Source organism: Epinephelus fuscoguttatus, linkage group LG15 (genome assembly GCF_011397635.1).
Source record: "Epinephelus fuscoguttatus linkage group LG15, E.fuscoguttatus.final_Chr_v1".
Lineage (NCBI taxonomy): Eukaryota > Metazoa > Chordata > Actinopteri > Perciformes > Serranidae > Epinephelus > Epinephelus fuscoguttatus.
The window spans coordinates 29,030,799-29,319,156 of NC_064766.1; the positions used below are offsets into that span (position 1 = coordinate 29,030,799).

At 42.1% G+C, this 288,358-nt stretch overlaps 5 protein-coding genes and 1 long non-coding RNA gene across 16 annotated transcripts; 4 read left to right on the top strand and 2 right to left on the bottom strand.

Annotated features, from left to right (window-relative positions):
- Positions 1-29,153: 29,153 nt before the first annotated feature.
- Positions 29,154-232,623, top strand: LOC125901808 (uncharacterized). 2 transcript variants are annotated; one of them, XR_007451032.1, is made up of 4 exons: positions 29,154-29,293; positions 105,507-105,572; positions 157,748-157,848; positions 232,600-232,623. It is a non-coding gene; the product is annotated as an uncharacterized LOC125901808 (long non-coding RNA). The 2 variants fall into 2 exon arrangements; XR_007451033.1 differs by lacking the exon at positions 29,154-29,293 and adding an exon at positions 94,805-94,943.
- epha4b (eph receptor A4b) lies at positions 50,475-168,371 on the bottom strand. 3 transcript variants are annotated; one of them, XM_049597724.1, is made up of 19 exons: positions 168,187-168,371; positions 143,826-143,890; positions 135,983-136,183; positions 134,685-134,792; positions 133,027-133,378; positions 106,968-107,123; positions 101,597-101,932; positions 100,459-100,571; positions 98,240-98,402; positions 94,692-94,800; positions 79,175-79,242; positions 77,468-77,593; positions 77,144-77,329; positions 65,820-65,881; positions 61,057-61,266; positions 57,276-57,425; positions 56,786-56,979; positions 55,026-55,163; positions 50,475-54,787 (listed from the first exon to the last, which is right to left on the bottom strand). In XM_049597724.1, exons 1-19 carry the CDS (start codon positions 168,302-168,304, stop codon positions 54,688-54,690), a joined length of 2,955 nt encoding a protein of 984 aa, XP_049453681.1. In that variant the 5' UTR covers positions 168,305-168,371; the 3' UTR covers positions 50,475-54,687. The 3 variants fall into 3 exon arrangements, with proteins under 3 accessions (XP_049453681.1, XP_049453680.1, XP_049453682.1); XM_049597723.1 differs by having other exon boundaries at positions 55,026-55,166; XM_049597725.1 differs by lacking the exon at positions 55,026-55,163.
- Positions 204,516-207,407, top strand: LOC125901806 (mediator of RNA polymerase II transcription subunit 12-like). Of its 8 annotated transcripts, none has more exons than XM_049597730.1 (7): positions 204,516-204,822; positions 204,923-205,043; positions 205,643-205,819; positions 205,952-206,128; positions 206,261-206,437; positions 206,570-206,642; positions 206,956-207,407. In XM_049597730.1, the coding sequence occupies exons 1-7, from the start codon at positions 204,756-204,758 to the stop codon at positions 207,142-207,144; spliced, it is 981 nt and encodes a 326-aa protein (XP_049453687.1). In that variant the 5' UTR covers positions 204,516-204,755; the 3' UTR covers positions 207,145-207,407. The 8 variants fall into 8 exon arrangements, with proteins under 8 accessions (XP_049453687.1, XP_049453690.1, XP_049453691.1 ...); XM_049597734.1 differs by having other exon boundaries at positions 204,521-204,822; positions 206,570-206,750; positions 206,883-207,024; XM_049597726.1 differs by having other exon boundaries at positions 204,527-204,822; positions 206,570-206,698; positions 206,883-207,407.
- LOC125901807 (eotaxin-like) lies at positions 208,893-210,470 on the top strand. The gene is made up of 3 exons (XM_049597735.1): positions 208,893-209,156; positions 209,258-209,372; positions 209,978-210,470. Exons 1-3 carry the CDS (start codon positions 209,069-209,071, stop codon positions 210,258-210,260), a joined length of 486 nt encoding a protein of 161 aa, XP_049453692.1. The 5' UTR covers positions 208,893-209,068; the 3' UTR covers positions 210,261-210,470.
- Positions 232,624-233,814: 1,191 nt separating the features above from the next.
- On the bottom strand, positions 233,815-235,688 carry LOC125902009 (C-C motif chemokine 20-like). The gene is made up of 4 exons (XM_049598092.1): positions 235,553-235,688; positions 235,316-235,436; positions 234,494-234,571; positions 233,815-234,355 (listed from the first exon to the last, which is right to left on the bottom strand). Exons 1-4 carry the CDS (start codon positions 235,632-235,634, stop codon positions 234,208-234,210), a joined length of 429 nt encoding a protein of 142 aa, XP_049454049.1. The 5' UTR covers positions 235,635-235,688; the 3' UTR covers positions 233,815-234,207.
- Positions 235,689-243,859: 8,171 nt separating this feature from the next.
- On the top strand, positions 243,860-282,840 carry LOC125902149 (ephrin type-A receptor 4-like). The gene is made up of 19 exons (XM_049598303.1): positions 243,860-244,402; positions 245,112-245,179; positions 248,340-248,537; positions 248,832-248,942; positions 249,364-249,718; positions 261,695-261,850; positions 262,516-263,049; positions 269,824-269,948; positions 270,094-270,253; positions 270,357-270,468; positions 271,256-271,314; positions 271,551-271,664; positions 271,783-271,968; positions 272,056-272,117; positions 274,019-274,228; positions 275,049-275,225; positions 279,347-279,534; positions 279,737-279,922; positions 281,850-282,840. Exons 1-19 carry the CDS (start codon positions 244,126-244,128, stop codon positions 281,965-281,967), a joined length of 3,396 nt encoding a protein of 1,131 aa, XP_049454260.1. The 5' UTR covers positions 243,860-244,125; the 3' UTR covers positions 281,968-282,840.
- Positions 282,841-288,358: the final 5,518 nt, after the last annotated feature.

The window sequence follows — 288,358 nt, forward strand, 5'->3', positions numbered from 1 at the left end:
ATTACCAGACCAGAAATAGAAGATCCTCCAATAATACACAGGTCTGGCATTTGCAGCCGATTTGGTTTCGTTTTGAATTACGAGGGCGATGACGAGTGTGGTGGATAAAAAAACAATGGTATGTTGTATCAACTGCACAACAGTAGGTTACATCAGTGAGAAAACTTTAAACATGTCAATACATTTGCACCAGTTTCACCCCAGTGTGTCAGTAGGTGGAACCAGATGAAAACAAGTAGCAACATACGCACTTCAAGCTAAGCCCTCAGGCAGCTATTTCTAACTGACTGAAACACAGCATAACAGTCACTGCAGGGACTGGTAATGTTAAATTTATAGCCGCAATAAAGGATAAGGGGATACAGAAAGGGTTAAAGACGTCCTGTACCTAGACTCAGTTTTTTATCCCCCTTTATTTACTATACACATATTTAATACACCTATGTTTTGTCTTGTTTGCATGTTTTTGTTCATGTTCTCCTACATGTGTGAGTTTATCATTTCAAAACTGTTCATCTGTAAAATTAAATGAGTGCTGAAATTACAATATCATATATGTAATTTCACCTTTGGCTCAATAAAAATGTGCTTAAAGTAATTGACTCCCGTTGAAATTTTCCACACGAACACATTTCAGCCAGACTGTAATTCCTGCTTTATACAAAAAAACCCAAAAGCCCAAGATGATGATGTTATTATGAAAACATTTAAAAATGTAAAAAACTAAAAAAAAAGGAAGTTTCTCTGACATTTCAGAAACAGAATTGTGTCTTTTGTTTGTTGCCACAATACTATGTTTTATATTTTATAAGTTGCTAAGAAAACACCCCGGAAGATGGGTCACTCAGGTAAAGCTCCATCATTGTTCAAAGTCAAAAAATATCATACTTTATGATCGTTTTAATAGATTAAAAATGTTAAATGTTGTGGTATCAAACTGAACCATGACTTTTGTGAACCGTACAAGTACAATATATCTAAAATAAAATGAGTGGTAGTTATTGAAGAAGGATGTATGTTTAAATGAAGATCACATCCTTTGACATGAAATTTGTCAAACACCATCTGCATGTAGTTTAAAGCAGACTGTATACCTTTGTAGCGAGTTGCACCGCATTTGTCTTCAGACCAGTTGGTGTGTATGTGTCTGCCCACCCGTGCATGTGAGTGGCACTGCCTCTCACCTCTCTTTTACCCCGAGTTCAACCAGAGTTCACAGTCTCCCCTTCACCACTTAATGTGTGTTGGGGAAGAGAGAGAGAGAGAGAGAGAGTGTGTGTGTGTCTTCAGCTCTCTGCCTGGAGTCTCCCCAAAAGCCACTTATGTGCTCACAAAGTTATGACTGTGTAGAGAGAGACAATTAGCGCGCGTGTGTGTGTGTGTTCACATGTGTATTTATGTCTTGCTCAAGTGTGCATGCGTGCATTTGTGACAGATGTCCATCCTCTGATGACTTGGGGTTCTGCAATGCTGTTGCTCCTGAGCGTCTGTTTTATAGCCCGCCGTGACATTATGGTTTCAGCTCTATTTCCCACTATTACACAGGTGAAGGATGTGTGGTGTTTGACAAACTACATTACCTTCTTTCTCTACTACTACAACAGCATTCAACCCGCTAACTACATAAAAATCACCTGCCTTCTCTCCTCCTGTTCATGTAATGTTTTGCCACTGGGTAGACGTGAGAGAGGGGTGACAGTGATAGGGCTCTCTGGCATAGAAAAAGGTGAGGATAATGCATTTAGTCTGTGCGCACGTGAGTGTGTGTATTGGGTTTAAATAATTCAGCCCAGAGGTGTTGTGCTGGTAATGGTGCCCCTAAAGCGAGCTGGCTTTCTCGCTCTTTCAGAAAAACCCACAGACGCACACCTGTTGTGGTCTGTTGGGAGACAGACAGTGTGTGTTGACGTGTGCACGACGGCAGCAGTGTGCAGACAGGACGGAGAGCTAAAGCAGATTTGACAGGCTGTCCTGGGCACTAACGCTACAAATGGCTGCCTAGATGGAAATATCTTCATCATCCCAAACAAATAGGCTGTCACTCAGCCCTCCGAAGCTTCTGTCGACTGAGTGCCATTTCTCCTCTCTCTGTCTGTCCCCATCTCTTACGCACACGCACTTTTTGTTGATGTCATCACTTCTTTTGTTTTTATTCTAATGCCATTCTCCTTTTCTTTCCTCTGGAGTGAGAGCAAACCGTTTTCTGTTTCTGAGTGTCTTTATATGTGAGAGAGAGAGTAAGTGTGAGGGAGATCATAAATGAGGCTGGTGCTTGGCCTTTGTTTGAAATATGAAACCGCTCTCAGCTGTATAATATTACAGCAATAGAACAGCAATCAGACGTTAATTGAATCTGGGTTATGACTTTTCTGTGTTCTCGCTCAGCTGAGTGTCTCTGCTGTTTTCCCTCTCCGTCTTTCTCCCTCCCTTTTCTTTCCATGGTTCTCATTTTCTTATTCTTTCTGTATCCCTAAGTAACCCACTTTCCTCTCCCTATACAGTGCGTCCATGCTTCTTGCACGTAGTAATTCCTGTAGCATGTCTCCCCCTCATGCAGCCCGCCAGCCCCTCCCTGCCCCTTTCCTCTGTTGTTAACTGATGCCACAGCATGCGGCAGGATCCCCCTCTCTGCTTCAGTTACACCATTCACGTCTCATTAAAAAGCCCTCTGGTGAAATGTCACCATCTTAACTACCCTTCGACATGGGACACTGGCTTTCAAATGTAGAAAAGTGATGTGCGTCTTTGTGCATGTAAGTGTGTGTTGCTCTGTGTCTGCGCATATATATGTGCGTGTTCTTTAATCTGTTCTCATGAGGGCCGAGCTAAAAAGGAATATAAGTTAGCCAATATGAGGACGTTTGCTGGTCGCTTCTTTAACGGCTAGGATTTGGGTTCAGGCATGAAGTTAAAATCAGGGTAAGGGTTAAGGTTAAATGTGCAGTGGCGGCTGTTAAAGTCAGATTTAGTCGCACAGGAATTAATGCATTCCCTGAGCGTCCCCACAAGCATAGTAACACTACGTACTACGAGTGTATGCGTGTGTGTGCTTCCCCTCCTTCATGAAATGGGAGACTATCTATCCAGCCTGACCTTTTCCTTAATTGCTTGGTTTGGGTTTTGTCTCTGCTCATTTCAGGAACAGCGGTCTCCCTGAAATGACTGCTGACTCCCAATTGTCTCTGGCGAAACCTCACTTTACCTGTCGCCACTGACAACCCACAGACCCATATTCGAAAACGCACACGTTTAAGCAGAGGTGCAAAGACACGCGCGCACACACACACACACACACACACACACACACACACACACACACACACACACACCAGCTGTTACCAGGGAAACCAGAAAGTAAGGCAATTTAGTCTTCAATGTCATGCAAGGTCATATATAAAAGTACACATGGCAGTGTGTTTGCAGGGTTTGATGTGGCCTCTCTGTCCTACTGGACATTCTCTGTGTGAAGTCCTGGTTATTAAACTGTACTCCTTATCTGTATCTCACTTGATATGTCACACACCCTTGTCTCTGTGTTGCCTCTCTTGGACATAAACTCCTCTACAGTTAAGAGACAGCTGAGACAAGATGAACTTTATTGATCCCATGCAGAGAAACGCAACAGCAGTGGTCCTTTTATTGCGAACATTTTCTGGCTATCAAAAGCTGCATTTCCACTCCGTTGTACAGCACGGCTTTGCACAACTCAACATGCCCTTATTTTGGTTTTCCATCAGCAAAAGTTGATGATAGAACCTGGTACTTTTTTTTTTTGCTACCACTTGAGTCGAGGTTCCAAGGTGGAGTTAAAACACTACAGACCACTGATTGGTCAGAGAGAATCATTTCTTACACAGCATGGGATGGCCTGCACAAACCCACGACTTTTAAATAGCCAGGCTACCCTCAATAGCGATTGCTATTTCTTTATCCACTTGACCTAGATTTTAAAAAATGTCAGCCAGCAAAACTAAGCTGTACACTACACTGTACAATTGACAAAGTGCAGATATTCCTCTGTGTGCTTGCAGATGAAAGGATTCGATGAGTCACATTGAAGATGATTTCACGGCACTTTCGTGTGGTGGTGTTATGGTGATCAGCTGTGAATCCTTCTCACACTGAGGTGGTTCTATTCACAGTGGAAAGCTAAAAAGAGAAAAGGACCCGGTACCAAAGTTAGTTGAGTCAAGTGAGGCCATACCATGCAGTGGAAACGCAACAGATGGTGCATTATAAAGGAATAGTTGGACGATTTTGGAAGAAACGTTTATGTCTTTTCAGACAAGAGTTAGATGAGGTGGTCGATACTACTCTGTGTGTCTGAAGCTGCATCCACTAGCCTGTTAGCTTATCTTAGCATAAAGTCTGGAAACATAGGAAAATAGCAGGCCTGGCTCTGTCCAACAAAGTCTAACCACCAGTTCACTAATCGGGATGTTCTCATACACTGTTCATATGTTTTCCTGCAGAAGTAATGCACCCAAATTTGTGTACATCCAATGTATTTTGAAAGGCTGCGATCATGTGACCAATGTGCTGATGGGACAGCAGAGCAGGGTAGCAGGTTCAGGTGGTCTTGTAAGGAAGCAGGTTCAGGTGGTGGATGGATCACAAAAATGCAGACTTCCCCCAGGACTTTCCCCTGGAGACACATGTTCGGAACCATGTGAACTCTGCACGAACTTTGATTAATTTTAAGGTTTATCCTTACCATGTTTCTCTTCTGAAATCTAACCACAGAACATTTGAATCTAACCTCCGTAACTTTACGTTAATTACGTAACTGTACATTAAGGACACAACATCATTCGTGAGGCGCTAATTCATAGGATATCACACCAACTGTTGTGTGTGCATTTTCATAGGATGTCATACAAACCGTTCTATGAGGATACGTTGCAGTAATTAACAACAATACCGGACTCCATGACGTCACTCTGCACACCTATTAAAAAAATAATTCACTGTATATAACCTCCTATCAACACTTTAGTATGTGTACAGATTAAACAAACAAGATACACCATGTTAGTGACTGAGCTTTAGAGGTGTGGATAGGCGTTTATTCTACCTTTGGCAGAGCCAGGATAGCTTCCTCCCATTCCCATCATTATTAAACTAGCTGGCTACATCTGAGAGAACATCTGTCCTCTCAGAAGACAAAAACAACGATTACTGAATAAAAATGAGAACTCTGCTCTTGTCCTCTTTAGTCTGAAATCAGGGACCAATAATTCAAGAACTTGCTAAGAATTTCAAGTGGCATACCTTCAGTCAAAGCAGCAATGATTGAAGGAGGCATGGCTTAGCAAATGGTCAGCTTGTATCATTTTATATTCCTTAGACAGACAAGTTAAGAATCAATCTTTACTATAAATGTGCTTTAATGAGTAGTTTAACATAACATCAATACATACAACAGGGTACAATGAATGGGCAGACTAAACGGACAGAGAGTTTATCTGGTGGTGATTAACAATATGCAGTTTTTCCATTATTCAGTGTCTTGAAATATTTGGGTTGGTGTTGTGCTGAATCTTGCCTTTTGTTGAAGGGAATTAGGGGAAACATTTTCCAGATATTGCTCGGAGGAGGACGTAGTAATCTCCTCGTCAGCTGCTCTGGTGCTGCTCGACAGAATGTGTGTACTCTACTAAAAAACAAATTAGCTGGCTAGTGGAAGACATCAAGATGAGGTACTGAGATTTTGTAAATACAAGGGCAGAGAGCAAGAAACGCGGTCACTTCAATCAGCTGTTAAAGAAAAAAGAAGGATTAATTCATTCTTAAATTTTTTTCTCCTCTGCTTCTCCATTCATTATTCCATGCCTTCTGGCTCCTATCCCTTCTTGTCTCTTCCCACTATTATCTGATGGGTTTCAAATTCAAGAGGCAACTGCTTCCTCGTTCCAATCATCTAATAAAGTGAGCCTAAAACTACCACTCCTCTCTCGCAGCCCACACAGGAGCCACTTACTAATCAGCTTCCTCTTTATTAACCCTATTAGCTGCACCTGTAGCACGCTGCATCTGGCTGCTGGCGCTGCTGCCAACATCCAAGCAGCAGCACCCCCACCAAGCTGGGGTGTGTAATGTTGCCGACTGATTAGGGGGTTCATCTGAGATTATGGGCATTAATCACAGATGGAGTCTCTGCCAAAAAATGTAATCTAGTGATTATCAACAAGGTTTTATTAGCATAAATGACTCACTCCTGGCTGATATAAATACAGTTAATGTTATTCTATTGACGCATTATGGTCTAATTTAAAGTGGAAACAGACAACTTTAAACTTTAAACCCCGCCCCCTCCCCTGTTGTTCCAAGTGGTATTATTGTTGGTAATATTTGCTGTCTCAAAGGCAACCAGATCGCTTTTAGTTTTCCTCAAAGCTTAGCAACCAGGCTCTTTTTCTTTTACTGGGTGGAGTTTCCACCCATGTGTTCTCATCCCAGGTCGTCAAATACAAACTCTTTTTCATGCTCCTTGCATGGAATACTAATGTCCGATGAGGTAGGGGAGACGCTAAAATCTACCTAGGTCTGATAGGAGTTATATACCTTAAATGACTGACTCACGAAGGGAGTTGGTATTACATTGAACAGTTGACAATTTTTAATGGTTTTCACCAACAGAAACATTCACAGCTGTGGTTGTATGGCAAATAACAAAATAATAAACCAAACCAAAAGAATAAGTCTCTTCGAGTTGGACTCCCCAACTCAGATCGTCCTTTAATTTGACAGTTTCAAGAGTTTTAAGAGTTTCCAAAGCTCCAAAGCTCAGATGTCTGTGTCCTGAAGTATGTTCAGTGTTGATTCCTGCTACTACCCATGTGGAGTTAATAGTGTCTGTGCTCTTATCTGGAATCAGAGTGACTGAGTCAAGCGAATCCGACGTGCTCTGTGAGCAAGTCTTACGGTAGGCCATACCACATCCACGACTGTCCACAGTCTCATTGGACTGGGCTTGCCATCAGTAAGTTTGTCTGTACATCTTGTAGTAAAAAAAAAAAAAAACAACAACCAGAGTTTCCAAGATATTAATAATTCGACAGAAGTTAACTCCTTCATGGTCATAGCTCGTAATCCAATAGAAGAGCAATATATCTGCACTGGTATGGTCGAATAATCAAGGTTTTAAGGTTACTTAGGGCATTATACCAGACCTTGCTCTGTCTGCCTATAGCATGTATACAAGATGTTTTCAGGACTTTTTTCAGGAAGTGAAATCACGTACAGGTAGGGACCATACGTAACTCGCTCTATCACTTCAGTTACACAGTGGCTTGCGCTCCCTACTGGAAGCAATGTACAACTACATCTACATTAGTAGCCCTATATTTCATATGGGTTACAACAACACTGACGTTTCACATGGGAAACAAACAGCGGTATCCCGGCTGAAATTCTGTGTTTGTTGACCACTCTACCTCTCCTTCCACCCACCACATGCAGACTCTCTCGGTACTACGTCAGTTGCTCTGAGCAGCAGACATTGCCAGGGATAGGTTCACATTGTAAGTAGTTGAAAGCCCGGTTTTTGACAGCCTGGGAATGAGACCAGGCTGTTTCCACAGCTACTTTGGTTGTTCCGCCGTCCACTGTTCATGCTACTGGGGATAGTAACTGCAAACAAATTACATAATACTCTTTGGTAAGTGGTAAAAAATAAAAGCGCAACCTTCTTCCTGTTTTCATTGTGCAGTGGCTGACGTACTTCTTTTGCGCCTGAAATTGAGCCTTCATCTTCCCAGGAGACTGTATCCAGTGGCAGACAGAATTGCAGAATGAAAGTGAAGCTTATAGGGAACAAATGTAAATGCGGATGGTGTCATTACTATATAGCCATCACATTGTGCAGTCAACATTTACTTCGTCATGATAACTTAAAGCAAAAACTGTGTTTATTTCCACTTTAATTAGTTGTCAGTTTTGGTGTGTGACTGAAATCTGAATATTAAAATTTGACCTTGAATGAGTCTCACTGGTTGTCTGAGCAGACTGTGGTCTCAAAGAAGTACAATGCAGTGACTCGGGCATATTGTCTGGGCTTTGGTTCGCCGCTCTAAATGAGCATTTCAGCACTGCCAACTTACCTGGGTTGTGTTCACTATCTTGTCTCTCCCTCTTTCTCTGTCTGGCTGACAGTCTAATTGTCATGTGGGCAGCCTCTGCCGCATGGATTTAGTGTCGCGCTTGCCTTAATTTAATTGAAAAGCTTGCGGAAAGGAAGGAGGAGGGAAAGGAGGGAGGGGATGAAAAACAGATAAATAAAAAGTGGAACCAATCTTTGCCGGGTGCGCTGGGCGGTAAAATGGCTGTGTGCGGTGAATAATGCATGGGGGAGATGGATAGGTCTGCGTGGTTAGAGCCCAGGACTGCTGGCGCTTCATTACCGAGGTGTTTGTATGCTGATGCTGTGATGCCAGCTCCTTCGCTCTGTAAGAGAGAAGTGGCTGCAGAGGTGTAACCTCCCTCAGCTATCTCATATTTTGTCATTCATTTTCTCTTTAAAGTTCTCTTCTTCTGTAGATTTTAACGCTTCAACCCCCAATGCACTCTTTCCTCGTACCCATCTGTCCGTGTGTGTCTGACTCATCTCTCCTATGTTAAGATAGCAAAACACAAAGGCAGATGGTATTAAAGCCTTCTTCTCCTTTCTGCATCTCCTCACAGAGCTAGTTTACGCAAGAGACAACTAACTTCTGTACTTGACCTTTGACCCTGCTGCACCTGTCCTTTCTGTCCTGCAGCTGTCCAATTATTAGCAATCTCTATCTATTATAATTCCTCTCATTAGTCTTGTAGAAGCCTGAAAACAAACGGTTTGTAATGTTAATTCTGGGCTTACATCTTCTGATTGCATTGTACTGCCCATTGACTGTGTTCCTTGTACACTTTGATGAAGGTTGCCAAGGATGTTTATTGGTTGCTTTACTTTGTTAATTGTCCTAAATTGTAGAAGTTCTCTACAAAATTAGTTTGTCTGAAATATTACATATGTTGAATCGCCTTCTGATACACAGACATAGCTAGTAGTACAGTTTTAGCTGATCACAGACACACCGTCATATGTCGTACGTCATCATATATCGACCAAGACTTTAAGTGCAGAAATACCAAACACATGTTTTAATTGATACAGAGACATTGCTGCCATCACATAGTTTGTCTACCAGAGAGCACTGATAACTTAATTCGTCAAGTGGGAAAAGTTCAGCTCACTAACTTATAGGGCTGCATGGTATATGCGGTAGACGGTATAAATGATATAAATTTGGCCCACAGTAGAGATTTGCGCTCTACTGTCCTATCGTCGATGACGTCATCGCACCTGCCTCAGTGTGAAAATGGCTGCGAGCACAGAGACAGCGGAGCAAGAGGAGCTGGTTCACGTCCGTGATTTAGCGTAGCACGTGCAACATGTGTTGCTGGAGAACTTGTGAGTGAGTGAGTTAATGTCTTATGAACAGCCCCGGACTTCTCAGACTCTTTTAGCGACTTACCGCTCAGAGGGAACTCATTCAGTGTCTCCTCTGGCAGCAGCACAGCGTCTCTCCCTCTCCTCTCTCGCCGTGCGCACACGGGAGTTGGTTTTCGGCAAGAGAGTTTGTCATAAACCTTTGGTAATGTAAACCTATGTGACGCTAGGGGCTCCACAAAAAACTCCATATGTGAATGTGTGATAGTTGTGGTATCATAACAGCCTGTCACAGGTTACAGCGTGATGATTAGAGGAGAAATGGCAGAGCATAAAGGTCCAGGTGGAAAAAACACAACTCAGTCATTTAGGATTTTGATAAAAGAAGGAAATTACCTTTTGATATAGATCCCAGGGGACATTTTGCACCATAGAGTACTGGGTTTTAATTTTGAGTTTTGAGATCTGCATTCTGCACAATAAAGGCTCTAAAAAATACGTTATATCTTTGCTTTTGTTGTTGTTGGTTTTTTTTTTTTAATCAATTTAGCTTTGCTAAGGGACTACAAAACCCATTCAGAAACACTTTTATTATAACTTTTACACTTAAATTTATACCGAGATATATACCGTTACCGTGAAGGGATTTGATTTATACCGTGATATGAATTTTAGGTCATACCGCCCAGCCCTACTAACTTATTGAAAGAGCGCCTTAAAACCAGCTGAAGGTCTTGTGGTCTAAGGGTGTGTCCATATAGCATTTTTCTCTGGCACAGAAGTGCAGGCAGGGCACTAGGGAGGGTTTCATCCCAACAGTTATCAAGAAAAAAAGAAGCTGGAAGTGCTTTTTTGATGACGCAACCATAACTGAGGATTGGCCACACAGCTAACAACAGACTAATGAAGTGTATGGTGATAAAAGAACAACACTCAACAGCAACATGCAGTGTCTGTCCAGTGTCCTCCTACACATAGGCTTTTTTGTCTCAATATATTTGACTATTCCTTCCTTTTTTTCACTTAGAGTTTCAGAGTTTGTACTGGTTTGAATGAGGTTCAACGGGCATTCAGGGCAACACTGACATTTACGTAATATAGTAAAGAAGCTAAGTTAGCCATCAGAGCTAATGCGTGCTAACTACAATAATGACGGATCTGAAATGAGCAAATCTTTTTGCCGACATTAGATACTAAACAAGCAGAAGATAATGTCATCTCTGAGCCTGACCAGGCAAAGCAACTCCCCCTCTTGGCAGCTGCCTCCGTCACAGTTAGACTCACTCTGGCTCTGGGTCTGCAGCTGCCTGTACTGGAGAGCAGCATGAAAGCAAGGAGCGCTCACTGTGCAGTACAATGACTGCTCGACTTGAAGGAATCTCAGTCGACTGAGGGGTCTCCGACTGATGATTTGAATCTTCGACTTTCAGGGGGCTGCCCTACTTTGTTGTGATAGTTTTAAGTCTGACATATTGTACAGCTCAAGTTAGACAGACAAGGACAGAACAAGCTTCTCCATTTTCTTAGGTACCAGGCTGACGATTTCTGCCCCATCTTATATACTATTGGGTGTCTGAAAATGAGCGACCGTGACGAAACCAGTGCCTTTTTGAAAAGTTCAGAGATTTTGAACTGGCAGCGCTCAGACCGGCCACACAAAAAAGTTGTAGCGCTCTAAAAAAATGGTCAGTGTCGTATATTTTCTCTAAGCAGCTGCATGCAGCTGAATACGCTACTTCTCATTGGGAACAATTAAAACAAAAAGACATGGCAACCAGAGAAAATGTCATGTAGACAATCGTCCTAACTTCTCACCTTGCTGCAGTGATGTAGACTGTACTCCGTGGTGTGCCTGTACACCGAGACATCACTCATGGGGGTGGTTACTGACGCACAGGACCACCCTTCTGACCACCATCAATCACACAGTGTTTGTTTATGTTATGTGAATGTCACCCAAAATATCATGACCATATTTTAAAAACTCTCAAATATCAGAAACAGCCTAAAGAATCCAGTTTCAGTTTGGCTTTAATTTGCAGTAAACTATTGAGATTCCAGAGGTAGTCATGTTCTCTGTGTATTATTTCTGTTTCCAATAATATGACTGCTAAATCGCAGCAGGAGTTGCTGTGTGTTAGTCAGACAAACAAAGTAAACAACTCACAAAGCACCCACTCTAGAGAGGCGAGGTTTTGTCATTGTTGCTGTGGTTTGAAGGATCTCCCACCTTACTTGCTTTGCTTACATGAAAGGAAATGCCAAAAAACTAAATGCAAATTCAGGGGAGAATGTCACTTTACATCCAACTCTGATCACAAGATACGTTGCTTTTAATTATCTTGGGTGCTGGATTGGTTTATGTAGCTGTCAAAAGCAGAAACAAACAACAGTTGAATTTTTCCCCCGGCAGTTACTTCTAATACGATTATCCCAAGCACGACATCAACATCACGGGCTCGTGTGAGCTAGTAACTTTGGCCTGAAAGAGACATTTGAATAAAGAAGTAAATTCTGTCCTGTGATGGCTGCAGAAGCTCTTGGTGTGTAGCAGCATGTCTCTGGAAGGCCAGGCCTATGGCGCGCCGGCATCCTGTAATGTATTCCATTTCATTATTTTCAACCTCGCAGCCTGCTCTCATCAGTGGATCAGGAGTGTGCCGTCTCGCAGGCACACCGAGATATAATTACTTTCTAACACACGAAGAGCAGAGAGAGAGAGCGGCAAAGAGACAGAGAGAGGATGAAGGAATGAACAATGAAGTTTAATTATGCTTTATGGCAACAATTATAGAATGAAAACAGAAAGTCAATAGGCAGAAACATTGTCTCATTTTCTCTGTTGAGGTGGACTGGGTTTTGCACGGGGCCCGAGGCAAACCAAAATAAGAAACAGTCAAGAGGAAACAAAGGAAAGAGGGAGAATATGCCTGATCATATTTATTAGAGAAAAGGGAGGAGCTGGTGCAACTCCAAATCCCTCTGTGATTTTTCCAACTCTCATATTTCCTCATGCAAACCCAACGCACTACTTCACTAATTGCGACCTTTGCAAGTAATTAGGAGACTGTAATGGATCCCACTTGTACTCTCTCCACCTTGATAATTGCACATGTCTGGTTTCGCCCCGCTCTGCATTTGGAGGTCAGCGATGAGAAGGCGGCGGAATTCAAGGAGCTCCGCATGCGGCGTCAAACTCAGCCTGACATTTTGTTTTCTATCACTCACACACAGAGCATCAGCATCAGTGGGATTAGGGGTCTGATTATCATGCCTCATTGGCAGCGATGTGCACACACATAAGCCACCATGCGTTCACACACAGACAAGCACACGCTCAATCAAGAACAGAATAATTAAAGGGAACAGTCTAATTAGTGTCATTAAGGAAGGAATAATAGAAAGGCTTGTACATAGGGAGAGGAACGGAGGCAAGCTGTCAATGTGTTTACACAAACACACACATGCTTACATACACCCTCCCTCCCAGACTTGGAACACGACGAGTCGGTCATCAGAGTGCGTAAGAAAGAAGAGTGTATCAATTTGTTTGGGAAGTTTTAATGGTGTTTAATCAATATTTCACTATAGAGGACTCCACAGGGAACACAATATGCCTCCTATTCACGCTCATGTCTTTTCAAGTTCGGAAGGAGCAGACAAAAGTGGACACAGCTGAGTTGCCATGAGCAACAAGCCCTCATGGTAACCCGGAGTTACTCAATCACCCAAAAATGCCTTGGGTAGACTGTTGAACAAAAGAGCCAAGGAGCCAATCAGTAATTGGTTTAAACGCACACAGACACAACCTGCAGTCATAATTGCACAAAAGCACACATAAATATGTGCGGACACACACACACACACACACACACACACACACACACACACACACACACACACACACACTGGCTGGGGTTACAAGAGCCAAATTTTATAAGAAAGTACATGCTGGGGTGCCCTGTAGCAGAAAACCTCTGAACACCCTCTTTTCTTTCCTTTGCTTTTCCACTCGTACTCTCCCTCACACGCACAGCCAGGCACAGAAAAAACAGAAACACACACACACACACACACACACATGCACACACACACACACACACACACACACACACACACACACACACCTGATTTTATGCTAGAGGCTGCATAAATATGAATCGGGGTGACAATGTCGTGCAGAGTGGAGCCCTGTGCATCCTATTTTCATCATTTACCTTAGGCTAAATGGATTTGGAACACTGTTGGATGGCTCACCTCTCACACTGATTTGCCTACTTAAATGTGAAAAATGGTACATTTCCAAACTCAGCCTCACATTCTTTCATTTTTCTCTCACTCGCCTCCACTCCAGTACTCACTACTCGTGACTCATGGACTCTTTGTAAAAAGTGGACCAAAAAAAATTGCCGAGGTATTATCACTACAATAATGTGCTTTCACACTGATGGAGGTAGTTGGCGTGCATGTATTATACTTGCACATGGAGTGGTGGCAAAATCAACTGCTGCTACGGAGAGTTACTGGAAAGGATAAATCCTTTTCAAGTTTTAAGTCTTTTATGATTTCATGTAATTTCATTTTTATTTAAATTTGGAGGTTACAGTTGAGAACAGTTAAGAAAAATCTTGTGAATGTTAAAGCGTTGTTTCACCCAAATAACCAAAAACATATTTTCTCACTTAGCCTCAGTGCCTCCTAGCCACACAGATTGTTTTATTCTTACTTGCCCAGATTTTGAAATGTCTGTAGACATTATTATATATACATTGATTCCTTCACCCTAATGCAACTGAGGTGAATGTAACTTCTGCAGTGCCCACGGCATTGACACGTATTAGTCAAAAGTGTTTGGGTTTCCCCTTTAGAAACACTTTACTGTGATTTGCATTGGAACTACACTGAACAAAAATATAAATGCAGCACTTTTGTTTTTGTTACCTGTTATTCACAAGTTGAAATAAAAGATGTAAGACTCTTTTATGTACACAAAAGACATATCTCTTTTAGATTTTGTGCACAGTTTTGTTAACACTAGCACATGCCTGACAGTTGTGGCATATCACAATGCAGATTAAACAGCATGAAAACTACAAAGGTGTGCCTTGGGATGGTCACAATAAAAGGCATCTCTAAAATCTGCAGTTCTATCACACAACACAATGCGACAGATGTAACAACTTTTAAAGGAGCATGGCATTGGCTGCAGAGATATCCACCACAGCTGTTGCTTGTGAGCTGGATGTTCACTTCACCACCACAAGCAATCTCTAATGTCTTTTCTTAAAATTTGGCAGTACATCCAACCGGCCTCACTTGTAACTCTGCAAGCCCAGTATCTCTACATCTGGCTTTTCAGATTGTCTGAGACCAGCTACCTGAACAGCTGATGCAACAAATGGTTTGTAAAAACAAAGAATTTCAACACAAACGGTCAAAAACCATCTCAGGGAAGCTCATCTGCATGCTCGTCATCCTCACCAAGGTCTTGACCCGACAGCAGTCCGTCATTGTAACCATCTTGAGCAGGCAAATGCTCACATTCAGTGGCATCTGGTACTTTGGAGGAGTGCTGTTTCTCACAGACAAATCCCATGTAACCAAAATTGCATATCTGTAGCCTTACTCACGTAAAATCCATAATTCAGAGTGCCTAATAAATCTGTCTTTTGTCAAGATACTGCACATTTTAGAGTGGACTTTTATTGTGACCATCTCAAGGCACACCTGTGTAATAATGTTGCCGTTTAGTCAGCGTCTTGATGTGCCCCATCTGTTAGGTGGATGGATTATCTTGGATAAAGAGAGGGTTTACTGACACAGATCTTAACAAATTTGTCAACATTTGAGAGAAATTAGCTTTTTTGTGCATAAACTGCTGTGAAACCACATGACCCTCATCCATTTAAAATGCCTAGTCATTCTTCTGAGATCATTTTGGTGAAAATAATGCAGAAGTAGTGTAATAAGTAACTTATTATGCTCAGTGTGCAATGGCTGCAACCCGACATACAACAAATTTGTACAGCTTTTGGAACGCAGCAGCGCGTGCCGCATGTCATGTGACGAGGAACAACCAATCATAGCCAAGATATACCTTTCCCTTCTTCCTTAAATATCAGTCTGCGATAACTATGGAAAAGTTTGTGGTTTCAAAGTTTCGGTCCAGAGCTGTCAGACCTTTTCATCTGTCCCATGGATCATATGCCCACACACATAAACAGCGCCTCAAAGAAGATCAGCTCTGCACTCAGGATTTGAGGCAAATAGGCTATGATATGGTGCTTATTAAGGTTGTTTAGCAACCTCAGACACAATCTGCCGTTGTGCTCTTGATGGCTGGCTCAAAAAAGGTACAAAACTAGCATCCAGTGCCCGACCTTGCATTTTCCAGGCGGTTAAAGACATGGCATGTGTACTGGCCCTAATAAAAGTAACACAGCCGTTTAAGTTGAATGTAACGTATCAACATTATTAATAGATCTAAATGAGCATTCATTAATATGTTTTAGCACAAGGTGGCTATCCACATCCATGTAGCTGTTTGGTTTTCCCCTCGAGACTTTTCCCTTTTTGGATTTGGAATCCACAGCTAGCCTAGCTAGGAAGACTCAAGACTACTGTAGCCATTGCTACTGATGTTTTCAGAGGAAAAGTCGCCAGGCCACAGATGTATGACGCACATTTTAGTTGACGAAATGTTAAAACATTTTTTAAATTGATGTATAAGCTACGGATTTTTAGAGTTGAAGAATCACTTCAGGCCTACGACAATAAATGAAAATTAAAATGTTAAAAAAATGACTTTTTCATTTCCATGTAATGAAAATCAAAGCTACAGGGAGCCACTGGAGAGGGCCTAAAGAGCTGCATGTTGCCTACCTCTGCTCTACATAGAGAATAATATTGTAAAGTAACTTATTACTTTCAAGTGAAGGTAACTGGTAATGTGTACTGTATTTATGTGTACTTGCCTAACACTGACCTACATTGTATAAGTGGCCGTTCGGATTGAAAACAGCCTTGTGTTAAAGCAACTCAAGGGTCTGTGTTTGGTTCAGGTACCGTGAGATATGAAATAACAACCCAGGAAGTCCAGTTTGAGTAACACATATGTGAGTTTGAAGTCTTATCAAATGGCACCACAGGACAAGTCAGATTTTTAGAACTCTGGAAAGTTATCAGAATGGCAATCAGTTTGTTTATCTCGTTGGAAAAGTGATTCTTCAAAGCAAGTACTCTTGACTCCTTTCACTCCTCTGCCTGTCTGACTGCTGCTAACTTTCTCCTCCCCTGTTCCACCAGCTTCTCTCTCTCTATCTCTCTCTTTCTCTCTCCTCTTGTCCTTTGTCCTCACTCTTTACCCTTTCTCCCATGTCCTTACTCTCCCTCTCTCTCCACACCTCCCTCCCCTTCAGTCCCTACTGATGGCAACATGTTTATCCATTATTGATATTCTGACTGGGCTTACTTCCCGCCCCCCTGTCGCCCCACTTTCCTCCAGCCTGCCCTACTTCACCAGAAGCCCTCACGAGACACTCACACACACATAGATGCACAAGCTTATGTGTGTGTGAGACAAAAGTTGTGATAACCCTGAGTGTTTATTGAGATGTGTGTGTGCATGTGTGTTCAAGTCAGTGAGACAGAAAGAGAGAGACTAAGTGAGAGTCCACACACAGCAAGAGGGGAGTTTCTATATTTAGATCCATATAAGAGACTGTTCCCAGCATCCAACTGTGCATACACAAGACTCAGCAATACATTACAGTCTCTGTGCAGCTCCGTGCCACTGTTTGTGTGCATACATGCTCTTCCACATGTACTGATGAACAGCGGCTTTTAAACAAGCCTTTGCAGTGTTTTAATTCACTCGCACTATTGATCTACTCTGCTCCTTTTTATTTCTAATGAAATTGATGTCAAGTGTGGCTCACAGGATGTCCTTCATTTGCCTTTGTGGGTTGGTAAAACATTTTCTTTGTAAAGCTGTTGGAACAGTGTTTCTACTTTGCTGGTTTGCCGTGTTCCAGCCAATTAACACGGGCGCCATTCTTTTTGTATTACAGTTGAGTCCCTCGTGTCTCACAAGGATGCGCGTGTACATATGTGGTGCTCAGAGGGCAAAATACGCATATAAACACATATATATGCACAGGCAAACATGCAAGCACACACACTCCACATACACTAACTCATGCACGTACACACACACACTCACACAGTTTGAGAGCTTTGATAAGGCAGACTGCGGAGTGTATTAGTGTGTGATCCTTTGAAGAGAAAACATGAAAACGTTTGTTGTGCTCGGAGCAAAGGTTTGTTTGGTGCTGTCGCTCGACTCAGCTCCGTGGGGCCCTCGCAGTGGTAGGCTGTTTTGAAGCAGTTATCAAAAAAGATTTCTCATCTGCTGCTTTCCTTCAGCACCAGATTGGCTTTAAGCTCTGTTGAATCCTCTTCCACTTTGTTATGTACGTAGGTTTTAGCGGTCGCACATGGGAATGTGTTGTCTCAGGCTTTCTCCTTGACTGTCCCCTTGCACTTGTGTGTTTGTGCATGTGCGTTTGCTGGGTATGTTCATTAGTCTAATCTTCATGTCTGTGCACTCATGTTCATGTCTGTGCCATGGTTAATTCAGGTGAATGCGTGCATGCACATACAGACATGTGAGTGTGTGTGTCTCTGTGTCTGTGTGTGTAATTTTCCCCCGTGTTGACTTTTAATTGTTCTGTGCTTCTGAGAGTGTGTGTTCAGTTTAGTCCACAGCAATTGATCTGGAGAATAATGGTTGGTGGAGAGTCCCTGGTCTCCAGAACCACCGTCTGAAACTCCTCGTAATTACCTCTGGGACAATCGGCAATGATGAGGGGAGAGAGAGGAAGTGATGGACAGGGAGAAAAAGACAAAATTGATGGAGACATAGCAACAATATGTGAGCAAACCCAAGTACACATGTGTAATGCCCGTTCCTTGGCTCCAGGAACCTCAGCAGATTTTCAAAAAGAGCAGATGGGTTGAAAGAGCCTTTTGACTGTATTTTATGACATGTTATTTATTATTTTTGTGTTTTCTGCTGAAAGCACTGACCACCATACTGCCCTACAAATGCCAACCACAGTTACTACAATTTTGTCAAAGTTGAGTTATGCCTGAAATAAAACCTTTGAACATCTGTTCTGTCTTCTGACAACATTTTCTGGTTCAGTCTTGTTCTCTTCTAGGGGAGAAAAGGGTATGAAAATTGCAGCAGTTACAAAATTCAACCAAAATTGAAGGCAAATAAATACTGTGCTGCACTCTGCTTTGGGTTCTTGGAAATGTTGGATTGTATTGAGCCAAGGGAAATCACAGTGAGCGTATTATGATGAATAAAGAGCATGAGAAGGAGGATGATGCCAAGGACAAAATAACCTGACAGTGACCATGACGAGATCAGTGATGGAGATGATGCAGGGCTCCAGACTACCAACTTTCTCAGCTGGTTGCACCAGCACATGATTTGGTTGCATCGTTTTTTGTTGTTATTATTGAATTGAAAAATGCTGGCAGCATGGTGGTGCAGTGGTTAGCATTATTGCCCCATGGCAAGAGGGTTCCTGGTTTGAACCAGGGTGGGGGATCCCTTTTGTGCAGAGTTTGCATGTTCTCCCCATGTCAGCGTGGGTTTTTTCTCTGGGTGCTCCGGCTTCCTCCCACAGTCCAAAGACATGCAGGTTAATTGGTGACTCTAAATTGTCCGTAGGTGTGAATGTGAGTGTGAATGGTTGTCTGTCACTATGTGTCAGCCCTGTGATAGTCTGGTGACTTGTCCAGGGTGTACCCTTCCTCTCGCCCAACGTCAACTGGGATAGGCTCCAGCCCCCCTGCGACCTAACAGGACAAGCAGTTTCAGAAAATGAATGAATGAATGCTGCAGGGCGGGCATCCCCTACACAAAGGCATTGTCCTTGCCACAGCGGCCATAGGTATGATTCCAGCCATTTGCTGCATGTCATCGCCTCCTCCTCTTCCCCTTTCATGCTTAATCTGTCCTATTGAATAAAGGCAAAAAAGCCCCCCCCAAAATCTTTAAAATAGACGGCTATAAATGCAACAAATACAAATTAAATCTAGTGAGAAATGAAACAGATTTCCTCTACTGGAAGAGATAAGACACTAAAGTTTTAGTTACTGCAGTTTGCCTTTGCATCACTGAAATAGCTCTTTATGGAAATGCGCGGGCAGGGTGCATTAACTGCAGTTTTAGTGCATTTTTGGGGTCATAAATCAAATCACTGATCATGGGTTTTCAGGTATAAAAATTGCCTCATGAGTGCATTACCAGTTTTCTGCCTATAACACATTGGACAGTCAGAAAAACTTTGAAGCAATTTCTCTTAGTTTGAGTGTTGGCGTAGTTCAAAAAGCTCAACAGTTTTCTCTGGTGTTGGCAATGAAGAGGAAAAAATGCAATTAGCTGTTCATTATGCACCAGGGTCACCTTAAACAAAACAATAAATGTTTGAATCTCAGAGTGGTTGTGCTGCAGAAGGAATCAAAAGGTATAAATCTGATCTTCACACAGGGTATGTGTTTCTGCCATTGGATTTTTACCCTAAATGTATGTTTCTTTTACATAAAAATCAAAGCAATGACTACTAAATGTTGTGGGTCCATACAATATGTTGTAGAGGCATTCTTATAGTGTCATCAAAGTTGGAGTCGGCATGAGTCAATTTAAAGATCTGCAGTCTCTCCCATAAGATGTTAAGCTGTTAGCAGTCGAGCAGCCCAGGCTGTGTGTGTGTGTGTGTGTGTGTGTGTGTGTGTGTGTGTGTGTGTGTGTGTGTGTGTGGTGATCCAATCAACAGGAGACATGCTCGTGGAGAGCAGAGGCCAGACACAAACACACACGCTTCAGAGTGATCAGGGCTAACAAGCACAAAGCTGCAGTGAGCTCCCAGCAGAGCTGCAAAGTTGAAAATCATTTATTGTCATCGTTACTTCTTTGTATGCCTGAACATGTCCTTCTTATCCTGCAGCGTAACACAAATCTGATTCAGTTGTAATAGATAAAGGAGATTTATTCACCCTGTCTTGTTAAGTGATGATGCTCATTCCAGGCTTATATACACACACACATTACGTGGACATGGCATTCACACGCACACACATATTCACCTGCAAACATTGGGAGATGAACTTCATCACTAACTCCAGCAGTACAGCAAATAGCCTTGTGTTGTTTTCAAGGTATCATCATTTCTCTTTCTCTCCCGTCCCATATCCACAAAAAGATTACATCGGAAAGAGCGTGCAGATGAAACCGGGGAGCAGGAGAGCAGGGGAATAGGGGACGGAGAAAGTGACGGCGCCGAAATGAAAACAGGAGATTACTGATCAACGGGGGTAACCAGGATGAATATTTGATTCGGCCTTTTGTGATGTTTTCTTATCTGAAAACACATAATGCAGTTATATTGGTGTGTTAAGAACACGCAGGGGCTGGGGCTCAACGCAGGCGCACAGGATTATTGTTAGATGGAACATGAAAGCCGGCAATTCTCAGTGTTACTGTGCCACGGGAGAGGCTCTATTGGTGGTATCGTGGTGAAATTGCATTTCATCCAACAGAGATATCAGTTAGTGCTTTTGTTCCCTTCTGAATGAGAGAAAGCTTTTTGGGTGTTTGAGTCACTTAATGCTGAATCTTGCAAATGACCACATTGTTGCTGGAGCTTCTCACTTTACATCCCATGTGTCTGTGTGAGAAGTAATCACAAACAAATAACAACCGCTATACTGTCAGGAATGTATAGCACTATATGTGTGCTGTGTTTGTGTTGCATTGGCTGGATAAGGATTATGTCCTTGTACTGGAGATCATCAGTAAGCAGTGGTGCATGTCCGGGGGCTGATAACGTTTTAAACATTGATGCGACTTTGAAAATAACGCATTAGGAGTTTATTGGCTTTGAGAGGTAAATGCTGGCAGGTGTGTATGCGTGCATGTGCATATACACACACACACTAGACATCCCTGTCCTTGTAATTGCTCCTCTCATTGCCCAGAGGCATCGTGAGCTGGCATATAAGCTATATAATAAAGCATATTATCCTGGCTGGTAATGCATTTCTGCCTCCTCCAGCCTGATGACAGCTGGAATTGAGCTCTGCATGTTGCAGAAGGTGATCCATACTAAATTTCTCCAGGCGGCATGGAGCTCTGTGTCATCGTGCTGACCTTCTCCTGACAACTAGCATAATGAGTTTTGCAACAGCAGCGTCTTCCATGAATGAGCAAGGTTGCTGTTTAGGCTTTCCTTTGATGTCCATACATTCAAGACGGGGATTTCAACCAGGAACAGCTCCAGGAACTACTGGCATTGTGAAGCTGCTGTAGTCAGAATTCAGAAAATCCACTTCTCTGTCTATTATCTGTTCAGAAGCACACGGCCCCACGCTAAGCCTGAAGTTGGTCAGTGTTGGGACACCGGTGAGCGTATGTCGCCTGAGTTTTGGCGGTGTATCCTGCACCATTGGCACTTGTTGGACCTTTTCAGCCCTTGCTTGACGGTATTTTGGAAGCAGATTCAGCATGCTGAATTGGTGGAGGAGCCTGCGGAGTCCATCCATGAATGAAATCACTCTGATTGGCAGTTCAGCTCAGTGCATTAGAAGAGAAATGCAAGGAGTTTGTAAATGTTGTGTTATTGTTTGCTTGCACACAGTAAATATCCTTTGTTCTTTCAACATCTGGTTGTATTTTTAATGTGCTAACTGGCCAACTAGCATGTTTAATTTGTCTTGTTCGTCTTCCAGTTTCCTTTTTGAATGACAAATACAGTCTACCGCTGCTTGCATTTCCTCTCATGCAGATGTAGAACATACATGCTAGTTGATCATTGGCTGTCGTCTTTGCAGTGTGTCCAGGTGCAAATTTTTGGCCGAGACACAGGCAACTCGAGGCGATGGAGCAGTCGGCCTTCATCACCACTACTTCTTTGTTGTCGGTATGCCTGGGCCTTAAAAGCTAAGGAAGATCAAGCACTTTTCGGCACAGTGGAACAATTTCAGTTCCCTCACTGATTACTGCTGATGACAAACAAACACAGGCAGCGGCGCTCCGATGAGCAAAGTAATGTGTCCCACTTTCCTCTGATCTATTTACTGTATCAGAATCAGCAGCAATCCATCTGTCAAGTTGTACAGGGAGCGGTAAATAAAGTTTTCCTGCCACTCACTCAGAAACTTCCCGTGCTCCCACTAAACAGCTGTGTTTTGACACAATACAATACTTCTCCAGTGAAGAAAAATGCCTGCAGTTTGGCAACTCTTTGATCTGAGCGAGGCAAACTGTCAGCTGTGCCAGGTTGAGATGTTTGGTAGTGTTACAACTGTGAGACAGCTGAAGCCAGCCAGACAGCTGGAATAATGCTACAAATATAGTAATAGAACCTTCACTAGCTCGTGAGGAGAGAACAAAATAATATTTTTCCATTTATATATTTTATATATTTCTGACTTCAGAGCAGTATCAGAAACAACACCCTGACTATATTGTTACTTTTTGGATTACTGGTGTTGTATTAAATTGCATTATTTTATACAAATGTACCTAATAAACTGGTGACCCTGAGTAAAACCATTTGATGAATTAGTAGTTGTCACATATAAGTTAGTTGATTGTTGATAGTTTAGTTTGTGATGCTGCAAGAAGTTAGCAGAGTGAGATAATCGAAAATATTTCCACACTGCTGAGTTATTGCAGAATAAATAATGTTAGCCTCATCATCTTTCTCTTGGCTGCTTACCATCATCTGCCTGGTGCTGTTTGACAGTGACACAGAATTTCATAATAAAGGTGTGTCCTAAAGATGATGATATAGATCAGTGTTTTCACCTTGCATTGATAATATTGGTATTGATGGGTCTTTCCACCCCTTTTTATAAGTGCCTGCATGTTTTGTGATTTTTCTCAGCTCTTTTGTTGCTGCTTTGTATTGAATTTTTTGGAGGAATTATAGATTACTTTCGTCTATGAAACTCTTACTTTTATCTTTCCAAGAACCGGCAACCGTCACTTACATTATTGACACATCACTGAGTCACAGCCTGACTGAAATGCCAACGCCAATGCCAATGTGCTAACCTACATGTTTTTTTGGCTCTTGCTGTTCTCTTGTTTTCTGTTTAAACACAGTTGACAAAGGTGTGGAATAAGTACGAAAAAACCCCCAAAAAACTAGATGCCAAAACCATCAGTGCTGCAGCAATAGTTTTGGCTGGCTGGGAAGCCAACCAAAGCACCGGCCTACCGGCTTCAGGGCACTCTGTGGTGCTTCCGCCTCCTTTCTGAACCCGATGGATCAATGAAGCTCCATTGTCTTGATGCAAAGCGCTCCGAACCTGTGAAACTCTATGACTGGCTTCCTGGCTTCAGGGCGCAAAGTGGTGCTTCTACCTCCTGCCTGAACCCGGCATTCTCACCTCGATGCGCTCTTACATACTCAAATTTGGCACCGATTGATTTAGCTTGAATCAGTACTCGACAGTGCTGATGTTATTCAGTCGGTACCCTTAAAAGTACAGAGTTTGGAACTCAACCCTAGCAGCAGTATAGTGCCCTGAGCAGTTAGTGGCTCATTTTCTGCCCAGGAGATGAACTAGCAGCTCTGTAGATACCACTCCACACTCCGTACTTGGTCCATGTGGGGACTTAAACCGGTGACCCTCCAGTTCCTAAGTCAAGTTCCCAAAGATGGAGTTACTGTAGCCGCTAGGTATGAAATGTACAAATGTAACATATGCATAGTCTGCAGAAATGTATTGCCAACATTTTCTTCTGACAACTGGACTGAAAATGCAAGATGCTACTTTTTAGTGCATCACATTCACGAGCTAAATCAACATCTGAAGAACAGATAGTTAAGAGAAAGAAGTATATTGTCTTACCAATGAGGAGCATACAATGTATGACCTTGCAGATGCACGTCAGTCGTTCAATGAGACCACATTACATCAATTTTTGTTGATGAAATTAACACTGATTTCTTCATCTTTTGTAAAAGTACTTAGCTGACTGTAAATTAGAAATAGAATCATGCATTCATCTGCTTATATAGAGCATTCCTATAATTTGTCTTACAGGTGGCTGTGGTTGCTAACTACTAATTTTATTTCTAAAATGAATGCAGATATGCAGTCTTCTCTGTAGTGTTATAAGTAAATGCTGTATCTCAAATAGTAGCAGAGTCTTAGTTACTGCATACAGAGCCTCACTGGTTCACCACAACCCATTATTAGCATTGGGCAGATGCTAATACAGAAGGTGGGGCAGAGTGTGGAGAAAAAAAATCACATTATAAAAAGAAGTGTGGCTGATACTGAGGCTGTTAAATTTTTCAGAGTGTGTGTGGAGGTGTGTGAATCATGTGTCACCGTCCATTTGTGTCTGTGTGGGCTAAAGTTTGGGTGAGCAAACCGATAACTTGTGTAAACTTGTGTTTGAACCGGTGGCATATTTTCACTGTGTATGTATAATAGAAAAGTGTAGGGGGTTTGCAAAGAGAGATAGAAGCGCAAGAGAGAATGTGTGTGTGAGAGAGAGCGAGAACAGGGGTTATTTAATGATCAGAGCAGTGTAATTACCTCCCAGTGAGGTTCAGCCTTTTAGACGGATGATTATTCAAGGAGAGAAATCTCATTTGCATCTTGTACAGTAATATGTAAAAGTGTTCACTCCACACTAAATTAAATTGCCACATTGATTTTTTTTTCTCTCCTCGGCGAAAGTGCATTTTTGTCCTCCTTCAGCAGAATTATGGTTTTACACGTAGATGAATTTATCTGCGAGCGTAAAAGAGAAGATAGTCTCTCTATGTCCTGCAGTTCTCGTATCCAGTCATGTCTCCGGGGTTCATCTTGCAGATCATTAACAAGATGTTAGACATTATACTCTGCGCTCTTTAATAAGGGGCTGTGAAAAGAGAGGCCGTGCAGTGAACCTGTGTCACCCTCTTACTGCAGCTCCTTAAAACAAGGCAGGGAGCATCGCTGTGAATGAACGCTTGCTTGGCGTAATTACCCAAACATTTGCAACACTTAAATCTCTATGTCCACCTCCCTTCAGTCTCTTTTTGTTTTGTAATGCAACATTTTACAGATTCCACACTGCCCACTCACACCTACACACCTTACCTTTGCAAACACACTGCCGGCTATCAGTATCTTCAAAGTATGAAATCAAGGACCCTGCTTTCATTCACAGCACCTCCAATTACAGTGAGAGAGAAATAGCACGGAGTGAGTGTAATGACAGCAATCTAAGCCGTGTGGGGGAGAAGAGAGGAACACCTGACTGAGCTTGTGTCACATTTGCTGCTTTACCACCTGAGGACAAATGGGGAGAGGGAGGGAAGAATAGACAGATTCAGAGGGAAAAATACAAGGAATAAAACAATATGATGTCAGGATGAGAGAAGCGCAAGTGAATGATGGAGAAGAGAGAGAGGCGTGGTGAGATTAAAACAAGAAAGAGACGTGATTGACAGAGAGCCATCTGTTGATCTTCATGCTTATTTGTGTTGCTTTGAGCCTCTACCCTCCCAGCTAGTCCCCTCACGTGGCTGACTGGGGGTCAGCTGTGACTGATAGTCCGTGCTCCTGTTTTCGGCTGACAGATGGGCGCAGGGACCGACTCTGGTGCAGCCTGAAAACGGATTCTCCATGCCTCTGTGTGCTGCCACAGCCATTTTACTCAGCTGTCAGTCACAGACAGCATGGTTGACGTTATCAGTTGTACCCCGCTTAACAGCGGAGGTCTGCTCAGAGCTGCTGCTGCTGGGTTGCAGTCAGACGGGGGAAGGGATGGGACGACGAAGATGGAGTAAATAGATGAAAATAAGAAGATAAAATGGAATCTACAAAGGTTAAAAGACATAAAGACGCGAGGCATAAAGCAAGGAATTAAAAAGATGGTGGGACAGCTATGGCACGCTCGATATGAGTGTGGAGTAATTAAAATGACATCACATGGCGGGGCCACTAACATTGTCTCATCCTGTAGATGTGCACATAATGAAGATGGCATCCAAGGCCTTTGGCTCAGCACCAAGAGCAGAGAGGCTAAAGATGAAGTACAACAAGAGAATCAATTCTCTCCTCCCTCCTCCCCTCTTCCACTCAGGGAGAGATTTACAGGCCAAGTTATGACAGCGCACAATAACGACAGACATATTTTACTCCGGCAGTCTGACAACAGCATCCGCAGCCAATCAAATCCACCACAGAACAAAGTTGTTATCTCTTCTGTGTGTGTGTGTGTGTGTGTGTGTGTGTTTGGGGTGTTGAAAACGGCCTGTCATCGCTAAATGTGATTGTGCTACATTGAGTTGATCCACTCTATTTATCGGTGTCAGAGATAAGGGATTCTGAGGATAGTGAGACAGACTTTTATGGGAAACGCATTAGAAAAATAAACAGCCATAAAAGAAACCAGTTTCAATCACTGAGAGATGAATTGCGTGGAAACATGATCAGGAAATACTGTACGCTCTTAAAAGTTCACATAAGTCCTGAAGAGGGGCCGAGGGATATGGAGAATAAAAGAAATACGAGAGTGAGAGGGAGAAAATAAGGGATACTTTAAGCCTGGACAGCCATAACAGGATGATGAGAAAATAACGAATGAGAAGAGGAGATGCAGAATAAAAGGAAGGAGGCAACCAGAGAGTTACTTAAAGCTGGATGAAAGTGTGCATGGATCAATAGATATGGATGCGAATAGGGAGACTTTTAAATAAGGCTCTCGCTCGTGCCCTCAGATTCTGTTTCACAAAGAAACTCAAACTCAACAGATCAATACCCAGCTCGTTTCTCTGGCCTGTGTCCTGTGCAGCCTGTAGCCAGTGGCTCCTCTTGTATGCCACTGTCTGTCTGTCTCCGCTCACAGCACTCGAAACCCCCTCAAACAGCCTTTCAAACAGTCTGTTATTCTCTGCAGCCCCCGGCTCCCTCGACGTCTACACCACCTTTTGCTCGATAACGGCTTTTTTATCCATTTTCCCAACAAAGTTACTGTCCTCAGAATCACTGCCATGTAACAATCTGCCATGTTTCCAATTCCATTTAAGTAAATGCCAGTTCTGCACCTCTCTATTTGCAGTATGATTCAACAGTAGCAATACAGATAGGGATACAGCCTATACGCAATGTTAGAAACATTTTACATTTGCATTTTGAACATCTGGTGCTGGGTTGGACTTTTCCTGGAAGATTGCCTCAGGTTTTTTTTTTACATTTATGACAGCAGTAACTGAACTGAAACTGAAGAAAACACAAGTTAACTCCAGGAACTTTTATATGTGTATACAGAGCTGGAGCTGCAATATTAGCAAGCTGGACTGTATGTTAAGAAACAGTTACAACATGTAACTCCCCCTAAAATCAAAAAATTAGAGGGACATAGAGGGACAATTTAGCCCCAAAATCAAAAATCCATACTTTTCCTCTTACCTGTTGTGCTGTTTATCAGTCTAGATTGTTTTGGTGTTTGGTGTTGGAGATACCGGCCGTAGAGATGTCAGCCTTCTCTCATAACATAATGGAACTAGATGGCACTTGGCTTGTGGTGCTCGGAGTACCAAAAAATACATTTGAAAAACTCAGCAGCAATGTCTCTTTATAGAAATTGTGGCCTGATTACTCAAGATAATCCACAGACCTTGCTGTGAGCAGTTTCATGAAGGAACTATTTTCTTTCTACTGTTGTATCACAGAAGAAGGTGTGCATCTCTTGCTAGCTCACCTAGCTAGACACCATTAATGTTTGCATCTCACGCTGTCACTTGCACAAGCCTCTCGTCCATGAGTAGATGCACGCTTCCTTCTGCACGGTGATATGGTTAGTTACACTCGGCAACTCACACCAAACAATCTAGACTGATAAATAGCACTACATGTAAGGGGAATAATTTGTATTTTAGGTTGAATTTTGCCTTTATCGATCTTCTTATCAAACCCTCAGAAACAAAGCAAATAAAAGTGTTTTCCAAAATTTTTGAACCATTTCTTTACATTTATCAGTAGGACATTGAAGGGAAAGGATATCAGTGTGCTAAGGACACTATCTAATTACCAAATGACCTCTGGGAAATGCCAGAGCAATGGGAAAAAAACACCACAACACCACAAGAAAGTCAATTAGAAACACGCTATACAGGCAGACAGTCAGTAGTACGATGCAGGAAGAATTAAAATTAACTAAGGACTAATAATACTTGTGTACGCACTAATGCAAAGATACACACAAACACAGTTTTCATTAATTCCTGACCAGCTACTGTGAGTCCTCGACGGCCCTGGGACATCTGTTATTGAGATGCGCAGAGACTGCCAATGGTTTGTCTGAACCGAGACTGTGCATCATCGCCTCACAGCCGCCTCTGGACAAGTGTGTGTCAATACGCAGAGAATGCTACATTAGAGCTTTGTTTAGCCAGAGGGACTTTGAATTTAGTCAGGTGTGTGCGTAGGTAATGCCTTTATATTCATGAAACAATGAAGGGATTCTCATGTTCTTAGTCAAATCTAAATCAGACAGAGAAAGAGACTGTAGTTCATGGACAAAGAAGTTTGTATATTTGAGTGTATGCTTGTCTCACTGATTGTGGGCATGTGGATGTCAGGCTATCGCTCTGCTCACATCCTCCTCTTTGTTTTTCTCATTAGTAAAAGCGGACCTTGTTCGTCATTATGCTGTGATGGTCGGTTCCCACTGTGCAAATGTCACCAGAGTCCTCTCCCTGTGTCACCTCTGTCTGCTCCCTGCTGTCCCCTCTGACACCTCTGGGACCCTCCCTGCCCTTTCTCTGACAAGGAACCCTGGTGATTACACTCACACACACACACACACACACACACACACACACATGCACTCACACAGACAGGCACACTGGATAGCACATGTGCACGCAGACACACACAAACACAGAGGAAATACTGACACACACGCACACAAAAAACATCCAGAGGCATTGACACACACATTATCATAATAGATTACATCTATTATAAGATTCTAGCATTTTGTGCTTCTGGTTATACACTGTTCAAGTACACTCTATTCTGTACTGTGTGATACAAAAAGAGAATACAGACAGTATTGTGCTATCTTAAATCTGAACTCCCTTTGACATCACTTACCTATTAGTAAATGACTCTGCTTTAGAATACCACTGACAATGTAATGACCTCAACAAGCACATGATTCAGTATGAAACACTGCTGCTATTCACACAGATGTTGCTTACAGATGCATCACCAGAACCGTACTAGCTCCATTAGGTACATTGTCTTGCGATAGACTTGCGATGTGATTTAGATGCTCTTCATGCCAATTTGATAACATTCTCTTTAACAATGCGGAGCGCTCCATTTGCATTCTGCATGGCAGAGGTAATCAGTTAGATGCTTTTTATCTGGGTAAGTACTGTATGGGCATGGATTGGTGAATGCTCTTTCAATTAAAAAACACTCAAACACATGGTGGAGTACATAAGCTGTTGCCATAATGTTCATACGAGAAGCTTTTTTGGACAGAAAATGCATGGGGTTTTTTTGGCTTTGACATTGGGGCGTGAATTAAAAATAATGAATTTTCAACTGATAAATGTAAGTAATTAGGAAAAGAAGAAGGGATGGAAGAAAAAAAAGGGACAGACAGATGGAAGATTAAGTGCTAAGCAGCACCAAGACTGAAACATTATTCAACAGTGCTCTGTAAACAACCTGAAAGGTACAGTAAGAAGAAATAGTGGTACATATGCATTCTTGGAAGACCTTTCCGTACAATAGAGTGCTTTCTTTGAATGCCAGGTTTATTTGTGTAGCCCTTTACTACACTTACAAGCTCCAAGAGCTTTATAAAACGCCCACACTCTGATAACAGTAAATGAAAATGGCACAACTGATGTTAGACCGGCAGTGACAACGAGGAAAAAACTCCCACGACAGCCTCAGTAGAAAACAGATCTGCTCTCTGATTGTCATGTGGAGGAGGGAGGGGAGAGAGAACTATTCTTTTTGTGAGGCTTGGGTTTTAATATATACTTATATAGGTGCAGGCGAAATGTGTAACGAAATTGACTAATACACAAAAAAAGCTTGTTTATACAGCAAGTAGTTAATTAGATAAATTCACATCTTAAGTAATTTCATGCGTGCAAAATCATCAGAAGGCACATATTATTTTCCTTCTAGCATAGTATGTATAGCAGCAGTCTTTTGCTGCTGATAGTAAGCAGAGAGGAGGAGGAGATACACCTGGGTCGACCCCCACTGGTTCCTAAAGGGAGTTAAGTGTGTTTGACTCAGAGAGGTGATCAAAGCCTACGCTGCTGGGCAGCATGCCCTTGCAGTAGTCTTGTTCTTGCCTTCCATCTTGTTCATCTCGGCAGCGAAGCGGCTGCTCGGAGCAGAGTACAGAAGACAAGAGTGCTGTGGGGGGAAACCTTGCTGAGAGCGTTTGGAGCCGCAGCAGAGTGTAGCTCGACTGGAGTGAAGATTTAGATATCAGCTGCTGAAGAGTTCATTGAGAGAGGGAATTATCAGAGGCTTATATGGAAGCGACTGGATTGTTTTCTGTGTGCTTTTTAGGGCTGGGAGACTCGAATGTTTGCAGCAACTGAAACTGTTAAAGTCAGTTAACAGCACAGTGCAGTTGGTGAACAAAACCCTAATTCATACTGTATGTTGGCTTAACCACAACAGATAGATTGATAGATAACCAAACTACCTCCTTTTATGTGGTTGTGCAAGTGTCAGCCACTGATGAATTCATGCTGAAAGGGTATGTTTCGTATTTTTCAACCTGGACCTATATTTTATGTTTTTATATCTAATTGACTAACGGGAACAACAGCTTTTGATACTGGTCCAGCGTAGAGTCAAACAGCTGCAGCTGGCAGTGGCCAAACAGGCTGCAAAGTAATCATTTAGGACATTAGGCACCAAATTTATGTCCACTAAAAGTGCTTGTTTTTGCAACTGACAGGCTCAGATTATTTTTCAAACCCACCAGACTCCATTTAAATATACCAACATTTTAGCATGTATACAGCCATCATATTCTCACACCTAACTGGGGGAATTAAGAGTTTGAGAGTTGTTCGATCTAAAATTACAGTTTATTAGAACGGAGTCTGGTGCATGTGTTGATGGTGATTTCGGGGCTGTTTCTAGTTAAACGTAACACATCTTACTCTTTAACAAAAAGGTCTATCTCTGTAGGGATCCTTTCTATAATGTTGTCAGACACTTCATTCTTTATTCTTAATATTCTTAGCACATCGGTGGCAAAAACAAGACTTTTAGTGGATGTAAAGTGACCCTACTGCCGTTCAGACGCAGGTATACAGCACTTAGGTGCAGAAGGTCTTGTTTTGGGAAAAACCTGATCACTGCAGCCATATACATATAGGCCTTGCTAAAAAGGCCTGAGTGTGCACTGCTGTCTGTTATTGCATGTTGCACATATCCCCTTTGTCACTTACTGTGCCTCCCCAGCACCAAATGGCAGACAGACAAAGTTAGCACCTAGCTGGTGAACATAGCGAAGCATTTAGCAGCATAAGAGCCAGATATTTTTTTTAAGAGTTGGTAGAGACCAAAACAGAGCTTAAACGAGAGTGAATATTGGACGGAACATGACCAAATCCACAACTCCAAATGAATAATAATGATGATGCTTTGTGTCTGTGGGCTGTCAAAAATGGCATCTGTTTGCTGACATATTAGCTGTAACAATTTTATAGAATGAAGATATGTTAGTGATGTGGTAATAGCTTGTTGCACTGCCACCAACTCTGGCGAGGTCACACAACAAATTAAAGATTAAAAGATCTCCTACCTTTTTTATGTGGCCACAATGTGCTCCTCATACCGAGTGAAGAGATGCAGCAAACTGGATGTCATTTCCAGGGCCATCCTGCCGACAATGCCAGAAATATGTTGCATAACAAGACTTAAAATAAAATAGGCTCAGACATGGAGTTGCACATTTGAGGGTTAACTCGCGAGAAGGCCAAAGACTTGGTGCATCATGACATTTTATAGTGTGTGACAAACAAGCATTGTAGGTATTATTTCCCGCAACCAAATGCTTCTCCTCACATATCCAAATTTGGCCTGAATTAACGCCAGAACATTTAGCTGAAGTCACGTCAGGATAACAACAACAGTTTAGGTAAGGTCATCTTCTAAACTATAGTGGTCATAAAAATCAGTTGATTTAAATAAAGCAAAAACTGGTAAAATTAAAGAATGGTTGATTTGTGTTCCTGTAGCCAACAATAAGCATGTCCATTTTTACTTAGCTCTACCTACAAAATGTAACTGACAAAAAATCTATATTTATATAAGGAAGTAATAAACCTCGACTTGCCCGTTCTTAGAGACACCCCCCACCAGAGCTGCTGAGTGCGGAATAAGTGATTCCATTCAGGAGGATACATTGACAAGTTTACAGAAACTAATCAATAGTGTTTCTTTTTATGGTCTTTGTAATATGTAGTTGGCCTCTGTAATCAATACTCTGTATTGTCTATGACAATAACATCCATATTACTGATGTCTGGGCTAAAGCCTGTTGCCCTCAACTATACAAGAATAAAAAGAGAGAATGCAGTAATTACAGGTGGTGTGTTTGGGGTCAATTATCCCTTGAATAGTGAACATAAAGAAAGAGCGACGCAAGAGCGTGCCCCGGGTGTGTTTAATGGTGTATTAAGATTTTATATAAGTCATTTAACCTTTCACCTTCAGGCAATTATGAATTTCCCTGCCATGTTTAATCAATGCTATCGATCGCCGTTGTTAGGTCTGTATTAATTGGAGTTGTCAAAAGGCATAATCCTGGTCACCGTGTGGCTGCGTCCCTCCAGGAGAGGTTATCATCAGGGATCAGAGCTGAATGGTAATGAGGGTGTATGGGCACAAGAGATAATACCAGTAGTAGTAAGTGTGTGTATGTGTGTGTGGTGTGGAGGTACACTGGAGTTAGTCTGCGTGTGTCTGGAATTTTAATGATGGGACCACCCTCTGCAGAGTACACTATTGTTCACAAACACAATATGTCCTCTTTATGCTCACTCTTTCTCTGTTTTCTCATCTTTGTGTGTGTGTGCGTGTTAATCACCTTGTGGGGACAAAAATCTGTTCACACAGTCACATTAAGGAGCATCAACTCTAATGCGGGGACTAAAAGCTCATCCCCATAAGACAAACATTACATTTTACATTTCCTCTTTGTATTCAGTGGAGGTTGCTGTAATCAATATTTTTATTTCAACAATGGATCACATGACTACTTATATGTCAAAGGGGTCACACGTAGTGATGAACCCACATAGGATTATCACACATCATTGCCCTAAGCTCTGTGAACATTTTAGTGTCCTTCAGCTCATTGTTTTGGTTTACTGTTTTGATTATTTCTCACTCTTCTTATCAGTGTTGTCCTAGAATACAAAGCATTCTATGGATACATAGTTGGAAGACAGATGCTACCATTAGCCTATAAATTTACTGCTCCAAACAGCAGCAGCAGAGCCTCAGCACAGAGCTCTGACTGCGGTCACGGAATCTAAACACTTCTCTCCAAAGAGTCGGTGGTGTGCCTGCGGAGAGCTCTGCCAGAAGCAAGCTCGGATCTATGGACAAGGCAAAATTCATGGACTTGCGTTACCAGGGTGACTACGACCGCAATGTTGAGAAGACCAAGAGGATGATGGAGGACAGAGCAGTTATCCTTGGACAGAGAGCACATTCTGGGAGAGAGGAGGGAGATGAAGAGGAGGAGGGAGCTGCCGCCAAGCCCAAGCTGCGGTGCAAAAGAAAAAACTGTAGCAAGTTTATTAAAAAGGAAAGCAGGTGCTGCCACAGCCACACCAACTGTTCCATTTTGTTCAAAGTAAGGGAACGATCTAAAGATCTAACGCTAAAGATCAAAGTAAGCGCTCTTCAGAAATGACAAATATCTGTCCAGGATAATCAGTAACACCAGTGTTGTTTATTGAGTGGTGGGAAGATTTCCTTACCATGGCATCCCTACTGCCCAGCACCAACTGGCAGACAAAGTTAGCAACTATGGTGAACATAGGGGAGCGTTTAACAGCTAAAGAGCCAGATGTTTTTTCTCAGGAGTTGGGGGAGACCAAAAACGGGGCTAAAAGAAGAGTAAATATTGAACTTAATGTTACCAGAAACGTTCAGTGTCACCTGGATGTGTAGATAGGCAACTGTTTGCTTCAAGTTTGCCATATTGACTTAAAAGCTACCGTGATGTCACCCATTGGTTTGTGGACTCCTGCTCTGAAGCCTTGAGTCCGGCATTTCTGTCATCGCCATCTTGGTTCTTGGGAGCCAAAAATGGCGATATTTCGACAAGAGGCTGAAGCTGTGGAGGACTAGGGGTGGATCGGACTCACAGACTGCATTGAGCGGTAGTGATACCTTGCAAACAACATGTCAATCAAGCGGCCCCACCCTTAAAATATGCATAACTTTGGGTCTTAATAAAATGTAAACAGGTGAGTTTAAAAAAAAAAGTTCACCCTCCGTGTAGTTGTCATGAATGTTAAAATTAGCAGTAGAGGCCACAATCGCTTTTTTGTACCAGGCTGTAAACATGTTTGGGTCATGTTTGTTCTGAGGGGATTTACTCTGTTTTAGAGCCAGCCTCAAGTGGCCATTAGATGAACTGTAGTTTCTGGCTATTGCATTGGCTTCATTTCTCAGCCTCAGAGGTTGCTGCTTAATTTAGGTTTTTCAGGTTACAGGACAGGTTGTGGTTATCACTCCAAGAAATGAATGTTGGTCAATATAATGTCCCAAGAGTCAAACACAAATGAGGGTGAGATTTTATGAATACTACCGCTTTTATTGATACTCCTTATTGAGTCGGCACTTTATCAATACTCTTATCGGTTCTTTTTCATTTCTAAATAATTATTGAATATTTTAAATATTACTAAATGTTGTTTCAAGAGCAGCAACAGTAATTTTTACAACAGAAACGTCACTATATAAAGGATATTCCTAACAGTGAGTGAAGTGTGGGCTAGTTTTTATCAGTCACTGTAAGTCATTCCTCCTGTCCTCTGTCCTCCTGTCCTCTGTCCTGTTCCCTCTCTGCTGATGTGATTCACTGTGTGCAGGTAACATTAGTGCTGTTAAAGAGAGGAGGGGCCTCTGTGGCAAACTAAGCTAAACGGTTAGACTTCATACAGGCAGCTGTCGTTTTAGCGTATTTGTAACGATTTGCTATTAACCAAACTAGCGTGCTGTTCTTGTGGAAAACACAATATTAGCTGTGGTGGATGAGAGACTGCAGACCAAGCAGAATGAATTTCACTGTTAACATATTCATGCCACGGTTAACTCGAGTAATTTTCGAGTTATCTTCACTTTGTTTCCACCAAGGCCTCTCTGCTGTTCACTGACTTTACTCTTTGTAGTGTTTGTGTGAGTGGATGTGTGTGCATGTGAAGGAGGTAAGCCCCGGCATAGAGTGCAGGTGAGAGGCTGCAAGATGACAATGAATTAAACCAAAATATTAAAAAGTACCAATAAAAGAACCGATAATGTCGGAGCTTTTTTTTTTTTTTTTTTTTTATAATGTAGCCCCGGTGCTCGTTTAATAACAGGTTTTAGTACCCATCCATCCATCCATTGGTACTGTATAATAGTGCACAGCCATACATTTGCCGAATAGTGTAATGCTCAATGTGTGAGCCTGTCACATCAGCTGTGTGGTATATTGACCACACATAAATACATACACATACAGTAAGGTAAACACAGGGAGACAGAAACATGTAAATACAGTGATTTTCTTTTCCAAGTGCTGCTGGTAATGGACTGACTCTAACATAGTAAACAAAGCCATCTCTTGCTGTCTTTAAATGAAAGATGTCTTATAGTCTCAAAAATTATATAATTTCTTCCACTGTGTAAAAGGAAATTGTTTGTATATTGAAATTTCTTGCTGTTAGATGAGAGGTGTGGCAAAACTCTCTTTCCTCATAATATACACCAGCAAATCTCTCTCTGTCTATTATCTGTGTTTTTGTTGGCTCACACACACACACACACAAACACATGCATACATACACAAAATAGCATGTACATGACTGAAATTTGATCAGGTGTCCTCCAACCCCAGCTTCAGCTGCGGGGCCCTAAAATCCGCTCTCACCATCCATCATGTTTTATAGCACATCACACATAACGGCCTGACAACACACAGAGAGAGACACAGAGAAAGAGGGAAATTCTGAGACAGCTATGGAGGGAAGGAGAGTATTAAAAAGAGCCGAACAGCAGGAGAGAGAGAGGGAAGAGATGGAGGGAGTGTAAGAAAAAAAAAAACGAGGGGGAGAAAAAGCATCAACCTTTTCTAATCAATATCCATTTCCCGGGGCTGTCATGTTATTGCGAGAGTGGCTGTTGCATTACCAAACAGAGAACGTCTGATCCTAAATAAAATATCACCTTCAATCCAAACCATCCCATTCATCTTCATTTAACAAACGCTCAGCTTTTGGCAATACCTTTTATGCACCCTCTGCCATAGTCAGAATGAATATGTCAGAATGACAGGGCCTGGCACCTGCATATGGGAACATTTGTGCACAGAAGACACTTGACTGTTAGTGGCATTGTTGCTGCACAATTCAGACGGGTGTTTCCATTAGGGATGGATCGCAATGTGCAATTGAATTTACAGTTTATGACTCATGAGCTTATGACTTGAAGATTATAAGAGGGGGATTTTTAGAATACATGACTGCGCATTTCAATCCAAAGAAAGGCAAGAAAGACGAGTGTTGTGTGAAGTTTTTTATGCAGGGATTTCAGGGAGTGGGAGTATGCTACCATCACGTTCAATAAAATGTGTAAGATGCACACAAATGTGTATATGTATGTGTGTATGCACTGTCCTAATCATGCAGAAATCAGCTTAAAAATCAGTTTGTGCGTACGGCAGTGTATGTGTCTGTTTGTGTATACACGCTCCTTAAAATAAGTCGAGACTGACAGCTGACCTTATCAGCAGAAAGCAGGACCTAATTTGTGTGATGATAAGTCTGAGAAAAACATGTGAGCTCACAAATTGTCTCTCCTCTCTCCTTTCTCTGTCTACATTCCCTCATGCCTTTTTCCCCTTTTGCTCTCCTTTCTTCCTCCTCTCCCTATCTGTCATGAGTCCATGGATGGCATTAAGTAAATCATCTGACTGTTTATCAGATGAAAAAAGAGCAGCGTAATGTCATTACTGACGTACTGCTCGTTTACTCGATTCTCACGGCTCTCTATCAATAGACTCTTAGTTTTCTGAGTGAGTGAGAACGGTCAAGGAAAGACTCTTTTGCACTGGTTTGCCTCTTTGAGTGTTTCGTCCAGAGTATACAGTTCTTTCTATTGGTGACCTCCTGACTGGACTGGATAAATATGAACATGCCAACGCTGTATTTAAGTGAGTGCTACCTATTAATCATCACTGCAGTCCTTGTGATGCTGCTTTGAGACAATAAATCTCTACTAAACCACTATTTGATGCTTTTTTAGTCGTCTGACAACAGAAACAGGAAAATGTATAAAAGAGCACAACTAAATTGTGAGTTTGGCTCCATAAAAGCATTTTATCAGTTATTACAAATAGCAGGAGGGAATCAAACAGCGACCTCCGAAAGCCAACACAGAGATGCCAAAATCTGCAGTTCCTCAAATGGTCACTTAAGACTGGCTCCAAAAGCGAGTCATCCCCCATAGACCCTCATGTTAAAATGCCCAACTTTACGGTAGAAATAAAAGTGTATACAGGCTGGTACAAAAAACTGTTTTGATCTCTATAGTTAACCACCATCCGTAAAGCACTTTAAATTGCCCTCGTGTATGAAATGTGCTTTACAAATAAAGCTGCCTTGCCTTGCCTTACCGAAAGTTACACATAATTAAGGTCAGGTTGCTTTGAGTGAAAGGCTGTCTGCTGATAGTGTCCAAAAAAAACAAAGATGGCGACATTGGTAATGCTGAAATTGAGGCTTCAAAATGGGATCCCCCAAACCAGTGGCTGACATCATGATAGCTACTTCCAATAATTTTAAAGTCTACGCATAATTAAGAATGCAACCACTCTGAGTGACATTTGGGTGCTGTTCGTTATCAAGTCACTAGCATGTCGACAACGTTATTTAGGTAATGTAACAATGGCATAATCCCAAGTATAGGCGTAGCCATAGCTATTGCTATTTCAATGTGTTTTCAGTTCATAAAAATTAAACGTTTTGGTCACTTAAGAAAGTCTTGTTCAGTGTTTGGTTGTATTAAAAGACCCTTTATAAAGTCAGATATTTTGTTTTTCCGATATATACTTTTTTTTATGGTTTTAAGCCTATTTGTTGCTACCAAACATTATTATTATCCAAGGTTATTACAGTTAAATAACACTAAACTGAAAACTAAAAATAGGTGTGAAAAAAACATTTTTGTTAACTAAAATAAAAATAAAAACGAGACTTTGGAAAAAAGAAAACTCACTCAAACCATTTTGGGTACTCACAAAAAAAAACAACTAAAAAAATCAAAATATAGAAAACAAACGAGGAGTCATTGGCGCGCATGTTAACTAAGACTAGGTTCGTCATGTGTTGTGTATGTATCATTGATTCTAATCAGTCACACACCAATCACAGCCCATTCTCACACAAGGCAGGCCATTTAAATATGGTCTCCCACTCACTGATCCTTGCTACACCAATGCAGCCACACACACACACTCCTTGCATGGCTTAAAGGTTAAAAGGGTGTTTTATGTCTTGCTTTGGACCCACTCTTGTACACCCAGGGGGTTTTTCTGCATTGAGCTCCCTGTATTGGTTTAGCATGCTGCTTGTTTGATCCAGGGAGCATCTTAATAGTGGAGCCATCAGCGCCAAGCTTAATTGTATTTCCATTTGTTGCAATAAATGGTTAAATCTATGACGAGTGTTCCTGACTGAGACATTTTCAAACAATAAAAAAACTAAACTGAAATTAACACATCCATTCTGTAAACTCACTGAAACTAAAATGAATTGAAAACAAAATAAAAATAATAACAAAAACATATACAAAACTATAATAACAGCTGTAAGTGCACTGTGTTAACCAAGCTAGCAGTTAGCGTTAGGCTTAACTTCACCCTCTCATTTAAACATAATCACTTCTCTTCACTTCTGGCTCCAAAAATCGGGATGGCAAGGGCCAAAATACCAAACTCAAGGCTTATAACAGGAGTCCACAAACCAATGGAAGACATTATGGTGGCTACGTCCATTATTTTATACAGTCTATGGGCGTCACCACAGCCTATACTTCAGATTCACCCCTTGCTCCTCCCCAGTTCCACCCTCTCGTCCAAATGTGGTCACTCCTTTCTTCAGACATCCAAGATTGCTTTAAAACAGGAGTCTACAAACCAATGCTTGATGTCACGGTGGCTGCGTCCATTAATTTTATTCTCTCCATGGAGGGGACAGAATGGAGGTTTAACCAGCTGAGACTTGGCAGAGTAGCAAGTCTGTGTTTGTTTCGCTCTTCACCAGATGTTGGCTGTGATGCACTGTGAAAGTTGCCAGGCTGAAACAGGAACAGTCTACTCTTTTTTTCCTGTTAGGTGTTCACCGTTTATGGTGATCTTCGTTTAGCCATCTCACTGTAGACAGAGATCATTAGCAAAAACACCTGAAAACACTTGTGTGAATGTATGTTGTTTTCATTTATAATGTAGACATAGTCTGAGAAAAGAAAGGAAAGAAAAGGAGGTTGTGTGGGAAAGGTATCGTGTCATCTCATTTGTCTGTCTCTGCCCTCTCCTCCTCTCATGGCATCCTGTCGCTCTGTGCTCTGATCTGTGCAGCTGTGACAGGAGCCTGATCCTCAGAGCTATATCTCCACTTCAAACACTGAGGCAAATGACCCGCTACTGCACGGGAGGGTAGCACACAGGATTATATGCATACAGGCACACACACGTACATGCACACAAACCTACACACAGAGCTATATGAGTGCTTGGGATGTCTTAACTCATCCTTTGGGTCTGCCTGAGATGTCATCTCCTCCAGCAGCTGCTAACAGTCCATTTCAGCCTCTAACCCTGCCTGGGGCCAGAGCCTTACAGTGGAGTACTAATGATCTCTGTGCTTCAGTCTGTCCTTCTTTCTCCATCCATCCATCTCTCACGTTTCTCACTGCCGCTGTTGCCATACCTCCCTCGTTTACTGTACTGCCTCGACTGTTGATTGCATCTCTGTTTATAAAAAATGCCTGTCAGTACCTGCACCTGTTTAGCATTCTTGCTTGTGAGCATGTCCATAATTGTGCGCACGGCTGTGCATTTGCAGCTGAGCACATCTTTGTAAACCCAGCGTCCATTAACATTGTGTTTACTGTCTCTGTATCATTAAGAACCACGGACGTGTGTCCTAGTAAAAGAGTAGGACATAAACTGAAGTGATGTAGCTACGGTCAGACTCACATTATTCTCTGTTCTATTTCCATGGCTGCCTGGGAGCCTAAAAGCCTTCATAAATTACACTGTTATTTGGGTCAAACCTCTGTTAGTAAGCACGTGGCTGATTTAGAGCCCCAACTGCCTACCCTTCCCTTAGCTCTGTGTTTGTGCACATAACCACACACACATGCACAAGCAAATTTTCTGTTGTAATGGCATAAACAATAAACATTCATTCATATCACACACAGTATGACAAAGATAGAAAGTCGGAGAGAAATGTCTTTTATTTTTTGCGAATAGACCACAAGTAGAGTTTGAGTCAGCACTTGCACACTCTTTCAGTAACCCATCTTGTGTGGTCAAACATCAACTATTACAGTGTATGTGCTTGCAGCATGCGGTTATGAGTAGTGTGTGTGTGTGTGTGTGTGTGTGTGTGTGTGTGTGTGTGTGTGTGTGTGTGTGTGTGTGTGTGCATATGCTGGTGTGTCTCCAAAGTTAGTTTTCCATGACATTTTACAGACCATGTGATTGTGGTTTTACACTACAAAAACCCACCAACTGCTTTTTCTCTTTTCTCTTAAACTTGTAATTTGGCTATCCTGCTGGTTTTCTCTGTAAACTTCCAATGTTTATTTTCTTCACTTCTCCACAAGCAAGTCAAACGACTGTGTATGGGCATTTGTTCGCAGGATGACAGGTTTGATTAAATTGAATTGAACTTGAAAACAAACAGATGAAACTACTTTATCCATCTGTTCTAATTTTCATGATAAAAACTTTGTGTTTATCATAACTTGAGTTGATGGATCACACGGTGCTGGGTGCCGTACATAAACCGTATGAAAACAAGGCTACAGCTAGCGGCTCTGTGGGGCTGTAACGAGATACAGTGCTTCTTTGTGCTTCATGTCAAAGTCAATATGCAAACATGCTCACAGTGATAGGGCCAACATGCTGATATTTATCATGTGTAAGCATTTAGCATCTTCACCATCTTAATTTAGCTTGTTAGCATGCAAACATTTGCTCATTAGCGCCGAACAAAACATAAGTAGCAAGTATTTGGTCATAAGCCAAAGTTTTCAGCTAGAAGAAAAACTCAGGAGATAATCAAGCCTGGACCATGGATGTATAAAAAGAACGAGACACAGTGTTGAAGGCAGGGCCCGTTCATTTACATAAAAGTTGCTCTATGGTGCATGAAGCCAAAACAGTTTGACTTACCAAGATTAAAATTACCCAAATCTTCCGCACCATGGGGCCCCTACAGCATGCACGCTAGAGACTTTGCAGACCAAGCGGCTAACTTCCGCTTTAGCCGTCTGTGACCTTGACTAGGGATAAAATGATTTAATTGTGCAGCTCTTCTGAACTGTCAAAATGATATCGGACTAAATAGATTAAATCCTGATAGTGATATGAGTCATTGAGTCATACAAAAAATGTATCCAACAGACATCTCTTTCACAATATAAGAATGGAAAGAAGTCATTTTTTGGCCCCATGGCCTGGAAGTTGGAATTCCATAGTTTGGCCACTGTCAAACTGGCTTCAAGGCCTGACGCTGTTCTCAGGGTTACGGTCTGGAACAAAGCACAGGACTGACTGACTGACTGGCTAATTATCCTGCAGCTGTTGAGGTATGAAAACCTTTCAGAAACACTCTGAAGAACCTGAATAGTGCATGGTTGTTACCTACCTGGTTGTTACCATGGTTGTTACCTCAAAGATTGTTTTTCTTCTTACCAAACTAACATTGAAATGGTTTCACTTGGTGACCAAAATTATGTTCTTTGGTTTTATGCCAGCAGCAGCGGTCCATTTTATTCAAATTGCAAATGTCAATTTGAAATGAAAATTAACAAGAAATGAGCAAATGAACATAATTTCTGAAATACAAATGAATATTTAGAAGTGCCTCAGATGGTCTAATAGAGATGCAGATGAAGAGCCGATTAGGTTATTGACCCTTGACCACCAAAAATCCGTCTCATCAACTTCAACTCATTGACCAACCTGTCACACATGCAGATCGACCCCTCATTTTGTCCTCCTTTAATCCTTTTGTCCGTCAGGGAAGTCAGTGTTGGCTACATACGAGTGGGTTTCACTGTTAAATTACTTTTTGTTGCACTCTGAATTCTTTCCATTCCTTTGGACAATGTGAACCTTCCTTACTCATACCCTGTTACCTCCCAAACACATTCCACACACAGAGACACATCCAATGGCACCACTCGCCCACGCTCTGTTTTCTTTTATGTCACTGGTCAAATCCCCAGAGGCTGCCACTCAATGCCAAGTAGACATGCCCACTTGTCAATAGCGACCATTATGTAGATGACAAACAGGCCAGAGGAAGAGGAGGGCTAGATGCAGAAGGGAAGGCTGTGTAGTAAGGACACGGTGGTCTTACAATAGTAAAAAGAAGACAAGGAGATGACCACATGTGCAGCAGCAATCCATGCTCATTAACTCACAGTGGCACTTTTTTTTTTTTTTTTTTAAATCTGATGATTTTCTAGTGAGTTTAAAGTCATTCCAACCCACCACTAATATGTTCTGTGTTTTCCATTCACAACTCTGGAAAACATTAAGAGACCACCCCATTCTTTGGAAGATTTTAACATAGTGGTCTACCAAATGTTCTTGGAGGCATCACAGCTGTGATAAAAAACACTGGGGCTTTCTACCAAAGACAATGATGGTTTAAATTCTTTTTTGGGGAAAGAAAGTTTCACGTGTATGATCGACATTCCACATGTTTTGTGTATTTCAGAATGTAGAAAGAGAATATATCAAGTAAATTCTTCACTTTGGAAATAGTAGTTTGATAAAATCTTCCCTTGAAGCCCCCCCGCACTCAAAAATGTGTTATTCTTCTGTCTATGTCCCCTAAAATGTCTGACCTTGACCATGCTGACTTGTATCTGTGAAGTTTGTCACTGGAGAGGTGTTTTTACATTTCTGAACTGAAGGGGGTAGTGTATGTGCACTAAAATCTGAGCATCGAATGCACACCGGGCAAGGTGGATTAGGTTCTTTATGAATATGAAAGCCAATCGCTTACTCATATAGGAAACACATATTGACAGCGGAACAGATTTCGACACACCACCAACAAAGAAGCCTGGAACCTCAAGAGCAGAGTGGACTTTCTTGGTACAGAGAGCAAGAGTTTGCATTAGCATTATGAAAGTTTAGACAGCAAACATGGTAGAGTGTGCAGTATTTGGATGTAAACCGAACTCTGGAGTTTTCTTCCATGATCTACGAAACACCATGTCAGTCACTGCCAGTTAGCCTACAAGCTAACAAGCTAACAAACAACAAAAATAAAAGATGCTAACTACACTTAACATTCTGATATCTGCTTGTCGTTGATTTTGGTTCACAACAGACAGTAGTAAAAAGTCACCAACACACACACACACACACACACACACACACACACACATCCAGTCACATTGCTGGAAGTGTGTGTGTGTGTTGGTGACTTTTTACTACTCTACTTTAGGGCAGCATGGTGGTGCAATGGTTAGCATTGTCACCTCACAGCAAGAGGGTTCTTGCTTCAAAGCAGTGGTGGGGGGTTTGAACCCCAGGGTGGGGGAGCCCTCCTGTGTAGAGGTTGCGTGTTCTCCTCGTGTCAGTAAGGGTTTTTGCCGGGTACTTCGGCTTTCTCCCACAGTCCAAAGACATGCAGGTTAATTGTTGACTCTAAATTGCCCGTAGGTGTGAATGTGAGTGTGAATGGTTGTCTGTCTCTATGTGTCAGCCCTGTGATAGTCTGGAGACCTGTCCAGGGTGTACCCTGCTTCTTGCCCAATGTTGGCTGGACCTCGAACAGGATAAGCAATACAGAAAATGAATGAATGAATGAATGAATACTCTACTTCTTGCTTGTATTCCTATACCAATGGCACCATTATTCTATCTAATTAAAGCATACAGCATTGTATTTCAGATCTGTATTTATGTTTGTAACAATTAAAAGGTGTTGAGTGCAGACTTATTGCGTCATATCCTCTTCTTCTTGAGAAACAAAGCAAGAGAAAAGTAGCATATGAGGAAGAGAAAAAATAGCATGATGAAAGGGGCATCACTGTGCAGAGCAATGCTCCGGGTAGAACCATATTGTTTTGATGCTTTGATGTTAGAGAAATCTGTGTCAATGTAAACCCCGTAGGCCTGTATTTCACTCCAAGTACCCTGAAATAACCACTCTTATAGACTGCATCTTGTAGATAGTTTGCTGCTGAGCTCCTACACCTCTGTTTGCTTTAGGAAACATTTCTTATGGATCCACAAAAGCTAAAACAGCTTCCCCACAGCTCAGCCTCAGCTCGTAGAGGGGGTCGCTGCGGTTTCTAGGCTCTTCCCCGTGACATCAAAGCTTGATTGATGGCACTTGAAGAGCTGTGTTTGATTATACAGGAAAGGAAACACACGTAAACACGTGGTGTCTACAAAAGAACACTCGTGTCTCTCCTCCACACACACACATGTACACACAGGCAACATGCACAGGAAATCATGCAACACACTGCAATCAGCTGTCACACACAGGGCTCATAATGGGATTTCACAGGAAGGCACGCTAGACCTGTGCATTTTTGAGAAGACAGACATTAGCAGTGTGTTTATGCTTAAATAAATAAGGCTTCTAAAGGCACTATCACCTCATATGAGCTGCTGAGCCCAGGAAAGATATACAGCCTGTGTGAATCTGTTTGAGCAACGTACAGTATAGACCAACAGATGTGGTCTTGCTACATTCGCCCTAAATTTAGATTTTCATCATCTTTTCTCCGTCGATAGAGAGCACGATTTGAACGAGAGCAAGTTTGTCTTTGGTCAGAGTCCCTCTTGAGTCAGCCAATAGCAGTTCAGCATGTCATGTCTGCCGGGCATTAAACAGTGATTTCCACATCTGTGAGGGATTATGTGGTCAATATTATCTCAGTCCCTCCAAACCTCTCCAAGTTTTTCTTCACCTTTTTTTTCAAACTCAAACACTCTCCTCTTTTTCTGCTTATCCTCTATCTACTTCTGCTCCATTTCGAAATCTGTTACTGATTTTAGGTGGTGACAGCTGTCCAATACAGCCAGGATTCTTGCTGATTCTCTTTTTCTGGTTACCTATTTGACTTGGGTCAAACTGGATTTGGAAATACCGCAGTTTTTACCTCATTTGATGCCAAAAACCATGGATGGATTATGAGACAACCTGAGGGCCTGGGCACAGTCTCCATTTAGTCATTTTGTGGCTCTTTGTTCATGTTTTCCATCTCTTTTTAGCCAATTTGTGTCTCTTTGTAATCGATTTGTATTTCTTTGTAGTCATTTTGCATCCGTATTTTTCTTTTCGAGTCTCTTTGTAGTCACTTTGCATCTTTTTATAGTTGTTTTGCAACTCCTTTTGTCATCATTTTGCATCTGTTGCTTTAAGTCTTGTGGTTGTTTTGCATCTCTTATATGTCATTTTGTGCAATGCTGCACAATACGCAAAAAAATCATATTGCAATATTTTTGACAGATATTGTGATTACATTACAAGTCTGTACCAAACAAGTCTGGAATACGATTTATAGGCCGGGTCATCTCTCTAGCAACACAGTGCTATTTCACTATGAATGCTGTTTATTTCAGTAATATTTTGATCAATTGAGCAGCACTAGTTTTACATCTTTTTATAGTCGTTTGACATCTCCTTGGTGTCATTTTGTCTCTTTGTAGTTTTGTGTCATTATGTTGTCATTTTGCATCTCTATGGTTTTTTGTGACTCTTTGTAGTTATTTTGCATCTTTCTATAGTTGTTTTGCATCTATGTTTTTATTTAGCATCTCTTTGTAGTTGTTTTGCATCTTTTGTAGTCCTTTGACATCTCTTTGGTGTCATTTTGTTTCACTTTGTGGTTTTGCTTTATTTTGTAGTCATTTTGCTTGTTTTTGTTCTCATTTTGCATCTCTGTGTTTTTTGTGACTGTAGTTATTTTGCATCTTTTTGTTGTTTTGCATCTATTTGTTCTTATTTAGCATCTCTTTGTAGCTGTTTTGTGACTCTTTCCAGTTATTTTGCCGCTTTTTGTAGTCGTTTGACATCTCTGGCGTCATATTGTGTCTCTGTAGTTTTATGTCATTACTTAGTCTTTTTAACATCCCTTTGTACTCATTTTGCATCTCTTTGTAGTTACTTGGCATCTCTTTGTTCTTATTTAGCATCTTTTTGTAGCTGTTATGTGACTCTTTGTAGTTATTTTGCATCTTTTTTTGTAGTCGTTTGACATCTCTTTAATGTCATTTTGTTTCTCTTTGTAGTTTTGCGTCATTATGTAGTCATTTTGAATCTCTTTGTTCTCATTTTGCATCTTTTTGTAGTCGTTTGACATCTCCTTGGTGTCATTTTGTGTCTCTTTGTAGTTGTTTTACGTCATTATGTTGTCATTTTGCATCTCTTTGTGTAATTTTATGACTTTTGTAGTTATGTTGCATCTTGTAGTTGTTTGGCATCTCTTCGGTTTCATTTTGTCACTCTTTGTGGTTGTTTTGCACCATTTTGTAGTTGTTTAGCTTCTCTTTGCTTTCTTTTTGCATCTGTGTTTTTTTTTACTCTTTGTAGTTATTTTGCATCTTTTTGTAGTTGTTTAGCTTCTCTTTGCTTTCTTTTTGCATCTGTGTTTTTTTTTACTCTTTGTAGTTATTTTGCATCTCTTTGTTCTTATTTAGCATCTCTTTGTAGTTGTTGTGTGACTCTGTGGTTATTTTGCATCTTTTTGTAGTCATTAAGCATCTCTCTTTTGTTTTGTGTCTGTTTTTAGTGACATATTGCAGGTGAACCTGAACGTTCAGGTGCTGCTGTTGGTTCAAAAACTGCACCAGTACTTCAGTATTAAGTTCACACTGGAGATGACGAGAGATTATCTGACTCCTGTCCAAACCTTCTTGCCACAGCAAAAACCACACCAACTTTTTTTCTGCACAGATATTACACTACATACTACAGCACACTATACAAAACAGCATGGGAAACCAGTGCATGTTCTTTTTTACTTGAAGCAGAGCGATTCTGCTGTCAAACTTTAAATGTAAATTGCTTTACTAATTATACTGTATATTGAGGAAATGTTACTGTAGCCTCTTCATGCTATGAAGCTGTAATATGAAGGAAAATTAATGAAAAACAAATATTGGGTTGGATTTGTTTGGGGCTTTCTAACCCCTTGGGCCCCTGGGCTTGTTCACTAATCTATCCATCTGAACAACAAAAGCATTTTAGAGTCTTTTTTTTTTTTTTTTTTTTTACCAGATTCACTTTCGCCTGACTTTATCTCTTATTTGAGCTGCACTGATGCATATATACTCACCCTATCTGGGATCCATTCAGCATTACAACAAATGCCAATAATTATGTCCACACATAATCAGACCCAGGTGTGTTATCTTTATTGTGGTTTCACCATTCTTCTCTCTTTTTTGTATTATCTGTCCCAACAAAAAAAAATGCACAGATCAAATCACACTTCTGTCAACATCCATTTTCCCGTTCCACTGCATGCACAAGAACACACACACACACACACAGACACCATGACGCAGACTTACACCCAGGGTGGCGTCTCATTCCTGTGGCTGATGAGAGCAGGCATGATGGGAGTGAGGCATGTAATGTGATTTATAGAGCTGGGCTCACTTTTCAAATTCAATCAGGAACTTTGATTACTGATGAAAATTTGAGACAGGAAATCGCTTTGATAGCAAACTAAAACCTCATGAGACAGAAGAGCACTGATGTGTGCATATGTGTGTGCAAGTGCACCGACCGCCAAACACTGAGCCCGTCTGAACTCGGCCATATTTGATTAGGGAGGACACACGCAATGCAATCAAGAGCGACAAAACAGGAACTCGAGCAAATTTTTACCATTGACTGATGAAATCTTCCTCTGGTTTAGATGTTATCTGCTTCTTTCTTTTTGTCTCCCTTTTTGATGCTCACACCGCTTACTCACATGTGAGCATTGCTTTTAGTCCCATTAAGCATTATGAGCACAGAGATGTAACATTCACACACACACACACACACACACACACACACATACACACACACACGTACACATATGGCTGGCCCTGCAGAGGTCACGATGGATCTATGGCTGTTTGGTCTCTTGTGTTATTTTAATGTCTGCTGTTGCACATGAGGGGACACTCAAACCTACACCCGACAGCATGACAGAGGGGCCCAATTACCATTCCCATGGGAGAGAGAGAAAGTGTGTGTGAGTGTACGTGTGTGTATTACTCATAGAGAGTGCAGAGAGGAGGAACAGGGAGCAAGGCAGAGACAGAGAGTGAGCGACAGAGTGCTTGTGCATGTATGTGATACAAACATGACAGGCTCATCAGTCACCAATGGCCTTTTAAAGTGTTCTCCATAGGGACACCTGACCTTTTCGCATGATGCCAATAGCAGCTGCATGATGAATCAATCGCCTAAGCCTTTGGCTCCCAGTAGCCACCATGTTATCCAGAGTAAATACGTGAGATGACATTCTCCCTATTGAGACACCTGGAGACAAAAGCCCAAAGTTATGGATTGGCCTTTAATGGTGAAAGGGAACCCAGTGGTGATCGCAGTGAGGCATAAAGAGGCAACGGGCCTCAAAGAGAGGGTGGCATGAGGAAAAAAGTTTTGGATGGATAGATGGATGGAGGTAGTGGAAATTAGAAGGCAAGGAGAGGGGAGATAATGGGACAGTTGAGGTCAGGGAACTAGCCACAACCTTTCTGTCTGTCTGCACAGGATGGATAGGATGGGGGAGAAAAAATGGGGATGCACAAGGCCAGCAGAAAGATTAAGAGGAGGGCAGTAGGAGGAGATAGATACTGAGGAAATGGAGAACAGGCCCTGAATTTTTTTTTGTATATCTAGCTATGTTTGTGTGTGTGTGCGAAAGGGAGATGGAGGGAGCGAGTGATAGGGGAATATGGAGCCTAATATGATGGGGTAAATGAGGTGTAATGGCAGTAACATAGAGTGACAGCAACTGGGTCAGTGCATTAAGGGGTTAACCAAGGCCAGGAGTCGCTGACCTTCCCCCTCCCACGAGACAGAATTATCTCTCAGTAAGGAACACACACACACACACACACACACACACACTGATAATGAAGATGTGGTTGCAGGACGGCCATTTTTTTGCAATTCAAGAATGTTATGATGGGAATTTCACCACTGCTATCCCGGCCATGCACTGATTTTCTGCACGGCTGGCTAGACACTCACAAAAACAAAATGCAAAACCTTTAGACTTTGTTACACAGCAAAAAATAATTAAGCGAGGGCTTCGTAACACTTTCATGTAAAGGCATTACGAATTTTACACCGTCGTCTTCTGCGCTGTAATTGTACTGTGGAATTGTGCGAGTGTGTGTGTCTGAGAGGGAGACAGAAAGAAACAGGCAGAGGAATGTGTGAAAGAAAAAGACACTGCAGGCTTCAGGTGAGAAATTAGAAATATTAGCATATTTATTACAGCAACATGAAAGACATTAGAATGCCTACACCCTTTACAACAAGCAACGCAGAGGAAACTGGCATGGGGACAAATAAGCATTGTACGGTGGCCAAAGAAAGAGAGAGAAAGAGAGAGAGGAGAGAGCTGAAAGTCTTGAATGAGAGTCACTCATGAACACTTACAATACAGACCTGGTGGGGAATGAAGGACAAACACTGTATTTGAGATCAAGCAAACCATCCCATATATCTAACCTTGATAGGGTGAATAGTGACACAAACCTGGGGTTTTGAGAGTTGGAACCAAAGTGTGGGTATGACCCCTGTTTTCTTAAAATTTAGAAAGTGGTGGTATTGAACAAACTTGTAAAAAGGGAGGACATTGTCGCAATGCACCCATATTTTTTGAGTGAATTTGTCTTTTTCTAGTCCTGACATTGCATGAGGAAATTTAGCACGTGGAAATAATTTTGCAACCAAATATAGCCTATATCAAATTCTAAGCTAACAACATCCATAATCTAATTGAATATCTTATGACTCAAATAAATAACAACAGCTTTTACAGGTCATCAGCTTCAAGATTCTTCGTAATATTTTAAGAACAAAACAGCTTTGTTCTGCTCTGAGGAGTCAAAGTGAAGGTGCGGCGAGAGGGGGGGGGGGTTCGTCTCTGGGATGTTACAAAACCAGGGTGTTGATGTGAGGTCATCTTAAGAACACAGATAAATACTACCTGTACATACACTTTACTCTTAATATCGCCTCTATAGGGCAACAGAAAAGAACAATAGCTCAGTAAATAAGGCATCTAAAAGGCCAGCGGTCAAGGGTAGTCCGCTAGAGTGAAATCATAGAGTTAGCAAGAGTAGAATGTACTAACAGTTTCAGACTCTCCCAATTGTACTGTGCTTTGTTTTGTATTCTGAAACAGCAGGGCAGAAAAAGCACAACTAAAGAGCCTGATAGTGGTTTTTCAATCTGCTGCCCAGCTGACACTAAGCCCTGTCCGCTTAGCTACTGCTAGGCTTGTCACGATACCAGAATTTCAGTAGTCGATACCAATACCAGTGAATTTCCACGATTCTCGATATTCATTTGATACCACGATAAATTGTTGGCAATGTTGGCATTGACTTGGTACCGAAGTATTGGTTCTCATGACAACCCTAGTAGTAGGTTTGTATGCATTTCTGAACACAGCCTTGAAGTGGCAGATTTACCATCAAAATTCGTGGTCATTTTTAAAGCACTGGGTCCTTGATTTCAGACAGAGGTAGACAAAAACAGACTTCTCATTTCTAGCCACCGAACATATTTTTCTGGCTAAAAGGACATTTGTAACTGGCATATTGTAATAGCTAAAGCTAGCTGGCTAAGCTAGTTAAGCTAACGTTGGCTCCATGAGTTGGCTGAAAACAGTCTCCGGCTGTCTTCTTTAATGTTTCCAGCTCATGTGTTTTAAAATTTAAAAAAAAAACTTGAAAAAGAGGATTAAAAGAGGCCGTCCGTTTTCAGATTTCAAATAACATGGTTCACTGTTGACATCACTAAACGTAAGGCTTTTAGTATGAGGACAAACAGATGTATTTGCCAAACATAGCAGAGCTAATGGTGTCCTTGAATCTGATGGCTCCGAGACCAGCTTTACAACACAGTGGATGAGCTAGTTGTGAATGGGGCTCAAACAAATGTAATCTAGTTTATTAGCGACGTGCACCTTGGCAGTGGAAGTATTGCTTTATTACTATTATAGGTAGTTAGTGAGTTGGATGACATGCTAACGGTTGCAGTTTAGATTAGAAGACAGACACACTGTTTAATCCTTTCCATACACATCTGCTCTTGTATTTTGGATTTTGGAAAGGTTGAAAAAAAGTCACCACCCTCCATATTCTTACATGCAAATCCCTTAAGCATGCGGAGAAATGCAGAGCATGACAGGTCTGCCGTGCCTAGTTACAGTCACTAAGCTATGACTGGACAGTTTCCGCTTGGGGGAGGGGTTTAGCTACTGTTCAGTTTGTGATGTCAGTGGATAGAAATTCAATCTGAGGACGTCTCTTTTCTCGACCTCCCTCCTTCATCTCTACCTCACCCAAACAAGCATTTTTACAGGTTGTTTCGTTGGCGGACGCAGGCTTGAAAAGTGCATGTAATTACTGTTTACGGGAGGTATGCAAATGAAGCCAGTGTATCAATAAGGGAAGTCCATTCTACTCATCCTAACACTATGGTAGAAACTGCAGTCACTGTCACCTGTCCATCAAAGCTGAAGCTTCGCGCCATGCTACATTCCTTTGTTCAGACCACCTTCCTTCACCTTTCTCCTGTATGACCCGCCCCTGAACGAGTACTTCAGAAATCTCTTTTTCACAATAAAAGTACATCATAGTCATCATCATCGTTATCATTACAAACATTCTAACATTGGAAATCAACACTGTACATATTTTACACTATGATACAATCATATATACTGTACTTTATGCCACTGTTGGTCCTATAGAGTACCACATATATTAAAACTGGGTTTGGGGATACACTAAAGCAAATTCAGTGCCATTAATGCAGTGCACACAAAGAGGGTCCCATCATATCTAAGCTTGTATTTAATGTGATAAGCAGCAGTTTTCCTCTGATAAGGAAAAACCAACAAACCAATTTATTTGCTTTTCGCTGTAAACATTGTTTTGTAAATTTACCTTATCAGTATTGGTTTGAAACTAGGGATGCTTGAAACAGGTTGGCATGGCTGATAACAAGTAAGTGAGACAGTACAAGACACACAAATCATCTTTTTTTTTTTTTTTTTTTTTTTTACCCTCTCGTGGTGGCACAGCTGAAAATCAACACTGCGTATATTTCATCTTGCTGAAAAAAAAAGGGCTCCATTCCAATGCTCCTTTTCATCAAGCAGACTGTTTGAACAAAACAATGTAATTACTGTGACTGGCCTTGTGTTACCATCCAGCCATGGGAGCTGATGAAAGGACACAGTAACGTAGGAACGGTGTTACGTTGCCCACATGAACATTTCAAGGTTACTAATATACATGGCACAACGCTGGAAAAACAAGGTAAACGTTCTTAACAGTGTCAACTCTATGATGACCTTGGCATCACCTTCACTCTACACGAAACACAATACTCTCTTAACACACCTGAAACATGGGAAGGCAAACTTTTGGGCTGAAATATTCCCAACAACATTGTGCTGCAACAGCTGAATAGAAAATGTTGTTTGGAATAGACAGTCAGTTATGGAAGAGTAAAAATGTATCTGTGCCAACTGCAGCTCAAGCAGTTTCTTTGCACTCAGTTACATCACAAGTGCAAGCAGACTGGCAAAGGTGCACTGGGTCTAGTTGCTATGGAAGTGTGTCTGAGAGCAGTCTCTAGGGAAGCCCTTGTCCTGGTCAAATACACTATTTAAATGAGTCATACTTCCATCCTACATGAGCTAGCAAAATCTACATCCCTCTCTATCTCTAAAGGTCCAGTTTTCTGCTCCCCTCAACCCCCACACATTCATGTCATTCAGTACCTTGGCTCACTTATTGGCTTTCTGTATACAATGGAAGGGGCCATACATGTACTAGGTAATAACTCCCATTAAGGTTGAGCGATATAAACCTCACCACCAATACAAACGTTAGGTCCATCTCTACGGTTGTGGGACACACAGCCCATATAAACATATATCTACACATATACATATCTTCTGACCCTTTTTAAACTCTTCAAGGTGAAAACTCCGAACAGAAACAAAATGACAGTAAAAAACAACTGTACACCTCACAGACAGTGATGATAATTATATTCTAATTTCTTTTTTTTGTCATTTCTTTTGTTAAGAATATTTTTTTTCTTCTTTTGTTGAGCTGATATGATGTGAAATGGTCTGGGATGCTCTAGATGTGGCCTTGTTGTTGGACGTGTGTCTCTCTGCTGCTCCGTAATGGTGGCTGTGTTGCTGCTGAGTGCTAAAGCCGGTAGTGCCCATCGAGGGATGGGAAGAATGGTGAAACTGCGAGAAGGTGAAGGAGTCAAGCGTCCATGTTGTCTCCGTCTCAGTGTGTCTCAAAATCAATGGAGGCCCGAGCACAGAGTATCCATTACAACTCCATTTCAGTTGGGAAACTCTTCACAGGAGCATCCATTTTGGCTCTGTCTCACTGTGTGTTTTTGTGGAAACTGTTATACTTGGACGTGTGTCCCCTGGGTCTGCAGGCTCTGCACGCTGGACAAAATCTTCTTCTGGTGGCCGGCAAGACTCACACCCATCTTAGCCAACTCACTGCAAGGAGGACAGAAAGAAAAGACAAATATAATTCATTAATGACACTTTCAGAGAAAAAAACGACATCATCCCTCAAATGTCACGCAGCTGCGAAGGTTTCAAGTCCAAGATACTTGTGTATATCCCCTTCTTAAATTTTAAATGACACTCATCTGGAATATACTACGTCTTTTACTGACAATGGTGACCTTTTGAGAGTTTAATTTAACTGAGATGATTCACCGGCCATCTGTACCTGACACTGATGTAGAGGATTGAGTCCAAGCTGACATATCCAGCACTGGAAAAGTTCTCCTTATACTGGCCCATCTTGATGGCCTCCAACCACTCATCCACTGTGCTCACACTGAACTCTGGGGTGGACGGGTCCTCCCTGCTGGGATACAAAGCACACTCACAACTCAATGTTATGTTGTCCCGTTGAGTGGCTAAATAACAGTTTCTGACTGAAGCTGACCAATTATTTGTCCTTGGAGCTGTTATTAAGTCTAACTCTTGTTATGGCAATTCATAGGAATGAGAAGTGTCAGCAGTGTCACTCGAGGAGCCAGTTAATGCTCATTCATAGTGCTCTATCTGCATTTGGACAGAATAATTTAAAAGTCTGCAACAACTGCAGCATGGCAGACTCAAATACACCGTGAAAAGAAAGCATAAACCCTGAACTTAACCTAGCCATTAATGGGTAAGTATGATTAATGATTCATCCCCTCACTGTCTCCCCCCCACCCCCCCCAGTATAAGCACACGTGGCTTTACTTTTCTCACCCTTTGACTCGTTTGTTTGCTTCCTATTGCTATAAATTGTTATAAATGATCTCTGTGTTTGTTTATTTGCATGATCCAACTTAGTAAATACCTTGCATATGTAGAGCTAATTGCATCTGCACTTAAATAGAATGCTGTATATACTCCAGTTAAACAGACAGTCCACCCTAAAATCAAAAATATTTTTCTTTTTACTTGCTGTGCTATTTATTAATCTAGGCTGTTTTGGTGTGAGTTGCCGACAGTTAAATATCGGCTGCAGAGATGTCTGCCTTCTCACCAATATAATTAAACAGGATGGAGCTCAGCTTGGGATGCTCAAAGCGCCAAAAAATACATTTGAAAAACTCAACAGCAGTGTCTCTTTCCAGTAATCATAACCTGGTTACTCAAAATCCATGCTTCCTTCTGCGCAGTGATGGTTGGTGGGTGTACTTCAGTTGAAAGAAAATAGTTCCTACATAAAACTGCGCACAACAAGGTCCATAGATAATCTTGCATATCTAACACTCAGCAACTCACAGTAAAATAATCTAGATTGCTAATTGCATGAAAGGCAAGAGGGAAAATATGTAGTTTTGATTTTGTGGTGAACTGTCCCTTTAATGCCATGCCATAGTCTACAACACCGGTGTATAAGTATCTTCTTTCTGGTCACGTTGCTCTTTGCGTCTTCAGTGTGTAGGCTTTTGTCAGTCTTGCTTTTGTGTCTCTGTTGACTTTTCTGCTGTGCTGAGATTTTGTTATTTTCTCTGTTCTGAGCATCTTTTGTCATCTTTGAAAGAGACTGAAACATATTATGTTGCACACTCTGTATGCTGGTCAGGTTGTGAACATCAGCTAAATGCCTGAAGTGTAAAATGTAAATGTAAAATAATATTTTACAGATGTGTGAAATACAACTGGGGAGGCAGGGAGTCTAAATTGAAAATGAGACTATGGATATGCCAGCTGAAAAACCTATATTCATACCTTTTCAGTGACAAATGTTACTGTGCTGGAAAAAGATAAGAATGTGATTTTACTGGGAAAAAATGACATTTCCTACTTTGCACAATTTTCAAAACTGACAAAGTAGATTTACAATCCAGATCTAAGGCTGTGATTGTGTCTTCCACTGTATGCGTGTACCGTCCCATAATCTAATCCAAGTATCTCAAGATTATATGCATGCGTCAGTGAACGTGTTTGCTTCACAACTTTAATACACAACTGTCTCCCACTAACCATGCTGAGCTGTTGGCCAGCTCTCTGAGGCTGGCTGGGTTTCTGATGAGCTTGTCCAGGATTGTGACAATCTGTCCAAACTTTGGCCTGTCGCTGCGTCCCTTCTCCCAGCAGTCCAACATGAGCTGGTGCAACACCACAGGACAGTCCATAGGGGCAGGAAGACGGTAGCCCTCGTCTATTGCTTTGATCACCTGCAGGGAGAGAGGGTAAAATATCAGGTTCTGTGATCAGTATAACAGAGAGAAATACATATTCCCTTTCATAGTTAAGAATAGAGCTGGAGATTGAGGAAAACATAAGCCCATTTTACACAGAGATCATGTGATGCAGCCACAATGAAGACCCTTAACTACGCTGCCTTGGCTTTTTATACAGAACCAAACAATGCCAGCATAATGTCGCCCCAGTGTGTGATTTTAGATAGCATGCTGATATTCTGTAAGCAAGTCACTGTAACTGAGACATGATGTATGTGTTGGTGACTCACATCCTGGTTGGACATCTCCCAGTAGGGTCTCTCGCCGTATGAAATCACCTCCCACATGACGATACCGTAACTCCACACATCGCTGGCTGAGGTGAACTTCCTGTAGGCTATGGCCTCTGGAGCGGTCCATCTGATGGGGATCTTCCCTCCCTGGAGATGGCACAAAACACAATCATCACACTCTTGTACTGAACATGTCACCCTGGACACCCTGTCTGCAATGGTGTAAATATGTAAAAGTTGCTTTATTAGTCTGTTTTTGGCTAAGAGCTTTAATAAATCAAGAACAGTGCTGACGAAACAAATTATGCGATGGTGGCTGCGGAGAAGCTCGGTGCAGCGCTGCCTTTAAGAACAGAGCAGGTGAGATTATATACCAACTTAACAAAACACTCCTCTCTAATCTTTGCTCCGCTGTTTATCCTTACGCTTGACTTTCTTTTGCCATCTTTCTTTTCGACCATGCTGCTCCTGCCTTTGTTGTTGATGCGAAGATCAAAAGAATTCCATAAACCCACTGTATAGACACAATAGGCAGTAAGATACCCCCGCCCTCTCTCTCTCGCTCTGTCTAACACACACACACACACACACACACACACGCACACACGCGCACACCCCGTACCTCTATAGGGCTCGGTTCAGCTTTTTAACATGCGGCAGCTGCCTCTGCACCACCTAGCATTCCCCATCTCTGCTTGGTCAAAGTCAAATAAAAGACAAAGCTGCCAAGTCACTCAGCACTGTACTTTTGTTTCCACCACCCCCTGTCCACCCCTACCCCATCCTCTTAACTGCTCTCACTGGATCCTTCCCCTGCCTTCCCTTATTTTCCTCTCCCTCCTTTTCTCTCTCAGCCTCCCTCGATCTCCGTCTTATTTGATATCTACTCCTCTCTCTCTGTCTCTTCCCCATCTCCGCCTCGGCCTCTCCCTTTCTCTCCCCCCACCCCCCCTCATGCCTGCAGCTCTCCATCTAGGTCTCCTGACATCAGTGGGGGTGTGTGTGTGATTGCAATAGAGCAGTCAGCGGCTGATACACTCCTCCCAGGGCAATGCTAATGCCATATTAAAAATAACATCCCCAACACTTCCTATGAATATGAATAATGCCATCTCCTTGTGGGCATTTTAGATGAGTTACTCCGCAGTGGTTTAACTCACTGACGTTTGAGTTTCTTCATTCTCTCCGTGCTCTGTGAGAGGATGATGATGTTACCGAAGACTTTTTTGATTTGACTGTATGTAGGCAGGAACACGCAGTGTCCATGCATTCAGTCCATGTGTGCATTTCACTTTGTGAACAGTATACAGTTATGACATCAGTGGCATGCCATGACCTCATACAAAACTTTAACTGTTTAGAAAACCAACAGCACTGTTGCACAGTTTTAGAGGCTTACCTCTGTCCTGTCATTGCAGAAACATTTTATGAATGCAGAGAAGAGGTCATCACGATCCACTCAGTCCCTCGTGCAGTAACTGAGACCCAACACTGGGCATGAGTCATCCAAATTATAACCACTCTTATTGGTTTAAGGTCCCACTCTGTCGCCATGGGTATTAGGTCTGTGTGCCTGACAACCTGTTCACATGTGGACTCAAAGTAGCAGGCTCCCTCTTGCCACTCATGACTCAGCAGCTTCCTGTTCTTGGCGCAATTTACACTGAACAGAAATATAAAGGCAACACTTTGGTTTATGCTCCTATTTTTCGCGAGTGGAAATAAAAGATCTAAGCATGCATGGTAAAGGCTTATTTCTCTTAAAAATCCATGTTAGTGAGCACTTTTCTTTTGCCACAATAATCCATCTACCTGACAGGTGTGGCATATCAAGATGCTGAGTAAACAGCATGATTACAAAGGTCTGGTGTGGGATGGTCACAATAAAAGGCTTCTCTAAAATGTGCAGTTTGATCACACAACACAGAGCCACAGATGCCGCAAGTTTTGATGCAGGACTGTCCACCAGAGCTATTGCCTGTGAACTGAATGTTCATTTCATAACCATAAGCTGCCTCCAATGTGGTTTCCAAGAATTTTGCAGTACATCCAACTGGCTTCACAGCCGCAGACCACATGCAACGACACCAGCTCGGTACGTCCACAGCCAACCTCTTCAGATCATCTGAGGCCAACCACCTAGACATCTGATGCAACAGTTGGTTTGCACAACCAAAGAATTTCTGCGCTGTCCATCAGAAAGTGCCTCAGAGAAGCTCATCTGCATGCTCGTTGTTGTCACCAGGGCCTCGACCTGACTGCAGTCCGTCGTCATCACTGACTTGAGTGGGAAAATGCAAATCTGTTGATGCCATCTGGCAGTTTGGAGAAGTGTTGTGTTCACACATGAATCCTGGTTTACATTGTACTAGGCAAATGGTGGAAGGCTTGTACGCCAATTTGAATGCACAGAGATACTGTGCTGAGATCCTGAGGCCCATTGTCTTGCCATTCATCCACTGCCATGACCTGCGGCATGATATTGCACTGCCCCATAGTGCAGGGACCTGTACACAACACCTGAAAGCTGGAAACATCTCAGTTCCTGCATGGCCCACAAACTCATGAGACATGTTACCCACTGAACATGTTTGGATGCACTGGATTGACATGTACAACAGTATCTTCCTACTCCTGCCAATATCCAGCGTCTTCACAGAGCCATTAAGGAGGAGTGGGCCAACAATCCACAGGCTCACAACCTGATCAACTCTAAGTGAAGGAGATGTGTCACAGTGAATGAGGCAAGAGGTGGTCACACCAGATACTGACTGATTCTTTGGGATATCTGTGACCAAAAATGCATTTCTGTAGTGCTAGTCCTGGGAAATCCCAACAAACCCATTTTCAAGATAAAACTGCAAGTTAAGGAGTGGCCTTTTGTTGTGACCATCCCAAGGCACACACGTGTAGTAATGATGCTGTTTCATCAGCAATCTTGATATGCAACATCTGTCAGGTGGATAGATTATCTTGGCAAAGGAGAAGTGCTCACTAAAATGGATTTAAACAAGTTTGCAAACAAAATTTGAGAGAAAAAAGTCTGTGTGCATAGAAAAAGCCTTAGATCATTTACTTATTCAGCTCTGATTGGACAGCCATTCTCTCCCATTTCTATTCTGGAAAACAAAGTACTTAATTTTCTGAGCGATGTGTTTTCATGCATCGTTTTCAAGTAGCTTGTTAAAGCTATATTAAAATGGGAAGCTGTTTCACCTGCGATGATCAGCTTTTCCTACATTTGTTTGAAGTGCTTGAGAGAATCAAAATAAGCACGATTGGTTCCTGCTGGGTTTCCACTCCACCATATCGGAGGGAATTTGCAGTAACTTTCTCAGCTGCTCCACATCACACCTTTTGCCAGGTATTTGGAGGTTTCATTTACAATTCAGAGCAGCGTCTTGTGCTTCTTGTGTTTGAGTCCGTAGGTGTGAGTAAGGGTAATACCTGAGTGGATAAGAGTGGAAGCGCTATCAGTTCTGATCACGCAGTGTGTCAGGAGAAAAACAATTTTCTTTTAAAGGCAAGATGGAGAGTGTGGATTGTGAAGGAAAAATCACATATTGTTCTTCTTCTTTGTGTCTTTATGTGTCGACCATGTTTTGGATCAGATCTGATTACCCTCTGGTCTATTTTAGAGCTTTTTTAAAAATAATTTTATGCATATCGGGTTTGGATTTGGACTGAATCCAACTATGTAGAGGTCAATGATTAGGTCAACTGTAATTGGAGGCACCATTTGTTTATGACAGTTGCAGCAAGTGCAAGTGTGTCTTACCCTTGTCGTGTACGCAGCCTCTGGGTCGTCCTCCAGAACCCGACTCAGGCCAAAGTCAGACACTTTACACACCAGGTTGCTGTTGACCAGGATGTTTCGAGCTGCCAGGTCTCGGTGAACGTAGCTCATGTCTGACAGGTACTTCATACCTGAAGCGATGCCACGCAGCATGCCAACCAGCTGGATCACTGTGAACTGGCCGTCGTGTTTCTGGAGCGGGAGACAAGGAGAGATGAATTAATACACAGCACAGAGTGTAAACGCTGACATTAAGCTGCACAAGGGAGGCATAGTGATTAGGGCCAAGTCCTTCAACAACCTCAGTTGGAAGTGGAGGTTTGAGCCAGGATTCAAGCATCTGTGATGGTAGCAATCCGTGCTTTTGAAGTGTCCCTGAGCAAGACACTGAATCCCTTCCAGCTCTTGCTAACCCTGTGCTTTGACCTCTCTCTGCAGGGTGGCAAGCAAAAGATGAATTTCTTCACTCAGGGATCAATAAAGGATCACCCAAAAATCCTGCTTGCAGAGGATTGGATCTGACAGTGCAGACAAAACTTTCCTCTCTAACACTGACCGTGTGTGCAAGCTGAACTCACTGGATTTCAGATTTGAGCTGTCTTTGGCAGAGAGCGGCGCCTGTTGATCGATGACGGTCCAGCTCACCTTCCTCTGCCAATTATTTCTGCCCTGGGCCAACGGTCCCCGTTAAAAAGTCATCCATGTTATCAGTCACCCTCTCTCCTTTATATCATCTCTCCTTCCCTCTGTCTCTTAGTTCCCTCCATCCATCTCTGCCTGTCCTCAGTCTCAGTCTCAGAGAGAGAACTCTGTATTACTTTGACTCACTTCCCATCTATCTATCTATCTTCCTCATCTTTCTGCATCTGTGCACCCCCCTCCTCCCCTTTCTCTATCGTTCTTTCTCTCTCACTCCCTCAGCAGCTGTGGAGTAAGTTAATTAGCCGGTGGTTTTGTGAGATGCTGATTGATTGGACTGTCTAACAAACCTACAGACTTCCTCTATCAATCTGCCCACCACATTGCGTTGCCAGGAAGGAGGAGGAAGGGTGGGCAGGGCAGGGAAAGAGAGAGGAGACAAATGCAGGGCAGAGAGGTTAGACAAGGAGATGAAGGAGACAGATGACAGAGGTGACGGTGGAAAAATGAGACTTTTTGGCAAATTCTGTTATGTTACTTAAGTTTTTACCAGAAAACTAAAAGGAGATACTTAGTAAGGGAGGCGTAGAAAGGCTACTGTACAGTAGGTAGAAACAAGAGATGAAGAGGGGAAGAGCATCTCCGACAGGAAAGGTGGTTTTGTTATTTCCGAGGGACAACTGCTTAATAAATGGTCAGCATAATTAAAGACACATATGGATGCCAGGAGCACGGATGAGCTGTAAAACCCATAAAATTCCATAATTATATTGAGCCACTGCGGACACTCTTTATGACCCTCATTACAATACATACTCCAACACACAACATGCGTGTATGTGTGTGGATTTTGTTTGTGTCTGTGTGTGTGTTTCAGGCCATTTTTTATCTGTCAGATTTCATTTCATTTTGCTTCAGTGTTGCTGATGGGATTGGTGTCTATTTAGCGACGGGCCTATCATCACAGGCTTAATGGCTTTGGAGCACTGCAGTGATTTTACTGGCTGACAAACAACTCTGAATATGAATCAGGGGGACTTTCAATGTGAGGCACACCACGGCTGCAACAAGCTATTCATCTGGGTGTCTGCGAAACCCAATTCGAGGCTCCTCAGCTCAATCAATACTGCCACGTTTGCGACTTCTGCCGCATATTTTTGTATTCAGTGGGATCGTGAATCACGCATTTATCAGCATTTACAACATAAAAGCTTGTCTTCCACATCTGCAATTAAATAAAGATCCATACTTTTGTTTATGTAATTGGCATTTTAAGAAATACTTAAATAAGTCAATTTCGAGATAGACTCCCTAAATAGACTTAATACGTCTACAGGTCTGTGATATGTTTCAGAGGACGGCTTTTAGGACTAATTCTTTAAAAACATCAATTCACGTAATAACATATTGAGTGACAGGCTCCTTTAATGCTTGCCATAATGTCGATTTCAATAACAAAGCATTACCTCCACAGACTTCCTTTCACTGATTTTTTTTTTTAACCTGTTCACTGATAAGGGTTTGAGCAATAACCTTGAGTAGAATCTGCTTTTCAGGACTTAATTTTGTAATACCCTGGCATGGATTTAAACTCTGTGTTCTACTGCTTGCTCTACAAACGGTATTGTTTTAAAACAGTCTCTTTACTGAGATCATTTTGATCAGCATAATAAATGTCTCAGGAAATATTTCGTCTGACTCTATTTCTCTGTTCATTCATCATTAAGTGGAATTCCTTTTGGCATTTTGGAGGTTATTTTCAGTGTTGCTCTCAGTCGCTGTCCTGACTTTTGTGGTATTACATTGCACTTGAAATGAACTGTTCATTTTTTGTATCCCCCTGATGGAACAAATGTTGCTCACAAAGCAATACACTTTCTTTGCTTTATTGCCCATTTGTCAGCAGTCTGCTGCTGTTTTCAGCTCTGGGATATGGACACTAAGTGCATTTCATAGACCCAGTATCAGACATCATGTGATGAAAACATGGGGAGGCCACTCATCCGTCTGAATGTTTCTGTTCTCATCCACTTCTGTGTCCATGCCTACCAGAGAAAAAGTTCAGCCTCTGTGTACTTAATATATCCTGACTACCTACATGTATGTTCTGTATATTAATGGTATCTTTCTGGCAGCAAAGACAGCAGTGATTTGATTCCTTTTACAGCTTTTTTTCTGTCACTTAAGCTCAGCTCTCACAATGCATAATTACAGATGACGACTATTCTTCTACGCACACTGTGCCATTTAGTGGAGATGTGTTGCCTATTTTATGTTGACAATTGTCAGATGTTGTTGTTCCTAGCTTCACACAAGAAATTGTGCGTGATCTTTTACACTCCTAAGGAGACAGATTTTCAACCAGCTTTGTATAATAACAATGTGGGTAGTAAATATAAATTAACTATGGTAAACTTCCCTCCATCTTGCCAGTGCACAGATCTCCCTGGCTCTTGGGCTGTTGCTTGATCATCGGATTTTAAAATCCTACTTTTTGTGCGCCTGCCACGGACACAGAGTATGGAGGCGGATCTAGAAAGAGAGACTCGCCCCTCTCTTCCTCTCTCTCAAACTCAGACCAAAGTCAGATTGAATATTAAGGCTTTCAGACCGAGAGTTGTCTTGCTTTAATCTGAATCAGGGACGAATTTTGTCACAAAGTTGCATGACTGTCTAGAGTTGGTTTGTGTTCTCACGGCAGCATTTACAAGCGAACCAGATAAAATACCTTGCGCGAGAAAGCTGCTCTTGATAGGTCAGAATTTCCATGCGGGAAAAATCCAGGAAGTAAACAAAACGTTGAAGAAGAGTACACTTGCAAGATAAATGTGACACTTTCTAATGTCACAATGGAGGGACAACTACGCAGGTTGATTTTAGCGCTGCTCATCGTGGACTATATTGCTGTCATTGTTCATTTTAGTCAAACCATACAGTTTGAAAACGAGGCGCGGCTCCAACTAGAAAACAATGTTTTGATGCATTGGATGTGCTGAATGTGCATATTAAGGCAGTACAGGAGGAGGTGCACATTAATAATCCTCCAGGACTGTAACATGCTCATGTTTAACCCAAACAATGTGTCATGTGACTGCAGTTGGTTCAGATCGAGGTCGGAACATGTTCTCACCACAAATGAACCGCACCAGAGTTCATTTGTAACCGGACTAAGACCACCTCTTCAAGAAGTTCTTTTTATGGTTGTTTTGGTGTGCACCCGAGTGTGACTGCTGAGTTCACACCTGCCCAAACGAACCACACTTAGGGGGCAAATGAACTTGAGTTCAATTGAACCAAACAGGGCAGGTGTGAAAGCACCCTAAAACTAGGCAGCGTTGATCAAATATAAACCAAGATTCTGCTACTGTATTGCCTACAATATGTTCAGAAACATATTTTACTGTACTGTTTGGCTGTAATTCAAGAATTTGTGAACAGGAAGTGGGTGCCATACTGTTTCCCGTATTGTGAAAACAGAGGCTGAAAAACTCAGATCAAACACTTAGACTGAGCGGTGTTGATAAAATATGAACTATAACTTTTTTGTTTTCAGAAACATGTTTTGGGTTACTATTTAACTGTAGTACAAGATTATTTGCTACCCGCTGGCCGCCATATTGTGTTCAGACAAGCAAATCACATAATGTCCCCAACCAATGGGAGCATTTAGTGGTCCAGTGCGGCGCAGTGCATTCTGGTAGTTGTAGGTTTTCTACCTCTTGAGCAAAAGAACATCTGTCCAGCTGTAAAATACTTCTTTAATAAGGTGACTACACATGAAAATGTGTCTCAAACAAGGTAGCAAACTCTTGTGTGCTGAAATTGTGTTTGTTTAAATGGATCTTTGTTAACCAAAGTCCTTGGTGTAAGACTTTTTACAAATTGAATTCTCTAGCTTCAGATTAAAGACAGTTTCAGTCAGGGACCTTTTATATATTTTTGAAAGAATGTGCCCTCCATGCAGCAATTTTGGGGGAATGAACTCTTCAATTTCAAACACTTTAAAACTGGGACATCATTTTCCACGTGGCTTTTGCAAAGACTTGAGGCCCTGACCTTGGTGGAAATGTGTGCGCCGTGTTCCTTCCAGCTGGGCCGTGACTCACCTTGAGGAAAGTGTCCAGAGATCCGTTTTCCATGAACTCCGTTATGATCATCACTGGTTTACCTATGGAGGCACACAATAAGGCAGCTGTTAGTGGAGCAGAATCACGAGGAAGAAAGACACAAACTATAAAGAGACGAGGACAGAGAAGTAGTGGAGTCCACAGCTGTGACCAGCCTCCCTCTCTGTCTCCCTGCCTCTCTCTGGGGGATAACATGGCATGTCGTCATCAGTCACACTGACAGCTTCTAATCAGCCCTCTCCATAAACGCCAGGAGATAATTAGAATGGACCAATCCACCAGAATATGTGTGTTGGTGTCTGTGTGTGTGCGTGTGTATTAGGGGGCCTCCTGAGATCTCATGAATACTAATCAGCCTCAAGGGGAAGGGGGTTGTGGTTGGATCGCTATGTGCACCTGCACCTGCATGAGTGTGTATTTGTGTGCATGTCTGTGTGATGAAGGGGTGGTTGACTGACAGGCCCCGCGCACTATGGTCCCCTGCATGGCATCTGGTGGGGCTTACAAATGATTAACAAAGTACCTGCAATCACATGTACACACACACACACACTCGCACACCAAAAACAGCAGTTGTCCCTGTTTTACAGGGTTCTCCCTGGGTACCACCCCCCTACAGCCGAGCTCTGCAAATCACAAGCAAACACGCGATGTGCACTACAAATGGTTGTTGTGCGTGTGTGTGTGTGTGTGTGTGTGTGTGTGTGTGTGTGTGCGCGTGTGTGTGTGCGCGCGTGTGTGCATAGCTTGTAAACACACAGACTATGTCAGTTGTGATGAATAGGTCACATTTCTCCAATCAGGCCTCAGAGATGCTGGGAAAAAACCTGGGGGAGAGATAAAGACAGCACGAGAGAGCAAGAGGCAAACTGAAGAAGTGGAGACAGAGTGTCTTCGTATAGAATGTTTTCTTACAGGCCCAGTGTGTAGGATTTAGGGGGATATACTGCCAGAAATAGAATATAATATTCATAACATGTTTTCATTTGTGTACTGTCACCTGAAAATAAGAATCATTGTAGTCTCGTTGGCTTAGAAAGAGTCATTTATATCTACATATGGACAGGGTCCTCGTCTATGGAGTCTGCCATATTGTTACTGCAGTATTTCTGAGCATACCAAACACCAGCTCTACAGGGCCATTCTTGTTTTAAGTGTCAATTGGTTGCAATCTGCAACCTCACCACTAGGTGCCACTAAATCCCACACACTGGACCTTTAATCAAAGAACACTGTTCTTTAACAACCTCAGTTGGCTTGTTCAAATTCCTTATTGCTTTCTTTCCATTGTCTTCCTTTGAAGTGTTATTAAGGGCTGTTACGTCAATTTCAATTAATTAATCACACAAAAAATATTGCGTGAAAAAAACCCACTGATTAATCACTGTCTGTGATGACCTTTGACCCGGTGCATCATCGAAGGTCACAGTGGTTTTATGACATAATGCAGGCAGATGAGACAACGCTGCTTGGCCCCATTAATCTAACATTTACATTTAAAAAAACCCACCAAGATAGAACCGTTCTCTGCGATTTCTGCAGTAAGGAATTTTCGTACCATTGGAGAACTTCAAGCCTGAAATATCACCTCAATGCAAAGCATTTAGCAGCGAACCCGGAGGTCCAAGGTAGCACAGCCTCACATGCTAGCGCTAACAGCCAGCCTCACCAACCCACACTTGACCAGGCATTCAGATGCAAACTGAGTCAGTCTACCTGTGACCAATAAAATAACTCCCTTGCAACATGGATTTCAATGGACTGCAGATCAATCTCAGTGGTAACAGACGTGGACAATCGTGTCCAAAATCCAGCTGCCTTTACTATGACACATCTGTCATCATTCATTTGAATTTAATTTTTTAAAGTACTTTCACAGCAAAAGTTAATTAATCACAGAGCACATTAAAAATAATCTAATTAATTAGATTATTTTTTAAATGCTTGACAGCCCTAATGTGTATATATATATATATATAATATATATATATATATATATATATATATTATATATACATATATATATATATATATATAATAAAAAAAAATAAGAAAAGGAATGTGAATTGACCAACAACTGAAAACAAAGGGGAGAAAAGATGGATTGGAGGAGGAAAGGGGAAGTGAGGATGGAAGAAGAGGATGAGGAGGACAAGGAAGAGAGGAGAGAGGAGGAGGACGAGGAAGAGAGGAGGAGGAGGAGGAGGAGGAGGAGAAGGAGGAGGAGGGGTCAAAAGCCTGTCATGGAAAGGCAGGAACAACACCACCGAGGCCTACAGTGGGATTGTAGGTAAAGACAGCAATACATCACCTTAAATGAATTCACTATCTCACTGCAGCAAACACACAGACACAGACACACACACATACACACACACACACACACACACACACACACACACACACACACAGGGACACACACAAACAGAGTCGCCTGGTCTCTGGTGGTGGTGTCTTCTCTGACAGTAACATTAGTCTCAGGGATAAAAGTGAAAGAGAATTGGATTTTCTTCTGCTGGGGGTGAGGACTGCTGGTCACATTTATCTCCGCACGGGGCCTGTGTTGTGTGTGGTGTGTCACTCTGTGTGTGCAGGTTTGTGTGTGTGCACGTCTGTGTGTTTGTGTGTGTGACAAAGCTGGTTTCAGGGCATGGCAAGTGGTGAGGGACGCCGCGATGATGACCGGCTGATTTCAGCTCTGATCAGGGGTGGTGCGTGCTTTTCTGTGTGTGTTTGTCACAGCGACAGATAAAACAGTTGATGGGATTGATCCTGACTGAGAGGAGGTCTGACTACTCACAGCCTTCTGACCACCTAGGGATGTGTGGTGTGCGTGTGTGTACGTGTGTTTTTAAGCCCATGTATGTTTCCAATGAAGGAGAATATTACTTTCCGGCCCAGGGTGTTAGATGTGGTCAAGAGAGAAGCACAATGAAACACATTCATCCTGTTGTGTTGGCTTAGAGCACCATGTGAGCCTGGCATGTACTCTCACACACACACACACACACACACACACACACACACACTGCTATCACTAGCCATCATCTGGACACCTGCCATACAGAATTATCTCTGCAACACTGAAAGATAACAGAGGTTACCAATAAAACCGACCACACGTACTCTCGCTGTATATTAGCTCGTTCGGTCTCTGTTTGTCAAGTGCTGCTGCAAACACACACACTCGATGAATCCCTTTCACTTCTTGTTGCGACTTCATGCCATCCACATTTCAAACACACACACATACACACACACACACACGCGCGCTGGCAGAACGCAGCCTCTCCAACTCGTCCTCTCTGCCAAACATTTGCGAGCGCTCCTCAATTTCCTCCTGAAAGCACATAATTAACTAATCACATCATATTCATTCGAATTTATAGCCTTTCATCGCCTTTAGAAAGAACGCAGCCGTTTGTGCTAAAAACACCTCCGTGTGTGTGTGTGTGTGTGTGTGTGTGTGTGTGTGTGTGTGTGTGTGTGTGCAGTTGGGTATTGATGTTCTGCCAGGTGGAGTGTGTTATGGAACGATCAGCGAGGAGTTTGCTCTTTTTTTTCTTTCTTCAGCTCTTCATTAAAAGAAAGTACAAAGTGTTGCCTCTGCTTTCCCCAGGATATAACCAGGATCATTTAGGCCTCACATGTGTGTGTGTTAATTAGGGTCGGGTCAGTGTAAAAATTTTCAAACTGGTTTGATATTAAGAGCCCGACTGGACATGTATACTGAATTTTACTTGTGGGTGCTGCACTTGATTCAGCAGCCGTTACTGAGTGGAACATAATGACATTGTGTCCTAACAGCAAACTAGCGTCTGACTATTGTGTTGCACAACAGCAAAGCTCTCTGTCCACATTGAATCCATTAAATATGTACTTGTTACATCATGCAGAAAAAGACTTGTATGCTATCTATCAGCTGTGCACTCTGGATCAGACTGGAGACGTAAACACTTAAAAGATGGATGAGTACTTGCTATCCTCGTTACTTTTCAAACAGAAAAGTAACGAGGTTTTTGCAGTGAAATAAGGTTTCTTACAGATAACTCCATCACTCTCCCCCACTGCTGCTGAAACTCTCATCCATGCCTTCATCACATCCAGAATTGACTACTGTAACAACATCCTTTATGGTGCACCATCCAAACTTCTAAATAAACACCAATACGTCCACAACTCTGCTCACCCATTCCTGATCCCACGATCACATCACCCCTGTCCTCCAGAACCTCCACTGGCTCCTCGTCTCACAATGCATCCATTTCAGAGTCCTTCTCCTCACTCGTAAATCCCTTCATAACCAGGCCCCCTCCGACCTCACTGACCTGCTCCACCACCACACTCCTTCCCGCAGCCTCCACTCCTCTGATGCCAACCTCCCGACTCCACCACTCACGACCAAACCTGAGTAGTCTATTATCTATTATCCTTTTTAACCAATGTAAAGCGTATTTTAGTACCTTGAAAAGCTCTCTATAAATATAATGTATTATTATTATTATTATTATTATTAACATTAAACCACATGTGTCGACTGTTTTTCATCCATTGTGGCACTTACAAAGCAACAGAAAGAAATAGAAACTTGGCATTTGTTAAAAGTTCAGCTCCAAATGGCACATTGTGTCACTTACAGCCAGTTAAAAAACCCCTTTTGTCAACTTCAAATCCAATTAATGCCATGCTGGTTGCAAGTTGGGTTTTCTTGAGACACTTAAGGCCTTTACATACTCCGCAAGAACAGAGAAATTTGTTCTCTCTCACAGGTTTGGGAGTTCTTGCAGCTTATTCTTGACACATCATCTGGACAGAACTTTTTTCTTGTGTGGTGTCCGAGAGCTATTGTGTGATTGGTCAGAAATCTGCAGTGGGCGTGGTTAATGCGGAAAAGCGCGTGTAACGTATGCAACAGTGAGAGGGGCCTATGAGGACTTCCCAGGAGTACTGCACTTGAGGTTCTTGTGAAGTGCAAAATGTCCTGGCCACAACAAACTGTTCTTGTTTTTGCCACCTCGAGAAAAAGAACAAATTTCTCTGTTCTTGCAGAGCATGTACAGGGCTTTACTCTTTCATGTTGCATGTGGTCACCCCAAAAAACACTCAAACTTCCTAGTAAACAAACACAACATGCGCTGATCCCCCCCCCCCCCCCCTTACATCTCGACTAAAAATTCCTTCATGATGCTGTACTATGCTCACAGCCTATCAGGCACTATAGTGGCTTTGTTATTCTGTTTCTAAACAAGCATGATATTATGTTAACTCATTATGTTAAATGTCAGTTCAGGTGGTTTAAGCTCGTACACCAAAGCGGACCGACAAAACCGCAAATCAACCCAACTCTAGTGTTAATTGTGATGGAGACTGTATATACAGTATACCTGGTTAATGACATTATGAGAGGCTGTGTCTGTGTGTTGTGAGCATAAACGAAAGTGATACAGTCTGCATACATGTGGACAATTACATTATGAGTGGCTATCTGTGTTTGCGCCAGTGGGCCGCATTACCGCATTATTGAATGAGACGGCCCAAGGTACAAACGAGAAAATGAAATAACTGCTGTATTGATTAATGTTAGGCTCTGAACTAAGTGATACAATGCTTTTAACACAGGACAGATCTCTGTTCTGGGAAGCGCCATGCGAGGGTGCAGGGGTGCGGAGAAACAGTAAGACAGAAACTCAATAACCTTATCTCCACTCCTCTCTTCACCCCCCGTCCACGCTTTCTCATTTCCTCACGTTTGTCTCCTCGCCATCTCTCCTCTTCGTCTATCCGCCCCTCTTTTCCTCAAATCTCCGCGCGCATCTTCCCCCTGTTGCCCTCATTTGTTCTCAAGCCCCATCTTCTCTCATTTCCTCGCTCTTGTGTCCTATCTCATCCATCCTTCCCCTCCAACCCGCACCCGTCGTCACCTTTTCTCTACATTCCCCTCCTGTTTCTCCTCTTCCTCATTTGTCCCCGTGGTTCAATCTCCAGATCTGCATACGTATTCAAAACATGAATAATTTCAAACACTCTGACAGGAAAGATTGAAACACTTATTGTTCAGTGCACAAAGACGCACAGTTAAAACTAATCACTAGTTTCTTCAAACAGAAGACGGGTGGAAAAGATGGGTGGTTTTGCCAGTTTTAACAGCACCTTTGTAGGGCAGCTTTTTGTGTGTGTGTGTGTGTGTGTGTGTGCGCGTGCGATGTGGGCAGATGAGATGGAGCTCGGTAATTGAGGGTTTTCCAAATGAGCCGATTGTTGCAGCGATTGTAAAACACATAAAGGACGGATGGATAAAATGAGGGACGGGGGAGATGAAGGGAAGATAAGGAGATGGAGGGGAGGGGAGGGAGGAGGAGGGGAGGGGAGGGGGCAGATTGCTGCACTTTCCTGATGTGTACCGAGACAGATAGAGAAAAGAAAGATCTATTTTTTCTCTTTTTCCGCATGTGGCGCTCTAATTAGCATGACAATAGCAACAATCAGGTGACAGACAGCAGAGTAGGTTATTAGAGTGGCACACGGCAGGGGCTGGGGGCTTATGAGGTTTTAAGAGGAGGGAACACGCATGCACACACACACACACACACACACACACACACACACACTGAGAAAGGAAAATAGAGACAGCCTAAATAAGCAATACAAAATACAACTGTGCAGAATTTGTATAAATACCAGTACAACCATTAGTGCTACAACAAGTGCCACCATCGCTCTCCCCAACTATCACTGCTACTAGGTTGTATTACCCTACTACAATGACTACTAGCTGTACCTCTACTATTGTGCTGACACTGTTACTTGTAAAGTGCTCTTTCTTAACATTATGTGCTTATTTGTTTTAGGGTTTTTTTGCCTCGAGTGCAATTACAATGATGTAATGTCTGTCCGTTAAATATAAAGTAGTTTAGATCACAGGATGTAGAGTTTGGGCATAAGCCTCTTATTGCCCACCTATTTCAGAAGGCCTTTCTCAAAATCCCAGTCGTTATGCGTAACTAGTCTAGCATAGCCAAACCTATCTCCACACTTAATTTTCGGGCTGTGTGTGAAACAACAACCTCACAGATGGCAACTTGCGTGCTAAAATGTCTTTTAGTGTCTTATGTAGCATTTTCTTTTTTGGAGATTTACAGATTATAATGCTGGGGATTGCTTCCCTATGTGCCAATGTTCCACCAAAACAAGTTAACTCCTGACACTATTTTGCAAGGCCAACGTTGCTGCATTTTGAGCTTAGGACAGCCCAAGACTGTTGTGATTGGTTTAAAGAAATACAAACAACTCAGAGCGTTTTTCTCTTAGTGCGGAATTAGGATGTGTTCAGCCAGACCTTTCTCAAGCGAACCCTGGCTGATCTGGGTATGGCTTTGCGAGACTTAATACTGTATGAAGATACAGCTGGTAACTAGTTAGTGTTACATCATGACAAGACCTCCAAAGCGCTAAAACTAACATGACATACTTTGTTTAGTTCATACAAACACTGAAACATTACAACAACTATTTATTTGTTGTTGCCGGTTATGTGCAACACTGTTTTTGGCTGGGAGTAGTGACTTCCTAGACTTTTTTTTTTTTTTTTTCTCATCTTTGGACATAGTAAGATTAGCTGTTTTCATCTATTTACACAGGGTGTCTACGGGTCCTTAAAAAGTCTTTAAATATCTTAAATTTAATTTATAATAATAAGGCCTTAAAGGTCATTAAATAGTCTTAAACTTAAATTTGCAAGGTCTCAACTACAAACATTTTATCTAATTTCATTTATATATATTTTCATTTCTTTTACTGTAAATGAGTGAAGCTTTTTTTATGTATAAGTCCACATTTCTGATGTTACAAATCTAAAAAAACAACAACATTATACTGTAATTTTACTTCATACTTGCACATACACTTCCCTCTGCACAAGACCACATATATATATATACTACTTACCTGCAAGGCTTACTTCTAATTCTTAGATAAGTAAAACATGCTTTGTCCAAAAATCTGTCCTACATTTGGTTAAAAGCTGTCTTGAAACGGTCTTAAAAAGCATTAAATTTATGTCTGGTACCCTATTACAGTCTTTATGTTAAGCTGAGGCTCTAGCTTCATTTTAAACAGTGATATGAGAGTGGTATTCTCATTTAAGCCTCAATAAGAAAACAAATAAGTGTATGTTAGTATGAGAACACAAGTCTTTTGCCGCTTCTGCAGTATCATTACTCCTGCTATTAATATTGTTACAACTGCTACTGCTGCTTCAGACTACCACAGCTACTTCTGCTACTGCTAAAATATCTTTGTACCACGTCTTAGTACTACTCCAAACGATAGTACTGCTGTAACTGCTGATTCTACTACTTCTTACAGTACAACTACACAAACCAATCCAACACACCTGAGCCCAGAGCAGTCAGGGTCAGCCTGCCTGATTAGACTGAGGGCGGTGTGAAGGGACCAGCTGGTGCTGGAGAAAAAGGCCTGAAGGAATTATTGACCCATCTCAACTCTCACCCCCTCACTCGCACATACGCACCCTGGGCTGTGACCTGTGAAATTACTGCTCTGCTGGTGAGATTTGTTTCTGAGGAGCTCTATCAGTTTCTCAATGTGCCGTGAAGACAGGTGAGAAGAGCAGACACAAAGAGACGCTTGTAAAAGTAGACAGACGCTCATTACATGCACACGCGGCAAAAACAACACACACAAACATATTTTTATATTCATAAAGCATGGCAAAGTGAAGAGCTATTGTGTTTAAGTTGCTTGTCAAGCCAACATTTCATCTGTCAGCTCCGCTATTGTCCTCTGTCAGAAAATTTCAAGGATTTGGCAGTAATTCTTGAAAATATTCCAGTATTTTAAATCAGAATGGTGTGTGCCACTGAAAGGAAAGTGCCATAATTACACGTCTGCCTGCCTGAATATAAAAAAATGCTGTAGTACTTCTACAAACTGCCTCAATCCTGCTAAGCAAAGGTCATAGTTAACATCAAGCATTATTTAGACAATGAGAGAGAGAGTGACAGAGTAAGAGAGGAAGTGAATAAGAAATGGAGTGGGGTTTCATTCTTAATATGCATGCTGCTGAATATTCATGAGGCTAAAAACACATCCAATTAACTTTATGAATTATTAATATTCATGATAAAAGCCTATGCATATGCATTTTCTCTTTTATTGTTGGCCTAAGTGCCACTGAGCACCGGTGTGTGATGGACTTGAGATCTTTGTGTGTGTGTGGCAGAGGGAGAGAGAAGGGGGGGGGGGGGGGGAGTGAGACGAGGGAAGAAAGCGGAGGTTTATTTGTCAGCCGGCATGTTTACAATTCTGTTTCTTTGTAGCGACTATCTCCCCCTTCCTTTTGCTTGTCTGTAGATCTCTAACAAACATCTGCATAACAAGGTGTCAGACCAGGGGAGGAACAGAGCAGCGGCACTGAGGAGGGGAAAGAGTCCTGAAACCACACTGAGATGGCTTGAAAGCTCAGATTATGCATGAAAAGGATGTGCATCCACACTCGTGCTGTCTGGTTGATTTTGCAGAGATTTCCACACTAACACTTGGGAACAAAAGTCAAAAGGCTTAATTCCGTCCAAGTGTCCTACACTGCATTTTAAGGCAGCCAAACTTGCAATTTACTTGCTATCATCGACATATGTTTTGTTTCCATTGTCTGCCATGTGGATGAGCCAACTGAGATTCGATCGTTGGTCATAAATGCTACCTGTTAATCAGGCACTGCTGCTTGAATATGATGACAGCACATGTACTGGTGATCACCTGTTTTGGCATTTAAAATAAGAGATCACAGAAGGGGTCGAAAGGGAGAGAGAGTTATATTCTTAAAGGATTAGGATTTTATGAAGTGGGCTTATATGAGGCACTCATCCATAGTCAGTGTACTACCTACAGGAGAGGGCGGTCGGCACACTCCCAGTTCGGAGAAGCAGACAAAAGTACCATGGAAGCTAAGCAACATCCTGCTGTTAACAGGGTTAGCAGCAAAACAAATTTTAGCCATCTAAAAAAAAAAAATATCAGCTGAAGTGTACGCTATGTTTAAAATATTCATACCACTTTACCTTGCTGTCAGACAGCTCTTTCTGAGGGGAAACTGCAGCCATCTATGCTCTCTTCAAAGCCGCCAGACTCCTTTGACAAAAACAGTAATTTTACCTTGCAGAACACAGGAGCTGCTGGGCTGCTGCTGCCTTGATCAGTTAGTTAGATAAGTTTATTGGGTGACTTTGGTGTTTTAAAGGGTTAGTTCGGATTCACTTAAGTCCCATAATAACACAAACTAACTAACTGATTGAGGCAGAGGTAGACCAGCAGTTACCATGTTCAGTGAGCTAAAATTACTGATTTTTTCAAAGGAGTCTGGTGGCATGGATGAGAGCAAAGGTGTTGTCTTCAATTCCTGGTTGGAAAGGGCTGTCTGCAGCAAGGCAAACAGTGATAATATTCTCAATAAAGAGAAGAAGAAGACCATTTTGTAGGTGGCTAAAATACATGTTGCTGCTGCCTTCGCCCACAGCAATACATTGGGGCAGTACTGACGACCATCTACTGTAGGTAATACACTGACCAAACTATCCCTTTAAATTTCCTGCCACACAGCCCCTAACCAGCCTGATGATCATAATGTAAAATCTAACACTATCCTTTGGCTTTGCAGACACTGATGGACCATTTCACATCTTCTAAGAACCAAGACACACAATTAAAGCTTAATGTTTTGGTGGCTATTACTGGATAGCTGTGTGTAGCAGGAACTGGGCTTGTGAGTGAGGGAGACAAAGAGACAGAGGGAGAGAGCACGACAGAGACAGGAGAGAAGTGGGCTGCGATTGAATGAGAAGATTAGATGGACACTGACTGAGAGGTATGAGATGAAAGAGGGATAGATGGACAGAGGGAGAGAGTATGATTGAGAGAGCGAGGCCCAGCGATAACGAATCAGCTATCTTGTTGAACCAGGCCCGCGTCTATCTCACCTACATGGACACACTCGCTCTAATTGCCTAACACAATCATGTGAAGTAAACAAGTGGCTGCTTTGAGAGGCGGATAGGCGCCGCTCACATGCCACACTGCATGTGTCATCAAAGTGTTACCATGGTAATGGAGCTTTTATCTGATCCAGGGTCAACTCTGATTTACATCACCGACAGCTCTCACACAGTTACGTGACACACACACACACACACACACACGCACACACACACATACAGAGAGGGAAAAGTGGAGTGTATGTTACACAACCCAGCACAAAGGATGACGTATGGTTTTAGTTCATCACTCACATCTTGTGACGACTCCCTCCAGCCTGATGATGTTCGGGTGGTCAAACTGTCCCATGATGGAGGCCTCAGACAGGAAGTCCCTCCTCTGTTTGTCCGAGTATCCTGCCTTCAGACTCTTGATGGCCACATAGATCTCCCTCTTTCCCTGAACACGCAACCGACCACTGCACACCTCCCCAAACTCTCCTACGCACACACACACACACACACACACACACACACACACACACACAGAAGAAGGCAGTGGTAATTGAAGTTCCAGTTAAATTTTTACAGTTTCCGAAGTTTTTAATATAGTCCACTGCTGTTTTATTGCCAACTTACCAGCTCCAATGACTCTCTCTATGCGAATATTGGAAGCATCGATCTCTTTGGCAAAGTCTCTGACAGCCTGGTTGGGGTCTTCGTAGGTGTGAGGATGGATGTAGGTCCTGCTGCCTGGCAGCTTAACTGCATGAGCGGAAAAGTGGAGAAATGGGACGGATGAATAAATAAAGATAAATGCTAATTGTGCTGAAATACAGCCAGCTTTTGCTCAGTGTATGGTGTTACATTTATTTAAAGAAAGTTAATAGTGTTAATGAGGTATTGATCTCTCTAGGGAAATGGTTTCCTACAGGAGCCGACACTGATTCCTGCTCAGACATTTCAGCAGAGTGAATACATGTTGAGATGGTAGTTTGAGCGTGGGTGCTCTGTTTGAGTGACATTGCAAATTATTACATAATTAAGAAGTGGTGTGAAAATGACTCATAATTTTTAACAGGAACCCATAAGGAGCTACACTTTGCCAGCAAACATTTGTGCAAGGACGTGTGAAGCAATGTGGTTTATTCAGCTGGGAATGCTACGAAGTTGGAGATTTATGTACACAAACTGAATGTTGTTCGGCAGCTCTGATCTTATGATACATTTGAAGGTAACTGAAAACAAAGAACAACTGTTGTATCTGAATAAACAAACAGTAATTGTTCAGATGTTGTCATGAGGAATGCTTTTGATCTGAAGTGTTCGACCATAATTACAGGCAGTGATCTTGACAGGATGTGAAGCGTGTTTTAAAGATAAGTTATGTGTGTGTGTGTGTGTGTGTGTGTGTGTGTGTGTGTGTGTGTAGGGTGCTTGCATAAGCTCAAACTTGAATTTAAAAAAAATATTAACAAAAACCAAATACACGTGTATGTGTTGTGCTATGTTATGAAATACCGTGACAGATGTTAGTATGTCACATGATAACAAACTGAAACATTTGCATTTCTGAAAGCAATAAACATTTATGCGTATTTGCAGGCTGTTCTCATGCAATGTTCGTACATATGCCTACGAAAAAGTGGGGTTAGGGTTTGTACATAACCCACATAATTGGGAAGGCTATGATCACGTGACTGATGCCCTGACAGGAGTAGAGAAGGGAGTAGTATAAAGAGCGAAAGTCTGCTGAACAGGGCAAGTTGGGGTGGTAGATGAGTCAAACAAACACAGGACTTTCACCCAGGAGACCACTGTTCGGTCCAAACGAAGTGAACTTGAGTTATTTTAAGGTACATTGTGGCCATGTTTTATTTTCCTTAACCTAACCTACATAACTTTACTTTAAGTGTGTAACTTTACGTTAACTATGTAATGTGTGATGTTATGCCCAACCCCGCTTTTATCTTAAACCTAACATAATTTTAGTTTCCTGAACTTAACCAGCGTAATTTTTGTTTCCTAAACACTCAACCGTGTTTTTTCCAAAACCTAACCTACATAATGTTACTTTTATAAACAACCAAAGTAATTTTAGTTTCCTAAACCTGACCCACGTAACTTTATGTTAGGTACGTAATGTGATGATGCCCAACCATGTTTTTTTTTTCCTATACCTAACCCATGCAACTTTACTGTCCTATACCTAACCTACATAACTCTACATTAAATATGTAATGTGAAAACGCCCAACCATGTTTCTTTTCTCAAACCTAACCTACGTAACTTTACATTAGGTACATTAGGTAGGTATTGTGACGACACCCAACTATGTTTCTTTACCTCTGCCATGTTGGAACTGCATCTTCTCTTCGTCAGGGTCCTGTTTGGCTTTAATATATCCACAGTGCCTGAAGAAAGAATGCACAGCTGGGTTATGATCCTGTATATAGACTTACATACACAGTATAGATATGTTTTTTCCACCACACATATACCAGTACAGTTTTATATCACGCATATGGAAAGTCACATACCCTTGAGCGTGTATGTGCAATTTCACACCTGTGTTTGATATATGAAATCTAAGATGTGAGTGTGTTTGCATCATAGATTTCTCTGTGGAGGCAGATCTATGCATAAAGCGCCCCTCTCTTTCTTTCTAACCCCTCCGGCCCTCAACAGTCGCCTTCAATATTATAATGCATCACACACACACACAAACACACACCTCTGTGCCCTTTTCCCGCCCCTCTGTGCACACATGCACACACCCCGCAGCGCAGGTCAGTTCAACGATCAAGACAAACTATTGACAAATTGATCAACTCAATTCTGCCGCCCAGCTGTGAGGAAGTATTTAACTCACTCTGTTTTACAGACATCAGAAGGGGGATGCTGTGTGTGTGTTTTTGTTAGGTGTCTGACATGTTTGTATCAGTGTATTTTCTCTCCGCTTTGTCGAGCTTCCGCCTCAAACTGTGGTTAACAGCCCTGATCACCCATAACACTGTCTCTGAGATTTACAGCTCTTTTAAATTCGGCACAAACATTTTAGGACAAAAAACATAAAATGTAAAAAGCAGTTTCATATAACGAGGTACTAAACACGACATAAACGCTACAGCCTCCTCTCCTCTCTTGTTTTTCCCCCTCTTATCGAATCCTCCTCAGCTGCTGTACAGGTAAAACAGCAGCGAGTCAGTATGTCTGTCCATCATGGAGATAAATTGATTTGGGCTTAGAGCCAAGAGTAACTGGGAATCAGCCGCACAGACTGTACGTAATTTAAGGAAGCAGAGTGGAGGACAGAGAAGGAACGGAGACTGAAAGGAATAACAAGCAAAGATTTAATAATGAAATAGTAAGAGGGGAAGTTAGATAGAGACAAAACAGAGGAATAAAGATTGGAAAAGAAATAAAGTAAAGCGTGAGGAAGAGAGAAACGCAGCGACAGAAATGGAGAAAGGTGGGGTCTCGCTAGGCTCAGTAAATCTCAGTCATTTGGTGTTTAATCCTTGTGTTGATTTTACACAGCTGAATGCATGGTATAACCCAGACATCAATAGGCTGTCTTGGGAATATTTATACACACACACACACATACACACATAAGGGTAGAGACTGGTTGCTGGTATTTGGGGATAAAGAGGAGAGTGCATAATGTTCCTTGGGCCCCACCTGGTTATCAGCTGGGCTCAAGCCAGTCAAACACCAAGGGACTATCATTACCCCCTTGACACAGACTCTCTCACACACACACAGTGCTTTGGGGCATGTGTTTAGAGCATATGGGGAATGGGGACATGGGTCACACCTCTGCTCCAACTGTGATAATCCCGTGGGGGCGTACAAACACACACACACACACACACACACACACACACACACACACACACACAAACACATACACACGTGTGTAGTTCAGCAAAACCCACATTCAGAACACTTGCTGGATGTGTATCTGTGTTAGTGTGTGTCTCCACGGCTGCATGGCTGCATATGTGTGTATGGGTGTGTGTGTGTGTGTGTGTGTGTGTGTGTGTCTGATGGGAAATGAACACATTTCCATAGTAATTACAGAGCGACTCATTTCTCCTCTTCAGTTAGAAGTGTCATGAATCATTAGCGCTGCAGTCTTAAACATGGCACAAAACCTGACATGGCTGTGGCTTTTGTTTTTCCCCCGACAGCTGTGTCTCTCTCTGTGTGTTTGAAACAGATATTTTATTTAAAACCGTCAGCTAAACGAAGCTGACCTGTAATTCTGTCTATAAAAGAGTCAAGAGCTGGACTCAGGAGAACAATGTGGAAACCATTTTCTGATGCCACAAAAATACTTTAATTATTTTATTGAGTGTTCCAGTTTTAAAGTGGTAACATGTGGCGGTAGTACAAAAAACAACATAGCAGAACCAATAGTTGTCATAGGGTAATCACACATGTATATGGATGATTCTCATTAGCAATTATTCCATGTTTAAACAATGAGGTTGCTTGTTCGGCATGTAAATGGTTTCCATCGTCTGTCAGAAATATTCTCTCCCACTCTAAAAAGATCAATTTTCCTGATCAATATCTAGCTGTTGCTCTTTCTTTGGAGGATCAGCTTTACACCAAATTATAGAGTTTTACTGCCTTCAGCAATATTTTAATCATGTATTTGCCCCTTCGTTGGATAATCTCTTCCATTTATTGAAGATGCATTAGAGAACACAGATCGGGAATCAACCGTTTACTAAAAGATGTGTTTTCAGAATTTATTGTCTCTACAATATCCACTGCTGTCTTTCAAATTAACATTTTAATGATCATTCTTAAGCACTCAAAGCTCGTAGGTTCAGGAGAGAAACAGATTGTTGGTTGAATAGTCGAAGACTCAGCCCTGACTTGCTGTTGACATTTAACCAGATCTTTCCCTGACCTTAACCAAATGTTAAATAGTATGACGTCCCCCCCTCTGACTGCTGCCTGCGTGTGTGGTTCGGTGTCCCGCTTCAGGAGCCAATAAGCAGAGTAGAGAGCGGACATAAACCTCAGTAGTTTGGGCCTCAGTCCATTTAAGTGCCGTCCCAACTGACATCACTCTCTTCTTTTCTTCCTGGCCTCGACATGCTGTTGTAGTTTGCATTGTGGTTTTGTCTTTTGCATTCATGAACAATGTTTCTGATTACATTTACTTTAGTTTTTTGCCATTTACTTCAGGCTAGTTTATTAATCTAAATCTAACAACACGTGGGATCCTCTGGTGTCAAAGTCCTGTGCTTTGTTCACAGACTGTACAGAGATGTTTCTTTCTGGTTTGGGAAAAAAACATTCTCAGTGCTTGTAATCCAGACAAATAATTGTGTGTTTCCTTCACAACATATTTGGAAACGCAGTAGTAGTAAATAAATATCAGTAGCACATTTTGTAGTGACTCATTGAAGTGGATCAGACATTCAGTCATGTGTGTATGTCTGTTCTAGCTAATTAGGCAAACTACTGGACTCATCAGCCTAAAATTTTTTGTGTAATTGTGTGACTAGAGTGCAACACACACTGCCGCCATACACTGCACGTCAAAACACCCGCCTCTATTATATTCTATGAACAAACCCACACTGGTGCTGGCCGCCGCGCTGCTCTGCTTCAGCCCACTGCTCTATTTCCAGCGTGGCTGGCGCTGCGAGAAAAGCCTTTTATGTACGTCTCGGCCGCCGTAGTATCAACTCCGGTTGCTTCAAATTTTTAATAAGAAAATTTTGATAAGAAACTCACCCATGAAATCCAAGTTGTCGTTGCCTCAAAGTTTTTCCTCTTCTTCTTCCGTTACTAGCAGTTGGCAGCCGTTGGCAACTAGTGTAGGTAAAGCCACCTAGCAGGCTGGGGTGGGAAATACACTTTAGTGTCGACGGTGCCGCTGTGCGCCACTGCCAATGTGTGTTTGGGGGCACTTGACGGCCACAGCGCCGCGCCAGTGGCAGTGTGTGTTGCACTTAACGGTGTTTCGTGGTTGAGGTGATTCACAACTTTGGAGAAACCTTTTTCATTGACTGCTCTGTTTTATGCGGTTACTACCTGCTGCCTCCTCACTCCTCTCGACCGGCCTGTAAGGGCAGCAGGTGATCGACAACCGCCAATCATGGTGCGTCCTGATAGCTCACCTCCTACTATCACATAAAATGCAATAAAAATAATAATAAAACTATAGAAAAACTATATAAACTGTATAAAAACTGCCATTATGTAGCAAAAGGCATTTCCAGCAATCAGCTATTCTAAAGGGAGCCTTACCTAGTCTGTTGCAGGCCACATTTTGGCCTTTGTTATGGCTCAGACACTGACATCCATAGAAAAGTTTGGTCTTATTTTGACCTGGAGCATCTGCAGATTAATTCCATTTTTTAATATGTTATGATCTCCTGAAGTTAGGCACAATACAACAACAATAAGTCACTGTTTTTTGTTGTTTTTCGCCACCATCTTGAATGTAAAGCAGCCAGGAGAGACAACTGAGTGAGATTTAACTCTTCTTTGTTTCACTACTGCCATGCATGCATACTGGACACACAGCCTGCCCTGCACTTCCTGTTCCAGACACACCTGGCAGACATCTGCACTCTTCTGGGTGCGGCTCTGATTGTATTTATATGATCTCAAAATGGCTTTATTTATGTGCAACTGCAGAAAACATGGTTATTGTCACCACACAGCCCTGTTGAGTGGCTAGTTGTCTGCTATTGATTCAGATGCCGCAGGGTTTTGAGCTGGAACAGACTTTGTAACAAGGCAGTCTTCCTCACATCGGCCCTAGCTGCTTCTTTATTCTGCGGTGTGAAGTTAGCACTATCTGTCACTGTGGGAGAGTCATTGTTCCATTTAGCTGCCGTCTAATTACACCATACTCTGCTGTTTCATACAGTAAACACACAACCCCGCACACATGGCTGTATATTCATGCAGATTTAAAGTACACACCACCTGCGCCAATCATGCAAAAACACACACTTTAATGGACTGCGATATCACTATCGCACCCGGGCTCTCACCTTTCTCTCTGCCTCTCTCTGTTCCACTTCAGTGAGGACAACAGGCTATCCCTGTCCTCCAAAGCCACACACTCCACATTTGCATATCAATTTACTTTTTAATATAATACTCTGTCACTCGAGACCCATTTGTCATTCTGCTAGCAAGCTCCCACCTTTGTAGAACCCCATCCATATATTATCGTCGCCGTGGCCCCTCCCTCATTTTCCTCTCCATTCCTGGCCTTTATCTCTCCAGGGTGTTACATTCTTACTTAATTCTTCCTTTAAGCGAAAACATTCCCGATCCCAGCAACCTACATATCCTCTTTTTCTTCCTCCTGTTTCCATCCATTTATCCTGCCCCCAACAGGCCCTGTCCTCCGCCCTCTTTTCTCTCTGCTGTTTCTCTTTTATAGAAAGAGTGGACACTGGGAGCTGGAAAGAGAAGTAAAGAGAGAGAGAGAGAGGTGGAGAGGGAGATGGAAAAACAGAGTGCTGACAGGCAAGAACGCACAATGGGGGTCCAAGCCTGCATACCAACTAACAAGCAATCAGATGGAGGGGAAGAGCGAGGAGAGACGGGGGAGGCAGCCATATAGGAATAGAAACACGGAGGTTAACGTAAGGGAGGTGGGCAAAAAGAGGGCTGGGGGCAGTGTTGTGTGCTGCAACAACAGGAGCTGACGGCAAGGAGAGAAAAGATGTTACGAGAAGAAAGCGCTAAATAGAAATGGAGTGAGTGAAAAAGGGAAGCAACAAGGAGGGAGGTGTCAGATCTTTACAATAGAGACACCAGCTACATGTGCAGGAGAGAAGACAATAGAAACAAGGATGGATGGAGGCGTGGAATATTGGCTACGTGGATCGAGGATTAAGAAGGACAGTGCAACAACAAAGTGCAACACTGTCAGCACAAACGTATCTCCCTGTGGGGGAGAGTAAAAGAAAGGATAAGGGAGTTGATGGACAGATTAAGAGCAGATGACAAAGAGAAGCGTGTGGCTGCAGGACATGTATGAGTGAAGAAGAATCCAACCACAATGTGACAGTAAACAAGGGAAGATGAGGACAGTCAGTGATAAACCAAATGTAGCATGAATGTAAGGAAGGAGTTAAAATAACCCTTGAATAAATAATTTTATATTCTTTTATTATTTTACCCATTAAGACCCAATCAAAGCTAGATTCTGTCCCAGCGTTTGTCAACAACCTTATTACCCATGACGAGACGATGACGAGATGGCACCAATGTCATTAAACACTAATTGCAACTGTGTCAGCATGCATTATTGTTGACGAAGACAAAACTAAAATGTAGTTTAAAAAAGGAGGAGATGAAATGTTATAGACTAGTCAGCGAATACAAGTGTTAAATAAGTAGCTTTGCACTTTGTAGTGATTCAATCTGTTTCCATCAGATGACAAGATAAAATCTTATGTGAAATGAGCTAAGACAAGTTTTGCTGCAGCTGTATAATTCCCTGGAACGGCATCTAAGTCAGCGGACACATTGCTCTCAGTTGATACCTTTAATGTTCAAGTCCTGACCAACAACGGCTTCCTGTCTACAGGGACATTTCAGAGGGAAGGTCGGGATGTAGTTCTTCATAAAGAGAAATCGGAGCGTGGTAGTTTGCTGATTGCAAACAGCGGGCATGCGCTTGTTCGTTTAGAATGACAGAAACATACAAATGGGGGAAAGAACAAAACTGATGACCATGCGTGTGTCATAAATCTGACTTTGTGTGCAAAGTAAGAATATCTCTGAACACTTATTAGTCTTCATTTATTGGTCTATTTAGCCTCAAGTTCTATTCGGGGTTCCCATGGTCATGGAAGACATCAAAAAGTCATGGAATTAGTAAAAACTATTTAAAGTTTTGGAAAGGCATGGAATTTTATCGTGTTCAATAAAATTGTGACAGTAATTTTCTGTGTTTTTTTAAATTTATTATTTATGTTTTATTGGTGAAATAGAGTGACAGGAACAAAACAATATGACAGAAGCAGTAACGTAGGACGTAAACAGTAGACATAAGGTGAGTTGACATACAAACAACAATAGACAAAAACAATTTTCTGTGGTTAATGTCCATGTAATGTAACATAACAGCAAATGTATTTTCTGCAGCTGTTGACATAGCGTTGCTGTGTGTGTGATGTTTTGTTTACCATCACGTACCTGTCCTCATTGTTTCCCTGTGTTCACTCTCTCCCTTCATGTATGCCACCTGGCTGCAATAATGTTTGAATAGAGTTTGAATCTGATTTGCTTGAAAGGCACCGTGCAGGTGTGGCAGGACAAAAACAAAACAAAATAAAATAACTATGGGTCCTTGAAAAGTCATGGAAAAGTTTTGAAATTTTGTCCACGAAAATGTGTGGGAACTATTGCTTTCTATTGCTGCCCCCGTTCCTCCCTTAGTCTAACTACAAGCTATAAAGCGTGAGAGACATCAGCCGCACTGAGCTGCACTGATTTGTAATGATTTGTACTTCCTCTGACAATTAAAACCAGCACTTAATGATTCTGCTGTCATCTTGGTTTGCTGGAGCTGCTAAAGCCCGACAGTGCTGCGTAGAATTAAGAGAACGACCTCTGTCAGATAAAGATGGGGTCATCACGTCACACAAATGTTACTGTACTCTCTGATATAATGTATTTAAAGCCGTGGCAGCCTGCAGTTCACAAAAGTTCTCTCATGAAAAGTGTCAGCTGAGCCACTGGAGTCCCCGTCTGAATCAGAGGGGAGAAGAAGAAAGGAGGAAAAACATATGGAGGTGGGAGGTTGTGAAGCAGGGAAGTAGAAGGGGGGAAGAGTGAGAACACACTGTGACAGAGAAGAATAGAGAGAAGGGGAAAGAGAAGATCAAACGAGGGCGAACTTTGGCAAGACAGGATAAAAAGCTGGATTATGCACTAAAAGGCAGAGAAGGGTTGGAGAGAAGAGGTAAATATGGATGTTGGAATAACCTTGAAACAAAGTGGGACAAAAGAGACTGAGAAACTAAGCTCAGGGTTTTTTCCTGGTTTGAAACGAGGCAGAGGTGGTACCATCCTGATCACGTCCACACACGTGCATGCGTACTGTGCCTTCAACTGTCTGTACGGAAACACTTTTTACAAGCAACGTATTCAAACAATTATATGTTAAAAATAACTACAGTTATAAGAAATTGTGGGCAAATTGCTACATGGAGTCAGTTGTGTCTTTAATGTGAATTCCTGGATATTAAATGTTCATGTGCAATTTTCTGTGCTCCCAGTAATATTTGTTTGTGTACTGAAGTAGCAGATCACTGCTGAATATAAGGGGTGGGGGAAAAAATCCACGGTGACACGGTGCTCGTCACGGTCACTTTGCAACCTCAGATGCAACCTGCTGCCGTGTTCTTGAAAGCTGGCGCAAAAAAGGCACAAGAGTAGCACCCAGCGCCCGACCTCGCATTTTCCAGACGTTTAAAGATGTGGCATGTGTACGGCCTCTAATTTCCAGGGCTGGTACCTGCGGTTATCCCACAGGCTCGTTGATAACATGTCGTGCAGGAAATCCAAAGTGTGGGATCATTTTGAGAAGGTGAAGGACGAACCCAAGGTGATATGTAAACTCATCTTCATTGGTCGACTACAAACATGACGTATCATCTGAAACATGGAAGTAGCTACATGCCCATTAGCCCGCAGCATCATTAACAGGCGGCTCGCTCAGTGTGTGACGTGCACTTGTAGATAAAATATAGGCCTATATTAATGAAGGTTCATTAGTACGGTTTTGTATTTCTCTGTAATGTAGCACAGTGTTAACAATGTTACTGATACTATTCTTTCTCACACCTTCAACTCAAACCATTGTGTTGCCCCGCCCAAAATATGTTATTTAATAATTGCATTAATATCATAAACACGCAGGCGACTAGTTGACTAATGGCGCTAAATGACGACTGCCGGTCGACTAGCAATATTCTAATTTGGCAGTGCCTTACCCGGTGCACTACGCTGAATATGATAGCGCCAATAGATTGCTGTATAGCCACAAGATGTGTGTGGACGGTGATGTCTTAGTGACAGAAGGAGAGACGAGAGACAGACTGTTTGTCTTCATGTGAGTGAATAACCTTGGAGTAATGTTAACCTGAGCTAATAAAGTGTGTGTAGTCCTGAGCCGTGTGGTATCGTTGGGTTTGTTTTATATGACTGGCCACCTTTTATAGGATTAGAGGCCAGCTGCTAGCTGTAAGACGGGAGAAGAAATTGATACACTGCAAGACAAGGAAGAGTCAGAGGGGATCATTCATACAGAAAAATACTATGTTCCCTTTCCTTTCCTCTCATCTCCTCTCCTCTTTCATTTCCTGTCCCTTCACATTATTTTCCCACTGCTAATCAGAATGACTAGGAAAATGAAATCAGTAAATCATTAGTCACCCCTCCGGCATGACACAATGAAATGACACGTCTATCCTCCCTTCGCCGCCACCCACATATATATAAACACACACACACACACACACACACACACACACACACACACACACCCTGCTGTGGGTATCTGCTCCCATCATTACTCATGATAATGGTGATTCCATTTAATATCAAGCTATTAAATAAAAAATAATTACTGGGAATGAAATCAATGGATTAAATTCACTCTCATTATTTCACAGCCTCGCTCACAAACCCCGAAAAACAAAACGCGCTCACTGCTTGGGCGCTAATAAACTATGAGGTTCATAAAAGATGATTGTGGATAATTAATTAAGAGTCAAAACAGCATGAAAAAACGGACTGAAAAAAGTCTGGGTGATTCAGGAGCACTCAGTGAGTGAGATTTCTCCTCTCTCCCTCTCCATCTTGGACGTGTCTGGCACCGGCTCAGCACTCTCTGACCACGGTGTGAAAAGATTTACTCAGCTCTGGCTAATTATTAGGAAGGGGGAAATGATTAGCTGAAGAGTTATGAGTAATAAATCTGTCTATGTTTCATTAACAACCTGTTTGGAAACATTTCATTTAGCTCCTGCTCATTAAAGAGAGTGGTAATGGAAGGAAAAGAAGGGAAAAGGTAAGGAAAGGAAAGGTGGGGGAGAAGCAGGTCTGCAGTAATTGGTGTAACGTAGCAAAATTTTTAACAACCTGGTGAAAAGGTCAAATGAGAGAGGATGGAAAGAGTGAGAGACAGAGCAGAGGAGCATGTCATCGGTATCATTAGGTGAAGTGTATCTTTACATTTGCTAACAGATCAGTGTGGAGATGAGTGTGAAACTAATTCCCCTAATTGATGTTACCACACCGACACAACTTGATTAGGTCACGATTGTAATGTGTGCGCCGGTGTGTGTGTGTGTATCCACTAATTGTTTAAATGCGCTATAAACTTTAAAAACCCCAAACCAAAAAACAGCTCTGAATTTGTCTGATGTTTATAGGACATTTGATCAATCCCACTGCAACATCTGCTCATTTGCATAACGCCTGTGTGAAATAGTTTTGCACCTGCGGCAACTCGCTGCTATTATTGCACTGTTTGTAAGCTACTTTCGAGGCATTCTGCAGACAAAGCTGTATTCAGCTACACCCTACAGCTTAGCTGCATTAATTGAAAGCACCGGCATCCAAGCAACACATACAAATCTGTCTAATGACATTACACACATATCGTGTATAGTCCACACACACACCTCCCCGCACTGGCCTGTTTTATTTCTGATACACAGAATCGCCTGGCTGCCAAATCGTTATTAGTGCTATTATCAAGCAAACAGACCGACACCACCCACAGGGAAGGGAATGCATTGGCTGGTTTCTATGTCCACCAAATTCACCATAAGTACCATTTGGCAAGCATGGGCCAATTATTTGTCCCTTTATTCCTGTTTTTTCCTCTATTTTTTGTTATTTCGTGGCTCAAAAACCAAGCATTTTATTTTAATTCTTTCCCTCACCCAAACTAAAAAACCCTCACCAATTGTCGTCTTCGCTGTTTTTAATTTCAACTTCTCACATCTCCTTTGAAATCCAAACAAGCAGGCGCACAAACACCTTTTTTTTAGCTGTTCTTCAGTTTCTCAAAAGTCTCTTTCTCCTGCTACCTCTTAACTCCTCTCTCTCTTCACTCAACATGTTTTCATCAATGCATGCTTCCTCTGTTTTTTCCATCCTTCCCCTCCTCTTTTGTGTCATTAAGTTTTTAAGAATAACCGTGGGCTCCTACAACAGATGCTGCGGAGGTAAAAGAGCTTACGCGCACAAACGCGCATGTCAACAGAACATGCTATTGTGTTAGAAAGGTAGAGCTGTTAACACTGTCTATTAGTGAGACGGAGAAGTCTTTCTGCTAGAATCAGCCACATTATAATGACATCTCACTTTCCTGCGTGGCTTTCTCTCTCTCGGCCTTTTGCTCTTTGTTATTCAAAACTCTCATCAGAAAAGGCTGTTTTCTCCTTGCGGCTCCATTGAAGCATCCGCCTTCAGGAGAGTTTCATCTTCTTTTTGTCGGGAATAAAAGCTGCAACACCCTGCAAGATGGTGATCAATAGATTTCTGTTTGAGCTTACCTCTGCGGAAAAAGAGACATCTAGTTTCGGTAAATAACTACATCTTAATTAGCGCTAAATCCAATTAAGTACTTATTATTATTTTAAGATTTCAGATATTTTCTTCAACAGATTGCAGCCCTTGACTCCCTGCTGAATATCTCCAGCTCTGACGACAGATGTACTCCACAAAGGCAGACCATGAGACGCATAGCATCTTAAAAAAAAACAAAAACAAAACACAGGCATCACATAAATGGAACAACTTCACGCTGACTTCTCACCAAAACTCCCACATTAAAAACATGAACGCAGAAAAACACACGGGAGCCTGGCATATAACCAAAGCCTGCAGCTATTCAGAAAAGGAGATGGTTGCAAGGCTGGATAATCATTAGACCGCAGACAAAGCAGAGGCGCACACACTCACGTACACACAGATGCTGGGAGGCAGGAGCTGCAACATGTTTAACAAGGAGTGAGAGAAAGTGAGGACCGAAGGGGAGAACGCTTTTTGAGTGAAAGGCCATCTGCTGAATCAGTGGCGATGCCAGTCGCTCGCAAGCTTTCCCATTGCTCGCACCTGCCAGCCTGCCAAAGCACCCTCAGGAGGACGAAAGCACCAACTTCACACACACAAACGCACACGCACTCTCGCGGAGCAATAATGTGGCACGCACACAGGCTGTAACTGGTGTGATTTGTCAGCGCCGTGCTGCGTCTGAGGAGCTTTCGACGTTTTTTCATGTTTTCCCTCCTGCGGTAACAATAGCATAACAGCACTTTATTAAACGAGAACAGGACAGAACAGAATGGCCTGCAAATCAGCCCGTTTATGAGGCATAGCTGTGCGGTGCCCTGCCAGCAAAGGCTGCAGGGGAGTGTGTGTGTGTGGGGATGTGTGTGAGCCAGAAAGACAGAGCGACTGTACCGGCATTCATTGTTATTTTATAGTTCAGTGATAAAAAACCTCCCTATCAGGGTGCTCAAGATGTGGTCAGGATTGTGGATTCAATAGGTGAACTAGGTGTAAAACAAGAACAAAAAGCTCTCCAGCACTTGTATCCAGGCTAGTGATTATTGGGGAAATGATTTTAACAGCTGACATTTAGGGAGAAAAAGGGCCTTACAAAGGTCTGGTGGGAAATCATTTCAACCCTGGCTGACTCTCAGTGTCAATTTCAATTCCAGTTTAATCATCGTCCACACTGAACCAGTCTCAAAGCATACATCAGATTCTCCATACATTACTGAGGAAGGGAGTTTCATCCAAATGTGAATTTCAAGAACGAAACAGGAAATGAAAGCCAGGGAGCTGAAGATGAAGCGAAATGACGAGAAAAGCAGAGAGAGTGCTGTGAAAAGAGAGAGAAATGGACTGATTCACAGATAAGATGGCAGGTTTAGGGGGAGGTATGGCCAACAAGAGAGGAGAGAAGACCAATCCTTATTTTTAGATTTCTCCCAGTTCCTCCAAAACCTGAAGTATGACACTCCTATTGCACCTAACAGTGCAATCGCCCACCCATCATCCCTCTCTATCCTTCCTTCTCCTCCTCCTCTCTCAAACACACTTGTAATCTCTACCTTTTCATCTTTTGCTTCTTGCACCTCACCCCTTCTTCCCGCTGTGCCGCTGGCTCTCCTCCTCCCTCCATCAATCTCCTTTTTTCTCTCTTCCTCTCTCAAGCCTCCTCCTTTTTCTCTCTATCTTTCACACCATCTCAAAATGTAGCTCTCTAGTGGCACAAACATACTTCAGATGTACCCCCCCCCCTTGCTTCAGTCTGTCACTGCCTTTCTAATACGCTCTCATTTTCTCCTCCACTTGTGTCTCTCCTTTACCTTGCTTCTGTCCATCTCCCCCCCACTCTGAGCTCTCTCTTTCTCTTTTCTCTCTATTGATGTACCTTTGATCCTCGCCTCATTCCCCAGCTACAAACACACTCCACCTATACACACGTCCGCACACATTTTGACAGATGTACAGATGTTGTTTAATAGAAAGCAGTAATCAACACTACTTCCCTCCCAAGCGTCCCCACCTCCAAATGGAAGAAAGATAGATAGAGACGGAGTGAAAGAAACAGGAGGAGAGGGAGAGAGAGGCCTGAAATTGATGGCAGTGCATCGACCCTTCCGTAAAACCTAGTTAACACCTCCCCAGCCTGTGAAACCTGATTAGTTGAGTGTGTGTGCGTGTTTGTGGCATCCTGCGTGTGTTCGTAGCTCGCTATGTTTAACAGGTTGTTTTGATTTTTACACACACAACCTCATAATTCCCCTCTGATTAAAGAAAATGTTGATGTGTTCCCATTCCTCTGCCATGTGTGTGCGTGTGTGTGTCACACAGGACAGTCTCCACTGATTACATCCCTCCTAGTCAATAGTGAATAGAGCACTCAGCCTGATAAGCAATCACCTGAATCAATACTAATGTTTTTAGTGTGTGTACGTCTGTGTGTGCATGTTTGCGTGTGTGTGTGGGTAATTCTTAGCATGTAGCTAATCTAAGCGGAGCTCATAGAGGATAAACATTTAGTTACAGGCACGGTAAATCACAGATGCTGTCGTCCCTTTCTCTCCTATCTTGCCGCCGTCCCTTTCTTCTCCGTCCAAAGAGCCCTCTCCTTACTCTGACCCTTTTATCTTTCTCGCCTCTCACCAATCGGCATTCTTTTATTTTCCTTTCTCCTTCTCATCTCCTCCTCCTCTTTGGCCTTATTTGAGACAGAGCATTAACAGCAACCTAACCTTCAAAGGATATCAGAGAGAGTCCATGCTCTTCACATACAGAATAACGCAGCCTTTAGTTTAGACTTTAGCAGCAGTGTAAATGTCAAAGTTGGAGGCCACGCTTTTGGCACACCCACATGTAATCCCTCACAGACAGACAGAGAGATATGAAGTGAGACCAAGTGGGAGAGCCTGCTCATGTGTACGTGAATGCACAACTATAATACCAGTTTGGCCCTCTACATGTGATTAGTGGCAGATTTGCTTTGAGCATGAGCTGTTGTCTTCTATGGAAATACTGAAGACGCAAACCTCATGGCAGCACTACCTTGGACGTTGCACATAAATGTCAATCAGCTCAAGTCAGCAACCAAACCAGAGTTGGTGGAAAGTTGAACGAAGACTGTTTTTATTTGTTTTCATTCCTCCTGCATGACGTGTGTTTTACGACAATAAAATTACAGTTTATTTAAATGGAGTCTGGTAGATTCATGGGCTGCGTCTGGTAAGACAAAAAGGATCTTACTCTTAAACAAAAACATCTATCTCTGTAGGGATCCTTTCTATAATGTTGTCAGACTCTTACGATAACAATCTGAGCCTGACAGTGTCAAAAACAAATACTTTTAATGGATGGACACTGACGTTGCCCAATTACCCATTAACATTGCAGCTTGTATCGCTGTTGCCGACCGAAGCGTTCTCACACAACTTTGGACCAATCTATAAAATTGTTGCTCCCATTGGTTGCTTTGACACAAAAATATAGGAAAATAGGGTCTAGATTGAAAAATACCAAAGTTTCCCCTAACCTTCCTTGTCGGTTACCCTATAATGTGCCACCAATGAGATCACAGCTGTCAGTGGCATAACCCGAGAAAGACCCATGATGGTGTTTGCCAAAACGAAAACACCAAAACCAACAATTTGTCAGTCTTAGTACTGTCTACTTTAAGTCTGTGACCCTTAGCCCGTTGGTTCCCCATGAAGATGTAAATCTTTATTTAGGAGAGGCACTTTGGGGACCTCAGCAACACAAAGTTTGCTGATCTGGCGAGAAGTCAGTACCGTCTGGGTTCAGACAGCTGGCACAAAAATGATCAACTGGAGGTATCATCTGATTGGAGACATTTCGATACTACTTGGTACTGGGTTATTTCAGTTGATACCTTAATGGTATCAAGTACAGATACTCAGCTCTAAACATGGGTAAACGGTGCATTTGTTGGTAACTAATCTCAGCTGTGGGGTTGATGCTTCAGTGAGCGTTTACGACAGTCTATTAGTATATTAGACTGACTCATCATAAACTACAGTGCCAATGTTCTGTCAGGCAGTGCAAAGATGTTTTTGGACAACAATCGCAAAAGGTCATTTGCTCAGTGAGTTGGATCGATTGGTAGTTTTTGGTCTTTTCCACCTTTTAACAACCTTGTTTGGGGCTGTTGTTTGATATTTGAAACTATCCAGAGAAGCCTGCCACATGTTTGATGTATGCTACACTTTACCTTTGCCCTGTGCACTCATACAGTTCATACTGATGTGACTTTGGTGTCTCTTTATTTTGACCCTACCTTCCGCTGACAACGAAGCAAGTCACCAGGAAGATGAGCAGAACGATTCCCCCGGCGATGGACACAGCCAGAATGGTGGACTGGTTAGGGTCCCCGATGGCAAAGACATCTATATAGGAGACAAAGGGAACACAGCGGATTCATAAACAAAAGCACAAAGGAGGATGGAAAATGAGCGGAGGATGTTTTCTGCAGCAAGGAAAGTGAAGGGAGAGAAGACGAAGGGAGGCTGGGAGTAAAAACGACAGCAAGGTGAGTGTGGTGGGGGAAAGTGGGAGAGAGAATGAAATATGATAGCATTAGAAAAGAGATAAAAGACAGAGGTTGAAGGAGAGGGAGAAAAGAGAGAGCGGCGAACGAGAAAAAGAGAGTGAGGGAGGTGGACGGAATAGTAAGTAAGGTCCTTGATGAAAAGCGCTCTCCCTCTCTGCATCGCCTATGAGGGTATGAGAGTGGACGTGAAAGCCATTCCCATTCGGCCGCGCTGTCCAAATGGATATGTTAACATTGCACATAACAAGGCTACCGCCGAGAACTTTCTGCAAAGATGCATCGATTTTTACGCCACACCAATCGAGCCATTACTCAAAACAAATACCCCATTTATCTGGCTTAGCTAAGCATGAGCGGACACGTGTGTCTGTATATGTGTGTGTGCGTATGTATATATGAGTGTGTGTTGTGTGTTGAAGAGGCAAATGAATACCCCCAGGCAGCCACAGATAAGCATTGATCTCCTATTACATTTACTGGCGCACACATATACAGCCTTCTTTAACAATCAATACAATTGATCTGAATAGATAACCTTGATATGATTGCTCTGGGGTCAGCTGAATGTGGCACAACCTGTATTTTACAGCTCTGAACTTGGCTGTGAACGTGCTGTATGAAGGCTGAGTAACGACTATATACCAGTGATACCTAACCTGTGTCCTGAGCTCCAAAAGCTGCAGCACAATCGCAATCTTTTTTTTTTTTTTAACGTCACATTCAAGATCATTGTTGCAGGATAAGAACAGAAACCCAGTTTTGCAATCCTTTTATTGATTATTGAATGATTAACAGGCTAATGTGTGCCTGCTGTATGCTACACAGACAATCTATAGCACAGTGCTGTACATTAACTGATTTATCCCCCTCTGCCTGCCTGTCTGGGAATCAATGTTCACTTTGAAGTGTGCGTTATGGGGCCTCTAAAGCAGAAAATCCTGGAGCACGTAATGAAGCGATAATGAAAGTGGATGACAGCAAACAACAGAGAAAAAGGACAAGTGACACAAAACATCATGACAGAGATACAGCATAGTACACCTCAGAGCAGCTTGTGAGGCCTGGCCCCACTGACCCAGATCGAACCAGGCATAGATTTCTCTTTTGTGCCTCCTCCTCTTCTTTCCTAAGGTCTAAGCATGGAATACATCTCTTAATGTAAATGGTCAGTCTCCGTGAAGCAGAAATACAGATCACTGGAGTTGCAGTGAAGTTGTAAGTGGGGGGAATAAAACCGATCTGAAAAGGAGTCAGATGTCCAGTCAATATTAAGGCTTAGTCCACACTGACACGGATATTTTTGTAAACACGACTGTTCTCCGTCCAAAATGAAAATCCAGAAACACAATTGAAGTGCTGGCAAGAGCGTGCCAAACCCACAGGTGGTGATATAACCTTAACCCTAAAGCCAAAAAGAAGATGTTGGCTAATTAGCAGCCTGAAAAAAGCTACTACCTGAAAGCAGTGTTGGGCATGTTACTCTAAAAATTTAATATATTACTCGTTACTCTTTTCAAAGGTAATAAAATTACTTTACTATAACTCCCTGCCAACAGTAATTCGTTAGACTACTCGTTATATTGCTTTTCCATTACACCCCATTAGGGACAGCAGCAGCTCAGTCCATAGGAAGCTGGGTTGGGAAGCGGAAGGTTGCCGGACTGGTAGCTGGAGAGGTGCCAGTTCACCTCCTCCATTCACTTTTGGAGCAACATTTCATCCACCACATATCCAGCCACAACCTTCATTACTTCTCTGTAGCTGCAGCTGACCATGATTAAAATCCAGTTTTGGTTGTTCAGCCAGCTGACCCCAGTGGCTGAGGAGGGCTCATCTTTGGTGGGGTGTATTTCCTGGAGCTTCATGTTGTTGTGCTGTCGGTCGTAGTAGCCAAAGTGTTTCAGACTGGAGGTTTGAGGACGTGTTTTTTTGCAGTGGAAAGAGTTTTAGTCGACAACTTGCAGCAGTAGTGCTCTTGTCATCTTTCCTCGGGACAAAACCAAAGTAATGGAAATATTTGCAGCTGCTAAGGTAAGCGATACTAGTTTGCTGCTTTATGATGTGCGTGTGCAGCACGACGATTATTAAAATGAGTCTGCTGACGTGACTGTTGCATTTCAAGTCAGCAGTGACATGATAACAAAAGCAACCTTGGAACAAGTTGTGTGGTTTTGGAGCGCGTTATGCCAAACACTGCCTGAAGGCTACCTGTAGTTGTGCATTCTGACGCCTCTGTTCCTTAATATAATAGAACAGTAACTGTAGATTTATGTGTAAAAAGTCCTGCAAGCAAGGTCAGAGCCAGCACTATTTTGGTCACATTGGCAACTGCACAAAACGTCGCCTCATATTTGATGCTTCACAAAGGAGATATTTGCGCACACTGTAACGTTACAAGGCCAGACTCTGTTTTCCCTGTTGACACGGCAACAGTGAAAATAGTTATTTTAAAATCTTCACCCTGGACAGACTTTTACAAAAGTTTCATTTTTAGTGACCTAAAATGCAGTGTGCGTGTGGACAAAAGACCATTTGAAAAGCTACAGTTACAAAATACTCGTGTCCCTGGGGACGAGGCCTAAATTCATTCATGAGGAATCCTGGTGTTTTTCATTCCATCTTTTAAATTCATGGTTAAATTCATGACTTCTGCCAGGTGCAAACTTCTTCCAGCCTTTTTAGACTTTGCTCCCGTCCTTGGTGTAAATCAAAAGCTCACAATCCAGGAAAGCAAGTTTGCAGATTCTTTTTTTTTTCCTCCATTGCGAAATTGGATTGTCTCCTTTTTACCTGATACGTATTCTAGGATACTTTCAAGCCACCGGTTCAGACACGTAGATGACAACCTGTGAGGCTGCCGACGTTTCTCTCTCTGACAACAGAAGTGAAGCAGCTATTCAGATGAAAAGTGAGCTATTTTATAACCATCAGGTGGATTGATTTAAACTGCAGGGGGGATGAATCTGACACTTTACAGTACTGCAATGTGATATAATATGCCAGTACGCTTTCCTCTGCAGTTAATCTTTGTGCTTCTGGTTTGCCTTCACCATTCACCTCTTATTTTGTTGTGTTAACACTGGATTGTTTTTCAATTTGCCTGCCAATCCAATTTTCAGCTGAACACCACAGAGAAATTAAAAAAAAAAAAAAAAAAAAAAGGGAAAAGAGATGAAACAATAACAATTCAATTGCACAAAATGAAAAGGCAAAATAAAGGGGAAAAAATGAAATGGCGTATTCATTACAAATAAATATGTTATTCACTCCTTTACCTTCGTGGCTTGTTTCCAATTCAATCTCTCCGCCGTAGCTCCCATAGCCCCCATCAGTCCGAGCCCTGACCCTGAACACGTAGGTAGTCCCTGGCTTCAGCCCGTCCACCGTCATCATGTTGGAGCGAGTCTTCAAGACTGTGTAGTTCTGCTCCCGCTGATTCTGAAGTGTGGGAAAGAGCAGGAGGAGAGAGTTTAATGCCAAATTCATTGGATAATACTAAGTGTCAGAGAATAATGTCATCGTGGATAAAAAAGGGCTGAAATTATAGATATACTTTAAAGGGTTATATAAAGAGCAATGGACTGTGGTATCGAGAGAGACTGAAAAAACCCCAAGAAAGTCTGACAATAATAGAAACCTCAAATTGTTTAATTTAAATGTCTCCAGGGGCTACATCCACCTCACTAAGTTTTCATTTGTTCATCACTGGACCATTTGGTCGCATTTATACATGAGCATCTGTCAAGTCCCAAATCTTATCCTCTTTACACTTGGGGGCAATATGTGGTTACTCAAGTCCCGCTTCACTTCGCTCCTCAACTACCTTGTAGGTGTGTGTGCGTGTGTGTGCTTGTATGTGTGTGCACTTTAAAATGTGTGTGTAGGAGGATGAATAAAGAATAAGTGTGTCTGTCAGTAAGCTGATTCCCTGCAGAGAGGCTGATACTCTACCTAATGGAAGACACTCTACAACAAGGATTAACACTATTTTACAGCTAATGCCTGCCAACACACGCACACACACACACACACACACACACACACATGCACAGAGGCTTAATTTCATCACCTTGGCCGTGTTTTACGAGGTTTGTTCGACAGATGTGTGGTTAATTGGCTTGGTGTGAGCAGTAGGGGAGACGTGAGGGATAGAGAGATAGAGGGAGATATATTTGTGATGAACAAGTCACTACAGACGTGCCCTAAGGCTAAACCCATATCCTACGAGCCTGGACACCATGTAGATGAAGAAAACAAAGGGAGGGGAGAGGAACATGTTGCATTGAACTTGTTTAAAGGTTGCTCCAGAGATTTAGTGTTTTACTTCAAACAAGTTTTACATTTTAGGGTCAGACGAGGGTCATATCTTTGGGCTAAATATGAAGCTATAGCCAGCAGCCGCTTAGCTTAGCTTAGAACAAAGACTGGAAATAGGGAAACTTTTGCACGGCTAACAAAATCTCCCTACCAGCTCACAAATTAACATGTTATATGTCCTTTGTTAATCAATGCAAGAAAGATATGACATGGTAGTTTGTAAGCTTCAGAGATGTTGGTAGGTAGACATAGCAAGGCTAGCTGTTTCCTCTTGTTTCCAGTGTTTGTGCTAAGCTAACTAGCTGCTAGTGATAGCTTTGTATTTACCGCACAGACATTAGAGTGGTATCAGTCTTCCCCTCTAAAGGCCTTTACACACTTGGGGTGTGACAAATAAGCAACATGTTGTAACACTTGTTGCATTTAAGGTTTTGATGCAAATAGATTCAGCGGCAGTGATGTGAATTTGCAACACCTACTGGGATCTGACCCAAAGGTGTCTGGCAGGCCTGTCTGAGGTAAATTGTTATATAACCTAAAAGCTACTTTATTGAGTTTCCTTTCAGCAAAATGCTGAAAATGCTGAATTCACTCAGAGTGAATTTGAGTTCCTTCTGGTAAACAGCTTCATAATGCAGATGTCTTGGGCTTTTATGTGAAAGGTAATACGGGAAGTAGTGGATCTGGTATGCGCTACCTTTGCCAATGTTGAAAGGAGTAATAAAGTTTGCCATATTGGTTCAGACTGCGGAGCCTCCATGTTGCTGTTTTATAATCTTCATAGCGATAGGCGAAACATAATTGGTTGATGCCTTTATTTGCAATGTAAAAGTCATAAAAATCAACCTTTTTTTAAGGGAAGAAAAAGAATTACGTCTCTTTACGATGCAACAAATTCAAATTCCTTGTTAAAGTACTCATGACAAAAACAGTTTTTAAAAAATATAGTGACATGGACACACACACACACACACACACACAAAAAAAACGCCCCTGATGTATAAAGGACAAGAACAGAAATACCTCCCAAAATCCGACTATCCCTTTAAAGTTGTTCCACACCTCCAGTTTGTAACACAGGCTTTCTGTTACAAATCTGACGTAACAAGTAAACTGATCTCCATGTGTAATTGTTGGAGTGTCTCTTTAAAAATGAGCATGTGCACGTCTCGCTCACCTTCTCATAGTAGATGACCTCATACTCCACTATCGCTCCATTTGGTCTCTCTGGACCCTGCCAGGCCAAAGTCACACTGTCCTTGCTCCGCCTCTCCTTCAACACGACGCTCACTGTGGAAAACAAAGAACAAAAGAGGAAAACATGAGCAACAAAGAGAGAGTAAAGTTCAATGAGAGACAGGGAGAGAGCAGGCTGTGCGGGAGAGGAGACAGATTTCATGTGGATACCCACTGTGCTATAATGAGAAGACCCATATTTGAAGTGCTCTGTGTAATTTTGCTAATGAGAGAGAGCTTACAAGGTGTTTTATACATGTGTGATTACAGTATTCTACTATGTGTGTATGTGTGACATGTGTGTGCGAGTTGTGTGATATACTGTATTGGAGTTATTCATGTGCACACCCTCAAATCCTGTGACTTCCCACCCCGCCCTCCCACGTCGGGGCACATGCTCGTATGGGTTAAAAGTGTATTTTTTCCTTGTGTAAAAATGTGCATGGCACACTGTAGAGAGCAGCACGTGGCGTGTGGGGATCTTAATGAGGTTAACAACCTCCTACACCCTCTTCACCTTCACCCCCTCCTGTTACACACACATTCATAGTACGAGGCCTATTAGTCATCACCACCCTGTCATACGCGCTTCCTTTGCACCAATTTCGCACAATGCCACACTGTGAAAGATGTACGCGTGACTGTAAGAGTGAAGGCAGAGTTGCAGAGGTGTCATTTTGTGGTATTGGAGTGATGCAGCACAGCGATGATTTTACAGTTGTCATGTAAAAAGCCTGACACTATTTGTGAGCACACTGCAATCAGGAGACAATTTTGAAAAATGCTCCCTCTAAACCATCGTACAAATTCCTGGTTCAGGCTGATGAATACATTCTCCCCTGGAAGATTTTATTTCCTTATCAACCTTTCAAAGTGGATATCAATATAGTCATGCAGAATCCTTTCTTCTTAAGTTTTTTACTGCAATTTGAATGTGAAAACACCCTGCCACACATGAAATTATGCTGTGAAAAAGCCGTCTGAGTCAACAAATGCTGGTGTTTTGACATTCTTGGTTAAATTTGGGGATTTGTTTTTGTGTTTTTTACATTACTCCCATAATGCGTGTATGCTCCCACCTGTCTGTGAAGTAGTGACGTTGATGACTACTGTTCCCCTGGGTGTGGGACTTAGATCCGACACTCCGTTCTGGCTCTCAACAGTAAAGCTGTAGTTGGAGTCCGGCTGCAGGTCTGTGACCAGCACGGTGGCTGACGAGAGGCCGAACTGTCTGGGAACAAAATGGACGCTACTACCGCATGGTGTGCACTTCCTGCTGTCACCAGAGCACTTCCTGCAGTGGAGGCTGTAGGTGATGTCTCCCCGGCCTCCTGTGTCTCTGGGCGGTGACCACTCCAAGGTGACGCAGGTCTCGTTCACAGTGGAGATGGGGTTCTCTGGAGCAGATGGAGGACCTGAAGGAAGACAAAGGCATAGCTTTATTTGTCAACTTGTTAAATGTGTGCATGTCAAGAGCGTAGTCTTATTCAATCTACTGGGAAATGACTGGTGGTGAATATGAGGGGTTTGAAACCAGCCTGTGGAGTTTTTTCCCCAAGGGCGTAGTGTGTATCCTTGAGGTCTGAATCTGATAGACATGTATAAAAGAGTTCTCAAATGATTTAGCGTTGCACTCATAAATAACATGGACTCAAAGTGTTCCTCCTGAAGGGCTGAGGTTCTTCCCAGAACCATCTGATTCTGAAGAACCCTTTCTTCTTAGGACTAAGGGTTTTATTAAGGACCCATTTTATCCAAAGAGACCTTATTCCCCTTATACCCTTATTATGGTTTCTTATAAGACTAATGGTTCCATTAAAAACCATTTTCACCCAAAGAATTATTTTTGGGAAAAAAAGATTTTTCAAGGAATGTTGAAAGCATGGGTGTTTAAAGATGCTCACCCTCAAATATTCAAATGTTTACCAATGTTTCTGCCTGTATTTTTAAATGTGGAGGTATCCCTTAATTCCCCTTAATCAATTCACTTAACTTGTGTTCTGCCATAGTTAATATCTTTACCATCATTTCGGTCTTAGTTCTAAACCCTCACTGCACCACTGAAATAGTAAAGCCTGTAGTAGTAGTTTAACAAAATCTCCACCCCCAAAAAATGTGATTGTGAATCATGATTGTTGTTGGTTGTGCTGGACCACATTTGCCCCGGCCCTTATGGAGCATCACAAAGCCCATGGGTGCTGGAAGTGGTTCCTTTCGGCCCCAGGCTTAACTGTTAAACTAAAACCATTATTAGCGAGAGGTGGATCAATGTGTACTGTAGTCAGTCACTATTATTAGAGCCCTGGGTGGTGCTGTAATATAAAAAGACGTTTCGGTAGAACGTCCTGGTTGGGTTCTAAATTAAACCCTGGGGTTATCGGGTGAACCCCCAAAGTGGATTTTTGTTTGCACCCTTAGAAGGTGAAAGGTTGTGGATAGAGTCCCTAGATAACAATTTTCCACCAACATGGAATGGGTTCTGTCCCAGTTTCCGCACCTAGTTTTGAACTATTCATAGCATTTTGACCAAAAAGATAATGGTTCAGGACCCAGAAAGTTTGTTTGTAGCTTGAACCAAAAAATAGTAGGTTTCTTGTAACCTCAAGTGTGAACCTTGATGACATCGATGGACGTGTCATAATCTACAGGCTGGAAAGACAGGACAGATGAGGCAACAATGGAGATCTTAATTGAGAAATCGTTGGGAAGAAAAGAGTGTGCAGGTGGTCCATGATTGTTTTTGGATACAAACAACAATCTAGAATAATAGCAGAAATGCTTGCAGATAATCGATCTAATACGCCATCTTTCTACTAGTGTTCACTTCAGTTGTGCACTACGCAACACCCTCTACTGATGACACATTCTTGATTACATGTGCGTCCTTTCAAACCTGGTGGAAATGTGGGCTGGTTGGTGAGGTAGCACCAAGGTTCCAAGAGTCCTGAACAGACCCAGTTCAAGAGCCAGGGCTTATTTGGTGGAATTCATTGATTTCGGTATATCCCTTTATATTCGGATCTAGGTATAACCGTTTTTAAAGGGCTCTACCAGGAACAAAAAAGCATTCTCCTATGGGGACAAGCCGAGGAACCCTATGTGGTTCCATTTAACACCTTTATTTCTAAGAGTGTAGATTCAGTGGAACCAGAGATATAGTCCATGCTTATCCCGGCATGCACTCGGTGAACTGAATGGTACAACCCGAACATGTCGCAGTCTATCCACTGCTGAGCTACTGCACCACCCCTTATCAGTGCCAGCTCATGAAACACTGACTTCTCCAAACGTGCATTGTCTTCATGTTCATTACCAAACTTATTGCAGTTTCTATTAAGAACAGAATTCACATTGATTCAATTAAAAATGAATTAACCGTCTCCAGCCAGAGGGGTGGACACTTAGCGCTCGATTAATGAACAGCTATGGAATGGACAGTGATTAAAAGAGCCTGGCTGATTGTAAATGGGACGGTATGAGAATATATTACGCTTCTGAAGTTTAAATCCATCTTTAAAGAAAATTCACATGCTGTTAAATAGTTGACGCTCGACTGCAGGGAGGGTTTTACCCTGTGAAGTTAACTGATACTCTTTGGGGGCTGCACTGCAGACAATTCATAGTGAGTGGACAATGATCTATAGAAAGTGCCCGGAGTAATTTTCTCATGAGTCAGGTACATTTTATGATTTAGAGCAGTTAATAATACTCTGAACTTCAGCTGAAGTGATAAGTGTGTCGCAGAGTCCAAAAACTGTGTCAGTTATCATTCTCAAATACGCATAGACACAGCGACACACAGTTTGTTCATACTGATACATATATATGTGAATAATATTTCAAATGTTTGCGTACTGAGATTTTAGCAACCACACTGTAAGGGGCTCAATTATTGTAGATGTGACTGCATGTGTGTTATTTTATTGAGCAGACTCCAAATGAAAGATGCCAGACAAAATTAAATCTGACACTCCCTCTTCACTAACATGTATGCACATGGATCAAAGAGGTATCAGGGAACAGAGACACGGCATGCTTAGGGGCATTAAAATGAATATATCCTACCAGATTTGGGGATTACAGAGTTTTAATTCATGAAGTTCTGTTCAGGGCTGCAATAACGTTGTGTTGGACAATGGGTACCTAACTTGGATGGTGCTCATACACCCTTCTCTTTCCTGTTAGCTCCCTATAACATACTCTATCCATTGTGTGGAGGGCATGCATGCATGGACTTGTTGCTCCAGGTCAACCTCTCTATGCCAACGTGTTCCCACTTTCACGTGTATCGGGGGCTGCAGTGATATCGAGTGGTGCAAGAATGACAGGGTTTTTTGTGGGCCAACCCAGAAGTTAGCATCGACCTTGTTCCTTCGAAAGAAAGTCCATGGGATTTTTTTCTATTGGATTTTAGATTATTACAGAAAGTAAAAGTAAAAGTAAACAAAAGTCAGTGATACTTGTTTTACTTGGCAAGATAATCATCACAAATGAACACCATTTGTCTGATCTTTGAAGCATAAATGCAATCACAAGAGGTAAAAAGCTAACATTAAATATAAACAAACTACACAACAGTGGCATGACTTCAACGTTGTCACCACAACGAGGCTGTAAAGCCATATGTGGTGCAATGATGTCATCTCATTCAGCCACTTGTTAGCAACCACCTTTTCATAGACGAATAAAAGCTTCAGAATGAAAGTGGTGTATTTCCTAACGTATTTTATGTCAGAGAACAAAATGTGAAAATCTCTCAAGGTTGTGTTACATCTAACCAAAAACCCATTTAAACATCCCTTTGATTTTCACACACGGGAACCGGAAGTGTAAAAATGCTAACTCATTTTTGGGTTTCAGGTCTCATTCCTGCACCACTTTGTTTGTCTGAACAGTCTTATCGTGAAGCAGATACAAGAAGTGTTGGTTGCTTTTTCAATAAATAAGTAAAACTAAATCTGGGCTTTTTCTTTGCTTTCTGATTGGCAGATCAGTTTTAAATATTGTCCTGAATGACGGTTTGAGCCAACCAGTAACCTTCAACTCATCATCAAGGTAAGCCTTCACCATGCCCTTTCTACTGTACGGGAACCACTCTTGTGAAACCACTGATTATGGTTGTTCACATCCCAGCACGATGCAGGTATCTCAACCGTATGTAAATTTGGTGATTTGGCAGTAGATATCCATTCAGCCTGACATCCTGTCCAGTCCTGTCTGAGCAGAGAGCCCCAGGTGGCCGCCAGCAGGACCTGGGAGTTTCCTGATTAGCCTTCCCAGTGGCGAGCCTCTCTGAGACGTGGTAGGGATGGGGAAAAGCTGGGCATTGGGGATGGAGGCCATGCTGGGGATAATTGAGACTGTCGGTCATAAATCTCCCAAAAGGGTGTGTTGACTGATCCCGCTAATTCTGTCTTTTTCTTTTCGCCATCCCCCCACTTCCCTGAGCCACACTTAACTGTCCATCATCTCCTCCACTGATCGGCCTTTTATGACATTTAAATTATATGCCTCTGATAGTCCACTATTTCCCCCCGCTGTTCTGTTCTTCGCCTGTATCTTAAGTGTCATTGTCCATGTCTCTCCGTGATTAATTCTTTCACCTTTTCTCCATATTTTCCTCCTTTCTCCCCTCAACCTCCTCCTCAGTGCTCTTCACCTTCATGTGTGTGCATGTGAGCCCATACATATTTGAACGAGCCGTTACTCATTTCAAGCTGATAACACCAAGTGTTACACATCTCACCTGCTACAACGATTAATGAGTGTAATCTACCATAACCTGATAATGGCTTTGGGTATGTGTGTGTGTGTGTGTGCACATGTGCACGCACGCATATTTCTCTACTTCTCTCCCAGCATGTCACCGTCCTTTCCCACCCCCACATCCCTCCGTCTACCTCAATCCATCTCTCTCTGTCCCTCTCTTTTGCTCAGTCTTTCCTCCTCATCATTTCTATTCTCCTCCGTGCCTGTTCATAAGGATGTGGTCCGACCCCCCTGTGTGTGTAAGCCAGACAAAGAATAAGAAACATCATCAGATTTCTATCCGAGTGTCACCCATACCAGTGTTCTCATCTGAGATATCTGTGGGCCGTAACCACACAGCTAACACACTAAATGTGTGTGCATGTGTTATACATGTATTTCGAGTGTTGTGTAAACCAATAGCAGCTGAGGAGGAGGAAAACGCATGGAAGGATTATAGATGGAAATGGAAAGCAGCCATGCATTTTAATTTCTTACAGGAATACATTGCAAACTAATTAAAGTGAAATGTAATCCAATCATCGTTACTGAACGCCATTTTATGACATCAGAATGTACACAGCCAAATGCAAATATTTGACTACAGTGACAACACTGAATACACGACATGGTATAAAATTAGCTCCCAACTGCATGGCTGTGTTTGTAGCTTATGACATTGCCAGTGTTTGTATCACTTACGTGTGCAGGCCATGGAGCGTGGGTCGGTCTCGGCGCGGTAGAAACCCTTCTCGCAGACGCACTCGACGGCTTGTTCCTGCGGGGACGAGCTGTGAGGGGGACATTTGGTGCAGTAGGCATCTGTGGCTGAAGCTTTGTAGGTGCCTGGTCTGCATGCTGGAGTGAGGAGACAGATAAACAACGAGTTAGAGGCTGTGCTCTTTTGACCCTTCAAGACTTTTGTGCCAGAAATCCTTCGTCTCCAGAAATGCTTTTGTAGAATAATCCCAGTTTATTACAACCCGGGTCATATTTTTGTAGATAGATTCTGTCAGTCACCATAACATTACACTCACCGAAGTAATTGCTGAGCTCTGGGAACACGGCAACATTGCTAAAAAGTAATCATGAGGCAGGCAAATATGTGCAGTCAGATGATCAGAGAGGTTTTAAACAAACCTCCAGGGTAGCCAGACTTAATTGAAATAAGGCGGTTGGTGAAATTATTTCTCAAACTGCCCGTTTAAAACATCCATCACATTTTGCAGACCTACCACAGTTGTGTGGGCACACACTTTTCCTGTTTCACAGATCTTTCAGGTGCATTCAGCTTTAGTTTCACCTCTAAATAAAGTGGTTTACAATAATCCAGCTAATGTCTACCATATACAAAATGACTTTGAAAAGCCTTTTAAAGACTTTATTCTGATACCCTCTCACATCTATAGGCAGTGTGAGTTTTTAGTTACACACTATGATATTTTGCAAACACTGGGAATCTTGCACGGTCACTGTTTGCAAAACTGCAACTAGATTCCATTTAAGATGATCTCCCATCCTGCTCCTGATGGAAAATATTGCATCAAACTCCCTTTAAGAAATGTGACATATTAAAGATTTCTTACATGTCCACAAAAACACATTACTCTAGAAACATTGCATGTCAACAGTATGTCAATGTGGCATCAATATAATCCATAAAGATAAACTGTACAAACTTTACATTTCGGATTATGTCGCTTCAGCTTACTGCCACCCTCTGTTGGTTAGCTGTGCTATTTTAGTGGAAGGAGACTGTGGGAATAAAAGGTAAACCATTTAAAAAATTAAGATTTCTCACTTAAATAAGTGCTGGGTGATGGATCAGATACACGCAGAATTAAGTACTGACTCATGTTCACTGAACAGCTCCACCAGTTTCTCCTCATACAAGAGAACCAAGACTTGTTCACGTTCTTGTGCCTCCCCAGATTCCCCTACATGTTTACTGTCTACCCAGTTTGCTGCTTCCTGTTTGGTGGTAAAGAGAGCGCACCTATTGGTTGTCGATAAGGTTCACATCATTCAACTTAAGTATTTGCTTGAACCAAGACTTAAAACATACACTGATATTAAACATGTCTGATTTTGTCAAAAGATGCCCTTCTGTGTCAACGGGAGCCCTTCTGTGCGGGGTTTGCATGTTCTCCCCGTGTCAGCGTGGGTTCTCTCCAGGTACTCCAGCTTCCTCCCACAGTCCAAAGACATGCAGGTTAATTGGTGACTCTAAATAGTCCGTAGGTGTGAATGTGAGTGTGCATGGTTGTCTGTCTCTATGTGTCAGCCCTGCGATAGTCTGGTGACCTGTCCAGGGTGTACCCTGCCCCTCGCCCAATGTCAGCTGGGATAGGCTCCAGCCCCCCCGCGACCCTCAAGAGGATAAACGGTTACGGAAAATGAATGAATGAATGATTTTGTTGATGGTCAAGATGAGAAGGCAAGGCAAGGCAATTTTATTTATATAGCACCATTCATACACAAGGCAATTCAATGTGCTTTACAAGAGAAATACATTAAAAATAATAGATCATGAAAAACAAGAGCTAAAAGCAAGAAAATAAATAGTTAAAAACAGTGCAGAAAATGCATTTAAAAAGCAAACATAAAGCAAAAGCAACAGCAGACAAATATAAAAACAATAGCTACAGATTATCCTAACAATAAGTTACATATCTAGTTCACTGGTAAGCTGCAGTAAATAGTAATGTTTTAAGCCCTGATTTAAATGAGTTGACAGTTTCAGCCGACCTCAAATATCCTGGAAGTTTGTTCCACAGGCGGGGAGCATAGAAACTAAAGGCTGCTTCACCTTGTTTGGTTTTGATCCTGGGAACACTGAGTAAACCTGTTCCAGATGATCTGAGGGGTCTGGATGCTTCATAACGTACAAGTATATCAGAGATGTATTTAGGCCCGAGACCATTTAGTGCTTTATAGACAAGTAACAAGATTTTAAAGTCTATCCTTTGACACACAGGAAGCCAGTGCAGTGACTTAAGCACTGGTGTAATGTGCTCCAAAACAAAAAAGAAAAAGAAAAAAAAAAAGACTGAAAATATGTCCGCAACAGTGAAATCCAGAATTGTGGACTCAAGTCAGCTGGCTTGGCTTTGAGTCAAACTTGAGTCAAAAATTTGTTGACTCGACTTGATAAAATCAAAAAAGCCTCTCACCTCAGCTTGCACTTTAACACCAGTGACTACTGACTTCACTTTGCACTTGTGCCTTTTGACTTGAAAAGACTTGATACCTTCCTCCGAGCCCAAAGATTAAAAAGTATGTTGTGATATCGATGCTTTTTGCAAGTTTAATATTATTACTTCATTGTTAAAATGGCATTACATGTCTTATTAAGGACTCTAAACTCAAAGTGTAGGGCTTGGGATTTGACTCAGGACTTGGTACAAAGACGTGCAAAACACGCTGAAAGTGCTTGGAAAGGCCAACAGACATAATCGGTTTGTTTACAACCTGTGCTCATGTTTCTTGCCCCGTCTGACTTTGTTGTGGTGATGTTGCCAAGTTCCCAGAGCTCAACTTGTTGAGTACAATGTTATCATAGAAATGATGCCAAAACATCAAGAATAAAACCACGGTTATGCAGTCGCAGAGTACGAGAGAAATCAGATAGAAAATGCACAAAGACAACACGAAATGAGGAGTTATTGTAAAAACAAAGGTACTACACACACTGATAGGTCATGCGATGTGCCGTGCAGCACCCATGGCAAAGAACAAGAAAACAAAGTTTGATTTGATATATTGTGACACTGGGTCTACGTGAGATCCTTTTACATCCGGCTGAAGGCCTTTATAACCACAGGGCCGTACAGTACAATAACACAGTGCAACAGCAGATCAACTGTCATTCCTGTTATATAAGCTTTAGATCTTCTGGCAACCGGGGGAACAAAAATACACAGGCACAGTCACAGCAATAGTCACAATAACATAATATGACTATTGCTGCGGCTGTTACGGTGGCTGCATATTAGTCATTATGTGGAGTCGTAAAACTGGGGAGGGAAAACTGTGCTTCCGCTCAACAGGAGCAGTCTGCTGAAATAGACTGGGGACTTGAATGATTTCCCTTTTGCATCCTAGGCAGTAAAATGGAATTCCTGACTTTCCCTTTGGTAATCTGAATATAGATTACGCATGTATTTATTTATACATTCATAGGCCTGGTATTCCCATTCTCGCAAGCCTTCTTTTCTGCCATGGCGGTAAACAGTATTACGGTGTACAAAACCCCGTGTAAGGAAAATGAGGGCGTCTCAAATGCAATTCGATAGATGCCCTGTGTGTATGCATACATGCGTGTGTGAATAGGTTGGATCAATGGCGCGATAGAATCCGTCAGGTGCTGATTGCATGTTCGTGTGCTGAGCGCCTGTGTGCAAGAAGGTGTTAAGTATGCGGCGAGTGTGTTTGTGTGTGTGTGTGTGTGTGTGTGTGTGTGTGTGTGTGTGTGTGTGTGTGCGTGTGTGTGTGGGATCGTGTGTGTTCGCTTGCTGATTGCTCGTGCTGGTGGTGAAGGTCACGGATTTAATCAAGCTACACGTCACTCGTCCCAGAAAAGCTGTAAATTATCACACACACACACACACACACACAGACGTGCTCTCACAGGCACACACACACATGTATGTTCAACGCTGTGGTTAACCTGCTGGAGAGAGGAATGGAAAAGTGGCCTAAAAGTAGTGTGTTTTCTGACTGTGGAGGTAAGTTCTTCCACCTGGACGCTGTGCTCGCTCGCATGCAGACAGTATTTTTAGGCAAATCATTCATCATAGGGGAGCAAAGTCCACTAGCACAATCCCCAAAAGACACGAGAGAACACTGGAAAAGGAATGTGTGTGTGTGTAGGTGCGAAAAAGAGAGAAAGAAAGAGAGGAAGAAAGAAATGAAAGGAAAGGGAGTGATAATTCTCAAAGGGGTTCTGCTCTCTTTCCTCCTTCCTGTCAGCTTCCAAGGTAATGGGTGCCTATGTGCTGTGCTAGTGATTGTGTGTGTGTGTGTGTGTGTGTGTGTGTGTGTGTTCCTGTTGGCTGGGCTGTAGGAGCAGGGTGGAAAAGCAGCTTTTCTCCGGGGACGTTTCATCCGGAGAGTCCTGGCTCCGAGCTCTTGCCGGCCACAGAGGCACAAAAGGACCCCGGCACTAGAGGACAGACAAGGCGCCCCATGCCAGGCCTGGCGTCGGAACAACTGCCTGATCAAAAACTTTCTGCAAGAATGGCGGCTTGGCTGCTTCGAGGGGAGCTTCCTTTTCCTCCCTTCAGTTTTCTGCTCTGCTTTTCCACCTCATTCTCACTCCGGTTTTTCTTTCTCTCTCAAAAAGTCCCCCTTCTTCCCTCTCTCCCACTTTTCTTGCCTCTTTTTTTTTTTTTTTTTTTACTCAAGCTACTCCCTGTGTGTGCCCCATGGGAAATGTGTTACTTGACTTGGTTCCCTTATGATTAATGATTTACCGTAGATATGAAAAAGGGACAAGAAGGCTGAGGCAGTAAGACAGTGCTCACATAAACATGCACTCACACACAGGAGCACAAAAAAGTTTAGTCACAAAAACTCTGCTGTAGAACTATGAGCTAACTCTGACTTTGCATCACCTTAACAGCGACAGTTGACAATGCTGTGCAGTATATAGGGTGCTGTATCTGTGCATGTGTGTGTATGTGTGTGTTTCTACTGAAGACAAAGAGTGGCCTCAGATCCAGTGTCTTATTAAATATTCATCTGGTCACCAGAGAGACTTAGTGTATTTATGCCAATCGATAGCTCTTAGATATGATATAGTACTGCTACTCAAGACACACCCTCAGTCACCACGCACTGATTGAGAAGGCAACAGCCCCACTGGTTCCTTTGGGAGAACACTGAACAGTGAGCTGACTGAGGTCTATTCTATTCTACTCTTTATAGGGCTATAATAATTTATAATTTTTATAATTTTCTGTAATCGATTACAAAATGTGAGAAAATAGTTTAATAAGCCTATGACAGTTTCCCAGCCACAGGGTTATGTCTTTAAGAAGCCACACTCATCAGTATATTTATATTAAAGGTGTGTCAAATGATGATATGCAATGTAAATTGTGTCACTTGAAGTGATGGACCCACAGAGGACTTTCCCCCGACTCTGCGGTGAATGAGACAAATCTGCGATCTCATGCTTTATTTGCTCTGACAGATACGTCTGGTCCTCCTCCTGTTCCGACAGATTTCCAGCCGGCCTCAGGTGGGTTGGGCCAATCACAAGCATTTATCTAATATGATGTATTTCCGACGATGACTGACAACTTGTGAAGCCTTCTTGCTTTCACAGTATATGTGATGATGTCATTTTTGGCTTGTGCACCTTGCACCAGGCACCCTAAAGCTCCATTTCCCCCAAGCAGTACAGTACAGTACAGTTCAGTTTGGTGTGCTCCCCTGTTGGGGTACCTAGCACACAGATCTGATACTAAAAGGTAGAGCTGTGAACACTGCAGTCTGTTGATTGGTCAATAGAGGACGATCACGCTGCTCAGGGCTGAGCTGTGGCTGGTTTTGAAGCTCATGTAACCACTGTTCATACTGTGCAGAGTTTTATATATATTAGTATACTGTAACTATAAAATGAAAGGATGTTTTGCTGCCTCTTGCAGCTGCTGAAGTCGGAGAAAAATTAATTCACTGGGCCAACTGCCGGAAACTTTTAAGGTGGAACGGATACTCAGTGTATGAGTTGACAGTGTGAATCTATCAGCACATCTTAAATTTCAATGTGTGACAATTTTTTCTAATAGCAAAAGCAGCAACACTTGTTCACAGACATACTGATGCACACTTCAGTCTGTTTGCATTTATCCATCGCTCAGCGCTACATCATTGTTTCGTTGCTCCAATCACACAAACTAACCGATCGAGGCAGCAGCAAACCAGCATCTCCTGTGTTCAGTGAGGTAAAGTTATTGTTCATGTCAATTTAGTCCTGCTCTAAAGAGAGCATAGTTCAGTTTCACTTTCAGTTTAGTTTCAAATACTAAGATTTTAGTGAAAAAGGACACGTTTAGTAGATACTGAGTACAGGACTGAATAAATGAGACTTGGATTATGCTTTAAAAGTTGTGTGAGAGTTCGTAAACTGATGTTTTGATATAGTTTTGCTGTTGTTAAACGCAGATTCCCATCACTTGAATCCATCAAGAATTTGCTCCATTTTTCCTTCACATGGAAGCATGTGAGAAAACCGTTTTCTTTACAAATTCAACATAACACAGTGTGAGTAACTGATACCTGTGAATGTTGCTTGAACTCAAAACAATAATTGATTATCTGAATAACTTTTTGTTAACTTTCACTCTCACTCACGTCTCACTTCCTTCTCCTTTTAACAGTCCAAATTTAGCCTATAGCATGAAATGAATGTGATCTACATATTAGAATAAGTCTCCGCAGAGAGGGAAGCCAAACTGAACTGCACTGGGAGGGATAGAAAGTGTCTTACACACACACACACACACACACACACACTTTACAGTTAATTTAAATGATACTGTTAAGGGGTCATGTATAAGTACGGAGCTGAGTGCTTAAGACACTTGTGTTAAATATAGAGAGTAGCACACTGAATCAAAGTATATCGTGCTGTAGTTGGTGCTTTATTGAATGGCGTCTAATTTCTGGCATCAGAAGCTGCGTTTATGTGTGAAAAGTTACATCGTGCTAAAATAAGGTTTAGGAGGTGTGTGAATGTCGGAAGCTGCTGACTGTTCCGGAAGAGCTCAGGAAATGCATTCAGTTAATGTTGAAAAGGGCCCCACACACAGAAACACTCACCCGATATCTCATGGTAAAAGTCATTACATTCTAATTACATTCAACAAGGCGACTCTGTACGTATGCAGAATCACATCAGCTGCATTTTTCTGAAACAAACACTTCCTCAGGCTGGCTGGGAGCCCTCTCTTCTCCTCCACTTCCCTTTCAAAGGGTTTTGCTGGTTGAACTGTTAATTGCTCCGTTCTTGTGCTTTCTGTCGCACTTGGGTCAAGTCAAACATTGGCTCCCCGCCGGCTTTACCATAAAGGGCAGACAGAGGAGAAAACTGGGGGGTATAGTGAGTGTGTTTATGTGTGTGTGTGTGTGTGTGTTCTTTCGAGAGAGATTCATAGTCGGTGGTTCATCTCCCGTGGGCCAGCAAGCTTTACGCTGGCCCACGGGAGATGAGCTCCATAATGGTCACCATGGCAACAGGCTTTCAAGATGGAACCCTTCTAGTACCCCTCGAGTGCCACAGCTCCTGGAGCACAGAGCAGCCAGTGTGTGAGTGTGTGAGTGTGTGTGTGTGTGTTTGCAGGCAACCCAGGCGCTGGTTGAGGCCAGCTACTTAAAAATTGATACATCAAGCGTCAGTGGAGAAATGTGACGAGATTGAATCTGACGTCCTTTACGGCCACCGGGGTCGCATCTGTATGTGTGTGTGTGTGTTTGTGTGTGCTTTGTGCTCATGTGTACATTCCCGTGAAACATGCTTTTGGTCGAATTGACGTGTTTTCATGCTAAACAAACGTTGACAAAACTTAAAAATAACTTGTATGTAATTCAACGTACAGATTTAAGTGCGAAGAAATCATTGTACACTACTTCTTTTGAAAGCTGCTGCAGAGGACGACACGTGTGACTTCATTATCTGAGAGTGTGTTCGTGTTGTCAACAATTTCCCTCCTTGATAAGTGGAAGTAATATGTGTGTGCACGTGTGTGTGTGTGTGTGTTGGGGGGTTAATGAGGAGGTTCATGCGTAATAGAGATGTCAGCATCAGAGTTCAGCCCCCCGCTGTGAACCTCTAATCCCTAATCAGAGTTCATAACAACCTTTAACACCATAATATTCACTATAACTACTAATCCTGTGACACACACGCACACACACACACACAGACACACACAGACGCACACACTCAGACATACTACTCCTGAGCAGCCCTGTTTTGACATTACATCTGCTCTCTTGATGTTTCTCTCTTTCTTCCTTTCCAATCGGAAGAATTATCATCATAATATCTGCGTATTAAACTTTAATGGCCTCATATTGTTTGCTCTGTATAAACAATAACACTCAACTGCTTTACAACATTTTATTGCCTTTATATATTTTGTTTTTATAGTGAGGTGTTTTACAGTAAGTACAGAACACAAATGTTCATTGTAGTTTTATATGTATATACAGTAACTAACAGGTTCACAGGGACGCTAAAACCATCTGAATGCTATCTGTGAAAAATCTCACCAGCAGCTACTGGTGATGATCCACAAAAATACTGCAAAAAAGAGCTTGATTAAATTCTAGAGAACAATTATTTTGAACAACTGCTGGTTCAGTTTAACTCAATTATCAAGTCATGTCAAGTATAAACTGCCCACTGTTGGGGAGCAGTAATTAAACTAGTAATTTAACCACATGTTGCCATAGCATGCTGGTAGCCCAGAGCAAAATTTTGCTGGTCACGACTGTCTTTTATTTGTCTCATCAGGAATAAATCAGCCTCTGATTGTGGGCGCTAGTGAGCAGGGTATGGAGTAAGACATCATTAAGAGCTCCTGCAGGATCAGCAGTAGGGGTGGGCAATGGCCCTTCAATAATATAACGGTGTTTTAAGGTATTTTTGTGATTACTATATTCTTGAACATATGACAAATTAGTAAAAAAACATATATGTCATTAATTTAAGAAAATAGAATTGCAACAAAATAAGTGATATAGATTTACAGTCTGCCTTCAAATCAGTGAAAACTAAACAAAAATGATTTCTCATTTCTTTAGTTTGGAAAGAACAACAGTAACTCAGAGTGAGATTTAGATTCTGTATACAGTATTAATAGTTCAAAATGATATCTAACATGAATTACATATTTAAACAGCTCCCAAATACAACTGGGATCTATAAATATAAATCAACAGGTGATTTCCTTCTCTTTTAGCAAAATCCAATTCCACCTGGACCTTTATGCTCTGCCATATCTCCTCTCATCATCACACTGTAACCTGTGACAGGTTGTTATGATACCACAACTGTCACATATTCACGTATATGTAGTTTTTGTTGAACTGCGAGCGTCACGTAGGTTTACAGTACCAAAGGTTTGTGACAAAATCACATGACGACACTGACTCCAGTGTGCACTCGGCGAGAAAGGAGAGGGAGAGACGCTGTGCTGCTGCCAGAGGAGCCACTGACTGAGTTCCCTCTGAGCGGTAAGTTGCCAAAAGAGTCTGAGAAGTCCAGGGCTGTTCATAAAGCATTCAGGACGCCACAGTTTATTCCACACTACTGAAGCTGCTTCTCTTTTTGGAACCACCACAGAGTTGGTAATAATTTTGCTGTCGGTCGTGCTTGTTGTTGCCGTGGGTAACAGTATGACATCAATTCATCAACAAGTCTCAATATCACGACTAACAGAATATGAATTTTTCAAGTGGTATTAAAAATTATACCGCTATTATTATTATATATATTATGTCTCAAGGGAGACCTGCTTGAAAGTTCATTGAGGCCACCATAAAGACACTAAATTTCGGATAAGGCCTGGAATGTCGATCTGAATGGCGAGAAGCTTGGAAAAATATAAGCATGGAGGTAACACTCCATGGCCTGCGAGATCTACAAAAAAATAGAAAATAGAGGCATGTCTCCCGAAGAAATTAAGATAGAAATCTTATTGTCCATTAAGGGAAGTATTTCTAAGATTATAAGAGAAGAAATTAAAAGTGTAGTGGCGGAGGACCTCAACAACCCAAAAGCAGAGCTACAGTGAGGTGTGACTGCAACCTGATCAGAAATTGATCACGTGAACAAGGAATAAATCAGCTTCTTATTTGGAGACTACTTAAAGAAAAACACCAGTAAAATGGCGAGAACCCGACCCAATTTAAGCCAGTAGGGAATAATGAGAAATTTAAGCCTGATCTGAAATCAGCGGGTCAGGTCGGGCCCCAATCAGGCTCAGGCAGAGAATCAAAGCTCTGCTTTTTATCCCAATAAAACCACAACACTACAAGAGACGACAAATGTTGCGTTTTCTTGAAAACTATGATTTATACCTCAAGTAAACATCTTACTGTAGAGCACCAATTTATTTTGCCCGCAAGACTTTTGTTGTGGAAAGATGAGGCAGAATCACATGGTCGCAGAGCGGACAAGAGATATGAACTATGTCCAGCAAGAAGACATACTGACGCCTCAGGACAGACCCTTACTGTGTTTATAGCATCTTATGACTTCTCTGACTCTCTCTCACACACACACTCACACACACACTCGGCCAGACCGGATATGAAATGGTTTGTGATGTCCAGTACATGAAGCACATGAGTACACTCAGGCTTCTTTCTGATCTACTCTCTGTCCTCTGGATACCAGCCAATTACTGAGAGCGGCCAAGGGGAACTTCGGGATGAAGCTCTCCCTCTTCCTCATTCTGTCCATCACTGTCTTTCTCTGTCTCTCTCTTTCTGTTTTTCTCTCCTTCTCTTTATCTCCCTGTTTGCCCTCCTGTCTGTCTGTTTCTCTTTTTCTGTCTCTGTCCTCTGTCTGTCTTCCTCGTTCACTTTCTGGCCATCTCCACTTTAGTCTCTCTATTTGTGTGTGTGCATGTGTGTGTGTGTCTGCCTTTGTATGTGTGTCTTATTTCCCAGTGGGCTGTCTGTCATACGTTGACCCTGACCTTCTCCAGAGCTCCTGCACAAATATTTACTCTCTCGCTGACAGGCACACACACACACACACACACACACACACACACATATACAGACCCCTCAAAAATCTGAGGAAAAGAGAGCGAGCTCAATTTCAGTGCAATTAAAGCAAACACACATCAACACACACACTTTTCTAGCGGTAACCCAAGCTGATGGCTCTAATTTTGAGCCGGGGTGATTATCCTCCAGTGTAAAAACAGATTAAATAGATACCAGGTGCATGTGTGTTTCTGTGTGAATGGGGTCACAGGAAGACAGAGAAGAAGAAGAGAGAGAGCATGACAGGTCTATAGAAGGAGTCTGTTGGGAGCTTGCTTCACAGTCTGAATAACTTATTCTTCTGTCTGTCTGTTGTGGTATCAAGATAAAAGTCACACACACAAAGATTCACCTTTTCCTTTTAGACATAGCCAGGCACACCAGTAAAAACACAACACACACACACCTTAGGTTTACATACACAGATTTAAACCTCCACTGTTAACACACGTTCTGTCTCCCCAGGCACGCTCGCAGCTTAAACATCTTCCATAAAAACCCAACCTGTGAAGCTTTAACACACTGTAAACACACAAACACACGTCTCATCTCCCCACATACTGTCAGACACATGCATACACACATCACGGCAGTAAACGTGCCCACATCGGCCGGCCCCGTGACCGGCAGATTGTGTGTAGGAGGAGCTGTGCACCTCCTTTCCTCACCCACGTTATTTTCAGTTCATCACTCTCAATAATTCATTCTCTCAGGCGGTGGAGGAAAGGAGAGCCCCGTGCCTTTTTCCTCTGTGTCTCACACACACACACACACACACACACACACACACACACACACACACACACACACACTCTTACGAAGATGTACCTGTCAAGTGAGAGGCCATATTCTAGCTGCCTTTAATCTGTGGGTGGGCACTGGTCGACGTTGTCAGCCAAACTCTCAGCAAGTCGACAAAAGCAGAAAAATCTGCTCTCACTTTTATTCCCCTTATCAGCATAAGATCACAGAGACTTCATATCAGTGCTTTGTAAAAATTTTATAAACACAAAAGCACAAAAAAAAAGCCCAGAAAGAGAATGTTTTAGATTGCTGCCTCGCTGGTTTGTGAGTGTGCTGAGTATACATCCCTGTGAATGAACATATATTTGTATGTGTGTGTCCCCGAGTGCCATCTTCCACCTCCCAGGATAACCTTGTTACAAATGAAGTATGCCATAAATAACGCTTCCCCTCTCACACACCTCCTTGACACCATGGCACCCATTCAGCGTCGTGCAGGAAGTCAAGGGAGTCACACACAAAAGAGTCCCCTCTTGGGAAAATTGCTGCCGCGTGTCGCTTTTGTGCTCACCATAATACAATCTGCACAGTTCAGGATATAAATATCGACAAAACAACTAGCTTTATAGTCAGATCTGCTTTATGAAGCAGTCTTGAAAGGTATAATGACACTCACAGACCTCGATGATGCCCTCTCAACATAGCGCCGAATGAAGCAGGGCGGCAAGTCACTATGGAACATAAACTTTATACCGTGCTGCTATTTTTGGGCTCATTTATTTTCAGTTTCATTTAAAAATGATCATAACTGAGGTTCTGTGCTGGCATGAGCTGCTTTAAATGTGACTTTTTGCAACCAAGCTAAAAGTTGGGGATAGTTTAACATTTGGTGGCGGATTGCAGCCAGAAAATACCTGGAGCCGATCAGTAAACAGATTCCTGTGACATATTGACTGATGTTACAGAGAATTCCCTCCCACCTGAAACACGTGAACATGGCTCATGTTATTACTGGGGCATGGCACACTTTGCCACTGCTTGGTGTCATTTGGTGTAAGCTGAAGAACCAGTAGAGAATCTATTTGGCCCTAGTGGTTCTCTTCAGTTAAGGTTACTGGGGAAAGAGTACAAACACCACTGCCTACAAACATTGTATCTCCAGAGGATTATAGCTGTCTCAAGTACCATTTTTGGGGCTTCAGACTTCAGTGTTAACTACCAATATTCAGAGCTTCAGTTGGATGCAAAGGGACCTGGGGCGTTAGTAGTAATCAATCATTTTCCTATACGCTCATCAACCACCCAAACTTGACTTTAGTAAGACTTAGTGCTGCCGTTTGTGTGTGACAGAAAGTGATAGAAATAGGGAAGAGAAGTTATTAACTCGGACGCTGCTGGTTGGGCCGCATCACTAGATGCAAGGCAAGTGCTTCACTACAGTTGCCAGCTGCGGATAACCGTCAGTTCGTCTCATCTGTTCCTTTTCATCGTTAGAAAGCCAATTTATTTGCTTGAAGCATGGGACAATGACTGTCACGAACAGGATGCAGATCTTATGTGTGTCAGACACTTGCCACCTCCTTTCAGTTTGCTCTACCAGTTTGCTGGTGAAAAAACAAAACAAAAAACGAAGCCTTCAATCTGATCTTGACATTGATTATCAAAGCAACAACTGAGGCGTCAAAGCATCCGGATGAGCCCTAAAGAGGATACAAATTAAAGCAGTGTCTCTGAACCTTTTTGGCTACATGCACATCATGTCTTACAATTGTAGATTTTGTAATTTGACTAACAAATTATAAGACATGATTAATAATTATTTATATTTTAAGTAGCGGTGTCATTTATAAACACACTGACTCATCCGTGGTATTATCTGGCATCATTCAAGGGCCCGGGCCCGTGGCATCTCTTTTACGCAGCACCGTTTGACAGAGGCGCTGTATAGCACCTTTAAAGATGGGTGCCATGTCACAACAAAACAGGTTCTTTTATGATTTTGAGCCAAGGCATTGCTTTTGTGTTCTGTTTGGCATCATTCTTGTTTACATCTATGGTTAGAAAGACACAAATCAACTGCTTCTTTCAGCTTCCAAAAATGCTTTCATACAGGAGTTTTCAAAGTCTGCCCCCCTGGGTGCCCCCTCAGACAATCGAGACAACGGCATTACATGTAGGCACACTGGCACCACTGAAGGTATACTGTAGCTATTATTAGTTCCTGTTTACAAATCATTTCCAGTAAACATATCTAGCTTGCAGGTGTATTTAGCTACCTATACAAGTTGTCAGTTCGAGCCCACAGGCACCTGTGATTCTGCAGCAGCTGGTCTAAATGGTCATATTTAAAAATGAAACATAGTCTGTCACATCTCTCATCAGGTCCTGTGTAACCGTTCTTTGTTCTGGCTGACACTGGAGCTGAAAAGTCTATTTGAATTTCCTGAATGGTTCCTCTTGGCTGTAGAACAATAGTGCAGCTGTACTGAATACGAAAGCAGCAACAAATTGGACTTCGACCGCAGCTACATCTGTATGTTGTGTTTGGAGCTGAGCAATAACGCCTGGGCAACGACGGCCCAATCAGTCTGACGGGCTGATCGTACATCTGGAAACCATCCATAAACTAGAAAGAGAGAAAAAGAGGGAGGGATGGGGGGAAGGGGTCAATGGCTGTCTTCCTGTTCCTGTGTTTCCTGTTCGGCAGACCCGCTGGCTGCCTGCATGCCCCCTCTGCTTTCTCTCGCAACACACGTTTCTCAAAACCTTTAGATCTAAAATGGAGCAAACTCAACACTGAGTCAACACTATAGAAATGTGAAAATGATGAACTTTCCCATGAGTACACGCATGTTTATCCCTAACTGGAACTCAACAGATTATGGAACACATCCAATTAATGGCAACTGTACCCAAAGGAGACACACTCTCCCCTCTACACCTCTCTCTCTCTCTCTCTCTCTCTCTCTCTCTCTCTCTCTGCCTCCGTCCGTAGGGAATAGTGCTATATAAGGACGTGAAGTTGAAACATGCATTAACAGTTTCTCAGTCCTTGGCCTGCTTTTCCTCCGTCTCTCTAAGGCTTTGTTCACATAGCTCAACCCACTGCACCAGACTCAGCTCGAGCTATGCGAGGTCCCGTCTCCCAAAAGCCTCCTTGATGTCCTCGGGTTTGGTTGTGGCTAACACTACGGCGACGCAAATGCGTCTTGGTGCTAAGGTGGCTTTTGGCAACTCAGCTTATGTCTGACCAGTGATCTGCCATGGCGAAAGAGAAGCTGTGCTTTTGGGGGGGATGTGTGAATAGACATTATCTGGGTCAGTGCTGTGTGGGTATGTAGACGGGGTCTATGGTGTGTGGAGGATATAGCGAGTGCCTAAGCCTTTGTGATTTTGTGTGTCATTTATTCAAACACAAAAGAGAGGAGATGAGGAAGAGGGAGAGGGGAGGCAAGGGATGGAGTTTTAGGAGGGGACATGTGAGAGAGAGGAGATAAAAGCAAATGAAGGCAAAATGAAGTAAAAGGTGGCAGTCATTATCCAAATAAATGAAAAGTGAAGTCAGACAGACGGACAGCGGAAAGACGCACACTTCCAAAGACATGTAGAAGGACAGATGACTGGCCTTTACTTGGCCCATATATCCGTTTGTCCTTTAAGAACATCTGGCTCATAATAACACCCTGCTGCCTCACACTTCAACAGCTTAATGCCCTAATGCCTGCAGCAGTGTACACACACACACACATACACACGTTGCATACACACATCACTTGGACTGTATACACACAAAAATCTCTTGACTTGCTGTCTAAATCCTTCTGTTAGCCGCCCACTCCCTTCCTACCCACACCTTCTTGCTCTCAGGCTCCCTGAGCTGCCACCAAGAGAAGAGCAAAGAAATGAGAGGACTGTGTGCGTGCGTGTGTGTGTGTGTGTGTGTACACAAACATACTACATGCAGGAGGGAGCGCTTGACCTTCAAAAGTCTGTATGTGATCAACATAAAAATGCTCACTTTACCTCGACTGTCCGCATCACACACACACACACACACACATATTCACACACACACTCCTGCTGTAAGGATAGAGGCAGAGATCAAGCTCCGTGTTGGAGAGGCAATAAAGAAAGGCAGGTTCCCCACTGAGCTTTCAACACACACACCCACACACACATAGAGCCCTCTGTAAGTGAGCTCAATCTCTTTCGCAGGTGCGAAGATTAGCCTTTTCCTACATCTGTTCCCTGCTCAAACCTTTCATTACGAACACAGGCTGCAATCCTCTTATGAGATATAAAATGTAAAAGACTTGTGTGTATGTGTGTGTGTGCGTGTGCGTGTGCGTGTGCGTGGCTATGGTCTTTCTTTCATTATGCATCCGAGTGCATATCTTGATGGAGCCCTTACAGCACATGTATCATATAACTTTCACTTACTGTACAGAATGTAAGCTGTCTCACAGAGCACAAACAAAAGCTTTTACTGTAAATCCGTTCCTGCTGCGCCACAGTCAGAGCCAGGTCTGATCGACTGAGCGGCCGAGCAGCAGGCCTTTGATCGCTGCTCGTCACTGGCGAGACAGAAAGTCGAATTCCGCTTCACAGGTTGAGCAATATATTGTTTTTTTCCTTCTCTTGGAAATGACATTGAACAGGACTTAGTTATCCCGCCCAAAAGTTATGATCTCATAGCTTTGGTCAGATGGGGTTTTGAGTGTGTAAGGAGCTAAAGCAGTGTGATGTTTTCCTGGCTTTAAGGGTTTACATGGCATTGCCTTCAAAGAATAGTTCAACACTGAAGTTTTTTTTTGTTTGAAGTGAAAAAAAAAGTTTATTCGTCATCCCAACACTTCTGTGTTGTGTCTCTTGCTGGAAGTTGCCAGATACAGTTGGCGAGCCCAGATTTCGGTTTTGATCTCTGTACAGGAACAATGAGACCAAACCTGCCAACCTAACTGTGATGACAATGAAGTTACTGCCTGGCAAAGAAATATTCCAGCACATAACACTGCGATGTGTTGTTTTACACAAGATTTGTGCAAAAGACAACGTGTTAATTAGTGAGGCAGATTTTTCTACCTTTGGATGGAGCCAAGCTCGCTGTTTTTCCCTTGTGTCTTATATTTATGCTAAGCTAAGCTAACTGGCTATAGGCAGTAGCTTCACATCTATCATACAGACATCAGAGTGGTATAATCTAGTCATCTAACTCTTGGCAAGAAAGCAAATAAGTAGGTGGTGGCTTGTTCTTTAAACCAAATTTAAACTGCAGCAGTAATAATGAAACAGTCACTGTTGCATCAATGTTGGCCATTTTATTTTCATATTCAACAAACTATAAAACCTGGTAACATTCCTGAGGCTAACATGAGGTCAAAGACACGTTAACTCTGTCCCACCCTTTCTTTTTACAGTTGATTTTTATTGATTTTTGTATTTAAACAAATTACAATGCAACTAATACAACATATAATACAAAAATCCACAAAAAAACCCAAATATCACACAAGAAAAATATAATTCTTATCATCTAATTAACCATAATGGATAAAAATAAAAATCATAAGAAGCTACATATTCTAAAACGTGGATGCTTCACACACGTCTTCCACCCAGCAGCACAGAGGATGTATGCAATCAGCAGGGTTTCATAGCCTAATAAGGCCATGCCAACGATGTGAGCTCAGTACTCTGTTAAACTCTCTGGGGCGGCACCCAAACAATTTCCAAAAATTATAATCCAGTCTCTGTGAGGCATATTGTGATTTGTGATATTGGGCTTTATAAATAAAATTGAATTGAATTGAATCGAAGCCAATCAGGGATCTGCACTGCCGCTGACAATGTAAGCAGCCAATCAGAGACTGTGTTGTAGCTGGTGACGTAAAATGCAGGCAGCAGTTTGCAGAACAGTGATGGCGGCCTCTGCTTCCAAATAGTGTAAACACAGCAATAACAGAAATAAAGTCAATAACAACAATTAAACAAGTACAAGAGTAAGCACTCACAGGTTTCTCTGAGAAAAAGACGTAGTCGCCATTGTTTTAAATGGATTTGGCAAAAGCTTGATTGATCAACTGGCGCCATTGGTGATTAAGAAGATGATCCCCGGTGTTTTGTTACACTGATGGGCTGAAAGAGTTTTACTGTCAAGGCGAGTACTCCCTCCCACTGAAAGTGTTTGGGGCATCACTGAGTCCAGACTGATACAGATAGCGACACAGGATGTTGAGCTCACATCATTAGGATGGGCTTACCAGACTAATAGTTTCAAGGTGGACACCCAAGATAAGTGTCACCAATTCAGTATCTGACCATTGGCCTGAGTTATGATGTTGTGTAAAGGCCAGAAAAGTGTTTCTGTAGAACTTTATGATGTGACAGTGAAGTTAACCTTTGACCTTTTTTGAATTAAAATGTCGTCACTTCATTCATCATTTTATTCTATTAGACATTTGTGTGAAATTTTGTTATAGTAATTGAGTTATGGCCAATAATGTGTTTTATGCGGTCACAGTGACCCTTTGACCATCAAATTCTAATCAGTTAATTCTCGAGTTGATGTTTGTGCCAAATTAGAAGAAATTTCCTTTAAAGTATTCTTGAGTTATTGCCAGCATAGAGGCATAAAGAGAAGAGTTGACATTATTTATATAATGTGGCAAACTGTGAAAATATACTTCACATCTAACACAAAATGGGCTTCAAGTGTTATTGCCAAAATGTTGAACTATTCCTTTAACACACAGACATAAGATTAATATCGATCTTCTTTTCCAGTTCTCAGAAATAGCAAAAAAGTGCAATGCGTGTCTTCAAAATATTATTACAAGTCAATTAGCAGTCCAGAAACACATTGTTTCTGCATCCATGGCGTTCCAAATGAACACATAGTCGACTCATTGGACTCGTTCCTTTGTCATTTTTCACTTTGGTTTCGGTCCAATTTGAGAAGTGAAAAGAACAGCGGGAGAGCTAAGTGGAATCAGTGAAACAAGTGTGGTGTGACTTTGAAAAGTTCCTCTTGTAAACTAAGTTTCCGCTTCATCTTGGCAGCATCAAACAGACAAATGAATGCGAGGCGAAGGGAAGAAGGAGACCATTAGACAGGTGTAGCCGACGGACAGACAGACACGTCATGCTGACCCATATTACTTTTGCCCGCTGAGAAAGAGAGAGAGGAGATGAGAGCAAGAGAACTTGTGTCGAGGTGACAGGTGTCTGTCCTTCTCCACTCCGTCTCCTCCATCTCTCAGGCATCTGAGGCAGTAATTGGTGCTGTCAGACACACAGAGAAGGACAGGACACACACACACACACACACACAAACACACAGCTAGTCACAGCAGCACACACATACACACTCCTGCCCTTCAGCATGTACCTCTAGGGCTTAAAGCAGGAGAGGTTTGAGAGGAGAATTCACTACATTCCCTACCAGCTGTGAGACAGAGACAGCAGGAGAGGGCAAGGGAGTGCGAGGTGGAAATGGAGGGGGGGGGTGTAGAGGAAACAGTGGCAGACAGAAACAGAGAGGGAGAACAGAAACAGAATGCACAAGAGACAAAGACGCAGAGAGAAAAGAAAGCAAGAGAGCGAACGAGGCGGGGGGCTTTGGCTGCACTGACGGAGGCCTCTGCATGGGGTACAGAGATGGAGGAGAGCTGACAGGGGTGAGCAAATGTATGTGACAGAGAGGCAGGGAGAAAGAGAGGGTATGTGTTTGAATAAGAGTGAGAAAGAAGGAGAGATTATGTAACTCCAGTGGTGACAAAGCAGATGAGTATGATTTCATGGGATTGAGCAGCAGAGCCACAGCCAATCAGAACTCAGTGTGTGTAGTGCACACACACACAGTAGCCTACACAGAAAACCACAGGTGATTGAATCAACAAATATGTATTTAAGTTACAATGTTAAAATCCCCCTTCACTCAATATAGTGTTTTTCCTCTGTTTATGCCCCATAAAATGTCTGACCTTCTTGTTCTTGACCGTCTGTGCACTTATCTAAAATCTGAGATTCAAACGCACCCAGGGCAAGCTAGATTACGTACGTCACTAATTCAGAAGCCTATCTCTGTCTTTTATGGGAAACATATCGACGGGGCAGCAGACTTTAACACAACACCTGCAAAGAAATCTGAAACCTCCAGCACAGAGAGGGCAGTTAGCATAAGCATAGTGAAAGTTTTGACAGCAAACAAGATTGAGCGTGCACTTTCAGATGTAAATCGAACCGTGGAGCTTCCTTTCACTTTCTACCAAAAACCCAGTCATCGTGGTGCCATGCCATTTCTCTGAGGACCCTAAATTTCGAAGCCCCATTAGCCTGAAAAATGCCCTCTTGGAATGAAAACCCATTTCTCAGACAGCCGATCATCCCAAAAACAAACAGCCATTGATCAGAAGTTCCATTTCTTCAAAAATAAATACTTCATGGAGTTAGTGTCAGCTTCCCAGTGATGTTTACCAGCCCTTTGCTGTGTTTCTCAGCCGCATTTGAGCCACTGATCCCGGGGGTTTTTCACCGACCCATCCTGGTTTTACCAGCAGCTTTTGTGCCACCAAACGTAGGTGTTTTAAGCCAAAAAATGCTCTTGCCCTAACCATAACCAAGCGTTTTTTTGTGCCTAAGCCTAACCACATATTCACCACAACATTGTTGACAAATATAGCATATGCTTTTTTACAGAATGTGAACATTTTTCCTGGCAATTGGGTTGTCTAACCACAGGTGGTGTGTATTTTCAGAGAAACTGGCTGTCGGTCCAAAAGTTCATCTTTTGGAGTAACGGGGCTTTGCGACTTTGGACCGTTGGAACAATGGGCAGACCTTATTGTGGCAGATTTTATTTTCTGTGTCACAACTACTAACTACTGATACCAGCCGCTGCCAGTTAGCCTATAAGCTAACACGCTAACAAAAACCACAAACAAATAAAAGATGTTAACTACACTTAGCATTCTGATTTGTCAGCTAGTTGCCAGTTTTGATGCACAAGTCTGAATCACTCTCATTTACTTTGCACCTTCCTGCTGCTTTAAATATGTATTAATCCCCTGCTAAAAATAGTCCCAAACAAATGTGCTCCTGTTTGCTAAAAACTAGCTATAACTTTATTTTACTTATGATATGTTAATATGAGAGGTCAAAGGACGGTTCCTAGGAAAGTAATGTATGCAATATGGTACTTATTATATAAAACAATCTTTCATGTGGATCATTTACAATCATTCCCCATTGTAGCCTAAAGAATCTTTAAAGCTCTAAAGAATCTTTCCACAGCAGGTCAGCTGAACATGCATAAATGCAAAATGTGTTTTTCTGCATAGCTGTAAATTACGGGCAAGCACACGATCCAATCTGTTGAATAAAGTGTCCGATAATTAGTGTTCACTTGGGTCTAAATTTTTCGAGCCATTAGGATTTAAGCCGCTCGCTCAAGGACATTTCCTCAAAACATAAACAAAAGACTTGTTACTATACCTACTGAGTCAGAACACTCTCTATTTCCCCACTAATTAGCACCAAATTACACAGTTTATTTCCATAAATGTCCTAGGAAATAAAAAAAATGGTAGAACCTGCAAAACAAAGTCTCATGTAATAACTAAACCTTTCTAAAAAATGAAGCTTTATATTTGTGCCCTGTTTGTCAAGACTTACGCCTTCAGTAGGGGTCAGAAAGTATGTAGGAATGAAGTAACACCTAATTAGATTGGGTCTTTTAATGAGATTAACAGCAAAACATCAATATGTCATCATCCATTGTTTATGATAACTTGGTATGACATCACTTGCTAGATGCATGGTAGCCTCCGCCACAACCTGGTGGCTCTTGGTGCTTGTGTTGTGCCCATGAATCCCATTATTTCCTTCATAGTCAGTTACTACTGTGTTTTGTTTGTACTAGGAGAATGGCGGCCCTCTTTCTGAGTGGGCAGCGTCCTGTGTTGTCATAAAACAAGATTTAATCGAACCCAGTGTCCGACAATGACAACATCAAAACATACACACATTTTTAAACACACTTTGCGCCTCACTTTGGGGAACAAGAAGCAAGCATGGGGTGGGAAAATAGAAAAAGAGAAAGATGAACCCGTGATCTATAAATGTTTAACGAGTGCAGACAGAGGAGATGAGGGCTGTGTTGAGGAGGAGGAGGAGGAGGAGGAGGAGGAGAAGGGAGACAGAAAGAAAAATGGTGAGGTGAAAAAGGAAGACAGTATCAGAAAGGATGGGTGAGGAGCAAAATGGGGGGCTTGTAGAGGGAGAGAGGTCCCATTATAGAAGCAGACACCAGAGCAAGGTTAGAAAATAGCAGAGAGGAAGGGAGAGAGCCAGAGATTGAGAAAAAAAGGGCTGTAATTGGAGGTGTCTGGTGTTTGTCTAACACAGAGAGGCTAGTAATGATTCCATTAGCGCCTCACACCGTGAGAGAGAGACAGGGACGCAGAGAGGGAGACGGAGAGAGAATGAGAGCCAGAGGGAGAGAACGAGTGTGACACGGAGACAAAAAGAGAAGAGGCCAAAACACTACGAGAAGATTCACACAGAACATTAGAACAAGAAAACAATGAGGGCGCTAAATGGCGGAAAAAAAGGAGAAAACACACAAAAAGAATAAGAGAAAAGGGAATTCAAGGCGTCCATTAAAAGCCTTGTTCACCTGCACGATGGTGATAATTACAAATGCCCCTCCAGTCCTTTCCCCAGCTCTCTTCCCCACCTCACCCCTTCCTCTCTTTGTGTGACAGCAAACGAGAGAGGGTGATTTAAATGCATTAGCCGAGTGTGTTTTCCCTATGGAAGACCTACACACTGTGTCGGGGCAGGAACCTTTTGTTTGGAGCCGACGCCGAGCGCTGAGAGGACTCTTTAAAAGCCTGGCCCTTGTTCTCTCAGGGACACATTAAAGCTCAACGCACCGGGTTGTTGTACTTCTCTGTGTCCTCCCATGTCTTTGTTAAAAGCAGGCTGATTACAGATGCAGTTACATTAGGTAGCTAAGTGAAATTTTGACGAGGGAAGGGAATAATATCAGAAAAGAGGCACGTGCGGGCGAAATAGCACCGGCACCAATGTCACTTTGACAAAAGAAAGCTGGTTTCCAGGGTGTTCATTTGGCATTATCTCACAGGCTGCATACAAATATGAGATATGTTAGACTGACATACGTGGGACAGCAAATTCTCCAGCTGTATGAGGAGGGAATTTCATTGCTATGCAAATCCTTCCCAAGATCCCACAAAAATGTTTTTCCTAATACTGAGTAGGTGGCGCAGACAACCCTGCGGCACAGAGATTTCAATTCACCACAAAGGAATTAAAATCTATTGGAAAATGCTATGTGATTGTTTCCAGAATAATTGCTGTGCCACAAAAATATGTCCTGAAATGAACAAAAACTTGGCTCTCCCTCTTGTGTTGCCGACACCTGTTCTACCTCCACACACACACACATGCATCCACATCTGTAGTGACCATAACTTATTAGACAAGGGACCCATATATTTCCTGACCTCTGACCTCAGCCTGTCACAAGGACTCATTACATCAACGCACGACTACAGCACACATGCTGTTATTGAGTTAAAGCTAGCTTGTTAATTGTGCTTACCTTGCTGTATTTACTCTCTCCGGAGTGATAAGACTCAGGAAGCAGGCTGATGAGGTCATGGAGATCAATCAGGTCAACAGCTTTGCTGCGTCAGACTGACTTTGAATAAAGTTTGATACACAGGATGTGACACAGGCTCAATCCCATTTCATATTTTTACCCCTACCCCTCGTTTTTGACTGAGCCTTTTGTTGTTGTTTCACACTATCAATCGATCAGATACTGTCAGTCATCAAATAAAAAAGAACAGTGCTTCATTACCAGGCCACTAGTGGTGCTCTGTAAGCTAATATTACCAACCGTGCCAGGCTGCACTGGTGTTAGAGGAGCAGTAACTAGAGCAGCAACCTTGCTGCTGGACTTTGATTAAATCTTGGGTGTCATATGCCATCAAATAGGAGGAATGTGACATGGAAATATCTCCAAATATGAGAATGCCAAGCACAAATCAGCAATAACAACAAAATGTTAGCTAGGTAGTGGGTTCTTTTGTTACGCTTGTTATTGAGAAAAGGAACATAATACACTGAAACGACATCAAACTAGACAGTGGTTCTCAGACTTCTTGTGCCCAAGGCACACCAAAGGGCAAGCCAAGATCTCAAGGCTCACCTGTATTTATATCTGTGCACCGTAGCTTCTAAGAAAAAATAAGACAGGTAGCTTTCGTGATACTGTCTACTGTCTTTTTTTTTTCAGTGGTACGTCATCTTTACTGGTGCTTTGTTGTAGTTTGCTCCCTACAATGAAATGATCCATTGTCCCACTCACAGCTTTCTCCTTTTAATTGTTACCATCTCTCACACTTGCTGCCAATCAGGGCTTTTAATATGTCACACATTTATAATTCCCATGCGTGAACGGCAACAAATAGGTGACCCGTGAAGATTTTTTAAATAAAATTAAATTAAATCACATTTTTAGAGTTTGCCTCTTTATTAGGTGCGTGGTTGCGCACAACATACTGATACAGTCAATTAAAAATTCATCCATAACTTATTGTACAGGCCCAGTTAAATATTGCAATAATATTGTGTGGTTATCCCAAAATCCCCTGGCACACCTGGATTGGCATCACGGCACACTGTCTAATAATAATCGAATCTCGATTCATGGGTTTCTTTTGTTACTAGTGTAGCCATATTGCAGATGATATTTGTAACATTTGGTTTGAAGTTCGCCTCTAAAAAAAACCCCTAATTTGGAGGACCATGTAGCGCCCCAATACTTTGCCCTACCCCTCTATCCCAACAAGAATTTGGACACCCTACCCCTAGAAGTAAATGCACAATCAAAGGGTAAGAGCTAAGTTGTGAGGGCAAAGGTTGTATTGGGATTGGGCCATAGACCTAAACGCTGCAGGTAGTGAAATCATCTGAAAACCTGTCAGTGAGATCACCTGTCAGATAACCAAAGCGTGTCTTTTTTTTGCAAGACAGACATGCGGCTCAACAGTCGGCCTTTCATGATTGAGATGCAGCCAGAGTTCTGCCACAATCTGTGCACATTACCAGTATGCATGCTGCAGAGAACAGCGTCTGCTCTTATTCACTTGTCTCTAAGGCCCAACTGCCAAGTTTTCTGGGCGTCTTGGCTGCTGCCTCTCCAAAACAACTGAAATTGCATTATGTGCACCGATTTCCAAGTTTGCAACGATGAATATCTATGATTCCATTTTCTTTTCGGGGAGGAAGTGAGCCCGTGGGGACAGGTGACAGTGTGAGCCTAATACAGCTTGCGCGCTCAAATGCATGCACACACAGTATGTACACACACAAACGCACACATACCGCACGCACCATCTGTGGAGTTTTACGATTCAATAATCCGCTTCCTAAGGCATACCTTTCCCTCTCCTGCGACACAAACACACATCAATAAGCACTTTCTCACACACACACACTTGTACCACTCTCCCCCACTCAGCAGGGAAAATGAGATATTCAGCTCTGAAAAACACACACACACTCAAAAAAAAAAAAAGAGGAGATGCCTCAAAGCAACTCCTACCCTTCTCTCTGCAAGAACTGTCCTCGCAGTGTTGGGAGCTGTATAAAAGTCACTCGGAGCGATGACACCCACACAAGTCACACACACATCGGTAACCTAAATACAGAGTCATTGTCATTCCATCCTTAGTTTCACAGCAGAATTCATAGAGTGCCGAAATGCTTCTGCGCACACTCGTTCAGCATCGACACAGGTGCACACTCATGTATTTACACATCACATATTCATGTCTAAGAGAGCAGAATGAATATGATTGCTGCGTTTCATTTAAAAGTGCACTTTTGAAAGCTGTTGAGGAATCTCACGTCATACTTTGACACTCTGGTTTCTTTTCATTTCTGAAGGCCAACCTTTATGAGATCTGTGCATCCAGAGATACACACTATATAACAGGCACTCAGTAGTGTAGAGTAAATTCTGCAGTAATAAAGTCACTTTCCATAAACACAGACGCATTAAAGCAAATACACGATGGCACCATGCACATTTCACTTTCTTGCTCTCTAAATTTGTATTTCTATGGCTTTCTTATTCTCACACACGTTCCCACACACTAACAATACATCCCACACATGCCCCCGAACCCCCACTCACATTGGCAGACGTCCTTGTTCTCCTCGAAACCCGGTTTGCACACACACCTCCCGATGGGAACCAGCCAGCCTCCATCTGCACTGCAGTACATCTTTGGAGCCTCAAACTCCTCAGAGGCGTTCACACACACACCGTGGACCTCCACCAGCGCCGTGTCTCCGCCCGTTATCGTGTCAGGGAACTGGGCCAGGTTGAGCACAGTGAGGGGACACTTCTTGTAGAAGACCCTGACAGAGACCAGAGCGATACAGGCGCCCAGGTCCTGGAAGGCCAGGTAGAAACCCTTTTTACTCAGGTTGCTGATGTCCCGTACCTCCGTGTTCAGCTTCATCACACGGTCGCCAACATCCACCTGCGGATGAATGACATTTTATTTGTGTAGTTCATTTTAATTGGAGCATTTAAATTCAGTTGAAGCATTTTTTTCCAGTCTAAAAAGTTAGAATTCTATTTTGGTGCAGTGTTGCTGCTGTGAACTCAGCAACTGCATCTCCAAAGCTCAAATAATTATGCCCTCAAAATCCTGGCAATTTGGCAGCAAATGGGATACGATAACTGAGTTCAAATATAACCCACATTGAAACCCAGAGTTATTTTCTAAGAGTCAGTGGCAAATGATGAATATATAATAATTTTGGAATGCAACTCTTCTGTTAGGGAGTCAGTTGGTCACATACAAACAGACAGAGCTTAATGTTAAGATCAATATAGAAAACACAGTATAAGACGTAGCCAGCATACAGCTGCATGGGAAAGACTTTGATCCATTTATCACATGTGTGAGTGTGTGACATGTTAGATACACCTATCAGTCACAAAATTAAAACCACTGACAGGTGAAGTTACTAAAATTGATAATCACATTACATGGAATCCTCTGCTGAGAAACCTTGGGTCTTGGCATTCACGTGGATGCCCCTTGACACGCACCACCCACTCAAACACTATTGCACACCAAGTGCACCCCCTCATGGCAACATCACTCCCCACTGACAGTGCCCCCCCCCCCCCAGCAGGACAATGTGCCATGCCACACTGCAACATCTGGTCAGGAATGACCCAAGGAGGGTGACAAATTGCTCAAGGTGTCGACCTGGACTCAAATTTAACCTCATTCCAATCCAATCGAGTATCCTTGGAATGTGCTGGTACCCCAGATGTCCTGTGTCCATGCCTTAACAAGTTAGAGCCACTACCGTCTATCAGACTTGGCTCTGACCTGTCGAGGCATGGACACAGGATCTCTAGGGTACCAGCACATCTCGTGGATGCTCGATTGGATTGGGATCTGGGGAATTTGGAGTCCAGGCTGATGTCTTGAGCACTTTGTCAGATTCCTCGGGCCATTCCTGGGGAGTTTTTGCAGTGTGACATGACACATTGTCCTGCTGGGGGGGCACTGCCATCTTGGAGTGTTGTTGCCATGAGGGGGTGCACTTGATCTGCAACCGTGTTTGGGTGGGTGGTGTGTGTCAAGTGGCATCCACAAGAATGCCAGGATTCAAGGTTTCCCAGCAGAACACTGAATGTAACGAGATGACTAATGTTATGTACTTCACCTGTAAGTGGTTTATTGTTGTGGCTGATCAGTGAACACAGCAAGTGCCCCTGTGTGCTTATCTCATGTGCTATAAGTGTGTGCGTGTGTGTGTCCATACCTGTGTAAAACTCTCATCTGCAGCAATAGTATCAATCTTGACATACTGGCTTTCCTTGATGAACCACACGTTAGCATTGTTGGACTCATAGTAGTACATGTTGAACGTCTGCAAGACAAACATCCATCACACTTCAAACTATAGAACTTGAACTTATCAGACAAAACAGAATAACACACAGTAAAACAAGACAGATGAAAGTGAGGGAGTCCATCCAATGTGAAATTTTAACAAGGCTCCCATAGCTCTCCAGCTATTCTGCTGCTTCTCTTCAAATCTCAGTCCATCTGTCTCGATGGCCAGTCAGCAACACTGTCTGCAGGTTCATGAGAAGTGCAGCTCTGTACTGTCTCATATTATCTCCACTACTCATTCTGGAGATGTAATGAGAGTGAAAAGGGTGCAGAGGGCAGACAAAGTAGAGAGAAATGAATACAGCTGAGCAGTGATATCAGGCTGATATGAGCGAACGGGGGACAGTAAAAAAAAAATATATTAGAAGTTAAAATATACGAGGAGCCACAAAAGAAGCCTCTAGAGCGTCGTCTGTTTCGTTCTGCAGCTATTCTCTCATGTCATTCTTTTCCCGCCTTTTGTCTGTTTATCTGTTCATCAGCCATCAAAGGGAACTTCCATCTGTGTGTTAGTGTCGAGTGAGTGTTGAATGGAAAAGACTGAAAAATAAAATCATAAATGGTATTCAAAATGCTCTTTTCACTGCTCTGCAGTCCCATGTTCTGTGGTATAATGTGCAGAATGAGCATTGGTTTCATACCAAGTAATTATAGTAAATGCAAAAACCACATGACACCTGGCCTTATATTAATTTATATGTTAACATATGTGAAGCTGGTGATACTGAAATCATCCGAAATTAGTGGAAATTATTGTGTAAACTGGCTCCATTAACTTCATAAACAATAAATGTTTAACTAAAAGTACATTTGTAGTGTTTCACTTTACTCTTCACTTGCTTCTCAACCTTGAATGTAAGTCATACGCTTGAGAAGTAAAGGATTTTGTCCAGAAGGCTAAGAGCACTGCACAGTCAGAGAATATTTTGTTGACTTTGCAGGAGTTATTTTTCTGAGTCAAACCTCAGACTCCAAACAATGTCTGCCTGCACCATGTTCCAAATCAAACTTACTCTTGAGCTATTGATCTCCAAAACAGAAATGTCTCCCTTTTTTTTCACCCGCTTCCCTCCAAAAGAAATTCAGTGCACAGAACTACACACCAGCTCCCATTATGCTCATCAAAATTCAATGTCTTGGGTGTGTGTGTGAAGGAATGCAGACCTCCTTGCAGGTGCCAGGTACCCCTGGCAGGCTGTTACAGTCCCTCAGGGTGAACTTGATCTCAATGTGGACTCGCTGCGCTCCTTCTCGGCTGATGTGACGCGTCCTCAGCCAGTTGTTCTGGTTGGCCTCCATGACGTTGCACACCTGGTAGGTCCTCATCGGGGTGTTCCTCTCATCCATCACACTGATCTCCTCCCACTGGGGATAAGACAGAGGAGGTTTAGAGAGAGAAAGGAAAAAGCAAAGTGGATCTACCAGACGAAAGACATAGCTGTTTATTTTACATGGAATTTCTGATTGGATTTCCACATTCCACCGTTCTGCAACGTTCTTAAAACCTGCTGGTTCACACCAATGCAACTAGATGAGACGGTGTATCATATCTATGCAACAACTCTCTGTACTTCCATTCTGATTTGCAGCTTTTCAGGCTTATTTTGTGGCTGAATATAATTTGTAGCTTCTTAAAATGTGAATGAGGATAGTGATGGTGAGATCACGCCATCTGCGGTGAATTTGACGTGACCAGCGGACGTCACTACAAGCCGATTGGCTGTTTCAACACACGACAAGCTTTACGTTCTAAAATCAGCTGCCGGCGATTTGACCAGCAACATTCTAAAAATGTTTCGTCTCATTGTAAATCATTGGTCTGAACTGGGCTTTAGGTATTTGTTTGCTTTGGCCTTTAGTCAATTAATCCGTTAGTCACTCAAAATTATTTGGCAACGCTTTTGATATTCAAATGATCCTTTGTCATTTTTAAGCAAAAAAGACAAACATTTGCCAGTTTCATGCTTCTTAAATGTGGGGATTTGATGCTTGTCTTTGTCATGCATGATTACAAACTGAATAGCTTTTGGACTGTTGGTCAGATAAAACATACCAGATGAAGACATCACCTTGGACTCTGGGAATTTATTTGATGGGACAGATACAGTGTGAAGGGGGCAGAGAGACAGGGGGTGACATGCAGCAAAGGGCCACGGGTTGGAATCGGACCTGCGGTTGCTGTGGCAAGGACACAGCCTTTGTACATGGGGCACCTGCTCTACAAGGTGAGCTAGTGGGCGCCCCTTTCTGACATTTAACTGACAAAAAGATTAAACAAGAAAACAAAAAGCAGATTAATAGATAATGAAAATAATCATTAGATGTAGCCCTACTACATAAGCTGTTGCCAGTAGACACATTTCTACCGTCACGCGCTATATACCATCACATAGTGTGAAGAAAATAGCAAAATACCAGGAGGAATGGGAGAAAAGATTAAAAAAAATGGAGAAGATGTGAAGGAAAGTGTGGAGGGGGAGAAATGGGTGAGCAGGATGAAGTCAAGGAAAAAGGAAAGTGCGAAAGAGAAGAGGTGAGTGTTTGAGGAGTGCTGACGGGGAAATCCCTTCCACTAAAACATACATTTCAAAATCAAAGACCAAGTAGTAGAGCGACATTCAGCAGCACAGGGGCCGGCTCGACAACAGCACCACTCAGCTGTGAGATCGTCTTATTTCATCGGCAGTCAATGGACAAAGGAGATCTCAGTCCAAAGATTGCTTATTGGGGAAACTGGGCCCAAGTTCAATGAAGTGTGGTTTTGGTGCAAACCAACGCTAAGCCTGCATGTTCTGTTTTCATGTCTGGGTGAATATGAGTGATGATCTGTGTCAAGATGACTGAAGGACTGTCTTTGTCCATGCTGCACGTGTGCATAGAATGAACATGTTTTTCTAAAGTGAATGCGTGATTTAGCACTTAAGAGGTAGGAGTGTGTGTATGAGAGAGACACGGAGAGAAAGAACGAGCGAGAAGGAGTAGGTAGGACAGAGCTACTTTGTCTCCCGTCATCTGCTACCATCTGTTTCCACTTCTGACTAAGGCAGTAATTGAGAACACTTCTCGCATGAGCAGGAAAACATTTCTATCTACACACACAGACAGGCACACACACACACACACACACACACACACACATATATATATATACAGTCACACACACAAAGAGAAAGAACATTTCTATTCCTTGAAGAAAAATGAAAATAAACCAATGTGGTTTCAGTGTCTCAAGATATCTGATCCATTCAAGGGGAAGCTAACTGGATTTTCTTGGACACACACACAGAAAACCCACACACCCATACACAAAGACACACTTACACACAGGCTGGATGGGTCCTAGTTTGTGGTGAGGGATGAGAGGACCACCGTCTTTGTTCTGAGCTCCTGTCATCATCTTAAGGCTGAAGCTGTAAGCTCTAAAGTGATGAGCACGTATCACCTTACAGTTGTCCAAACGTATAAACACAGACCCCGTTACATATGTACAGGCATGATACACACTCACATGTGCGCACACACCTGCCTGCACCAAGACCCAAGGGGCTAACTATTCGTCATCCCTAACATGTTCTTGAATTTAAATGAAAGTCGAGCGGTAGATGAACCGAGAGGTGAAGAGAAAGAAAGAAAGAAAGGAAAGAAAGAGAAGACAGGCCAATAAAAAAGCAAAGAAAGTATCAAAAAAAAAAAGAAAGCAAAGAGAAACTTTCAAACAAGTGCAGTCCAAGCTAAGGTTGGATTCTTGAGGTTAATCTGATGTGACGGCCCAACAACCCGGCAAAAGCTTGACGCATTTCACCTCCGAGTCCTGAGCGCTAAAACAGACCCACATAAAAAACGCACATTCTCACATAGACTCGCACTCTCTTTCCAGCTCTCTCCAGCACACTCAGATGCTTTTAATCCTCCACAGCCTCCGCTGAAAACGTCTACTGTGTATGAATTGGAGCTCGAAGAAAACCAGCTCTCTGCTGACCCTGACCCAAGCAGTCCTTCAACTGCAGAGACGGAAAGAATGAAAATGGAAGAAGGAGAAAAGGCGACAGAAGATTATTTAAGCTGCTGAAGTCATCTGACACAAATGTCCCTGAAAGCCAGTTCAGAGTTTGGAGATTACATATATAAAGGATGTATCACTGGAGTCTTGTTCGACATTCTGTGCACAAAACAACTGAGAGCACTCGATTCAATTAGAAGAACAAAAAACGAGAAGGAGGGAGAAGGAGAGAGAGGAGAGGAATGAATGTTGGTAAATTACAGGCGCGCCTGGCAGCTAAATAGACCCATCTGTGCAGAGCTGAGACCAGTCGGACATCACAGGACGGTCGCACACACCCACGCGCGCGCACACAAACACACAAAGCTGAGTCCCCAGGGAGTGGTGATTAAAGCATTTATGGGAATAGTCATTGAGGGATAAAGAGGGCTTTATGATGTCTTTGTTTATTTCTTTGTAGGCAGAGTTTGGAGTGGCTGGATTACTGCCACTTCCTGGTGAGCGACTTATTTCCCTAGTTGGCGGGTCTGTTCATTGTCACATTTGCTTGGTGCACAGCACAGGTGTGTTTATGAACATGGAAACAACCTGCTCGCCCCCGTATTTGCTAATGATACACCAGCCACTTGAGAGAAAAATCCACTGAAAACACAACAAGGAAAATGTTTGGATAGGCAGAAGAGTTTAAGCTCCCCTTTTTTTCTTACTCTCTAAACACACACATGTGAAGTGAAAACTGTTGCCTGCGTTGGTTCAGCCTGAACACTAATTAACATTCAGAATGAAACCCTCCTCCCTGAACCTTCAATCACCTCGGCCAATCAGCGCCGAGCCCGCTTGATTGCTTTGAAGTGAAGCAGAGACGTCGGATCAGGGTTTAAGTTCAACCATTCACCAGCTTAACATAATATCCCTCCTCCTGCAATCATCTGATGGGTACACCTACGAGGACGTAATTGGCCCCCAAACTCTGGAACAAGCTCTGGCTTAGTGAGAAGGGGGCACAGAGGAGGAGAGGGGAGGGAAAAAGAGAGATGGAAGATGAAGAAAGAGGAAAGGGGGGAGCATGGGGGGGGGGGGGTAGAGATGCTGTGGGGCCCCTCCATTTTCAAACATCATTAAGACGTATCTGTTTTGTGTCCCTCACAAGGAACACCCCTGCCTGGTGACAGAAGTGGGTCGCTCCACGCCGTCTCAGGCACATCCGGCCCTGCACGGCTTGGATTAAGCGTGACCTGCGGGGGTCAAGTGTGGTTTGGACTAATTCAGGTAGACAGTGGTCTCAGATTGGTGGGAACTGCCCCAGTCCTCAGGTTTAAAGTGCAAAGGTCAACTAGATAATCCTCCTGTTATGAAACACAAGACCATCTCACAGCCCTCTGTTCCCTCAGTCTGTCACTCTCCTATCACTCTATGCCTTCTCTTCTCCTCTACGTTAGATCCATTTCTATTAATAAATCATCACCATATTAAATTTTGAGACACATGTATAATTATATTAAACAAATAATACTGTTGCCAACAGGACTGGCAGCCGCCACAAGTCTCCATACTGCTTTTTATGGTGTATGCCATCAGGTTAGATTTAACTCTAAATTTGCTGGATAGTTTTACGGCACAAACGGAGATGCAGAGTTTTACATCATGATACATGAAGTGCTGTTGAAGAATGGTAAGAGGCATTTAGCTAGGCACATGGTTTTCCTCAGGATAGCACAGCGAGGTAAAGACATTGTTTGCTTTGATGACGTGCTGGAGATTTACTGGTTTCCATAAACAGCAGTGAGAGCTTGTCATCTTCAGCTCTTCATCCAACAGCTCACTGTTTCTACTTACTTCTCCTTGCAGTATATAAAAAAGTTCAGCTGGCTGTATAGTGCAGAATAGGGCTGGCTATTAAATTTTCACTACACACTTATCATTGCTAAAATCACGATATCTGTAAATTTGGAAAAAAATAATATTGCTATCAGTGAAATAATCTTTAAATGTGCTTATTGTGTGTTTTGTCTCTTCATTTGGTGATTAAATTACACTCAAAATACAAGTGTAGGGAGACGGAGAGAAAGTCTGTGACTGTAACTGTACAAAATCTTACAAAAAGAGCATTCACACTTTAATGGATAGTGAAAAGGCGACCAGATGGCATCAGGGGAGAGAAGACAAAGCGAGAACAGAAAGGAATTGAAATTATTTAAGAGGCGCGTGATTATTTACACAGTAGTGTGTGTAATATTTACATGATCTTACTGTTTCATTTTTAAATATCACCATTATTGTCAGTACCATTTATCGTGACACCCCTTGTGCAGAACATGTCCACATCTTGTTGCTCAGACTTGTTTTTGCTCCACTAACTTAGACGTATTTCCTTTCACAATAAAAGCATGCAATTGTCCTTTACATAAGGACACAGATTACAACCAATAAAATACCCCTCCCTTTCCAAGCGTGTAGGAGAATCTATGGTGGCCTTCACTTCAGTGTAAAAATGCTCTGGGCTATTGTATAAACATGACAACGATGGAATTGGACCTGCTCCCAATGTGAAGGGCTCATTCCAACAATGGCAAGAAGCATTTAGCTTGGCACATGGTTTTCCTCAAGATAGTGCAGTGAGGTAAAAGACTTTGTTTGCTTTGATGACGTGCTGGAGATTTGCTTGTTCCCACAAACCGCAGTAAGAGCTTGTCATCCTCAGCTCAGGCCTCAGTGTAGGGACGTGGAGAGAAAGTCTGTAACCATAGCTGTACAAAAAGAGCATCCGAACTTTAACGGATAGTGAAAAGACAACCAGACGGCGCTGGGGGAGGAAGACACAGAAAATAAACAGAAATGATTTAAGAGGAGCTTGATTATTTACAATATAGCATCATATGTGTAATACTAACATGACTTGTTTTCGCTCCACTAAGTTAATAGCATTCCCTTTCACAATAAAAGCATTCAACTGCCCTGTACGTGAGGACACAGGAAAAACTGTCACCACAGATTACAACCAACTGAATCCCCCTCCCTTTTCCAAGCGTGTAGGAGTACGGTGGCCTTCACTACAACATAAAAATGCAAAAGGGCATCCTGGGCTAATGTAGACACATGACAGTGCAACATGAAAGAGGCTGCTCCATATCTAGAAAAGCTAACAAAGACACACTGATTCTTAGTTTCAGGTGATTATAAACTACAGAAAACATAGCTATGAATATTATTTTCCATTTCTTCCAAGATCCCCCTAAATCCTACACACTGGACCTTTAAGAGCTTTTCAAACAGCAGATATAAATACAGCATTGATATGACACTGCAGAGCTCACGCCTCTCCCAAAACTTGAAAAACTAAAACTCGTTTGTCAGAATCTCCTTCCCTTCAGTTCACCTTTTTCTGTTTGTTTATGCCGCATCAGATGCACTTCATTTGCTTTGGTTTGCCTCCAGCTCCTTAAGAGAAACACCGCTCTTAATTTATGGCAAAGTCATAGCTAAGTGAAGAAATTGGTGCGCCTATTTTAAGAAGCAGAGGCAGCTATATTTCATCCAATTTAGCTTTTTGCCTTTTTAACTGACAATGACTAGACTGAAATAAGTGAGGAGGATTATGTTTATACAGGAGGAAGATAACATCACCTTCATGTCGTACCACAAGGTGAAATAAGAACAACCTTGAAAGCAAATGCTTTACCAGCTTTAACCAATTTAATAATTTCCTTTTTCAGATAAGCAGCTGATAGAGCTTGTGTCTGACCCCAAAGCAAAGAAACTCAGAGAAAACACTTGTTTTTACAATGTCTCAGTCGATGCAGTGATATCACAGATCTATTTATCGTATTTCTTTGACAACGATGCTGTGTGGATGCACATAGAGCTGGTTTCCTTTCTGTGCACATTCAGGGAGGAGATGCCAGATCCCGTCTATGTTGACAGCTCATGAAAGAAGATATACAGGGCCGAGTTTATTATATATATTCTGCTCTCCAGTCAACACATTTCTTTGAGGGTAAACTAACAACACATGTGCTTTTCCGGGGCCGTGATTAAACCGCCCCAAACTGAACCATATTTTCAATAAAAGTAACTTGTGTGCTCTTTGGTTTTCAAAATTAGATTGAACCTTTTGGCTTAGCTACAGATGGAACACATTCTGTTCTTCTATAAAGACGTTAGTGGAAAAAAAAAAAAAGAAAAGAAAAGCATACACAAACATCCATAATATGGCCACACAGTCATCAGAGCATTTTAATAAAGTGAACTCGAAACCCTTGATTGCTTGAGAAAACAACCTTGCTTCGCTCTCCTCACTTCAGCTGCCTCTCTGCTGCGCACAACCATGAAACTGCGTGTGGCATCCTGCGATTTAACACACTGATGCTGAATAGTGGAGAGGAAGTGTGACTCAAGGGGAAATAGAATTAATTCAGCGCCATTCAACAGCTCCTGCGCCAGAGTGACATACAGAACCCACTCTTATTTCTTTATTCAATGCACTTCATCGTTCTTCCCCGCTCTACACTCTCGCCCTTTTCCTCTCCTCTCACTTCCCTGTTGTCATTTTCTGATGCACGGTGGCTACACTCCAGACTCCCTTGGTCCCTATACCTGCAAAAGGCTAGTTATGTAACGCTCAAAACACACACATACACACAAAAATGTACACAACATCTCAGCTTATGTAAGAATATCTACCCTGCCACCCTGTCCCTTCACTCCATCCCCAAAAAATCGCAACCCGTACTAAATGGAGGCTCCGATGCCACACGTTTTCAGCGCAGCGGAAATAATTTGTAAATTCCCCCTGCAGACTCCCGATTTAGCAAGGAGCGCTGAAGAACCCAGTGCTCTCTAAAGCACACACTCCAGTGCTGCTGCTCGTAGCTCGGAGTCCCTGCTCGTTCCCTGAAAATAAAACATGTCAACCCGCTAGCTGTGATCAGATTTATACTTTCCGTGCCAGCGCTGGCATAAAGAGGAGATGGGTTTTGTTTGTGTGTGTGTTGTGCTGCATTTACTCACCCCCTCATTAGGATAAGCCTCCCAGCCCAGGTCAGCCAAGGCTGACATGGAGTCCAGCAACGTAACTGCAAGAACACAGAGGAGAGAAAACAAACTTAACAAACACTTATAAAAACTGTTTATCTCTAAATCCCCATTTCCTGAAAACAATCATGCTTTCCACAGACAGTGAAGAGATATTGCGGTCTTGAACGCATCACACAATATCAAAACCTTCCATATAAAAAAATCCAAGATGTTTTCTTGATATATACAAGGGTGTCTTTTGTTGTGTCGGAGTACAACAGCAGTGGAATCACAAGCAGTGGTAAACCTATAATTTCAACTTTAAGATTACTGTGGTTGTGCTGCAGCTGTTACGGTTCAAGGGGACCCAAAGTCAGTCAGTGAAACAGCATCGAGACACACAGAGGCAAGAGTATATTTTACTGTCATATTTACATTTTAGACATTGTAGTGATACTCCACCCAAATGCCTCTCTTTTGAGTACTGACCACTCACCCCGTGGGCTTGAAAAACGGCCGTTAAACACTTGAAGCTTGTGTTTTTTAAGGCGAGAGGGGTCTGTGGTCGAGCTGTATTCAAAGTGCTCACAATGGATTGTTTGGAAAGTTTTCATGCCACATAAAATGAATTAAAATGTTTTTCAAACCATCTACTTTGGTGTTCGTCTGTGTTCTCAGTACAAACAGTCACATTTTGCCAGCATGTGGCTAAACACATTGCTTTTGTCTTAGCACTCTCTACCCTGTGAAGCCCACACGCAGGCCCGTGTGTTGGTGTTCACCCCGTTCGAGTGGTATCGCTGGATTAAATGGGTGTTTAAGTGGTCGACTAGTATGTTGAGAATGTCATCATCAGCATATTAAATGGTTGTGTTTATTATTATGCTGCAACAGAGGAAGTAAGCTGATGTGACATTAGTACTGTCTGAAGAGCAAGAAAGAGGGTTGTTGGGATGGTGAACGGGTCAAACACAGGACTTTCACCCAGGAGACTGGAGTTTGTGTCCAGTATGACAACAAACCGCAACCTTGAATTACTTATGTCACCTTACAAACATAAAGTATTTATTTTAAGCCAAACCATGATGTTTTTTTCTGAACCTAACCATGTAGTCTTTGCGTCTAAACCTACAAAAATGAAAGTGGAACATCAGTGGCATTTAATGTGCTGATAATGGCAATCTGAACATAGTAGTCAGTAGGCTTGTCACGATACCAGAAAAAAGCCACTGTTTCTAGCCAAGACGATGGAGAACAGGTGCTCGTCCTCGGCACCGACTGACACACCTATGCTGCCCCTGTTAGTTCCAAGAGGAATCGACACGGCCCGCTGAGGGCAAAGTTGTATCCGGTACTTACAGTACCCAAAAAAAACCCAAAAAACAAAACAAAACAGGTACCGACGTATTTTTTGCGTGTTGGCATTGACTTGGTACAGAAGTATTGGTTCTCATGACAACCCTAGTAGTCAGTGCAGCAGGACCATGAGAAAGAGTTGATGCTACGAATGTCCGGTGGGAGGGAGTTCCAGAGGCGGGGGGAGAGCCATGGTGGTCATGGGGTCTAGAGCAAGAGGAATGCAAGAGGAAGACCTGAGAGTTCAGGTGGGGGTGTGGATGTGCAGGAGTTGGGAGAGGAACAGAGGAGCTTGGTTGTGGACGGCCTTAAAGGTGTGGAGTAAGATCTTAAAGTCACTTTGTGAAGGCAGTTGACTCACAGTAATGTCGACGACGACAACGACGACCATATGCACCAACAAATTTAACAGTTGACAAAGACAAAAACTAGAAACATTTCCTTTATATAGTTAATTGATTTTAATTAGTTTTGTGTGTACACAATGTTGTTTCAGTGCATTTTTATTTTTCCTAAAGTCTAGTTTTTATTTTTATTGCCGCAAACTAAACACCTAGTTTTAGTTTTTAGTTTAGTTAACTATAACAACCTTGACCAAGATTCTTGTAACCCATATCTATCAAGCTAATAACCACTAATAATGCCCATTTAATAGAGTGACTCGAGATGGGTGGTTAGTTTAGAAATTATACCCTTTAGGTGTTGTAATGGACAGAAACACTTAATCCAAGCTCAGTCATTCGCTGAGATTTGTGAAATTTCTGTCAATATTTCACTTTTAAAAAACAGCGTACTCACAATTTCAATCCACAGCCTTGCCGCAATTCCTGTTTCCCTTGAAAGGATCAATTCACCAAAATTACAAAAAGCAAACAAATTTTCTCACTTTCCCTGAGTATACAGATGTTTTAAAAGCAGTGGTTCCTAACTGGTGCAGCCACGGGGTCCGCATTTCTCTGTAGTCATTAGTTCGAGGTCCACACAGTTTAATACATTCAGCGTCATACTTATGTGTAATCATGTCGTCGAGCTAGTTTGCTGTGAAGCAGCTGTCTCTTAGTTACTAACTCTAAAGCAGTAAACGGCACGGAAATTCACTGTACTTCAAAATAAAGTATGTTTTTGACAAGCTCGACATGTTAGCAAGTCACTTGCGGTCCATTCAGAATGGACCCGTGACCCATCAGCTGGGAAACACTGCTTTAAAGTACACATCTGAAATTTCACCCAGATACAATAGAGTTGAATTCAGTTGTTTTTGTTGCACTGAAAGAATGAAAACTTGTTACTCTGGAATATCCACAGACCCTTCTGTGAACCCTTCACGTCCAACTGTATCGAAAAAAAACAGCGCCCATAAAACTGTTGACAACAAGGTCTGTGGATTATCCAGACATTGTTTCTGGCGATGGATATCTCCAAACCTCAGCACATAAAACTGAAACTATCTCCATGACTGTGTGACACCATAGATAAATGAGAAAATGTGTTTTTGTCGTTTGGGTGAGCCAGCCCTTTCAGCAACTTTCAAGCCTGAAAAGAGTTCTAATAATATAACTTTCATGCTGAGAAGATTTTGTTGAAGTATCACTTTAATAGAAAAGAGTCCTCAAGGACAAAGTGCAAACAGTAGCTTGAATGTAGATTGAATGTTGTTTCCTGTGTGAGATCTCTCTGTGTGTGACTAGAGGAAGTGGAGGCAGGATGCAGGAAGGTGAGGATGAGGAAGGTGGCAGGTTGACCGGTGGGAGGCATAATGAAAACCTGCCCAGATTCTGGAGCGAGGTTCTCCACCTGTGTGTGTCACTTGTTAGTGTGTGTGTGTGTGTGTGTGTGTGTGGTTGTTAAGGCTTGGCTCAGTCAGGCCCTAATCAAGCCTTCAACACCGCTGACCATCAATATTTAATCAGTATCCATCTGCAGAGACTGCTGCTTCTCTCTTTCTTCTCTCCCTCTCTCTTTCAGTCACACACATTGTGGCTCTTTCAGGTTATCCTCCCTCTATCGAAATCTTTGAACCTATGCTTTCAATCCATGGATCCCAGATCAGACGGGTGAGTCGCTGACCTGACGCAATTTAAACTGACTGCATCACTTTACAGCGGCACACTTTCATATTCCCTCCATTTTTTTATAAGCAGTGACCTGGAAAAACTCCTCCAAAGTAAAGAGAAAACACAGTTTGCCTTCCTGAATGCAAATGAGACTAATCACTCAATTGAAGAGGATTGAAAGTGCCTGTTTACAAGCCCCTCTGTGTATCCATACTGCCTGTAGCTATAACAAAGGGACTGTAAAATTGGTCCAACCTCCTCTTTTCCTATCTTTCCCCCTCTTTCTCTTCCCCTCGCACCCATGCTGTTCATCAGCCCTCACTGAATCCCAGCCGTTCTCCTCAGCTCAGCACACCGTGACAGCAGGGAGGCATGTCATGCTGTATTAGTGAGTGTACATGTGCGTATGCGCGTGTAACGCCGCACACAGCAGCGTCTGCGTGAGAAAACAGCGACGGAGAAAATAGTGCACACACGGTATAATGAAGCAGAGCGGGAGGCTGCACAGCAGAGCCCAGGTGAGCAAGGGAGGGAGAGATAGATTGAATGAGAGGGATGAGATGGAAAACAGTGGAGGAGAGGTGCTGAGCAGCAAAAGGTCACAGGCAGCCTCCAGCCCATGTGTGTATTCACAGAGACTAAAGACCATTTAGACTGCTTTCCTCAGTTCATGGGCATTTGAGTGGCGTGCAGAAATTGGACATAATGGTATAATAATATGTGATTTCAGGACCCAACAGAGACACACACACACACACACACACACACTCAGAGATAAAAGCTACCCATCAACAAGGTTCGTGGAATTTAGCAAAATTATCTGTTTCACATACAGTCGTTGCTGCCAATGATATTCTCTGTGACTCATTTACTGCAATACCTTTTCATGTACACAGGACAAAGCCGGGTTAATTAAAGGGTCGGTTCACTTAAATTACAAAAACATGTTCTCATTTCCCTGAGTGGCATTTTTAGTGCTTTAAACAATTTTTAAAAAGTCATCTGATTACAGTATCAATGCATCTCTCCCTAGAAACAGTGGGCTGATGACACATAAACACTGGGACTACTTTTTAATCAAGAAACTGCCGCATGTTTATATCAGGGTGTCTGCTAGTATAACATGTTAAATTTAAGACTTTTTAAGACCTTTTTAATTCCACTTCAAATGACATTTAAGACCAAACTTGCAATGGAAATACATACCAAACATGAAAATATGCTCTTTCCAAGTACGCACATTAATGTCAGTTCAAAATTTACCACGTTTGAAACACTTTCAATATACAGCGCAGTTTGCTTCATAAACACTTCCAGGCACTGATTTTAATTTGTCCTTTCACTTGCATTTTCACATTTTTCCGTAGCTTGCAAGTTCCTAGTTTAACGATGCAGACTCATTGTGTGATCTAAGTACATTGAGGGGGCCAAAATACGGGCATTGCACACATACAGGTGTTGTGTTGAAGTCTGGTACCCCGTGAAATAGTATATCCCTCCTGTTAGAATTGTGTTTCCTATAGCACCAACACTAAAACTTATATCTGTGATGTGACTAAAAAAACATTTAAGACCCATTCATTCTGAATTTAAGACAGTATAATACTTTTCACATAACATTTTAAGACTTTTTAAGGAACTGCGGCCACCCTGTATATTCTGTGGAATATCCTGCGGAGTAAAGATGTGAATTTTCACCTCTTTATTCACGCTACAACTGTTTTTATTGACTCCAAACTACCAATTTACAGACTGCACAGATGTTAGCTGTTAGCTAGCTGGTGCATATGCACTGACTGTGTATATGAGCACATTTTGATCTGATCTCAAAACTCACCAAGAACTCAAGTTTTCTCTAGTTGGGCTTCCATCCAAATATCAAGGAAATTTTTACTGAATTTTGAGAAAAGCCCTTCTGTACAGAGTTTGCATGTTCTCCCTGTGTCAGCGTGGGTTCACTCCGGCTTCCTCCCACAGTCCAAAGACATGCAGGTTAATTGGTGACTCTAAATTATCCCAAGGTGTGAATGTGAGTGTGAATGGTTGTCTGTCTCTATGTGTCAGCCCTGTGATAGTCTGGTGACCTGTCCAGGGTGTACCTATTGTCACATTCCTCTAGTCCTTCTCCCCTTTCTCCTTTTTACTCTGTATGTTTATAACGTGTACTCAACAAGTCATTGTAATAAGTGCATATTTTCCAGCTCCCATGCCTCGGTTTGTGTTCTGAAAGGCATTTGCTCCTGACTTGTTCTTTGTTGTTGTTGTTTAAATAGCTCAACATTTTGGATAGTATGATTTTCTGTCAGACAGTTTGGTGTGAAAATCGATGGGAGGTTAGCCTTGCTTAGCATAAAGACTGGTAGGCAGGGGTTGCAGCTAGCCATGCTGTGTTGAAAGTTCAGAAATCTGCTCTCCAACACACGCTGATTTTGTTTAGTCTAGACACAGATAAAAATGTTTTCAGGATGGTTCTGTATCTTTTGGCCAGCCTATTTCCTGCTGACACTAACTCCACACCTCACCGAGTAGTATTGAGCTCTGTCTGTGGAGTCACTCATCATGTAGAAACTTGATTAAAGGTCCCATATTGTGATCAGTTTCAGGTTCATCCTTGTATTTGGGGTTTCTACTAGAACATTTTAACATGTTTTAATGTTCAAAAAACTATATTGTTCTCATACTGTCTGCTTGAATTCACCTGTATTGACCCTCTGTCTGAAACACTCCACTGTAATGCCTGTCTTTTTAAGCCCCCTCAAAAAAACGCAGTCTGCTGTGATTGATTACTGTTCTCGGGTCTTCCACATCTGCTCCCTCAGCGTCTCTGTACAGTCACTGCAGTCAGGGAATGACTGTAACGGCACTATAGCAACAGTTCCTACATTTATATAGTGTAGTTCTGACATCACAACAACCAGGAAGTCCTGACAGCTCGTTTAAATGCTCAGTCTCTGGATGCGGACTGTGTCTTTCTGGTATTTATATAGCACTTCTATGTGCTTTATAATAATAAAAAGACCTTTAAATCTAACTTTTATCAGTATGGGACCTTTAAAGTCGTGTAAGCAAATGTGTTACAGAGGCCATTACATATTCAAAAGCCATTTTGCAGCCCGCTGGGAAAACACACACATACATAAACCTACACATCGACACTTTTCCTCTTCCCCTCACACCTCCTGTCAATACCACTTATCACTTGTAATCAATGACTAGACTCATCAATTATGTATTAGCTATAGCTTCCTGTCTGCTGACACAGCCAGTATGCATATACTTTATGTATCAGTGTGTGTGTCTGTGTGTGTGTGAATGATGAGAAGAAAACAGCGAAATCCTGAAAAAAAATTATGTAGTTTCCTTTCCCAGACAAAAACAAAGCCACACTTCTTATTTATCTGTCTATCCATCTCTAAACACTCCCACTCTGTCTCCCTCTCCCTCTTCTCTTTCTCCAGGGAACTGGCTAAATTGTGTGTGTGTGTGTGTGTGTGTGTGTGTGTGTGTGTGTGTGTGTGAAATCTAAGCCTGGGCCAGGCCTGCTTTGGCCCAGAATAAAAACACCAAGCTCATCAATCAGTCACTCAGACCGGGCTCATGTTCGATCTAATGACCAGAAACTTTCTCTCTTACACACACACACTTTTTGGGCTGATGAGCTGCTAAACATGACATATCATACCCATAGTGGAGCACCTTCCAAATCTGAGTGCTCAGTGACAACACCAAGGAAAAGGTTACTCATGCTTTTGTATTCTCACGCCTCCACTACTGCAACGCACTGTTTGCATGCCTCAGTAAATCTTCAGTAGCTCGGTGCAGAACGCTGCAGCTCGTATTTTAACTGCAACAAATCATAGGTTATCACCCCAGTTCTCGCCTGCCTCTGCTGGCTGCCAGTTAACTTCAGATTTGATTTTAAAATTATTTCATTAACTTTTAAAGCTCAACATGGTTAAGCACCGGGCTTCTGACTACATTCGCTCCAAGTCGTGACTTGAGATCCTCAAGCCTCCCCTCACTAGTCATCCTTAGATTGAGGTAAGTAACTAAAGGTGATTGGGCTTTTGCCGTCAAGGCCCCGAGGCTCTGGACTTCTCTGCCTGAGGGGATCAGGCTGGCTACCACATTACCTGTTTTTAAATCATTGCTTGAAACATATTCTTATAGGAAAGCTTTCCCTTTTAATGCCTGATATGTACTTTTTGATTTGTAACTGTTGTGTTTATTTCCTTTGTATTGTTTTGTTGTCTTTGTAGCTTTGAGTAGGTAAGTGCTATACAAATAGATATTATTATTAGTAGTAGAAATGTCATCTAACTTAAAACTGGCTGGATCAATCAATTGAAAGGCTGCACTTTATATAAAAGCAATAGTGGAGGCTCTCTGAGGCCCCTCCCATCCCTTAAAGTTGGAAAATGGTTTAGTCCGATTCGCACTAGGATTCGTCCCTAAACGAAGCCAGAGCCGAGTGCGTGATTGAATATACTGCTGGAGCAAGTACACTGTCATGTCTTTCACCATGAGAGGAAAATCAGGATGCCAAACAAAGAAAAGAAAGAAAGAAAGGAGAGGGAAAGAGAGGAAACTGACCTTGCAAAAAGAAAAATCAAAAGCTGCTTGAGAGACTGCTTATACACTGGACCCAGAATTTGGTGCTACACCCCTATGTCTTCCTTAAAATACCATTTCCACACAAACAAATCCACACACACACACACACACACACACACACACACACACACACACACACACACACACACACACATCTGATGATTTCCATGCTTTCATCAGGGGGCATAAATGCACAGATCCATACACATGCACATGCGACCTGATTACTGAGAGAGTTGTTCGATTACAGAGAGACACGCTGTCTTATTGATTTTCAGCACCAAGCTGTGAGGTTTACATTCTGAGAGTGAAAGATGAGGAGGAGGAGGAGGTGGAGGTGGAGGGTGTGAATTTGTAAATTCCTGTACAAATGCTGTAAACTGCTGAAAGTACAGTACTTATAGAACCATGTGCAGAAAACCCCAAACATTTTTCACTCTCTTTGTCTCTTCAGCTCCTTCTGTGTCTGTCTATTTTTCTTCTCACTCCTGTTTCCTCCCTCTGGGGTGTCTCTCTCTCCATCTCTCTCTGACTGTCGGTCTTCCTCTCTTTTCCTCGCTCCTCCTCCTGTTTGTTTAAGTCTCTCTGCCTCTCTCTCACTCTCTGGTCGGCATCCACCGCTTCAGCTGGGCCGCAAGAAGCTGTGATCCACCTGCCAAGAATCAAACAGCGCTGCCAACAGCCAGACTGGCGCACAAAGAGACCAGGATGCTTATACACACACTCACACACTAAACTGAGTCACACACACACCTCAGGATGGTGCCAGGGCCACAAAGAGAAAGACTGCTCAATAAGACCACCACACACACTCAATATAGAGTACAATATGTGACTACATAATGAGTTCACATCTTTTCAGCTCAGTACACAAAGTATTACACCGGTAGACGTGATATATAATGAAGCCCGGCTTGCTGACACCAACATTCAACATGCTGATACAACATGTATAAGCCTCATTGTTTTCGTTCATCAGCTTAAAGTGATTTTCACCAAGGTTTTATGTCCCAACACCCCCAAAAGTTGTTATGTTTCCTGCTGCAGGAAAATGCTGACAGCTGCAGTCTACAGTAATCAAGGTGCTCTTGTGGCAGAAAATCTTCCGGTAATAGAAAGGGAAGGGAAAAATGGAAAGAAAATGCAAATAAGATGCTGATGATTCCTTTTGAGCACAAAGTAATCTAAAAAATATATTCTGATGCACCACAGAGATTGTGTTGCAGTGGGATTTACTTTTAAATTTTATTCTATTTTTGTTTTTGAATTGTATTTTCTAATCTGATTTTCACCTTCCTTATCATTATTGAAAAACACCAGTAAATGTATGTATTATAAGCCCTACATGTTTAGTTGGACTCAATAGTAATTTATAAAAAAGAATATATATGTGTGTATCTATATATATATATATATATATATATATATATATATATATATATATATATATATATATATATATATATATATATATATATATATATATATATATATATATATATAATTTATAAAAAATATATATACATAATTTTAAAAAATTAAAAACAGTGTGACATATTTAATATTATTTGAATTAAGTGTACAGTTTGCGTCAATATCCACTTAAAATTTCCAAATTATGTACACAAGTTTCCAATATTTCTTCCTTTATCAAATAAATTGTTTAATACTTTGAGAAATACAGTTATTGGAGATGGATTAGAGGATCAATACCACTCTCATGTCTTAGCTTAGCTTCGCATAATAACTGGAAATGGTGCCATGCCATTGTTACCAAAATTTTGAAGCCCCATTAATCCAAAAAACATCCCACTGGACGGAGAGCCCATTTCTCCAACAGCCTGTTTCCCCCAAAACAAACAGCGATCGCTCCAAAGTCCAGTTTCTCCAGTTAGTTTCGGTTTGCCAGCAGCGCTTGAGCCATCGATCCCGGGTGTATTCACCAACCCTTTGTGGCATTTCCCAGTTGCACTTGAGCCACTGAATGCGAGTGTTAAGATGTAGGTAGATTTTGTTACTCTACCTTTGAGCCAGACTCGACGTTTCCCCTGTTTTCAGTCTTTATGATAAGGTAGGCTAACTGTCGGCTTACAATACATAGCTGCATATAGTGTTCAGACATGAGTATCAATCTTCTCATGGCAAGAAAGCTAATAAATGTATTTCCCAAATTGTTGAACATTTAAATTGAATTCAGTTCATTAGACAGACATCACCACTGAGGTTGAACAAAAACGGGTTGATAAACGAGGAAATAAAATACACAGTAAAACTGAAGTACCTGCTGGAGCACAGGGCTTTGCAGCTTGCTCCATATACCGAGATAACTCACTGTACTCAAATACACCCAGATGCAATAAATAAAACAGTTATACAACTGCACACGAGTACACACACACACTTATACACACACGCACATGCACCCAATATCTTAGTGCCGCCACACACACAGACCTTCCCCTGCTTCCACTCCACTGAGAGTGCAGTTCAACGATTGAGAGTGTTGTCAGGGCAACAAACGGGCCGGCGGAGAGCAGGATGAAGGAGTGGGAAGAGTTGAGCTCTGAACTTTAGGAACAAACTGGCGTCATACCGAGACTGCTACTTTTTCTCTCTGGCTGTCTTTTCATCAGTCCTCCCTCCACTCATCCACAAACCACCAGAGGCTCTCAATCAGTCTGCTCGCTTTTAGTCTCCTCTCCTTTCGGCACGCCTGCCCTCCGTTCAAGCTATTTTATAGGAGCTGTGTGTTACTGTATATCTGTCCTATCCTTATCTCGAGGGGTGTAAATCACAAGTTTCATCATGACAAGACATCATATTGATTCTTAAGATGATGATATATTTGCTGATAGGACAAAGTCTGCCACGATAAGATTTCGATTTGATTGAATTCAGGGGCCTGTGATCGATTTGAGATATCCTGATTGTCTTTTCCTTGGCTGCTTACCATGCTCTGCGTGGCGTCAGGCTGCTGGTACTGTTAGAATGTTTAGGAAGGAGGTGAGCTTGGACACAGACGTGACATGGAAATTTCAATATAAAGGCATATGTTATAGGTCCAGTGTGTAGGATTTAAGGGCATCTATTGGCAGAAGTAGTATATAATATTCATATCTATGTTTTCATTTGTTAATAACTATCTGAAAATAAGAATAGTGTTCTCATCACCTTGGAATGAGTTGTTTATATCTACATAAGGAGCGGGTCCTCTCCCATGAAGTCCGCCCTGTTGTTTCTACAGTAGCCCATAACGGACAAACCAAACAATGGCTCTCTACAGTGCCATTTGCGTTTTCACATTGGCCGCTGTAGTTCTCCTGCACACTTTGCACAAAAGAGAACTTTCACATACGCAACATCACCCCTAGATGTCGCTAAATCCCACACACTGGACCTTTAAAAATGATGATATATATCAATGCTTTTAATTTACATCAATGATATTGGATCATTGACTACTGAATCAACATATTGATACATATCGATGGATCTTTACAGTAGTGAGTGACTTTTTCTATCCATTATTTTGTTAGACGAAGAAACTTCACTCTCAGTTCTTTCATTGGACCTCTTCCAGTAAGACATAGTTTTGTATGGAGGAAATACTTAACATATTATATTGTCACCTTGCATGTATGTTACAGGAAATGGGTAACTTTATAACCAGCAGTGACAAGATGTGAAGGAAATGCAACATTCGTTTTGAATAGTTTTTCTTTTTTTTCTGTATAAAATGAAGCATGTTCTTACTCATAAGTTAACATATTCAGATATGAACTAAAATTTCTAAATTTTGTGTTCTCTAGCAGACTAGTTCTTAACAAGGGGTTCCCGACCCCCACTAGGGGTCACCACAGCTTCATGGGGGGTTGTGAGGCCTTTTTTTTTTTTTTTTTTTTTAAAGGGTATAAGATAAGGAATCTGTTTGCTTGTTTTTTTTCTAATATATACAGTAGGCCTATATCTCAGCATTTCCTTTATTTCCTGCTATTTTTAAAGTCTGGATGATTATTCAAGTTATAAACTTTAAAAAAATGTCACAAAATAAGAGCACAGTGAAGACTTGAACACAAGCTATATTCACAAAGCCTTCACTCGCCGCTAAACAGCCTCGTCCTGCATTAAGAAAGTAAACAGTTAACACAACCAGGGAGCTTATAGGATAATGGCCAAGCGTCAGGGAGGAGACAACACTGAATTTATCAATAAAGAAGCCCATAAGTATGTAGGATTGTTTCAAAAATAATCATACAGACAGAGGATTGCATAAAAGGACCTCAGGATATCACCAGTTATTACATTCACTATTTGAAGTCATTGTACAGTCTATCAGTTGTTCTGTACTGCTGTTGTTATGCATTGAATATAATACAAAATATATATGTCACGTCTTCAGGGGTCGCCAGTTTACTCATAACAGAAAAGGATCCTTTAAGGAAAAAGGTTGGAAACTCAGTGTGTTCATTATTAAAGTCAACAATCATTTAACTTCTTTAGTAGAGAAATCTATTTGTTGTCTGCTACTGTATTTGCTCCTGTGTGAAAAGTCTGCACTGATGAACATATTCCATGTATAAAACATGAAATGTGTTTGAAGTGCGGTCTGTCGGCTGTCCTTTTACACCCTGAATTTGGAGCTTTACTTTGAACGTCTTTTAAAGTTTAAACTGTACAGTTGTTCTCACGAGCATTCATCAAAGTGCAGATAAATTGTGAAAGGTTTTACAGCCAAACTACAAATGTTTGTATTCAGATTTTCAGCCTCTATTATGTGCTGTTTGTGTGTGCGGGACATGTTTCCCCTAAAGCAGTCACATCCCAATCTGCAATTTTCTTAATTTGATTTTTCTATAAAGAGTTTAGGGCGGGCTGAGATGGGATCTATTATGATTCCAGAGGAAAAAATGTTATTCTTATTTGAGTGTGATAGCTGTCTGCAAACCCAATGTGCCTATGAATAATTCAATGGATTTAAATTAAATTCTAATCCTAATTTTTCTTTGATTCAGTTCAATCACCCCTGCTTTCTAACTTCCCGTTTTGTTCGGGGGAAATGTAATGTTGATCCTCCACACTTCGACAAACACAAAATTAAATTGGGTTGGACTGAATCGTATAGATAATTACACAGCAGCATATAGCTTTACAAATGACTGATAGACAGCAGCGGATCACTGAAGGTAAAAGCTGATTCTGTGAAACACACCAATAAAATTCAATTAGCTATTACATGCATGGCTAAATAATAGTTGGGTGTCTGAATCACAAGTTAATAGAAAAGTGGATCAAAGCATAAAAAATAATTATCATTTGCCCTTAAACTGCAAAAAGAAACTAGTAAATGTTTGAATGGATTGATTAATTTGTCCTTAGATATTCATTTGCTTCAACAAAGTATGATTTCATAACCTTCTTTATCATTAAACTCAGCCATAAGAAATGTATACGAGCAGGGTTATCTGCACATAAGTGTTAGACAAAATAAAATATGTTAGCTGAGCCACACCAGGAGATAAATGTTATCATGTGGCAGAAAAAAGCTGGATGTAGTTCATGTATGAATCATGTATATAGATGACTTTACTATATTTTCCATATAATTATCATATCATTGAGACACTAGGGTACATGTATCTTTAATCACTGACTGGCCAGTCAATCAAGACACTTAAAATATTAGCTGGTCTACAACAAGTGTGCTATAAGACATGAATGTGAGGGCAGATGTTAACACTATCAGTGCAAATGACATTTAAGTAAGAAAGTTATCAAGAATGATAAAGACATTTAAGTTGGCTTCAATCAACTCCTTTGTGTCAAAACAAGTAGTTCATTCTGTTTTTATTTGCCTGATATCAAACTGAACTCGTTACTCTCTGTCTCCATCAGGTGTCTTTGTCCCGGAGAGGTTGTGTTACGAAGAGGCGGTGGACATCTTCCAGACTGACAAAATGCTGCGTACACAGAGAACCACCAAAGTGCAGACTGAGGTAAACACTGAACAGCATGTGGGAGCTACTGAATCATTATGTGAGGCAGGGACACAAGCAAGGAAAGCACTGATACAGCATGCTGTTGATGCGGCTTAAAGGGACAGTTCACCACAAAATCAAAAATACATATTTTTCCTCTCACCTGTAGTGCTATTTATCTAGATTGTTTTGGTGTGAGTTGCCGAGTGTTGGAGAAATCAGCCGTAGAGATGTCTGCCTTCTCTTGAATATAATGGAACTAGATGGCACTCGACTCGTGGTGCTCAAAGCACTCGGTTACTCAAGATAATCCACAGACCTTGTTGTGAGCAGATTCATGTCGGAACTATTTTCTTTCTACTGAACTACACCTGCCACCGGTATCACAGTGCAGAAGGAAGCATGTATCTCCAGCTAGCTCACCTAGCACTACTAAGCTAGCTAACAGCTCAGCAGAGGAGGACGCCATTAATATTGACATTTGTCACAAGCCAATTATCCATGAGTAGATGCACACCTCCTTCTATGTGGCAATAGAGTTACATTAGTAGTGCCCTCCTTAAGCTGTAACGTTAGCTAGCTCAGTCGTGATCGGTGAGCTAGCAGTAGATGCACACCTCCTTCTGCATGGTGATACAGTTGGTGCAGGCTGAGTGCCCTCCAGTTTTATTATATTTGAGAAAAAGCATCTCTACGGCTGATATCTCCAACACTCAGCAACTTTTAAAACAATCTAAATTGATAAACAGCACTACAGGTAAGAGGGGGTGAGCTGTCCCTTTAAACTGATGCAACAAAACAAAACCGCTTATTCAGATTAACCAAGCAAAACTTTGTAGGAAAATGAAACAAGGCAAACAGGAAAACAGATCTACATCATTTATCTAAAGCTCTTAATGTAGGTCTAAACTGTGAGGTTGGCTTTTTGTGAATAAGCCAGCAGAAATATACCAGATCTAACCCAATTTTCAGGTAAAAAATAAGTCAAGACAACAGCCGTAAGATGTCTACTCCACAGCAGTACCACATGGGTAAAAAAATAAATAAATGTGATGTTAAGAAGCTCTTTTTCAAGGCAGCTGCTTTAGTGAAGTGATTTCTAAATGGGATGCGCATGGTTTATTGAAAACCTTCTCCAAAGCCTTGGAAAAAAAAAAAAACCCTGGCAACCCAAAAGGCAGATGGCGCGCAATGCTAAAAATGTTTATGAAAATATCCGTGTACGTGATGAACTGCACCTCGTTGAGCTTGCATTTTTGGACCTCCCTCCCCCTTCCGCTGTGGCGGAAAGTACATTAGCCTACTCTGCTATTTCATATACACTGGCAGCACTAGCAGAACAGAAAAGATGCCATTCTGACAGACTATGACAGGAGCACTGCCCTAGTTTGTCGCTTGAAGAGGCTCTGAGTGTGTGTGTGTGTGTGTGTGTGTGTGTGTGTGTGTGTGAGTGTGTACGTGGGTGTACGGGTTTGTCTGTGCGTGCTGGTTGAACGCTTACGGTGTTGAACTGTGACACCCAGTCAGATCCAGACACTTGTTTTTTTAATAAGCTTCTTCCAACAGTATGCCAGCAACTCATCAAGGGCAAAGAGCAACAAACACATCCACACACAGCCGTAACGACACACACAGACACACCAGCCCACACAAACTGGAGACCTTGAGGATTCAGAAACAACTTAGAGTACAAACCACAGGCACAGACGCCTCCACACATGGGCCTACGCACACACTGTGACGCACCATTCATTTAGAGAAGTGAAATAAAATAGCTTGTGCAGAGTGAATAGAGTGAATGAGCAGTGATAGATAAAGCTCTTTCTCCTTAATAAGACACAGATAATTCTGCAGGAATGTGTTTCTCTAAACTCCTCCTCTTGTGTTTATCTCTTTCTTGACCTTTGTTGTGCTTTGTTAGTTCTTATGACATTCCTCCTGACGGGACACACACTTTCACACACACTCGTGCACACAGCTGTCACACAGTGGTTGGTCACAGGAGGGTAAATTGGCCTAGAATCTCAGGAGTAAGTCACGGCAGCGAAGACGGTTAGGAAATCACATGTCAGATAAAAGTGTGTTGAGACAGGTTGCTACAGTCAGTACACACCCATATGACATAAACACACACACGCCTACAATAATTGTCTGTCTGGCAATGTGTCTGTCTGCCCAGCTGCTGCTATCAAATCAAACTTAAACCAATTTGCACTGATGTGGACACCATAACATAGTAAACAGGGCAGCAGAACAAGCTTAAACTGACGCTAAAAAGGGATAAGGGGGGCAGATGGATGTACTGCAGGGAAATTTATGAAGGAATTATGTTTGCAAAACACCCCAAACCAACAGAGAAACATTTGTTAGCTTGGCCGTGTTCGCTAATGCTCAGTTTTGTCTGGCAAACCATTACCTGACTCAGCTAACATCCTTGCATCAGTGGAAAAAGCTCTTCTTGTGTGTCGAGACAAATGTCGAGAAGACGCAGGTCTACAAATCAGCAAACGGGGTCAACAAAGGATAAAAAGGTATCATTTGTTACTTGCAAGAAGGCATCTGAGAAGCTGCACAAACACGCATGTTCCAAACAGTGTAATTTTCTCATGAAGAAAACTTCAAAAAGGTTTTTTAAGGCTTTGAAAATACTGATTTGTACATGGAGTCAGTTTCAGTCATGGGGGAACTGTACTTCAGAGCTGTTCTTGGATATATAAATCCATTTCAAGCATGCAGTGATATAATACAGGGTTCCTGCAGATCCTTATAAAGTCTTAAAATGCAAAAACTAAGGCCTTAATTGGTGTTGAAATGTCTTAAATCAGTGTTTTCAAAATTCTTAAAAATACAAAGAAATGGAAAGTAGGGTTTTATTAATTGTTTTTTTTCCTCACACTGCATTGTAAAATTTCCAAATAATTGGTAACATAATTTTTTTAAATTAATTTATGAAATGACTCTCACATTAAAATCATGAAGATCAGGACAGTGGAACCAACAACATTCATATTTTGTTTTCAGCCTGAATGCTAAGAGCAGAGGATCCATTGCCTGCCAGCTAACTGTCACTGTACCCTGGACGACATGGGGAAGTGCAATGTCAACAAAAACTGTCTATTTAATCAAGATTTTACGGCACATCCAAAACCGGTAAATGGCAATGCATAGGAGGCTCTGTGTGTTTTATGCAAAATGTTTTTAAAACTTTGCATGATGGTAATCAAGGCAGGGGAATCCCACATCCCACACAAACCCGCCAACACACATCAGGTATTTCCTAGTTCTGTTGTACCTTTGTACCTGTTTTCCCTAACCCTGCATGATTAATGTCAGTTCATGTTACTTTTGGTTTTTGTAAAATTGGTCTTAAATTTCAACCTGAGTGGTTTTAAAAGGCTCTTAAAAAGTCTTAAATCTAACTCAGGAGCCCTGAAATATATAAACTGACTTTCCCATGTATGAATCTACTGTGAAGTAAAATAGAAAAGAAGCTGTGAATATTTTCTGGCAGTTACAGTCCAGCTTAAGTCCTCAGGAATTTTGCTCTTGTGAAACCTTCACAGCTGTTCATCATCAGCAGAGAAAAGATTGCAGCGCCGGTCAGCAAACATACTATATCTACGGCTGACCCAAATCCTCGGCTGTTTGTTTGTAAAGCTGGCTAATGCAGCCTTTCACAGCCGTGGCACGAGCCAAGCCCGCAGAGCAAACAACAAGAGGAAAACAGAAAGAGAGGGAGAGGTACGGAAACAACCAAATTCAATTTAGTCAAATTAAAGGTCAGGGCAGGGGGTGCTGGGGTGGATATGAGTGAGGAGGGGCGATCAGAGGAAAATTGTGTGTGTGTGTGTGTGTGTGTGTGTGTGTGTTCGAGTGGCGAGTGGAGAGTGGTCAAGGCCCAGTGATCAGTGATTTGACCAGCAGTTAAGGGCTTGTTCAGAGGGGGAGGGGGGTCAGCAGACGTGGTGGGGGCCCCACTTATACCCAAAACTTCACTCCAGCCATCAGACATCACACACTGAGGGAAGGCTTCCTTTGACATTAATGAACTCTGCATCCGGCGGAAATCACTCAAGCCTACAGTTCAGTTCTGGCTGTTTAAGACACACATATGTTCACATTATTTGTGGAAAATGAAATAATATGTTATAAAGCAGCTGCTGTGTCGTGTATCAACTTCTAGAAAAGGTACAATTAATTAAAAGTCACATTAAGATACAGTATCGATTTTTAACTGATGAGTGCACTCCATAAAGCAATTAAAGAAGTGAGAAAAGTCTGTACTGTGTGGCTGCACTGTAGTTAATTTAACTCAGTTTGCATTTGTTTACACCATAAAGAGAAAAACTAAACTCATATGCGTACTGGGGAATATAGTCCAGATGCTTTTTCTGTCCTTTCTTTTAACAGCACAGTCTGCAGATCAACTTGACTGACACATCAGACTTCACGCTTTCAAGGTCTAGTCTGACAGTTGGAGAAAGATCCCTTTGTTCTCTCTCTTGCCAAGATTAAGATGACGATATACCACTCTCACACCGGTAAATTTGAAACTGCAGCTAGTTGATGGTTAGTTTAGCTTAGCATAACAGCTGGAAGGGGGAAACAGCTAGCCTGGAACCTCTGAGAGCATTTGTACACAGAGGGTGTGATGAATAAACAACGTGAAAATGTGAAACACACGCTGACAAATAATTCTCTCCAAAGTATTTGTTCTGGCAGTGACACAGCACATTTTTGCAGCAGTTGCAACACTTATTCAGTGAAAAGTTTAACTAGAGGTGAGCCGGGTCATTCTTCAGAAATAAAGATGAGGTCCTTCTGGGGATGCTCGCGCCGCATCTGAGGAGGCAGAGGACCAAAAACCGGAAATTATTGTAAGTTACTTTATTGGGTTTCCCTTCAGCAAAATGCTTTGAGTGAATTTGAGTTCCATCTGGTAAACAGTTACGCAGTGTCAATGTGTAGGACTTTTATTGTGAAAAATAGTGGATCTCGTATGCACTGCCTTTGTAAGGTTGAAAGGCGTGATAAAGTTTGCTTGTTTGCTCTTAGTTCGGACTACGGAGTCTCTGTGTTGATGTTCCACACAACATGATTGGTCAATGCCTTTATTTGCCCTGGGAAAGGTCAGAAAAATCAACCACATTCCCAAAAAAAATTAAGTTGCTTTTTCGTCGCATAGTATTTGTGTTCTGTGTAATGGTACTCGTGAAAATAATAACAGCTTGAAGTGAATTCATCACACAAAAACAATGCCCTTTATGTGTAAACCTCACCAACGAACACTTTATGTCTCCTTTGTTGAATACAAACAAAAGCCGCACTGTCAAAATGACTATTTGTGGCTTTATTGTTGTTGTGTGCTGGACTACTTCTCGGCCATGACTTCCTGGCAATCTCACACTGATGAAAAGACTCCAGGAGGTCAGAAACAACCCCCTGTAAAACCACATGTGGTCATTTTCAGACCCTCAGTTTGTGCACAAATTCTGCAGATATAACATGTTAATTGGTGAGCTTTAAAGGTGCTGATAGGTTGGGATTTTTTTTTTACCCCTGGACAGAGCTTGCTAGCTGTTTCCAATCCTTATCAAAGGGCAACCTCCAAGGCTGAAAAATGAAGCCAACACAGAAGTGCCTAAACCTGCAGTTCCTTGAACGGCCACATGAGACTGGCTCTAGAAGCCAGCGGATCCTCATAGACTCCCATGTTAAAGCAGAAATAAACATCTTAATGCCCTCGTACAAAAAATGATTTTTGGTCTCTTTAGCTAATTCCCCCATTCATGACAACTGTACAGGGGTGAATTCTTTTACAATTTACCCATTTACATTTTAATAAGGCTTAAAGTTCCGCATAATTAAGGGAAGGCTCATTTCAGAGACAGGCTGTCAACAGATAGTGTCCTCGAGTCAGATCCACCCCTTGCTCCTCCAGAGCGCCAGCCTCTCGCCCAAATATGTTCACCTCTGGCCCCAAAGAACCAAGATGGTGATGGCTGAATAGTCTACAGTCCATATACTAAGCTATGCTCACCAGCTGCTGCCTATAGCTTCATATTTAGCGTACAGACATGTGACTAGTATCTATCTTCTCGGCGAGAAAGTGTACAGCCTACACATAATGTCAAACTATTACATTTGACATGGAGAAACTGACTGTTAAGGGTTAACGATTTATCTTTGCCGAAACAAAAGAATTTGAATTAGCAGGGCTGAATACAAAACCATATTTAGCAACCACCGACTACCATCAAATAAAACACAAAGGCTCTGCGGGGGCTCAACAGAACACATAGAAATTTATTCTCTTTTTTCTTATCGCTTTTGTTTTGTCTCACGGATTCTCTCTTGTGGATTTGTCTTTTATTTATAATTTCAGTCCCCCCTTCTCTCTCTTTTTCTCTCTTTCTCTCTCTCTCTCTCTCTCTCACACACACACGCACACACACAATGAATCCATGAGGTGAAGCCCTCACAGCAGAATCCTTCTCTGTCACTGAGCTGTATTTATAACCCCATCTATCAGCCAGCCCCGGGAATACATGACACTATTCTCTGGACCGAGACCACCAAACTGCCCCCCAGCCATACATTACGATAGCATGATTGTGTGTGGGGGTGTGTGCATGCACGTGCACATGCATTCATGTGTGCATGTGCATGGGCCTGTGTTAAGCAGATATAGGAGCTCCACCTCATTACAGAAAACATACAGCGGGCTGTCCAACTGTTACACTGCTACTGGAGGTCAGAGAGAGGAAGAGGGGAGGGAGGGAGTAAAGAAGGAGAAAACAAAAGGGGAAACAAGTAAGGAGAGAGAGAGATGGAGGCCAGGAGGGAGAGAAGGGCAGATATGAAAGACGGGGATTAGAGATGGATTGGAGTGGAGGAGGTAGACAAGAAAAACAGGAGGGTGCTCGCGCTTGCTGTCTGTCTCCGCTGCTCTCTGATGGGAGCGTCGATCTATATCATCTTCTGTCCAAGGTCACGGTTGTTACATGGGAGCGTAGCAATTTCTCGGACTCACACACACACACTTGGTGAAGTATGGCTCTGCCGATAACTACAAGCAACCATTATAGATTAAAGCAATTAAACCAGAGGAGACCTTTGACCCAACATTATACCACAGTCAGGATGTTATGTGAATCATACGACATGTGTGTGAGGGGAGGCTTTACATATGCTTGCCTCTGCACTAACAGCTCACCCCTATGTTAACCTTACAAAGCAATACAGCAATTCCCTTCACCCACCGCCTCCCCGCACCCTAAGGCCAATCCAATAAAAAGCTTCAAGTGTACCGTAGTTCCGAGACCAATTACAGATTACAGTAAACCTCAAGACTATAACATAAACCACAGTTGAGTCACATTTTCCCCATGTTTTGTTGTTTTTCCTCTCCCTCCCTGCCCTCTCTTGATTATTAATTCAATTATACATCCATTTGCGCGGCAGTTTTCAGGCAGAATTTGGAATTAAATCATTTATCCACCTCTATTAGTACACACTAATCAGCATACACTTGCAGTGGAAGGAAGCGCGGGGCTCCCAGTCATGCTCCTGTGTTTTCTAGGATTGAGGAGGTATATTTAGAGAGAGAGGGGGAAGACACGAAAATAGAAATAGTCTGCTCCGTTCCCCACCGGGAGGATGCAGAAAGGGAGAAGTGGGTGCAAGGAAACAACAACAAAAAAAAGGAGCAGACACTGAGTCAGAAGGAATGCAGAAGGAAAGTGAAGACCGGCTGAGGACAGCAGGACAAAAAGGAACCGTGAGAGACCTGTGAGCATCCACCCTGCTGTTACATCAGTATGCCCTCAGGGTTCAGACCGAGGGTGTGTTGGGCTCCCTCTGCTGGTGCACAACAACTCCTCCATTCCTCTTCCTCCCTTTACTGTTGATGACAAAAGACCTTCAAAGGACGCTCTTCATCAAAACAACGTATGAATGGACCCTTTTCCACTACATGTCCCCCGGTCTGCAGCAGTTTCAAACATCAATTCTCCGGAAGCACCGTGTGCCGCCGGTGCACCCACACAACCGAGTCTCTTGTAAATGCCAACAATTTTGGAGCAGATCAATAGCTCCGGTAGTAAACTAAGCTTGTTGACAGCTTAACACTATTTTCCCGCTAACACTATCAGCTCTATCAAAGGGACTGTGTTCTTAATTGAGCCTTGAGAGCTCTATCTCTCCTTTTTATGACAGCCTCGCTTCTACTCGACAGACTCAGAGGGAGGATTTCCTGGAATAACACGACTACCGAGATACGTGGGTGGAGAATATGCACACTCATAGACAAACACAAGGCACACACACACACACACACTGGCACAAAGAAGAGCAATCCCTCAGCTAAGTGTGCAGTCGCAGCAGGAAAACTGGCAGGCCGAAAAGGTAAACGCAGGGCACAGAGCGGCTGACAAAAATGGCTTCATTGGATTACTTTCCCATCGGGGTATGGGCACACACCCTCCACATACACACACACAAGTCGGGCATTGGGCTTATAGTTGCCAATTAGGCCAATAGTCTGACACAGCAGGACAGAGAAATAACCACAGGATGAAAGACAAAGTGAATCAGACGCGGGCTGCATGGCAGATTATTTGAAAAGTGTGTATCAGTGATGAAAAACCTTCAGTCACCTCAAAAATTCTCACGCTGGACATAATTACACACACAAACGCACACACACACACACACACACACACACACACACACACAGAGCAACTCACAGATGCCCCTGGTCGTTTATCTAAATCAACAGGAGTTTCCTTTGACTTCCAGTTGGTTTCATCATTCATGCTCATTTCAATGAATATTTCAGCAGTGTGTTAGTGTCTCCTTCACATGCATTGTCTCCCGCTGTGAAAACACTCCTCCACTCTTCCTCTGTGTGTGTGTGTGTGTGTGTGTGTGTGTGTGTGTGTGTGCGTCTCTTGCTCCCTATCTATCCTCAAGAGCCTTTGTTCTACGTGAACTCCACGGGGCTGTGACATACATTCAGCCGCATGTACGTACGCGCCGCTCATACTGTTAAGTCAGCCGGAGACAAGAGATGTCATCAAACGTTACCCTGTCATTGTGTGTGTGTGTTCAAGGTGATTGTTGAGTGTTTAATCCAAGCCTGGAATCTGTGTGTGTGTGAGAGTGAGTGAGAGGAAAAAATATTGATGGAAGGCAAATCCAGCTCATAACAAGGATGGAGAGCGTTGTTGAGCTGCAGGCGTAGATACTGGGTGGATGCTGGGGACGCTTTTCCCCCGTGGTTAAAAACATGAAACTAACGGAGGAGTTTTGTTTTGACAAAATTAAAAACATCAACATGCAGAGTGTTTTAAGTTCAAAATCTCCTGGTGAGGACCCCCAGTTCCCTTTTCATGCATCCCTCCTAATGTGGGAACAAAACCTACGCCCTTGGCTGAAGAGCAGGACTGACTGGAGCTTTGGGAAACACTGAGTAAAATAATTCACAGAATGACAATCAAGTCACAGCTGCATCATCTCCAGTCACACTGTCTGACAGCCAGCCAGCAAAAAAACAAAAAGTTGAGATAACCCTCCAACAGCTTTATAAAGCAGTTACTGTGCATATAACTTCTGCACACCCGCCTCTCTCTTCTTTTATCTCCACTTAGTGCAACTTCCCATTAAACAAGCCAGCTCCCATCCGTGTTTCAGCCCACCAAGCAGTCAAGAGTAGTTAGTGAGTAAATGCATTGGCTAATTTCAGGCCGAGCATCGATGTTAATACAATAACTGAGAGAGGCTCAGCAGCAGCGTGTGACAAATTTAATGTAATTGCTGCTCCTCATTTGCAGACTGAGGCTGGAGCAGGAGGCAAAAAAACATTTATCAGTGCTTTATAATGAAGATATTTATAATGAGGAGGGAGATGTCACTGTTGTTTTGGTGTAATCTTTCTCAGTTAGGTTAGTTTAATGCAAGGAATATAGTTATATATGAATGAATACAATGTGAGGAGATGTCAGAAAGTAAAATGTCTACATCAGCCTTCTCTGTCTTCAGCATGGCAGGGCTGCCTGTGTGTATATGTCATACAAATTTAATGTCAGTGTGCTCGGAAAAGAAAAACGTGACGAACAGTTTCCCCCCCTCTCCTTCTCCCTCTCTCCGCTTTTCTTTATGCATCATTCATAACCGAGCCGAGCACTTAACGGGAGTCTCCGCCGCTCCGCTCCTTTCCCCGGCAAGTGGAACCGCGGGATGGGGCTCCCCATCCGCCAACACAGCGCACAACCCAAGTCATCTCCCTCACTCCACTTTCAGCTTCACACACACACACATACACGCACTGACACACAACCCCGTCAGGGCACCCACCTTCATTCTCCGGGTAATTCCGTAAGGCTCGGCACGGCGACAACGCGTGAAAAAGCAGAAGCAGGGAGGACAGGAGGAAAAGGGATGGATAGATCCACAGGACGCGTGGTGGTGCCATTTTTCAGGCTGCGCTGCGCCCTCGCTGCATCCCTGTTGGCGGTGTCGAGTCGGTGAGCGCAGCCCTGCGATTGAGGAGAGAGGGAGAGCAGAGCAGAGGAGAGAGGACAGGAGGGGAGAGAGGGAGGAGGAGACGCTGGGAAGGAGGGTCCACAGCCAGCCAAGTCCTGTCAATCAGCCGCCTGGCTCTGAGGTGGTAGAGAGGCCTTAGGAGACTCCTCACACTGGGTTACACTGTAAAAAATAACCCACCTGAACCAGAGGATGAGCCTGAGTTTCAATGTGTGTATTTTTCACTTTCCATTCCCTAACCAAATAAACACAATCAACTGTCAGTGCTTCAAGGGCATAGTCAGAATTTTGTCCTCTTTTCAAGGCTAAACTGGAAGCCATGCACAATGGAGCTTCAAACCTAAAACCTGGCAATAATTCCACAACTAAACCAAACCTTTTATTGGGATGAGATGATTATAAACACATTTTCAAAATGTTGGAGCCCGTCTTTTGCAGTGGAGATGCTTAAAGGTGTCATAGAAGTGTTTTGATTTATTGTTTTGCTCAGCTGTATTTTATGGCGAAGTCATCCAAGATCAAACCGTGACAGCTGTGCATCCCATTCCCCTTTGTGAAGCAGTGAAAAGGGAGCCAAAGTAGTGGAAATCCAACGCTTGGGCAGTGACTTGCAGTGTCAGAAAGACATCCTTTAACGTTGACATGATATGCAACCGGTTGCTGTTAAAGTATAACGCCGCCTGGCGGGACAAGGACTAAAGTCAAGGTGGTGAAAGTCCGAGTGGCGTTAGCAGGAGGGTTGGTGGATGGGTCCAACAAACACCAACTTTCATCTGAGAGAGTGGTGTTTTAGTCCTGTAAGATTATAAAGCCAAACCCTGTTCTTTTTTTCTAAACCCAACCACGTGCATTAGTTGCTGGAGGAAAAAAAAAAACGTCAGTTTGGGGTGTTGTACCAATTAGGTGCATTTATTTTGAAAGAGACTGTACTGTAACATTAAATTTCCTGTGAAAACAGAAGTGTATTTTGAAAGAAGACAATGCATGTAACAGGCAGAACTTGACACGGTGTCCCAGAACATCAACAATCAACGCACCCAGGGTACCTTTCACGTCGTATGTGGACGTGGAAAGTCCATGACCAAGGTTGGAGTGAAAATGTGTTCTTAAAGGTGTCATAAAAGTATTTTGATTTATTGTTTTGCCCAGCTGTATTTAATGTTGAACTCATTTGAGATCAAGCAGTGACAGGTGCACATCCCATCCTCCTTTCAGAAGCAGTGAAAAGGATGCAGTCACGAAGAGTTATGCCTACTCTACACCAGAAGACTTTGAAAAGACCTTGAAAACACTTTTAGATTTCTAAAATCAGACATCTTCTCAAAACTAAAGATAGTGAGAGTTTCTTTGTCACACACTAAAAGATTTTGCAAAGACTGGGCATCTTTCAGGGTCACCATTTGAAAGACTACAACTGCTCCTCCTCTTGAGACTTTTTTCCATTCTGCTCCTGGTAAAAAAAAAAAAGTTACGCCAAACACCCTTCAAGAAATGCGTCATGTTAACAATTCCTTATATGTCCGCAAAAACTGATAACTCTGCAAGCGCAAGATAAAAGGCGTCACATGTTGACAGCATTCATAAAGATAAACTGTACAAACTTTACAATTTGGATTTTGATGCCTCAACTCACTGCCAGCCTCTGTTGGTTGGTTGAGCTGTTTTAGTAGAAGTTGACCGTGGGAATGAGAGGACAACCGTTTCAAAAATTAAGATTTCCCACTAAAATAAGTGCTGGTTGGTGGATCAGATACACGCTGAGTTAAACCCAGAGTTCTGTTTCACTTTGTAACTCCACCAGTTTCTCCTCCTTTTCCACAGTTTAATCAGGAGAGACAGAAAAAAGAAGATAATATTTAATACAGAACGTGAGTGTACAGATTAACCAATGATTTGTGCGGATTAAGATTTAACAGAAGTCTTTGGCACTTGGGCATATTTTGTGATTGAGGGACATCTGAGCGGCAGCAGGATAAATCCCCCCATGGAGTCCAGACACTGGTGTGGTGGTGGTGGTGGCTGCTGACTCTGAGGCTGATGGCCGATGAGGCAGATGAGGCTGATGAATCTGTAAAGGCTAGGTGGTAATGGGGAGGTGGAGGGTGCACACGACTGCAGCAAGAAAGAACTACGGCAGAGAAAGGACCCTGTTTCAAATGAGGAGCAGTAAGATGATAGGCTGACAGAGAAGTTGTGTCACTGGTTGCTTGTGAATCAGCCGATGACTCAATTGACAGACCCAAACAATGACACCTAGAAATAGTGAGCAAGCATGCGTGCAAGGAGTGAATGGCAGAGTGAGAAAGAAACTTACAGCCTGAGCGTGAAAAGTATTGTCTTCCTGACTAAACTTTTAGAAGAGTTTCATTTCTCGAGAACTTTCTTGCGGCTTCTCGGAGTTCTCTCCATGTTTACTGTCTTCCTGGTTTGTGGCTTCCTGTTTTGTGCTTGAGAGAATGCAGCTACTGGTTGCTGACCATGTTCACGTTATCGAACTTCACAGTTTGCATGAGCCAAGACTAAAAACTTACAATAATATTAAAAGTTTGATTTTTTTCCAGAACATCAAGGTGAGAAAGACCGACTTAAGACAGATAGGACTGAGTTATAGGACCACTTAACAACAAACAAGCAAGATCACGGGAGAGCGCACCAACTGAGGTGATGATTTTACTCTGACAATGGAAATTTGTCTGCGACAGTGAAATTGCTTGAAAAGTCGGCATGAGAAGCAAATTTAGTCATGATTTTATCATAGTTATGACAAAAAGACTCACCTATATGGACCAAAAGTTAGATAGATAGATGCTTTAAATGGACAGTTTCCATGCAGTGGATTTACCCAGAACCACATTTTTGGGAAGAACAAACCTTAACAATGCCTAACCATCTCATTACGGATCCACACTTGTTGGGATCTACAGTATTGTCTGGATAGCACCACCAGGATAAACACTTCCATCTCACTGTAGAAAATACTGTCAATTATTTTGATAAGCAACATGGGCACATGGCAATTACTGGATCAGTGTCAGCTCAGGCTTGCCTCGCTCTGTCTTTGCCCAGTTGTTGATATGGTTCCTGCAGATGCTACCACCAGTAGACAACACTGACATGCACAACAGATTCCAATCAAACACTTTATGGAGATTTATTCTGTCTGTGTTATGTGTGTTTGACTGCAGTTTGGGTGTTAGGAATGTGTGTGTGTGAATCTTGCAGTTGGTATCGAGCAGACTGTCTTTAAACATGCATAAATAACGCAGGCAGCCTGTCATGTGAAATGTGCGAGGAAGAGCTGAGAGTGTGCAAGGTCAACCTTTCAATCTTCCTCTTCTTTAACACCACCTACTAACAGAGCTCATGTGGTGAAACCCTCTGCCCCCAACGGAAGAGAATGCCTTTAAGAGGGATGTGTTACTTCTCGCGCTTAACTGCTCGCGTGTGTACATGTGTGTTATGTTCACATGCTGCATATTGTACCTCTGGCCTCAGCTTCTCTGTGTTTTAAAAAATACTACCACCTGTAAGTTGAGGTCAACACAAAATATGACATTACTCTGAAAACCAGAGTTCATAGAAACCAGAGGTGTGGACTTGAGTCATATGACTTGAACTCAAGTCAGACTCAAGTCACCTATTTGATGACTGTAGACAGGACTTGACGAACTCAGGAATGACCTGCAACTTGACTTTCACACCAGTGACTTCTGACTTCACTTGAACTTGCACCTTCTGACTTGAAAATGCTTGATGCTTTCCTCCAAGCCCAAAGATGAAAAGGTATCTTATTTAAGAAAGTGTGCCAGAAATCAGTTAATTCCCCTTTATACTCTGAAACACCCAATGTTAACACTATCCCTGCCATTAATTCTTCAGATGATCCACTTTGTTGGAACCAGTCCAACAGCATCCAGTCAAGTGTGAGGAGAGAACCATGAAGAACTAATGTAACATTACTGAGTGCCGGTTTTTACTTCATTTAGATGTAAAACATGCAACAATATTCAATAGGAGGAACAGTCTTACATAAAATGTTACAGAGAAAAGAATGTCTACAAAGAAAGTTATAGACATTTTTCCAATATGAGATGAGTAAAATACAACAAGACAGGACAGAGAGATAAATTAATTTTGTTGTAGTACTGGTTAATAGTGCTATATGCTTTGAAAGTGCAATGTGTTTTTGAATGATTATGTTTAGTTGCACTTGTTTTAATATTAAATTAAATATTGTATTATTACTTGTATTATATATTACTTTTCCGTTGTTAACAGCCCAGTCTCACTTCAAACTCATCAAAATCTGGTGCTTGCGCAGTGACTTTCAGGGTCAGACACTGACAAAAAAAGACGTCCTTTAACGTCGGCGTGATACGCAGCCAGTTATAGTTTAAAGGTACTCTGCGGTATCAGGGGGAAAGTTAAGGCGGGAGAGCGGTGTTTGCGTCCCGTAAGATTATGAAGCCAAACCCTGTTCTTTTTTCCTAAACCCAACCACATGCGTTGGTTCGTTAATTCGCAATGTTGTACTGACGTAGTGCGCTTATTTTGAAAGAAACTGTATGTAAATGTTAACTTTCCTGTAAAAACAGAAGTGTATTTTGAAAGAAGACAATGCATGCAACAGGCAGAACTTGACACGGCGTCCCAGAACGTCAACAACCAACGCACCCTGGGTAGCTTTCACATGGTATCTGGATGTGGAAGGTCCGTGACCGAACATCAATATGTGACGAGGTCAGAGTGAGAATGTGTTGTTGTTAAAGTGGCATTATATTTTGTGAAAAGCGCATTATGATTCGATAAGGACTCATAACTCAAATCTCAGGACATGGGATTTAACTCTGGACTTAACTTAGGACTTGACTTGATACTTGAGTGCAAAGACTTTGGACTTACTTGTGACTTGCAAAACAATAACTTGGTCCCAACTCTGATGGACACATAAGAAAAAAAGACAAATATTTTGCTGAGAATTAATTGAGGCATCTGATTAATTTCTACCAATTAGTCCTTATTAGCAACACTAGATAGAAGGAAAACTTAATTTAATTTTCTCTTTAAAACCACTCTTTAATCCAGTGCAGGTCAAATCCTTCATGGAATATATCAGTATTTTGGAAAATGTTAGATGAGAAGATTGATACTACTCTCATGTCTGTGTTGTAAATATGATGCTACTGCCAGCAGCCGGTTATAGTAGCAGTTTGGAAACTGCGAAACAGCTAGTCTGGCTCTGTCCATAGTAACAGAATCCGCCTACTGTACAAGCACCTCTAAAGCGCTCGAATTAACATATATCTTTTGTTTAATTTGTACAAAAACAAAACAGGTGTAAAAAATGACACATTGTGGTTATGTGCGAGACTGTTTCTTGGCCGGTATCATTTTGGTGTGAGGTTTTGAATATAAATTGGGTGAAATTAGAACCTATTTTCATATCTAATTTGCCATTCGGCTTGCTGTGAATGCTCAGCACAGCTGAAAGAATGGGGTAAAGAGATCCCACAGGTCACCTGATGTACTGGGATATTTTCCCTGCAGCTTGCAGGCAAATGTGATGTAACCCCGCCGTGATTTATGGAAGGATCATGACCACAATTATATTTACCACGAGTAACGTTCTTCTATCACGCTTCTGTCCCAAATGAGGCTCCTGAAAGAGCTATAAAACTGTCAAACATACGCTGATTTATGCTGAAATTCTGTTTTACCCCCTCCCGGCCATGTGTGCTGCTGTGGGAGTGTGTGTGTGTGTCGGCTTTTGTGGGTTTTTTTTTTCTTGTGTGTGAGTGTGTGTGTGTGAAGCAGCCACCTCCACAGATTTGTTAAGGGTCCAATTATGATGATGATTTGTTCCCTGCAATGGCTTTACTTGGATGACCTAATTTCCTCATTGAGTGTGGGGAGAAGGAAAAAAAGATACTAGTCCCTTTTTCTACTCCTCCCTCCTCTCACTCCTTCCTCCTTTTTTCCTTTCTTCTCCTTCTCCTCCTTCTTCTTCTTCTGCTGCCATGACGCTGCATTCATCCGCACGGTGACAAAACATCCCTGTCATGCATTCCAGCAGTGACAGCGTGACACGGCCCCTTAAACCCTTGTCACTCCCTCTACCGCACACACACGCGTGCACCCGGACGTGCACGTCCTGCATGCCTCGTGGAAGAGTGATCTCGCCAGTGCAAAACACCGCTTTTGCACAATGACATTTCAAGGCTGCACACCCGCACGCAGACGCATGCAGTGACAATTCGCTGACAGAGCTGAGCGACAGTAGCCTACAACAAACATTTGAAATATGTCATGTGTTTCCCTACGCCTTTACGCACATAACTCTGTCTGCGCTCTCTTGACTCAAGCTTACAGAATTTATTTCCAGGAGGAAGCGCTGATCTCTTCCCAGCTCTTTCATTCAATTTAAAAAGACTTCTTCTTCATTCGTTTTCCCTCCTCTTTCGACCTCTGGATACTCACCCCTCACCCTGCTCAGCCTGGATGGGTCAGCTATTCACTTTATCTGCCTTTAGTCAGCTAACCAGCCACCCTGCTCCTGTCTCTCCCCCTCCCTTAAACACACACACACATTTTGCTGCTGTCTGAGAAAATAAAGAACTGTAACAAAGTGGAGATGAAACTTGGATAAGCGCAGCATAGCAGGAGTGTGTGCAAGAGTGTGCGCCGCATGCATGTGGCAGTGGCGGCGATCGCTTGTTTGACAAGGGGCAGAGGTGATGACAGGGTCGTCTGCCTTGCCAGGAACTCCCCCCGTAACCGCCGCACTCTATATACACACACACCCTTAGCCCTATTCAGAGCCACTCACTCATGTGGTAATGTCTCTATTGTGACAGCCTGAACGCTTTATGGGCAACAGCTTGGTGCTGGCATTTGGGCAGAGGAATTAGTGTGTATATGAGGATGTGCGCAAATGTGTGTGTGTGCGCCTGTGTCTGGCTCATCAGCTGTGGAATCTGACCATCTAGAGCTCGAAGCATCTAGAGCTCGAAGCATCTAGAGCTCGACTCCTCTGCTTGGTCTGGAGTAGGGACGCAGGACAGGGAAAGGGAAGCAGAGAAAGTTTCAGGCATGAAGATTAAAGGACAAGACTGCACACACACACACACACACACACACACATCATCCCTCCTCACTCCACTCTTACTTTCCTACCACTGCCGTCTCAGTTAAGCAGGCAGAGCGATTCGTCATGTCAGAGAGCCCTGGTGCTGCCATACAACAAAAGGTGAAAGGGAGTGTGGGAAAGGGCGGGTGCACAAAGCCCTCCCTGCCCCCGTCTGTCTCCCTGTCTCGGCTGCATACGCAGGCCCAGGAGCCCCCTCAGCATCCCCCACCCCGTAGTCTTCAAGGCTCCCATCTGCAAAAACAAAATCATCCTAAACCTATACTCTGTAGCTTACTTAATTTTGAGGTGCAGTATACCGCTGCTCAGGGTGCTATACTGCCAGGACCAAGGTTGCGATTTTTACTGTGGCCGCCAATCCTTAAACATATAAGCTCACAGATAGTGTGCAAAAAAATATCTCAACATCAGGTCTCTGGAGCCCCCCAGAAAAACCCTTTAGCTCAGTCCAGACAGCCATTCAGCCAGAGAGATAGAGGGAGGAAGAGATGAAGGGACGGAGGGAGGGAGAGAGCGATAAAAACAGCTATTCAGGGAGGGAAATTCTGCCAGTCTCTGCCAACTCTACCCACAAAAAGAGAGCAAGAAAGAGTGGGAGGATCTCCTTGAGAGTGATACCAGCCATGTAGACAGAGAGGCAAACAAACAGACAGACAGATAGAAAGGCTGAGAGAGGAGTGTATTCAAACTGTTCCAAGTGTCTTCTCATCTGGGCCTTGTGCTCCTGATTTTCTGGTTGCTAGAGACCAAATATTGGGGGTACACACACACACACACACACACACACACACACACAAACACACAGACTAACTGCTGACTCAAAGGCAAAGTGAATGTTGCCTGGCTGGCATATAGCTGAGCCCGGAGAAGGATGTTTACCGTAAGTCTGCTGGGGGAAGAGCAGTCAGTGTCTTACCGTCTCAGTCGTGTCCTTCTCAAACAGAGCAATGATTTAACAATCAATGAAAACTGACCTTGCCTTCCTGTATCACATTCCTGCAGGAGCTGACCTACTAGCTGATGATGAGAAAACATGCATATTCCAGCCCAGTGGCCCAAAGAAAATATTGTACATTTCTGCAACCCATGGATGCAGTATGATTCATATATATCATATCAAACTTTCTAAAGAGACATAGTATATGAGCTGACTTTGTTATCGGGAGGTGGATGGATGGCGTGACACCTAGATGAAATGCCTGCCAATCTGCAACAACTGCCAATAACTGATCAAGCAAATCCAGTTGATTTTTAGCGAGTCATTGCTGTGTTTCCAGCGGCTTTTTAACCCCCAAACATGGGTGTTTTTTGGTGACCCATCGCTGTGTTTCCTCTGGGGATAGTGGCATGAAAAGTGGTTGAAGAAACACATTTTTGCCATCTTCTCCTAAACCTTCGGTTCAGACTGTACCAAATTTCTGTGGATCGTAACTGGACAAAGCTCATCAAAAGTTGTCTGAAGCTTATTGATATTGTTTTGCAGTTTTAAGATATTAACGAAAGAGCTATTGACCTAACTCCACAACTGTTGGGCCCATCATCACAATACTTGCAAGATATGTCCACAGAAATACCAGAAACATACCCTCAAAGTTTCATCTTGATCAACCACTAGGGGTGCTGTGAATGCAAAAAATAGGCCTGGCAAATTTCATTGTATGTGAATATGCAATGACAATAAAGGCATTCATTCATTCATTCATTGGCATTACATTGATAGACCAGAAAAACTGTATTTTTCATCTAATCATAACAAAACTCGCAGAATATATTTAATAATAATGCTGAACTACATGTGTAAAATCATGTGAAATCGCTCCATGTGTTCTTCAGTTTTTTGAAAAACACATTTCCTGTGGAGCATTATTGGACCAAGCTTATCAAAGGATACTGGCATGAAAAGTGGTTGTTTTTTACTGAGACATCTCTACGTTTCCTGCTGCCAGGAAAACCAAAATGTTTTTTAAGCCCAAACATGATCTTTTCTTAACTACAACCAAGTGTTTTTTGTGCCTAAACCTAACTACTCATCAACAACACCATCGTTGAAAGCTAAAGCTTCAACATATCCATTTCCTAATGACGTAGAAATGTAACATATCCAGGGAATGCAAAAACCTTCAATGCCAACATTATTTCTGGGGACTGGTTGTAGATTCACCAACTGGAGGTGACATGAGCAACAATTTGAACATCTAGGAACAAAACAAGGTGATTTGCAAAACATTTTTCCCCATTGAACACAAAAAATATCTATCTTTGTGCTCCACATGAAATTATCTTGAATGTAATAAATACAAATGGGAGCAGGCTGGCACATTTATGTTATTTGCTTCAGCCAGTGTCACATCACATCAAAGCCGTTAAAAGAGAGAGGGATGGATTGATGGATAAAAGGAAGGATGGAGTCATCATGACGAATTGGAGTTTGCCCAAACAGTGACAGTCTGTTGGCAGAGAGAGAAGGGAGAGATGCCCAACTCAGGGCTCAATCACTCCCTGCTTGCCTGGTGCCTTATATCGATAGGCTGGCTGAGATCAAGGAGAATATGAAAAGGGATACGGGCTTCGCTGTCACACATATGGATCACATAGACCTGCCGTCATCAGGTGTCCAGTCTTATTAGGACTTGTAGCTGCTGATGCCTCAGTGACAGTTGATCCTTGGTCCAGTAGTGTCTGAAACTATGCAGGACATGGATAGAGGAGTGAGACAGCTTAAATAATTCAATCAGTCTTTCACTGAATAAGAACCAAATTTTCTTTGGTTATCCTGCTGCAGTCAAAAAGTCAGCTGTAAAAAAAGCTTCTTGTTTTACCCAAATGAACACTGGAGTGGTGCTTCATTATTACTTATGTTATTTTGTCAAATTCCGAATGTGAAATCGTTTTCTGACAATGTTACACTGCAGCAAAAGGTACTGTCCACGGCATGTACACCACTTTCTCTCAGTGCAATGCTTTGGATTTTATAGACTATATTATTTATTACCATTGAATGACTCTTCGCCTGAGTGGTGACTAATGGTTCATGAGTGTCCAACATGTCAATTCACTTCTTACAAGGCTTACTAGTGTCTTTCGGGAGTAGTAAATTTGTGAAAGAAGCATTTAATTTGGACATAGATTACAAAAGGTCTGGTTTTATTAGTGATGTCATGGAGATACACAACACTTGGGGGTTAAACAGATCATTTGCGTTAAAGTTAATCTGTGTTCAACTGATTTTAGGTTAAAGTTCTACGTTTCTCTGATTTCTTTGGATTCCACTTTCTCGTCTCTCTCATACCTACACATAGAATAACAAACGCAAATTTACAGTAATTGCAACCCCATACAGGCATGCACCTCCCTTTTTCCACACCCCCTTTTAGTCAGTTGGCATGAACACAAACGCACACCTTTAAGTGGGATTTATGCTTGTATATCAGCTATATGTAGAGCCTACGCTGGAGCCTACGCGTGAGCATTTATACCTGTGCGGTGGCGTGTCTGTCACTCTGCAGTTACACCTCCAAAACACTAGTTGGTGGCAGGCTTTCTGTGAAGTGCTGTAAAATTTAGTTGATTCAAAACACACATTAAACGCACATTAAACATGGCTCAATAGACACAATTTCAAACACAAGTACACAAATCAGCTTCACTATAACTCGCAGCATTCACAGACAAAGCACTTGTGTTTATCTGGACACATTTTCCCCCACTAATACAACATGCTAATGTTTTTAGCACAAGCGTATGGCATTTTATATTGTATAAATAAGCCTAGCGGCTAGTGGACTTTCCTTCTACTCATATGAAACCAGGGACAACAGCAACATTTAACAAAGGTAATGTTACAAAATTCAGCTCCATTACAACTCACAAGGTTCACTGACAAAACAACAGTCTCATACTAAACACATTTTCCAAACATATATAACATACTAATGTTATTAACACAAGCCTATAGCATTTTACATTGTATAAATTGTCTAGTAACTAGCGGAGATTTCCTCTGCTGATATGAAGCCAGGATAAATCACACACAAGACATAAAATGCTATTTTAGTGGAGGCTTAACTGTCTTCACAATATATTCTTTCTTATCTGCAAAATTAAAGTAAGTAAAAGCTTTGTTTCCACTGAGGGAAATAGTTTCATCTTACAAAAATAGGCAGGAGTTCTGTAGTTACATTCCTACAGAGGCGCATATCAGGTTACGGCATAGGGTACATCATAGGCTGTTCGTCAACACAGCCTCGATTGGATGTAGAAGTAAATAAATAAATTCCACACTTACACATGAACACACAGTTGACTTCCATCCCAAATATCAGCCTCCTAGGGTGAAAGGGCTAAAGATGTGATGTGATGACGCGATGATATGTGATGAGATGAGATGTGATGAGATTAGATGAGATGTGATGAGATGACATATGATGAGATGAGATGTGATGAGATGAGACGAGATGTGATGAGATGAGATGATGTGATGAGATGAAATGAGATGTGATGAGATGAAATGAGATGTGATGAGATGTGATGTGATGAGATAACATAAGATGGGATAGGATAACATAACATAACATAACATTAGAAGTTGTGCCCATGTCAGGAAAAAGGCTGAGGCTTGGCCACAGATAACATTTGTCACCAAGAGGCAGGCTAAAGGTTTGCATTAAGTCACTTTGGTCTGCTGAAGGGCAGAAAGTAGTAAAAGTAGCTGGCTACAGAAAATAATTGCATTTACAGGTAACTCGAAAGTAGCCGAATTTCCTGATGTGCTCACTTAATTCAATAAAGTGAAGTGTGGGAGTGGAGGAAGTCTGTCTATTGGCAAAAATCAGTTGGAGTCTTGCAAACCAAAACAGTGAGCTGAAAGTGGCTGAAAGCTGCAGGGACCCTTTCAACATTACGTCACATTTGATTTTAAAGTTAAAGTATTTCTCAACTGTAAATAAACACTTTTCCCAGGAAGTGTGGATTCTGCTTTCACCTTCCCTTCACACACACAAACACAATTATGTACACAGAGCAGATACACATGTTGGTGTGATTTGTCACCATCTCTCTTGGCACGGACAGGCCTGCGCTAATGGACGGACACTCTTTGTGTGCTAAACAAATTAGCTCCATTACGAAGAGACAGACAGCAAGGGTGAGAGAGACGGATAGAGAGAGAGAAGCAAAGGTCCAAGATAAGGCATACAGAGGGAGATAAATGCAGCGAGAGGTAAACATAAAAGAAGGACGAGGAGCAGGGAAGAGATTTATGCATGCTATACAATGAATAAGACGGAAGTTGTCTTATCAGACACAACTCTGTGTGTGTGAGTGTGTATGTATGTGTGAGACGGGCTAGACATCTAAGCGCTTCGAGCCCTCGTGAGAGAGGGTAAATGTGCATTATCGTCCATCCATCACTCACTCATTACTCATTCACTTACTTACACTCAGACACACACATACACACGCGGGTAGCACATACATGAATGCTGATACGCCCTAATACGTGCACTTAACACCAGACTGGATGCAAGCGAGACACATTTATCTCCATGCAACTGTGTGGAAACGATACTGAGTGCATCTGTGAATGTGTGTGTGTGAATGTGATCCGGCAGGTTTCAGGTCAAAGCAATCCTCTCTCAAATGATTGGTTCATAATCTGATTGACAGGCAGACTCCCTTCTCTCTCTCTGTCTTCTCCCCTCTTCCTCGTCGTTTATCATCCGTTTTCATACTTTATTATCGCTCCCTCCTGCTGTGTACGTTCCTGTTCCTTTTACACCCTCTCACTTCACCTCCTTTAAATCCCCTTTTCAACGACATGTTTGTCCTCCCCTCCCCTTCGCTGCTCTCCATCCTCCCTCCATCCTGTCTCACTCTTGATGATATAAACACATCATTCCTTCTACGCCGTGATCGCATTACCTGTGGTAACGCCGCTCACAACCGCAGCACCTCCGCCATCTGGAAGTGTATGTGTGTCTCTGCGTGTGTGCTCATAAGCTCCTCTATACAAATATGTATAAAAAAAAAGTATGATCAAAGTGAATGGAGCAAAAAGACTTTCCACTCAGTCATGGTGGCACTGTGGTGGCCTTGTTTCATCTGGAATTACTACAGTCACATTAGAGTTGTATGAAGTGGAAGGTTGATGCTTTTCAGCGCTGACATGCTGCATCAATACAGAGATATCATCTAGACCACCCAGTAAAATGGCAAACTTAATCACAGTTTCATAGGGTTCATGGAATCATCTCTGGCTTTTTGAAAGACCTGCATACAGCTAATTTTCGGCACTCTTCAAAACCTGAAAGAAGCCACTGATTAAAAAATAATTTTCTTTTCAAAATGCTGCACTTGTAGGTGTGTAAAAAATAATCTACCCAGTGTCATGGTGACATTGTGTGTCTCTTTCCACTCATTATCTGTCAGCTCTCTACTTTTATATATTAAATAAAGATGAATAATGCTTTAAAAAAAAACAAATAAAAACTATAAGAGGCATAAGAGGCAGGGTACAGCATCTACAGAGCAGCACATATTCACCATGACGGGCAATTTTCAGTCGCTTTGTTACCTAACTTGTATGTTTTTAGTCATGTTAGCGGCAGGACATGGCTCCAGGGATGGCAGTGTTGGTCTATCACTTTGCACAGCAACTTAAGTGTATTCAGCCATATGGACGCAGCTCAAAAACTGCAGGAATCTTTCAAGTAAATCTTCAGCAAATATGCTGACCAAGTGCTATATTTGGAAACAATAAGAAGTAGAGATATTTTATATTTTATGGGCCAAGGTGCAGTCTGAACAGATGAGTTTTCAGTCTGCGACAGAAGATATGTTGAGTTCCTGCTGTCGTCTTCTGCTGGGGAGTTCGTTCCACCATTATGGAGCCAGGACAGCAAACAGTTGTGATTTTGTTTAGCGATAGCTGGGCCCAGTTTGTAGTCGGGAAGTAGCAAGCTGGTTGGCAGTAGCAGCGCACAGTGGACAAGCTGCAGTGTGTAGTTTGACCATGTCCTGTGTAAGAGCCACTTGAGCACATATTAATATTCGTAAAAATGTCTGTGTTGATATGACATATTGTATAGGTTCTGCTGTTATTTAAGTTTGCACAACAGTGTCCAGTGTAGCGGACTATGCTAAGATTATGTTTATATTTACTTTATTTCTGTGTCAGAATACAGGCATAAGTTATTGACGACAGGTATGGTGCCGTAAAACAGTTTAGTGTGCAAGAGAAAAGAAATTGTGGACAGCATCATAAGTAAAGATGACAGGAACTCTGTTTTGGTTTGCATCGTAATACATTTTTGACCATGTATTGCTGTGTTAAAGTTTGTAATAACATGGAGGTGGTGGTGATGGTGGACGAGATGTAGTTTTGGAAGTATTTGGCCTGTGATTTTGTATTCATTTTTGTATTCTCAATAAACCTCGTTCAACATTTCTCTGCCTCGTGTGTGTACTGGAACAGGAACATGAATCAAAACCGAGACACCTTACAGACTAAGTGGCCTAGGAAATTTAGTATGTTGAAATGGCTGCTATATCCTGGATGTATGGACCTGAGCCATACCAGCCACGTATGCATAAGTACCCATTTTTAAATTCGAATTCAAGCAGCCACAGGATGCCTGTGCAGGGTGAGGAGCTGGGGAATTGTAGAAGAACTTTGATAGACCAGCTGGGCTGCTGCATTCAAGCTGCAGAGGTTGGATGGCACCTGCAGGCCCACCAGCCAGGAGCGAGGTGTAGTAGTAACGTACAGGTGCGAGATAACATGATGGGGTGCCTTCTGGGTGAAGATTACTTGCAAAACTAATGACATCCACATCAGCCTCAGCTGTACTTTGTGTTAAGTGCTAATTAGCAAACATTAGCATGCTAACACATTAAACTAAAAGGGTGAACATATAGTGAACATTGTACTTGCTGAATGTCAGCATGTCAGCATTTTGATTGTGAACATGTTACATGCTGACATTACATTCAAAGCACCGCTGTGCTAACCTCACAGAGCTGCTACACTCAAATTCCAAGATTCAGATCCAGAACCTTGCTGCTGTAAAACAGGCTGAAGAACTAATCCAGCACTCCAAGCTACAATATAATGACAGTGCTAATAACTGTGATGAAGATTATTATAATGACAATAATCATAATCTTAAACTTAATTTCTAAAGCACTTGTCTAAAAGGGAAATCATTGTTTTATAATTATAATAGTGCTTTCCTAAAAGAATTCTTAGAGGGCTACTCTGCAATTTAGTACTGCTCTTTCATAATGTTGAGGGACAAACAACAGTATGAGGGAAAAAAAGACTAGTCACATTTGAATCAGCAGAAGCTGAGGCATCCTGGCTTTAAGATCCCCGACACACCGAGCCAACAGTCCGCCGTCGGTCAATATCGGGCCATCTGTGAGTGTTTGTCACTCTAGTCTTTGCGACGTGTCCCGCACCGTTGGCTGTAGTTTGCCTTTGAAGGCTGTTTTTTGGCCAGTTCAGCATGTTGAATTGACGCTGGATTGGCAGTTCAGCTCAATGCACGAAAAGAGAGACAGAAGTGAGGAGAGTAAACAAACAGCGAAAGTCAAGAGGGTGTGAGATTGAAACAAACTTGTTATATTAGGTAAGATTGTTTTTAGCCTTTGAGCTCTCTTGCAGAAACGGTTTGTAATTGTTTATAGTTCACTTGTGTGTGGTAAATACCCTTTGTTCTTTTAACATGGGATGGCTGGTATGAAGAGTTATTCCTTCTTACAAGGGTACAGTGCATGTGCTAGTTGGCCATTGGCTGTTGTTTTTACAGTGTGTTCAAGTGCAACTTTTTGGCCGAGACAAAAGCAACATGAGGCGCCACAGTTGGCCGTCCTCGCCACTTGTTCTTTGATGTCGATTTGGTGTGTCTGGGCCTTTAGTCTAGTGTGGGTCAAGCTCCAAATTGGATCTGGATCCTACATTTCCCAGGGTGCAACAGAATGCAGTCTTTGTTAAAGACACTGCACCCTGCTGAGCCCTCATCTAAAATCGGTGGATGCTTCTTTCCAAAAATTGTTTTAGAGGAAAAACTTCAGAAGCAAAGAGCGAATTGGAAGATGACCATATTGATCTTGTGCAGAGACAGACCCCGGCTCACCAACACAGAGCCTTTGAGAGAACTGAGGGAAGAATTTGAAGCCAGCTTTGACTTTTTTCTTGTTTGTTTGTGCTGGTCTTCAATTAAATGTAGGAAACTGATGCAGAGTTCAAAGTGCACTGGGTCTCTGCACCTACAAGGTTGAGGCCACTGTCCCCCAATCAGACAGAGGGTGATCGATCCGATGGTCCTCAATTAGAAGGCTTCCTTACCTCTGGCCTACCAACCTCTGACCTTTGCATGGATGCATTTACAGTATGAAAGACGAGCACAGGATGAAACCTGCAATGCGATGCACGCACTTTGGAGGACGAAAAAGGGAAAACACTTTACCAGAGTTTCCTTTGACATTATCAAAGAGATTTAATGATATGCTATAGGCCTCATTTAAACACTTAGCAGCTGCTTGGGATCTATAGTGCCATGTCATTCAGCAATCAATATCTCTCTCACACACACGCACTCCCTCTCACACGTACACACACCCTGGGAGGAATCTCTCTTATCGGGAAACATCAGATCAAGCAGATACACTTGAATGGCTATTGGGGCCAGATTGACTCACAGTGAGGGGACTCAGGATCAATGTTTTCGCTTGCAAGCCAAACTCATCCTGTTGTTGTATGAGTGTGTGTGTTTGAGGGTGTGTGTGCCCTGGGAGTGTTTGCCTGCCCAACCAGCTGTCTGCTTATTCACGGCATATTAATATAAAGATGGCGGTGGCGAGGATCAGAGGACAGACCGCCAGCCCCAGGACAGTCCGAGTGTGTCCGTGGACTCCCCCAACAAGAGAGGCCCCTGGTCGAGCTCCCCCGCCGGGCTCAGGAGACAAAGACAAGTGCCTGTGTTTCCAAACATGGGCCCCTCTCACCACCCAGAGGTCAGGAACTTAGAATAATCTAGCTCAAGCAGGAGGGACCGTGCTCTCTCATGCACACACACATACAGACACACACACACACACACACACACACACACACACACACACACACACACACACACACACACATTTAGGCATTAAGGCTTTGATATGACCCTGCTTAACCCAACAGAGTAACGATTGGCGGGGTGTCACAAGGGGAAGAGAGAGCTTTAGGCAGAATGTTTCCAAGGGTGGGGGGTCTACGTGGGCAGAAAGACAAAAAAAATGGTGGTGGTGGGGATGAAAAGGGCAATCATGGACATGTGCTTGATAAACAGAGAGCTACCGCATGCCCGCTAAAAGACAGAAGCAAGAGGGCGAGATATGTACTGAATGGACTGTATGATCAAAGCAGACAAATAACGAGAGAGATGAAGAGAGACCTTGCTGCAGTTGAGTCATGAATGAGTTTGGTGGTCTAAAAGGGACACATGCGCTTTGATCCTCTTCTATTAATATTTCTCATGCACAGACTCATCTGAATCGCCACCACCAAAGGGAGACAAATGACTGACGACCAGACACAAAAATCAATCAGTGGATTCATCATCTGCCCGTCAAGACACTCTTCCATTTTTTTTTTTTTTAAGTGCAATATCAAACTAACAGTCTTCATTTAAGCACTGTAGTGTCAAGGATGGGAAGTGTAAATTATTCAAGGCCAGCTGACATTTTATCTCTTTAGCCTCACAACTTACTGTATTGCCACGAAGAGCTGAATAATGTCAGCTATAGCCTAGGGGTTGCTGTAGTTGTATTTTTGCCACTCTAGACTGCTGGGCTAAATTTGGATGACTCTCTCAGAGGCTGTCAAGCTCACAGCTCCCCATTCACTCACTGCAGGGGAAGTACGCCATCTAGTGCATCAGTATGAATGCTTACAAAGGAAACTGAAAGTACAGGGGGGCAGACGATTGTGTGGGAAGAGGGGATGCTAAAATTAAAGAGATTATCATTGTGGACTCTGACAGTACACAGTAATGTCATTTTCTCTCTCATCTGTGGGAGGGGAGAAGATGTAAAATAATGAATATATCAGCATATGTAGAACAGAATTTTCCATATGTAAAAATAGAGAAAAGTAGAAAGACTTAACTCAGTTTCCAGATGATAAGGCACACCAAGATCAAACTAATATAGTCTAATACAACAGTCCTTCATGAAGGTTATAATGTTCAGCTTTTGGTGAGACCGTTTGAGAGATGTGTTGATTCAACTTTATGATCATTTTGGAGGCTGCGGTTTGTGGTGCTGTTGAACTGTATTTCATTACCCTCAATGATATAAATGGGCTGGATGAATTACAGCGTCTGACCCTCTCCTCCCCTAAGGTGGTCATCAATGCTGCAGCATGGAGCACAAAATATCACAACGAGACAGTAAAGAGACCATTTCATGGGAGTGGGGTAAAAACGTTTGATGAAAGCATGTCATGATTCAGCCCAGTTGCCAGAAGAAAACGTTGATGTTAAATGTTGCTGTAAACCATGGATACGTTACATTGTATGTTTCGTGCGTTTGTAAGTATCATATCAACATTTCTAAAGGACATAGTTCTGATAACGTGTATATGAGCTGACTTTGTCATGGGGACATGGAGGGGGTGGTGTGTGGCGTGACACTGGCTGCCAAGCTGATCACTGCAAACCATTTTCCAAGACCTACGATGAAACAAACAAAAGAATCTGTAGTTTTTTGTGCGACATTGATGCCATTTCCAGCAGCAATTGTAGCACCAAAACCAGGTATTTTAAGAGAAGAGAATATCAGGATCAGTCTGTGAGACAAGTATTTTGATATGATCTAATTTGTGATGCTGGAGGACACTTCGAATGTTTAAATGAATTAGTCCTAGGCCTTTCCTTTCTTTAGAAGTATGTGGGTTGTTTAGGAGTGCTGGGGTGGGATCTAACCCTGTAGATTGTTCAGAAGGAGTGTTGCTTGTATCACAGAGTCTTTGCAACTGTGTGCATTTCAGTGCGCAGAGGTTACGATGACCCACACCTCTTCCCCTGACACCATGCGGTAGTCTAGCAGTAATTCTGGCAGGAATGATAAAATTGACATTGCCATTGAGGGCAGTAGAGGACGCCAGACCACCAGGTGGGCACACATTACATCAATAGCGGAGGGAATCTAGTGTGTCATGTATGTTCAAAACATGATCGCTTCCTAACCATAACCGTGTTGTTTTTGTGCCTAAACATAACCACAGGTTAACCATAGGGTTGCAGAAATATAGTTTCAAAATGTCCGTTACATAATAACATACAAATGTTACATATCCATGGTCTGCAGGAATTTACAGGCCAACATTTATTCTGGTGATTGGGTTGTATGATTGCTTACTAGAAAGTGTTTCCCCCCTTCAGTGCCTTCAGACTTAGTAGGTCTATCCCTCCTGTTATTCGGCACCATACATCAACAGTAGGTCTTGATTCACCTGTAAATACAAATATACAAAACATACAAAGATTATGTGATAAGATCCTGTGCAAAAAGTGAATCTAAGGCCTGTTTTAAAAACTTATCAACTAACAGAACTTTAAATGTTAATAATTTATTCTGGAACTCACTGATCCTCTCACATCCAAAAATCTTGGAAAGACTGCGAGGACATCAGTGGCTCTGTGTGGGTTGTGCACCAGGTCTTGGTGACGTTGGAATGTTTCCATCTCACAGAAACACTTGCTTCATCACTTGTGTGAACAAGGAATGGTAAAGCCTCCCTGCAGGCATCTCCTTCAAGCTGTTGTCTCACTGTAGAAGCTGCAGGTCACCTGAGCTTTGGTCCTGGTTGCTGAGAGCAGCTGAGAGCTGATTCTGCAGGAGGACTAAAAGGCCGCTGACCTCTGTGGCTTAAGCTGGTACCCTTTTCGGCGCCCAGTTAGAACATTTTCAGCCCATTAAACGTCTGTTATTTATAGTTATGGTATAGATATAGTTTGATAGGGGCCTGCTACACCTATTAGGTTCTAAATGCTATTACAAGCTCATTCAATAGCTGTTACCAGTTTGTTGGGGTTAAGTTTCAGTTTTAATCTCCATGGGTTTAGGCACCAAAACGACATGGTTAGGTTTAGAAAAAGATCATGGTTGAGCGTAAATATTGGGATCACATGGGACACTAACCTTGCTGTCCTGGGTAAAAGTTTTGTATTTGACCTACCCATCTCATGGAAGCCCTTTTTGTCAGAAAGCAATGTCACTGGAAAGTTCGTTTTGGGAGAGAGCCGAATAATGGCCTAATACTAGTTGTGGCAAGTCCCTACTAACCCAGATCTAAAGCCCCATTTCCACAAACACTTTAAGTATGGTACCTTTGGAGCCAAAAGTAACCCTTCAGAGATGGTACCTAGACCCTAGCGTTTCCACCACAAACAGTACTCTTAAATGTGGGTGGGGTTGTTGTTGATTCCGCATTACCAGTGACACAGATGGAAGTCTGCACCTCATTTATCGTCCACAGAACAAGGTTGCACCCCGACATTTTCAGAACAAAATTAAACAGGCTGCAGTGAGTCTTTCTCCATGGGATATTTGAGAATAGCCGGTTTGTGCATTTAGTCCTTCTCAGGATGGATGTAGTGTTGCTGTAGCTCACAGGAACGACGCTCCATGACGATTTTTCCTTCTATGAGTGAGGATTATATTTTTAAACACTTGAAGATCCACTTATTACTAAAAGTGTATGTGAACTAAAAACTAAAGTAATGGTCAAAGTTGTCACATTGAAATTTAAGGTGTATGGATGGATTCATGTTGTCAACTCATACATCGATTACTATAACAAGTAAACGTTCCACCTTAAAAGTTGCCGGCAGTTGGCCCAGTGAATTAAGTATTTTTTTCTCAGTTTACAGCTGCTGTGAGAAGCAGTAAAACATCCTTTCATTTAATAGTACCAGTACCAGATCTGTGTGCTAGGTACCCCAACAGAAGGGGACCAAAAATGGGTATAGTACGGAACAGTTCCATTGGTACCATCCACAACTTTTCACAGTGGACATGGAAAAAAAGCACACTGAACTGAACTGTACCCTACTGCTCAGTGGAAACAGGGCTTATGATGCTTATCACCAGTGATAACGACCATTTAATGGCCTGTGTTTAGCATCAAATAAGTGCTGCTGTGATACTGAATTCAGACACGTAAATGTGAACAAAAGGGAAAAAAAGAAATGCCAGTGTTGATCAGAGGCCAAATAGTAATCTGTACTAGAATGTCAGTCCCAGTTTTAATCAATCCCAATTTTACGGGCCAAATCTAAATTACATGCAATTTGACATACTTCTGTAAAACAGCTACATTTAGAAATGTGAATATAAATAATTTTGTAAGTCAAGAATTTCTGCTTCATGGGGAAACTTAACTATACTCATTTACTTCTCCCCCTGACTTCAGGTTGGAGTCCTCCTGTAAAATACAACCCAAAAGCCTGCACAAAGAGAAGTAGCCCAAGACATGTACTTGTAGCCCACTTTTTCCTCACTGGTTCTCCTGTTGTACCTATTGTACAAAATTCAAATTTTAAACAATCATAAATGTTTGATTTTTATTACCAGCATGTCTGCTGTAGACAGTTGTAGACAACCATAATCTCCTCTATTACACCCCATAAAGTTTGGATAATAAATTCGTTTAACTACAAGAAGCATCATTATTTCAAAATGAGTACTTTTTACAAAGAAAGTATCAGCTCATTCTACACTAACAGCACAAAGCAGCAACACAATAGCAAAACGCAGCCACCCCCTCCCTGCTAATCGACCCATTTTACCAAATCTAGGGAGAGGAGTTGACAATTTGCTGTCTATAATAGCACTGGCCAAAAGAGACAAGTTACTGAGGCGGTGAAAACCCACTCCGTCTGAAATGATCGTGCTGGATCAGCTGTGGCATTGCGCGCCTCCCAACCGTGAAGAACTGTGGGCCGAGCACCGCTATAATTAAAGCCTTTATTGATTAGACTTTACGCGCTCCTGCGTCCTCTGGACCGTGAGCTGGAGGCGCAGGGCGGGTCAGTCACTCTTACTATGCTAATGTATATGGTAATATAGCCACCGGTTTGAGTCGATTATTGACACCTTCCCTAAATGGACGGTTGATCCACAATTGAAGCTTTGTGCCGAGGGGTCAATGGTGACGAGATTGATACCGGGGCGAGAGGTCAGTTTCATTTCAACTCCACCGGTCTCAGGAAATGAATTGGGAATGACTTTGTTAATTGAAATATTAATTGGAAAGTAAATGACATTTTTCAACTCCAAGAGGGATTTCTGTTCATCCCCTGGTTTTGAGCAGAAATACACAAGATCCATCTATTGATGCCCCGGGGAATAGGTCAGAGACCCTCATTTGTTGAGGATCAACCTCTCACTGTTTTCATTTAGACATTTATATCTGTCTTTATATATTTGCACAGGCTGTGTTTGTGTGTGTTTGTTTGTGGAGAAGACAGAGACAGATATAAAAATGAAAAGAGCATAGCACAATAAAAGTCCTGAGGTAAAATAAAAGAGCAAGGCACCAAAAGAGAACTGGCCATACCCTGCCTGCTGAAACACACAATAACAATGCTTGATGGTTGATGGACCTCTGGTGGGTACTGGTGCTAGGGGCAAAGCAGAACATCATGCAATCAGTTTGAGAAAGGTCGGCGTATTGATCGGTGTGTATGGCTCCACTGTTACATATCAAAAACATCTCTGCTCTTCTCAACACTTCTCTAGCTCTTAAAATGACCTGAAGTGCACTGCTCTTTACAGCAGTCCTTCCCTAGACGGCCGTTCGGCCCGTCACGCCGAGGCACCAGCATCTTCCAGACTCAAACCCAGACACATAGTTCTTTGTTACAGCATACCTGGCCTTTATAGAAGTTTTCTGGCTGTTTTTCTTACTCGAGATGAACTTATCAGTGTGTGTACACAGACAGGAAAGAGAGGGAAGTAGTTAATCAGATTGTCTGATTATTATAATTCTGCAAAAAAAAGAAGAAGACAGAATCACATATCTGTATCTTTCAAAATGAATCAGATACCTCAGTGTTGGATAAGGATAAAATTAAACCTTGATCTGTCTGGATCTGATTCTTTATTAAACAGACAGAGCAGACACCGTCAAATAAATCCATCTGATGAGACACTCCTTTAATTACTGCTCTCATTTGCGACATGCCACTCACATTGTGTCTTTGCCGGCAGGTGTGTGTGTGTTTGCTTTGAGCCGCGCACCAACCAGTGTTTGTGTGTTTCATATCAGGAACCCCTCCTGTCTGCCTCAGCCTGGTCCCTAAAGCCCCGTATCTATTGTAAAAGACTGGGGCAGAAGAGTACACACACAGGGCACAACCACAATATAGGGCGTGAGAATCATGCATGAGTGGGAGCAAGAAGGCACACAATGTGATCAGAAAGTTGTGGTCTGAGGCAGAGGTGTTTGGTTTCCTTATCTTTTTTTCTCACATTTACTGTAGGGTGTCAAGGTGGGGTTCGGTAAAACAATAACCACACTGAATGCAGCCTTAAAGGGACTGTTCACACCAAAACTAAAAACAGATATTTTTCCTATTACCTCTAGTGCTATTCATCGATCTAGATTGTTGTGGTGTGAGTTGCTGCGTGTTGGAGATATCGGCTATAGAGATGTCTGCCTTTTCTCCAATATAATGGAACTAGATGGCACTCTGCTTTTATAATAGAACAGAATAGAATAGATAAACATTATTATCTGTCCCAACAGTGACAGAAATTTTCCTTTGACAAGGCTCAACAATACACATGATTCACATTCAAGACACATTTAAAATCACATATAAAAAAGGATTGTTAAAACAGCAACTGATAAAAGCAGGTTTAAGTGCAGTGTCTGTTTTAGATTGGTCTGGGTGGTTATTGCAGAGGGGATGAAGGATTTCTTGTAGTTTTTCTGGGCCGGTTGGACTTTAGCCCCATTTCCGCCAAACACTTTCAGTATGGTACCTTTGGAACCAAAAGTAACCCTTCAGATGTGGTACCGTAAATGTACCTTAAATTGGGCTGGGTTGTTGTCACTCACTGCTCCGTCCAGCACTCACTGTATTTCCACATCACCGGTGACACAGAGGGAAGTCTGCACCTCCACATTTTCAGAACAAAATAAAACAGGCTGCAGTGAGAGTCTCTCTCCATGGGATATTTAAAAATAGCAGGTTTGTGCATTTAGTCCTTCTCAGGCACGCTCAGGGGTTTAGTGTTGCCGGAGCCTGACACTCCGTAATGCTTTTTTTTTTTTTTTTTTTAACTTAGAGTGAGGATTAAAATATACGCCTTCCACATAACCTGGCAGAAATTGATATATATAAACACTTGAAGATCCACTCATTACTAAAAGTGTATGTCAGATACTAAGGTAATGGTCAGAGTCATCATATGGCATATTTAATGTGTGCTGGTAGATTCACGATGTCAGCTCATGCACTGAGTAACATTACAAGTTAACATTCCACCTTAAAAGTTGCCGGCAGTTGGCCTAGTGAATTAATTTATTTTCTTCTCAGTGTGCACCTGCTGCGAGCCAGCAAATACATCCTTTCATTTTATATTTACAGTCTACTAATAAAACTTTCCACGGTATGAACAGTGGTTGCATATTGTGAGCAGTTTCATGTAGGAACTAGTGATGCACGGGCCGACCCGTAACCCGCGGGTCTCGCGGGTTACCCATGGGTCGGGTTGGGTCGGGTCAAGAAATGTTCACTTCATTGGTGGGGCGGACGGGGCGGGTCATTAAAGATTAAATATGTCGGATATAGCCTACTTGTTAACAACACTGTTGCAGGGGGAACTGCCCATTGGTTCAACATCCCATTTTTCCGACCATATTAAACTCATTGTTCCGAAGTCCGTTCCGAAATCATCATGATGCCCTGTGGTTAAGGTCTGGTGAGGTTTAGGCACAAAAACCAATTGGTTAGGGTCAGGAAAAGATCATGGTGTGGGTTAAAATGAAAAAGAAAGTGACAAACACATAAGCCGTGAGCCTGCTCTGCCTCAAGCCGGTCGCGGCGCACCTTACGCCTGCCTCGAGCCGTTCAGCACTGCAGACAGTCGGACTAATGGGATGTCGAACCAATGGGCTGTCGAACCAATGACATGGACCCGTTGCAGGTTAGGTAAATGCATGTTACATAACGTAACCTGCAACCTGACATCACAAAAGCGCCAAGCAGCGGCCACAACAAACCAGAATCAATGAAGCGGTGAAGATAGAAGAAGAAGTGAGGGAAAGATTACGGTCGGTAGAGTACAGAGTTAAAGGAAAAGAAGGCCAAGCTGCTCAGTCTCATGTTTGGGACAATTTCTGTGAGGTAGTTAGTGCAGCAGACGACAGCAGCATTGGCTACGTGAATTCCTGTGATAAACTATACAAGCATGAGAGCCACAAGACGGGTACGTTAATAGCGGCGGGGGCGGGATGGGGCGGGTTGTGAAAATAGATGCGGTTGCGCGAGCGGGATGGAGCGGGTCAGATTATTTCATAAATGCGGGACCCACGGGTTGGAAAAAACCCCGACCCTTTCTACCAAACTACACCCGCTAACCGTATCACCACAAAGAACGGAGCATGCATCTACCCATGGCTTAGAGGCTTGTGCTTCTGATAGTGTGAGATGTGAACATTGATGACGTCCTCCTCGGCTGAGCTGTAACGTTAGCTAGTTCAGCAGTGCTAGTGAGCTAGCAGTAGATGCATATTTCCTTCTGCGCGGTGATAATGACGCATTCTCACTCCCAACTCATCAAATACCAGCATTTGGTCAGTCTTCCTCTGTGTCAAAATATGGCGTGTTAGGTTCCTGCTACTGTGTTGATTTCGGACATTCAGGAATGGCGTGTCAGTTTTTGCTTGTTACATGCATTGTGTCATTTCAAAACAAACTTTAGTTTTCACAGAAAATGTACAATTTCTGTTTGATAAATGTTATACCAGCCAACAATGGGCGAGAGGCAGGGTACACCCTGGACAGGTTGCCAGACTATCACAGGGCTGACACATAGAGACAGACAGCCATTCACACTCACATTCACACCTACGGACAATTTAGAGTCACCAGTTAACCTGCGTGTCTTTGGACTGTGGGAGGAAGCTGGAATACCCAGAGAAAACCCACGCTGACACGGGGAGAACATGCAGGCTCCACACAGAGGGGCTCCTTCACCTCAGGTACGAACCAGCAACCCTCTTGCTGTGAGGTAACAATGCTAACCACTGCACCACCATGCCACCTAAATGCATACAGTTTTTTCAAAATGAACTGAGAACATAGGTGGGAAAGTTTGTTTTTAGGTTTACTTCCTTTGGTTTAGGCAACAAAAGCATGTGGTTAGGTTAAGAAAAAACATCATGGTACAGTTGTTACTAACATAATGTAACATCATGTGATATATGTCCCGTTACATATGTCACTAATGTAGCATGCACTACCACAGTACATTGTCATTAAAATAACTTGATTCACTTTTGGTTTCACACAGGACACAAACAGTGTACTCACGGGTTAAAATCCAAAGTTTGTTTGACCCATTCGCCACACCACCTGCCCACTCTATGTGGACTGTCTTGCTCTTATACTATAATAGTTGCCCGGAGCATCTCATCTCGTCACTAAGTGTGTGGGAGTGAGACCTGGTTGAGTGATACGGTTGGCGGGGTGTAGAAAGTAGTGTCTGCATGAAACTGCTCTCATTTGTAGATTATCTTGAGTAAGCAGGTCATGATTTCTGGAAAGACATATTGCTGTTGAGTTTTACAAATATATTTTTTGGCACTGCGAGCACCACAAGCTTAGTGCCATCTAGTTCCATTATAATCAAGAGAAGACAACACTCTGCAGCTCACAGCAAAACCATCTAGACTGATACAAAGCTCTACAGGTATAAGTAAATAAATAAATATGTAATTTTGATTTAGGGGTGAACTGTCCCTTTAAAATGTGTGTGTGTTTGTATGTCTGTGTGTGTGTTAACGTGTATGCATATGTAAATATGTTCTTAAGCGTGCCCTTGTGTCAGTGCATGGGGGGTCGACAATGTGCTTCTCATTCCCATTTGTGGTCGATATCGGATGAGGATATGAGAGTCAGTATTGATTGTAATTTCCTGCGACGCTACGTTCCACTCTCTTGCTTTATCAGGAGACTAATACCTATCAGCTACGCTGTCGGCCAACCAGCAGCCCTGGCTGCTGCCCAGGACAACAACTAATGAATGAGAGAGGAACGAATAATCCAGCAAGGCATTTCTCCTCTGACAAACAGGTTGCCACAGGGATGGTAATGATGAGACTGGGATACTGGGTGTGGAGAAATATATATGTGTGTATATGAGTGCCAAGCACATCAGTGCAGGCAGGTCATTATGTGTGTGTTCCTGCTTGCATGTGGGGTTTGTGTATGTAATATGTTCTCAGAGGTGTGTGTTTTGGTTTCAGGCATCACACCAGACAAGTTTTCATTGATTTTAATGACGGGACATTTGGGACGACAGGCGTTGGTGTGCCTGGGGATTTGCTGTTGTTGACTGAAGAAGTCAAGGGCATGAAGCTAACATTAGCTTTCCATCCTGACAGCAGGTGGACGGCCAATCAGGTGTTTGCTTTTGCTATTATTGTTGAACTGGTATAATGATGTGCTGGCTGAGATGTACCACAAAGCCCAAATACATACTTTTGGTTTCAGGCTCTCCCCCTCCATTTTTTTTTTTTCTGTTTTTGATTAACACCTGTTGTATCGCAGTTTCACTTTTACTCTTCCTTCAACTGACTTCAAAGGATCCTCTTTGTGCTGCTGTTTACCTCTCTGCCTATGTGTACATCTGTCACTCTCATCTTCTCTCTATATATATATCTTTCACTTTCACCCCATTTTGGTCTCTCACTTGATCCATCCCTTCTTTCTGTCTCTTTTTAAGCTTTATATTGAGTCCACTATATTGTCAGCTTGCCTGGATGTACGGTTGGTTAAATGTTGTGTTAAAACTTGAACATTGACACATGCCTCCTTCTGTGAACACCATTCATGCCCCCTCTTTCCTCTTTGTGTGCCCTTAAAATATTATATAAATGTGCTTTTCAGTACTATTTCCCCTTCCCTGAAATATGTTTTAAGCCGTTTCCTCCTGGTAGTTCACGAAGGCTGTAAAAATGAAACTGGCGTGCCTCCATTCGAAACTGCAATCTCTTTCATTAAAGGCTGCTCAGGTTACAGTTATGCCTGTAATTACGTCAGCTCACAGAACTCCATGTACCAGTTAGAGCCGATGCTAATATTGATATTTGATAGTTTAAAAAAGCAAGTCAGTTTCAAGTCAGTTTTATTTAAATCACACACAAATGGTAACAAAAGTCATCACAGTACACTTTTTATATAGAACAGGTCTGGACCATACTCTTTAATATACAGAGACCCAATAGTTTCCACCCTGAGCAAGCACTATGCTGCAACAAAAGATCCTTTTAAGAGGCAGAAACTTTTTTTTTTTTTCCAATTATTTTTATTGAAACCTTTTCAATGACTTGAATTACATGCATGTTTATATGTTTACATTTTTTTTGATAGTAAGAAAAAAAAAAGCAAACAAACGACAACAACAACCCCACCTCCAAAAAAAAAAAAAAAACTGCACATATTTAAGATACAGATGTATAAAGGTTTAAAATTAACATAAGATGAGGACAGTCCAAATTTTACCTGTTATAATAGCTAATGAAAGGTTGCCAGATTTTGTAGAATTCATGTTCTTTCTGCTTAATAGAGTACTTAATTTTCTCTAACTGTAAGTGTTGCATTACATCTCTAAGGAGGTTTTGATGGGTAGGAGGAATCTTGTTTTTCCAATTTAGTAAGATTAGGCATCTGGCCAATATCATCACAAAACATATCACATTAATTTGTGACCTGTTCAGGGACAAATCAGTAGGAACAACTCCAAACAATGACATTACTGGGTCTGCTGGGAGATGAACTTTTAAAATTTCAGACAAAGTGTCTATTATTTTAGTCCAGTAGGGGGAAATGTTGGGACAGTTCCAAAATGTATGGGATAGTGATGCAGGCGCCTGGCCACAACGGACACAAGAGGCGTCCACTCCTGGAAACATCCTGGAGAGTCTTTGTTTGGATAAATGTAGTCGATGTAGAATTTTAAACTGTAGAAGTCCATGTCGGATACAGATTGAAGAAGAGTGAACCCGTTCCTGAGCCACAATCCATTGTTCTTCTGTGATGTTTACTCCCAAGTCTTTGTTCCAAGCATCTTTTATATGGTCAATTGAGATTGCACATTCCATCTGTGACAGGCCATTATATATTTTGGAAATCGATCCTTTCTTGAGTGGATCATTTAACAACACATTATCCATAGGATACTCTTGTGGTTGATTGGGAAAAGAAGGAAATATTGTCTTTGCAAAATTGCGTATTTGCAAATATTTATAAAAGTCCTTATTTTCAATATTGAATTTATCTCGTAGTTGTTCGAATGTAGGAAATGATTTATTAATAAATAGATCTTTGATTAGATGAACACCTTTAATATCCCATTGTTGAAATGTTTTACCTGAAAACAGGCTTTGTGCTTGATTATCAATCAATGGTGTCAGAGTCGAACACTGATTCCACCTAAAGTGTCTTCGAATCTGAGACCAAATTTTGAGTGAGTGGGAAACCGCAGGGTTCTGACATTTAAATTGAGATAGATTGGAGGTGTAATAGAGCAGTGATTTCAATGTATTAGGGGAAAAAGACTGATTTTCCATCTGTTCCCAATCAGGATTGAGAGCACCTTTCCAAAATGACATACATCGAATGTTGCAAGACCAGTAATAAAGTCGGAAGTTTGGCAGTCCCATCCCCCCCAACGGTTTTGGTCTTTGTAAAAAGGTTTTTTTAATTCTTGGTGTCTTTTTATTCCAGATAAAGGACGTAATTAAAGAATCTATTTTTGTAAAAAACTTCTTATTAATTACAATTGGAATGCATTGGAATAAAAATAAATATTTTGGTAGAACGTTCATTCTAATAATATTTATTCGACCAGCGAGAGAGATGGGAAGGCCAGACCACCTTTCGACCTGTTGTACCGTTTGTTGATATAGGGTCATAAAGTTTTTACTAAAGAGGCCAGAGATTTCTTGTGTTATATTTATCCCAAGATACTTAAAGTTGTTTGAGATAGTGAAGGGGAGTGGTGTCCACGTATTTACCTTGTCCTTTGCTATGGAACTGATTGGGAACAGTATACTTTTCAACAGATTAATTTTGTATCCCGATACTCTGCCAAAGTCAGATAATATGGCCATGACCTTTGGAAGGGATGTGGGTGGGTCTGAAATGTATAGTAACAGATCATCTGCGTACAAAGATACTTTAGGCTCAATACCTTCTCTTGTAATCCCTTTATAGTCTACTGTGGAGCGGAGCAGAATAGCAAGGGGCTCTATGGCCAGAGCAAATAATAGGGGAGACGGGGGCATCCTTGTCGTGTTGAACGATGGAGAGGAAAAGAGCTTGAGATCAAATTATTTGTTTGTACAGATGCCTTAGGTTGAAAATAAAGCAATTTTATGAGAGAGATATAGTAATGGCCGAATCCAAACTTCGACAGGGCCGAGAAGAGAAAATCCCACTCGACCCTGTCGAAGGCCTTCTCAGCATCTAATGAGAGTAGTATTTCCAACTCTCGTTTGCTTGAGTTTTTGGTATAAATAATATTGAACAGTCTTCTTATGTTGAAAAACAACTGCCTATCTTTTATAAAGCCAGTTTGATCTGTAGACACAACAGTTGGAAGGACTGATTCTAAACGCATAGCCAGTATTTTGTTGTCTACATTTAGTAGGCTTATAGGCCTATATGAGCCTGGGTTTAATGGGTCTTTACCTGTTTTATAAATTAGAGAAATACAAGCATCATATAGTGTTGGAGGCAGTGAGCCTGTTAATAGTGCTTCGTTATAAACATTTAGCAAAAGAGGGGAAACCTGTTCAATAAAAGCCTTATAAAATTCTGCACTGTACCCGTCAGGGCCAGGGCATTTAGAGTTTTGCATATTCTGTATAGCTTGCTTAATTTCATCTTTCGATATAGGTTGATCTAATAGGTTTTTGTTTTCCAGGCTTATAGTGGGTATTTGAAGCTTATCAAAAAATGTTCCTATTGAATTTGAATCATTTTTGGACTCTGATGAATAGAGTTTAGAATAAAAAATTTTAAATGTATCATTTATTAATTTAGGGTCTGTTGTTATCTGGCCAGTGTCTGTTCGTATTTCCATAATTAGTCTTGATGCTGCTTCTGCTTTTATTTGTTGGGCTAATAGTTTACCTGTTTTCTCTCCATATTCATAATGTTTGTGCCTAAGTTGTGTCAGCCATTTGGTAGTTTCTGCTGTGTATAGTAGATTAAGTTCCGTCTGTAATGACTGTCTTTTTTTATACAAGTCTGGTGCGGGGGAGATAGCATATTTTCTATCAATTTCTATCAGTTATTCGGTAATCTTTGACTCCTTTTCCCGTTGTTGTTTATTTTTCATATTATTCAAGGAAATAATCTGGCCTCTTAAGTATACCTTAAATGTTTCCCATAAAGTGGATCTAGTGATATCTGGATCATCATTTGTCTGGAGAAAAAATTCAATTTGTTTTTTCAGTTCTTCTACTATATTGGGGTCTGATAAGAGAGAGTTGTTAAACCTCCATTTCCTGGTTGTTGGAATGTGTCCTATCTTTATATGGAGTGATACTGGACAATGGTCAGACAGGACAATTGCTTCATAATCGCAATGTTTGATATTTGTTAAGTATGCATAATCTATTAAAAAGAAGTCAATTCTTGAAAAAGAATGGTGAACTGGAGAGAAATATGAGTACTTTTTTGTGTTAGGTGACAAAGATCTGAAAGGATCAAACAATTTATAAGTATTCATGAATCTATGAATGGCTTTAGCGGATTTAGGTATGTTACATGGTTTCTGTGATGATCTATCGATTTTGGGATCTAACACCAGGTTGAAATCCCCTCCAATAATCAATTGGTGGGAGTCCATATTGGGTAATGCTGCAAAAAATGACGTAATGAATGTCTCATCATCAATATTGGGGGCATAAATACTTGCTAAAGTAACTAATTTATTATATAATTTACCGGTAACAATAACATATCGTCCACGAGGATCAGCTATTACTTTTGATGCCGAGAAAGGAATAGATTTTTTAATAATTATCGCTGCACCTCTGTTTTTAACCGGAAAGTTAGAGTGGTATACCTGTCCAATCCATTTAGTTTTCAGTCTTTTATGGTCTTAGTCTTTCAAGTGAGTCTCTTGTAAAACCCGATATCCATCTCTAATTTTTTTAAATGAGATAATATATTCCCTCGTTTTATAGCTCCATTGAGACCTTTACAGTTCCATGAAATTATTTTTACAACACTTTGATATCCAGGAAAATCCAAATTATTGTTTTTAGTCATTGCTGTATAGTTGAGTAAATAAATTATCTGACTTTGTTTTTGTGGACCGTCTCCAAGAAAAGTAAAAGTTACATCTTCTAGTAGTGCAGGTGAAAACACAGAACAAAGCAAAAACTCTAAAAATAACAAACCCTGTCCCAACCCAACGTTCCCCTGAGCCAACAGCTCTGTTAGAACCTGTACAAAGCATGTACAAATAAGAAAAAGAGTTTGCAAACTCAAGGAGGTATGAAAACATCAGACTTACCACTAAGCTCCTAAAATAATTTCTTTCTTCCAGACCGTTTTCCCTATATTTGACCTGTATACATATTTATTATAAACAAATCAAATTTCTCTAATACTGAAACATAGATATGAAAATAAATAAGTAATATAACAGAAATAAAGTAAAATAGGTAATAATTATGTAAAAATGTATTAGTTACCCGTCAGGCAAATATATCAAATCACCTAAATAAAATACAGGTAAATATGTGCTAACGCATTTGTGCGCAAAAACATACAGCTATGACATAAAACAAAGAACAGAAAATTAAATGGGAAGAGTTCTGGGTACCTTGTTAGTTCTTTACTCAGTTTGTCTTCCTGGTGCCGTCCACTGTAATCTCAAGCTTCGCAGGGAAAAGCATCCTGTACGGGGTTCTAGCATTGCGGAGTTTAGCTTTCACCTGGTTGAAAGCTGCACGCTGACGTCCTACTTCTGGGCTCATATCAGGGAAGATTTGAATCAGTGATCCCTCGTGGAACAGCTTGCCTTTGGTTCGGGACAGCAACATGATCTTTTCTTTATCCAAGTAGTAATGAAGACGTGCAATTATGGGTCGGGGTCGTTCGCCATTGCGTGGTTTTGGAGCTAGGCTCCTGCGTGCACGATCAACAGTAATGGGACCGTCAAAATTTTCTTCGCCAAGCACTTTAGGGAGAAACTTGGCCACAAAATCGGTTGGTTTGTTGAGCTCCGCTCCTTCAGGGATATTCAATATTTTAATGTTTTGGCGACGGCTTCTGTTTTCTAAATCGGTGCATTTTTCTTGTAGTTTCTTTTGGTCAGCGGTGAGTTTCTGGCACGTATTCTCCAGTGCCGTGAGCCTGTCAGAGGTGTCACTGAGAGACTGCTCCATACCCATCTGTGTGTCGGCAGCCTCTGCTTGCAATGAAAATAATCTCTCAACTTTCTCCGTAAGCTCTTCTCGGATGGTTTTAATGTCCGCTTTTGTGGTTTCCCGCAAGGCTGAGATCTCGTCACGTATTCCTTTGCTGAAGCTCTCCATCTCTGTCTTGATGACAAGTTGCATGGTATCACTGTATGACTTAAACTCCGTTCTTAGCTCCGCACGAAGAGTTCCCAGCGAGACCAGACTTTCTTCCGCTAGCTCTGTGGTGCTAGCTTTAGCCGCTTCACTTTTCTCTCCGGAAGCGTGCGGTTCAACATCTAGAGTCGTCTGCGTGTAATGCTTGTTTTTCCTGGTACCCATCTCGGTAACGAGTGTGCCACGTCTCAGTTTGTTCAAAGATGCAGGTCTGGAAGATTAAATCTTTTGATTTTTGCGTGGAGCTGGTCTTCTGCACTGCCTACTCCATGCGACCGGAAGCGGAAGTCCAAGAGGCAGAAACTTTGAGCAGAACCAGGCTTTGTGGTGCGCAGCTATCTGCCTCTACTGGGTGGGCTGAAAGAGAGAGATGCCCAGCAACAGCAATAATAACGGTAACAACTACGATAAAAGAAATAGGCTAATTACTTTCTCTAAACGCTTATTTTTATGACTCTGTGCCAGGGATAATCTCGACTGGAGGCATTATATTTTCAGGTTGTCGTAATGAACGCCTTCAGGGAATTTCTTTAAAATGTGGCACAAATGTTCACTTGGACTGAACAAAGAGCTGAATAGATTTTGGTGCTCTAAGGTCAAGGTCACTGTGACCTTGCATGCGTGTCATTCTTGTGAAAGCGATATCTTAAAAGCAACTTGAGTGAATTTATTCAAATTTGGCACAAATGTCCACTTTGGGTCAAAGGTCAAGGTCACTGAGACTTCACAAAATATGTTTTTGGCTATAACTCAAGAATTCATATGCTAATTATGAAAGAAAATCACACAAATGTGTGTAATGGGATATAATGCTGAAGTTCATTCAGTTATTCTGTAACCACTTATCCTGTTAGGGGGGGGGGCTGGAGCCTATCCCAGCTGACATTGGGCAAGAGGTGGGGTACAACCTGGACAGGTCACCAGACTATCACAGGGCTGACACATAGAGACAGACAACCATTCACATTCACACCTATGGACAATTTAGAGTCACCAGTTAACCTGCATGTCTTTGGACTGTGGGAGGAAGCTGGAGTACCCAGAGATAACCCATGCTGACAAAGGGAGAACATGCAAACTCCGCACAGAAGGGCTCCCCCACCCTGGGTTCGAACCCCCTTGCTGTGAGGCAACAATACTAACCACTGCACCACTGTGCTGCTGTAATGCTGAAGTGATGATATTATATCCAAAAGGTCAAAGGTCAGCTTCACTGTGACATCATAATGTCCTGCAAAAACACTTTTTTTTTTGGCCATTACTCAACGTCGTATCTCAGGAACAGAAGGGGAGACATTTGGTCAGATACTGAAATGGTGACACAATGGTGACATGCAGCAAAAGGCCACAAGTCAGACTCAAACAACCATGACCCATAAAACAAATAATCACATAACAAAATGTTTGATGAAGATCCACAAGTGTCCACTTGCACATTTACTTTGCCTCCGCAAGCAAATCTATGAATTTCAGCGAAATTAACAGCGGAAGTAATTTCCATTGAATGCAGTTTATTATGGGTTGGAAATTTCATGATTGTAAGTGCTGGTGTGAAGCCTGACAGAGGGCGTTGTCGTTTAAAGGGCCCCTACACAACCATGCATTCTCGAAAACCAAAAACAGTTTCAACCACCTTTGTGGGTGTGCCATGAGCGGAAAATTAGGGCTTGGTTGAGATGGTCATTGTGGTTGACACCTACTTAGGTAGTTATTTTAATCCTGGTACAAACATTTCTGATATGAATATATTATCTATGTATCCCCCCCCCAATAAATGTCCCCATACCTTATCTAGCATTAAATAACTTAATCATAATGAAATCCTCAAATGCTTCAAACCTTTCACACTATCACTGACTCTTAGAGTAGAGACAGTTTGTGGTGTGAGTGTAAAGGGATGTGAGTGTAAAGGAAAGTGATGAGTATCTGTGTGTGTGTGTATACGTATCTGTGAGTGTACTTTTGAGTGATGCTCCATTTGTGTACTTGTTGTGCTGTGGACAGGACTGTGGTGAACGTCTTTTTTTCATCTCATTCTCACTGTGAGTGGTGAGCTAATTCTTTCCCCTCCCCACTGAGCAGCCACAGCGAGTATCCTCCATGGTGACGGGTTAGAGGTGTGATGATGGGCGAGAGGCGGAAGGGGCTCGAGTCTTATAAGAGCCAAGATCAAAACTTGAAAGATCAGAAGACAGAGAGAACTTTGCTAATACGAAAAGCCACAACTGCTCTGTGAGGACGACTCTCTTGATTTCTGCTCTTCTACTCGAGCAAGCAGGGAGATTATTTGTGTGTGTGACTTAGCGTGTGTACGTTTCTGCTGAGAAATACAAAACTCAACAAGGACAAAGCCAGAGGATGAGATTCAGCCTGGTGTTTGCCGCTCTCCTCTGCTTCACCACATGGATGAGCACCGTCCGTGCAAGTGAGTACCACAACAAAAAGTTCAGGAATTTTAATTTAACGTTTGTCAGGGTAAAATTAAGGGTACTTATTGTTTCCTTTTCTATGTCTGTCTTGTTTAGCCAATGGACCGGTCGCCAGCTGTTGTCTCCAGTGGTCAAATACTCTTCAAAGAGTTCCACTTGAAAATATTGTGAATTACACCCTTCAGACTGTCGGCCTCTGTCCAATCAAAGCTGTAGTGTAAGTATCCCTGCAATGTCACACTGTGTAGAATTAAGTGATATCTCAACTTAAAACAAATATCCACATTTACTCTAAAATAAAGTCGATTTTTTAAGGGGGAGTTCATTAAGAAAAACATTTTCTCACTTACCTCCAGTGGTATGTAGCCGTGCAGGCAGTTTGGATTTTAGTATTTGTATGTGAGATTTCTGTCTCCTCAACAATACGGTAGAGTTGAATTGCTGTTCAGAGCATTGGAAAATCATATTTTAAAAAGTTCAACAGCAGCGTCTCTTTTCAGAAAGTGTCATTTTGGATAATCTGAAAACCAAACTGTTTTCATTGGAACAACTTTCTGCTGGAAAATAGTTCCTTTGAAAACAGTTCACAGCGAGAACTGTGGATTATTCAGACTAACAGGAGCTCTGTTTGCAAAGAGATGCTGCTGATTATTTTTTTAAAGACTCATTTTAAGTGCGGTGAGCTTGAATATTTCAAAATCTGAGCAAACTATCTGCATGGTTGGATTCCACTAAAGGTAGTACCACTTTAAGAACAATTAAAATCAATGTTAAAATAGCATTACAATGCCGTTAATAGATCTCATTTAATTGCAGCTTTGAGACGAAGCGTGGAAAGAGGATTTGCTCCGATCCTGACAGTGCCCGGGCCAAAAAAGTCATTCTGAAAGTGGACAAGAAGAAAGAAACAAAAGAATCACAAGATAAGCCACAGACTGAAGCGAGGTCAGCAAGCACCATCGCACCAGCAGTGTCCAGTACATCAAAACACTTGTAAGTATCAAATCTCAGTGCATTGAGCTTGTATATTTCAAAACCTTATTCATTTAATTATTTGTCAGAGCCTGATTAAAACAATGTAAAAACAGCAGTACAATGCCATTTATACATCCTGATCAATTACAGGTTTGAGGCAAAGAATGGAACCAGTGTTTACTCCGACCCTGACAATGAATCAGCAACAAAGGCCATGCAGGAGGTGGACAAGGAGGAAGAGAAAACAGCATTGCAAGATAAGCCACAGACTGAATCGAAGTCAGCAAGCACCATCGCACCAGCAGTGTCCAGTACATCAGAAAACTTGTAAATACCAAATCTCAGTGCATTGAGCTTGTATATTTCAAAACCTTATTCATTTAATTATTTGTCAGAGCCTGATTAAAACAATGTAAAAACAGCAGTACAATGCCATTTATACATCCTGATCAATTGCAGGTTTGAGGCAAAGAATGGAACCAGTGTTTACTCCGACCCTGACAATGAAGGGGCAACAAAAGCCATGCAGGAGGTGGACAAGGAGGAAGAGAAAACAGCATTGCAAGATAAGCCACAGACTGAAGCAAGGTCAGCAAGCACCATCGCACCAGCAGTGTCCAGTACATCAAAACACTTGTAAGTATCAAATCTCAGTGCATTGAGCTTGTATATTTCAAAACCTTATTCATTTAATTATTTGTCAGAGCCTGATTAAAACAATGTAAAAACAGCAGTACAATGCCATTTATACATCCTGATCAATTGCAGGTTTGAGGCAAAGAATGGAACCAGTGTTTACTCCGACCCTGACAATGAAGGGGCAACAAAAGCCATGCAGGAGGTGGACAAGGAGGAAGAGAAAACAGCATTGCAAGATAAGCCACAGACTGAAGCAAGGTCAGCAAGCACCATCGTACCAGCAGTGTCCAGTGCATCAAAAAACGCACTTGTAAATATCAAATCTCAGTGCATTGAGCTTGGATATTTCAAAATCTTATTCATTTAATTATTTGTCAGAGCCTGATTAAAACAATGTAAAAACAGTATTACAATGCCATTAATACATCCTGATCAATTGCAGGTTTGAGGCAAAGAATGGAACCAGTGTTTGCTCCGACCCTGACAATGAAGGGGCAACAAAGGCCATGCAGGAGGTGGACAAGGAGGAAGAGAAAACAGCATTGCAAGATAAGCCACAGACTGAATCGAAGTCAGCAAGCACCATCGTACCAGCAGTGTCCAGTACATCAAAAAACGCACCACAGAGCACACGCAGCTATAGAAGGAGACGCCAGAGGAAGAGGTCCAAGGGACTGAGGAACTGGCAGAGAAGACTTGCGTGAGGAAGTGTAAGACAAGTTACCACAGTCAGCAAACTTTACTCTTTCTAATTGGACCTGTCCTGCTGTTTTGGATCAATAGTAAACAAACCTGAAACCAAAAAACAAGCTTTTCTAGATGTATCTGTGATTAAATTAAAGTGCAATATATATTTTAATGTCTGTTGATCACACCTTGTTGTCATAAACTTTTGTATGTCAGTCAAAGGAACATACACTTTGACCTTTTCCTGTCAGTTGTCAATAAAGATTTTGTTTTGGGCAAATTTTGTGTTTTTGTTATGAAACATAATGTGAAACAGAGTTGGTAAGTTGTAGTTTGACGACACACACAGTGGCACAGTGTTGGCTGGAGAAGCTGTCAATGTCTCAGTAAAAATACACCACTTTTCCTGATGCTGTCCTGGCTGGACAAACAGGGACAGTTTGTTAAAAAAAACACCCATGTTTGGTGGCTAAGAAGCTGCTGGAAACACAGTGGTCTCACTAAAAACAACCCATTTTGTTGTTTGCTGCTCTCTTGTTATGAAATGGGTGATTTGGGGGTCCTCTGCCATTTTGGAGCATCAAACACTTTATTTCCTGCATGCTAGTGAGTGAGTGTGTTTACGTGGTTTAGTTTAATTCCCTTTTCATTCGGAATGAAAGTTCATTCCTATTAAAAGTCTTGTAAACACCTAATTCAGAATGAAAATGGCCAATGCGACTGAAAATTCATTTCGATGTAAGGGGCTGAAATATTCCGTTTCTGATTCCGAATGAAAGAATTTCTCGCACTTGTATACACTCATTCCTCTTTAAGTTCATTCCGGTCTTTCTGCGTACGCTCGTTTCCTTGCCCCTCTGGCGCGATGACGTAGCGTGCATAGCAACGGGCTGAGATAGAGGAGTTGGACTCGTTGCACTCACCGGTTTCCATACGCCAAAGCACGGTCTTCTGTCTCCCTTCATCGACCTTCTACCTCCCTTCTCCTCCTCAACAGATGAAGCATTAGCAGAACAAGGTTGTTGTCGTACTGCTGCTTCAAGAATATAAGCAAAACAAGCCCGAGAAAGGCACTAAGAATGGCGTCGTCAAGAATCTTGTTATCTGGAGCGAGGACTACAATGTTTTCTTCTGGTAAATGTAAACACGCAGCATCCACCCCGCCCTCTATCCAATCAGAAACCTTCCCTGCCCCAAACCTTGCGCGGATCCAAATACAGGCGATTAAACTGATCTCCTGTGTAAACCCTCATCTGTAACATCTTTTACTATTCATTGTCTATGGAGCAGCTCCAGATTGTGAACCCTATGACATCACAGGCGTAAGATTTAGCACTCTAGCTTTTGGTTTGGCAGAGTTGTTCATGTTTGCTAATATTTCTGGACTGTCTTAGACCCTGGGAATTACTAGACCATAGAATTGGGCTTGATTCGCCTTTAATTGTAAGAAATTTCCCAAGACCTAATCTGACATTTAATGATAAGATAATTCAACGCTCTTTTCAACCACCAAAAGTTTCACACAATTAGCAGCTCTTTATGTAGAGGCAGTTTGTGGCTTTCAGAGTGAGTGTAAAGGAAAGTGATGAGTATCTATATGTGTGTGTGTGTGTGTGTGTGTGTGTGTGTGTGTGTATACTTATATTTCTGAGTGTTTTTGCTTGCGAGTGATGCTACATTTGTGAACTTGTTGCACTGTGGGCAGGACTGTGGTGAATGGACTGTTTCTCATCTTTGGCTTGTCAAAGGTGAGCTCACTCTTTCCTCTCCCCACTCGGCGGCCCCAGCCAGTATCCTCCACTGTGACGGGTTAGAGGTATGATGATGGGGGAGAGGCGGAAGAGGCTTGTGTTTCATAAGAGACAAGAGCACAACTCATAGATCAGAGTGTGAGTGATTCAGATTGTGTACGTTTGTGCTGAGAGATACAGCGCTCAACAAATGGAAGACAGAAGCCAGAGGATGACATTCAGCCTGGTGTTAGCTGCTTTTCTCTGCTTCACCACATGGATGACGACGGTCTGTGCAAGTGAGTACCACAAAAAAAGGTTCAGAAATTTTGCTTGAGTGTTTGTCAGGGTAAAAATTAAGGGTACTTAATGTTTCTTTCTGAATGTCTGTCTTGTTCAGCCAATGGAGGGGTGTCCAGCTGTTGTCTCCATCTGTCCAACACCCAAGTCCGATTGAAACGAATTGTGAATTACACCATTCAGACTGTCAACCCCTGTCCAATCAAAGCTATAGTGTAAGTATCCCTGCAAATCCACACTGTATAGAATTAAGCCATATTTGAACTTAACACAAATATCCACATGCACTCTCTAATAAATTACAGTATATATTTAAAGGGTGGGTTTATCCAAATTACAAAACACCTCACTTCCTCACTAATATCTGGTGGTGTGTAGCCATGCAGACACAGTGCAGTGCATCTGTCTGTGACATTTCTCCCTCCTCAATACAACAGTGGTGAATGGAATATTCAGAAAATTCAGCAGCAACATCTATTTTCAGAAAGTGTCCCCATCATTCTGGATAATCCAAAATATCTTACTGTCAACAGTTTTCGTTGGAACAACTTTCCACTGGTTCACCAAAATGTGGATTATTAGTAACAGTAACTTCCTGCAAAACATGCTGCTGTTGAATTTGCAAATATCCAATCTCATTGCATTGAGACTGAATATTTAAAAACCTGAGCAAACTCTCTGCATGGTTAGATTCTATTAAAGGAAAGTTTTAATTGTAACTTGGATGAACAACCCCTTTAAGAAATCATTTGTCAGAACATGATCAAAACAATGTTAAAACAGCACTACAATGCCATTAATACATCCTGATCAATTGCAGGTTTGAGACAAAGAATGGAACCAACGTTTGCTCCGACCCTAAAAATAAATGGGCAATAAGAGCCATGCAGAAGGTGGACAAGGAGAGAGAGAAAACAGCATTGCAAGAGAAGGGACAGACTGAGGAGGGCTCAACAAGTGACATCACACCAGCAGTGGCCAGTGCATCAAAAAGCGCACCACAGCAGAATCGCAGAAATGGAAGAGGACGCCAGAGGAAGAGGTCCAGGAAAGGGAGGAAGAAGTCCAGGAAAGGGAGGAAGGGGCAGAGAAATCCTATGTGAGGAATCACGAGACAAATCAAAGTCACCACAGTCAGCAAACTTGACTCCTCCCAGTTGGACTTGCTGTATTGCACCAATCGTAAAACAAACCTGGAACAAAGAAACAGGCCTTTATATATTATTGTATCTGTGTTGACATTATATGTCGATCGTACCTCGTCATAAATGTGTCTTTTTCCTGTCAGTTGCCAATAAAGTTTTTTGAGCAGATTTTGTGTTTTTGTTATGAACAAATGGAACTTAACTAAAAAGACCATGACATTTATACGGTATAAAGTCATTTTATTTGGAATGGCTGGAGCAGGCATGTCCAAAGGGGGCCAATTGTGGCCCACAGACCAATTTTAATCGGCCCTCGGCTTGACTTTCAAAATATACCATATGTGGCCCTTTACACAATAATGGTTATTCGAGCAAAATCGCTTCGCATTTTTACCCTTCATCTCACAATGATAGGACTGTCATACAGTTTGTAGACAGGCATCAAGTAGTAATGGTTCATTAAAAGATAAAAATGGTTGCAATTGTCTCCCTTTTTAAAAAAACAAAACAACAACAAACAATTGATGTGATAATCAGTTGGCCCCCACGTATTTTCACGTTGTTTTATCTGGCTCCCATTCAAAAAAGTTTGGACACCCCTGGGCTAGAGATCTTGGGAAAATTTGGGTAAGGGCCACATTTGGTGGGGTGATTGGGGATCGAGGAAAGGGATAAAAGGGGGTCGGTTGCATAGGGGTGAACAGGGGCATGGTGTGGCTGGAGCATCTAGGAACCCTGGGGGTCGAGACTTGGGGTGGGAGCATGTCTCATTGAGTTTTCTGCTCAATGAATCATACCCTCAGAGTTCAAATCCAGGACCTTTTTTGTTGTGAGGCAATGATGCTGACCACTTAGCCACCATGCTGTCTTACTGGGAGAAAGCGGAAGAACAGGATTTGGGAGGGAAGGTTGTGAGAATAGAGACAAACAGGAGTTAAAAGAGTTAGAAACACCTATATAGATCTACACAGGTAATTGAATTAGTGAGGCACAGATAGAGAAGCGTGGCCTTGTTCTTGAACCTTAGTTATAACTGAATGTAACATGAAACACAGAACTTGTACGTTGCATCATGATGACAGAAGCAGTACCAGTTCTCTAACCAACAAGTGCACAGGGGGAATACCAGCATGCAACAAACAGCGAAACAGAAACAACAAACCTTGACGCAGGTGAACATCACCGATACAGCTGTTATGTGCTATAAACATAACAACAACCACTAGACAAACAAACATACAAATACAGTACTGTAGTGTAAATTCACCATGTAAGTGGTGCAGGACACTAAAATGAATATTGCTGAGAGGTTTATCTATAGACATGGGTAGCTTTCTGTGTATTTATTGCTAGACAACAAAGGGTATTGTGCACATGATGATATGGGCGTCTTTTACACATTACATGCTGTATATGTTGCTCTGTGATATATGTGTAATATGTAACAAACACTATGTCATTTTGACATTAGTCATAATGGCATTATTTTAAACAAACTGTTCTGGGATATCACATGATGGCATGTGGTCAAAAACTGTTCTGGTGTCAGGGGTCTGCCATGATTTCCAAAGCTGGAGACAACAACAAAAGTTAAAGCGACACTTACCTTTCTGGAAATTTTACGCTTTTCTCTGTTTAGGTTAAAATGCTATTAATAAGCTAAAAGCTAAAATGTAAGTGAATTCCACCAGAGATACAAACTCATACCATTCTCATATGGTTCTATGAAAACTCCGACCAATGCAATGACTGGCCGAGCGTCCTGTCTGTCTTCCTCACGTGGAGGCCTCCGACCAACATAACCGCTCACGTAACGTTGAAAGAGACTGTATACAAACTGCACATTTCCTGTGAAAACAGAAGTGTATTTTGAAATCAGACAGGCAGAAGTTGACACCGCATCCCAGAACGTCAACAACCAATGCACCCAGGTTACCTTGCACATCATATCTCCATGTGGAAAGTCCATGACCAAACATTGATATGTGACGAGGTTGGAGTGTTAATGTGAGAAAGCAGGATGTTGGGTTTCCGATGTCCCTTAACTTCCTCTATCTATCTGTGTGTCTTGTTTACATGTGTATGCCTCCTATGTTCTGTATTTTCTGTTTCATTAACTGTCACTGGCTGAATTTGAGTTGCTACCGCCATTAAAGGGAAAGCTTTGTCATCGCAGAGAGAGGGCCCAGAGCTCAATGCTCCAAGCTCATTTGCCTGCAGATTTCCACAGCAGTTTTGCCTGCTCACACTGCCTGCCCTGTGATGACCGGGAACTGGTTTGAAATCAGTAAATTTTCCCTTTAATTACCCATATTGTTATTTTCCAAGCTACTGTAGCTGTCATATTTTGCAGATACAGACTTTCACTGGCTGGACTGCTTCCCAGCTCCCTGCCAGGTTAGCAAACATTCCGGCTTTGTAGTCTCCTGGTGGCGGAGAGGCATTGGGACTGTGTGGTCCATCCATGGGTGCACTAGCTAGCTAACAACAGTCTCTTTTACTGGCACTGGCTAGCAGTAGACAGACAATTATCAGGCCTTGACCTGTAGCATCTGCTTTCGTCATGCAGAGGTCAGTGTGGTTTCATCTAAACTGAGTTGGAAAAACAACAGACGCATCCTGAAACTGGGCAGGTCTGCGTCGATGATTAAAGTCCTGACTGTCTTGTTTTATTGAAACCAGACCAAACCAGACAGATTGCAGAGATAATGTCCGTCATTCGTCATTCAGGTATGCTGGAAAATATACGTTTATTGAACATTATCAAATTGAGAATCTCCATGATATACCTACATATTTAAACATCTCTTTAACCTACTTTGACGCACACAACAAACCACAGAAACCCCACAGTTTGTCACAGTCAACAACACATCACAAACACTGAAGTTAGCTGGGACAAGCTGTGCACATATAAATGAAGGACAGCAAGACATATTAATACATAATATCTGTTATATCTTATAGTACATATATCACTTGCTACTCTTTCTTTAATGGATATTTGCTAATGGAAACCTACAGATGAGTTAAATATCACTTCTGTGACATCGTGACATTTATTTTCTGTGATAAAAAACATTTAAAGATGGAAACTAGTAAAACTTTTAAGTTCATAAAAATATGAAATTAGAGAAGTCTTGTATATTTGTGTCTGGTGTCTAATGTAGTCATACGTGTGCGATATTTGTGATATTATAGTCTTTCTTGCCAGGGATGGTGTTTGGTTTTATTTGAAACTGTGGCATACTCATGCTACCACAGACACCACATCCTGAAAACTCAGTGCAGCGTATGTGTCTGCGTGCATGTTTGTGGTCGCCTAATTCAGCAGAAGAGTATAAGCAACTGTTTCCTCTCTTCTAAGAAAATTTAACATCATGTAACAACACCTGAAAGCGCTCACACAACAATGACCGTATATGTCAGAACTGTCAACCACATATATATAAACATTTAAACAAAAAACTATTTTGTTTTTGCTTTCATATTTAATCTCTTGAAATACTTGAAAAACTTTTTCTATACAAACAACTAGACTTATTTCTTTCAAATATTGGCCACCAATTTGTTGAAATCCATGTTATTTGGCATCAATACTACACAGATGTGCCATGGAATGGTCACAATAAAAGGTCACTCTAAAATGTGCAGTTTTATTTTGAAAAGAAAAGGACATTTATTAGGATTTTACATGACTATCCCTACAGAAATGCCTTTTATGGTCACAGATACCCCAGAGAATCAGTCAGTATGTGGTGTGACCACCATTTGCCGCATGCAGTGTGACACATCTCCTTCTCATAGAGTTGAACAGATGTTGATTGTGGCCTGTCGAATGTTGGCTCACTCCTCTTGAATAAAGTTACTGGACACAAACAGTAATTGGAACGTGCTGTCGTACACGCTGATCCAGAACATCCTGGACATGCTCAGTGGGTGACATGTCTGGTGAATATGCAGGCCATGCAGGAACTGGGATATTTTCAGTTTTCAGGTATTGACCATTCACTAAGCCCCGCCCCTTTGGAATGGTCCAACAAGCTGTCGGAGTAAGCATGGAGCCCACACTGTAACTAACTGCACTCCCTGAAGAAATATGATCATGTTTTTGGAACAATGAAAGAGTGATTCCAGAGAGCAGCAGACAGAGGGGTCTACAGTCTGTGTTTGAAGGATATATCCAGGATGTCAAACTGACTCAGCAGCAACAACAGGTTAAAAAGACAAAGATAGTTAGAAGCTAAAGCCGAACTATAGGCTACAGATCACAGTGTAAAAGTGAACCACCACATCACTGCTGATCGCCACACAAGACAATGAATATAAAGGCAAACTTTGCTGATATCGAACCAGCTGTGTGGCATCACAGTGTGTGCAGATGAACGGTGTTTGGCTTCACCCCTGTGACGGGCAGGCATCTCCGTGGGAAGTCAAACAATGTTCATCTGCACACAATGTGATCACACACAGCTGGTTGAATATCAGCAAAGTTTCCCTGCTTCGCTTCACTGGCTCCTGTACAGCAGGGTCGGTCTTTTTTTCACTGTTATAATCATTAAAAAGCAAAAGCAGCATGTGTATACATTCAGTAGGCTATATCTTCAGTAGCTAGCTAGCTAACCCTACACTTTTCAGGGTTTGATTTTGGTTTGGAACAGGGAAGAAACGTATATCTTTTCCAACCTCTTCAGGTAACCTCTTTTGCCCGACATTATTTAATGACTAAAGCACTGAGTTTGTGTCACACAGTTGTTATGGTTACAAGTTATTTAACAGGCTGGGCGTGCGCCGTGGGTGGTCTGCGGAGAGGGAGACCTCCGTGTTTGAGACGGGAGCGGGAGGTCTGAGGCTTCCAGCGAGAGGAGAGGTAGAAATATAACAAAATAAGATAAAATAGGAAAAACCTGTCTCCCTCTTTTATTTTATTTTCAGCATTTAATCAAGGCGGAGGCGGGCAGCTGGAGATCCGAGGCTTCCAGCGAGGGGAGAGGTAGAAACAAACAACCAATGTGTGTGTGTGTGTTCTGTTCAGGTGTTGTCACGTAAATAACAGTCCCCAAGCAATAAACAGGACAGACAATAGGATTTTATTTATTTTTACACTACATTTTCACTGAAAGCTGACCGAATCCGACCCGAGCCTGAATACAATTTATACATTTTTGACCGAACCCGGCCCGACCCGTCAGGACCCGTTGGGACCCATCGGGCTCAGATCGCCACACTCTAGTGTGTGTGTGTGTGTCCTGTCTATTGGGGCCTATCTGAATTTCTGTCTTTGAGAGATATTATTTTGTAATATAACTGAATTTTCTATCCATACATATAAACTTTAAATATATTAAAACTATAAGGCATCTTTGAGTAAACTGCGATTATCATTTAAGTAGGCTATCTCGTGGCCGGGCCGAGTGTCCTCTTTTTTGGAAATCAAAATATGGTCACCCTAAATGAAACTGACTCTTTGAAATGAGCAAACGTTTCTGCTTAATCATCAAACTGTGCAATAGTTTTCTCAGAACACAGATATCGTGTATGCAGTAGTTTATTTATGTCTTATAGACACTAAAAGTGACTGCGAAGGCAAACTGGTCATACGATGTTTGACTTCTGAGTGAGTGTGCCGTGCATACGTGTGCACTGAGATGTGTTTTGTGGTTAAACCATAAGGAGGAAAGTGCAATCTCACTCTGCTTTTTTTTGGCTCCACACAACATCAAACTGAACCTACTGCACTGTGCAGCATAGGAAGATATTCACTGTCATCTTCCTACACACACGCATATGAAAATTCCCACCCCACATGCCCGTAGTACAGGTATGAATTATAATCTGTGGCAGACTGCAGTCATGTAAAGTACGTGAAGACAGCAGAAACAGCTTGAAGCAGAGCTGAGGAAGACCCACAATCCTTTGCAAACACTGCTAATTACAAAACAATGCATGTTTCAGTTTAGATCACAAGCGTATAGGTACGAGGCAGAACTTTGTCTGATTAATGTCCAACTGTTACAGTGCTGTAAAACTGAATAACACAACAATGGCATAAAAATGAACACAAGCGTTAACACCCATCGTGTTATGGCCAGGTTTTTATCAAACATACACTACATTCACACTTATATTTACACTTACATTCAATCACACTCTAAGTAAACGTTGTGCACATGGGCTCAACAGCTCACTAATACATGTGACAGCAATGGTGGGTAGTCAAGGGGTGGGGAAAACCCATTGCATTGTGGTTTAAGTAAACAGTGCATTGACCTCAAACACTCCACTCAGCCCCTCAAACCTCCCCCAACTGTAGCACATTGAAACTGAGCTGTACTTTCTCCCTCCGCCCACGCATAGTTAAAACACTTTGTTTCATACCTTCCTTTTCAGTTGTGTTAGCGCCACCAAATGATGGAAACATGTTAACTGAAAGCCCCCAAAACTTCCACCTGGTCAGCCCCGGAGCCCACCATGTCACACTGTCACGATGAGGGGAGATGGAAAATAGTGGCTGCTAGAATGAGTGAAAATGAGTACACTGGGAATGACTCACTTATGACCCTGAGAATGTGCTTAAAATAGATTTTTGTTTAGAGAGAGTTGGGGTTGACATTTTTTTAGTGGCTTTACGTGTGTTTCGTGAGAGTGACATTAAAAGGTCATGTGTGGTTAGAGATCCGCTCTAAGGGCACGGAGTGGCAATGATTTGACCTAACAGCTGGTGAGACTGTTATGTAATGTCAGTCCCTCCTTTTCTAAATTAGTCATCTCAAAAAAATTCATTTTTCAATATATGTATCCAACATTATCCTCCTGGGACCCAGAAGAAAAAAAGTTTTGGTATCAAGATTTGTTTTATGTAATTTAAGTATTAGACTTGAAAGAAACATTTTGCATCAAAAAAAAAATTCAAAAATATTATTTATTTATTTTTTTTATCACATGTCATCTGTAGAGGACATCGGGACTTAGTCAGGTCTTAAATTTCCAGAGTTAGTCAATGAGTTTCAGTTGAGTTACAATGGGACTATGGGGTATTTTATGCTTTATCTCTAAATATATGAGCTACAAAGGACTTTTACTTTCCTGGAATTATTATGTGTCTGTCTTCACTTAACACTATGATAGATAGCTGTAGCAAGGTAGAGTGTATTCTTAATAGCTATACCAATGGGCCTGACATTGCAGTCAGGGGGCAGGATTGGTACCCTGTACCACTGGGTTTAAGGGCCTAGTGGTCCAACTGCACTCACCCCTCACTATCTATGATGTGATGAGGTGTAATGCTTGCTATGTTGACATTTAACACTCGCCCAGGCAATAAGAAGTAATGGGGAGCCCCATAGTTTGACCCATGACCCCTATGTGACAGACCCCAAAGACCAGGTAAACTTTATTGTGTGTGGTGGCCTAGGAAGGGTAAAGAACAGTGGAGTGAAGCTTTATAGATACTATTGTATGTGTGAATACACTCTCAGCAAGAACTGTCATTGTTTAAAGGAAATAGAGCAAAAAGTTTCCCGAAATCCTCCTTTTAGGTAGTATCCTACCATAGATGCATGGGAATGTACGTTCACCTAAGGTGTTCTTATTTTCCAATAAACCTCCAAATTCTTGCATACACATTACTTCAGAGTCTCACTCCAAGCCAAATTTCTGCTTTCACACTGACTAACCTTTAAAATGTATTAGAAATTATGAGAAAAAACAATCATTCCCCTTAATGGCCTTCTGCCTGCTGAATCATAGAAACTGGTTAAAAGACAGGGGGTACTAAGTCCTGATGTCCTCTACAGAGGACATTGAATAAAAGCTGTATTTTGAAAAGGTTAAAATTACTCTGGATTTCTGAAATCTCTCTAAATTAAAGTTAAGACCCTTATATTCAGGAAACTAATTAAATATTAACAAAATAATCATAACTTTTGCCAGAAAATGATCAGTTACCACTCTGGCAGCAAAAAACGAGAAAAACGTAATGGCAGTCATTTTGAAAAGGGTGTGTGTTTGCCCTGTTAACCCCGCCCACATAATGTCTACATCTTTAGAAAGCCCTGGATGTCCTCTTCAGAACACAATTTGACCCAAATGGATAGCATAAAGAATACTTGAGTTACACTAGTTAGACCAGTGTCCCTCACAGAGGACAAAAATGAATTGTCAGGACCCAGGAGGTTATTTGCTTTATACTGTACAATACTACGTTACCTTTGTGTACTGGGGTAAGCAAATTTGTCAAAAATGTATTATATTATATTATATTATATTTAATTTCTAATAACTCTGTCATGGAATTATAGGTTTTCCACACATTTCTGTTTTGAAATGGTCAGAACTAACTGAATTAAAGATGTAGAGCAAAGCCTGACCTGTCAACTAAACTACAACAGACAGCACTTTATTCTTCTCTTCTTAATTTGTATCTGTCTTAAGAACATTAAGAATCCTCAGCCACGAAAACAATATTGCTTCAGGTGGTGGTGGAATAAAGCATTAACATAACACATTACCTCAATTAATGTACTTAAAGGTCCAGTGTGTAGGATTTAGAGGGGTATATTGAAAGAAATGGAATATAATTTAATAACTATGCTGCTGTAGTTCTTCTACATGCTTTGCACACTGGGTTTCAGGTGGTTGCAGTCTCCAACCTCACCACTAGATGGCAGTAATCCTACATACTGAACCTTTAAGAGCAACTATGTGGTGATACCTGAGTACTTTCATATCATACCACTTTATACTTCACCATATTTCAAAGGAAAATATTCTTTTTATTCCACTACATTTAGTTTATAGCCGCAGTTACAGGTTATTTTATAAAGTACATATTGCTGATAACACATATCAGTAATATAACAATTTAATATGAGCAGGAATTAAAAGAATATTCTTACATTCTGGTATTCCCACTTTTACTTTAGTAAAGGCTCTGACTATATTTTACTGGATCCTCTTTTTTGACCCCTCTCCAACTTGAGAATCTCCACCATCTTTCACTCTACAAAGGGTAGCAATGCCCATAGACTCAACAATGTTGCCATTTTTAATCTTTGTGTATTGTGGTCTTTTTTTTTTTTTTTGGAAATGAAATGCATAAAGAGATGAGATAAGGAGATAAAAAGACGGCGCCTGTAATTGCTGATATACCGATTACAGCAGTTTTCCTTACATGCACTTAGACAGTATTCCAGGGATACTGAACTCGCTTTGCCCGGTGGCCACTTTTAAAAATGACAGAAGGTCAGGGGCCAGTAATGAAATAACATTATAATAGATACATAATTAGCCTGCACCTATGTTGAGGGGATGTTTTTTTTTATTATAAACCAGCTCTATTTTGATGGGTTTTGTTTTGTTTTTAATTCATTCTTATAATTTATTTACCTGAAAAAATACACACACAAAAAAATCCCATTGTGAATCAATTTCATTTCATTGTGAATTAGAAAATGGTTGGCAGGTGTGGTCCACGGGACACAGGTTAATTATCACTGCAGTGATCTATTCTACAAATAACCACAAAAACGTAGCCGTTGCACTGTGACAATTTTTATTATGTAATGTCACTGAGAATTATTGTAGAATGAAGGCAACACATTATTTACATATTTACAGTCATTAAGCAAATATGTCACTGACATTTATACACACAAAAAAATCCAAATATAGCCTAATATAGCCTACTGTTTCACTCAACTAAAATGAGGTAGGGTTTTAAAATATAGAAACATTCAAATGTCTGTGGGACTCAAACAGCAGAACAGAAATTGGTGCCGTCTTGTTGTGTCAGCGATGGTGTTTGTGCAAATTAGCACTCTGGAGATGCCAGTTCTTCCCGTCCAGGTAGGCCATGCTGGTCTGTGTCCACAGATTGAGGGGGTCAGCGCAGATCCTTTTGTTTTTCAGTGTGTAAAATCTATTGTAAATGACAACACATAAAATACATATTCAGTAACATGTTGCAACATATTTCAATAGAAGAACCAAAACACAAAAAAATCCAAATTAATATGGTTAATTCTGATATATGATGCATCACAGAAAAAATGGAAACTGTATCAAGAGATCCAAGGACATGGTATGATAAACTATGCACGTAAATACAAAATTAAACAGATAAGATTACTTACACAACTGCAGGTATCGGGCATGCCGGTTTATGTTGTTCGTAGTAACTCCTCAGCAGGTCTCGATGGATTTGAGTGTTTGAAAGTTTTCGACAACAACTGGATATTCCACCTTTGAATAAAGACAGCAGTCCATTACTATCATCATCATAAATCATTAAATAAATAAATAATATGTAATATTACATAAATGCACAACATGCACAGGCATAAAAATCTACACATCATTCTTACCATGAGCTGAGGCTGTGGACACCATGATTGTTACAAGGAGAAGCGAGGCAAAGGCGAAACTCGTCATTGCGTGTGTCAGGCTAAAACAAGATGTGTTGCGTGCACCAGTGCAGCGAGCCCTTTTAAAGCCTACCAACACACTCAGCACATTCATTTACGCCACTTGCAAGTAGAGCATGCTGCACCCACAGATACGCACACAGCTGGAAAGTAGAGTGCATATTTCCTCCCACAGCGTCTCATCGGTGTGGCCTTTGCCCCTCCACACATAACTAGTGGTCTGAGGGTGTCAATACATGTTCCACTGCAGGCGGATGTGGTCTTTGCATGAATCGTTATAGTATTTTTAATTCAAATAACTGTACGGAAAGTACCTGTAGTACCTGTACCTGAGATACCGTGGTATCAAACACTTGATCTCGATATTTATGGTCAGTGAAAATGATGATAACAGTGAGTGAAACACTTTATCTGCTTCATTACATTCATTTCAGAGGAATCTAAATGCTTTTGTGGGTACTTTTCTACACAGACCAGTTTTCCAGATAGTGTTCAACTTGTTATCAGATTCTTTGTTTGTGGAGCATACTACAAAAAAGAATAGATTCACCGTTAACCTGCAGAACCTCATAAAACCTTGAAAACAAGTGAAAACCTATAAGGTCAGGGTTCACACAGTCTCACTTTCACCGTCACACAGAAGCTTTCTACTGATAGGTTTTTGAGGTGAGTGTTTCTTGTGCTACTGATGCCGGCGCACTCATTTCTGCAACCACATTGCATGCAGGGGGACAAGACGTATCTAAGATGGTCTACTTTTGCAGGCTAAACTCACAAAAAACCAAACCAAACCAAACCCTGCTGTTCATTTCCACTGAAACCCACATGAGGAAAGGCATGGCAGTGGAGACACTTCTGTTGAAAGTTTTGAGTTACCACAGTTGCTTATTCGGGGCTGCCTACAAGGTTGTGCAGTAACAGTTAACTTAGATTTCAATCAAGAGAGACTAAGAGAAAAGAATACTTTTTTATATGTGCACATGAGTATGAGAAATGTGAAAAGTCTTTGGCGATGAGACCCCATATATTCCAGAAGGGTGGTAAAGATGTAGATTGGGGAACCCCCTGATGGGGTCTAGACACTGGTGGTGGTCCTGGGCTCTGGAAAAGATGACTGAAGGTCAGTGAGGTGGTCAGTGACAGGAGCAGAGAGGAGAACAGATTTAAAAACTTAGCTGTAGACTAAATTGGTGTTGTGATAGCTTGTGCGGTAGTGTGTGAAAATGCAGTTTTAATCGTTACTTTTGGAGCAAAGTCATAGAAGTTTTTAGGCAGTTTTCTGATCAAAGTTCACCAGTGACACAACGTTGCATCACACTGTCCCCGTGCAACCACATAGCCAGAGTGTCACTCTATAGTGTGACACACGAACCGGACTGTAGGATAACAAACATGTTTGGCAATAGCAGCATGAATGGCTGAAGGAGGATTGTGGTAAAGTTTGATTGGCTAACTGGGAGAGGGAACACCTACAGTATAGTCAGCTGATTGAAGTAAGCAGTGGGAGTGGGATAGAGAATTGTGAACAGATACAGCACAAAGTCTTCATAAGAGTTATCTTAACACATGTATTCTCATGTGGTAAATACAGTAATCGCTAAACATAGCTAAGTCATAAAAATCCCTGACACAACATCCAGTAAAGAACTGAGAGAAAGTAAAATTATGATGTAATACTTAATTAACTTCATACTTATCATGACCTTCACAGTAGATCCACCACACCAATGTGCAGATATTCACTATGAAAGTAGTTAGACAGTGAAGGGTGATTTCTGTGGAGGTACAGCGTTCGTCATTTATTCAAATGTTCAAAAACCTCAATTAAAAGCCAAGTCCCAATTAAACCCCCAGTCCCTTTTACTAGTCTGGTATGGCTTTGACAAATAAAGGCCTGTCTAGACTCCTGGGCCACAAACATTCTTAGCATACTCTCAGAGAGCTCCTAACTTAGTCTAAAAACTTTTAGTAAGGAGTCCTAGCTTAGGAGTGATTTAGGAAAGTTCTCTGAGTGACTCTGAATGACGCAGAGACAGAAACTTTAACCTTAGTGAGGAGATGTGGTTGACCTCGTTGCTAAGCGTGATGCATTGTTTTAACAGATGTGCTTGGTTGTCAGAGACAGCAGCATAACAAAAAAACAAGTGGTGACTCCCTTCCTCTGAAGCTGTCAGTGAGTCAGAACATGTGTCTATTCCTTGATTACCTGGTAAATTATTCATATTCCTTTAGTCTGTAAGGGTCCACCGATCAAAAGAATCTAAAGGGTTTTTCATAAAAATAAATCCAAGTTATAAATATTGTTTCAAAGTGGTCTTGTGTCAGTATGCCGTAATCTTTGAGTGCCATAAAACGCTCTCTTTCTCTGATGCCCCGCCTATTGGAGCTAGATCAAATTGTCATAATTGATATGTTATTCAAAGCCTAATTTTTATACAAGTTATATTCATACTGGTTTAAATAAACAATTTGATCATATTTCCTATCTTTGTAACAGTCTTGTGTAGATGAAATTAAAGGCCTGTCCCATATAGACATCTCTCCCAAATATAAGTCTGTTGAATTCAGTGATTGAAGCAAATAATAGCCAAGGCTTCCAATTAAAGTGTTGCAGTATGTTTATGGTTATCTGACAAGTGCCTCCAGTGGCTGTAAGAATTATGACCTTTGTCTATCAGGATCCAGGAACTAAAGCAGAAGTAGCATAATGTCATCACAAAACCTCAGTGAACATTATTTCCCTTTAACCACAAGTGTAATCATTTCCTAATGTTGAAGCTCTGATGAACCTACAGAGAATCATCACCTGACTCTGCAGCTCCTCTCAGCTCTACGGAGCTCTGTAGTGAGTTTCAGCTCATTCTTTTGCTGTCTGGTCTGCAGCTTCCCTATTTTGGTTACTCTCGCTGCTCTCATAGTGTTGTTTTTGAGTGCATTAGGGAGCTGTTCACAGCAACAATGACAAAAGTTCTAACAACCCACTGTACACTACCTGCTGGGCACCAGACAGCAGACAGACAGAGTAGGCGACTAGCTCATTAACATAGTGGAGCATGGCTAAAGGGCCAGATATTTCACTCATTGGTGGAGACCAACAACAGAGCAGAAGGATTGGACTTACATTGATCAGGTGGACAGAAAAACAACTCCAAATGAATGTTGATCTGTAACTGCTGAATGTCTGATGCCCCGATCACACAGAAAGCATTTTTAGTAATTGTTTTTAGTGATAGTTAAGCTTTTTGCTTGCTATTTTTGCATTGCTAAGTGCTGCATGTTTCTGCGCACTTACCCTGGTCTCACTCCGAAGTCGAAATCTGGCGCTTGTGCAGTGACTTGCGGCATCAGAAAGCAACGAAAAAAGGCTCCCTTTAATGTCGGCATGATATGCGGCCAGTTGCCGTTATAGTTTAACAGCGCCTGGCAGTGTCAGAGGGTAACGCGGTGGGACAAGGACAAAAGTTAGGACGCCGAAAGTCTGACTGTGGCAGGCGGGATGTGTGGTGGATGGGTCTAACAAACGCAGACTTTCACCCGAGTGAGGGGTGTACTTGTCCCATTAAATTGTAATGCCGAAACCTACTCTTTTTTTCTAAACCTAACCACGTGCTTTTGTTGCCTAGACCCAACCATCTATTTTTGTTGTTGAAGGAAAAAAGATTTGCAGTGTTTGTACCAATATAATGCGTTTATTTTGAAAGAGACTGTACATAAGCATTAAACTTCCTGTGAAAACGGAAGTGTATTTTGAAAGAAGTCAGTGCATGTAATAGGCAGAACTTGACACGGTGTCCCAGAACGTCAACAACCAATGCACCCAGGGTACCTTGCACGACTAAATGTCAATATGTTATGAGGTCAGAGTGAGAATTTGTTGGTGCTCTGGGTGCCTGACGTTTTTGCCGCAGTGCTCAGTTTACAGTTGGTAAACAATGAAGGAGAAACTGGTGGTAGCGCTTGCTGGATACCCAGAGCTATGCAGCCCAACGATAGACAGAAGGTTGTCAAAATGCCCCAGAGTGGTCTTAAAATATGCCTGGAAATGGCCATCATGGAGGAGAAGCTCCTGGACCAACTGGTGGTAGCTACTCCCCGTGATCCACCCTCTTTTTTGGGGTCTCATGTACCCCCACAGATGTCTGTATCCCTGTGCCCACCAAACTGCCCCTTGAGTGGCAAGTACGTAGACGCAAGTTCGTATGTATCCAAGTATGTAGGTTTTGCACTTAAATTGAACCAAACTTTACTCGTAGCAGTGGCAGGTCAGACAAAAAGTTATATGAATTACTTTTGTAATGGTCATATGTAACTGTGCTTAAAGGCACTTACACTTATGTCCTGCCGATAGGAGTGTCAGATCAGATAAGGCTCATACATGTGATTTTTGTAGGCATAATAACCATGTGCTTCGTCATTTGATTTGAAGGAGCTGCTGACCTTTGTGGCCTTTTTTGTGCACACATTTGTGTTGCTTTTATTCTCATAAAGCAGTCGTTTGTGGCTTCCTTACTGTCATCCTCTTAGAACCTTGATAGAGATGTGTATAAGTTTCACTGACCTCCATAACATCCTTAAAAAGTAGTATATCACCAGTTTGTACAAACACAGTACAGACAGAGTGGGCTGCTTTTTCACTTATGTGAAGGAGTCTCTAATTCAAATTCAGATGAGTTACAGCTCTGAAAATGTCTAATAAGACTATTTTTTTTCATAATGGTGAACATAAAGTGGATTATCACTCATCAGAACCAACGCTATAGCAAAATTATATTTTACTACTAGATAGAAAAGTGAACACAGAACTAAAATGAGATCAGGAATTCAGCTCTCCTGCAGCCAGCATGTCTCTGTAAAAGTTATCTAATCGTCACTGATGGAGCTGTCGCTGTGTCATTTTCAAATGACAATGTAAGTGATTTTTTTTAGATGGGTCCATTATGTTTAATTGACTGTATCCTGTCCCTCCTCAATGACAGTCTGTTATTATGATTTAAGAATAATCGCTAAAATATCCCTTAGTTGTGCCGCAGTGTGCTGATGTCTGCAGGGCACTGATTCACTTTAAGATTGTTCTACGAAGTATTGTACTATATTGTTCTCTCATTTGTTGGAGCCCATAAAGATAATGATATGAGAGAAGAATAAGTCTTCGCAAAATCACAGTTACAGTCTTGATTTAATCTTTTAGATTAATAGCCTTGGCGTCAAATAAAAGCTTGTGAATGTGGTTCATAAAAAGGAGAACTTTCTTTTTTAATTCAGAAAGTCCATGTTTCGTAATCCTATCTTCATTTTGGTGAACCCAATCACACTGTCTACGCTTCCTTCCTCATTTTGAGTAACCGTTTCTGCTTTTCTTTTGAGAAGGAATTATTTTAACGTTTCATTCGTCAAGTCCAGTAAATAATTTCTGTGTAATTCAGTATAAGCTGACACTGCTGCCAGCAGGGCCTCGTTGCTTAACCGTCTGCTGTGTAAACATATGACAAATTATGTTCACATGTAGTTTCTTTCAAGCAGCTGATGGTTTTCTGAAAAGCTGAAGAATATATCTTCATTTTACTGTAGATCTTATCCAGAATGTGATGCTATGTCATCATTCATTTCCGTAACCAATTATCCTGGGGTTGTGGGGGGGCTGGAGCCTATCCCAGCTGACACTGGATGAGAGGCAGGGTACACCCTGGACAGGTCACCAGACTATCACAGGGCTGACACATAGAGACAGACAACCATTCACATCTACACTTACAGTCACCAATTAACCTAATGTGCATGTCTTTGGACTGTGGGAGGAAGCCGGAGTACACGGAGAAACCCCACGTTGACATGGAGAGAACAGACTCTGCACAGAAGGGCTCCCCCACCCTGGGTTCGAACTAGAAACCTTCTAGCTGTGAAACGACTATCCTAACCACTCCACCCTTATGCCATTCAAGCACAATATTTGCAAACACATAAACTAAAAATAGTCCTACTGTAACAAATGCAGCATTTTTTCACGACTCAGAATTATGTTGTTTTGGATAAGTCTGTTAAATGCAAATATTAGACTACTTTGACTCGACTCCCTTTGTTTCCGCTTAGAGTTTGAATGGGGTTCAGTGGGACATTCAGGGTAACAGTGACGTTCATGTAATATAGTAAACAACCCAAATTAGCCCTCTGAGCTAATGCTAACTACGCTAACGACAGATTGGAAATTTGCAGCAACATTTTTTGTCGACATTAGATATCAAACAGAAGCCAGAGACTGTATCGTATTAAGTTGCTGTGAGCTGTAAATTCACCACCTCTACGCAGAAGGAAGAAGATAATGTTACCTCAGAGCCTTCCTACCAGCTGCCTCATTCTCACTCAGACTCACCTTGGGTTCAGGTCTGCAGCTGCCTGTGCAGGAGAGCAGCCTGAAAGTGAGGAGCATTTAGTCTGCAGTTACACTCCTGAAGGGAAGATGGTCCCAGAAGTAAACTGCACACTGACCGACAACAAAAAAACCTTTCCAACTGTTCAGCTGGAAGAATCTCAGTTGACTGAGGGGTCTCTGACTGACGATATGAATCTTCCACTGTGAGGAAACGCTGAGTAGGGGTCAGTGCAAATTTTCTAAAGCCTCTTGGTATTAGGTTTTTGGGCCATTCATTCTCGTGGACGCAATATGCCAAGAACACCTTGAGGGAATTTCTTCAAATTTGGCACAAACGTAGCCTGAGTGTCAGACTGAAGCTCCCAGAACCTTCAGTCTGACATGGCTTCCATTGAAGGCGATTTACAAGGGGGAGGGAATTTGATTTTTTCCCTAACCAATCAGTAGAGATCAACGACTCACCCAGAAACTGACATCATTAGTATCCATGCCTCGGGGGTGCCGAAAACAAACGAGCGTTGCCCGTTTAAAATGTCTCCGTCGTGGTGCACGCCCAGCTGCATCGCCGTTAAATCCAGTTTAGCAGCTTCCTTAATTTGGTCCTCCATTAACGCGAGTAGTGGCGAAATACCTCGATAGCATCGTTAATGTGGTCTGTAGGATCTGTAGCGGTCGCCATTGTTGCTATCCTCACCAGTTACCCACTGGCATACAGCTTGACATCAGCGTGGCACTGATTGGCTAATCGCGAGACCCCCGGCGTTCATTGGTCCGTCCATCGTTTGGACGAGATAAATCGCAAATTCACTGAAGTATGCCAGACCAGTAGTGCAAGCCTACTGAGTTGAGTGGGCGGGGTCTATGGTCTGGAACCAGGCTAGCACAAACGTTCACTCGCACTCAAGGATGACAGTGACATTGGTCAGGTACTGGATTGGTTACACTTATCTTCTCATCAACTGTGATGATTGTATAGATCTTCTGTGCTGTCTGGCTAAAGGTAGATGTGAAGCATCCTCATTTTAGAATACAGCAGCATCCATCTTTGTAAGTCTTCTGTCATAACATCTGAGTCTTGACAGACACACAGGCGTTGACTCAAATGTAAAGATCATAATTTTTTAGGATTTTTGATTAAAAAGAATGATAATGATTTCTTCACCAGGTGCTATGATTTATGGATGTTAAAACTATATATTACATATTATTTCTTAACCGGGTTTTTTTTTTGTGTCAGAATCTCTGCTCCACATAACTAGCTCACTTGTCTCAGTTGTAACATGCACAACATTCACAGCATTAGACCCAAGGCCTCATTCGAAGGTCTGCTGTGCTCTAACACACCAGTGTACATGTCTGAGAATTCTACATCCTGCACAGAGACTATGTGGGGATTTTATTTCCTTATCCTTCTTCGTTATAAACAGTTACCATCCATTGCATAGCAAACAGCCCTGTCACACCTGCAAGCTTCAGCAAAATGAATCAAACATACTGTCATCCTAAGAGGGCAGTAGGACACAGACGTGGCTTTCTTGAGGAATTCATCTTTGGGCATGATCCAGTCATATACAGAAAGTCTGAGATCACAGGTTCACAGGTTTTACTGTTTAAAAGTTCTGCTTTTTTTTTAAAGCTTATTTTTAATTTATTGCTCAAAGGCTTGATTTCAAAACAGCAACACAATCATGCCCAGTCTTCTAGCAGTTTTTAACTGTGAGTTAACTTTGTTTTTATTCACTGAACCCACAGAGAAATGATCACAGGTGGTTCTGTGATCTGTCCTTGGATTCAAATACTGTGTGTGTGGTAAAGTAGGCTACATACCACCAAATCAGTAAGACTTCTAAGTGGAGATGAGCACCTATAATGCAATTCCTGCTGACCATGAGTTGAGGTCTACAAAAGTCACGGATGAGTTATCCCCCTGTGAGACAAGTGATTTTAAAATATTTATATATAGTTGAAATATGCATAGTATTAATGTAAAACATTCAATATATATGAATGATTGTGCGAAATAAAAGCCAGACTGAACAAATTAATTTGCTTTTTGAACCAACTCGTGTCTTGTGGGACATTACTGGCAGTTACACTGGCAGGAAGGAACCTGAGTCTTAGTCTTTTTGGCAGTTATTTGGTTGGAAGCTTTTCATAAATCTGTGGTTGAAAAAAAATCCCAATTAGTTTGTGGCAAATCAGATATTAAATATATCAAGGAGTACATCTCTACTTGCACAGTCATTTTGTTCTTTTTTACTGCCTCAACTGTCTGAATCATAACGGCACCCTCCAACAAGTTGAGACTTGTAACTAAACGGACAGAGGATGCAATGACAAATGACCAAATTTGGGTAGAGGATGCTCGGAAATTTGCGGCTGAAAGAAGTGCATCTCCTTCCTTCCCCTTTTTCTTACCCCAGTACTGACCATGATGGTCAGTAGCAGAGAAAAGGAGGGATAGCAAGAGAGAAAGATGACACAGTGATTACAGTGACCAGCACATGATGCTGCCTTTAAATTATTGCTGAAGTCAGCAGGATTTATAAAGGCATCACTTAAAATACAACATACCAGAGAGTTAACTGGATGTTACAGATAATACAGAATCATTTAAATGCCTGTTCATCCATTCAGTGTCTTGCTTACCCTGTTCAAAGCTCTGGGGGTTGCAGTGTATCCCAGCATGCACTGTGTGAGAACCTGGATGATGCCAATCTATCATAGAGCTAACATTTATAGACACATTGACACTTGCATTGCCACGTACAAGCAATTAAAGTTCCCGATTCACCTAAAGAAGCCCGTGGACTGCATGAAGTAACACCCAGAGGGAACCCACATAAACGTGGTACGAATATGCAAACTCCAGAATATCTATAAGAATATTAAACGTAGGTTGAAACCTGAAAATCTGATCTATTTGTAGATTAAAGCAGGTTATATGTTAATTAATTGCATGATAATTTATTTAACTGTTACGTGTTATTGATAATGATAAAAGTAATTACTCGCTAAGAGTGGCTGCACTGTAGTGTCAATTTGAGGGAATCTCTTAGTCAGCATCAATCATGATGAAATCACAAAAAAGGAAACGGTCGACTATCGGCGTCACCCAAGTGTGTCCCCCACCCTGATACACACACACACTATGTGGAAAGCCCTAGGCGAGAGTTCATCCGGTTTGTCTCCTCTGGTTCCTCATTTTACGGTATAAAACCAAGAGGTCTGGTCTGAGAGATCATTCGCCTCCATCAGCCAGATCAAGCCATCAGCTTCTGCTAAGAACATCTGGAACAACACACAGTAACCATGCAGCTGTGCATCAGAAGACTGGCGTGCCTGGCTCTCCTCGCCGGGGTTCTGGTGATGGCAGCGACAGCCTCTGGTAAGTTGTCTGTCAGAGATCCTGCACCATATTACACTAGCAGCCTGCTCCACAACAGTTCATATTTTATGCTACAAATGAAGGACGTGTGCTGATAAATAACAATCCTTGTTTGTTTTCTGAAAAACAGAAATGAAGATAATCAAGTGCTGCACTACGGTCAGTACTGCAAACATCACCGCTCCCATCGTGGGCTACAGGATCCAGAGGAAGAACCCCCCGTGCGTCCGTGCTGTCATGTAAGAATCACCTCCTTATTTTATTAAACAGATCAAAAAATGTTGGTGAAAACTGTTTTGGAGCCTGTGATTGATTGTTTCTTATTTTTCCTCCCAGATTTGAGACCACAGAGGGAGAAATGTGCAGCCACTGGAAGCAGGACTGGGTGTTTTCCAAGATCATGGAGATAGAGTGAGTAGACCTTTGTCATCTCAGTTCGTCTGCAGTGTTAATCATCTCTGGTAGTTGGCTGCTTCAGACATGATGTATCATGTATGCAAAGGGGCAACACAGACTGTTACTTTAACTGTTATCTGTTGTGTGTTTTACAGGCAGGCCCGCAAAACAAAGAAGAACACTACTGCTGCCCCGACAACCTCCAGCCTTTAGAAAGCACTCCTCATCTTCATCACATATCTACAGCCAACTGTCTTGAGTTATTTTAAAATATTTAAAAATGCTTTCTAATGTTATTCTGTAATATTTATTATATTTATTGCTAGTGCTATTTAATTGTTTTCCACTTTCTTTGTGATTTCCTGTGTTATTTCTTCAGTTCACATAAGGCTTAACAGAGACACAAGATACAAAGCGTCTATGATATGCTGTGCAGAGCAGAACATCTGAGCACTGTCTGTTGTTTGCTTTAAACACAATAAATGTTGTCCTCTTTCCACATGCCTTGTTGTTATTGGTTGAAACTGGAAGTCAAAGGTAGCCGTGCTCATCAAATGACCATCAAGACCTCATGATGCAGCTGGCTCGGTTGTTTTACAGAACGGCTCTGCCATCTAGTGGGGAAGTGAATTCACTTCAGAGCAGCTTGGCTAAGACGAGCATGTCATTGAGGGAGTCACCTTGTCTGACTGGAGCACCAACCCCTTGGGGTGCTGATCTGAAATAGCACGAGATGCTGCCTCCCTGTCAGTCAAGTCATGCATTTGCATGAGCTCGGGGGACAGGACAGCTCAGCTCAGCGCAAACTTTGCAGACACCTTCCAGCAGATGTGCTGGCAGCATCCTTCTCTCAGTACACCAGGCGCACATGTCACGCCACTGAAACACACAACATGCAGAGCAGCAGGATACTCACTTGTGGGCCCTAGAATATAGCTTTGAATGATTTTAAAGGGAAACTTCTGCATTTTTCAACCTGGACCTTATTTTTAAGGCTGCAATGTAACGCTTCAGAGCAATAGTCCACTAAAAGTGTTTGTTTTTGCCACGGACAATCTCAGTTTTTTACTGTTAATGTCTGACAGCATTATGGAAAGGATCCCTCCGGAAAAGTCAAACATCCAAACATCTATTTGCTCAGCCTGCATAATACGAGTGCATATGTGTCACCATGGGTCTTGCAGGTTAAGCAGATAATGGATGAATGTGGCTTGTCTCACCTCTGGCTCACAAAAAAGTGTAACAACATCAACTGGTTAAACTGTTGAAGAGGCTAAACGATCAGAGCATACAAAAGTGGCAAAATGAGCTCAGAACTATGACATCATGTGATATGTATGTCGAAATTAAACAAGGGTTTAAACTGGAGAAGTATCTGTTGCGTGCAAACCAAAAGTACAGAGAGGATATTTGTGATTTTAGAGTAAATAACACCAGAATTCCTAAAGTCAGTGGACGATATAAAGAGCTGTGCAGAAACCAGAGGATCTGCAGCCTGTGCGCTGATAGTCGTGAGGGAGATGAGTATCATATTTTGTTTGATTGTCAGAATGTAAGCTTATTTCCTTACAGAGAAAGATATTTGCCAAAGCTTTATTTAAACCGTATTGTATGTGATGTTTGTACTCCATACCACGTGATATGGTTGTGAGCCAAATAGATGACATGAAATGAAATTTACCTTTTGTTTGATCTCGTCTGTTTGTTATTGTCTTCCTGCAGCAACTCAACTCAAAAGACTTCAGCACGAGACTTCTACTTGTTACCACTTTGTTATACGCAATAACAAACACACTGGATCAAGAATAAGGTAACGGGAATTCTGTTCTGTTTCTTTCCTCGGCAGCACTTCAGCAACTTTACAAAAACAAGCACTGTCAGTGGACACAGATTGACGGTGCAGTACATTACAGCCTGTTTCCTGGCTGCCGGCTGCAGCGCTTTCTCTCAATATTAAACCAGTTTCTAAAATTGTTTTTCCCCTTAGTCACTCAGACACAAAAGAAGTTTCCCTTTAACCCTTTGAAACCTGGAGCGACATCACTTTTCTTTTGCTGCTTTTAGACACCTTTTGCAAGGATTTAAACCTTTGAGCCCTGAGCTAATGGGTGTGATTAGACATGGGAGAAAAGGCAGTGAGCAACTTGGTAAGAAATGTCCCACAAATTGCAAAAAAATAATAGATTAGAAAATTACTTAGAAAATAGGGGAAAGAGAAAACAAGCTAGAGAAAAACTATATTTATAATTATTATTATTACATATTTACAATTGTGGCACAAAATGATTATAATTTTAAGCATTTTTCCAGGACATTTCCTTGTTTTGTTTTTACTTAACTTAAGTTTGACTAACTAGTTGGCTGGGATTGTTTTCATATTTACCATACAGACATAACAGTGGTATATTTTTGTTTTCCATTAAACCCTGGAGCAACATCACTGTTCTTGTGCTGCTGTCAGGTGCCTTTCGCAAGTATTTAAACCTTTGAACTTTGAGCTAATTGGTGTTATTTCTTCTAGAAACATGGGGGAAAAGACAATGAGCAACTTGCTAAAAAAATATTCTACAAATTGCAAAAAAACCCAAATATATATAAAATAATAAAATAATAGCGCTCTTTCCAGGTCATTTCCTTGTTTGTTGTATTTAACTTTCTTTCTCTTTTTACTAATTTCTTTTTTTGGGGGTCATGTCTCTTTTTGTTGTTTGTTGCCTTCTATCCATGTTTTTGAATAAAATCAAGCCAGTTTGCTCAGGTTTCAAATGGTTAAGGGGTTGGGCTATTACTTGTTATTTGAAACTATGTTTAAAATGCTATTGCTAAAAATTGTTTTAAATTTTAAAAAAAAGTTGTTAAAAATTACCTTTGAAAGTTACATGACACACTTCAGTGAGACAGTGTTGTAGCTTGATTAAATAAACATGGACAACAATGTTGGAGTAATATGAAGTAAATTTATTTGTTTATGAGAACTGGTAATGGCATTCAAGCATGTAAACTTGATTAAGGAGCAGATTAATAGCAGTAGCATAGCATGATTTTAAAAAAAATCTCATTCACATAAACATTAGCTGAGTGGCTAGGCTAATATTCTTCATCATTAGTCTCAAAGCTGTTCTTCTCAGGTTGTCCTGAAGTCATGATTATAAGCTGACGCTGTATATGTTTAAGCAAGTAGCATTTTTTTTACTCTCCAGAGATAAAATCCTCAACATGACTGGACTACAATATGCTCAATTTCCCTGAAACACTCCCTCAGATTGGCATTTTTATAGCGCGAGTCCTTTAATTCCAAATCTCTTCTCTTGGACCACGACCTGTTTCCTGCTAGTAGAAACTGTCCGTGCTGTTCAGGAAGGTTTCAGCAGTACTGCCCAAAAATCCACTTCCATCATTAAACGAAGGCTTTACCCTATTCTTCGTCGTTCCGTCATCTGCAGCAGAGCCAGGCTGGGACATCTTCTTCAGTTTTGAACTATAACGAAATAGGAGTTTTTACTCACGGTGCCCACAAACCAAAACACTGGTTCACATGCAAATGTTGTTCTAATTTTAAAGGTTCACATCTTAAGTGAAACCAGTTAGTATTTAAAAGTGAGTAGACGTCTCGTACCTGAGTAATTCCAGAGTTTTTCTCACCCACTCATCCTTGCGTGTCGCACATATCTCATTCTTCCTGATCGTGTAGAAACTATACAAATAAGAAACATTATCAAACACACAGAAAAAGCACGATATGCAGTGTATGAGTGATTAGTATAGGTTTAATTTGTTACCCATGTGATACCTAAGTTCTAGCACTGATACCAAAATAACTCATTTTGATGAATATAAACTAGTTTTTCCACAAAAGCATTTCGTAACAAATGTTTTATTTTGTCTTGCAGTAACACAGTTGAAAGAACTTTAAATAAAATAAAGATTATATGATTCAAAAAATGAAATATCTGATCAAATATTAAGTATCTGACCAACTTTTCAGTCACGGCTTTTGGTACATTTCGGTCAGAACTCACAAGTATTGAGGTTTGATACTCAGCTCTGTTGCGTAATTGGATTGTGTCAATCTCAGAGGCCAGACAGCTTGCGCACAAATCATTTATAAATATAATTTATGGAGATATGGAGCAGATCAAACAGCTGCCTTTTCAGAGTCATGAAATCCACAGTAATTAGTTCTGACAGTAAAATATTGTGGTAGACGAGATCAAATGGCTTGTTTTTTATGGCAATAAATTCTGCAGAAACAAAATTAGTGCTGCTTCCCAAAACACAATTACCGGTGTCTTTCAAAGATTTTGGAATCAATCCAATCAAGGCAATCAGTCTACCCTGTTGTAAAGGTTTGACAGTGATACTCAAATATCATAGTCAGCGTTTCAGTTTGATGTCGGCGGTGTTGGAGTTTGGTGGTTTTGTAGGTGTAGAGTCTTACATGATCGCCTCGATGTGGCAGTTTTCCTTGGTGGTTTGTTCTCTGTAGCCCTTTATGCGCTGGAAGGGCACTGGCTTCCTGTTGTATCTCGTACAACAGAATCTGCCTGTACTGGAGCCCACTGCACAAACACACAGACACACAGAAAACACACCATTATTAACTCAGAGTCCTAATGTAATATATACTGTATTTTAATCTGAGTGACGAGCAGTCAGAGTGGTTAAATAAACTTACAGGCAGCTGGAGCTGGACCGAGCAGGCCCAGTATGAGGCAGAGGAGAACGGTTGTCACGGCGATCATACCTCTGGGAGCCATGCTAACAATGTGAACAACAGCGGAGAGCTAACTGAATCATCACCCCTACACATATATATATACTTATGGCACTACTCATGTTTTTTCAATTTGTGGCTCCTTAATTGAGGACAGGAAGCCCACTATTGCATCATGGCAGCCAAAGTTGCACACGTAGCACTTTGATGATGAATTCTGAGGAGCTTCTACCGTTGCATTATGCAACACCTTTATTTGTTTATGTGGGCTTGTGGGAGAGTATCACAGAGGAACTGGTGCACTGATGCATTATGTTCATACAATCTCCTTGGGCTCTCATCTAAATTTATGCTTTCTGGGCTCATAATTGTGCTGTGAAGTTCTTCATATACGACACAGCAGATTCTAATCGTCACGCTTTCTTCGCTTCATTTAGTTTTCTCCAAAGCTACGGTATATTGCTGCATATTTAGCTCTCAGTGCATAGCCCCTGCATAATTACGCCTAAATGGAATTTGCTACACAAAATATTGCCCTCATCTTGCTCCATACATTTCCCAGCGCTGACAAAAAATGTCTGTAATATCCATTGTCACAATTTGACATTGTAGCTTAAAGCTGGAGTCAGGGTGTTTTACATAATCAGCAATCTTGAGATTGTTTTGTGGTGAGAACTGATGGAGTATGAGAGGCTTGTCAAAACCCCCCATCCTCGTTAGCATGACCTATTTAGTCTGCAGAAAGCTGACAACTCCAAATCCAGCTCAGCTGACCTAGATAGGCACATTATATCGCAGTGTATCACATCAAAAACTACATCTACAAGCTGTAAATGACTAGTTGTAAAAATCAACACCTCCTGCTCAGTAAAATACAGTGAACGCTTCATGAATGAATTCATGAAAGCTGCACAGTCACCACAGGTTTTCTGTTACTCCATTTACACTACATAAAATACATGATTGCATCTAGATGTGTTTGCCAGGCAATACATAAACACTGAAACTAAACTTTGGGCAAATTATTTTTCTGTACGCTATTCAGAGTGATACTCAACTGATCCCTGAAGGAGAAATCTATTTTTTGTTGTCGCCCTTTTCACAAGGAAATCAGAAGTGTGAAGGCCAGAAACAGATTAGGGCCATTAGAGCCGATGGGGATTCAGTGTATCTTGCTCAAGGGCACTTAAGAAATGCAGATGCTTGCTGTCAAAGCACGGAGACAGCTGGAGACTATGCTGCCAGTTGAATGAGTCTCCCAAGTCTCACCATATGATTAATAAGTGTGTATGTGCCAGAAATGTGTTGGTTTTTCGTCTCCTGTGCCCACAGACATTAACTGAAATGACTCAACTTCATCGTAACTTTTTTCCCTTAGACTTAATACATTGCTGAGTGTATATCCACTAGAATTAATTAGAGAGGAAAGAAGTGAGCTGACTATTTATATTGTTTTTATTGTGTGTGGAATAAATGCCATCTTGTTCTGTATGATTTGTTTCTGTGCAGAGATTTGTCACATTACAATATTTATGCTGCGTCTGTATTGACATTAAGCTCACACAGTCACACTTCAGTTTTGTTTTTGTCTGTTGCAGCCCAGATATTGCCCTGTCTGATCTCGTACACCCAAATTAGTTTTAACTGCTCTGAGCTTTGTCATTTCGTGACAGTTTCAGAGATCATGACTCATTATGTTCTCGTTATGACTTGCCCAACTTGTGCCCTCCTTGAAACCTCCTCTGTCCTCCCACTTGGCAGTCAGGCCCACTCATCTCAATTTAGCACCAACTCATGCCACGTTCGACAGTGTCCAGGAGTGGTTTGTGCTCCCTTCACCCATAGGGGGGCAGTGTTGATATAGGCCAGCGATGGATGGCAAGCAGGACGTGATGAATGGATGTGAAGTGAATGTCACAATAACAGTAGGAACTGATAGTCATATGTGAAATGCAAATCAGTCAATCTTTTTATTCCTCAAACTGTAGAAGAAGATGGCTTCATTCACCAACAAAGAAGACAGTACATTAAACAGTGCAAAAGCAACCCCCCCTCCCAGCGAATACTATTCAGGCCCAGATCGTGTCATTAACAATGACGTGCAGATGTTTTCACAGGGGCAGTTTATATCCTGGCTCCTAATTCATCCTCTGTCTGTGTCTTTGTGCTGTTGTTTGCGTGACCTGTTGCAACTACTGATAAAGGCAAAGGTAATATGATAAACTGGACAATCGTCTGGTTTGACAGACTAATCCCTGCTAATCCTCTGTAAAACACAACCTCTTATCATCATCATGTCTTTTCTCAAAGAAACACACAAACACACACTTTTCCTGTGAGGTTACAGACACACTTTAAATGAAGATTATTATTATTGATTAATTTATGTTTAAGTTTGTTTTTTAGATAATCACAGAAAATTAAGCAGCAATAATTTTGCTTATCTATTAATTGTTTAAAGGTGCTGTATGCATCATTCAGAGCGTGTTTATGAGCCTGTTTAAACCTCATACTAACGTTGACACCTGTGTCTCTCATGCGTCTCCAGCTGACCACTTGCGTTCAGATTTCCTTCCTGCCTATGTCACTTACACTATAAGGTCAAAGGGCCCCACATAGTTATGACATTCAGATTTGCTTGCTGCTTGCTAGTCATGTCAGCAGTTGTGTCGGCACAGCTTGAGATATCGCTGACAGCAACATGCAACACGTCTCCTTCTGTAGGGCAAAATGATGGACTGTCACGCAACACTTTGTCCAACTAAACCCAAAACCCTGTCCTGCATTGATGATGTAGTCGTTGTCAGGGACCCATCATTACACATGTCCCAGACCACCTCTGCAAGCAGTTTGAGTCATCAGATCACTATTCGTCATGGTGGTCGTTTACACTTGTATTTAGCGCTGTCCATTTGCATTTGGATCCCTCAACACGCATGTAAAGAGATTGGAGCTGGATAGTCTGCATGTGGTTCTCAATGTGGAGGTGGCTGAACTGGTGGCTAGCAGCTAATAGTGCTAATCTTTCACCAGTGTTAACAACGGTAACAATGCTTACAGAGCTAACCGTGTTAACCTGGGGGGTGGGACTGGATGGTTGGCGCCAGCTTCTGTGATGATGCTGTATCACTATCAGAGGTAACCACCGTATGAGTGTAGTGATTGTGGCAGAAATACACCCGCTGGGAGCCGTTCAGCACCGCGGAGAGCTCCCCACACAACCCCGACCCCAGAGTTAATAACAGGAGGTTATGGTGTTTCATTGTCTCCTCTCTATGACACTAGTATCTCAACCAGTAGCCTACTTTTGTTGCGTTGCTGATCCTCTATGGTACACAAATACAATATAGCCTAGTATAATCAGAGGTCAGAACAATGAGAGGTTGGAACAATGCTACAGCACCTACCACAACGACAGACAGAGAAGCTTAGATTACAACACATATAGAGGTAGTATGACTCCCCTCTCTGCTCAGGACGCCATTATTCCACCAAATCTTTCCAAAGCAAATGGTGCTGTGCTGCTATATTAATGCTCTGAATGTTGCATTCAGCTCCTTTAAGTATTGCGCATAATACCAAAAATTCATTTTACCTTCTTTAATGGGCTGATTCACTGCTCTCCACTTTTTTTATATCACTGAAAATTGAATATTTCTCGGACTACTGTGTAAACAAGTAAATTTGCTATTTGCTAATGTGTCCTTGGAAAATGACTGGCAGAATAACCAATGATAAAAATAATCATTAGTTGCAGCCTGAATTCATTCAGTCCAGAAATGTGTGAAAATAATTACCTGAACCTGCCTGCAAAGGCCATATCGCCACTTACCAAAGTGATCAAATGTATTTATTCCACACAGATACTCAATTTGCAATGATTTAAAGAAGAGAACAGCAGCAGAGCCGCACCACATCCAGAGAATGTTTCTTATTTTAACTTCATGAATGACACTTTGGGCAGCGTAACGAGCTGTGAGCACAACACTGACAAATTATCACCTTATCAACTCGATTGGCTAACGTGTTAGCAAACTGTTGCCTATCACACATCCAGCAGACATGGAGCCTCATTAGCATTCATTCGAGCTGAGGGGAACTACGGAGCTGGGTGATAATTCTGTGTCGCTACGTCACTGCGAGCGACTCCGTTCACATCAGACGTCATTTTGGCTTCTTATTGTTAATGTAAAAATATTGAGTAGTGCAGCTTTAACAGTTCATCTCTTATCAGAATAGTCACTGCTAAATGTTTACTTCACAACCACTTCTCCTGCTTTGTCTCATCTTTACAGAAGCTGTTATTTCACGATCAAAGGCCAAGTTGCACTCTAATAACATTTACTTATTATGCTGTTATTTCGGCGATTGTAAAATTTTGGCCAGAGTGTTTGCTTGAGGGTGGGTGTGAAACTGGCTTGCTCTCCTCCTGGGCCCCTCTCCCTCTTTTTGGACTCATACTGGTGGACGGAGGGCGAGAAAAGAGGAAAGGGGAGGGTGAGGGTAAAAGAGAGGGGGTCACCATTGAGTTGTCCACCCACACAAGGCCCCCTCTGGTCACCTGCGTGGGCTTGGTCCAAAAGAAAAGCGAGGATCCGTGCACACACACACACACACACACACACACACACACACACAAAGAACAAAAACGACAGCTTTCTAACCCCGAATGTCAAATGTGGCAAGGGAGCGCGGAAGAAAAGTGTTTTAAATTAGCAAGAAACTTCCTCAAAACAACAGAAAGGGGCATTGTCAGTATCGTAAAAAGCACTTCACAACAGAGGAGAGTTTAGGCAGCGAGGGAGGCAGCAGAGAGATGAAAAAGCTCTCAAAGCACTTGGCTGTGGCATGATCTTCAAAAAAAATGCCTAGTTTATCATAATTAGCGTTGTTCCAGACTGTCAAACCCGTGAGGCACAGAAAACAATGCACTCTTCAATATTTTATTGAGGAGTTATGGTAAATTACTTGATGTATAATTATGTGAGCTGGGCAGATTCTGTCCTCACCGTCTCCTCCTACATCCCATCTGCCCTGTGTGTCCAGAGTGTGGGTGACTGAAGTAGCTGCAGGGGGGAGGAGGGGAGGATGAGGAATTATTGTGGAAAATTATAAGAAAACTTGTGATGTAACAGTCTGAGTTGCACTTCTGCTGTCTCGAGCTGACACTGTAACATCCGCGGCCTCCAACAGAACGAGTAGTTGGAGACGAAAGCAGAGGAAAATATAGACTTAAAGGACCTCTGTGACATTAGGAAGCGCCCAGAGGTGTTTTAGTCTGGCAGAGCTAACTCCTGGCCAGGGAGACTCCGGAGGATACAGTGAGCCAGCAGAGGTGAGCAGAACAGAGGGGAAGAGAGTAGAGTGGTAGAAAGAGGAGTATTTTTAGGGTGGTCTGTTATCTGCAGAGACGAGGGCGCACTGTATCACAGCCGGGTCACATCGCTCAGGGGGGAAACTGCACGGGCGCTCCGCCGAGACAGCAGATAAGGAGGAACAGAACAATGAGATCTCTCTCTGTCTCTCACACTCACACGTCCACACATGCACACAGTGTACGCTCAGTATCCTGTAAACCACATCAACAGGAAAGATGCGCTGCAGCTTCACTCTCACACATCCTCTCACAGATACTTAGAAACCCTCAGACATGTTAAAAAATCAGGTCTGAATGGAGCCTCAGAGCTCCACGTGCGACCTGAGAGTGTGTTCCTGCTCTGGTGACTGACAGACAAAACCAACATTATCGTAGAATCTCTCCACTAACTGTTTATCTCCGTCCTCCTCATGCTCCCTCTCTCTCATTCTGTCTCTCCTCCATATAGTAGCCCTCTGAAGATGTAAATGCCAGCAGAACAGATGGATGGAGGGAACATCTCATCACTCTGACACCATGTTTATGCAATCACACACAAACGTGCTCCATGTACACACACACATACACACACACACACATTAAGGCTCTGGAGCAAGATGCTGATGGAGATTTCTTCAGTCATCAAAGTGAGCACATGATGCACAACACACACAGGCACACACACTTTTGGTGTTTTTGATGAAACCTTCTGTTCGCTTCTTCCTTTGTTTATACCGAACACAAGCGTGCATAAACACAGACGCACATCCACTCGTGTACACACATGAATTGAGTAATTCGCCAGACTAGCAGCTGTTATGGAGGGAACCGGGTACCAACGGAACGCCTCTGACATGCTAATGACCCGAGGAGTTCAACCACACACACTCGCACCGCACAGATTTAGCAAATCTGACTATTATCTGTCATAGAACCCAGAGAATATTAGTCTAGTGGCATGAATATTAAATGGTTTTAGCTCCCAGAACGATGTAAGCACTCTGTGTAGGACTGCAAGCCAAATGAAACCCTAACTCGCTCCAGGAATATCTTAGTGAGGCTTTGAGGGAAGATCCTTTTTCAACACCCAACACCCCCCTCCCCCCCCCACCTCCCCCCTTCTCTACACCACCACCCACCCACCCAATCAAATCCTCACTGGCAATGCGCTGCTCCTCATCTCTCTTCTCTGCTTCTTTTGTTCATCTCTCTCAGCCACCCACGCACCTACAGTCCCTCTGGCTTTTCTCTTTACACTCTCGCACACATGCACGCATTTACATTTGGCTTCTTCGTATGTACTTCGCTTTATTTATTTCTGCCCCTTCCGTTCTCTTCAGACACTTGGAGACGCTGTGTGTGCGCCAGTGCAGGTTCAAATGTACAAAAACAGACACAGGGCCTATATTTAGTGCTTTGCAATACAGATGTGTGGGCAGTGGCCATCTGGGGCCCCAAATGGAACAAAAAGTGTGTGTGTGGATGTGTGTTTGTGTGGTTTAGGGCCAAGGACCAAACTTAAAGTAGGGGTTCGAGGCTGGGGGCCCGTTGTGGAAACCTCCTCCGGAGAGCTGGGAATCTCAGGGGAGAGTGGGAAAAACATCCCGACGGTCATCAATCAAAACTTGGGTGACACAAATGACCAGAAACAAGAGAGCGTTCTCCATCCGTGTCACTGTGTCACCCTCCGCCCCACAGCCATGTCCCACCCACCTGCGCCGCTGCCCCATAGGCCCTCCCTGCACGCCGACTGATGCGATTGGCCAGTCGGTCCCCGAGCGAAATCGTGATCCCCTCTTGGCTAATTGGGTCTTTGTGATTGCGCAGTCTGTCGTGACGCTGGGGGAGAATGAAACGTGAAAAACAGTATTATGGTGATGGGGGAAGAGTGGCAGGTCGAAGCGGGGAGATCGTTTTTGGCGTCTCAAAGCGCCAGATGCTCTTCCTGGGTCCATTATGATGCCTTACAGGGGATCGAGATGGTTTCGGCGTAGCAACTGTGAAGACACAAAGCGAGATGGAGACGGGCCGAGGCTCACACAGGCACATACATGCAAATGCGACAACACGCACACTTACACATGCACTCACATATAGTTCCCTGTTTAAAACACTTGCTCTGTAGTGCCTTATATTGGTCCATTTCAAAAAAGGTTATCAGAACTTTTCTTTGCACATGTTAAAAAGGACTCAGCAAAGTGGACCTGGTCTCTATCCCCCTGTTTGAGGTTAAAACGTACAACAACAGACCCGACTGGATCAACGCAAATAAAAGTATTTACTTCTTCAAGCTGTGCCTACATCGAGAGTAATTGTTCACCAGAGTCTTTGAGAGAGGGAGCGTGTAGGAGGACGGGTCATGAGCCTGTTCTTTGTCTGCGTCACCACACTTCTGCACGAGGCCATAGTCCTGTGCCTTGTTATTGAAGAATGAATCTGCTCCTGTTTCTTTATCGTGCCCACACTGGTGCAGGTTTCGAGATAAAAATAATAAAAGCTGCAGTGGACAGATGGTGGGGGGAATGATTGAAGCTCCTTATCTTCATCCTATCAGCCAAAAATATCCAACAGCCTTCTTTGAAAGATCCCTGATCAGTCATTTGGTTTCTCCTCCTTCCCCCGGCAGGCATCAACAGGTGGCGCTGTAGTCACGCTCTTCAGTGTTGTGCTCTCCAGGACAAAGAGCTTCCTACAGACTCGTGAAGGCAAGCAGTCCTTTATCAGGAAATTGTGGCACATCAGTGTTTTGGGTTTCATGTGACAGGATGGTTAAAAAACGTGATGCTGCTGGTATCTGTCAGCGTTACACTGCTAAATGTCACTTCTGGCGTGTGACACAGACTATTTAAAGGAGCTGTGCATTTGTTAAGTGTATCCTCTGTTTATTTACATTACATATGTGGTTTTAAAGTGGGTTCTTATGTGCGTTTTTTCGGAGAAGTGTCTCCCTGGAAAATTAGAAATTAAAAAAGAGCACTATTATTTTATTTAAAGTTATTACAGGCAGTTAATAAGCAGGAAAGTGTGCCATTACTTGTTTTAATCCCTAGAGCCTGCGAAAAAGCCCACCAAATCGTCTCCACAAATTCTCAAAACCCATTTTTTAGATGACAAAATCGCCCGTAGAAATGATGCATTGACGCAGATATGGACCACAGTACTGTATGTCATTTGGCTCATGTCATTTGAATTACCATTAAGGGAAGCATCTGAGTGTAAGAGACCGCCCCACTATCCGCTGCTGCATCCAACTCGCTTTTCACACTTGGGTTCATTCACACACACTTTTCCCACCGGGATGGAGCCGCTTCAGCCAGCGCGCAGAGCCAACGGGGAACACACACGCTTTCACACGGCACACATGGCTGCAAATTTATGGCGAATATTTTCCACCTTGATCTGGATATTAACACTAGTTACAAGTTCGAGGACGAGGATTTATCCACCAAACGAAGGTGAGTGAGGAGGAAATCGCCTGGGCGCGCGCGTGCAATGTGTGTGTCACACATTTCGGGTTTTCCGCTCCTGCACGCTGGGAGACACCGCTGCGTGCAGGCGCTCCGTGCGCGTCCTAGGATGGAAAAGAGCAGGGCCAATATGCATAAAACTTAGAGAAAAGTTGGATTTTGGGGGGGGAAAATTGGGGAAATTTCACAGGTGTCATTTCTCCTGGATTTGTGCCTCCAAGGAGTTCAGCTGCATGTTCTGTCTTCTCAGTGCTGTCACCAAAATCTTTTGTTTCTTGGATATTTCCACATGACATGGTCACTGTGGCAAAGAAAGACTTAATTTAGTCTTAAACCTCTAAGCATATACTTTCAGCTTGTTTCTATGTGCATAAATAAAGGTTAAGGCCATTAATACAATACTAGAATTAGAAATGATGCTGACTTTTAATCTGATGTTGTGTAATAAGGATGATAATTATTATTAAAAGTAGTTATATACATTGCAAATCAAGTGACACAGACTTTTTCCTAATTCCATATTTGTCCCAAGCTTATAAGTGATGCATTCATTGGTGATCTTGTGGTGTTGTTACGTCTTCCAAGTGCAAAAATGTGACTTATTTCTCACCCTTAAAAAATTTCATTTATTTAATTTATTCAAGCACTGTAGGCTGTTTGCCCTTAAACCACCTGCATGTGTGTGTGTGCATTTTAGTGACCCTGCTGGATACCAGGACAGTGCCAGGAGAGCTGAAATGGGCAGCCAGTCCTTCAGAGGGAGGGGTGAGTGGGAGCTTTTTTACAGATACACTGTTTACAACCTGTTCTCTCTTTTGGAGAACACGCTCAGTCCTTCTCTCACTCGCACACACACACTTGCACACACTTACACACACTTGGTCTGGGAACTGTAAATAATCATCCCACAGATTTTGAAATGTGCTGTTGTTCACCAAGCCTAAGTGCTAATATGAGATTGCTGGCGTCGTGTTTGGCACGCAAAAAGGCATAAACCAGCTTGTTGGTGGGTGTCATTTTTTAGGGATTTTTACTACCATGCAGTTGCCAGGACGAATCCTGTAAATATCTTATTTTGTATTGAATCCTCTTATCTTTTTGTACTTTTTGTTGTTGGTACATTGTGATCTGCCTTGTACTGTATGTGTCCTTCCTCTTCCTTCTCTCTCTGTTTCCCGTTTGCTCAGTGTCTCCTCTCTCACCTCTTTGTTGGTTTAAGAGTTATTGGTGAACTTGACTCTTATTTCTTCAGTCGCCATGCTCTCTTTCTCTCACATGCTGCTTGATTGACAGGGTCCTGGTCTGCACGCACTGAGCTTTTGATTACAGGCACCCCCCCACCTTCCGCATCCCTCTGCTACACACACACATGCACACAAAACACCAGCTCTGTATGGTTGGGGCAAAGCTTTTTTTTCTCCTCTGACAGCTGTGATTTCTGTCTACTGACAAAGACTCTAAAAGAAACTAGACAAGGAGGCATCATACCCCATGACAGCTCCTTTTTTTTGTTTTTTTACAGCTCTCCTCCTCAGTACACACACATGTCCTGCGACGACACACACATATAAACATTGTACAACACACACAAGACACAAAGACGTGACCATGTGCTCTCGCTCATGCGTACACGCTCTTGTATTCACATAGTGTAGGAGTATAGAGACTCAAGAGCCGGACCGATGCTGGGTTTTTGAGGCCGATACGGATGTTGATATTTAAGAATAATAAAAATCAGACAGTGATGGTATTGACCAGTGTTTAAACATTAAACTTTATTGTCCAAAATGACCATAAGACAGTAAATGTTCAATAGTAAGCTTCACGAGAAATAAAGAAAAATCAAATAAAATCAATACAAAAACACAGATAATGAACTTTAATTGAGAAAAGTTTAAGTCAAATGTACGTGAAAATGAACATTTGAGATTGTCTGCCAACACTTACTCATTAATATCTCTGTGATAAGCCAATATCGGCCAATAAGATCAGTCCTGATGACATATCGATCAGGCTCAATTAGACACACACTCCCACACAGACCCCCCCTCCCAATACACACACACACACACACACACACACACACACATTCTGACATTCTCTGACTCTCCCTCTCTTTCTCTCTCTTTCGACACGGCGCATTTAGTGTGTATACAGCTCTCACTAGAGCAGATTATTATTCAGTGGCAATAAAAAGCCAATTTGGAGTTGGGAGGCTCAGCGGTCATTTGAAGGGTCACAGTACAAGGCAAATAGTCGGCTCTATTGAGATGGATGATGCAGTGAAGGTTGAGCCAGCTTCACTTGTATGGAAATGTGCCTGTAAAAACCTTGGGAGTCGCAACAAATCTGAACCACTGTCCACAGCAGAATATTGATGCAAGAATGAACATTTCCAAATGACAGCAGTGAATTAGAGGATGCGCCCCGGCATCTGAAATGTATTTGATCTTGTCCCTCTGTATTTGCGGGGACAGTTATTTCCCCAAGTGGTCAGAAATTCAAGGATAAGATGTGTTTGTGTGAGCATGTTTTTCTGGTCACTACTCCTGTAAGAGCTTGTGCCCTCTTGGGATAAAGATTAAGTTTAGTTTCAGTTCATGCCAGTGCCAGTATAAAAGTCAACTTTAGTAGAGACTTGCTGTAATCATCACAATAAACATTAAGCCATTTATATTCTTAATTGTCAAAACGGCATTATTATTTGCAGCTGCCACGAGGGACTGTTTTTCAGCTGTCTTAGTTTTGAAATCCTTTACTTGTTAGTGCATTCAATTACTTATCAGAAACTCTGACAACTGAAACTTGAGAGTCAGCAACCTATTAAATACAAGATGCTTCCCCATTTAATTCATTTTCACAACATCTGTGTAAGTTGTTTGTCTACCATGTTTCATTTTCTGACATCATTTGAAAGCACTGCTACGTGGCAGCTAATTATTAAATTAATCAAAGTTTACTGATTCAGAAAAAGTTTTGACCTGCTCTTAACTGCTTTAAGATCTCTTTGACAGAGCATCTGTTTTAATAAAGTTTCTTCAAATTGATTTGCATACTGCTGTAATGAATTGAATCCAGCAGAGGCATTTAAAGTAGAAAATCAATCTAAATACTTATGGTACATGTTGTGAAGTCGCTTGTAATGTTAATGTTACCTGTAGTGCTGTTATCAACCTAGATTGTTTTGGTGTGAGTTGCTGAGTGTTGGAGATATCGGCTGTGGAGATGTCTGACGTCTCTTGAATATAATGGACCTAGATGGCTCAACAGCAATGTCTCCTTCTAGAAATCATGACCCAGTTACTCAAGATAATCCACAGACCTTGTTGTGAGCAGTTTCATGTAGGAACTATTCTCTTTCTACCAAACTACATCTGCCATCTGTATTATGGTGTAGAAGGAAGTGTGCATTGTCCGCTAGCTCACCTAACACCACTGAGCTAGGTAACGTTAACGATAACGGTAACGGATGACATAAATGTTTACATCATGCACTGTCATGAGCACGAGCCTCTCGTCCATGAGTAGATGCACACTTCCTTCTGCGTGGTGATACACTTTGTGGGTGTAGCTCTGTTGCAAGAAAATAGTTCCTACATGAAACTGCTCACAACAAGGTCTGTGGATTATATTGAGTGACTGGGTCATGATTTCTGGAAAGAGACATTGCTGTTGAGTTTTTCAAATTCTATTTGAGAGAAGGCAGACATCTCTACAGCTGATGTCTCCAACACTCTGCAACTCAAAGCAGAACACTCTAGACTGATAAATAGCATTTTAGGTAAGAGGAAAAATATATTTTTTCTGATTCTGAGGTGAACTCTCTCTTTAAGTTCATGTTTTTCGTTATTAAAGAGCGGACATTAGTAATCTGTGGACATCCTCACAGGTGTAGTAACACAGTTGTATTTGTGTTTGTTTGCAGTGGGAAGAGGTGAGTATAATGGATGAGAAAAACATCCCCATCAGAACGTACCAGGTGTGCAACGTCTTAGAGCCCAATCAAAACAACTGGCTGAGGACAGACTGGATCCCTCGGTCCGGCGCTCAGCGGGTCTACGTTGAAGTCAAGTTCACCCTGAGAGACTGTAATAGCCTGCCAGGGGTCACGGGCACCTGCAAGGTGTGAGAAAACATAACGTCTTGACACAGCGTGATGATCATTAAATGGTTTGGGCGCAGTAGAAAGTTTTAACAAAATCATTTCTTTTAAAGACTTGACTTCTTTAACATGTTAACTTTCCTGCTAATTAGTTAATGGACAGACTGCTGCTAATGGAGCTTTATTATATATTACAGCTGCTGGTTATTCAAGCACAAACCGCCCTTTGACTCATTATCATATTAAGAGAAAAGATGAGCGCTGATGATGATAAATGGACGCCTCAGTCTGACTTTTTTTCCTTTTGTCTTGTAGGAGACATTCAATCTGTACTACCACGAGTCTAACGAAGACAGGGAGAGCTACATCAAAGAGAGCAGCTTCATTAAGGTGGACACTGTGGCAGCAGACGAAAGCTTCACCCAGGTAACACTGAACAACTGAGTCAGGCTTTGAGTTCTTTATCTTCCCTCCTCCACTCACTTTAATTTGCTCTTATCTTGAAAATAAAATCCCCCTGCGGCACTTAGCTGTAATTTTTTTATTTGTTTTACAAGCACTTTTATCTCGGATGTCCATTCTGCCGTCCCAGGATTGCTGGCTGGGAGCTTTTGCCTAGTCCTCACAAAAATTACTTCTGATTTTAGCATTGTAGGCACTACAGCTTATTTTACCTTTGCAATCAATAGAAGTCAATCTGGACGAGAGCCAAGTGCTGAAAACGTGAAGATCAGCCATGGTTCAATAGCAACTCCCACTTTGGGTTGAACAAGCGAGCTGAATTAATGAGGGCTGACACACTTTACTGCACATTTCATTAATGTAGCTCCTTTCTCTTTGCATCCAGGTGGACGTCGGTGACCGCATCATGAAACTGAACACTGAGGTGCGAGACGTGAAGGTCACGACCTGGAAGGGTTTCTACCTGGCCTTTCAGGATGTTGGCGCCTGCATCGCTTTGGTTTCCGTCAGAGTTTTCTACAAAACCTGCCCGCTCACCATCCGTAACCTGGCAACGTTTCCTGACACTGTTACTGGGGCTGATACATCTTCCTTAGTGGAGGTCAGGGGGTCTTGTGTCAACCAATCAGTGGAGAGAGAGGAGCCTAAAATGTACTGTGGTGCTGACGGGGAGTGGTTGGTTCCTATTGGTGGATGTCTCTGCAACCCTGGGTATCAAGAGAAGGGTGGCGCATGTAAAGGTGAGTGTTGCTGGGTGAAACAAAGCTGCTACACTAAAGTTTGTTGTTGTTTGTTCTGTGGTGGTCTGACTGATCCATGTTTGTCTCAGTCTATAAGCTCCGCTTGTGTTGCCACCTCTTAAGTCCCATGTGCCTATGAGAGCAATCATTAGTGCTCAAGTTAACAAGCTATTTGCTAATGATGGAAAACAGTGACAGAGAATTGGTTTGTGTAGCAATTAGCACCTGCTTGAGTATTCTGTTGAATGTTTTAATTATTTCCAAAGATTATATTTAGAATTGTTGTTGTTTTAAAAGGGAAACTAATTATAAACTAATAATAATAATAATAATAATAATATTAATAAACTACACATAATTTAACCGTGCAATATGTTCTCCAACACTGCCAAAAATGAATCATGGTGGATGATGAGCTGTTGAGTTGTAAATGAGTAGTAATTTCAGATTGGAGATAGTTTTATTAGTTTATCCTGTTAAAACAACTTGGATTAATTTCTATGAAAAATCCTTTTGATTTTTTTGATCTGAGGACCCTTACAAACCAAAGGAATATGAATAACTTACAGGACAATCGAGGAACACATAATTTGAGGTAGCAAACCCAGTTTTATCCATCCAAAGAACTTCTATAAAAATGACCAGGCCTCTTATTGAGACAGGCCTTTATTTGTCAAAATGTGTGGCCATGCTGGGCTAGTAAAAGGGATTGGACGTTTAATTGAGACTAAGCTTTTAATTTAAGTTTTAGGGTGGTCATACATACATTTGAGGGGAATCTGCATTTGGATTGTTGATGGAAGATGTGTATTTTTGACCATAGGTTAAAAAAATAATTCAACATGTTGGGAAATACTTTTGCTTTCTTGCCAAGACTTAGATGAGAAGATTAATATCACTATCATATCTGTCCATTTAATGCAAGCGGCAACCTCTGAGGCTGAAAAATTAAGCCAATGCGAAATTGCCAAAAACTGCAGTTCATCAGATGGCCACTTGAGGCTGGCTCAATAACAGAGTAAATCCCCATAGACCCCCTTCATGTGTTAAAATGCCCCACTTTACAGCAGAAATAAACATGGTCACGGCCTGGTACAGCCTGGTTTTGGTCTCAATAACTAATTTCAACTGAACAGGAGGGGAATGTTTTTGTAAGTCACCTGTTTACATTTTATTAAGGCTTAAAGTTACACGTATTGAAGGGTGGGGCTGAAATGTTGAACTTGATGCTTCAAAACAGCAGTCCACAAACCAATGGATAACATCACAGACACTACATCCATTACTTTTACAGTCTATAATTCAGTTTGAACTTGAAGCAAGGAGATGGTTAACGTAGCTTAGCACAAGGACTGCAGACAGCTATCCTGGTTCTGTCTAAAGTGAACAAAATTTACCACCTGTCAGCACATCTATTGCTGCGTTCCATTTTCCTCGGAAGTCGTAGCTGGGTGTGACGTTTCAGTACAAGTTGGAAAACAAAGATGTTAGCAAAACCACTTCTAGCCAGGTTAGCCATTGTTGGTAATACCAGTCGATTACAACACATTAAGCTGTATTTGGCACATTCATAGCAACAAATCCACAGATAGACAGGACAGGAATGTGTGTACGGTTGTTCTAACAGTATATAAACAGTGTATTGCTACAGCCTTCACTAGTGTTGCATTTGAGGTCAGTGGTTGGTGTTGTTCCTCCGACTTTTTGAGTCAGAAATCTGACTTCAGGGGGCGTTTCGGGTAAAATTTCCGACTAGGACTTTGGAAAATCAAACTTTCCAGTGCAAATGGACTGCACCTTAAAGCTCTCTGATTAACATGTTATATCTTATGGATGATCCGCCGGTTGCCTGGCAACCTCACAGTGATGATAAGATAGAGAGTTACCAATCAAGAAGTAAAACTGCAGTAAATTAAAGATTAAACCAAAGTAATACTTTAATTTGTGAGCTTTAGAGGTGCTGAAAGGCAGGTTTTGCTTTTTTGGACAGAGTCGGGATATCTGTTTTCAGTCTTTGTGCTAAACTAAGCTTTCTTTTTCCTGACTGCAGCCTCATTTTAAAGGACAGTCATGAGAATGGTATTGATTTCCTCATCTAACTCCCTTGCAAGGAAAAAAATAAGCACAATTCCCAAAATGTAGGACTATTCCTTTAAAATATTCATTTGTGTTGGTTGCAGGAAAACAAACAAAACCTTTTTAATCAAAAACTGGACTTTACTTTCAGCTTTATTTGAGAGGTAACTCCCAAAACTATTATATTAGTAATAAAAATAAATGGAATACGCCATCATGTCAGACAACTACCCCCAATCTAATCAGTTTATCTTTTAATAAATCCAAGTCATAAAGAGTTTCTGTCCTGCAGTGAATATTAGTAGAAGCTCGCAGGTCTCAGTGTGAGGTGTGCTGACATAACAACAGCCATCTGGACTAAAATGTCTTTCTGTCACTTACAAATGTGGTCTGAACTTTACGGTAGCAAATATGCAAGCTGTTCACACCTCTCACCAACATACATGTGGCGTGGATGACGTGTAATGTTTGAAAGTGACTTGTTGTGATAGTGAAGATAAACTTAATGTGCGTGTTTGTGTGAGAAAAGTGGGGTGACCGGGGGACAACAGACGCGGTGGAGACACTTTTACAACATGGCTTCACTCCCCCTATTCAGTCTCATTCACAACAGACACGCAACATGTGCGCTCACACACACACAGATAGACACACACACTGACACGCACACACATACGCAGATGCACAGAGACCAATAGAGACAAGGGGGAGCGACTCACTGATCTGCTCCCTCAGTTTTATTTATGAAGCCTATCCCAGCAGGCTAATTGTATAACAAACAGACCCATAATTCAAAGAGAAAAGAAGAGACGCTGAGAGAGAGAGAAAGGCGAGGAGATGGACATAAAGAGAGCGATGCAGTTAGTGCCAGTTGGCGTTAAAGAGGGGGGAAAAAACTTGACTTTTTTCTTTGCAATAAGAAGAGCAGTAGCCAAAATTCTCCATGTGACAAACGTCCTCTAAAACCTTCACCCCGCTTGCCCCGTTTGTTCTTTTTGAAAAGGGAGGAGGTTTGCGGGGTGGTCCCTGAAGCCTGAAAGATGTTCCTCCTCAACTAGATTTAGGAGAGACCCTTGACTCTGTTGAACCTCCAGCAGATGTGAAGTGCCATCTATCTATCTGAGGCTCTCTTCTCCGTCTCCCCGCTCCCGCTGCCTGTCAGGTTGTTGGCCGGGCGCAGCTGCCTCAGTGGAAATCCATCAAAGTCTGGATGAATACCGAATGCCGCTCAGTGAAAACTCTGACCCTGCAGTATTGGATAGACGCCTTAACACTTCTTCCATTTTAAGTTTGAAATTTGCAGGGAAAAGAGAAGAGGGGGGAGGGCAGAGTGGGACTGAGGGAAGAGGCGGATAGTTAGATGATCTGTCGTTCCTGCCGTTGCTGATGTCAAAAGGTTTCTGGATCCTTGAGACTCACGTGCCTTCACTCAGTCGGTATAACAGACGCGGACAGATAGACAGAAACTGAGTGAATATAACTTGGACACTTGTGATTACAGGTTATTTCATACTGACAGTACAGAAATGCACCAAATAACTTAAAGGAATTGTTCAGCCTATTGGGTAAAACGTTTAGTCGCCTTCATGCCGAGAGTTAAGCTCTTCTTACACAGAGATGCTGCAATACTGCTGCAATGAGGACCCTTCATTACGCCGGCTTTGGATTTTCATACAGAACCAAACAAAACTAGCATCATACCACCTTAGTATGTGATTTTAGATCGCATGTTGGTGTTCCTGTAGCAATGGAGGTGTGACGTATGACAGCATCGCCATCTAGTGTCTTGTGTCAATGGCATAACATGGCAATAACAATCATTCACCATCCCTGTTTAAATGTCAGCTGATCTTGTTTTCTGCTTGAAAGGTAAAGAGCTCCCAGATCTCATTGTCTTCCCAATTTCTTCTTCGAGTTAGCTGCTAACTACTGCTAGCTGCTTTTTAAATCTCCCGGTGGTGGCTCTCACACTTACCTGGTCCTGCAGGCTCACACGTTTTACACAGACTTTGAGTTAGCTGTGTTGCTACCTTCACTGCTAGCTTAACCCTATGGGCCCGAACGACGCATAATGCGTCCAAATTCACACCTGTTCTTCTCTGTGGATTTTCTCCGTGACCATGCGTCATAGTGAGAACGTGAAACAGCAGAATCATAGCTTTCCGACAAGACCAAGCACTTGTCGGTTTTTTTCACAGCGAAAAAAAATGATGAAGTTACACTAAAATTATGTATAACAGAGCTTTCATACCGCTCTGCACACACATTACTCTCGGATGGATTACTCGTGAATGCAGGCTCGCACAGAAATGCCACGCATATCACATGAAAGCACAGAACTAGGGCTTTCCAGTGATACCACACACATCACTGTGCTGTCATCCCATCATGCTATAAATCCAGATTAATTGTCTACAAAATAAAAACCTGATGAATTTCTTTACAATCCATTATACAGATCTTGCTATCAGTCACTTCATATAGTGAGGAATATCGTATCTTACCACGTCTTAGGCTTGCGTGTGTTTGTCCCTGTCTATCCACATTTGTAGTCCGGCTTTCAAGATGCAAATATCTCCATATTGTCCAGTTGACACTCCATCAAACTTTGTATGACAAGACCAGCCACTTCACCTTTGCACACCCAGACAACTGTAGCCTAATTATGCATGCATGACAGGGCCGTAGTCACCATATACATTGAGGGGGCAAAGTGGCAAATATTATCTTGGAGGGCATCATTGCACTTGGTTGACTATTTTTCTATGATCTTAGATGTAAATATTGCATGTTTCTTTCAGATATAACACATTTTTGACTTGTGAATGAGTCAGTGGAATATCTTGCAATAATGAAAAAATACTGGCACTCATGTCCACCTGGCACAAACCACATGTTTTGGACAGCTGTGAAGTTACAGAATGTCCCACCATCATGGTCCTTATATTGACAGATTCCAGAGAGTCTCCCCTCTTCATATATGGCAGAGTATGTCTTTTTTCAACTTGCTATGCTGAGATACATGTAACAATGTAAGAATTTAGTCACATGGATTTGTTTTTTTCATTGATATAAAAAATAATATAAAATACAGGCACATAGAAGGACATGAAATGATGAAATGACTGTGATATGAGCTTAAAAGTAAAGGCAGTAAAAATACCCCAAAAACGCCTAGGGCCCATAGGGTTAAAGGCGGAATAACAATGCCCCCACAGTTTGTGTTGTACCTTATATACAGAACAGCAGGTAGTGTAAAAGGGACTTTAGATTTAAAAATTGAGGAGTCTCAGCTCCAGGACTTGTTGTTTCTTCACTTCTTATCAAAGCAAACAAGATATAACATGTTTAGTAGGGAGTTTTTAATTTGCTTATAGGTGTTATTAATTATTTTACCTTTGGACAGAGCCAGGCCCGTTGTTTTCTTGTTTCCAGTATTCATGCTAAGCTAAGCTAACCCTTCCCTGGCTTCCTGTTTAAACAGAGAAATATGACAGTGGTATCAATCTTCTTGTCTGATTCTTGGCAAGAACACGAATATATGCGTTCCCCAAATTGTCTGTACTATAAGAAACTATATTTCTTTAATTTTATCTGTGAAATACCTTAAATCATAGCAAAGTGCCCCGAAAAAGGCACATTCTGTATGAACAAAATTAGGCAGGCGGCATTTTGCTGCACTCCCCAATTTTGTTTTTATACTGCCAATGCTGAAAGAAGACTGATTGGGCTTTCCTGCAAATTTGCACAATTCCTGTCTAAAAAGGGCTTAAGGAATTGTTCAGCCTTGTGTATTTTGTGAAAATATTTTCACATTCTTGTCTGGTATGAATGCCTGTCCTTTATACTTAATATATATATTATATATCTTAGTTAGACAGATTGTTTTTTTACAGCAAAATTAGGCATTTTTCTCATATAAAACAGTTTTGATTACATGAGGCGTCCTGGTGCAACTACCACAGTTTGCTTCTACATACTGTAAGTATTTTAAATGTCTGCCTTGTAGTTTTGCTTTTCGAACACATTTTAGCATTCCCAAAGACTCCTGTTGAATTGAGCTGAAACAAGAGTAGACTTAGCCAAAGCGGTGAAATGTGAAAAGTTCATTTTCACTGTTGACACAGAGTAATGAGGATGGAGAGGATGAGAGGAGAAGCTCTGGAGAGGAAGAAGGGATTAGAAGTTGAATGGGGCGAGAGGGGGATTGAAAGAAGGCCACTGACAGCAGAAGGCATCAATACAGGGCCGCCCCTCCCCCGCCGGGGGGGGTTCGTCATCGGGTGCAAAGGGGACGACTAGAGAAACACAAGAGAGAGGGAACTCCCCCTCTTTTCTAAACCCGTGGTTAAGACCGAGGTCATGACTGAGCCTGATGAAGACGTCAAAAACTCTGACTGACAGCCACACACACTCGTGCAGAGAGACTTTAGATACGGAGTGCAGGGTCATGACCGAGGTAGATGAAGACGTCAAAAGTTTGACAGCTGCGATCCGTCTGGGAGGATCGGAAACGAGGGAGGAGAGACAAGAGGAGAGAAACAACAGAGAGAATTTGAAATGTGAACGGCCGGAGAGGCGGAATGAAAGAGGAGCCTTCTGCTTTTTGTCTCACTGTCTCTGCACTGGCCTCCTTTTTCTGTCGTCTGATTCTGCTCAATTCTGCTCACTGCCTGGGAGGGTTGGACTGTTTCTCCCTCTGTGTGTGTGTGTGTTTCTGTGTTCCCCATGTCCAGAGAGATTTCATGGTTGTGCTTCTTTCCAACGCACCTGCAGTGTCTCGTCAACAGCAGAAAGCGTTTGGAACGAGAGGGATGAAAAGAGTGAGAGAGAGGCAGCTACACTCAAAGAGAGATGACAGAAAGAAAGAGTGAGCGGATGATAGAAAGAGTGCGTAATCGCTGTATTCAGTCCCTCTAATTATTGCATCGCATTTCTGGACTCTGGACATGTTGGATTGCGGATTTAGTGTGTGCGTGTGTGCACGAGTGTACATGAGCGTACATGTGTGGGTACTGTATCTCTGATTTTCTGCCTAACAAAGCCCTCCCTCCCATATACTCACAGTTTGGAAGACTGCCCAGGAATGCCTAGAGAAGAGTGTGGTGGGGCAAATAGGCAGGGAGGAGATGTGTGTGTGTGTGTGTGTGTGTGTAGTATATGCATGTATGGCAGGTGACAAAGCAGGGAAAGGAATGGCCCAAGTGACTGTGTGAGGCAAGCCCAATGATTTGCATTCCACCATCACAATCAAAGTGTTTGTGTGTGTGTGTGTGTGTTTCTCAGTGTGCGCGCACTATTGTCTACTTCTCCCAGGTTGTTCTTAATGTAGTGGAGCCCCACCAGTCGGTCTGTAGCTCTCTGGCATTGACACAAGCCCCTCTCTGCCTCTCTGTCTCTCTGTCTTGCTCTCATTATCCCTCCTTTCTCTTCTCCATCTCTTCTCCCTGATCCGCGGTCAGTCAGGGGTGGGGGTGCTGTTGCTGGTGGCAGGGGGTGATCTGTGTGTGATGGGGAGGAGGGGGGTATTGTTGTAGAGCCCCTTTCACATGCTAATGTTGGCACTGTTGGCTTTGGGCACACACAAATCCACACACGCATTTCTCCTCAAACCACCAGTTTTTGCGAGTATTTAAATTTAGACAAACTTAAAGCTGCGGCTTCCACTGAGCGCATTCCTAAGGTTTTAAATGCAGAGTGATGTGAGTAGCTGGTGCACGTGTGAGATATGAGATGAATTTGATAGCGAGCTGTGTAGGAATGTGAGTTGCTGTCCTCTCAGTGAAGACATACAGTAGGAGAAAGATAAGGATCTCATCTTATCTCCGGCATTTTCTGCGGGTTTAATTAACGGGGCACGACCCCTGTGATTAATAGTGTCCCTCCCTCTCTCGTGACAGTCTATCAATCCGTCCATCCATCCGTCAATCGGTCCCTCCCTCCATCCATCACAGAGACAGGTGTCAGGCCGGAGCGGTCGGGGGTACTTCCTCCATCTACACCCCTCTGCTGGGAAGGAACAAGGGATGATGACAGATAACACAGGGTCAAGGAGAATACACACACACACACACACACGCCCACACATACAGTGTGCCGACGAGGCTCTTAGTTGGATTTGCAGTGAGCTGCATTTGCATTTTAGGTAGCAGATGAATGCATATGCAAATGCCGACAATGCTGATAGTAATCAAAGGGCACCTTCCCCTCCGCTTCTCTCCCTCCTCTTTTTCTCTCTTCACCTCTTTATCTCTCGCTCCTTGTCAGTCTTTTTTCTCTCTCTCGCTGTCTCTCTCCCAGTCAGCCTTCCCTCCATCCTGTACACTCTCTCATACTTGTCTCAAGCAGGCAAACAGCTGATTACAGCCGATTCACTCTGCAGCTACCAGGCAAAAATGTGAGCACACTCACGCACGCTATCACCTTATCTTATCAACATGTACTTATGTTTGCACCCAAATCCCTCCCAGTTTATTGGTCCAGCTCGGGTGCTGCGCGGTCCTCGGTAGCGTAGGGTTAATGTCGGGTTAATGACACCCTCATGAGCTCTTATTCCAGGTCAGCAGCGCTCACCCCCCCTGTTGAAACCAGTGCTAAAAAAGACACAAAGGCTACAGACAACAGAGAGAATAGAGACATGAGAGGGCGCTGAAGGAAGTTTATGGCTTCAGATACTTTGTTCCTTTCTTCAGTCTGTCCTCTGTGTTGGAGACAAGGATAGAGGATTTGGTGGGACAGGGACAAAGGCAGTGTGCTTCCCCCCTGGCACAGTCTTGTTTAGCCCTATAATCAACCCTTAAGTCCTTAGTGGGTCAAATAGTTTTCTTTCTCTCTTTAATTTCCTCCCTTTCCCATCCATGTCTTACTTACCCACATTAATGATTTGAAAGAAAGGAATGTGCATGTCAGCAGGACTGATATTACTCTATTTTATCTTGAATTTGATGATATCAGCTGACACATTATGATGAGTCATTTGCCACATGAAAGCCAGCTTTATCAGCTGTAAATGTGTTTATGAATTTACAGGTTTCAATTACAGTTTTCAGCCCTGTGTGTTTCGCATGTGGTCTCATTTGAGTTGGTATCAACATCAAGCCATAAACGCTGCGAGTCGTGCTTCAAAGCTTCCTCAAGGTTTGACACTTGGAGAGGAGAGGGATGTACAGAGATACAGCAGGAGCGAGAGTTATCAGAGACACAAAGACAGATAAGTAGAGGTCGAGGAGGAAGTGCGCGGGGAGCAAACGAGGGAGGTTGTGAAAAATGTGAAAGGGAGGGCAGATGAGTGTGTGAAAGAGCAAATCTATGGTGGCTCACGCAGATGGGGCAGGATGGTCGGTGTGAGTAGATTACAGAGGAGACTTCCTCCCTCTCATCAGTAGATGAGAGTGTCATAAAGCATTCGAACATACACACACACTCACATGTGCGCACACATCATTCCCACATTCCTATCCACTCCCACTGGGATGTCTTCATCTCCCTCGGAAATGTGAAAGGGTTGGAAAAAAAAGGAGAGAACCAGGAAAGATGGTGGGATGGAGAAAGGAGAGTGAATAGGGTGTGATGATGAAAAAGGTGTTGAAAAAATGATTGCAGTGGAAACAAATGAAGGATTTCCTTCTGAAATTAAAGGGAGAAAAAAATGGCTCTAACCAGCCACGCTCTGCCATCTCTTCTGCCTCACCAGTGGATGTCAAGCGGTATAATTATGCACTCATTTATTGTATTGTTGCTCTGTCAATGCATGAATTCCTTGGTATACAGAGAGAAGATTTCTCTTCCTCCACCCCTCCCTCTGTATCTCTCTCTCACCCTCTCCCTGTTTCTCCTCTTTCATATATTTAAATGTCAGTTATATTTGTGTTGGCGTTGGAGTTTTGATGTATTCAGTTCTAGTGTTACTGGTTTATGTGCGTGTGAGTGGGAGCTGATCAGTAAATGTTCTTCTAGATGTTTCTTTCTTTGCTCATCAAAATCATCAGAAAGAGATAAAAGAAACACACAGTGCCCCTCCCCCCTGTGATATATCTATTTCTCTCTATAGATTTTTCTTTACAGTTTATCTTTGGATCAAAATGCAGTCCGCGTGTTGATTAGATGGCTGTCTGAGCTGTGTAAGATGTCGATACAGAGACAACAAAGACTGTATCAAGGGTCAGGGGTCAACTGACCTGAGGGCACTGCTTGCAGCCCACTTCAGGGCGGACTTAAATTGCTGTGAACATGTTTTGAAGGTATCCTTTGGAGTGCTTCTCACCAAAAGATATTTGGAAAGCCACTTTGTTGAATATTGAACATTGCTTGATATTTTAAGGGTGGCACAACTTTGGGATTGTGTATATTAAAGGTATAATTCAACCCCCAAATGATCACTTGTGTATCAACCACTCACCCTGTGTTCAGTTGAATTAAGGAAGAGAACTTTGTTTTTCTTGCATGCCTCCACGGTGAACAAAGAATTCAAACAATGGAGAAAAGTCTTGATGAATTGAAGTCATAGGGGTCCAAATCAGCTAAACTGTATCACCAGTGGTTTCCAACTGGTGGGTCACGATCTAAAAGTGGGTCATGGGTCCATCCTGAATGGACCGCAAGTGACTCACAAACATGCCAAGTTTGTAAGAAACACACTTAATTTTAAGTATAGTGAATTTCCAGCACAGAGTTTTTATGTTGAAGTGCCGTTCCCTGCTGCAGAGAGAGTGAATAAAGGACAGCTATGTCACAGAGACAGGAAACAAGCCTACTGACATGGCCAAACGCAAGTATGACGCTGAAAGTATTAAACTGTGGGACCTTGAACTAATGACTAAGGAGAAATCTGGACCTAACAACTCGTTCTCGTATACTAGCATAGTATAATCCAAGTCTCATTTAGCCAGTCGTGTGCTCGAAACTTGCTAAACGCATGCATTTTGACTAAAACCATATTATTAAAAACACTTCCACATAAACAGTCTCACATACGGATGACTAGTGCACTTCTTTTTATGCTGTATTCTTTTAATATTGCAGTTTTAGTGAGAAGGCATGTGATGAAGGCCTGTCTGTGGAAAAAATAAAATTAAATTATATGAAATTAATACTGGACTAATTTCAAAAATTTTTGTCCACATCAGTCACTTAGACACAAAAACATATTAAAAAATGGTCCAGGTTGAAAAATACAGAAGTTGCCCTTTAAATGTGGCCGTCCTATGACTTCAATTCATTAAGAATTTTCACAGTTTCTTCGTTCACCGTGGAGGCATGCAAGAAAAACAATGTTTTCTTCCTATTCCTAAATTCAATGTAACATGAGTGAGTAACTGACATACAAATAAATATTTGTGTAGTGAACTAATGCTTTATTTTTATTCTTTATAATTGATGTGCTGTTTATTTTCTTGATTAATTAATTAACTAACTGTATCGCAGCAACAGCAAAAAATCCTATCACAATTTTCCAGAGCCCATCTTGACATATTTGATTTATTATTTAAAATAAATTTTCTGAGCTGCTACAACAGACTTAATTTTGCATATTTACTTGAGCAATTAATCAGTTGTCTTAATTGCTGTTCATTAATTTTCTGCCGATGAATCTACTTATCTTTTCAGCTGTAGCAAACATATATATTTATCCATGTGCACATGATAGCTGAGCCTGAAATACAAGTAAGGCTGGGACCTGTTAATCAGATCATTGCTCCACAGCACCACTAGTGATCAAAAACCCCACAGGGGACCTTTAAACAAGTGCTGTGTTCTGTTCAAGGTAGCATGTTATTACTTCATTTTAGAGGTGCTTTATGGTGTCTTTTATAAAGTTTGTGTCAATGTGACCTGGTGTACGTGGCTAAGCATTGTTGATAAAGTGGAGTCCTAAATCTGTCTCCTTCTGTCCCTCTGCAGCCTGCACCGCTGGCTTTTACAAGGCCAAGTTTTCAGACGCAGGATGCTCCAAGTGTCCTCCACATAGCTACTCGCTCAGAGATGGGGCGACTGCCTGTGACTGCCACTCTGGATTCTTCCGCGCTGACAGCGACCCTCCCTCCATGAGCTGCACCCGTAAGAACACACACACACACACACACACACACACACACACACTAGTAAAACTATACATAAGTGAAAATACGGACAATACGTGTGTGCACTGCTTGCAAATAAAAGCAAAAAAAAGCACACTCATTGTCTCCTACCTCTATCTCTACCAAACAGAGGGAGACACAAACTTGTCTGAATGCCACCCCTGTTTCATGATCCCATTACTTATGACTAAGCCACCATCTACATCCTGTCTGCTAGTGATAAGTAAAGACATTGAGAAGTGAATAAATGTCCGCTCTCTCTCCTGCGCTCTGCGTCTCTTTCTCTAAGTCTCCTGTGTGACAGACTTGCAGACCTCAGTCTGTGTGTCATAAACTTAATTATGCCTATATTCAGCACATGGTTTCCTCGGCCTGGGAAAAATGAAAACACACACACAAACACTTACTCTGTCTCTCAGACGCACAACACACAAAAAAGAAATACCACAGAGGAAAACATCCAGCCCATCAAAAACATCTCTGAACAGTATGGTTTTCAGTCTGATGCCAGATGTCCACATTTCAGCTCGTGCCAACAGCTCCCCCTCATACACCCCGTATACTGCCTCCCCCCTTTAAGTGCAGTTTAGAATGTAAACTTGGTTTTGTTCATGCTCAAGCCTCTCCCTGTCTCTTCCTCAGAGCCGCCGTCAGCCCCACAGCAGCTCATCTCTGTGGTGAACAAGACCTCGGTGGTCTTGGAGTGGGCCCCTCCTCGCCGACTGGGAGGACGGAGTGACACCAGCTACAGTCTCGAGTGTCTGATCTGTCAAACAGGGAGCCACAGTCAGTCTGGCAGCAAAGCCCTCCCCAGGAATCGCAGCATCTCCCAGCCTGAGGCTCAGCATGGTGGCCTGGGGATGCAGTCAGACCAGGGGATTGTGGGATCTGAAGTCCAGTCAGGGAGAGGAGTCTACCAGAGCAGACCAGTACCCGGAGATTACCCGAGACTCGGCTCTGGTTCCATCTCCAGCTCTCAGCTCTGCCTGCCCTGCGGCTCCGATGTGGTCTTCTCTCCCGACCAGACGGGCCTGAAGACCACCAGGGTGGTGGTGAGCGAGCTCAGGGCCCACACACACTATACCTTCATCGTCTACGCACGCAACGGGGTCTCCCAGGCCAGCGGAGCAGGGGCAGCTCAGAGTGTGTCTGTCACCGTCACCACCAACCAAGCTGGTGAGAGGAAGTGTTTGAGTGTGATAAGTGTATTTGCTGTGATGGTGTGATGGTTGCAGCAACACAAAATGTGCTTAGAGATGTTGTCCGTAACTGGGTCAGCACAACACAACTGCTGTTCACTGCATGTGGGCCCACAGGGAAGCAGGGCCCCATGAGTAATGTTCCAAACTGTGGAAGCATGTTATGAGCAACCTCTGTGCGGAGCTACATACTTGCATGCTAAAACTGGTACCCACCCTTAACGCTTCAGTGAAATGAAATGAAGCCAACTCCAAATTGAGTCAGTCTTCATCGGCCCTCGTGTTAAAGTGCCCAAATTCACAGCAGATACAAACACATTTTGCTCACAGCTAATAGCTATTATGTAGCTCACCTGTTTGGATTTTATTACGCCTTAAAATTACACATAATTAATGTGGTGCCATTTAAAGTGGTCTGTGAGGCATCATGACAGTCCTTGAGTCAGATCCACCCCTCGCTCCTCCATAGCTCCACCCTCTTGTCCAAATATGGTCACTCCTGGCTTCAAGAGTCCAAAATGGCGACGGCCAAAAAACGAAGTCCAGGCTTTAAAACAGCAGTTCACAAGCCGATAGGTAACATCATGGTGGATACGTCTAGCTATTTGTGATTTTTTTTTTTAATTGTAAGGACTGTATTTGGAATACTGCAGCACTTTCCAAATATAATACCAGTGCATCTTAAGAGTGCTTAGGTGATGTGTTTGTTGCTGAAAGATAGTCTAGAGAATCTTGAAACCTGTTACAAGACATAAGTAATCAAGAAACTGAGCATTTCAAATACATTACATGAGGAAAAATTGCAGCAGTTCTGCATTTAAACAGATTTAAAGAGATGACCACATTGTAATACTGGATAGAAACACTATATATTGCAAGTGTACTTCGAATGCATTGTTTACATCAGGGGTGTCAAACATAAGGCCTGCAGGCCAGAACTGTCCCGGCAAAGGGTTCGACACAGCCCGCTGGATGACTTTGCACACCTAATATTGATGCAGGTGAAGGCTGTGTCAGGTTAAACAGTGAGCAGCTACGTACTTCATGTAAAATGCTGCTTCAGAGACTTTTCCACCCTGACCAGAACGCAGCTCTCTGAAAAAAACTAATTAATATGCATTGTGGTCATATTTTAAAATATTCAACATTGTGCAAAATGTGGTCAGTCAGCATCTTCAGTAAAGCAGAATCTATATTAAGGCCCAAGCACACCGGTGGCAAAAAATACTCTGCCCCTATTATTTTCAATGTACAACTCCATACCAGCGACAGCTAGATACGCATCAGCGTTCCTGGACACACCACCCGGCGTCACTTCACGCCACTGTCCTGTAGAGTGCTAAAGCCACGCCCCTTCCGGTAGAGCTTCCGGTCAAGAAAGTCATACTTTGTGGTAAAACTGTTGAGATATAAGCTTTTTAATTAGAAAGACTCAAGAGTACACAGGAGGAGGTTGCGTATATGACGTCATAGCTTTCGCTATTGTGCCAGGTTGCAGTCACTCCAAGCTGCAGGAAGCAAGCGAAAGCTATGACGTCACATATGCGATCGCCTCCTGTGTAGTTTTTCTAATTACGTTTTTTTCAAAAGCTTATATCTCAACAGTTTTACCACAAAGTATGACTTTCTTGACCTTAAAATTTTTAAAGTTTTAAATTCATTAACGACATATTTGGATTTCATGTCAAAACTCAAACAGGACCAAAAGATATTTCTCTCCTCATTCACTGCCATTCATATTTTTTCCGATCTAAGGTCCCATGAGCTTCACCAGAAGGGGTGTGACCTCGGCACTCTATTTCCAGCCACGCCGCCCCTGGAATTAAGTGCATTTTCCCCCCACTCACGCTCTGCTTGTACATACCAGCTCTCGTAGCAGCTCTTTTGTCTCTGCTCCTGTAGCAGCTCGACTCCTCTCCTCACCATGGATGTGTAAAGCGAATTCTGTAGCTGTTGCTGTGTGTCATGTGTGATAAAGAATGAGTGAGGAGAGAAATACCCTGAGCTAAGCCGCCTACCTACTTTTGTTTATACAGAATGCGCCTTGTTCGGGGCAGTGGGGGGCGTGAGCAAGTAACAAGACATGTAGCTCAGCGTGTGACGTAAACAGTGAAGTACTCTGAGGAAAGCCGCGGCTGCTCAGTCCTTCGGCAATTCTCTCGTCATCTGATTGGCCTCTTTGTTTGCGAGGGCAAGGAGGGCGCGCAATTCCTTGTCTCCCCAGTTGCTCATCTTTACAGTATCTGTCAGGTTTGCGTTTCCCTCTTGCTACTAGCTGCTAATTCCTGCTATCAGCTGTTTCTTGTTAGTCCACCGCCAGTGGCTCGCACGTGCTGCGTCATCAACAGCTCCTCCCACAAGTCATCAACAGCCCCTCCCGTGGCGGAAGGCTGCCTCTGTCTTTTTAAACCAAAAAGGTTCCGCCAATATGTCTACCCTACGAGGCGGAAAATTGGGCACCTCGGATCAACTCGCCAATCCGGCTCTGTGTGTCTAAATGCTCGCAGCTTGCCGGCAAAACGGCCCAACATTCGCCGAAAATCTGGCAGTGTAAAAGGGGCTAAAGATCCATAATCCTGTCATAATAAAGACAGCAGCTGAAAGTTACTGCCTGGCGAGTCAGAGCCCCTGAGATCGGCTCTTCAGGTGAGAAATTAACCTTAATTATTGGGTGTCCACACATGATTTTAAGCTAATGCAGAGGTGGAGGAAGTACAGATCTTTCAGTAAAATTAGTAATAACTTTACGTGGTCGTCTGTTGACGAGCTGCAGAGCGACATGTTCAGTGTGTGCTGGGGGCGGCACTTGACGTGCGTCCAAGGGTGCTGGGGTGTTTTCAGCTTTAGATTTAAGTCCTAAAACAATATTGGAGGCACCCTATTGCTAAGGCACTGCCAAAACCTTTGATTTATACGTGGTTTGTAAGGTGGGAGAAAACTTAACCTGCTTCCTCAATAGCTTCTACTTTAGTTTGATGTAGTGACGCCAGCATTACTACACAGGTGTGAAAATGTATGGAAAAGATAAGATAAGATATCTCAGGCTGGTCTTCATCTCTTTCATAAATGGATGAGCAATTTCAGAATGTTCTTTTTACTAAAAGAAAGGGCAAAATTTGGAGGTGTCTTTATTTATATGACATTACGCAATGGTTTTACTTGTCCGGCCCACGTGAGATCACATCGGGCTGTATGTGTGTATGTGTATGTTTACATAATGCTACAACTGAGTTTAATGGAAGAAAATTGGTGTTGAACATGTCCATAATAGATTCCAGCCTCTCCACTAACATCAGCATCAACACTAATGAAGCTACAAGACAGTTTTCTTGCTTTCTCTCAACTGGAAACTCTTGCTCTTACTATCACTGTCATCGTTGCCATAGTTATTACTCTGTCCTCCTACACCTAACAACAGCTGAATTAATTATAGGGTTGTTCTCAAGAGGATGTCAAAAAGCATTCTGGGAAATGTAAATCACTGATTTAAATACAAATACCCAGAGCGTGTTGAGGGGAAAGTAGTTACGAGGGGAAAGTAAATGACAACAGCACATAGCAAATTAGTTGACACATAACATTAGTTTATCTAAGAGAGGAGGGAGGAAGGGAGGGGGGGGGGCTCTCCTTGTGTCTGCTCTTGACCATGGAAGTGTGTGAAAAATCACCCAGATTTTATGGCGTGTTTCATTTTAGTTGTGAAGGTGTCAGCTGGTGTGCGGCGCTCCTCACACATGCTCTCCATTAGTTTTCAGTGCGTGTGTTTTTTTCTTTGCTTTTTCCTTTTTTTTTTTTTTTTTTTGCATGCTGTTACATCTCAACTGTCATTTCTTTAAGTCTTTACGCTGGCATTTAGAAAACGGCACACCTGCTTAGTTCCAAGTGCCCCAGGGAAATAACTTAGCTTGTGTGTGCACAGCGTGAGAGCTGTCTGGGATTTTTCAAGTCCAACCTGCACCACCATATGGCCCGATATCATGTGAACAACCATAAAGGAGGACAAACACCATAAAGGGAGGGAAAATGGAGGGATGTAAGAGGAGAGAGAGCGGAGAATGAGGCTTGTCTCAGCGGAATAGGAAGGAATGAGATTTAGGTCAGTTCTCAGGTGCACTGGGTCAATGGGATTGTTGACAAACAGGAACCATACATACCTTTGGAGCTGTATTCAGGCCTGTGAAACTGTTACAGATGTTATGTTATTGGCAGCCTCGTACAAAAGAGTGCTGCAGGGATAACATTTATTTGTAGGCCAACCTGAAAGTTACTGTTGCCCTGGTTTCCTTGACAGAAATTTATGATACTTAAGTAAGATAATTTTCACAAACATAAAAGTGAACACCAGTTTTATCTTTTGCGTAAATGCAATCAGCAGAAGTAAAAAGATAACGTTAGGCACCCCGATTGCACGACTTCAAAGTCGTCATCACAGCGCCTGATGACGCTTAAGAGTCTCATTTAGCCCCTCGATACCAGCCGCCTTTTTTAAGACACATAAAGGCTTCGAAATTCATGAGTGGGGTATTTACTGAAGGATTTAATGTCGTAGAACAAAATGTGAAAGTCTCTCTAAGGAGCAGTGTGGAAGATTTAGGGGGATTTAATGGCATCTAGCAGTGAAGACTGCAGATTGCAACCAGCTGAAACTTCTCTGGTGAGGATTCCGTCAGTGTTCAGGAAGTTTTTACCTGCAGCCCATTTAGTCACAGAGGTCTCCTCCTCTCTGAAACAAACGGACCCACCCTGAGGAAAGGACCATTTCTTTTTCCAGCCTATTTCTTTTAGATGTAACTGGGCTTTTTATAAAATCAATGAGATTTTGACCATTTTCTCATTCTTCTTAAATTAATCTCCTGAGAAATAGCCATCCTTTTGTCTCAGCCTGATCCTAATTTAAGACCTTATTAAACTGCTCTATTTCCCCTCTCACTGTAGTAAAGTTTATTTGTCTGAAATAATCAACTTAAAGATTACAGTAAGATCCAAAATAAAATTTGACCAAATTCAAGTCTCAACTCTGTGTGTTTTATCTAGAGTCGAGAAACCTCCGAGAAGCCTTTGAGCGCAGCAAAGGAACTCCTGCTGGTTTAGTCTTTGTTACGTATGTCTCCTGGGGTGGAGCAGCAACATTTTCCTCTGGGCAGTGATTTAAACCAGTTAAAACAACACTGAATAAAGCAGTTTCACGTTACAGTTCAGTGGGTCCCCAACGCTGTCAGGCATGTTGCAGACAGTCACTCACCCAGCACCTTCGAATGTGTGCTTACCTTTTATCTCTGACAATTTAAAGTGTGCTGACCTTATTTCTGATCTAGTCATTCAGGAGGTTTTTACCTTGAGCTGAACCAGCCGCCGAGGCTTCCTTCTCTTCAAAACAAACTGAGCTGGTGATTTAAACTGGTAAAAACCCTGAATAATGTAATTTCACATTTAACAAAAATCAGTGTTTTTCTGACTCTTTTGTCACAGAGGGGCTGCTTACTATGGTGATGTGAAAACCCAAATGGCCCTGTAGACCCTTTTAGGACCTACGTCACAATGATGTTTGTTTATTGCCTGGAGGCAAAAAACGACTTGCCACCACAGGGCTGTAGACTACACAGGAGTCTTAAAATGTGGTCTTGTTGTATTATTGGGAGCCAGAATAGAAGGAGTCATGGCTCAAAACTTAAATTTTATCGCATACCAGCCACCACTGCCCGTCAACAAAAACTAAGACAACTATTGTTAAATGCGATATGATGAAAGGACTGGACGGAGGTGATTGTCAAAAATGCTCACATGTGCAGCACACATTTCATATCAGGTTAGGGAAAACTATTTACTGTTGTAGGGATGAGTGGCAGTAGCTGTATTAGAGGTTATCATGTCCACCTCATCAGAAACTGGGGAGCTAATAAGAGGAATATTGGGTTTCTCCATAATGCTAACTTTTTAGCGCATTAGGTAACATTAGCTTCGATGGAAAAACAATCTGGAGGAAACCGTTAAAGTGTCGTCCTCCTTCGTAAGATTGGCAGAGTTATCAACCACAAAGCTTCCTGTGACATCATCCATCCACTGAGTGAAAGCATATGTGTCGGCCAGTCTGGTCCCGTTAGTCAGTGTTTACTTATTCAAGTAACACTCGCGGTCCTGGAGAGTGAGTGACCTGACATGGTGCGTTCGTAAACTAAAATGAGAGCCCTGTTGATCAAAGCAGCGGAGCGTTACATTTCTACATGAATTACCAAATGCTTAAGTTAATCACACATTCACTCCGCTTGGCGCTCTGCAGTTCTGAGGGTATGGGTACGAAAATTGGATTGAGTATCTCTGAATGCAGCGCTCGCATCATCTTCCTCCACTGTCTAAAACAGGTCAACTGAACTTGCAGCTTAGCCTCGCCCACCAAAAAGCGTCATACTGTTTACTAACAGTAAAAGGGTCTATCTAGAGCCAGTGTTTGGTTTATCCATAAACAGCACATTCTAAGGTAAACAAAACACAACGACTCTTATTTTCAGGTGATTACACACTAAAGAAAACATACTATATTATATTCCACATCTGCCAAGATATCCCCCTAAATCCTACACACTGGACACTACTGACCTTTTGCATCTAACCAAAAACCCATTGACTTCAAGACAAGGGAACCAGGAGTGCTAATTCATTTCTGGGTTTTAGGACTCACTCCTGCGTCACTCTATATACAGTAAGTTATATTATTGTCACTGACTAATCTCTTCCCATCTTTCTCTCCTCCCAGCTCCCTCTCCAGTGTCGTCCATCTTAGCCACCGACGTCACCAGGCACAGTTTGTCGTTGTCGTGGCAACAGCCGGATCGACCCAATGGGGTCATCCTAGAATACGAGGTCAAGTTCTATGAAAAGGTGAGGCGCCCGCAGGTTAATGCAGCTCAGGCGGCTGTCTGGAATGCCAATACGTTGGCACGCTGTTTGTATTTCACTGATGGTGACGATGGATTAGCAGTCAGCCATTGAAAAGAAGCCCCCTCTTTTTGTCCCGTCTAATCAGGATCAGAAAGAGAGGTCCTACCGCATAATGAGGACCTTCTCTCGGAGCGTGGATGTCACGGGTCTCAACCCCCTCACTGTGTACGTGTTCCATGTGCGTGCTCGCACAGCTGCCGGATACGGAGAGTTCAGCGCCCCTTTTGAATTCGCCACCAATTCAGGTACTCTGACGACATTGTGCAGGACTTTTAGAGGATGTGTTAAAGTTTACTGTGGCAGAGTTTACAACTTCCTGTTGGTGACCTTTGTGTCCTTCCCTGTTAGATCCCTTCCCTCTGATTGGAGAAGGAGTTAACTCAGCCTTCCTGCTGCTGTCTGTCAGCGGGGTCGGAATTTTACTGCTGATATCTGCAGCTGTCTTCATCATTAGCCGCAGGTACACACACACACACACACACACACATATAGGCATCCATACAGACCTGGCATGCACACCTATGGGCTTGTTAGCTTGGATAGAAGTTTCCCATCAGTGCATCCCTGACGTCAATATGAATGCTGCCTCTTCCTTAACTACTGCTTTTGACCAATCTGCCAGAATGCACACAGACAACACACACAACACACACAACTCCCTTGCTATTGTGTGGCTAAATAATGTGTGTGTGTTACCTGAAGCTTTTAAAGGGGATTAGAGTGGAGACAGTGATAATCCCTTTGTCCCTGACTTGTCATTACTGTCTCTTCAGCAGCACAGCTTGTGTGTCAGCTTCCGTTGGCGTGCGCGCACACACACACAAACACAAGCATGCCCAAGTGCCCACAAACACACACACACTCACACACACCTGCTCACCCACAAAGGTGTTTTTGACAGTTTCTTTGTTTAATGGAAAACACCTTTTATCTTGCGCTACCTGAGGCGGCGCCCCTCCTCCCTCTCTCCTTTAAACGCTTTCATCTACTCGCTCTGTGTCTTTCCTGCAGCCCGTTGCTCTCTGTTCTCATTGTCATCGCTTTCTCTCGCGGCATATCCTGAAAAACCCGATGAATGCACAGCGCTGTTGGGAAAAAAATACACAAAGTTGAAAACAATGTGACTCATAATGCTCTTAACTGTAAGAATTACCAAACATAATTGTGAAAAGGGAAAAGAATAAATGCTCTGACATGTCTTTTCTGCGTCTGTGTGTTAATGTCAATCACTCCATGTGTCTCATCAGGAGGAGCAAGTACAGTAAAACAAAGCAGGACTCAGAGGAGGAGAAACATCTTAACCCAGGTACTTCACACGCGCACATATATTGTACTGTAAAAAAAAAAAAGAACAGAGAGACAGATGGATGCTCTTTTTCCTTCTCTCCTCCTAGATCCACCTGCACATATCTTACACACATACTGCCAAAGACATTTACATAACATATGCAGCAGTTATACAACTCATATTTCTCACCCTCCTCTGCATCCCTCCTCTTCCTCCCTCGTTTCCTCTCCTCTCCTGCCTCTCCTTTATGGCAGGAGTTAAAATCTACGTGGACCCGTTCACCTACGAAGACCCTGATCAGGCCATCCATGAGTTTGCCAAGGAGATTGATGTTAGCAGTATTCACATTGAGAGGGTTATTGGCATGGGTAAGCCTGGCGTTAGAGCCTCGCACACACACACACACACACACACACACACATACACAAACCCACACACACATGCTTACTTGGCGCTGACACTGCTGTTTGCTCTTTGTGTGTGTAGGAGAGTTTGGGGAGGTGTGCAGTGGTCGGCTGCGTGCTCAGGGAAAGAGGGAGATCTATGTTGCCATCAAGAGTCTGAAGGCGGGATACTCGGACAAACAGAGGAGGGACTTCCTGTCCGAGGCCTCCATCATGGGGCAGTTTGACCATCCGAACATCATCAGGCTCGAGGGCGTCGTGACGAGATGTAAGTTGATGAAAGACTCTTAGATGTAGTAGAAGTGTTTGGGTTTTGTGCATGCTTTAATATATCTTTAACTCTTTTCCTGTCTAGGTAAGCCACTGATGATCATCACAGAATACATGGAGAATGGATCTCTGGATGCTTTTCTCCGGGTAAACGCATTTGATACTGCTCTACCCTACAAAAACATATCTAGCATTCTTCCAGTGCACTGAAAATGCATCAAATCTGTGTAAGATAAACCGTTCAGCCACTAATTAGCAAACCGGGAGGGAATTCTCATGGAAGAATCTGATTCGTTTCTTTATTACACCAAAAACTGAAAAGTAAGCATCTCCATAGCTGCCAGAGATGTTGGCGAGAGTGGGTCTTTTGATGTAGACCACTCTCGTGTTTTTGGCAATGTCCAAAAATAACTGTATTTTGGGAAATGGTATGTGAAGAGTTTGAGCACATGTTAGGATATGAGGAATCTAACAGTAGTGCTTTATCTCTGAAGAAAATGTTATTGCTAGTGACAGATATCCACGTTTTTCTCCTCACTGACTTGGTCAATACATGTGAAATTTGGCACAGGGGTAGAGAGTCATGGGAAGATGTGAATGAACAATATTACATCAACTGGCCAAAGGGGGGCGCTATAGCAACCGTTGCAAACTTTGAATGGGCATATCTCATGGCCCGTATGTCGTAGAGACATGAAACTTTGCAAAGAGATGCCTCTCCTCATGAGGAACAGATTTGCCTCAAGAACCCATAACTTCCAGTTATAAAGATTTTCCGCATTTTGAATTTTTTGAAAAACACTTCAAATCGATCTCTTCCTAGGAAGTTTGACCGATCTGCATGAAACTCGGTGAACATAATCTAGGGATCAATATCTGAAGTTCCCTCTTGGCAAAAGTTGGAAAACTTACTAAAACTGAGCTTCTATAAGGCAATGAATATTGTGGAGGGCGTGGCTCATCACATAAAGGTGTATAACATCTCAAGGGTTTCACCCATCACCACGCAACTTTATAGGCATATGACCACACATAATCTGAGGGGACCCCTCCATTATTGACCCCATCAAACAAAATGGGGGCACTACAGAGCTCATTTCTTACCTAGGCCTAACCGCCAAATCGATTTTTACTAAACTTGGTACATATGTAGAACAGGATGCCTCAAGGTGACTGGAGAAATTTAACTCTAATTGGCAACTGGGTGGCGCTATAACAACAGAAAAATGCTGAAAAATGGCTAAAATGCGACTGATCGCTGTGGCTCCCCCTGTGGCCCAATGTTTGTTTTTTTCTAATTTTTGGTATGACTAAGTCATGGTATGGTATGCTGTACATAATCATGGAAACTGTCAGTGTGTAATTCTGTCAGTCAGTCATTCTGTCTGTCCCACGTTTTTCTACTCACTGACGTGGTCAATCTATGTGAAACTGCACATAGGCATTGAGGGTTTGCATAGGTAGAAGGTGACAAAGCTACCGATGTGTATGGACTAGTTTCATCAAAGTATTGCAAGCAGCAAGCAAGAAAGCTATCTGTGGTAAAGACACACCACCAACGAAGGACCAATGGCTAACAACTGTGTCTTAAATTGACACATACTGAGACTACAAGAAGCACAGCTAGAGAGAACATGGGAAAATGGACTCTATACAAGACTCAAAAAGACGACACTGGACTGGAATGATAATCAATAGATGAATTAATCCTTAAGGCTGTAAAAATGTGTGTTTACAAGCAGTTTTATTATTTTATTACGCTGTTGTAACTGACATGTTAATGTATCAAGTCACAGATAATCTGTTGAATATTTGCTCAATTTATTTATCAGTTGTTTGCTCTGTAAAATGTCAGAAAATGGTTTAAACATATCAATGAGTGTTTCCCATAGCCCAAAGTGACCTCCTTAAATGTCTTGTTTTGTCCACAACCCAACGATATTTAGTTTACTGTAACAGAGGAGTGAAGACATTAGAAAATATTTGCATTTAAGTTGCCGGTGCCCATGTTAACCTGCACTCCTGTCTCCATCATTTTGATGTTTCAGAAACACGACGGCCAGTTCACAGTGATCCAGCTGGTCGGCATGCTGCGTGGCATCGCCTCAGGGATGAAGTACCTGTCAGAAATGAGCTACGTTCACCGAGACCTGGCAGCTCGAAACATCCTGGTCAACAGCAACCTGGTGTGTAAAGTGTCTGACTTTGGCCTGAGTCGGGTTCTGGAGGACGACCCAGAGGCTGCATATACCACACGGGTAAGACACACACAGAAAGAACACATGCACACACATACTGGATGTGAACATATACATACAGTCTGCTGTTTGTTTGTCTCCTGATTCCAAAGTCATTATTGTTCTTCACTTAAATTAAACACTGACAGCCTTTTTATATACACTTTTATTGTTAACAGCTGCCTTTAAAAAACATATTTATTATAGACTGTAGACTGGGAATGTGCAACTTGCTTTGCCGAGGAGCCACTTTTGCTGAGTGTCAGGAGGCCGGGGGCCAGTTAATAAACAAACAATAATATTTATCAGTATATATAATAAATTAGTTGCCTGTTTTCAACTTTTTGACATTATCTGTTTTGGCTCATCTTTGCCAAGAGGCAAATCCAGTCTCAGCAGCCCCGCACAGGTCAAGTGTACACAAGAGTGTTTCCAGGATTTGAGGACATTTGTGGCTCAGCCCAGCTTCTGTCGGGGGGTCCAGGGGATCTTACCCTGGCACTTTGGTTGATAAACAAGCTCTGTTTTCATGCTTTTTATGCACTCTGGCACCTTATTTATATTCAGTTTACAAAATAAATTCCCAGCGTGAAACAATTTATTTTTATTTTGAATGAATAAATGGTTGGCGGGCGTCCTGGCACATCTGGCCCGTGGGCTGCAAGTTGAGTGTCACTGCGATTGACGAATGATAGACATCAATCAAAGAGTAAAAGTTGAGCTAAACTTTAAGAAATTAAAATGTTTTCTCCATTTGTTCAGATAAATCAATCAATAAGGCAATCAATTAAGCAAAAAGAAAAAAATCAATGGTGAAAATAACATGTCATTGCTCTTTTAGGAGGCCACTGGGACTTATCTTTCCCCTGGAGGGAAGATCCCCATCAGATGGACGGCCCCAGAAGCCATATCCTACAGGAAGTTCACCACCGCCAGTGATGTGTGGAGTTATGGCATCGTCATGTGGGAGGTGGTTTCATACGGAGAAAGACCCTACTGGGACATGAACAACCAGGATGTGAGTAATTATATATATCATCTAACCTGTGAGTTGCCTCAGAGACAAAAGAGCGAGCTCATTCCTGAAAGCCTTTGCATATTTAAAGGTAAATGTCAAATCAAAATGCTGTATCACCTCCATTATAATTATATAATGAATTCAATGAATAGATGATTTAGCTCCAGAATATGGATTACTCTCAGATTTCAAAGACCTTTTTTTTCTTGCAGCCTGGATCTTGTTTTCATAGTTTTGGCCATGGATCCGGTTGCTAATCACACTTTACTCGTTAGCTGTATTTCTCACTTCTGGGGAATCTTAAACAGTAATTTGGAAGTGAAAACAAAAATGACTTCACAGGATTTTCAGTTGCTGGGTTAAACTGTGTTTGTATACAAGTACGGCAGGTACAGCAGGTCAAAGTTGAACCAGGAAGTGGCTCTTTAAGATCTAATGAATGTTTATGGTTTGAGTAATGACTTGAAGATTCACCTTCATTTTCATTTCCAAATGAGTGGTTTTATATAATATGGTCAAAGTGGGGATTTACTTATAAGCTGTGTGTGTGATTGCTCATGTGGTTGCCTCCGCCCATGCACTCTGTTGTGAAGTGATTGCGATGAAGAGAGTCCTCAATAATGCAGCAACAAAGACCCTTCATTTTTACACAGAACCAAACAGCGCCATCATGCCACCGCTCCAGAATCAAGAGAAGCTTGATGTGTGACACAACAGCATCAGCCTCCTGTGTGATATATACCATGCATGTGGGGCTGCGCTTCCTTAACAGTAACAATGCATTTATTATAACAAGTACTGTCCGTATTAACTGGCAGTTGGTCTTGCCCTCTGCTCAGAGGGTGAGGAGCTCCTGGACCTCATTGTCTTCCCAACTTGTGGACCTTTTTGGTCACTGTTCATCTTCTTTGAGTTTGCTGCTAACTGCTATTAGCTGCTTTTCAGATCTCCCGGTAGTGTTTCCCACACATAACATGTCATCAGAGTGCCACACCCTGGGCTCCCATCCTGCTGGCTGTCCCTTTTACACAAATATTAGGTCTCAATCATGAAATGTTTGTAAATCTGTGAGTAGATTTGCACATGAAAAACCTTGGTACTAAAAACCTACTTTTAGAACCCTATTCTGAAGCTTAAATCTGCTAAATGCCAACTAATTTAACTAAATGTGTTATAGTATTTGTAATCATTTCTAATGTTTCAAAGGCACAATACGAAATAAAACTGTCATTTCTAATAATGATTTCTTATTTACACTAGCACTACGAGCCGTCAGAGGCAGGGGTAGATTTTGTTAGTACCTACTAAAAGACAGGAGCTACTAACATGTGGATGAATGCCGACATACATGTAAATTTCCTTCTGTGAGTAGTTGAGTCACAAATTTGTTCTGCTCATATTTCACAAATGAAATCCCATTGATTCTGCTGGTGGATTAATGGTAAAACAACTCTGCCCCCCCATTCTGTGTTCATACTTTTTAAACAGAACGGCAAGTCGGAGTAACGGCGCAACATTCCCATCTTGAGCAGGCAGTGTAAAAGGGGCTTCTGTCTATCAGATTTAAGCAATGAAGTTAGTGTGTACAGTGTTATCTTAAATTGAAGGGAAGATGGCCAAAAGTATTAAAATAACATTCATCTCACTCACTGACCCACGTTTCTTGTCAAGGTCCCTATCCAAAAAAACTTTTTCCTGAAACATAATTTGTGTGCTGTTAGAAAGTCAATTTAAACTTTTACATCTCTTTGGTCCACAAATTGGACTCAAAGTAACTCAATTTAAGAGGATAAATAAATGGAAAAGGCTGCACTTCTTTCGGATATTTTAAGAAGGGACTTCTGGAGGAAAATAAACCGTCTGTGTGACGCACTGAATACTGACCCAGTGTCTTTGACCTCTGCACCATTTAAAAAATTGTAAATTTTGCCTTAAAATTATCCTCAGAGAGGGCAGCAAGCCAAGATTATGTTCTTCAGTCACAGGACATTTTAATGAGTATACATATTTAGCCTTAATAAGAAATGACTAGAAAATGCTGCTTAGTGTTATCCTGCAGCCAGGCACACACCCACACACACAATATATACATTTAGGGGTGATTTAGTTGTTCTGAACAGTTTCTGAGATCTGAGACGAAAATCCTATTGCAGAGCAAATTTGCAATCACTTTGCTATCAAAGCTTGTTAAGTTTGAGTAGGTCAAAGAGGCAGTCTGGCATATGGAAATCTTCAGACATGATTGATTTCATCTGCAGCACAGTTGTAGCCTAAGAAAATTTTCCTGATGAGCCGTTCTCTAGACACTTTATCCATCTTATTTACTTTTTCTTTTTTTTAAAGAGTAAATTAGCACATGCTGAGCTGCTCTTCTGTTTTTTTTTATCTAGTTTATGTGTTGTAGTGAAACACTGATTCCTGCGTTATCTCAGCATCTTTAAACCTCATTTTTAGTGCAACTCCATCGCTGTGACTCGATATGATACCACACACTGTGACATAGTTGGATATGTAGTATTCTCATGTTAGAAAACTGACTGATTTGGCGTGCTCATTAACACAGACAGCATTTGGAACTGCAACAGAGACTGCAACACACAGCTCATGCATATGGCAGTGATGCAAAAATAAAATATAAGCTGAAAAAAATGGCACTGCTAACAGACTCCATGGCAACATTATACTTCCTGTTTACATTCCCCAGAGCCCCCGAACAGTTGGTCCAAAACTTAGAGCATAATTATCCCCCAGATAGGAGGAAGACAAAGCGAGTTACAAATTCCATTAATATGAACTTTTCATGTTGCACTGTATTATTGTTTTTGACAGCACTAATGCTCAAAAGGCGCAGTTGTCTCAGCTCTGTCTGAGCGGGGGCCCCACAATGTCAGACTTTGAAAACCCCTGATGAACAGTATTGTCCCCACAGTATAATGTACAAAGGAAATAGAGGAGCTGCTCGCAGCTGCAAAAAATTTAAATGAATTGCAGTTGGTGGTGAGACAGCTCTGGGAAGATCTTAGAAAACAACAGAAACACAATAAATCTTCAGCAAAAGGTTTTGCTTTCTTTTTGGGAAACTCAACTGGCAGTGGCAGCTTGATTGAACTCGTTTGGCATTTCCTGTGCTGAACAGTAACATACACTGATTTATTGTAAACTAACTGCAAACACAATATACAGTGACAATAAATATATAGCAGAGGTGGAAACAAGCCATTGTTTTACAACTCACAAGTAAGTCAAGACCGACAAGCTCAGGCAGAAAACAAGTAACATTGTTAACACTGTGCTACATTACAGAGAAATACAAAACCGTACTAATGAACCTTCATTAATATAGACCTATATTTTATCTACAAGTGCACGTCACACACTGAGCGAGCCGCCTGTTAATGACGCTGTGGGCTAATGGGCATGTAGCTACTTCCATGTTTCAGATGATACGTCATGTTTGTAGTCGACCAATGAAGATGAGTTTACATATCACCTTGGGTTCGTCCTTCACCTTCTCAAAATGATCCCACACTTTGGATTTCCTGCCCGACGTGTTATTAACTAGCCTGTGGAATAACCGCAGGTACCAGCCCTGGAGATTAACCTGACTCCTGTCTGACTGCTGAGCGTGGACACTTCCTGTGTCTGTCCTTTCAAATTAAATTCCCACATGGTCCAGTCATATAGGTTTTGATTTATTTTTGACATGGTGCAGCTCCTAATAGAGTGTCACATTTGTTTGTTTTTTCTGCGACTAAGTGACCAATTGAAATCTTGCCGACTAATGACCTTTCTGGTCAACTAACGTTTGGTCAACTATTCGGGAACAGCCCTACTAGCATCGCTATAAACAGTATGATACTTGCACTGGATAGCTGTTTTCAGTTTGTCTGTGCATAGACGAAACGCAAACTAATAAACATAAACATTTTAAAAGGGTCCAAGAGTACTTCCTTTTGGAAAGTTTATTAATGCAGTAGCTGGCAGGAAATAAACAGGGACCAAAGCTGTTGCCTGAGCAAGAGAATAGCACTGAAACGGTCTCTACTGTATCAGGAATTTCTTACCATTGGATCCAGTGTGATATAAAAATGATAACACCTCCACCTCCGTGCTTCCTTCAGGTGATTAAAGCGATAGAAGAGGGCTACCGTCTGCCTGCTCCTATGGACTGTCCTGTGGTGCTGCACCAGTTAATGTTGGACTGCTGGGAGAGGGAGCGAGCAGAGAGACCCACCTTCAGCCAGATACTCAACATGCTGGATAAACTCATCCGTAACCCTGGGACACTGCGCCGGACAGGAGGGGAGAGGTGCGTACTGGACATGTAGATACAGGCAATAACAGAGCACAGACAAAGACACAGAATACATACATGTCCATTTGATATTCATTCAGCATATTCATACTCACACCTACGTGCTTTCACCCAGATGATAATGCAAACAAGCACAATGCTCCTTCAATTGTGATTTCACACCACCTCCTTCCTCTCGCTCTCTCTGTTCTTACAGACCCACAGCCACTGTGTTGGAGTCAGGGGTGGGTTCAGAGGTGTGTGTGTCAGTCCTACCGGAGGTGTGCGTGCCTGTGTGGTCGGTGTGCGAGTGGCTGCGGTCCATCGGGCTGGAGAGGTACACAGACACTCTGGCAGCAGGAGGATACACCAGCCTCGACAGCCTCCTGGCTCTCACACAGCAGTAAGTGCACCTTCATGTGAAAATGGACTTTGGCATTTACTCGGCACATTTCTTCTCCAAAAACACAATCACATTTTATGCAACAATCAGGCTCAAGTCAAAACAAGAGACAGCAATTGTATTACAGTCAGAATGAGCAGAAACAAATGTTTGCACACAACTGTGGCCGTGTCATTTTTGTATCCAGCACTCTTAAAGGAGCAGTAAAAGACATTCAGAGCAGTGGCTCCCAACCGGTCCAGTCACGGGGTGACTGTTTGGTTTGATTTGAGCTAGTTTGTTGTCTCCGTAAAGTAGCTGTCAGTAAGTCACTCTCCCAATAGCAGAAAACGGCACTTCAAAATAAAAGCTTTGTGCTGGAAATTCACTGTATGTAAAAATGTCACTTGCGGTCCATTCACTCTTTTGGGCCACGACACACCAGCTGGGAACCACTGATTCAGAGCATATCTATGATTCAGAGTGTGGGGCGGAATTGTCTGCACACGGTTCTCAACATGGAGGTGGCTGAGCTGGTGATTAGCAGCTAACGGTGCTAACTCCATATATAGTGCTAACAACAGCAACAGTGCCGACAGAGGTGGCATTGTTAATTTGGAGGAAACTGGGGGGTGGGTGCTAATCGTACACGACAATACCATCCTGATATTAGCTGTAACTGCGTATGAGCTCAGTGCAGAGTGGCAGCGACGAGTTAGCCAGTGGGATACACTCACAACAACAATGTACAGAGAAGCTAAGAGGACAACACACACAGAGGTAGCATGACTCCACTACACTTGCAAATAGTTGTTAACTGCTGTGTTAATGCTCTGAATGTCACATGCAGCTCCTTTAAGGGTTTGGTATGCTCAAACAAACACGTTAGTAGCGTAATGTGTAGTATTGCTAAAAGTAGCATAAGGGAGTATTACATAAAATATTTGCCTCTGAAACGTAGTAAAGTAGCTGTGTAAAGTAGCATAAGACAGAAATGCTCAAGTAAAATACACATACCTCAAAATTGTACTTAAGATCATTACTTGAGTAAATGTACCTGTACTAAAGAAAAAATCAGATAAGTTGTGGTGCTTGTTAAACTGCCAGTTTTTAAAATATATCAGACATTTCCAGACACAGGCGCTGTGTTTCTAACGTCAGAAAGGTGCGGAGGGAGGAGGTTGTAGACGGTATTTGATGATCCAATAAGCTCACAGACACCTTTACAATTTGTCAAGATGTCAGTGGACGCCTCACAGCACTTGTACTGTATAATTACACAAAAATGTTGGTGTACTCTAATTGCCCCGTTTGATGTTGGCGGGGTTTTATTTTGTCAAACAGTGAAATACTCCTTTAATTAAAGGATAACTCTAGTGTTGTTTCATCTTTTTGTTTTATATGTACAGTTCCCCCGAAGACTCTAAAACCAACAGTGAATTTATCCAAGTGCTATTGTCGAACATAGCTTATTCACAGAACTCTGTTGTCATCCAAAATCTATTAAAAACACATAAAAATTCACTGTTCAAATGTGTGGAGGACGTATTCATTTATTGCAATGAATGGGCCCATGAAATTTAATGTAAAACAGCTTTGCAGCTGCGTTTCCACACCACTGAGCATGCTCGGGATGTGGTGTCTTGTTACTTTGCTTTGTTGCTTTACTCTTTTATGTGTTGTGGAGCTCTGTGGCACAAAGGCACAAACTCTATCAGGCTCCACAGACAAGCTGATAACATGGTTACAGCTTAATTGGTAGACAGGGTTGACTATTAATTGTCAGGTTGGTGGTTCACATGTTCTTAAGCAAACACTGAACCCCAAAAAGCTCTTAATGTATGTGTAAGGGGAAATATATAGGTGTACCTGAAAGCAGCCTCATCCTTTGAGTGCTGCATGTTGAAGCTCTGCGTCTGAACATATATCTTTTTCTCTGCACCCACAGGGAGATGGACAGACTTGGAATAATCACACCATCACACCAGGACATACTAATTGCCAGTGTGCAGCAGGAAATGTTGTCTCAAATGCAGCACATGCAACATACGATGGTTCCAGTCTGAGCCGGAGAACGGATACAAACCAGTTTTGAGAAGAATTTCATTTACCTCATCCATGCACTTTAGAGGGACTTTTCACCAGTGGAAATACAAGGAGCGGAGGAAAGTAGAAGTACGAAGTGGAGAGACGAGACGAAGAGAGAGAAAAGCAGCACTTTTGTGAACTTCCATCCCGTGGAGTTTTCTAAAAAAAAAAAAAAAAAAAAAAAAACCATGACGTGGACGTGGCCACAGATAGCATTAAGCTACGGAGAGCTTAGACTGAAGCCTCATCCTCTTATCCAGTTCTATTTTTCATTATTTTATTATCTGTTTCGTGAAGGCTGACATGTTAAGGCTGTGCATAAGCAGAATGGCTTCTGACTTTTCTTTTCGCTGCTTTGGGCTTGACTTGAATAAAATGTGTTTTGCTCGTATGTCTGCGCGAGTGTGCGAGCGTGGTGTGTGCTATGCGTGAATGCACACAACCTGGAATCTCCCTTGTCAAGACGTCAGCTATCTTTGAATATTCTGAATATGCAAAGTTACCCGAGAGAGAGAAAGAGCGGGAGAGCGGGAGGAGCCGGACAGAATGTATTATTACGAGCTCTTACTAGTTTCATACTGGAAGATCATACTAACAAACTGTATGATTCACTTGTGTTTTTTAATTGTTTTTTTTTCTTTTTAATTGTATGATTTTCTGTTGAATTAGACATTTAGAGTAGAACGTCATCCATCTGTGTCAATTGTACATGTCTCTTGTTTGATGCTAAGAATTAGCTACATGAAGCATTTTGTTTATTTATGGTCTTTTTTATCTAGTTTGTACATTGTAAAATAGAAACACTGAGGAAATATTGTAATGATTGCCATATATTGCATTGCAATAAATCCCCAAACTCATCCATTCATGTAGGTTTTAATCTTGTTTAAACGCAACTTTTGCATCATAATGTGTTTAAGGTACAGCTTATATTATCACGTAGACAGCGTATCAAATGAAGCCTGAAGCGCTTTGTGTTTATCATCTCTGAGTTTGGCTGAAGAACGTGTCCTCTGTGGAAGTTGAGACTTAGTCAGAGGTGCCTGTAACAAGGAAAACAACTCCAGAAGAACACCCAGCTGAAATGCTTCTGGTGTCATCGCACATAGCGTTGGGTTTGTGTGTGTGTGTGTGTGAGGACAGAGAGAGAGAAGAAGAAGAAGAAGAAGAAGAAAGAGAAGTAGAGGAAAGCTGAGAGGAGAAAGAGAGAATTAAAAGGAGAGAAAATTAAGAGTGGGCTGTCACCACGAGCGTCTGTGTGGCATCATGTTTTTTGTAGGCTAAATTGGGCTGAGTTTGCAGTGCAAACTTGTCGAATCAGCAAACATCTGTCTCCCACTACATTGCCACACACACACACACACACACACACACACACACACACACACACCAGGGAGTTGATTGGAGGAACGCTTTGATAGATAAAGGAAGAAAAGATATGATCCGGATTCTGGCAAAAATGTCAGTGTTTTTTTCCAGCCTAATGAGAGTTGACTGCACACACACAAGTCAACACATTCACACAAACACACACACACACATTCCTACCCCCGCCTCACTTCCAATACGTCCAAATCAAACACAGCAAACAAAATGTTGATGGCGGTTAATGAGGCAGATGCCTCTGAGTAAGAGACAGAACGAGGAAGAGGGAGACAGAGGGAAAGAGTCAGCTTGGCTCAGGGGCAATGAAACAGGCAGCTTCTGTCAAATAATGAGACACTGACAACACATTTAGCAGGTAGCCTTTCGTGATGATGCATCGCACGCTGAGCTCCACTCCAGCAGTGATAGGATGACATCTGTTCTTGCAGGAAATAACTGCTTGTACACAGGAGTTAAACTCGCTTTTAACCATTTGTGACAAGAGCACAAATGGATGATAATATCAGTCCACCACTTTGGTCCACACTGAAATATCTCAACATCTATCAGGTGGATTGACACTGAAGTGCCCACAGACATCATGAATCCTAACTGCCTTTTCCTGTAGCACCACCATGAGGCTGAAATTTGTTGCTCTGAGTGAAATATCTTGACAACTATTGGATAAATTACCATGGAATGTGGTGCAGACATTCATGTCCCTCACAGGATGACCTGTGCAAACTCTGACCTTTCCTTGAGAGCCATTACATTACTTTGGTTTATGCAAAACTGATTACATTCCCATCATCCTCAGCTGTTCTACGTATTAAAGGTTCTGCATGCCACATTCAGAGCATTGATAAAGCAGCAAACCACCATTTGATATGTAACAATATGGTGGTGTAATGGTGTCCTGAGCAGAAGATGAAGTCACACTACCTCTGTGTGTGTGAGTGAGTTTCCTTGTAGTTTGTTGTGGTGAAACGGTCTGGCCGGTATCCCACTGGTTAGCTTATCACCTCCACTTTGCACTGTGCTCATACGGTGGTTACTGCTGAAACCAGGACACCGTTGTTGTGGAAACATAGCACCTGCCATTGATTTTCCCCCCTGGTTAACACCTTTAGCTCTGTCAGCATTGTTGCTGCTGTTTAGCACTGTTTATGGAGTTAGCACCGTTACCTGCTAGACATAGGCTCAGCCATCTTTATGTTGAGAGTGGCTGCCAATCGTTCCGACAGCCCATTCTCCACGAAACAAACATCCACTGCCTTGAAAGCCTATTGGTCCTTCCAAACAGATCGGGCCATTGAACTGAGTGCAAATTTTTTTACTGGCAAAAGCATGACCTTCCCTACTCTGCCTCTGAGTGGCTAGTTCTCATTGCTGTCATTGGTTGGATTGGTTAGGGTGAGGCAAGAGGAATTTGGTTAGGGTTTTGGTTGGGAGATTGGTTAGGGTTAGGGTAATAATATCAGGGTAGACCAATCACAGGCAGACCTGACTGATTAAAGGTCATGAATCTTTCTAACTACAGAGAGATTGTGTATTTTTGGAGCAATGAGCATTCATTATGGGGATAACAGGCATCATCAAATGGGCTCTTGGTCCAATGTAACATTTTCGGAGTATTGGGGTTTCAAAATACTGTCACCTGTTGCGCACTTTGTCCAGACAATTCATACGCTCTGAATCTTGCCTGGATCCACTTTAAGTGCTAAGGAGCAAATGTTAGCATGCAAATACACTAAACTAAGATGGTGAAAATTACACCAGCTAAACATCAGCAGGTTAGCATTGTCATCATGACAGGTTGGTATGCAGATGTTAGCACTCAGCTTAAAGTATTTCTGTGCCGAAGTTCTGCTCACATGGTTGCAGAAAAGCTTCTCCATTTGCATTCACTGCCACAGAGCACGGCCTGTAGGTGCTCCAAATTGTTTAAAAAGGGATCGATCATAGGGATAAAAGGGACACCATTTAGGGCTGAATCCAGATTGACCGATGGTAGAGTGAGCAGTAGTAATTTTAACCCTAAAAGACACTCTTGTTATATTGAGGAGGGCAGATCAAATCAAATCTTTCTGTCTCCGCATCCCAGTGGGAGGCGATTGTGGGTTTTTGTCCTCAGATTAGGGCGGGTATAAAGCTGGCTAATCCTGCCCGCTCCTCCATGTGGGAGTGGCAGCGGGGTGTCTTTGCTGCGCGGCCAGCCGTAATCTAATGGGTGTGAGATTGAGCTTTATACACGGGCACGCTCACTCACACACAGCCAGGGACACACAAACACAAAGTCTAGATTTGTTTCAGGATTAAAGGCATCACCTCAATGACTGACATAATGCCACAGGCATTCCCACGGTAACCCTGATGAGGTTGTCTGTATGTGTGGATGTGTGTGTGGCTGTGTTTCTCTATGCTGCTGATGAGAAATACATCGAGAGAAGAAGCAGCAATAGCACACACACACACACACACGCATGCACCTCTCAGTCCCACTAGAGAAGCAGCTGCCCAAGTTGGCAGGCCATGTCTCTCTCATTATCCTGGCCAGTCACTCGTGTCCTGGCTCTCTCTCCCCTGCTGCTGCTGCTGCTGGACAGGTAGCATCTGACACACATTAGCCTGCTATTAATGACTTCTGCTGCAGCCATTATCACACACTTAGAGAAAAACATCCCCAGGGTTCCATTTTTGCAGTGACATGCATTATGTGTCCAAAATCATCCAATATTCTAAAAGTTCTGCAAGCAAAGCAACGTTGTGTCTTCAGGGTTGCACTCCTATGCTTGTCTTGTTCCTTCTCTTGTTTGACATTTGTGTGTGATGCTACCCTTAAGTTAAGTCCAGGATGTCTGTGAGTTGCTCTCAGAGGCGACTCTTAAGGAATGTGGGGTGTGGCTGGCAGACCTCCCACATCATTGTTTACCCCTGATCCCAAAGGGAATACCTCTGTGATTAACATTAATCCTACAAGTCTCTGCACAAGCAACACAAACTGTTTCACAATCTCCAGCAACAACGACAGGTGTTCCAAACCTTCCCTCGCTTCCTTGCAATCTAGTTCAGTGTTTGACACTGTGTCAGTTCAGGTTTACGGTTGAGTAAGTCCATAGAATAATAGTGCACACATTGGTCATGGCCAGTTGACATTTTCATCCACATTTTTCAGCTCTCCTTTCAGACCGCGCTGAGGTCACAGTGTTAGAAGAATGGAGGATCACAGAGGGTCAAGCATTCGTTCTTTACTGCCATAAAAAAAACTGTGATTATGAGTCAGAGAATAACAACATTTAAGTTAAAGGTCATGTTTGGTCTGCTGTAGTGGCTGGAAAGACTCAGGTCTCTGTGCCAGAGAGTGTGCACATTCAAGGTGTCCTTGATGAAGAAAATGGATGCCAAACTGCTGATTAATTGCTTAAAATTATAGTTTTAGCTAAATGCCACAGTATGGAGCAGTTATTATTGTATAATACAATACAATATAAGGCAATGGCTTCTCACAAGAATAAACTTAACCCAATCGGGAGAATAAACGTTGGCATTGTATGTTTCTGCAAATCATAGATACGTTACATTGGTATGTTAAATACGAATTGAAAATGTTGATATGGTAACTTAAAGTTTCAATTCTATATTGTCACAATACTGTGGTGAAGATGTGGTTATGTTTAGGCACACAATACTGGTTAGTTTAGTATTTCATAAAAAAAAAAGTCATAGACTAGTATGTCATAAAGAAAGTAATAAAATGGTATGGTTAAAAGCGTAACCATCTTGATGACTGTTTCGGAGGGCTCAGGCACAGGAGGCATGGATATAAAATGCACTTTAAAATGATCGTCTGTTGAAACCATGCTTCATTCATGAATTAAAACCTCTACAGTTCCAACAGCTCAAGAGGGGCAGAGGAGTCTGGGTTATTACAACATATAAAGGTTCAAGGAGTCTTTATTATCCCTGTGGGGTAATTTGTTGTACAGCCAGCAGTGATAGACAACAACAAACAATCAAGCAACAATTAGTCAGACAACAATAAATAACAAGAGACAACAGAAAATGAAGAGCAAAAAGGAATGTTTTAATCTGTGAGTCCTACAGATTAAAATCATATAAAAACATATTTCCTGGGTTGAGACAACAACTCAGTAAGATGGTTTGTTGAAACTGGACACAGCTAAATTGACAGTCACCTCATTAAATACTGACAAAATTAAAGGTATATTATTATGAGTTTGTATGCATGTAAAAAATTGCAGGTGCACATGTCTTATTTGATATATGGAAGAACAAATAATAAACTTCTATAATAGTGATCCTATATTATGTTATCAAAATATCATACTATAAAATGTCATAAAAAGTAAAAGAAAGACATGTCATAAAAAGGGTTAGATTAGTATGTCCGAAAAGTTATAGAATAGGTTGTCAGTAATCATGAAAGAAATGTCAAAATATAGTATATTGTCCAAATGCATGAAAAAATGTCGGAGTATAGTATGTCATACAAACTCATGAAAAAATGCCATAGTATACTATATTGTCCAAAATCATGAAAAAAAGCCATAGTATAGTATGTCGTCCAAAATCATGAAAAAAGTCATAGTATAGTATGTCGTCCAAAATCCTGAAAAAAAGTCATAGTATAGTATGTCGTCCAAAATCATGAAAAAAGTCATAGTATAGTATGTCGTCCAAAATCCTGAAAAAAAGTCATAGTATAGTATGTCGTCCAAAATCATGAAAAAAGTCATAGTATAGTATGTCGTCCAAAATCCTGAAAAAAAGTCATAGTATAGTATGTTGTCCAAAATCATGAAAAAAAGTCATAGTATAGCATGTCGTCCAAAATCATGAAAAAAGTCATAGTATAGTATGTTGTCCAAAATCATGAAAAAAAGTCATAGTATAGTATGTCGTCCAAAATCATGAAAAAAGTCATAGTATAGTATGTCGTCCAAAATCCTGAAAAAAAGTCATAGTATAGTATGTCGTCCAAAA

Coding starts and splice junctions, on each gene's coding strand:
- epha4b (XM_049597723.1), bottom strand. CDS start 168,304: ATGGCACCACCACGCGTCCTGTGGATCTATCCATCCCTTTTCCTCCTG. Junction 143,891..168,186: donor GAATTACCCGGAGAATGAAG/GTGGGTGCCCTG, acceptor GTGTTCTTGCAG/TTACGTTGCTGGACTCCATG. Junction 65,882..77,143: donor GGAGGGAGTCGTCACAAGAT/GTGAGTGATGAA, acceptor GTGCCTCCATAG/GTAAACCAGTGATGATCATA.
- LOC125902149 (XM_049598303.1), top strand. CDS start 244,126: ATGTCATTTGAATTACCATTAAGGGAAGCATCTGAGTGTAAGAGACCG. Junction 248,943..249,363: donor CAGACGAAAGCTTCACCCAG/GTAACACTGAAC, acceptor CTTTGCATCCAG/GTGGACGTCGGTGACCGCAT. Junction 249,719..261,694: donor GAAGGGTGGCGCATGTAAAG/GTGAGTGTTGCT, acceptor GTCCCTCTGCAG/CCTGCACCGCTGGCTTTTAC.
- LOC125901807 (XM_049597735.1), top strand. CDS start 209,069: ATGGAAGACAGAAGCCAGAGGATGACATTCAGCCTGGTGTTAGCTGCT. Junction 209,157..209,257: donor GATGACGACGGTCTGTGCAA/GTGAGTACCACA, acceptor TGTCTTGTTCAG/CCAATGGAGGGGTGTCCAGC. Junction 209,373..209,977: donor TGTCCAATCAAAGCTATAGT/GTAAGTATCCCT, acceptor GATCAATTGCAG/GTTTGAGACAAAGAATGGAA.
- LOC125902009 (XM_049598092.1), bottom strand. CDS start 235,634: ATGGCTCCCAGAGGTATGATCGCCGTGACAACCGTTCTCCTCTGCCTC. Junction 235,437..235,552: donor CGGTCCAGCTCCAGCTGCCT/GTAAGTTTATTT, acceptor GTGTTTGTGCAG/TGGGCTCCAGTACAGGCAGA. Junction 234,356..234,493: donor AAAACTCTGGAATTACTCAG/GTACGAGACGTC, acceptor ATTTCGTTATAG/TTCAAAACTGAAGAAGATGT.
- LOC125901806 (XM_049597726.1), top strand. CDS start 204,756: ATGAGATTCAGCCTGGTGTTTGCCGCTCTCCTCTGCTTCACCACATGG. Junction 204,823..204,922: donor GATGAGCACCGTCCGTGCAA/GTGAGTACCACA, acceptor TGTCTTGTTTAG/CCAATGGACCGGTCGCCAGC. Junction 205,820..205,951: donor TCCAGTACATCAAAACACTT/GTAAGTATCAAA, acceptor GATCAATTACAG/GTTTGAGGCAAAGAATGGAA.